The sequence below is a fragment of the Salvelinus namaycush genome, chromosome 6 (assembly GCF_016432855.1).
Source record: "Salvelinus namaycush isolate Seneca chromosome 6, SaNama_1.0, whole genome shotgun sequence".
Taxonomy (NCBI): Eukaryota; Metazoa; Chordata; class Actinopteri; order Salmoniformes; family Salmonidae; genus Salvelinus; species Salvelinus namaycush.
Genome location: NC_052312.1, coordinates 30,056,129 through 30,282,365, shown reverse-complemented (window position 1 = coordinate 30,282,365; position 226,237 = coordinate 30,056,129). Strand labels below are relative to the sequence as shown.

The 226,237-nt window shown below is 43.4% G+C and overlaps 5 protein-coding genes across 5 annotated transcripts; 3 read left to right on the top strand and 2 right to left on the bottom strand.

The window, feature by feature from the left end:
* Positions 1-19,168: 19,168 nt before the first annotated feature.
* LOC120049321 (calcitonin gene-related peptide 1-like) lies at positions 19,169-21,057 on the bottom strand. Its single transcript, XM_038995570.1, has 3 exons — positions 20,978-21,057; positions 20,359-20,493; positions 19,169-19,343 (listed from the first exon to the last, which is right to left on the bottom strand). The coding sequence occupies exons 1-3, from the start codon at positions 21,055-21,057 to the stop codon at positions 19,169-19,171; spliced, it is 390 nt and encodes a 129-aa protein (XP_038851498.1).
* A 12,277-nt stretch (positions 21,058-33,334) lies between these two features.
* On the bottom strand, positions 33,335-39,545 carry LOC120049320 (solute carrier organic anion transporter family member 1C1). Its single transcript, XM_038995569.1, has 13 exons — positions 39,510-39,545; positions 39,128-39,269; positions 38,685-38,817; positions 38,000-38,124; positions 37,598-37,744; positions 37,201-37,299; positions 36,778-37,011; positions 36,353-36,517; positions 35,632-35,827; positions 35,182-35,344; positions 33,724-33,908; positions 33,547-33,611; positions 33,335-33,456 (listed from the first exon to the last, which is right to left on the bottom strand). The coding sequence occupies exons 2-13, from the start codon at positions 39,210-39,212 to the stop codon at positions 33,335-33,337; spliced, it is 1,719 nt and encodes a 572-aa protein (XP_038851497.1). The 5' UTR covers positions 39,213-39,269; positions 39,510-39,545.
* Positions 39,546-77,699: 38,154 nt separating this feature from the next.
* Positions 77,700-144,012, top strand: LOC120049319 (proton myo-inositol cotransporter-like). The gene is made up of 10 exons (XM_038995567.1): positions 77,700-78,246; positions 88,935-89,094; positions 91,483-91,691; positions 116,087-116,195; positions 132,566-132,729; positions 132,994-133,114; positions 142,404-142,529; positions 142,849-142,967; positions 143,250-143,402; positions 143,786-144,012. The coding sequence occupies exons 1-10, from the start codon at positions 77,700-77,702 to the stop codon at positions 144,010-144,012; spliced, it is 1,935 nt and encodes a 644-aa protein (XP_038851495.1).
* Positions 144,013-158,507: 14,495 nt separating this feature from the next.
* LOC120049318 (ATP-binding cassette sub-family D member 2-like) lies at positions 158,508-181,079 on the top strand. The gene is made up of 10 exons (XM_038995566.1): positions 158,508-159,487; positions 159,840-160,020; positions 162,499-162,620; positions 167,019-167,187; positions 173,126-173,220; positions 173,853-173,998; positions 175,197-175,342; positions 176,071-176,155; positions 176,352-176,477; positions 177,403-181,079. Exons 1-10 carry the CDS (start codon positions 158,552-158,554, stop codon positions 177,614-177,616), a joined length of 2,220 nt encoding a protein of 739 aa, XP_038851494.1. The 5' UTR covers positions 158,508-158,551; the 3' UTR covers positions 177,617-181,079.
* A 750-nt stretch (positions 181,080-181,829) lies between these two features.
* LOC120049846 (kinesin-like protein KIF21A) lies at positions 181,830-219,700 on the top strand. Its single transcript, XM_038996302.1, has 35 exons — positions 181,830-182,171; positions 196,854-197,076; positions 198,839-199,021; positions 199,657-199,806; positions 200,435-200,569; positions 201,250-201,423; positions 201,917-202,032; positions 202,839-203,034; positions 203,453-203,642; positions 203,784-203,847; positions 203,983-204,177; positions 204,922-204,966; positions 205,502-205,562; positions 205,680-205,797; positions 206,058-206,246; positions 206,374-206,403; positions 206,763-206,962; positions 207,138-207,245; positions 207,359-207,427; positions 207,565-207,713; positions 209,016-209,157; positions 211,844-212,038; positions 212,170-212,271; positions 212,524-212,689; positions 213,787-213,850; positions 214,252-214,303; positions 214,488-214,693; positions 214,954-215,163; positions 215,277-215,309; positions 215,505-215,641; positions 215,887-216,061; positions 216,323-216,481; positions 216,751-217,039; positions 217,322-217,521; positions 218,233-219,700. Exons 1-35 carry the CDS (start codon positions 182,131-182,133, stop codon positions 218,288-218,290), a joined length of 4,824 nt encoding a protein of 1,607 aa, XP_038852230.1. The 5' UTR covers positions 181,830-182,130; the 3' UTR covers positions 218,291-219,700.
* Positions 219,701-226,237: the final 6,537 nt, after the last annotated feature.

Here is a 226,237-nt window from a genome sequence, read left to right as displayed (position 1 = left end):
AAAGCATGCATCTTTTACAACCCCCTTGGGTTGTGCCGTGGTGGAGATCTTTGTGGGCTATACTCGGCCTTGTCTCAGGATGATAAGTTGGTGGTTGAAGTTATCCCTCTAGTGGTGTGGGGGCTGTGCTTTGGCAAAGTGGATGGGGTTATATCCTGCCTGTTTAGTCCTGTCCGGGGGTATCATAGGATGGGGCCACAGTGTCTCCTGACCCCTCCTGTCTCAGCCTCCAGTATTTATGCTGCAGTAGTTTATGTGTCGGGGGGCTAGGGTCAGTTTGTTATATCTGGAGTACTTCTCCTGTCTTATCCGGTGTCCTGTGTGAATTTAAGTATGCTCTCTCTAATTCTCTCTTTCTTTCTCTCTCTCGGAGGACCTGAGCCCTAGGACCATGCCTCAGGACTACCTGGCATGATGACTCCTTGCTGTCCTCAGTCCACCTGGCCGTGTTGCTGCTCCAGTTTCAACTGTTCTGCCTGCGGCTATGGAACCCTGACCTGTTCACCGGACGTGCTACCTGTCCCAGACCTGCTGTTTTCAACTTTCTAGAGACTGCAGGAGCGGTAGAGATATCCTTAATGATCGGCTATGAAAATCCAACTGACATTTACTCCTGAGGTGCTGACTTGCTGCACCCTCGACAACTACTGTGATTATTATTATTTGACCATGCTGGTAATTTATGAACATTTTAACATCTTGGCCATGTTCTGTTATAATCTCCACCCTGCACAGCCAGAAGAAGACTGGCCACACCTCATAGCCTGGTTCCTCTCTAGGTTTCTTCATAGGTTTTGGCCTTTCTAGGGAGTTTTTCCTAGCCACCGGGCTTCTACACCTGCATTGCTTGCTGTTTGGGGGTTTAGGCTGGGTTTCTGTACAGCACTTTGAGATATCAGCTGATGTAAGAAGGGATATATAAATTGATTTGATTTGATTTGAATATTTTTCATGATATTCAAACTATATGTTTATTATTTTCAAAACACAAAATTGCTGTGGCCTTTTTATTGGGACAGTTTAATCAATGGCTCTCTCTCCTTTAGCCAAACAGTGATGCCACCAGCATGCCTCACCGGTTATATAAATAGAGAGTGGAGGCATCCAGACAGAAATAAAACCTTCAGAATGAGAAAAACGACTTTGGAAAAAGAAAACATTGTAGAAACAGTGATAAGGAATGCCCTAGTTTTCCCCCATCAATATAGGGAGAGTGTCTGGGCAATCTGTCAAGCATACAAACCAACATTACCATCACCCTGACGGTTTCAATTTCAGCCCCTCCGATTGAACGCCCTCTCAACATAGCCTCTTGGGCCACACTGGCCTTTGTAGGGGGCTATGTGAAAACCCAGGTGTTAAATGTCATTGAGAATATTTTACTTTAAAAGGCATAATTGACATACATTTTATTTTGTGAATGCAGCCATACACACATTTTACTCATTTAGCAGACACTCTTATCCAGAGCATCTTACAGTAGTGAGTGCATACATTTTCATACTTTTTTTCCCATACTGGTTCCCCGTCAAACCCACTACCCTGGCATTGCAATCACCATGTTCTACCAACTGATCCACAGGGGACCTGTATTACCAAAATAATGCAAACTAAATGCTAAAAGTAGTAGCCTAGTTATTCATGCATGCAAACAAAAATATTGAATTTTGGCTTAGAATACTGACAAAACTGCAAATGCAAATGAATGAATGCGAACAGATGTGGCAGATGAATCAGAATTAGTTGGGTAACATAGATAAGATGTTTTATTCACATAATATGCTTGTGTGAGATACTTGTCATTAGAATGTATCCCTTTGGGCTATAGTGTTGGCAGCTGCACTTTTCTCTTCTCAGCTAGGGCTCAGTCACTTGGGGCCCAGAGAGGGGAGAGGTCAGGCTTATCTTTCACATGTCCCTGGTGCTATGCAGAATATCAGAAAGGGAAGAGGACAGAATGGAACATTGTCTTCATATGTGAATGTGTCTTTACCTATTCTTAAACCATGTGAAGGGATGGCGTGATTAATGGGGAACCAATTACTTGTCTCCACAATGTCTGTGTGCCAGTCACTCCCTCCTTTTCCCATTGGGGGAGGTGTATGGCAGTGTCTGGAACCATCGTATGTCCCCTCTGATGTTGCACTTATCTTGAGATAGTGTATGACCTAGAGGCTCACTCCCCTCAGTGAGCTTGTCCAGGAGTGGGGTCAAGAGGGGGTTTACTTGAGATGGGCGTATCTAGAGTTGACAATTGATATATGCCATTGGATGAGTTGGTGTTTTTGTACTATGAAGTACCAGGAACGAGATTAGAACCTCGTCTTAGAGACCAAACTGAACGATAATTTATAGCGAATGCTATCTGGCTATGGGATACTCCGCTCTCAAGTAAAAGTCTTTCTTTGTGAACAGTTCCTATTATCTGTGGTTTGTCATGTCGACTAGGGGGGTGGATCTTTGCTATAAAAGATCTCAGTTGCCATTATGTTGGGACTCTCAAAATGCATTATAGATAGTGAATTGTTGAAAGTCAAAGGCTAAAGCTTAAAGCTCATTAAAGATGAAGTTTAAGTATAACTCTGACTGGTGTGTAGTTTGTAACTCTCCTCATTTGGTAATACAGGAAAATTTCATCACACAGAACAAAACAGTTGTACCAAATATGCCTAGTAAACAAAATATCAGATCAATAAAGGCATGGTACAATCTATATTTAGGCTAGTTACATTTACAGTAAATAAACGTAGATAAACGTAGTAACCAAAACATAGCCTACTACAGTGAGATGCAGCTATGCACAACTGTCTTGCCAAAAAATATGCCTATAGGCCCGCTTCAAACATGGAAAATCATGCTGCTCATGAGTACAGCAACACGTTGTGATATGGCACAATATAGTGAGCTCCAAAAGTATTGGGACAGTGACACATTGTTTGTTTGTTTTGGCTCTGCACTTTGGATTTGAAATGATACAATGACTATGAACCATTTAGAAATTACAGTACTTTTTGTAGGCTACTGTACATAGTCCCCCAATTTTAGAGGACAACAAGTATTGGGACAAATTCACTTATACAGTGCATTCGGAAAGTATTCATACCCCTTCACTTTTTCAACATTTTGTTACGTTACAGCCTTATTCTAAAATTGATTCAATTGTTTTTTTCCCCTCGCCAATCTACACACATTACCCCACAATGACAAAGCAAAAACAGGTTTTTGTAAATTTTTGCTAATTATTACAAATAAAAACTGAAATATAACATTTACATAAGTATTCAGACCCTTTACTCAGTACTTTGTTGAAGCACCTTTGGCAGCAACTACAGCCTCGAGTCTTCTTCGGTATGACGCTACACGCTTGGTACACCTGTATTTGGGAAGTTTAGACCAAAAAGCTCTATTTTTGTCTCATCAGACCACATGACCTTCTCCCATTCCTCCAAAATCCCTGCTGCAGTGTGTGCAAACCTGGTCAAGAACTACAGGAAACGTATGATGCAAACAAAGGTTTCTGTACCAAATATTAAGTTCTGCTTTTCTGATGTATCAAATACTTATGTCATGCAATAAATTGCAAATTAATTACTTAAAAATCATACAATGTGATTTTCTAGATTTTTGTTTAGACTCCGTCTCTCACAGTTGAAGTGTACCTATGATAAAAATTACAGACCTCTAGATGCTTTGTAAGTAGGAAAACCTGCAAATCGGCAGTGTATCAAATACTTGTTCTCCCCACTGTATATAACCAGCGGGTTTTACAGTTCATCGAGCGGATAGGAAGCGGACTCTCTCTGGCAAGAACAAAGGCGGTGGTGTCAGCTTCATGACCAATTACAAGTGGTGCGATGGGGGAAGCGTACAGGAACTTCGAGCTTGTGCTCTCTCGACTTGGAATACTTGATCATCAAATGCTGCTCTCTTTACCTTCCAAGAGAGTTCTCAGGCATTATTGCCATGGCTGTTTAAATCCCGCCCGAAGTCGACACCAAAAATCTTCATTGGACCCTAAACAAACTGGAGACTGCGTACCCGGATGCAGAGTTCATTGTCACGGGGGACTTTAACAAAAGTTATTTGATATCCGTGCTCCCAAATTACTATCAACACATTGACTGTCCAACTCGTGGAAATTTCACTCTTGACCACTGCTACACACCTTTTTTGACAAGGATATAAGGCCATCTCTCGTCCTCCTTCCGGCAAATCTGACTACAACTCCATTTTGCTCCTCCCCGCCTATAAACAAAGACTCATTAGGGAAGTTCCGGTGGTCAGATCTGTACAACGCAGGTCTGACCAATCAGAATCTATGCTCAAAGACTGTTTTGATCACGTGGACTATGGTGTGTATGATGTCATTTATAATACTTTGGCTGCTCTAAATTATTTTGACCAGCAGGTGCCACTAGTGTACAATGTGTTGATTAAAGCCTTGAGTAATGAACCTATTTTCGACACAATTGGCTGGAAATGCTCAATGCATAAGGAAGCTTAATTTCCACATCACTACTGAATAGCCACCATTAGGCAGCTGTTCCACTCCTGCTCTGGACTTCCTATTCAGAAAACTCACATGCTATAGTTTGGTACCTTGTAGTTATAATGGGATAATTTTCCACCCAATATTTTGAATATAAGGTACGATCATCGCTGCGCTTTGGTAGGTGGGGGCAATTTACTGGTGGGGCTATTAGCATATTTGGGGCGTGGTCAATTATATGTGTATTTGTGCCAACTGTCAGTGGAAGTGTTGTAGCAGTTTAAGTGTTTGATGGTTATGCCAATATAAGTTGAGCGCCTCCTTTATTGCCGTCTGGTCTGCAAATGTTTTAAGAGGATGTGTCACTGGTGAGCTGTACTTTAAAGATTTTCCAGTAATTTAATGGCAACTTGTTGCCAGAAGTTAGTGTGAATTAGTCCATTTTTAACTGGAAACCATTTACTGACAAAATGTTTCCAGTAATTTACAGGCAACTTACTGCCACTAGCAATACATGCCAGTAACCTATCGCTTTCACTGACTCTTCTGTTGACAACATGCATACTATGGCAGCTATACACTGAGTGCACATACACATACATCCGGCGCCGACAGAGATGGCCGCCTCGCTTCGCTTTCCTACGAAACTATGCAGTATTTCGTTTTTTTATGTGTTATTTCTTACATTGTTACCCCAGGAAATCTTAGGTTTTATTACATACAGTCGGGAGGAACTATTGGATATAAAAGCAACGTCAACTCACCAACATTACGACCAGGAATACGACTTTCCCGAAGCGGATCCTCTGCTTGGCCCACCCCCCAGGACAATGGATCGGATCCCAGCCGGCGACCCAAAACAACGGCGCCGCAGAAGGGGCAGACGGAGCGGTCTTCTGGTCATGCTCCGTAGACGGGCACATCGCGCACCGCTCCCGAGCATACTACTCGCCAATGTCCAGTCTCTTGACAACAAGGTAGACAAAATCCGAGCAAGGGTTGCCTTCCAGAGAGACATCAGAGACTGTAACGTTCTTTGTTTCACGGAAACATGGCTCACTCGAGACACGCTATCGGAGTCGGTACAGCCACCTGGTTTCTTCACGCATCGCGCCGAAAGAAACAAGCATCTCTCTGGTAAGAAGAAGGGCAGGGGTGTATGCCTTATGATTAACGAGACGTGGTGTGATCATAACAACATACAGGAACTCAAGTCCTTTTGTTCACCTGACTTAGAATTGCTCACAATCAAATGCCGACCGCATTATCTACCAAGAGAATTCTCTTCAATCATAATCACAGTCGTGTATATTCCCCCCCAAGCAGACACATCGACGGCCCTGAACAAACTTTATTTGACTCTATGTAAACTGGAAACCACATATCCTGAGGCTACATTTATTGTAGCTGGGGATTTTAACAAGGCTAATCTGAAAACAAGGCTCCCTAAATTGTATTAGCATATCGATTGCGCGACCCGGGCTGGCAAAACCCTGGATCATTGTTATTCTAACTTCCGCGACGCATATAAAGTCCTCCCCCGCCCTCCTTTCAGAAAATCTGACCACGACTCCATTTTGTTGCTCCCAGCCTATAGACAAAAACTAAAACAGGAAGCACCCGTGTTCAGGTCTGTTCAACGCTGGTCCGACCAATCGGATTCCAAACTTCAAGATTGCTTCGATCACATGGACTGGGATATGTTCCGCATAGCGTCGAACAACAACATTGATGAATACGCTGATTCGGTGAGTGAAGTGCATCGGTGATGTTGTACCTACAGCGTCTATTAAAACATTCCCCAACCAGAAACCATGGATTGATGGCAGCGCGAACCACTGCTTTTAATCAGGGCAAGGTGACCGGAAACAAGACCGAATACAAACAGTGTAGCTATTCCCTCAAACAAGCTAAGCATCAGTATAGAGACAAAGTAGAGTCGCAATTCAACGGCTCAGACACGAGAGGTATGTGGCAGGGTCTACAGTCAATCATGGACTACAAAAGAAAAACCAGCCCCGTCGCGGACCACGATGTCTTGCTCCCAGACAAACTAAACAACTTCTTTGCTCGCTTTGAGGACAATACAGTGCCACTGACACAGCCAGCTACCAAAACCTGCAGGCTCTCCTTCACTGCAGCCAACGTGAGTAAAACATTTAAACGTGTTAACCCTCGCAAGGCTGCAGGCCCAGATGGCTTCCCCAGCCGCGTCCTCAGAGTATGCGCAGACCAGCTGGCTGGTGTGTTTATGGACATATTCAATCCATCCTTATCCCAGTCTGCTGTTCCCACATGCTTCAAGAGGGCCACCATTGTTCCCGTTCCCAATATCCCCTCCACCCTACCTGACACCCTAGACCCACTCCAATTTGATTACCGCCCCAATAGGTCCACAGACAACGCAATCGCAATCACACTGCACACTGCCCTAACCCATCTGGACAAGAGGAATACCTATGTAAGAATGCTGTTCATCAAATACAGCTCAGCATTTAACACCATAGTACCCTCCAAACTCGTCATTAAGCTCGAGACCCTGGGTCTCGACCCCGCCCTGTGCAACCGGGTCCTGGACTTCCTGACGGGCCGCCCCCAGGTGGTGAGGGTAGGTAACAACATCTCCACCCCACTGATCCTCAACACTGGGGCCCCACAAGGGTGCGTTCTCAGCCCTCTCCTGTACTCCCTGTTCACCCATGACTGCGTGGCCATTCCCGCCTCCAACTCAATCATCAAGTTTGCAGACGATACTACAGTGGTAGGCTTGATTACCAACAACGACGAGAAGGCCTACAGGGAGGAGGTGAGGGCCCTCAAAGTGTGGTGTCAGGAAAATAACCTCAACACTCAATGTCAACAAAACAAAGAAGATGATCGTGGACTTCAGGAAACAGCAGAGGGAGCAGCCCCCTATCCACATCGATGGGACAGTAGTGGAGAGGGTGGAAAGTTTTAAGTTCCTCGGTGTACACATCACGGACAAACTGAAATGGTCCACCCACACAGACAGCGTGGTGAAGAAGGCGCAGCAGCGCCTCTTCAACCTCAGGAGGCTGAAGAAATTTGGCTTGTCACCAAAAACACTCACAAACTTTTACAGATGCACAATCGAGAGCATCCTGTCGGGCTGTATCACCGCCTGGTACGGCAACTGCTCCGCCCACAACCGTAAGGCTCTCCAGAGGGTAGTGAGGTCTGCACAACACATCACCGTGGGCAAACTACCTGCCCTCCAGGACACCTACACCACCCGATGTCACAGGAAGGCCAAAAAGATCATCAAGGACAACAACCACCCGAGCCACTGCCTGTTCACCCCGTTATCATCCAGAAGGCGAGGTCAGTACAGGTGCATCAAAGCGGGGACCGAGAGACTGAAAGACAGCTTCTATCTCAAGGCCATCAGACTGTTTAACAGCCATCACTATGTGACAAATATAATTGGATTTTATTTTATTTTAGTGATGGGCTTTTACCAAATTGTGGCGGAATAAGGTTTATTACTCTGAGCTTTTACCACAATGCACATTAGTGACATCTGCTGGTCAGCAATGAAAAGCAGTTGACGTTCATAAAGAAGTTTATTACACAATATATCAAATCTCCGAGACGCAGTGGATAATCGTGGGTCTATCTGTTACAGGTTTTTCAACTTCCGTGATGTGTCCCTTTTTTGCTGTGATTCCCAATCCCCAGTTTTTTTGCTAAAACTGAACTGTGAATCTATGTCAATATTTAGGATAGAAGCTTATACCTTACTAAATAAAACAAGTTGTTTGAACAATAATGTGCAGTAAGTGTGGTGTCACAACTATTTTTCTAAATAATATGCCTTCACCAGGATCCGACACCTTTCCCTGTCGTCTGTGAGTGTTCTGGTCCCCAAGACCCTGACTCTACCTGCTGAGCTACAATTCAGATGACTGCATAAAAAAGTCCTAACTATACATTGTAATTACAGTGTCAAGTAGAGGTCGGTGTTTGAAACCAACTTGGAATCGAAGCACCGGAACAAAGGCAAAACAATTTCAACACACGGTTTGAAAAACCACGTTTGAACGTCATTGATCACGTGATAATGATACTTTTGAAATGAGCATCGGTACATTGTGTCGACTCATAAAACTGCATTGGAGCTCCGGTATCAATCGTCCAATCACTAGTACACTGTAAAACCGAAAAAGTTCTGGCTACTCAAACATTTTAAGGAAATCGTTTACCTAAAAAGTTAAGAAACTTAAATAGTTGATGCACTACCTTCATATGAGCAATACAAAGGCTGTTTTTTTGTGAGGCATATTTAAATTTAACACTCCAACTAAGCCACGCCTCCAATAGTCTCCCAGTGTGCCTTTTCGATTTAATTGTAGAGTTACCACCCATGACTGTGTTTGCTAGTGACAAAGACATTGTTGAATTCATTCATTTTCAAGCCTGTGGCCTCATGAAGTGAGTTCGGCCTCATGAAGTGAGTTCCTAGGTGAATATTATCATTATATATATCATAAGGCTACATATGAAGGCCAAAAAGATCATCAAGGACAACAACCACCCGAACCACTGCCTGTTCAACCCACTGCCTGTTCAACCCGCTATCATCCAGAAGGCGAGGTCAGTACAGGTGCATCAAAGCAGGGACCGAGAGACTGAAAAACAGCTTCTATTACAAGGCCATCAGACTGTTAACAGCCATCACTAACACCGAGAGGCTGCTGTCAACATACAGACTCAAATCTCTGGCCACTTTAATAAATGGACTTGATAAAGGTATCACTAGTCACCTTAAATAACGCCACTTTATTAATGTTTACATATCCTACATTACTCAACTCATATGTATATACTGTTCTACACCATCTACTGCATATTGCCTATGCCTGTCATTAGTCACTTTAAATAACGCCACTTTAATAATGTTTACATATCCTACATCACTCATCTCAAATGTATATACTGCTCCATGCCATCTACTGCATCTTGCCTATGCCGCACGGCCATCGCTCATCCATATATTTATATGTACATATTCTTATTCATCCCTTACATTTGTGTGTATAAGGTAGTTGTTGTGAATTTGTTAGATTACTTGTTAGATATTACTGCATTGTCGGAACTAGAAGCACATGCATTTCGCTACACTCGCATTAACATCTGCTAACCATGTGTATGTGACCAATACGATTTTCTTTGATTTGGAACAACCATTTCAGTAACGGGTGCAGGAATTCAATGATTGGATTAGTTTAGAAAACAATTATTTATCTTTGTGTAGCATAACATTTAATCACACAATCACTCAATGTACATGCAAAAACACAGATATGAAAAACTATTCCTAAAAAATCTACCCGCGGTAGAGTTCAAAATACCTTGGGAATTACAGTGTAGCAGCAACAGCCCATCAGAAGATTGCAGGTGTGGCTTATTAAAGTGGCATTCAGCTGTCTCTTTTTGGTCTCCCATGAGAGGGAATTTTGTCCCAGTTAATCTGCTCTGTTGTATTCTGTTCATGAACATTAAGCTTGAACATGGTTAGTTCTCCAGCCCTGTTAAAGGCTGACATAAGTGCATGTGATACCAAAGACCCATACAATATTTCATTTATAGATAGTTACCATGTCATTGTAATAACCACTTCTCGGCTACACCAACAGGTCAGTGTAGCTACAGTAAATTACTGTGAATTCTACAATAACACACTTGTAACTCTTAGAAAATAAGTTATTGAAAACTAAACATTACATTTGTGTGTACCAGCTGTCATTAATCTACAGGAAAATGCATAGTCAGTTCTTAACAGTGCAACTCTGGATTGTCACCAAGTACTTACACCAATTGAAGAACTGTCAAAAGATGTGCTCAACTTTCATCAACATAACGATACACCCGTTAAACTGGTACAACATTTCCACTGATAGATGGCACAAACATGTTTTAGACAAAAATGCTAATGAGTCCCACCAGTACATTGCCCCCACCTACATTTCAAAGTGCAGAAATGATTGTACCTTATATCGAATATATTGGGTAGAAAATGGACCTTTATACTAGATTATCTGCACATGTACCCTTAATGGTACTGACCAAGTGGCACAGTGCTGAGGTGCCACTACAGCCTGGGTCACAGCTGACCGGAAGCTCTGTAGGAAGGCACACAATTGTGCCGTCCGGTTTAGGGGAGGGTTTGGCATATTGTGCTCTTGCTAGTCCTTGTGGCAGGCCATGTGCCTGTAAGCTGACGTCAGTTGAACGCCGTTTCCTCTGACTTTTCCTGCTACTTTTTCATTGGTGTTGTCAGATAATCACACAATTATTGACTTGATTCTAGGCAACCTTTAGCAGTGCAGAAATGTATTCTTGCCAATAAATCTGTGGCCGATCTCTGTCATGGCCACAGACCTGGTGGCGTGGTAGGAAATTCAGGTTGCTAGTATCCCCTTTACGTAAAAAACAAGATTTCACGTGGAAAATCACAAGATTTCACATGTGAAATGTCACATTTGAAGTGCCACATGTGAAGTGTTCAAAAACATGTTTTCACATGAAATGTCACACGTGAAAAGTTTAAAAAAGTTTTAATGGCCACTCACCTGGTGGCGTAGCAAGAATTTCAGGTTGCAAGAAATTCATCCCCCTTATGGAAAAAAACATGTGAAATCATGTGAAAACGTGTTTTTGGAACACTTCACATGTGACATTTCAAATGTGAAAACATGTGTTTTGAAACTCTTCACGTGACATTTTTGAATGTTACATGCGCAAGTACAGTGAAATGCCTTTCTTCCAAGCTCTCCAAACAATGCAGTTATCAATAACAATGTAATACAAAAAATAGGTAGAACAAAAGCATGAGAAAACATGAGATATAAAAATAAGAAATAAGAAGAACATGATAAAGTAACTAAGTATACAATATACAGGGTCAGCACATTGTAAATGTGCAGGGATACTGGATTGATATGTATAAGGGTACGGTGACAAGGCATCAGGATATATGAAAAACAGAGTAGCAGGAGTATATATGATAATTGTATGTGAGTGGGTGTATGTAGAGTCAGTATTATAAATGTATGTGCAAATTATGGAATGAGTGTTTGTATGTGTGAGTATCAGTGAGTTTCAGTGTGCGTAGTGTGTAGGGCCTTGTGAGTGTGCATAGTTCGAGTGCAAAAATAAGACTAAAATACAAAGATCAAAAGTCTGTAGCCATTTTGTAAGCTATTCAGTTGGTTATTTAGCAGACTTATGGCATGGGGATAGAAGCTATTCAGGATCCTGTTAGTGTCAGGCTTGATGCACTGGTACCACTTGCCATGCGGAAGCAGAGAGAACAGTTTATGGCTTGGGTGGTTGGAGTCTTTAACAATTTTACGGGTCTTCCTTTCACACCGCCTGATATAGAGTTCCTGGATGGCAGGGAGCTCGGCCCCAGTGATGTACTTACCTGTCCGCACCCTTTGTAGCGTCATGCGATAGAGGTCGGTGTTATTGCCATACCAAGCAGTGATACAGCTGGAAACCTTTTTGAGGATTTGAGGTCCCATGCCAAACCTATTCATCCTCCCGAGGGGGAATAGGCCCTGTTGCGCCTTCTTCACGACCGTGTGCGCGTGTGTGGACCATCTTAAGTTCTTAGTGATTTGGACATCAAGGAATTTGAAGCTCTCGTCCCGCTCCACTGCAGCCCGGTCAATGTGGATGGGGGAGTGCTCGCCCTCCCGTTTCCTGTAGTCCGCGATCAGCTCCTTGGTCTTACTGACGTTGAGAGAGAGGTTGTTGTTCCGTCCCCACAATGCCAGGTCACTGACTTCCTCCCTGTAGGCTGTCTCATCGTCGCCGGTGATCAGGCCTACCACCGTCGTGCCGTCAGAAAACTTGATGATATTGTTGGAGTCATTGGTGGCCACACTGCTGTGGGTGAACAGGAAGGACAGTAGGGGACTAAGCACACACCTCTGTGGGGCCCCTGTGTTGAGGGTCAACATGGCGGTGGTAATCTTGCCTACCCTCACCACCTGGGGTCGGCCCGTCAGGAAGTCCAGGATCCAGTTGCCGAAGGAGGTGTTCAGGGTGCTATGCTTTGTGTCGAGCTTGGAGGGGACAATGGTGCTGAATACTGAGCTGTAGTCAATGAACAGCATTCTCACATAGGTATTCCTCTTATTGTCTATGGATCTGTTGGGGTGGTATGCAAATTGGAGTGGGTCTAGGGTGTCTGGGATGATGGAGTGGATGTGTGCCATAACCAGCCTCTCAAAGCACTTCATGATTACAGATGTGAGTGCTAAAGGGTGGTAGTCATTGTGGCATGAAGCCTTAGATTTCTTGGGAACAGCAATGATGGTGGTCATCTTAAAACATGTAGGGATTACAGACTGGGAAAAGGAGAGGTTGAAATTTACTGTGAATATAACTGCCAGCTGTTCTGCGCATGTTCTGAGAATACAATCTTGCCCCTGGAATACAATCGTGCCCCGCGGCCTTGCGGGTATTGCCCTGATTAAACACTCATGTCGGCCTCTAAGAGTGAGATCACCCAATCTTCTTGGTCGGTGGCGGCCCTCACAACCGTCATGATGTTGTTATTATCAAAGCGTGCATCGTTGGGCAGATCACAGCTGTGTCGTCCTTTGTAATCCATAATGGACTGCCCTTGCCATATGCGGTGGGCGGCGGAGCCTGTGTAATATGGTTCCACCTTATTCCTATATTGTGCTTTTGCTCGCTGTGGAGGTCATAGCGGGACTTTTGTACTAGTTCCTGTCCTCAGCTGTAGCCTCAGGTTTGTCTGCGATAGCCCTGTGTGCGGTAGCCCTATCCTTTAGTTTAGCACCAACTTCAGTGGTAATCCAGGGCTTTTGATTGGGGAAGCAGCAAACCTTAACTGTGGGGACAACGTCGCCAATGCATTTCCTAATGAAGCCGGTGAGGGAGGTGGTTAGCTTGTTGTCTGTCGATGTTATCAGCAGAGGACCGAAACAGCGCTAGCAAAGCAGTTCTGTAGCATAATCTCTCATTCTGGAGACAATTTCTCAATGGAGCGACTCATGGGTAATTCCTGTTTGAGCTTCTGCTTGTAAATAGGAAGCAGGAGTACAGAGTATGCTTGCTCGTGGGTGGAAAAACAGTGGTCTAGGACTTTATCACCCCTAGTGGTGAGAGAGACGTGTTGACGGCAGTTGGGCATTACGTGTCTTAATGACGTGGAATTAATATCGTAGGCAATCAGAAAAGCAGCCTCTGGATGTCAGTTTTCCTACTTGGCTTTAGCCTCATGCAGTTTGTTAAGTGCCAGCTTGTTATTTTTCTTGTCTTGCGTTGGAATGTATAGAACAGTCACAGCTGAAAACCGTGGCAGGTGAAAGGGTCGTGCATTTGACTATTCCAAGATGGGTGAACAATGGGTCGACACTTCCACTGCACTTGAGTCAGCACACCAGTTGTAGTTGATGAAGAGGAAAACCCCTCTACCCTCGATTTCCCCGATTCCTCTGTCCTGTCTGCGCAGTGAATCAAATTGAACAGCCATGGAGGTATCTTATCCGAAAGACGTGTTTCAGAAAATCAGAGAATGTTGCAGTTTCGAAAGTCCTGTTGATAGCAAATCCGCAATCGGAGATCATCCATCTTATTATCAAGTGACTGGCCAGTAGAATGGAGGGAAGAGGTGGCCGGTTGTCCCTTTGCCTTAATCTCACCAGGATCCCCCCTCTCTTGCCTTTGTAACATCTGCGTTTCCTCTTGGGCTGCCCCAAAATTGGGTCGGAATTATAGAAAGAGCAGATGAGTCGAAGTTGAAGCTGGAATAGCTGGAAACTATGAAATAACACATATGGAATCATGTAATAACCAAAAAAGTGTTAAACAAATCAAAATATATTTGATATTTGATATTCTTCAAAGTAGCCACCCTTTGCCTTGATGACAGTTTTGGCATTCTCTCAAAAGCTTCATGAGGTAGTCACCTGGAATGCATTTCAATTAACAGGTGTGCCTTGTTAAAGGTTAATTTGTGGAATTTCTTTCCTTCTTAATGCGTTTGAGCCAATCAGTTGTGTTGTGACCAGGTAGGGGTGGTATACAGAAGATTATGGCAAGAACAGCTCAAATAAGCAAAGAGAAACGACAGTCCATCATTACTTTAAGACATGAAGGTCAGTTAATCCGGAACATTTCAATAACTTTGAAAGTTTCTTCAAGTACATGAAATGTTTTTCTTGGCCCTGAAAACAATTACAGAGTTCAGACAGAAAAAAACATCTCACCAGATTTCATCACCAATCAGACGTCATACTCTTATATGTGTGCCCATGTGTCAATTAGTGATAATCAGAGTTAAACAGACTTACGTTTCTACATCCAGACAGAGTAGAATCGACTTAATGTGCCGAGCATGTTAATTACCCTGTGACAAGGGACCATAACCTCTGACCCTCCTGATATGGAATTGTGTAGACACTCACGTCAGTGTGAGAGAGATATTAACAGTCTGTGAGATATAATAGCCAGCCAGATATCCATGATATGTTCGATTAAGGGCTAATGTCAGAGTCTGGGGTGTTGTTTAAATGCTGGGATTATTAAAAGAGAAGTGATCTGACATTAGATGGGAAAACACATTTCCATTAGCTGTCTGGTATAATTACGCTGTGGGAGTATATCACAGGTGAAGTGCTACTGATGTGACATTATAATGAACGGGCCTCTCCTCTCTGCTCCATCCAAACTATTTTTGGAACAAAGTTATGCAGCATTAGTAAAGATATGATCAATAAAGATATAGTTCCTGTTCTGTTTGTAAATGCTCTGGTAGGTTATAATAGCTCTATCCATCTAATAGCTCTATCCAGCATCTATAATAGCTCTATCCAGCATATCGGACTGCTTTCCCTCCCCCCCACTACATCACCGGATTCCTGCCGCAAGTTCTGGACCATAAAACTCGATCATCTCAGCTAGCTAGCTGCTATCGTGACTAACGCCCTTGTCCAGAAGCAAGAACCAGTTAGCCTTGAGCTAGGCCCATTCCCCCGGCTAGCAAACGTACACCAACTACAATACCTCTCTTGCCAATTGGCCTGGACCCTTTGTCGACACGGAGCCCCGCCGATCCATCACGGCTGGTCTGCTGACGTATTTTGGCCGATGTGCTCTCAACCGGCCTCTGCGTCGTTGATGTCGGTGAGGACCCAGGGCCCAGCCTGTTTCGTCCATTGCTGCTTATTGGATCCTATGATCGCTCGGCTACACAGCTGATGCCTACTGGACTGTTCATTAACACGGTACTTCATTTTGTTAATCTGTCGGCCCCAGCCTCGAACTCAGGTCCTGTGTGTAGCTAACTGACCCTCTCTGCCCATTCATCGCCATTTACCTGATGTTTTTGTCTTAGCTGTTTACCCGTTGCTGTCTTAGCCCTCCCAATCAACACATGTGATTGCTTTATGCCTCCCTCTAATGTCAATATGCCTTGTATACTGTTGTTTAGGGTAGCTCTAATTGTTTTGTTTTACTGCGTAGCCCCTAATCCCGCTCTACATGGCTCGGTTAGCTCCCTTGCCCCACCCCCCCACAAATGCGGAGCCCGCACCTAGCTTAACTGGCGCTTCCAGAGATGCAGCGTCTCTCATCGTCACTCAATGCCTAGGTTTACCTCCACTGTACTCGCATCCTACCATGCCCTTGTCTGTGCATTATGCCCTGAATCTATCCTACCACGCCCAGAAGTCTGCTCCTTTTACTCTCTGTTCCGAACGCACTAGATGACCAGTTCTTATAGCCTTTAGCCGTACCCTTATCCTACTCCTCCTTCCTCACCATCTTAAATAAGCATGTCCTTTTCAAAGAATGTAAAACTAAGAACAGATATAGCCCTTGGTTCACTCCAGACTTGACTGCCCTTGACCAGCACAAAAACATCCTGTGGCGCACTGCACTTGCTTCGAATAGTCCCTGTGACATGCAACTTCTCAGGGAAGTCAGGAACCAATATACACAGTCAGTTAGAAAAGCAAAGGTTAGCTTTTTCAAACAGAAATGTGCATCCTACAGCACTAATTCCAAAAAGGTTTGGGACACTGCCCACTGCACTGAGGCTAGGAAACACTGTCACCACCGATAATTGAGAATTATCAGCCGTAGAGAAATGCTTACTGAAATTCTCGATTATTCTTGATTATAAAATATATATAAAATATTATGAAAAAAGCTTTGGAGTACTTCAAATGAAGTTATGGGCAGAAAGACTAAATCAACTTAATCTTTCATTGCATCTGAGTGCTCATTCATTACAAAACCTTTTGATATTGCCACTTTTTTTAGGACTATTTCATTGGTAAAGTTGGCAAATTTAGGCATGAAATGTCAACAACACACTGTGACCATCATATTCATGCATAAAAGACCTAATAATGAAAGTCATTCCGCTACCCAAAAATGTGTAAAGCTCCCTTTGTGGCTTTAACAGCCGACCAATCAACTTGCTGCCAGTTCTTAGCAAACTCATTGAAAATATTGTGTTTGACCAGATACAATGCTATCTCTGTGAACAATTTAACAACTGACTTTCAGCATGCTTATAGGGAAGGACACTCAACATGTACTGCACTGACACAAATGACTGATGATTGGCTGAAAGATATCGATAATAAGATACTGTCATTTGTTCTAGTTTTTTTTTTTTTTTTTACATTATCTGCCATAGCTCTCTATCCATGATATCTACCTAATAGAACACAGAGGGTTTTCTTTAATGGAAGCTTCTCTATCGTAAAACATGTAAAATGTGGTATTCCACAAGGGAGCTGTCTTGGCCCTTTACTGTTCTCTATTTTTACCAATAATCTACCATTAACATTAAACAAATCCTGTGTTTATATGTACACAGATGATTCAATACTATACATGTCAGCACCCACAGCTAGTGAAAACCCTAAACAAATAGTTGCAGTCAGTTTTAGAATTGGTGGTTATGAATCAACTTGTCCTGAACATACAGTATTTAAAACCAAAATCGCTTTCTAGGTACTGGACCTCAGCTGAATCTGGTTATGAATAATGTGGCTGTAGAGCAAGTAGAAGAGACTAAACTTCTTTGTGTTACCTTAGATTGTAAACTGTCATGGTCAAGGCATATTGATTATATTGTTGTAAAGATGGGGAGAGGTTTGTCTGTGCTGAAGAGATGCTCTGCTTTTTTAACATCATATACAACCCAACAAGTCCTGTAAGCTCTGATTTTATCGTATCTTGACTATGGCCCAGGTGTATGGGCAGGTATGGCAAAAAAGGACCTAGAAAAGCTTCAGCTGGCCCAGAACAGAGCAGCACATCTCAACTTGAATTGCCTGTATATTAAATGGCCATTGAGGCAAATGACCAAAGATGGCCTGAAAAGCAAATGTTGTACTTGTCATCTCTGTACTTATGGTTATATTTGACAAACATATGCTCAACCTGTGGTGCCTGAAGGTGTTATAGCCACACTGAATTGGTTATTTCACTCATGCATACTATATCCCTCCCTGCTGTGATATTGATGTGTTTTATTCATTTCTGGACCTCATACCTATTTACAACATTTCTATGAGCTGTTCGGAAGGGCCTATTATTTTATGAGAGAGAGAGAGGGAGAGAGAGAGAGAAAATAATAGAGTAGTTCAAAGTGTCATCTGGGATATTGTCACAGATAGACATCTCTCATCGGAAATCAGTATTGCAGTGCGTCAACAACATCTCCGTCGATGTGAATTACCCCTGTCTAATTGACTACTCTTGATGTACATTATCCTAGAGGTAGGCTATATGCTTGTTATTCATATGAATAGCTTGACACACCTCTGACCCATATCCCACAGTGTCAGCCATGTTTGGGGCTTAATGGCTGGTCTGTGTATTGCATCATCAGCTAAATTAACTTCTGTGCTATTTTTTGTATATCCTCTCATGTCTGGGTTAAAAAGCAGTGGAATACAGGTGTAATTTTCTGCTCGCGCTGGGAATGGTATTAATCAAACACAGGTTAATGTAGTGCGTCACACCTTTCCCCTCCAATACCTGAAAGTACATGTATCTGTTGAGTAACTCATGTACTATACTGTATGCCTCATTGAGTCTACATGTTGCCTTTCATTCATGAGCACACCATTTAATTATAATTTATAAAGCATTTATGAGTATTCATAAGCATACTGGTTTGTACATCATAAGTTAATGCTTCATTTAAGTTATAAAAGAGCTCAACATTGTATCTGCATGGCTGAAACTATTAATGACGTGCAGTGAAACCAGCGACTTTTAAAAATCTTTCAACTTTATTACAAAAACAAATAACCTACACAACAGTCAAACAGAAGGACAAAACTTGTATTTTATATGCCTTATGCACCCGTTTACTTTTGACTTGTTTTTAATTCACATGCCATGGTGGGGTTAGTGTTGAGTTGAACCAGTTGGGCTCGCAGAACAGAGACTAGTATCTCATCAGCCTCTAGTTTGATTTGTGTAACACATACTTCTTTATTATTCTATACCAAAAGGCACTGTTTTTTTTCTGAAGTTCATAAAAGAAACAAAAACTCAAGTTAATGATACAAAACCATCCTTGTTGTTTACATGGTGGTGTGGTCATTTCAGCTGAGCATATCCTACATCAGTGGGCTTTGAACCCATGCGTCACTAGAGAGGCATATAGCTGGGAGGCTGCAGTAGATCCCGTTTCCCGTAGGCGCTGGAGCCTACGTTGGTGGGGGCGTACACCGTGCCGATGGTGTTGCTGGAGCGGGTCAGGAAGTCGGCCAGTCGCTGGGTTACACAGGTAGCCGTGTTGCACTTCCTTTTCTCTATGTGGTGGCTGATGGGATATCGGAGGACAGCAAGAAATGAATCCAATATGTCGAACAAATTATGCATTACTTATCTAAACATGTATAGAGTGGTAGAGATCAGGAAAATATAGCAAATGTATTGGCCTACCAGACATACTGTATAGTAAGTGGATAAAAATAGCCACCATATGATACTAATATGATAATATCACTACTGCAGCTACTAGTAACAATAATAGTAATAGCAATAAACTATTATTATTAAGATCACTATTATTTAATTTATAATATAATATTATTATCACTATAAATTGAAATATTAGGTGATTCCCCCGACAAATTTCAGCTTAGTTCAATTCTGATCCACATGAATCTTCACTATGAAAAATAATGATTTAGTAACTGGTTCCACAGCCTTTTGTTTTGTTTACTGAACTTTCAGTCAAAGTGTTACCTAAACTTTAAAAAATGAGTTTGCCCAAACTGAGCTCTAACTTGAGAAAACTTAGACAAAAATGTGGTTAGGGACACCCTCACACACAGCGCTTTTAACGTACAATGTTTTTAACCTACATATTTCACACATGTTGACACACATGATGGCATTGTGCATGTTCATTTATAGATGGCGGCATAGCAGGAAGATAGGAATTCTATGAACCAAGAGGTTGTAAGTTCAAATCCCAGGTGAGGACATGTTGAATAATAATTACTGTATAAAATGAACATGCACAATGTAATTAAGTGTATGTCAATGTGTGTCAAATATGTAGGTTGAAAACATTGCATGTTAAAAGCTATATTTGAATGTGTGGGTGTCCCTAACCTAGATTTTTCTTAAATCAACTTAAATTGGGCCAACTAACAATGTTCAGTTCAGATAATATTTCAGCATATTTTGAGTTAATTAAAAAAAGTCTGTGGATCCATTTACTAAATAATAATTAGTTTAATCAACTCGATTATTTTACATTGTTTTGTCCGCAAAATTATCAACATTTGCACTCAATCAACAAATCAATAAATAAGGTGCAACCTTACCTGTTGACAGATGTGAGCCCTCTCTGGAGCCGCGCGCCAATGAGGCCAAGGTAGTGGTTGGAGACGATCCCGGGCACGAGCCAGCCTTCTCTGTCCGGTAGCGCGCTTTCTTGCTCCCTAGATGAGGTGAAGTACCTGAATCAGGATGAGGAAAGAGCCAAACCGTCACTCCGACCGGTGACTGATGCCCACTTCAAAACATCAGCTCAATTCTCGAGGGCGCAATGGAGTGGCCACTAGTCCCCCTCCAGTGCGAACTTGATCACTTTTACGCGATTCACATATTCCTGTCTCTGCCTCGGCAGGACAAAACCCGACCTCTCGGATGTCACGATTGCAATGGATATTCATCTCAATGACCTCATCAATGTCATTAGCCGGTTGTAGAGTTAGATTACGCACGTCGTTAATTGATTTCTTACGGTTCAAGATGGATGTGCCAAATTACGTACTTAAAACCGGTGCTATATCAGTTGAGTGATTAATTCACATGCCAAATTAAACCCACTTCCTAGTGACAATTGAACTTTGGGCGACACTGCACGACACTTGTAATTGTACATCACAGAAGTGACACTCAGAAATAACGGAAATAACTGAGGCAGCTTTGCGCTCTCACCTGTTGCTAGGGAGGGTGGCGACACATGGCAGCAGCACGAGAGGCACGAGAAGGAACACGGGCAGCTTCAGGTAATACATCGTGCACGCGGGATCCCTGCACGAAAACAAAACATGGTAAGTCAATAATCACACACGCTGTTGAAAGTAGAGGGATGCACATGCCTGTGAATAATGTAACCCACACCCATCAAATATTCAGTCTATGCTACTAGAACACTTTAGAATAGAATGACAGCAGAAACAGTAAAAGTTCTGTAGAACAGCGTACCATGCAAACCAAAGACCACCAAACAGACAAGCCACTCAACAGTCTACCCTCAACCACACAGGGAAAAGAGAGAAAAAGACTTGGGATAGTATAGTGTCCTGGTCTCCATGTCTCTCAGATCAAGTATGCATCCTAATAGTCTGGTTAACTCACCCTCAGTAGTTAAACCCAATCGTCAGTGGTTCCAAAGACAGACACTGCTACTGTCAGTGGTTTCTTAGACTGTCACACACACACTCTCACACAGATATAGGCTTCACCGTCAACCACTTGTGACATCACCCCTCCAAATATAGTCCTGCGTTTCCATTATCAGGGATGAGGTTCACTTAAAGAAACTCGAATCCACAGCAAGAGTCACCTACTCCACACACGCACACACACACACACGACATCATCTTCGTCATTCTCATCATCAGCATCATCGAACTGTGGTTGGACTGGTCTGCTGTAACTCACACTGGGGGAGACAACACATACATTTTACATCAAAATATTGCATTAAGTTCTTAGGGCAGAAAGTTAGACTCTGTGTATTTTTAGGTGGCTCCAATAATGGAGGGAATCGCTTGGGGAAATTATGGGATAACAACTACAATATTGCGGATAAAACATCTGAAGTGTTGGTCCCATGTTTCATGAGCTGAAATTAAAGATCCCAGAAATTGTCCATGGACACAACAGATTATTTCTCTGTTAGCATTTCTCCATTGCCAAGATAATCCATCCACCTGAGAGGTGTGGCATATCAAGAAGCTGATTAAACAGCATTATCATTACACAGGTGCACCTTGTGCTAGGGACAATAAAAGGCCACTCTAAAATGTGCAGTTTAGTCACACAACACAATGCCACAGATGCCTCAAGTCTTGAGGGAGCGCACAATTGGCATAATGACTGTAGGAATGTTCACCAGAGCTGTTGCCAGAGAATTGAATGTTAATTTCTCTACCATAAACGTCCTCCAACGTCTTTTTAAAGAATTTGGCAGTACGTCCAACTGGCCTCACAACCGCAGACCACGTATAACCACGCCTGCCCAGGACCTCCACATCCAGCTTCTTCACCTGCGGGATCGTCCGTGATCACCTTCCCGGACAGCTGATGAAACCGAGGAGTATTTCTGTCTGTAATTAAAGCCCTTTTGTGGGGAAAACTCATTCTGATTGGCTGGGCCTGGCGGGTGCGGTGCGCCTATGCCCTCCCAGGTCCACACATGGCTGCGCCCCTGCCCAGTCATGTGAAGTCCATAGATTAGGGCCTATTGAATTCATTTCAATTGACTGATTTCCTTATATGAACTGTAACTCATTATAAAACCTTAGAAATTGTTGCATGTTGCGTTTATATTTTTGTTCAGTTGCTAGCATGGCTATCTCTGAGGTTGTTTTGCACTCACACACACCCTGATTACCCAGAATCCTCCCCTCAGAGACTCTGCCAACACCACCACATACAGGCCCTGTAGGGTGGTCTGTAGACAAGAGACAGAGACAGACAGAGACATGGTCCTAGTCAAGTGCAGAGTTTTACCCAAAGGCCTGAGTTAGGGGAGACGTGACTGACGCCGACCTGTGGTTTAGCTAGGCCTGTTGGATGCAAGATTCTCCCCCAGTCTCTCCAGTGATCCTCTAATACATACACACTCACCCCATTTATGGAAGCGTTTGACCCCAAACTGTTCTACCATGATGTCCTTATGTTCATCGAATTCTAAAATTCCATGAGATAATATGATTTCTCTCTCAGACAATCTTACATTACACGTGTTTTATTATAAGACAATACGTATGGCTAGACGGTACACTGTCCTTCTCTCAGCACATATCCAAGCTGCAGGCTAAGGTTAATATAAACTTGGTTTCCTCTATCGTAATCGCTCCTCTTTTACCCCAGCTGCCAAACTAACCCTGATTTAGATGGCCATCCTTCCCATGCTAGATTACGGAGACGTAACTCATAAATCGGCAGGTAGGGTGCTCTCGAGCGGCTAGATGTTCTTTACTATTCGGCCATCAGATTTGCCACCAATGCTCCTTATTGTACACATCACTGCACTCCATGATCCTCTGCAAACTGGTCATCTCTGCATACTCAACGCAAGACCCACTGGTTGATGCTTATTTCTAAATCCCTCTTAGGCCTCACTCCCCCCTATGAGATACCTAATACAATCCTCATCCTCCACATACAACAACCGTTCTGCCAGTCACATTCTGTTAAAGGTCCCCAAAGCACACACATCCCTGGGTTGCTCCGCTTTTCAGTTCGCTGCAGCTAGCAACTGGAACAAGCTGCAAAAAACACTCAAACTGGACAGTTTTATCTCCATCTCTTCATATAAAGACTCAATCAATCTTACTGACACTTGTGGCTGCTTTGTGTGATGTATTGTTTTTTCTACCTTCTTGCCCTGTGCTGTTTGTACCAGGTTTTGTGCTGCTACCATGTTGTGTCGCTACCGTGTTATTCTCATGTTGTGTTGCTGCAAGGCTGTGTTGTTGTCTTAGTTCTCTCTTTATGTAGTGTTGTGGTGTCTCTCTTGTCGTAATGTGTGTTTTGTCCTACATTTGTATTTTTAATCCCAGCCCCCGTATACATAATGGTTCATGTGAGACGTTTTCTGATGCCTAAAGGATGAAAGTTTAGACTGTTGAGAGTGTTACTGATGATCTGGAGAATTGAGAGACAGTGAAAGGGTGGGTTAAGATGATTGGATAAGGAGAGAGAGAGGTCATGAAGGAGTCTGGGGTGTGAACGAGTGGGAGGTGGAGAGACAACGATGACAGAGCAAAGAGAGAAAATACTTGTATTGTGTAATTGAATGAGTCTATCAAAAGTTGGGATGAGCTAACAATATGGCGTTCATATTTAGTGCTTGATACAAGAACTGAGGAAAGAGACAGGCATGCAAACATGAAAAAGGACACCAAGCACATTCTGAATGTCTCATGCAACAATTAGTCTTTGGGCCAGAAAAAGATGTGTGAGTCTCTTTTTGATCAAATATTTTGACAGACATGACACATTAGCTCTGTGCTGTCACCAAGTGGTGACTAATGTTCATTACAGTAATAGTTGTAATCATCATCATAATAATAATAGAAATACAGGAAAAAAAGAGAGGAAACAACACCAACTCCTTAAAACAACTGTTGTTGAGACAAATAACCTTTAACCTAGCACATGGTTATTGTTAAAAGTAGTGCTGCACTAGACTTGCTTCCTCTTAATCAGCAGGATGACAAGGCCCAGTAGCATGTAGGCACATGCATCCAGAGGCAGCACCACACCTAAGAGTGAAAGAGAAAGACTCCATTTGGGCTGATCTGTGACCCACTAGCCAGCCGGGTCTCATAGACTAGACTTAGGCATAGTAAATGTAAATCCGGGGACCATGACACTACGATTTCCAATTATATGTTACATTTTGGTATGGTTACACAAGACAGATGGTTACTTAAGGCAAAAACAAAAGTAAGGTGCTTGGTCGGGGTGGATGGGTTGGCATATAACGTCTAGCAACCCAAACGTTGCGAGTTCGAATCTCATCCCGGCATTTTAGCTACCTAGCAACTTTTAAAGGAACTTTTAGCTAATTTTGCAACTACTTAGCATGTTAGCTACCACTTACCCTAACCCTACCCTTTTAGGTAACCCTTCCCCTAACCTTAACCCTTTAACCTAACTCCTAAACTTAACCCTAACCTCAAGCCTAAACCCCTAGCCTAGCTTAGGGTAGCCAGCTAGCTAATGTTAGCCACCGAGCTAGAATTGATCAAGTTTTGCAAATTTGTAACATTGTATGTTTTGCAAATTCGTAACATACAGTATAATATTAATTGTAATTCGTAACATATTATACAAAATGGTTGATGGACATGCACAAATTAATACATACCATACAAAACATAGCATACCATACTAAATGGAGTGTCTCTGATATACATACAGAATCATACGAAATGCTCTGAGACCAGGTTGCGCTAACACCTCCCCTGGTAAGAGGGGAATAAAGTAACCTCAGAGTTACATACAAGGATACTTTATTGACACACACAGATGAAATGGACATGGAAAGGTAGTGGTTCTGTAATGATGTCACGATGTGCGCAACTGGTTGAAGGTAAGTCAGGTGCAGGCTAGCAGAGATGGGTGATAACAGGCGCACTTTATTCATGCCCAAGGAAAACAGCGATAAAAGTAAAGTACACAAACGGTACAATAAACAAAACACACGGGTCAAACACATACCCGGCGCAAACCAGCCTGATGCAAACCACACGTAACAAACAAACATTTCCACACACAGACATGGGGGGAACAGAGGGTAATATACATTTAGTCAGATGAGGGAATGTGAACCAGGTGTGCGGAAAACCAAGACAAAAAAAATGAAAAATGAAAGGTAGAGCGGCGATGGCTAGAAGACCGGTGACGTCGACCGCCGAACGCCGCCCAAACAAGGAGAGGGACCGACTTCAGCGGAAGTCATGACAGTACCCCCCCCCCCCCTTGACGCGCGGCTCCAGCAGCGCGCCGACACCGGCCTCGGGGACGACCCGGAGGGCGAGGTGCAGGGCGATCCAGACGAAGATGGAACTCCCGCAGCAACGAAGGGTCCAAAACGTCCTCCACCGGGACCCAGCATCTCTCCTCCGGACCGTACCCCTCCCAGTCCACGAGGTACTGAAGGCCCCTCGCCCGACGCCTCATATCCAGTATGGAGCGAACGGAGTACGCCGGGGCCCCCTCGATGTCCAAAGGGGGCGGAGGAACCTCCCGCACCTCAGACTCCTGGAGCGGGCCAGCCACCACCGGCCTGAGGAGAGACACATGGAACGAGAGGTTAATACGGTAATCGGGTGGAAGCTGTAACCAGTAACTAACCTCGTTCAGTCTCCTCAGGACTTTAAATGGCCCCACAAACCGCGGCCCCAGCTTCCGGCAGGGCAGGCGGAGGGGCAGGTTCCGGGTCGAGAGCCAGACCCGGTCCCCCAGTGTGAACACCGGAGCCTCACTGCGGTGACGGTCTGCGCTGGCCCTCTGGCGCAGCACGGCCCGCTGGAGGTGAACATAGGCGGCGTCCCAGGTCTCCTCCGCGTGCCTGAACCAGTCGTCCACTGCAGGAGCCTCGGTCTGACTCTGATGCCAAGGCGCCAGAACTGGCTGGTACCCCAGTACACACTGGAAGGGGGAGAGGTTAGTGGAGGAGTGGCGGAGTGAGTTTTGGGCCATCTCTGCCCAGGGGATGAACGCCGCCCACTTCCCCGGCCGGTCCTGGCAAAATGACCGCAGAAACCTACCCACATCCTGGTTTACTCTCTCCACCTGCCCATTACTCTCTGGGTGAAAACCTGAGGTGAGGCTGACCGAGACCCCCAGACGTTCCATGAACGCCCTCCATACCCTGGATGTGAACTGGGGACCCTGATCAGAGACTATGTCCTCAGGCACCCGTAGTGCCGTAAGATGTGAGTGAACAGGGCCTCCGCAGTCTGTAGGGCCGTAGGGAGACTGGGCAAAGGGAGGGGACGGCAGGACTTAGAAAACCGATCCACAATGACCAGGATCGTGGTGTTGCCCTGTGAGGGAGGAAGATCCGTCAGGAAGTCCACCGACAAGTGCGACCACGGCCGTTGTGGAACGGGTAGAGGTTGTAACTTCCCTCTGGGCAGAGGAGGGTGACGTGTGGGCCTTATAGATCAACCGGTTGCGGACAGCAGACGGAACGTACAGACGCCCAGCGTCCTCACCGCCCGGATGTACTCCAGATTGCGGTGGTCAGTCCAGATGAAATAAAGGGTGTCTCACCCCCTCAAGCCAATGTCTCCACGCCTTCAGAGCCTTGACGACAGCTAACAGCTTCCGGTCCCCCACATCATAGTTTTGCTCGGAGCTTCGGTGGCGTACCCGAGCGCTGAGAGAGCACGGCTCCTATCCCAGCCTCGGACGCGCCCACCTCCACTATGAACGCCAAAGAGGGATCCGGATGAGCCAGCACGGGAGCCGAGGTAAACAGAGCCCTCAGATGACCAAAAGCCCTGTCCGCCTCAGCCGACCACTGCAGTCACACCGGTCCCCCCTTCAGCAGTGAGGTAATGGGAGCTGCTACCTCCGGTAGTAGTTGGCAAACCCTAGGAACCGCTGCACTTCCTTTACCGTGGTGGGAGTCGGCCAATTACGCACGGCTGAAATGCGGTCACTCTCCATCTCCACCCCTGACGTGGAAATGCGGTACCCTAGGAAGGAGATGGACTGTTGGAAGAACAGACATTTCTCAGCCTTGACATACAGGTCATGCTTCAACAGTCGACCAAGCACCCTGCGCGCCAGGGACACATGCTCGGCGCGTGTAGAGGAGTATATCAGAATGTCGTCGATATACACCACTACACCCTGCCCGTGCAGGTCTCGGAAAATCTCGTCAACAAAGGCCTGGAAGACTGATGGAGCATTCATCAACCCGTACGGCATGACGAGGTACTCATAGTGCCCTGAGGTGGTACTAAATGCCGTCTTCCACTCATCCCCCTCCCGGATACGCACCAGGTTGTAAGCGCTCCTGAGATCCAATTTTGTGAAGAATCGCGCCCCGTGCATTGACTCGATCGCATTGGCGATGAGAGGCAGCGGGTAGCTGTATCTCACCGTGATCTGATTGATACTCCGATAGTCAATACACCGACGCAGACCTCCATCCTTCTTCTTCACAAAAAGAAACTCGAGGAGGCAGGTGAAGTGGAGGGCCAAATGTATCCCTGCCCCAGGGATTCGGAGACATATGTTTCCATAGCCGCCGTCTCCTCCTGTGACAGAGGATACACGTGACTCCTGGGAAGTGCTGCGTCTACCAGGAGATTTATCGCACAATCCCCCCGTCGATGGGGTGGTAATTGAGTCGCCTTCTTCTTACAGAAGGCGAGAGCCAAATCGGCATATTCTGAGGGGGTGCGCACGGTGGAGACCTGGTCTGGACTTTCCACCGTAGTCGCACCGATGGAAACCCCTACACACCTCCCTGAGCACTTTCGTGACCACCCCTTGAGATCCCTCTGTTGCCACGAAATAGTGGGGTCATGACAGGCCAACCAGGGTAGGCCCAGCACCACAGGAAACGCAGGAGAATCAATAAGGAAGAGACTGATTCTCTCCTTGTGACCCTCCTGCGTAACCATGTCTAGTGGAGCGGTGGCCTCCCTAATCAGCCCTGACCCTAATGGTCAACTATCTAGGGCATGCACAGGGAAGGGCATATCCACAGGAACAAGGGGGATCCCTAAACTATGGGCAAATGAACGGTCAATAAAATTACCAGCTGCTCCTGAAACTACGAGCACCTTATGCTGGGAATGCGGGGAAAACTCAGGAAATGTAATAAACACATACATGTGAGCAACAGGGAGCTCTGGGTGAGCCTGGTGCCGACTCACCTGGGGTGACACGATAGTGCCCTGCCTGCTGCCTCGACTCCCTGAGGAACACCCCCCAAGCACCGACCAGCAGTGTGCCCTCTGCGGCCACAGATGGTGCAGGGAATGGCCCCTCCTCCGGTCACCCTAAGCGCAGCACCTCCCAGCTCCATGGGCGTCGGAGCGGAGGTGCTGGGGGATGGAACTGACAGGCCCCGATCCGGACGTCCGCGGGTAGCCAGCAGGTTGTCCAGCCGGATGGACAGGTCCACCAGCTGGTCCAACGTGAGGGTGGTGTCTCGGCAGGCCAACTCCCGATGGACGTCCTCGCGCAGACTGCACCGGTAGTGATCGATCAGGGCCCTGTCGTTCCATCCCGCGCTGGCAGCCAGGGTCCGGAAGTCCAAAGCGAAATCCTGCGCACTCCTCGTCCCCTGCCTCTGGTGGAATAGACGTTCTCCGGGTGAACTCTGCGTCATGGTCCAACGCCGCGTCTCCTTCACTACATACGACGTTGGCCCACTCCAGGGCTTTGCCTGAGAGGCAGGAGACGAGGGCGGACACGCTCTCACGTCCCGAAGGAGCCGGGTGGATGGTCGCCAGGTAGAGTTCCAGCTGGAGTAGGAACCCCTGGCCTCCGGCAGCCGTCCCATCATACTTCCTCGGGAGCACGAGCCGAATCCCACTGGGACCGGGTGAAGGAGGGGTGGACAGTGGGGCCTGCTGTAGTGGGGCTGGTGGAGGCGCTGGACGACCTCCTCCTCTCTCCCAATGATCCATCGCCTGCAGCCTGCGATCCATGACGGTGCCCAGACGTTGCAACATGGTCGCGTGCTGCTGGACGCGCTCCTCTATCGCCACAGGGAGGGCGTCTGCTCCGGCTGACTCCATTCGGTGGTGAGTGATTCTGTAATATTGCCTGTGTGTAGCTGGTTTGTAGAGGAGTCAGGCGCAGGACAGCAGATGTGAGTAATAAACGTAATTTACTCAAGTATTCACAAATACAACGCAAATATGCGAGCCCACAATAACGGACCGTATTACAAAACAAAACAATCACTCACAAACAAACATGGGGTAACAGAGGGTTAAATAATGAACAAGTAATTGGGGGAATGAAACCAGGTGTGTAAGACAAGGACCAAACAAATGGAAAATGAAAAGTGGATCGGCGATGGCTAGAAGGCCGGTGACGTTGACTGCCGAACGCTGCCCGAACAAGGAGAGGGACCGACTTCGGCGGAAGTCGTGACAATAGTGCTGCATTTCTTCCCCATCTGACCATGAATAGGGGTGGGAGCATTCCGGATGGTCCCATTAAGGTAATCTTAGGAGATATTGATTTTTAGCATACTGTAAATGCCTGTGCATAATGTGCTTAATAAAGCATAATTATTTTCATTCTCTTCAAAGGAATTCTGTAGAAGCAGCCTTTATTTTCAGACTCTGCAGGCCTGCTGGGAGGCAACATATTATAATAAACAGGTAAGATTCATCTCACAAAAACAGGAACAACAGAAAAAAGAGAGATTTCATCCCAAAACAAGTTTTATTTCAAGACAGTTTAGAGAAGGTGGTCATAAGAGTTCTAACTATCACTTGCAAATTGTGAGGCATGAGCAGTTGTGAAATGTTGTGAGAGGCCCTTCTGAAAGCACATTATATGTTATTTCGTGGCACGGTCTCACACCTTACCCATCTTGCAGAAGAAGCTCATGGTTCACTATCTGTTGCTCCTGAGTCAAGGCCAGGTCCCGCCCCATGTCACCACGGAGCACATGAGCGACTGGCTGGTGTCTCAGGGCAAAAAATCCCTTAGGGAGAGGTGAGTACCACATCAGCACTCACCCTCAGTGCCAAAATAAACAACAGAAAAATAGGAAGCCAGGAAAGTTGAATTGCTCTGTGTTTTATTTAAAGGGCATGGAAGGAAACCCTGGAGGAGGTGAATGACCTTGCTCGGCTGGTAAGAGAATGAGAGTTAGAGACATACTACAAGTCAGTGAGCTCTTTTCTAGCCTTTCAACAACTAGTTGTTACAGCAGAATAGATCTGTTGTGAAATTACACTAATGGGACTTCCTGTTTCCTACGGCAGGTCTGGGAAGTAAACACTTGCCTAAAAATTATGGATTTAGAACACGAGGCTTTCTGCAAGCTCCACTGCTCCATGCACCCCACCTCTCCAGCTGACGTGTTCCATGTACTGCCCTGCAAACGGCTTGCTCCATTCATCTACATATCTGGAGCTATGCAGAAAAAGACTAGGGCAGTGTTCTCTGTACACATTGCACGTCGTTTAGCTTTGTTGATTTCAGCGACCCTAAGGTCCACAGCATCGCGGAGAGAGCTGTGAGGAGCATTCCGTGCGAGCTGTCCAATGAGCCCGGTATCAACCTGCTCAGCCCATCACAGGTGGTGGCGGACGAGGTGCAGAGCTGCTTCCAGCCCACTGCAGCCACCCTACCAGTCCCCCTGTCCTCGCGGTGGACGTCTCAGCCACTCTACCAGTCCCCCTGTCCTCGCGGTGGACGTCTCAGCCACCCTACCAGTCCCCCTGTCCTCGCGGTGGACGTCTCCGCCACACTACCAGTCCCCCCTGTCCTCGCGGTGGACGTCTCCGCCACACTACCAGTCCCCCCTGTCCTCGCGGTGGACGTCTCCTCCACACTACCAGCTGACATCCAAGCAGGTGAGTAGCACTGATAGAGAGCACTCTGACAGATGCCTATCAGGATTGTTGTTGTCACCCCTAACACAGAGGCAGACCCGGCTTCTTCCCAATGGAGGTTGTGGACATTCCCCCTAAAACAGAGGCATACCCAGCTTCTTCCCACCTGGAGGTTGTGGACATTGCCCCTAACACAGAGGCAGAACACGTCTCTTCCTACCTGGAGGTTGTTGTAATCCCCCCTAACACAGAGGCAGACACGGCTTGTTCACACCTAAAGGTTGTGGACATTGCCCCTAACACAGAGGCAGACCTGGCTTCTTCCTACCTGGAGGTTGTGGACATTGCCCCTAACACAGAGGCAGCACCCCTAACACAGAGGCAGAGCCCATCTCTTCCCTCTTGTAGGTTGTGGACGTCACACCTGAAGAAAAGACACTCACGATGGCTGTCTTCGCCACTTCGTCACTTCGCTGACATCCAAGCAGGTGAGTAACACTTATATAGAGCACTCTGACAGGTGCCGTTTGTCATGACATCTTGGTAGAACCTTTCAACTGGCCAGAGTTTAGAACCTACAGTTTACATTTGAATACATTCTGTCCCTCTTTTTTCACTTTCTGTTGCTGTGGTCACGCCGGATGTCATCAAGGATGTGACCCTGGATTTTCCATGCAGAGCGAGGAAAGGGGCAGTCCGGCGATTTTTTTTTGCAGGCTTTGGAGGGCAGTGTGCTGCTGCTCCTGCCACAAGGAAGAGGAGGAACAATATTAATTATTCATCAGACTTTCAGAAATGGAATTGATCCATAGACCATTACATTATTTGCATTATAATTGGCTTCAATTCTGCTTTTCTTCTGTTTACTACTTCATTAATTTCAGAAAATGTCTATAAACTTTCACTTTGCAAGTGTGGAGTAGGTTGTGTAAATAAGTGGGAAACTTCCCAATTGCAATTTTAATGCTTTTAATAATTTACTTATTACATTTTTATTTATTACAGTATTATTTGACCAAAAAATGGAGGGCGCTCAACCAACGTTGAGTTGAGGTGGAACCAAAAACTTTAATCAAAATGCATTGTTTTATTCAAGCAAGGTTAACGTTTCGGCCTAGTCTATGACGATATGCAAGTTGTGTTTGCCCAGTAAAAGGGAGTCCCAGACTCACCCTGCTTCTTGAGGGTTGCAGACAGTGAAAAAGTATAATTTTAAGTAAATGGCACATTTCAATTCTTGAGTACAAATCTTTAATGAACATGAATTTAAATACAATTGACTTGAGGATCAGAGCAGGCAGGCTGACTGGCTAGCCCTGAAGGCCCTCTGCCTCTACCTCTGTGTGGTTCATCTCAGCCAAGAGGTTGTGTGGGTTGTCTTTCTCTCTGTGGGTGTGAATCACTATGACCTCTCCCTCCGCCTGCTCGTTGGCCTGATCAGAAGGCTTCTCTTCTTCCTTGCTCACAGGAGCAGGAGGGATGGCATCTGGAGTAACCTCCTCCTCTCTTCTATAGAACACCTCTTCCACCTCTTCTTTCTGGCTGCGAGTTTGACTGATGTCACTCGTTCTCTCCCCCTGGGTGTTGGATAGTTCCTCCTCCTCCTCTGTGTCTTTTTGAGTTTGGGGGGAGTTATCCTGTTCCGGCTCTCCCTCTCTTTCTCCCTCTTTAGGGGTGTGCACCTCAATTTCTTTCGGTGTGTTGAGGGGTTCAGTGGTTTTGGGGGGAGTCTGAAGTTCGATCTCTAGCGATGAATGTGGGGGCTGTCCCGTGGTGGTGTCCCCCTCCCTCCTAAACTGTATCCTCAGCAGGACAATGACTGCGATGATGAAAAAGTAGGAGGAGCCACTGAGACATGTGATGAGGCCAAGGAAGATCACCCTGCAAGGACGGGGATAGGACACATCACAACACTGCTGCTCATTCATATTCAAACACACCTCAGAGTACGCACACACACATGGACGCACGCACACATTGGCGCGAGCCCACACACACAATGAACTTACCTGTACATATCAGAGTCATACATTCGACAGGCACCTCTGCCCCCGCATTTCTTGATCCCCCACCTCAAACATGTTGAGTCAATCAAAGCCCCGAAGTACACTGGTGCTGGAATACCCCCTACAAAGAGATCAGAGTTCAGTATGCTGTATTAAGGACCTCTATGATATCAAGGGGTCTTTACATACAACAGAGAAAATGGAGACTTACCTAGGGCTCTCATCACCAAAGTTTGGATACCTAACGCCAGGGATTTTAGCTCGGGCTTGATGCACCTACAAACACACATCACACATCACATACACAGTCTAACACAGTCTTGTGGCAGCAGGTGTGCCAGGTTCCAACCCTGGTTGGTCACACAAGTATTGGAACATGGCGACTGACCGTATGATGACCATGTATCCAGGCGTGGTCCCAAGGGAGTTGATAAAGGAGCTGAGTACCGATACAGCCATGTAGGAAGTGAAGCTGCGGCTGCACTCTCTGCTGCGAGGACACTGGCCTAATATTACTGACATACTGCCCTCTGGTGCAGAGGAGGACAACACACAGCTACAGTTGTGGAATACCTTGTAGAACAACAACACATACAGTAGTTATAGTTTCTCTGTTATGGTCTATAATCTCTTTCTCTATATATACAATATATAGCTGTTTCTTTCACTATTTTGTAACCTATTTTTTATCTTTACAGTTTGCTGATCATTTCGCAGTTAGATGATGACTGACGTTGTACTCTTATTGCAATTATGAGAGTGCACATATCATATACTTTTCTACTATTTCACAGTGTCAACATTGTTCAGTGGCGATAAGAGCACACACTGTCAATTATTTACACCTTGTGGTTCAAACAATAGACAAAACGTGGCTGTAAACCAAAGGAGGCAGCTGAGGGGAGGACGGCTCATAATAATATCTTGAACGGAGCGAATGGAATGGAATTCCGTTCCAGCCATTACCAGGAGCCCGTCCTCCTCAATTAAGGTGCCACCAACCTCCTGTGCTGTAGACTCACCTAACCCATGTCTAAGGGTTAGGGTTATCCTGAGGGACTTCCACTGCTCTGATCTGGTAAAGTATTTGCTCTTTGACACGACTGTCAAAGCCACAGGAGTCTACAGCCTTGTCTCAGGGCAGTAGGGCCTAGTATGTAATGATGTAATACCATGTTTACCCCATATCCTGTGTTTGTGTTGATGTCATATTGAACAACTACCAGACAGAACCTTCTCTACATGGGAATTGAATACCATCTTTTTTTCCATACATCAAAATAATACTTGATTGCCAATCAGCAATTACTTACTTAGTCCACTTCGTCCCGGGTGGGAGATAAGGACCCAACAAGGCCCCAGGTAATTGTTGAAAATATTTTTTTTCAATGCCAATGAGTTACACTGAGTGTACAAAACATTAAACATGCTCTTTCCTTAACATAGACTGACCAAGTGAATCCAGGTGAAAGCTATAATCCTTTATGGATGTCATTGTTAAATCCACTTCAATCAGTGTAGATGAAGAGGAGACAGGTTGAAAAGATGTATTGTAAGCCTTGAGACAATTGAGACATGGATTGTGTACGTGTGCCATTCAGAGGGTGAATGGGCAAGACAACATATTTAAGTGCCTTTCAACGGGGTATGGTCGTAGGTGCCATGGGCACCAGTTTTTGTCAAGAACTGACACACTGCTGGGTTTTTTACGCTCAACAGTTTCCTGTGTGCATCAAGACAAAGGACATACAGCCAACTTGACCCAACTGTGGGAAGCATTGGAGTCAACATGGGCCAGCATCCCTGTGAAGGTTTTGTACACTCAGTACATGAATAGTATTTGTACCGTGCTCTTGCCGTATCCTGTAGAGCTGGAGCAGCCTGCGAGGCAGGGGGAGGTGTAGGTGATGCCGTTGTCTGAACACACAGGGTCCCATTCCCCAGCCAAGCAGGAGCAGTCTCTGTTACACTCCGACCACAGGTTGCCGTTGTACACCACACCAGGGGTCCTGGGGGACAGAGAAAATGGCTGCCAATCATAATGATGTTTAAATAATTGTTGCTGAACTATCCATATAGGCACAGTGACAAAACAGCCAGGGATCCTGGCTCAGTAACAACCATACTGTATATTCCCCACAAGAGGGAGCCCCGGCACAAGCCCATGTGTGTTTTGGTCTCACTCTCCCTCATTTTCCACTGATCAAAATTTTCTTTGTTTTTATATAAATGAATGAACTCAATGATTGAATGAAGGAATCAACCCACCAACCAACCAATCAGATGTCATATTTACCCATTGTAGGACACGGTCAGCCCAGCCACCTGAACGTTGTCACACTTAGTGCCAAACTGCAGAAGGAGGAGGAGGTAGGCCATGAAGGAGGTGACGAAAGACAGCTGGGCTCCAGACACAACGCCAAGCTTATACCTCTTCATCAGTAGACCGCCCAGGAATATCCCCACGGCAACCACAGGCAGATTCAACACACCTGGAAAAGTAATACTCACACATCTATAGTGTTACCGGAAAAATATATATACTGCATCTAAAGATGCATTAGATCACCAGTGTACTGGAGTTTCATTTCTACTCAGTTTCAACAAACCTACAGGGGACAAGAGAGAACATTTTTTATTTATTTAATGCCATTCAACATCAATGCTGACAGGAGGGAACATTTCAGTTGGAGCATGTCCAGGTTTTTATGGCTTTGTTTCGACAGGCAGCCCAATTCAGATCTTTTTTTGAGTAATTGGTCTTTTGACCAATCAGATCAAATCTGAAAAAGAGCTGATGTGATTGGTCAAAAGACCAATTAGTGGAAAAAATATCATAATTTGGGCTGCCTGTCTAAACGCAGCCCTTGTCTCTCTGTCTCTGACCCGAACCTCAGGTCCAATCAAACCAATAGAGTTTGACTTTACAATGAAAACGAAAAAAACGTGACGGAGGGGCCATAGTTGATTTATAAAGACGGTAGCTGATTGAGAAACATGTAGCTACAGTATCTAACCAATGAGGAAGTTGGCTCTGGCTGCTGATTGGCCAAACTGCTGTTCCATGTACTTGGCTTTGAACGTGAGCAGGCCAATGAAGGAGTTGAACTTCAGGAGGCTGCCACACAGAAGCAGAAAGTACGCTGGTGTGCTCAGCAGCTTCTTCAGTGACGGTATGAAACCTGAAGATATACGAGAAAAACATACAACACAGTTACTTTTTCTGGTTTGGGTTATGTGAATGCTTTGAGTCTTTATTATTTACAGTTAGAGGGCCCTGTATATAATGTATGGTTCCTGTATAGGAATATAAATGTCCATCATAAAAGATAGGCACAGGATTCTACTTCCTGTACATCATAAATAGGGCCAGGCATTTTTCTTGTTCACCTGAGTGACTGAGAAAAACTATCTGAAAATCGCCAATGAAAGTCTTGACTACCTTTTGCAATTTCAGCCAGCGTCATGGCCTGATGTGAGGTGGCGTCGCTGTTCTCTGTCCCATCCTGAGTAGAGGTGCTAGGGGGCAGCTTGCTCTCCTCTCCCTGCTTTGGCAGCGAGCGGGGCAGAAACCAGAAGGGGATGCCTGACAGGAGCATGATGACAGAGGAGACCAGGAAACCCAGCCACCAGGCCCCTACCCAGCGGGCATCCTTGGGAGTGATGGTCACAGTCTCTGGAAGATGTGAGACATCTCTATCATAAGCACTGATACACATACTATACTGAGAATACAAATAGCATAAAGGGAATTATTTGAGTATTTTCGAGTGGTTTTGAATTCATTTGGATCCAAAATTAATATACATTGCTTAGTAGAAAGGACCCTAAACACAATAATGTGTATAGTATGTGATTCTCTTACTCAGATCGACATATCCAATGTCTACATAGAGACTGGCACACAACGACCCCAGCAGGAAACCAAACATGGGACCTAGCAGTGTGATGGTCTGTAGACATGCTGTCAATCATAAAACACACAGTTAGGCCTACAGCCTGATCTACTCAGTTACTGTACATATGTCATGACTCGGGTTGCAAAATTCCTGGAACTTTCAATAAATGCAAAACCTAGTCATGACATATTTACAATACATGACACACACTCATTGTACGGTTAACACACACACACACACACACACACACACACACACACACACACACACACACACACACACACACACACACACACACACACACACACACACACACACACACACACAATGGCTTCCGCTCTGCTGCGAGTGGAATTAACTCACCAATGTAAAAAGCAGAGTTTTCAGCTTTAGCGAAGTCGTCGATGTAGGAGATGCCTAGTGGGGTGACGGGGGTCTCTCCTATCCCCCTCAGAGCGTTCCCCAGAAACACATAGATCCACATGTGGGAGCTGGAGTCCCTCACACAGTCTACATAGGGAATCATACAGAGACACACAGGTGCACAGTATAACTCCTCTATCAGGGACGACGTATGTACAACTTGTACGCTGCACCATGGTTCCCTATGAAGCCAATAGGCATCTGTAGGGCCTGCAGAAATAGTATTGTAAGTAAAGTCTCATGCTAGTTCAGCCTTTGACAAGTCAGGCCAAGCGAGACTACTGCAGGAAGGTACAATTATAGTGGTAGAGACAGGTGAAGATGTTTCTCTCCGATTGGTACCTGTGTTGATGTCCGAGGATGTCTCCCTCTGGATCTCAGGGTCTGTCTGCTTTAGAAGGTCCAGACATGGAGTTATACTGACACTGTCATTCATTGAGCCTCGGATGACTGTGTCAAATGTGTAGCTGTAGAAGAGACAGACCAGTTAGTTGTCATGTCATGTTCTGCAGGCCTTATGATGAGCATGGATTCAAGTTTAAGTGTAACAAAGACATGATTCGTTGAGATGAGACGCTGATCAACAACCAATCTTTCGTGGACAGATCTACGTAAACACAACTGCTTGTGTAGAATCTGTCAGGAAGGAATGGGATGCGTAGGCTAACGAGCGGCAGTAGTTTCTGTGTTTTTTTTTGTTACTGGTTATTTTGTGTGTTAGCAGATTTCGATTTCCGAAAGGGGAGGGGACATTTGGCCCATGGACTTGCTCGTAACTTGTAAAGAGAGAAGGTGGAGCTCCTCATTCCGATTACGCTCCTTCTTATAGCATCTCTTAATCCCATCTGTTTACGTGTGTAGCCCCATAACATAATCAAGCAGCTGACCAATTACGCAAGACTTTAGTTCTAAGTTAACCGAGATGAATCAGCGACTGCATACGTTTCTTTATTTCTAAAGTGAAACTATCATCCGTATTGGAGTATCTCTACAAGTATAAGTTTAACCAGTATTTCAATTGTTTTACCGTCCCATGAAGAAGTGTGGCAGGCCTGTGAGGAATGATCCTACGGCCATGAGGAAACAGCCCACAGCGATGAGCCTGGGCCGGTGCAGCTTTGCCCCAAAATGGCTGACCACAGCCAGGAACAGCAGGTTACCTGCAAGAAACCACAACACTACAGTAGCCTGGAAACACAAATTTAAGCTCTGTTTAAAAAAAAACTAAAAATAGCATAACAGTTTGGGTTCCAGACTACCACAACATAGCAGCACATAAAACAATGTTAGGGGTTTGGTAGAGTTATGGACGAACTGCCAGTTAATCAATTAATAGGAACAACTACAAAACGGAACAGTATTGAGAGCAGACTGATTGAATCACAACAAAAATGGACCACACTGTAGTCTGTAGTGAATATCTAGTTTTTCTACATGAATTCTCAAGCAACGCAATGTTATTGTTGATACCCATCTCAAAGCTGCCGTCTACGAGTCCGATGAGAGAGCTGGACAGGTCAAAGCGTCTCTCTATCTGAGTGATGGCACTCTTCATGTAGGTCCCTGACAGAGCCTTGGAGAAGTAGGCGAATGACAGGGCCACGATGAACAGCTGACAAACACAAGGGAGAGAACATTCGTGTGTGTTTATCCATGTGTATGTGCTTGCCAATGGTTGTTTGTCAACGTGTGTGTGTGTGCATGCTTATGTGCGTGCCAATGTGTACTCGCGGGAACGACGTGAGTGCATATGTTTCGCACATCTGTCTGTGTGTGTGTGCATGCGTGGATGCGTGTGCAGACAGAGTGCATGCACATTCATTTGTGTGCATTTTAAAGCATTATTAAGCACCTTGAGTGTAGAACAGCAGGGGCGTTTGGTGGCCTGCTTGTCAGAAACACACAGTTCCTGTTGGCTGGTCAGCTTCCCTTTGTCCTCCGCTGGATCACCCATTCTATCCAGTCAGATACAGGGCAGCACACTGCCTCTCAGCTTGCTCACCCTTATGCAAAAAAACACATGAATTTCACACGTGAACACGTGAAGTATTCCAAAAACATGTTTTCATGATCACGTGATCTTATGTGAAGTTAATGTGATAATGTGATAATGTAAAGCAACATGTGATTACACAAAACTACACATGTGAAAATGTGATCACTTGAAGTGTTCCAAAACATTTTTGTTTTCACATGATTTCACATAAAATGTCACATTTGAAATCATGTGACTTTCAACAAGTGAAATAATGTGGTTTATCTGTAAGGGCAGGAATATAGCATGCATTTTGATGTTATGTTTGATGTTACATGATCTTGAAAAGGCAATGTTCTTTGAGGTTCTTCCATGTTCCTTTCCATTTATTTTCCATTTTACTTTCCCTCAGTCATTTTCACTTTCCTTGACAAAACAAGCTATGTGTCAGTCAAGACTTATTCAGAGCCAACATGAATTGAAAGCAGCTTTCAATGGATTTTAAACCATTCAACAAATAGTTTTATAAAGGTAGAGTAGACCCAACTAAACACTCTTGATTCTTTACACACACATTGAGAGCCTACACGACCGTAATTAGCCCCAAACTGAGCATGGTAGCCTATTAATATGAGTAAGAAAATACTGACTTAATAACTCTTACCTCTGGAGTATGAGAATCCAAAAGTGGCTATTCACAAACACCTCGGCACAGTTACTGTCAGGTACTGGAAATCAAATCCATGTTCTGAGATGACGAAGATGATTCTGGCTTCATTTGAATGCTAGTAACAATAGGAAACACAGGCCAACACAATGCAAATATGTACATGAGTTAGATGGTGGAAGCAGGGAGCATAGCTGGACAAAGGCACTAGCATTTTTTCTGTTTTCTGATAATCCCCCCCAGATTTAGCCTGGCTAATTCTTTCTCCCCTCCCAAATTCTCAGCACTCCAACCTGAAGTCTCATAATAGCAGAGTCAGAATCAATCAAGTACCCCCAAAACACACACACACACACACACACACACACACACACACACACACACACACACACACACACACACACACACACACACACACACACACACACACAGAACCTGACTGGATAAATGTTAAAGTACCTGACCTGAGTTGGGGCTCCTCTCTCCTCCTGTGTATCCTAGACAAACAGCTGAGTCTCCCGCCTCTTTCCCTCCTTGTCTCTGGTGGCAGACCTTTCCCCTCCTACTCTCTGCCCCCTGAGCCTGAGCCCCTATTCTATGAGCGGGGGGCAGTGGAGGTACTGAGGACCGGCCTAACAAAAGGCCTGGCACATTTCTATTCCACACACAAGCCTAGATAGAAACAAGTGGAGAGAGTGTGTAGAGAGAGAGAGTGTGTAGAGAGAGAGAGTGTGTAGAGAGAGTGTGTAGAGAGAGTGTGTAGAGAGAGAGAGAGAGAGAGAGAGAGAGAGAGAGAGAGAGAGAGAGAGAGAGAGAGAGAGAGAGAGAGAGAGAGAGAGCCACAACCTGAGGGACAGCCAGTGAAAAATGCAAAGTAATGTTGATAATATTTCCCATTTAGCTTAGTTTTGTTTTGTCTTTCATACCAGGTCATATGTCTTCTCAAGTCATATTGACACTGGTCTACTACTGTTGCTTTAATTTATTGTTGTTCTGATTAATATTGTTGTTGTAGTTGTTGTTAATGGTAATCCCATGTCCACTACTACTGTTATTATTGCTGTTGGTCCCACCATTTATTTATATATAAATATATATATATTTTTGATTTTTATTTTTCGAAATGTATACTTTGACAATGTAAGTAATAATGAACTTGCCATGTCAATAAAGTCAATTGAATTGAATTGAATTGAGAGAGAGAGAGAGAGAGAGAGAGAGAGAGAGAGAGAGAGAGAGAGAGAGAGAGAGAGAGAGAGATCAACTTAGTTAACTCTTGAGAGGCTGCACAGCATCTCCCTTTTTCACACAGCCTGCTTTCCTCAAAACCAACCTTTCTGGATGCCAAACATCAAGCACCCCTAAGGGTCTTGTGAGTGCAGGTTGCAGGTTTTGTACACCACAAAAACCTCAGCTGCACTTGTTAAGCATTTAATCTATCGAAGAGGACTACAAGAAGGCAACATTGCCGGTTACAAAACCAGCTCGGCCAAATGTGTCCCAATGGGTGGACCCAGCTGGGTCTGAGTCAGGGGAATGTGTTATTAGCATGTTTAACCAGCATGCATGTGGTGCAGGCAGACAGGTCGCCCTGAAAGCAGCTTTGCCCCAACAGGAGTTTTAGGGATTAACAGTTAAGAACCTGACACATTCCTGGGCACCAACCAAGGGAAAGTGCCCTTTGTGTTGAGACCTTACTATTGCTTCACGCTTTTGTCAAATGGCATGGCAGAGACAAATTTGTATGTCTAACTTCCATACTGTAGGTAATAGAAGCGCCAGCGGGTGATGTTAGGAAGGTACTGCAGCTTAAGATATATATTGAACATACAGGTTTAACACTTTGGTGGATTTGGTGTTGTTTGCACTACAACGCATGTGTAGACTCAAGGTCTAGTTGACCTTCATTCCTTTCCTTTCGCTGTACTGTTCAGCAGAATACCAGTGCAAAGAAGATGTTATAATTTCTGTAGACAGTGTAGCCTTCTGGTGATATTGGTTACTGCTTATTTTTTCACCAGACCTATCAACGGTTGAGATTTGTTATGGGATTTTTATGAATAATGACTAAATGCTGTATACATTTAACGTAGAACTATAACTAAAACGACCCTGTCATTGTATGATTGTATGACATTTATTAGAATCATACATCTATAAATCTGATGTGTGTAGTTTTAGTCAGAATTAGGACAAGGACTTTTTGTTCCTTGTTAGTATGTAAGCAGGGTTTGGAACATGTGTACAAAGTTTAGTTGCGATACAAATATCCGTGTCTGATTTATACGCATTTATGTGCCAGACTACGCCCACATTAATGTTTTTGGTCAGTTGTTTGAAATACTAGTCTGGAAAATATTGCGTTGAAAGACATTTGTCCATAGATGCCATAGATTCACCCAGATTGGCGGGCCCCAAAGGCCTCGGATCAATTTCCTGGATTTTTTTATTTTATTTTTTAAACTTTTATTTAACTGTGCAAGTCAGGTAAGAACAAATTCTTATTTACAATGATGACCTACCCCGGCCAAACCCAGACGATGCTGGGCCAATTGTGCGCTGCCCTATGGGACTCCCAATCATGGCCAGATGTGATACAACCTGGAATCAAACCAGGGACTGTAGTGACACCTCTTGCACTGAGATGCAGTGCCTTAGACCACTGCGCCACTCAGGAGCCCAGATGCAAGGTCTGGCCATCCATTATATAAAAATTCTAGTAACCATGTTTTGAGGCTATAAGGTGTTTGTTTTCAGTTAAACAGGTCTATGTTTGGTTCTGATGGGGATGAACAGTTAAACTAAGCTCAACAAGCATTTATAACTTATTTTCTTCAAGAATCAATGGCTATACAGTGCCTAATGGAAGTCAACACACCCTTGAACAGTTTTTACATTTGAGATTTAATCCTTTACTGTCCAGCCACACCAGCTCAGGCTCAGGGGGTGCATCGCCAGCCTTCAGATTCACATTTTGAGAATTTGGTGCACGGTGGTAGGTGGAGACAGGCCATCAGAGAGACTGCGGGTGGAGAGACAGAGTCTGCTGGTAGGGAGACAAACAAGAAGAAATGTATTGTAGAGCACATCACTTTACATGGGGTTCAAGTGAGGAATGGGTTGAACTGGAAACACTCATCATTCAACCTATAGAATGCTGTTTTACATTGTACTAGTTAATAGTTAATTTAATAGTTATTATTAGTGGAACGTTAAAATGTATTGTAAACCAGAATGGATGGACTGTAATGGTTGTTAAACAAGTAATACGTTATTATGAGTTGTGTCACACATACGTTTCTGGCTGTGAACAGTCTGAGTATTTGGTGCATGGTGGTGAAAGGTGGAGACAGTCGGTCAGACAGGAAGACAAACAAGAAGACATGTATTGTCGAGCACACTGCTTTACATGGGGTTTAAGTGAGGAATGGGAACGGAGAAACTTTGACAACAACCATGACCAGTCCAGAAATGAAGCTAGCTACAATGTCACAAAGTAATTAGCGACTGCGGCGAAATACACTACTACAAATAGAATAGCTACAATTACCTACAGTTGAAGTCGGAAGTTTACATACACCTTAGCCAAATACATTTAAACTCAGTTTTTCACAATTCCTGACATTTAATCCGAGTAAAAAATCCCTGTCTTAGGTCAGTTAGGACCACCACTTTATTTTAAGAATGTGAAATGTCAGAATAATAGTAGAGAGTATGATTCATTTCAGCTTTAATTTTTTTCATCACATTCCCAGTGGGTCAGAAGTTTACATACACTCAATTAGTATTTGGTTGCATTGCCTTTAAATTGTTTAAGTTCTGTCAAATGTTTTGGGTAGCCTTCCACAAGATTCCCACAATAAGTTGGTTGAATGTTGTCCCATTCCTCCTGACAGAGCTGGTGTAACTGAGTCAGGTTTGTAGGCCTCCTTGCTCGCACATGCTTTTTCAGTTCTAACCACACATTTTCTATAGGATTGAGGTCAGGGCTTTGTGATGGCCACTCCAATACCTTGACTTTGTTGTCCTGAAGCCATTTTGCCACAACTTTGGAAGTATGCTTGGGGTCATTGTCCATTTGGAAGACCCATTTGCGACCAAGCTTTAACTTCCTGACTGATATCTTGAGATGTTGCTTCAATATATCCACATCATTTTCCATCCTCATGAAGCGATCTATTTTGTGAAGTCCACCAGTCCCTCCTGCAGCAAAGCACCCCCACAACATGATGATACCACCCCCGTGCTTCACAGTTGGGATGGTGTTCTTTGGCTTGCAAGCCTCCCCCTTTTTCCTCCAAACATAACGATGGTCATTATGGCCAAACAGTTCTATTTTTGTTTCATCAGACCAGAGGACATTTCTCCAACAAGTACAATCTTTGTCCCCATGTGCAGTTGCAAACCGTAGTCTGGCTTTTTTATGGCGGTTTTGGAGCAGTGGCTTCTTCCTTGCTGAGCGGCCTTTCAGGTTATGTCGATATAGGACTTGTTTTACTGTGGATATAGATACTTTTGAACCTGTTTCCTCCAGCATCGTCACAAGGTCCTTTGCTGTTGTTCTGGGATTGATTTGCACTTTTCGCACCAAAGTACGTTTATCTCTAGGAGACAGAATGCATTTCCTTCCTGAGCAGTATGACGGCTGCGTGGTTCCATGGTGTTTATACTTGCGTACTATTGTTTGTACAGATGAACATGGTACCTTCAGAGGTTTGGAAATGACTCCCAAAGATGAACCAGACTTGTGGAGGTCTACAATTGTTTTTCTGAGGTCTTGGCTGATTTCATTTGATTTTCCCATTATGTCAAGCAAAGAGGCACTGAGTTTGAAGGTAGGCCTTGAAGTACATCCACAGTTACACCTCCAATTGACTCAAATTATGTCAATCAGCCTATCAGAAGCTTCTAAGGCCATGACATAATTTTCTGTAATTTTCCAAGCTGTTTAAATCAGTCAATTTAGTGTATGTAAACTTCTGACCCACTGGAATTGTGATACAGTGAATTATAAGTGAAATAATCTGTCTGTAAACAATTGTTGGAAAAATTACTTGTGCCATGCACAAAGTATATGTCCTAACCAACTTGGTTTTCCTTTTGTAGTCTGTGATTGTCTGTAGTCCCTGCCACATACGTCTCGTGTCTGAGCCATTGAATTGCGACTCCCCTTTATCCTCTATACTGGCGTTTAGCTTGTTTGATTGCCTTGCGGAGTGAATAACTACGCTGTTTATATTCTGCCATATTACCAGTCACCTTTTCATGGTTGCGAATGCTACCATCTATCCACGGTTTCTGGTTAGGATAGGTTTTAATAGTCACAGTGGGTACTACATATCCTATACACTTCCTTATAAACTCAGTCACCGTATCCGTGTATGCGTCTAGATTATTTTCGCAAGCTTCCTGGAACATATCCCAGTCCACGTGATCAAAACAATCCTGAAGCGTGGATTTCGATTGGTCAAACCAGAGGTGAATAGTACGAAGCTGGTTTACTTCCTGTTTGAGTTTCTGCCTATAGGACTGGAGGATCAAGATTCATTCGTTTTCTGATTTGCCGAAAGGAGGGGGGGAGGGCCTTGTAAGCATTCCCGGAAGTTTGAATAGCCATGGCCGAGAGTTTTAGCAGCGCAAATAGTACAGTCGATATGTTGATAGAACTTCGATTTGCTTTGTTAAAATCCCCAGCTAGAATAAATGTAGCCTCAGGATATGTGGTTTCCAATTTGCATAAGGTCCAGTGAAGTTCTTTGAGGGCAGTCGAGATATCGGCTTGAGGTGGGATGTAAACGGCCGTGGCGATGACGGAGGAGAATTCTCTTGGGAGATAATATGGTTGGCATTTAATTGTGAGGTTTTCTATGTCGGGTGAGTCACACACTCTATATACACTGCTCAAAAAAATAAAGGGAACACTAAAATAACACATCCTAGATCTGAATGAATGAAATATTCTTATTAAATACCTTTTTCTTTACATAGTTGAATGTGCTGACAACAAAATCACACAAAAATTATCAATGGAAATCAAATTTATCAACCCATGGAGGTCTGGATTTGGAGTCACACTCAAAATTAAAGTGGAAAACCACACTACAGGCTGATCCAACTTTGATGTAATGTCCTTAAAACAAGTCAAAATGAGGCTCAGTAGTGTGTGTGGCCTCCACGTGCCTGTATGACCTCCCTACAACGCCTGGGCATGCTCCTGATGAGGTGGCGGATGGTCTCCTGAGGGATCTCCTCCCAGACCTAGACTAAAGCATCTGCCAACTCCTGGACAGTCTGTGGTGCAACGTGGCGTTGGTGGATGGTGCGAGACATGATGTCCCAGATGTGCTCAATTGGATTCAGGTCTGGGGAACGGGCGGGCCAGTCCATAGCATCAATGCCTTCCTCTTGCAGGAACTGCTGACACACTCCAGCCACATGAGGTCTAGCATTGTCTTGCATTAGGAGGAACCCAGGGCCAACCGCACCAGCATATGGTCTCACAAGGGGTCTGAGGATCTCATCTCGGTACCTAATGGCAGTCAGGCTACCTCTGGTGAGCACATGGAGGGCTGTGCGTCCCCCCAAAGAAATGCCACCCCACACCATGACTGACCCACCGCCAAACCGGTCATGCTGGAGGATGTTGCAGGCAGCAGAACGTTCTCCACGACGTCTCCAGACTCTGTCACGTCTGTCACATGTGCTCAGTGTGAACCTGCTTTCATCTGTGAAGAGCACAGGGCGCCAGTGGCGAATTTGCCAATCTTGGTCTTCTCTGGCAAATGCCAAACGTCCTGCACGGTGTTGGACTGTAAGCACAACCCCCACCTGTGGACGTCGGGCCCTCATACCACCCTCATGGAGTCTGTTTCTGACTGTTTGAGCAGACACATGCACATTTGTGGCCTGCTGGAGGTCATTTTGCAGGGCTCTGGTAGTGCTCCTCCTGCTCCTCATTGCACAAAGGCGGAGGTAGCGGTCCTGCTGCTGGGTTGTTGCCCTCCTACGGCCTCCTCCACGTCTCCTGATGTACTGGCCTGTCTCCTGGTAGCGCCTCCATGCTCTGGACACTATGCTGACAGACACAGCAAACCTTCTTGCCACAGCTCGCATTGATGTGCCATCCTGGATGAGCTGCACTACCTGAGCCACTTGTGTGGGTTGTAGACTCCGTCTCATGCTACCACTAGAGTGAAAGCACCGCCAGCATTCAAAAGTGACCAAAACATCAGCCAGGAAGCATAGGAACTGAGAAGTTGTCTGTGGTCACCACCTGCAGAACCACTCCTTTATTGGGGGTGTCTTGCTAATTGCCTATAATTTCCACCTGTTGTCTATTCCATTTGCACAACAGCATGTGAAATTTATTGTCAATCAGTGTTGCTTCCTAAGTGGACAGTTTGATTTCACAGAAGTGTAATTGACTTGGAGTTACATTGTGTTGTTTAAGTGTTCCCTTTATTTTTTTGAGCAGTGTATATACTCCTAGTAATTTATTGGGTAAATCACCAATGTTTCGGCATCACTGTGCCATCTTCAGGGTAAAGTCATGAATGCTTGAACCAGGTTATGTAGACAAACAGTGCAATTAGTGCAACCAATGACAATAGTGAGGGGTGTGTCATAATTATTAAGTTAATTAGAATTAATTGAGTGAAACTGTTAAAAAACAATAGTTTGTAGCATATTGAATATATTAGGCTATTGTTATCATATGGTAACACAATTAAATATTGTACATAATAATCACATCAACATACATTATTGTTGAATTCAATTTCACATATATATTTAATTGTTTCCGATTTCCTATTATTTTTTGTTACATGTAATCTTTTGGTTCAACCATAATGCATAATAAGCATCATCAACAGGGGGAAAATATCGGGTGTACACTGATAAGCTGTAGAAATAATATTTCCATTTATAAGACTTGTTCATAAAAGAGTGAATTGTTCACAAGAAGGGCCTGGGATCAAAGTCAATATTCAGACCACTAGGGGTAAATGTTTTTAGAAAGGATATCCAGTAAGCCTCCCTTTGTAGTAGTAGGATCTCAAGGTTACCTCCTTTCCTTGGTAGTGCAGCATGCTCAATGCCTGTGTATTTGAGGGAGGAGATAGGATGGTTAGCTTCAACAAAGTGAGCTGCTACTGGATAGTCAATGTTCTTACACCTGATTGAGCTGTGGTGTTCAGCTATGCATTGTTTTAATTGTCTTTTTGTTTGTCCTACACAGGCTTTCCCACATGAGCAGGTTATGAGATAGATTACTCCCTTTGTCTTGCGTGAGATGATACCCCTAACAGGGATTGTTCAACCTGTATGTGGGTGTCTGAAGAAGGATGTTTTTATAGTGCTATTGCAATGTCGGCATGAGCCACATTTGTAGTTCCCATTTGGAATGGGTGTCAAGAGTGTCTGAGTGGGCTAAAGGGGCAGGTTAGATCTCACCAAGCTATCTCCAATATTGCGACCACGCTTATAGAACACCAGTGGGGGTTCCTTGAAGAGGTGTGTGTGTCACGTTCCTGACCTGTTTTCCTTTTTTCTTGTATTTATTTAGTTGGTCAGGGCGTGAGTTGGGTGGGTTGGTCTATGTGTGTTTTTCTATGTTGGGGTTTTTGTGTTCGGCCTGGTATGATTCTCAGTCAGAGGCAGCTGTAGATCGTTTGTCCCTGATTGAGAATCATACTAAGGCAGCCGGGGTTTCACGTGTGTTTTGTGGGTGGTTGTATCGCGTGTCTGCATTCGTGCCACACGGGACTGTTTGTCGATTGTTTCATGGTGTTCTTTTGTTTCGATTCATTAAATAATCATGGACACTAATCACTCCGCATATTGGTCTGATCCTTCTCGCCTCTCCTCCTCGTCCGAGGAGGAGGATTACGACGATCGTTACAGAACCACCCACCAATCTAGGATCAAGCGGAGTGCAAACAGGCAGCGACAGCAGTGGGAAAAAACCCAGGACTCCTGGACTTGGGAGGAGATCCTGGACGGCAAAGGACCCTGGGCTCAGCCAGGGGAATATCGCCGTCCCAAGGCGGAGCTGGAGGCAGCGAAGGCAGAGAGGCGCTGGTATGAGGAGGCAGCGCGGCGACGCGGTTGGGAGCCCGAGAGTCAGACCCAAAAATGTCTTGGGGGGGGTACACGAGGAGTGTGGCAAAGCCGGGTAGGATACCTGAGCCAACTCCCCGTGCTTACCGTGGAGTGAGAGGGCGTCGTACTGGTCAGACACCGTGTTATGCGGTAAAGCGCACGGTGTCCCCAGTACGCGTGCTTAGCCCAGTGCGGGCTATTCCACCTCGCCGCACTGGTAGGGCTAAGTTGGGCATCGAGCCGGATGTCATGAAGCCGGCCCAACGCATCTGGCCACCAGTGCGTCTCCTCGGGCCGGCATACATGGCACCAGCCTTACAGATGGTGTCCCCGGTTCGCCAGCATAGCCCAGTGCGGGCTATTCCACCTCGCCGCACTGGCAGGGCTACGGGCACCATTCAACCTGGTAAGGTTGGGCAGGCTCGGTGCTCAAGAGCACGTGTCCTCCTTCACGGTCCGGTATACCCGGTGCCACCTCTAAGTACCAGTCCACCGGTGGCAGCCCCCCGCACCAGGCTGTCTCTCCGGGTTCTCTCTCCAGCTGCTCCCACCTGTCCAGCGCTGTCAGAGCTTTCCTCCTCTCCAGCGCAGCCAGTGCCTATACCACGCACCAGGTCTACAGTGCGTCTCAGCCGGCCAAAGTCTGCCGTCTGCCCAGCGCTGTTTGAGCTGCCTGCCTGCCCAGCACTGTTTGAGCTGCCTGCCTGCCCAGCGCTGTTTGAGCTGCCTGCCTGCCCAGCGCTGTTTGAACTGCCTGCCTTCCCAGCGCTGTATGAACTGTCTGCCTGCCCAGCGCTGTCCGTCGGTACTGAGCCTTCAGAGCCGTCCAGCCAGGACCAGCCAGAGCCGTCCAGCCAGGAGCTGCCAGAGCCGTCCAGCCAGGACCTGCCAGAGCCAGTCAGCCAGGACCTGCCAGAGCCGTCCAGCCAGGACCTGCCAGAGCCGTCCAGCCAGGATCCGCCAGAGCCGTCCAGCCAGGATCCGCCAGAGCCGTCCAGCCAGGATCCGCCAGAGCCGTCCAGCCAGGATCCGCCAGAGCCAGCCAGCCAGGATCCGCCAGAGCCAGCCAGCCAGGATCCGCCAGAGCCAGCCAGCCAGGATCCGCCAGAGCCAGCCAGCCAGGATCCGCCCCTCAGTCTGGTGCTGTCCCTCAGTCTGGTGCTGCCCCTCAGTCCGGTGCTGCCTTTTGGTAGAGTGGGTTTGACATGGAGGGTGGCCATTGGGAGGAGACCACGGAAGCGGGGTTTGACTATGGTGGGTTGGGGACCACGACCAGCGCCAGAGCCGCCACCGTGGACAGACGCCCACCCAGACCCTCCCCTAGAGTTTATGCGGGTGCGCCCGGAGTTCGCACCTTAAGGGGGGGGTTATGTCACGTTCCTGACCTGTTTTCCTTTTTTCTTGTATTTATTTAGTTGGTCAGGGCGTGAGTTGGGTGGGTTGGTCTATGTGTGTTTTTCTATGTTGGGGTTTTTGTGTTCGGCCTGGTATGATTCTCAGTCAGAGGCAGCTGTATAGATCGTTTGTCCCTGATTGAGAATCATACTAAGGCAGCCGGGGTTTCACGTGTGTTTTGTGGGTGGTTGTATCGCGTGTCTGCATTCGTGCCACACGGGACTGTTTGTCGATTGTTTCATGGTGTTCTTTTGTTTCGATTCATTAAATAATCATGGACACTAATCACTCCGCATATTGGTCTGATCCTTCTCGCCTCTCCTCCTCGTCCGAGGAGGAGGATTACGACGATCGTTACAGTGTGATTGTTTTTTGTCTGATTGCAGAATATGCCAGTGTTTTTTCAGGATTTCTTTCATTTTCTCCGAACACTTGGTTGTTGCATTGTTTTTTTTCTTTGGTTGAGTTTTTAGCAATTCCTCTCCTGGTTTTTGAGATATTTTTTATCATTGCAGCATCAAGAGGTTTGTCCTTGTAGCCTCTCATTTTGAATTTATCTGTCATTTTTTTAGCATTGTTGTCAAAATCTGTCTGGTGGCCACAGTTTTGTTTAACCCTGCATTACTGCCATTCTACAGCATGAGAGATGAGGTCTCATGCTGGGAGGAAGTGTGCATCACCAGAGGACATCGCACCCTGATTCCAGAGGTCCTGAAAGTGCAAGTGCTTCGCATGGCATATGAGGGGCACCTGGGCATCGTTAAGGGGAAGCAAAGGTGCAGGGACATGGTCTGGCAGCAAAATATTGACAGTGATATTGAGTCCCTTGTGAAGGACTGCACAGCATGCCCGATGAGTGGGAAATCAGGCAGAACCACTCATGCACCCCTGACACCAATGGAATGGCCAAAGGCTCCCTGGTGTAACCAGACACTTCTTGGGTTGTCACACTGTAGGAAGTATTGGATGAGCAGGGGGAAGGAGAATAACTAACCCTAACCATAAACTTAACCTTAACATTACTGTATTTACAGTGCTTTCAGAAAGTATTCATACCCCTTGACTTATTACAAATTTTGTTGTGTTACAGCCTGAATTCAAAATGGATTAATTTATATATATATTTTTACCTATCTACACACAATACCCCATTATGACAAAGTGAAAACATGTTTGTAGACATTTTTGCTAATTTATTGAAAATGAAATACAGAAATATCTCAGAGGCCTTTTTGGTAGCGATTACAGCTGTCTTTTTGGGTAAGTCTCTAAGAGCTTTCCACACCTGGATTGTGCAACATTTGCCCATTTATTCTTTATTTTCAAATTGGTTGTTGATCATTGCTAGACAACCATTTCCGGGTCATGCCACTTAGGAACATTCACTGTCTGTCACGCCCTGACCATAGATTGCTTTGTATGTTTCTATGTTTTGTTTGGTCAGGGTGTGATGTGGGTGGGCATTCTATGTTGTATGTCTAGGTTGTCTATTTCTGTGTTTGGCCTGGTGTGGTTCCCAATCAGAGGCAGCTGTCTATCGTTGTCTCTGATTGGGAGCTATACTTAGGTAGCCTGTTTTTTTTATCCTGAAAAACTCCAGTCCTTAATAATTACAAGCATAACCATAACATGATACAGCCACCACTATGCTTGAAAATATGGAGAGTGGTCCTCAGTAATGTGTTTTATTCGATTTGCCCCAAACATAACACTTTGTATTCAGAACAAAAAGTGAATTGCTTTTTCACATTTTTTGCAGTATTACTTTAGTGCCTTGTTGCAAACAGGATGCATGTTTTTGAATATTTTTATTCTGTACAGGCTTCCTTCTTTTCACTCTGTCAATTCGGTTAGTATTGTGGAATAACTACAATGTTGTTGATCCGTCCTCAGTTTCCTCCTATCACAGCCATTCAATTCTGTAATTGGACTCATGGTGAAATCCTTGAGCGGTTTGTTTTTCGGATTATAATTCCACTTTGACATTATGGGGTATTGTGTGAAGGCCAGTGACACAAAATCTCAATCATCAATTTTAAATTCAGGCTATAACACAAGAAAATGTGGAAAAAGTCAAGGGGTGTGAATACTTTCCGATAGCACTGTATATAGCATGAACTACAGAACTGCAGTTCTTTTATTGTGTTACTTTGTAATTTTTTACTTTAATTACTTTAGTAAATATTTTCTTAACTCTTCTTGAACTGCACTGTTGGTTAAGGGCTTGTAAGTAAGCACTTCACGGTAAGGTCTTTTCGGCGCATGTGACAAATAAAATTTGATTTGATTTACCCTTGATATGACATGGTGAGGCCAGCCACCTCTGAGTTGTCACACTGTAGGAAGTACTGGATGAGCAGGAGGAAGAAGGAGAGGAAGAGTCGGGCTGCTCCCAGAACGCTCAGCTTGAACCGCTTCATCACAAAGCCTCCCACAATGATCCCAATTGCCACCGCAGGCAGGTTCATTAAAACTGGACAGACAGACAAGTCAAGTTTGTAGTACTTTATTGTCCTAAAAGCAGTGAAATCATTTGCCATGCATCACATTTTAAAACCACATACAACATTAAAAACATGAAATACAACAGGCTAAATTGATAGATTTGTAATAACGGTCAGGAAAGTAGTTGAATATATTTAGTTAGGAAGCATAGATTGATAAACGTGTTACAGCATGATTTATAATGTCTAGCACGTGTAAAACTAATGCATAGCAGAGTATTGTAAAAACACTTATGTTACTGCTGAGTGTAAGTTGTGGGAAAAGTGTTGCATGACAGTCATGTACAGTATGAGCTAGATACTCATTGACAAGTGGTGGTGAGTAATCAGGTTAGCTACTGTACTATCTAATAACAGTTCAGAGTGCTCTTTCAGTTTAAAGTTGCCGCCCACACACACACACACACACACTGACTTTTAGTCATAATTATCTCTGTTAATCTCAAGCACATGTTCTTTCAATGACAACATTGTTTTCGGCTTTCTTCTGAATGAAGGAGAGAGGAGAGAAAAAGTGTCTGTGTGTCTGTGTGTGTGTATATATGTGCCTCCTGTACTGTAGCCTACCTATAAAGAAGATTGCCTTGGAGGGAGACTGCCCGTAGACTTGCTCCATGAACTTGGGTTTGAAGGTGATCATCCCTATGAAGCCGTTGACTGCCACCAGGGACATCAGAATGATCAACAGATAGACTTTGTTGCTGAACAGCCTTTTCAAGGACGGCCCAAAATCTGGAAATAACAATAAATAACACAATTCAGAAAGAATTGAAAAATACATACTGTAATATTCAGTAGCAAAACAGTCTGCAACCAACCATACACAAACAACTACCCTCACATGACTTAGCAACATCATAGAAGTGAATTATCTTCAGATTCAACCCAAATAGAATGATTAACGAATTAGTAACTAATAAAATGAAGCAAATGCAACATGATTATTAGTAACACATATTCCGCCATAAATACAATATTGATGTGCACATATAAATACAACCCAGCTTACATAAAATAGACAATGTATGATTTGTTAATTCAAGGGTCTGTGACCTAAATCCACAGAGCCAATGTCCACATAGATCTTGGCACAGAAGGATCCAAACAGGAAGTCAAATACGGGCCTCAGGATGCCAACAGTCTGTAAACAAGGGAGGCAGAGAAGACAGAGAGAGTTGTTCAGATACAGTTCAAGCAGCAAGCAACAGAAAAGACAATAGATTTAACTGAAATCAGTCCAGTAGTTTTGCCAGATTCGTTTGTCATGTGGTTTGCTGTAGATGATACATCTAAATCAGTTACCGGTTTTTGTAGGATGGCAGACTTTGATATGGAATGCCTGAAGAGGTTGTTTCTAACCAAGGTTTACATGATTTGCCAGACTAAAATACAGTTTGATACAAATCAAGTAACAACAGCTAAAATTTTAATGTGGTAGGTGTTGGGTGAAGTTGCCCCAAGATGCTGATCTTGGGTCAGTTTTCATTTCCCCCACTAAGCTTAGGATTGAGGAGGGGAAGTTGTTCCTAGACCTGCGTCTAGGTGAAACTTCAACCGGGAGTAATGTGGTATAAAAAGAGGTTTACTATCCAATGTTGATATGGTACACCTGAAAGTGTTTTTTACTAACCAAGGTAGATGGCAGTGTTCTCCTTTCTGGCGTAGTCGTCCAGATAGGACACTCTACAAGGCATGACAGGGGTCTCACCAATCCCACACAGCATGTTACCCATGAATACATAGATCCACATGGACGAGCCTGCCTCCTTCTCACACACTGTGGGAACACCATTTCTGTTTAGAACACGGTTTAATCCTGATCCTGGGGACCCAAAGGGGTGCACATTTTGGTTTTTGCCCTAACAATAAGACACTTGTTTCAACTAATCCACTCATCAGTCAGGTGTGTTAGGGCTAGGACAAAAACAAAAAAGTACACCATTTTGGGTTCCTAGAACCAGGATTCTGAAAAAAAATGGCTTATACAACTAGGATAGGATCAACTTAAGGGTAAAATGGTCTTGAATACAAAGTGCTGCTCTATAAAAAATACCTTGTTGTAACGGGCTTCCTCCTTCTCCTCATCCGAAGAGGAGTAGCAAGGATTAGACCAAAATGCAGCGTTGTGATAAGACATGATTTTTAATCAACAAAACAGAAAACACGACGAACACTTGAATAATTACAAAACAACAAACGACGTAGACAGACCTGGACGACGAACTTACATGAAACACGAAGAACGCAACAGGAAAACTGACTACATAAAACGAACAAACAAACAAAACCGAAACAGTCCCGCGTGGCGTAACATACACTGACACAGGAGACAACCACCCACAACAATCAATGTGAAAACACCTACCTTAATATGGCTCTCAATCAGAGGAAATGAAAACCACCTGCCTCTAATTGAGAGCCATATCAGGTCACCCTTTAACCAACATAGAAACACATAACATAGACTACCCACCCAAACTCACGCCCTGACCGTCAAACACATACAAAAACAACAGGACACAGGTCAGGAACGTGACAGAACCCCCCCCTCAAGGTGCGAACTCCGGGCGCACCCCTAAAACTCAAGGGGAGGGTCTGGGTGGGCATCTGTCCGCGGTGGCGGCTCCGGCGGTGGACGAGGACACCACTCCACCACTGTCTTTGTCCCCCTCCTTAGCGTCCTTTGAGTGGCGACCCTCGCCCCCGACCATGGTCCAGGAACCTTCACTAAGGCCCCTCCTACATAGAGGAGACAACTCAGGAACGAGAGGTAGCTCAGGCCAGAGAGGTAGCTCAGTACAGAGAGGTAGCTAAGGACAGAGAGGTAGCTAAGGACAGAGAGGTAGCTCCGGACAGAGAGGTAGCTCCGGACAGAGAGGTAGCTCCGGACAGAGGGACAACTCTGTACGGGTGGCAGCTCCGGACTGGAGGGCAGCTCATGACTGGAGGGCAGCTCATGACTGTAGGGCAGCTCATGACTGTAGGGCAGCTCATGACTGTAGGGCAGCTCATGACTGTAGGGCAGCTCATGACTGTAGGGCAGTTCTGGCAGCTCCTGACTGGCTGGCGGCTCTGGCAGCTCCTGACTGGCTGGCGGCTCTGGCAGCTCCTGACTGGCTGGCGGCTCTGGCAGCTCCTGACTGGCTGGCGGCTCTGGCAGCTCCTGACTGGCTGGCGGCTCTGGCAGCTCCTGACTGGCTGGCGGCTCTGGCAGCTCCTGACTGACGGACGGCTCTAGTGGCTCCTGACTGACGGACGGCTCTAGCGGCTCCTGACTGACGGACGGCTCTAGCGGCTCCTGACTGACGGACGGCTCTAATGGCTCGTGGCAGACGGACGGCTCAGAAGGCGCTGGGCAGACGGATGGCTCAGAAGGCGCTGGGCAGACGGATGGCTCAGAAGGCGCTGGGCAGACGGATGGCTCAGACGGCGCTGGGCAGACGGATGGCTCAGACGGCGCTGGGCAGACAGATGGCTCAGACGGCGCTGGGCAGACAGATGGCTCAGACGGCGCTGGGCAGACAGATGGCTCAGACGGCGCTGGGCAGACAGATGGCTCAGACGGCGCTGGGCAGACAGATGGCTCAGACGGCGCTGGGCAGACAGATGGCTCAGACGGCGCTGGGCAGACGGATGGCTCAGCGGCGCTGGGCAGACGGATGGCTCAGACGGCGCTGGGCAGACGGATGGCTCAGACGGCGCTGGGCAGACGGATGGCTCAGACGGCGCTGGGCAGACGGATGGCTCAGACGGCGCTGGGCAGACGGATGGCTCAGACGGCGCTGGGGAGACGGATGGCTCAGACGGCGCTGGGGAGACGGATGGCTCAGACGGCGCTGGGGAGACGGATGGCTCAGATGGCACTGGGCAGACGGATGGTTCTGGCCGGATGAGGCGCACTGTAGGCCTGGTGCGTGGTGCCGGGACTGGAGACACGCACTTCAAGGCTAGTGCGGGGAGCAGGGACAGGGCACACTGACCTCTCGAAGCGCACTATAGGCCTGGTGTGTGGTACCGGAACTGGAGGTACCGGGCTGAGGGCACGCACCTCAGGGCGAGTGCGGGGAGAAGGAACAGTGCGTACAGGGCTCTGGAGACGCACAGGTGGCTTAGTGCGTGGTGCCGGAACTGGAGGCACTGGGCTGGAGACACGCACCATAGGGAGAGTGCGTGGAGGAGGAACAGGGCTCTGGAAACGCACTGGAAGCCTGGTGCGTGGTGTAGGCACTGGTGGTACTAGGCTGGGGCGGGAAGGTGGCGCCGGAAATACCGGACCGTGCAGGCGTACTGGCTCCCTTGAGCATTGAGCCTGCCCAACCTTACCTGGTTGAATACTCCCCGTCGCCCGACCAGTGCGGGGAGGTGGAATAACCCGCACCGGGCTATGTAGGCGAACCGGGGACACCATAAGTAAGGCTGGTGCCATGTAAGCTGGCCCGAGGAGACGTACTGGTGGCCAGATATGTAGGGCCGGCTTCATGACATCCGGCTCAATGCTCAATCTAGCCCTACCAGTGCGGGGAGGTGGAATAACCCGCACCGGGCTATGCACACGTACAGGAGACACCGTGCGCTCTACTGCGTAACACGGTGTCTGCCCGTACTCCCGCTCTCCACGGTTAGCCTGAGAAGTGGGCGCAGGTCTCCTACCTGCCCTTGGCCCACTACCTCTTAGCCCCCCCCCCCAAGACATTTTTGGGGTTTCTTCTCGGGCTTCCTTGCTAGCCGCGTACCTTCATATCTGCGGTTTTGGGCTGTGGCTGCCTCCTTCTCCTCCTCAAAGCGGCGATTCACTCCCACCTTAGCCCAGGGTCCTTTTCCCTCTATGATTTCCTCCCAACTCCAGAAATCCTGCAATCCTTTTTTCGTGGACCACTGTTCGTGGTCCCGCTGCTTGATCCGGGTTTGGTGGGTGGTTCTGTAACGGGCTTCCTCCTTCTCCTCATCCGAAGAGGAGTAGCAAGGATTAGACCAAAATGCAGCGTTGTGATAAGACATGATTTTTAATCAACAAAACAGAAAACACGACGAACACTTGAATAATTACAAAACAACAAACGACGTAGACAGACCTGGACGACCTGTAACATACACTGACACAGGAGACAACCACCCACAACAATCAATGTGAAAACACCTACCTTAATATGGCTCTCAATCAGAGGAAATGAAAACCACCTGCCTCTAATTGAGAGCCATATCAGGTCACCCTTTAACCAACATAGAAACACATAACATAGACTACCCACCCAAACTCACGCCCTGACCGTCAAACACATACAAAAACAACAGGACACAGGTCAGGAACGTGACACTTGTGGCAAACAATTTTTTATTTTACCCCCTTTTTTGTGATATCCAATTGAGATCTTGTCTTATCGCTGCAACTCCCAAACGGGCTCAGGAGAGGCGAAGGTCGAGTCATGCATCCTCCGAAACGTGACCTGCCAAACCGCGCTTCTTAACACCCGCCCGTTTAACCTGGACGCAAGCCGCACTAATGGTTCAGAGGAAACACTGTTTAACTGACGACCGAAGATAGCCTGCAGGCGCACGGCCCACCACAAGAGCACGATGAGACAAGTAAAGCCCCTCCAGCCAAACCCTCCCCTAACAATGCTAGGCCAAATTGTGCACCGCCCTATGGGACTCCCAGTTGTGACACAGCCTGGAATCGAACCTGGGTCTGTAGTGATACCTCAAGCACTGTGATGCAGTGCCTAAAACCACTGCACTACTCAGGAGACCCTGTGGCAAGCTTTTAACCTGTGGCACACCATTTATCTGAGATTGGCGCAGTGGAGGCTGGTGGGAGGAATTATACAGTGGTGGGCTCATTGTAGTGGCTGGAATGGAATTAATGGACCGGAGTCAAACGTGGTTTCCATATGTTTGATACCGCTCCATTTAGTCCATTCCATGTATTCCATTGAGCCCGTCCTCCTATAGCCCCTCCCACTAGCCTCATCTGGTTTGGCGGTAATACTGTATCAACACGAAAATTCATAGGAATAATATATTGTTCAAGGTACCCAGATGCAGCGATGCTCTGATTGGGAGCTATACTTAGGTAGCCTGTTTTCCATTGTGTGTTGTGGGTGATTGTTTTCTGTTTGTGCGTATTGCTTGCAGAACTGTTTTGTTTTCGCTCTCGCTCTTTATTATTTTTTGTCAATTCAGTGTTCAGTTTATTTTGTTTATTAAAATGAACACGTACCACGCTGCACCTTGGTCCTCCTCTCCTTCCACCAATAAGAGGTAGACTTACTGTCCCTGGAAGAAGTGTGGCAGAGCGGTGAGGAAGGCCCCAGCAGCCATGATGAGACAGACAATCCCTATCAGTCTGGGCCTGTGGAGCTTCGCCCCAAAGTAACTCACAGATGCTATCACCAGCAGGTTACCTGGCAGGAGAGAGAACAGACAACCATGGTATAGCCAATGAGTAATGTTTATGGAGCTAAAGTTAGAAGCCTTTTATTGTTCAGAATCAAATCAACCCCTATACTTCTTGGATTGTATATCTGAAAGGATTGTGAGCAAAATGTTGAAAATTCCACCTAGCCCATCACAGGGCTTTATTGTTCAACCTTATTTGTCCCAGAGGAATGTTGGTTGTGCAGCAAGACCACACATAAAAATACAAAAAAATAACATGGTATGGTTAGGTGGAGCCCTATAACTGTACTGCTTACACACTTTCAGATGTTCAGGACAAGTATATAGGGCTAGGGGCCAAGGTTTGATGTCCTCCTGAAGAACAATAAACATCATCTGTTGATTTCGGGCCCTGGGCAAACAAGGCCTTAGGACTAAGTACTTAGGAAATTAGGCCTACCCATCTCAAAGCTGCCATCGATGACTCCTATGAGTGAGCTGGGGATGTCGAAGCGTCTCTCTATCTGGGTGATAGAACTCTTCATGTAGCTTCCCCACAAAGGCTTTGGCGAAATACACAAAGGACAGGGAAACCAGGAGCAGCTGTGAAAATGAACACAAAGCAGAGTTCGATGAAGGCAATGTCCCTAGAGTCTAGATGTTGATCTGAGGCCAGATTTGTGTTGCCCAGACTATGGTTCATTTTGGGTTTTGGGAAGGGTAAACTGATATCCTAAATCTACCCAGAGGGGTCAGGAAAACATGAGTATGGTTTGTTTGACACCACTTCCCCTGTCCTACATTCAGTTCAGACAGAACATCTACTGTAGTTCAAGACAACGAGTAATACCCAGACACAGAAAACAAAACTCTGACCCATTTTCATCCAGCCATGTGCTCATGTCGCCTGAGTTATGGAGTCACAACAAAGGTTATCGACCATCATAACAGTCAGTTCTAGGGAATAATTTGTGTACACATCTGTAAGTGAATGTATGTGTGTGTACAGTATGTATGGCTGAATAAATACAAACACTTGTGTTTCAACAAAATGTTTAGGTTGAAAAACTGCTTTGTCATTTTACAGGTCTGGCTGTTGAATGACACACCAAAAAAATGTACTCTTGTATCTGCCCCCTCCTCTCCACCCCTCCTACCTATTCACCTATTTACATATTTGGCCTCCCTCCCCTTCAGTTCCTTCAGTTCAGATATACAGGTAGTTAAGAGTTTGTTTGCTCTTTTATTAGTCAATCTGCCATTGGTGTTTTTTTTGTCAAATACTGAAACTGAGCTGTAAAGAGAATAAACGATTAAAAGCTGTCGGTAAAGGACTGGGTCAGAGGCTATCCATGGACTAGGTTTACACAATCACTGTAATCCCATTTGCCATAGTCAACAGCAGCACATATAAAAGCCAGGCGGCCTTTCAAAACTTAACTTACTTAGTCGTCTTCCTTCCTATGGAACATAAGGCTTCCACAAGATAATGCCACTATTCCCTAGCTTCTGCCTGTCTGGCCAATACTTCAATCAGGCTTATTTCATCTTATTTAACCTTTAATTTTCTCTTTCCAGGATACGTATTTTTCAAGAGACACCAGAAAGTTCTCCTTGCAAGTTCTGTGTGGACCACTATTAAGTTGCAAATGTTTCTTTCCAAGTGCATCTAATTGTACTGTTTCTCATCATCATCTACTAGGAGGCATACATCCTTACTAAACTGAATGCCCTGATGATGAAACGAGTACCAGCTAGTTACCATCACAGAGATTCAGGGTGATGATATTATGAATTATAACACCAACCTTCAGTTTGGAGCAGCAAAGCTCCCAGGGTGCCTTAGTTTCAGCACTCATGATGACCTCCGCAGTTGACACAGGTAAATGTAGAAGGAACCAGCGGACCTATAGACAGACGGCAAGATCTGAGGTTGACCACTGCGATTATCAAAACCTGGAGAACCTAGTTTTCCCAGGTACAACAAATGTCTTTGCAGCTATGCAGATTAAGCATTAAATAATATTTTTATCCTCCTGTTGCTCTAGTCATTATACAAATGATCAAACAAATCAGTCAACATACTGTGGGCAACACTATCTAACACAAGGAATGTTGTGAAATACAATATATTGATTTTTTTTTTTTTATACGTTTTTACCAGTTCAGCAGCAGAGGTCCAACGAGGAGATGGAGAGATGTATTAGAGTGGCAGAGGATTTCACTGACTGGACTTTGGTCAAAGAGCAAACCTTTATCTCAAAGAGGTATCATAACACAGGTAGTTTGGATCCTGGATGTTGATTGGCTGAAACGATAACATCCATTCTACAGTAGTCAGTAACCGCAGGCCACAACTCGCAAACTCTTTGATCATGTCAACATGCAGTTCTTCCCCTAAAAAACATGAGTGTCCATGAGAGGTAGGACCCATCCATAGGTATCCTGGAGAAGAGAGTCCACAAGGTTCACGGAACACTATGGCACAGATGCAAAACACAATTACACACACAAACACGCTCACACATTTACACACACACAACCGCTGTCCTCATGGAGAGAATATCATATGAGAGACTCCGTGATACACTGTAAATCCTCTCCTTGAGTCCTACTACTAAAAACAACGTATTTTACAAGCCTGTCATGTAGAGTTAAAGTATAAATCTTCTACAGACTTGCAGTGATTAAGGTGCTTTTTCCTCCCTCATGAAACTCATGAATGTTTTTCGAAGGCAGGGTGTAGCTATGCCAATTCAAAGTCTTCCAGGTCTTTGATATAGAGTTTCAAACAATGTCGTTCTCCCTCAACTGAGGATGGGACAGGAGGCTGTGGAACAATGGATCTCAACCAGGGGAGCTAGAACACCTAGTGGGCCTACAGAGTTCTGACAGGCCTATGGAAAAGCATGGAAAAACGTAATAAACTAACAACATGCCAACATGAATAGAAAAACATCAGCAACAAGAAGGCAACATTTTATGGAAGAGCACTGTTAGTTGTTTTAAATGTTAATATATTATTCTTGTTTAATATGAAGACTAAAGGGTTAGTGTTAGCGACATTGCGCCATTTAATTTCAGTGGGGTTTCCTCTTTAAAATGTTATCTCAGAAAATATATGTACTATTCTTACAGGGGTCTCCAGATTTGACGGGTGTCTCAGTAGGCCCCGGAGAGGAAAGGTTGAGAACCCATAGAATTGCCATAGAAACTGATCCTGATTGGTAGGTAATAATGTACATATACATCTCTGATAGGATTAGCACTGAATTAGCAACTTTCGTTGAATTCAGCTAATCAATACTGATGTTAATGTATCAGATGAATCTTAATAAATACTTATGCTAGTGCAAATTAATCAATGAAAGTCAACTGATTGTGTGAAGTAAATGGTTATTCAATGTAGACGCTTCAGTACTTTATTTAAAATAAATCCGCAAAATCAATGTGGTTACAGTTCATGAAACGATTGGCAAACATACAGTACTCGTATAACTAAAATAAACATTTCAATAAAATAAGAAAATCATTTTAAAATTGGAGATGCAGTCTTTTAGATTCAAAAGTGCTGTGTTGATCAGTGGAAGATTTCCTATGTGAAATCTATGGAATACATACAATCAACAATATGATACATACAATGGTCAACTTCCTGCACTGGAACAGAGTATATGCAATATAGAAAAAGGCCTTTCGACCGATGTGCACTAGCTGAAAAACCTATTATACTAAGGGAACATTAAGCCATTGTTTTGCACTTTCCGTACAGTATACCCTCAACACACCGACCAAGACAGTATTATAAGGAGCAAGGTAGCAGAATTCATTCACAACAGAAGTCATCCAACTGGCCTTGACACTCCATGTACACCATCCCTGTTGGGCACCCGACAACTGAAGAAATTAACAAAGTTATTTAGTGAATAAATGTTATTTCTCCCTTCTTGTCCTTGGATCTTAATGAATTTCCCCAGCACCAGTACACCATGTTGGATGAATGATTGTTTTTTAAATACACAAATAAAATGTAATCAATGTCTCAGTTGATTTTCCAAGCACCAATACATATTTTAGGAAGCTTAAGAAAAAAAAAAAAAAGTTAAATTACCACAGGTCCCATTGGTGAGTTGTCTCCAGTTCACACAGATGCCTGCTTTTTTACGCTCCTTAGCAGCCTGCTCCATAGGAGAACAAGCCATGTCATTCCACCCACACGAAGCAAACACGAAGCAAAAAAACTCTATAATGACACATAAACGGACTGATCAACATACAGGAAAATACTGTACAGTGTACACCGTCTCAGTAGTTTAACAACACACTGTTTTTGGCACATCAATGAATGAATCATTAAACACATCAATGAATCATTAAAACAATCAATCAATAAATCAAGTTGAAGACCGGCAGAACCTTCACCCTGTACTCATCTGGTATGACGCTGACAGTGGCCGTGTTTTTCTGGTACTGAAGGATGATGCCTTAGGCACAGGAATACAAAATAGTTGTTCCAGCAACAGTCAGATGGTGACAAAGCGTTTTCTCCTTGACCAGGATGTACAGTTGAAGTTGGAAGTTTACATACACTTTGGTTGGAGTCATTAAAACTCGTTTTTCAACCACTCCACACATTTCTTGTTAACAAACTACTTGTTAACAAACTACTGTTTTGGCACATCTACTTTGTGCATGACACAAGTAATTTTTCCAACAATTGTTTACAGATAGATTATTTCACTTATAATTCACTGACACACTGACACATGCATTATAATAGCCCATTATGGGTTATTAGCAAGACAATAGACTCTTGCCAACACCTCTCTGTATTTTGATACTTTGTGCAAGGCAATTGATCAGCATTAAAAAACTTTGTGGATGGGGCCTCCTGAGTGGCGCAGCAGTCTAAGACAATGCACCGCTGTGCAATCTGCGTTGCTACAGACGCTGGTTCCATGCCGGCCGAGACCATGAGGCAATGGTGGGCTTTCGGTTTCTCTCCATCTAAAAACAGAAATAAATCATTCTATATAACAAACTGGCTTTATTTACAAATTAGTAATTATGTCTCACCCCATGTTCAAGAATGGCCTTTTTCTCGCTCACTTTAGGTTATTTGAAAACGAAAGCATCTCCAAAATATAGTTATTTTTTAAACATATTATTATTAAATAATTTAGAATTATATAAAAGCCCCTTAGATATTCTCACAGATGTATTATTTACCCTGTTTTTCACAAGCAGAGCAGGCTGTGAATTCTGCAAACAACGTTTCTAGGGTAGGCTATTAGCAGGACTCCAGGCTCCCGGCTCCCGAGTGGCGCACAGTGGGATTGCCTTGCAGTTCTCCAGCTTTAGTCACTGAGATAGCGGTGGGCGCACGAGGTTCAAGGCACGAGGGCAGGGGGCACGGGACAGAACGCAGCGCACAGAAGACAGACCTACGTAGCCCATGGGGAAGGGAGGAGGATAAAGGGGGAAGGGTTTACACCCACCCCACTGGGGAGCACAGAGCAACACTTTAAGGGGCATTGCACTAATAATGGCGCCGACTAGGGAAACGTTCCCGCTGTTCTTAGTGCCTGTCTGCACGTTCAAACTAAAACAATGTAACTAATAATGGCGTGAAAAATGCTCCTTATATATGAATTCGGAGGGCAGAAATTATTAAATATTAAAACATTAGACCTTTCACGAAAGACATAAGTCAAAAGTTATACTTAAATCCCAAATGGATTTAACAAAAAATGACACATTTGTAAATCCCAAACTCTAAAAGTCATTGGAAAGGTAGATACAAATTATTTGTGACATTGTGGTTACAATAAATAATGTAAACAAGGTGTAAACAAGATGCTGTGTTTTTATTTACAGTACTGATGGACAGTTGGAGGCATTTTGAAAACAGGTTTTCAAACACCTGTTTTGCACAATTGTACTGTAGTACTGTAGCAGGTGTAGCCCTATTAGCAGGACAATACTCTTTATAGCTTGGCTACTGTAGGTGTGAAAATCCCCTAACTTCAATGTATTCTATGATTAAGTACTCTAAAGTGTTACATTTCTAACTCAAAACAGCAGTACAGTATTTCTTCATCAACATCTTTATGCTTTCGTTAATAAAATAACGAGAAAAAAGACATTATACAATGCATTTTAGTTGCACTTCCACCCAGCTCCATGACCACGGGTAAAACCTTGCTGAGATGATCAATGCATTTGATACGCCAAAGCGTATTGATGGCCTTGAACAGTTCATCTTTGCTTGTAGGCTTAGCAGAGTTACGGATTGATGTTTTCTGTCACAGCCTGATCTGTTTCACCTGTCTTTGTGATTGTCTCCACCCCCCTCCAGGTGTCGCCCATCTTCCTCGTTATTCCCTGTGTATTTATGTGTCTGTGCCAGTTCGTCTTGTTTGTTCAAGTCAACCAGTGGTTTGTGTCTCAGTGACTGCGGTTTCCCAATTTTGCTTTTCTCACCCTCCTGGTTTTGACCTTTGTCTGTCCTGACCACTCTGCCTCTCCCTGACCACTCTGCCTGTCCCTGAGCCTACCTGAGCCTACCTGCCGACCGGTACCTCTGCCCCCCTCTGGATTACCGATCTCTGCCTACCTGCCATCCGGTACCGTTGCCCCACCTCTGGTTTTCTGACCCCTGCCTGCCTTGACCTGTCCATTGCCTGTCCCTGTTTGGAACATTAAACTATTGTTTATTCGACGTGGTCTGTATCTGGGTCTTCCCTTCATACCTGAAAGTTTCAGTTGATGCTAAACAAGTTCGATCGGGTTTAAATCAGGAGACCTACATTTTTAGATATACTGTAGGCCTACTGTAGGTGTTGTAGATATTTTATTTCACTACATAAAGGTCTACTTACTCTGCTGGCATCTTGACCCAGTTTATGCCCTCGTTTGCAATGCAAACCCGGGCGGAAGTGTGTTTTGGGTCATTGTCTGCATTTGGAGAAGGAAAAAAATACATTTAGCCAAACAGCCAACATTTAGTACAATTACTAGAAATATACATCTAAATAGGCCTAAACGTAACAAAATATCGCTATAATTGAAAGAAACGATGTGGTCCCAGAAACACCTCTCTGACATAGGGTCCAGCATATCTCTTGACGATTTCTTCCTCAAATCTTGAGCCATGATACCTGAAAAAGGAGGCAACAGTGAATTATTGTGGAACACATAGCAGTCCATGAGATGTAGGCTACAATATTGTATGTACCTTTTGCTTTGTAAATAGCTGAACTTGCCAACAGAAATCAAATTTGGGCCTGGTCCCTGGTGAGAAATTGCTCCACACAAATGGAGTTTGAGCAGATGCTTGGGACCCTGCTTGTTTGATGTTTTTTTTCTATAGCAATTTTGAGCAAATTGCTCAAGGGCCACGGTTGATTCGTCTGAAGATGTCATTGAATGTCTCGCCAGCTTTGACCCATGCCTGGGCTTGCAGGACGCAAAGTTCTTTGTTTATCAGACGAATCATTGGGTTGAAACTACAGAACAGTACAAAAGAAGAGTACACAGATGGTTAATGTTCTGAAAAAAAAATCCATTTTTTTTCATATATACACTACAATTCAAAAGTTTTGGGTCACTTAGAAATGTCCTTGTTTTTCATGAAAACATACATTAAATGAGTTGCAAAATGAATAGGAAATATGGTCAAGACGTTGACAAGGTTTTTAATTGAAATAATTGTGTCCTTCAAAATTTGCTTTCGTCAAAGAATCCTACATTTGCAGCAATTACTGCCTTGCAGACCTCTTGCATTCTAGTTGTAAATTTGTTGAGGTAATTTGAAGAGATTTTACCCCATGCTTCCTGACACACCTCCCACAAGTTGGATTGGCTTGATGGGCACTTCTTACATACCATACGGTCAAACAGCTCAATAGGGTTGAGATCTGGTGACTGCTTCTTCCCTAAATAGTTCTTGCATAGTTTGGAGCTGTGCATTGTCCTGTTGTAGGAGGAAATTGGCTCCAATTAAGCGCCGTCCACAGGGTATGGCATGGTGTTGCAAAATGGAGTGATAGCATTCCCTTTTCAAGATCCCTTTTACCCTGTACAAATCTCCCACTTTACTACCACCAAAGCACCCCCATACCATCATATTGCATCCACCATGCTTGACAGACGGCGTCAAGCACTCCTCCAGCATCGTTTCATTTTTTCTGCGTCTCACAAATGTTCTTCTTTGTGATCCGAACACGTCAAACTAAGATTCGTCTGTCCATAACAACTTTTTCCAATCTTCCTCTGTCCAGTGTCTGTGTTCTTTTGCCCATCTTTATCTTTTATTTTTATTGGCCAGTCTGAGATACGGCTTTTTCTTTGCAACTCTGCCTAGAAGGCCAGCATCCCGGAATCGCCTCGTCATTGTTGACGTTGAGACAGGTTTTGCGGGTACTATTTAATGAAGATGCCAGTTGAGGACTTGTGAGGCATCTGTTTCTCAAACTAGACACTCTAATGTACTTGTCCTCTTGCTCAGTTGTGCACCGGGGCCTCCCACTCCTCTTTCTATTCTGGTTAGAGCCAATTTGCACTGTTCTGTGAAGGGAGTAGTACACAGCGTTGTACGAGATCTTCAGTTTCTTGGCAATTTCTCGCATGGAATAGCCTTCATTTCTCAGAACAAGAATAGACTGACGAGTTTCAGAATAAAGTCCTTTGTTTCTGGTCATTTTGAGCCTGTAATCGAACCCACAAATGCTGATGCTCCAGATACTCAACTAGTCTAAAGAAGGCCAGTTTAATTGCTTCTTTAATCAGCACAACCGTTTTCAGCTGTGCTAACATAATTGCAAAAGGGTTTTCTAATGATCAACTCACCTTTTAAAATGATAAACTTGGATTAGCTAACACAATGTGCCATTGGAACACAGGAGTGATGTTTGCTGATAATGGGCCTCTGTACGCCTATTCCATAAAAATATCAGCCGTTTCCAGCTTACAATAGTCATTTACAACATTAACAATGTCTACACTGTATTTCTGATCAATTTGATGTTATTTTAATGGACAAAAAAACGTGCTTTTCTTTTAAAAAAGTATTATTTTTAAGTGTCCCCAAACTTTTGAACGGTAGTGTATATATTTATATATTCAGTTGAAATATGTTCGATATTGGATTAATTGTCTGTGTATCAAGTTTACAAACTATAATTTCAAGCTTATCAAAGTTTCATACAGTGCCTTCAGAAAGTATTCATACCCCTTGACTTATTTCCCATTTTGTTGTGTTAGAGCCTGAATTCAAAATGTATTCTTATTTTTATTTTTTTACCCCATAGGGTCAAATTGAAAAGATATTTTTAGAAATGTTTGGAAAAAAACAATGAAATACATAAATATCTATTTTGCATAAGTATTCACACCCCTGAGTCAATACTTTGCAGAAGCACCTTTGGCAGCGATTACAGCTGTGAGTCTTTCTGGGTCAGTCTCTAAGAACTTTAGACACCCGGATTGTGCAACATTGCCCATTATTCTTTTCAAAATACTTCAAGTTCTGTCAAATTGGTTGTTGATCATTGCTAAACAAACATTTTCAGGTCTTGCCGTAGATTGTCAAGTAGATTTAAGTCGAAACTGTAACTCGGCCACTCGGGAACATTAACTGTCTTCTTGGTAAGCAGCTCCAGTGTAGATTTGGTGTTTTAGGTTATTGTCTTGCTGAAAGGTGAATTCCTCTCCCAGTGTCTGGTGGAAAGCAGACAACAAGGATTTAATCTAGGATTTTGGCTGTGCTTAGCTCCTTTCCATTTATTTTTTATCCTGAAAAACTCCCCAGTCCTTAACGATTACAACCATACCCATAACATGATGCAGCCACCACTAAATATAAATATGGATAGTGGTTCTCAGTAATGTCTTGTAATGGATTTTCCCCAAACATAACGCTTTGTATTCAGGACAAAAAGTTAATTGATTTGCCTAATTTTTTGCGGTATAACTTTAGTGTCTGGTTGCAAAAAGGACGCATGCTTTGGAATGTTTTTTATTCTATACAGGCTCCATTCTTTTCAAACTGTCATTTAGGTTAGTATTGTGGACTAACTACAATGTGGATTATCCATCCTCAGTTTAATCCTATCACAGCCATTTAACTCTAACTGTTTTAAAGTCACCATTGGCCTCATGGTGAAATCCCTGAGTGGTTTCCTTCTATCTCTGGCAACTGAGTTAGGAGGAAGCCTGTATATTTGTAGTGACTGGGTGTATTGATACACCATCCAAAGTATAATTAGTAACTTCACAATGGCTGGTAAAAAAATATATATTTTTATTCCTAAAATTATTCAGGCTTGCAATAACAAAGGGGTTGAATACATATTGACTCAATTCAACTTTTCATTTTTTATTAATTTGTTTTTAAAAAAGTAACACAATTCCACTTTGACATTATGGACAGTGTCCAAAAAATCTACATTTTATCAATTTTAAATGAATTATGTAATACAACAAACTGTGGGAAAAGTCAAGGGGTTGTGAATACTTTCTGAATGCAACTTTACATATTCAGATTCAGTTTTCTAAATTTAGATTCAAAACCAGACAACATCCTGGTACTTTGCCAGCCAGGAGAGGTAGAGGAGAACAGATAGAATCAAACCCTCTCTGTGGTCAACAGAAGCTTCTGGTGGTTTCTGAAGCTAATGTGGCATGTTGAATTTATTTTCTTCCTATAACTGTGGCTCTAGTATTTTAACTGTTTTGGCTATGATGATCACATGCAACGCAGGACACGTTAGAAGGGAGTTTCACAAAAAACACAACTTGGCCCCTATAAGAAAATAGCCCTGTCATTGCCCTTCTAAGGATATCCTTTCCAACCCCTATTTAATCTTGCTCTTGTGACTGACTGAGTTCGAACCAGGTCTCCTGCATGTCACAAGACTGTGTTAGCCCACTTAGCAAAAGCCCATAGGGGTGAGTTCAGGAAGCTAACACAAGTCTTCAAGTCTCCAACAAGGTTACTCATCAAAAGAGCGTGGTTCGGGCCTCCCGGGTGGCGCAGTGGTCTAGAGCACTGCATCGCAGTGCTAGCTGCGCCACCAGAGTCTCTGGGTTCGCGCTCAGGCTCTGTCGCAGCCGGCCGCGACCGGGAGGTCCGTGGGGCGACGCACAATTGGCTTAGCGTCGTCCGGGTTAGGGAGGGTTTGGCCGGTAGGGATATCCTTGTCTCATCGCGCTCCAGCGACTCCTGTGGCGGGCCGGGCGCAGTGCGCGCTAACCGAGGGGGGCGGGTGCACGGTGTTTCCTCCGACACATTGGTGCGGCTGGCTTCCGGGTTGGAGGCGCGCTGTGTTAAGAAGCAGTGCGGCTTGGTTGGGTTGTGCTTCGGAGGACGCATGGCTTTCTACCTTCGTCTCTCCCGAGCCCGTACGGGAGTTGTAGCGATGAGACAAGATAGTAATTACTAGCGATTGGATACCACGAAAATTGGGGGAGAAAAGGGGATAAAATGTAAAAATATATAAAAGAAAAAAAAGAAAAAAAAAGAGCGTGGTTCATCGAACCACCTCAGTTACATTTCACCCCCTTTGACCTCATACTCAGAGACCACGGTCGAAATCAGGCCTACTGCACACCAACAACAACACTTTCTATGACATAAAGAGAAGCAGAAGGATCTGTGCACCCTATTTAATGAGAGTGCAAAAGAGGTGGCTTAGTGATCCATCCATGTGATGAGCAACCTTGCCTGAGACCTGAAGACGTGTTAGTTTGACTGATGGGGTTCTAACCCAGGTCTTCCGTGCACCAGACAATGTAACTTTTCAGGTCTCTGAAAAGTTACTTAACAAATGAGCGTGGTCAACGAACCACCTGTATTACACTTCACCCCCCTTTGACCTCCTCCTTGAAGAGACCCCTCCAAGTCACAGGACCAATGCCTCGGCTTTAGCTCAGCAGGCTAACAAAGTCTTAACCCAGTCAGTCACATATTACCCTTATAATGAGTACCCTTGCCGGAGACTAGAACATGTCTACAATGTTTGTTTGGGGAACACATTCGATCAACAACCAACACCACACGCCTTTGTTTTTTCCAATTAGGAAAGAAAACTCCCGAAATTGCTGTAAAATGTTGATATTCTCACTTTCAAAGTGGTGTGTTAAATACAAAGTTAACTTTTACACTCTAAAAAGTGATGTAAGTGTTCCCTGAAGTCTACTGTTTTTAAATGATATATAATGTGATATTATATACTGTGTCACTTTTAAGAAATGTAACAACAAACCTGCCACTCTATGTACAGTCCCATAGGAATATATTATATCCAGCAGGGAGAAAGTTAACCCATTTGAATAAAATCCCTTTATGATGAGACCATCAAACAATGATGTCTTAATGGCTGAGATGTTGCGGAAGACCAAATTAAATGAAACAGGTATGCTATTTATAGTCATTTGGGAAAATATGTCCATACATCCCAGATTTTTGTTGATATTCTGACCCCTCAGTCCCATTAAAGGGGCAATATGCATTTCAAACAATAACAAAGCGGACTCCACTCCACTGTAAGCAGCTGAGGGATGGGGCTAGTCTTCCACACTACCTTAACCATTAAGACATAATTAGGCGTTATACCTATTATTTATATAGTTTTGGCCATGTGAAACAGCTCTTAATTTGGCCCCATGACGTTTGGTTGGTGGCCATTTTGGAAAACTATTGCCCTTCAGGTAAAATCTGCATTTGGCACTATACAGTAGCTGGACATCTGTAGGAAGACTGGCTTTTTGTAAGTTTTGTGGTCTCATCATAAAGGGATTTTGTTAAAATGGGTTAACTCTATTCCTGCTGGACATAAAAGTGACAATAATATAATATGATATAATTTATAAACTGGGTGGTTCGAGCCCAGAATGCTGATTGGTTGACAGCTGTGGTATATCAGACCGTATGACAGAACAATTATTTTTATTGCTCTAATTACGTTGGTAACCAGTTTATAATAGCAATAAGGCACCTTGGGGGTTGTGCTATACAGTATGGCCAATATACCACGGCTAAGGGCTGTGTCAAGGCATTCCACGATGCGTCGTGCCTAAGAATAGCCCTTAGCCGTGGTATATTGGCCATATACCACACCCCCTTTTGCCTTATTGCTTTAATATACAGTACCTTCAGAAAGTATTCAGACCCCTTGATTTTTTCCACATTTTGTTACATTACAGCCTGTGCTAGCAAAACAGTCCTGTAGCTTAGCATCGGCTTCACTTGACCACTTTTTTTATTGACCGAGTCACTGGTGCTTCCTGCTTTAGTTTTTCATTGTAAGCAGGAATCAGGAGGATAGAATTATGGTCAGATTTGCTAAATGGAGGGTGAGGGAGAGCTTTGTACGCGTCTCTGTGTGTGGAGTGAAGGTGGTCTAGAGTTTTTTCCCCCTCTAAGTGCACATTTAAAATGCTTGTAGAAATTAGGTAAAACAGATTTTAAATTTCCCTGCATTAAAGTCCCCGGCCACTAGGAGCGCCGCCTCTGGATGAGCGTCTTCCTGTTTGCTTATGGCTGTATACAGCTCATTGAGGACGATCTTACTTCCAGCATCGGTTTCTGGTGGTAAATAAACAACTACGAAGAATATAGATGAAAACTCTCTTGGTAAATAGTGCAGTCTACAGCTTATCATGAGATGCTCTACCTCAGGCGAGCAAAACCTTGAGTCTTCCTTATATTTTGTGCACCAGCTGTTGTTTACAAATATACATAGACCACCACCCCTTGTCTTACCAGAGGCAGCGGTTCTATCCTGCTGAAAAAGTGTAAAACCCACCAGCTGTATGTTATTCATGTCGTTCAGCCATGACTCGGTGAAACATTACAGTTTTTAATGGCTCGTTGGTAGGATATACGTGCTCCTATTTTGTCTATTTTATTATCCAGTGATTGTACGTTGGCTAATATGATCGATGTTAAAGGCAGATTACCCACTCACTGCCGGATCCTTACAAGGCAACCAGACCTACGTCCCCGGTATCTCTGTCTCTTCGTCCTGCGAATGACGGGGATATGGGCCTTGTCGGGTGTCTGGAGTAAATCCTTTGCATCTGACTCAATAAAGAAAGAAACAATTATTCCAGTACGGGGTAAGTAATCGCTGTCCTGATATTTAGAAGCTCTTTTCGGTCATAAGAGACGGTGGCAAAAACGTTATGTACGAAATAAGTAAAAAAATAACATCAAAAAACACACACAATAGCACAATTGATTAGGGGACCGTAAAACGGCCATCTCCTCCAGCACCATTATAGACTTGTCCCAAAGCCTCTCCTGCATTGTCTTGGCTGTGTGCTTAGGGTTTGTCGTGGCGTGCCTATGTGATGACGTTTATTTTATCAAATCAATGAACTATGTTTAATAATTACGTGATTAAATTAATCATGTAACAATTAACTCATTAGCAATCTTGGGGCACCACGGAAAAAGTTTGTTTCATGAGTTACCGTTTCCCGAATTAACTCAAGAATATATCAGAATATATTGTTATCATACCAGTCATCCATTAATAACTGTTTACCTCATATCAGTCTCATTCTGAATGACGTTGACTTCAAATCTGCATGAACCCTAGTCTAAATGATGATTCAGCGATACACAAATTGGCTTAAGTATTTATTTACTAACTAACTAAATAATCACACAGAATTAAATAAACACACACAGGATCGATTATACATTGATTACTAACGTAATGCAATGAAAAGTCCCTAGTGGACTAACCTGATATGACAGCTTGTTACACAATGAAAGGGGTGGGGAAAGAAAGAGCCATCGTACATATAGTTGGAAAACAATGCTCATGGGAACCCATCATACATACAGTTGGAAAACTGTGCTCATGGGAATGACACTCTCGCAAAGTTAACTAAAAAGCACCATTCCCCAAGAGAGGATGGCTTTCACTTCAGCAGTGATAAATTCATGAACTTCTTTGACGAAAAGTTCATGATCATTAGAAAGCAAATTACGGACTCCTCTTTAAATCGGCGTATTCCTCCAAAACTCAGTTGTCACGAGTCTGCACAACACTGCCAGTACCTAGGATCAAGGGAGACACTCAAGTTTTTTAATATTAAATCTCTTGACACATTGATGAAAATAATCATTGCCTCTAAACCTTCAAGCTGCATACTGGACCCTATTCCAACTAAACTACTGAAAGAGTTACTTCCTGTGCTTGGCCCTCCTATGTTGAACATAATAAACGACTCTCTATCCACCGGAAGTGTACCAAACTCACTAAAGGTGGAAGTAATAAAGCCTCTCCTGAAAAAGCCAAACCTTGACCCAGAAAGTATCAAAAAAACTATCAGCCTATATCGGATCTCCCATTCCTCTCAAAAAATTTTGAAAATGCTTTTGCCCCTGAAGACAAACAATGTATACGAAATGCTTCTGTCTGGTTTTAGACCCCATCATAGCACTGAGACTGCACTGAACCGCCCCATTCTACGAAATGTCCCGTAGCCCACAATATAGACAGCTCTGGGTGTGGAGTCGGCGTAAGCGCTCAGCCACAGTCAATCTATCGCTGCCCAGGTGCATGGACTCCGAAGGAGGCGAGTAGGCAGCCCTCGGTGATTCCCGAGAGGACTCTGGTGACGTCTGGTTCACTCGGACATGTAGAGTTCGGGGATCTCCGGGATTCTTCGGAGGCGAGGTGGGAATCGAGGGCGACAGGGCACAGATTTCCTCTCCTTCCTACGTTCTCGAAGCCGCCCATCGATCCGGATGGTCAAGTCTATGAGGGAGTCAAGGTCCATGAGCAGCTCCCGAGCTGCGAGCTCATCTTTGATCACTGCTTCCGGGTTCCAGGCACTCTCAGTCGCCAATGTGTGAAAATCCACCGCATAGTCTGCCACACTACGGGAGTCTTTACGTAGCTGGTGCAGCTAACGAGCAGCCTCTCTCCCGGACAACGGAGAATCAAACACCTTCCGAACGTCCTCCACACTGTCCTCCAGACTGAGGCAGACGGTGGACTGTTGCTCCCACACCGACGCTATCCTCGAGCGGTCCGAGGGGAAAGAAGAAGGCTGCAGCTCGAAAATGAGGGTGCACTGGGAGGGAAAAGCCCGGCAGGTTCCGGAATCTCCAGCGTAGCACTCCAGAGGTGTTAGGTGGGGTTCTCGGACACTGGTGTAGGCTGGGACATTATGGGTGTGACCTTAATTGCACCTCTGTCACTCGGTCGCGTCATGCCATTGTTATGAACGTTCTCAAGTCACCCTCTGTCGGCGACATAGTGTTACCCTAAAGGGCTACTGAGTGTCGCAGCAGTCACTGCATCTCAGTGCAAGAGGTGTCACTACAGTCCCTGGTTCAAATCCAGGCTGTATCACATCTGGCCATGATTGGGAGTCCCATTGGGCGGTGCACAATTGGCCCAGCGTCGTCCGGGTTTGGCCGGGGTAGGCCCTCATTTTAAATAAGATTTTGTTCTTAACTGACTTGCCTAGTAAAATAAAGGTTAAATAAAAAATACAAATAAAAAGTGGTAAACTTAGTCATTCTGGATGGAGGCTAACTACTATTGACTAAATTACACTATAGTGCCTGGAAATACAATGACATTTCTAAAGTAGTCAAATATTTAGTAGGAAACAACTTTTCCAGCATTATCATGTCGTCAAATTTACTTCAGACATATGGCAATGTTGTCATTAGTTAGCAAAGTTAGTCAAAAATAGCTAGCAATGCTAACGTTAGCTAGCTAAAATCTGGTGGCCTAACCCACAATTTGAACTAGCTAACGTTATACTGCATCTAAAGTCAATCTGGAGACATCACAATGATGACAATTATTTGCCTCTTTTGAATATCATAGTAATTTCCCCGCCCCTGTAATGCACTTTTTATGAAATCTTCCTATGTGCTCATTGACGCTGCATTGAGTAGAACCAGTGGAGGCTGCTGAGGGATAATAATGTCTGGAATGGAGTGAATGGAATTGTATCAAACCCATGGAAACTTGTGTTTGTTTGACGTATTTGATACCATTCTACTTATTCTGCTCAAGCCATTACCACGAGCCCGTCATCCCCAATTAAGGTGCCACCAACTTCCTGTGAGTAGAACGCTCAGTCGGGCATCAGTTCAAAACAATATTGTGACGAAACATGCAAAGCATTTTGAGGATAAAAAAAGAAATGCAAACGCAAATAAAGCACTTTCCTTAAAATTCAATGTTGCTAAAAGTAGTTTGCATAGAAGTGGAGAGCACTCAACCAACGTGAATCCATGTGCAACCCAAAAATGTGATCATCATAGAAAACGAAAAGGCACAATGCTTGCTCACCATTATGTTTTATTTAAAAGATTCTTCAAAGTAATAAGTCATTTTGAAAGAAGTATGCTTTGAATTCGTTTCCCTCAGTCATTAGGTGCGTTTTTTGTAACACTCCCTTCTAACAAGTCCTTGTGAGTACCAGAAAGGGAAACCGAAGCCACATATGTGTTAGACTGGTAGCTTTCAGGAATGGGGTCATAATATTTTGTAGCTTAAACCGTTCAAATGTTAGAGCCAAATTCATATAAAAAATATCAATATGCCACAAAGGTGCAAGAAACCACTAAAAACCGCTAGTGCTTGTCCTTTGGGCCGCCAGTTGAATAGCCCTGCACTATAGGTTATTTATGATGCAAGGTGATTGGTAAATCAGTCAGTAGGCAGTCACCTGCAGTTATTTTGATTCTCTGGAACACGGCCAGTGCCTATATGGCAGCTTGCAGGAAAGCAATACCTTCTACGTCAGAGCGAGAGAGCGCGAGAGAGAGAGAGAATGAAAGAGTAACCCTCATCATTACCACTGCGATGACACTAATGTAGTCTGTGACCACGGATGCAAACCAACTTCTGTCAACTCGAATTATTAATAATTAACGGTTTTTGGACCAGTTGCTCGACTGTGAGGACAACAAACATCTCTTAACAATTAACCAACCAATTACAGTCCTGTGAACATTTCGTGGGTGCGTTTGTTTCCCTTATGTCCCGAAAATCGAGCGACAATGACTATAATCTTCGTAGTATGAGCAACCTGATGGGTGAGAGGAGGAAGAAAGTGAACGATGACGGAGAGCGGAGCCTCATCAAAGCTTCGTCCAACGCGAGCATCAACAGCCTGGCTGCGGATGTCCCTGCCAATGCCGCTACCTCCACCCGGGACCTGGAGAGAGAGGCGCGTAAACAGTTCCAGCAAGATGTCACACCTGCGTTTGTTTATGTTCTAGCTGCGTTCTCCGCGCTGGGTGGCTTTCTGTTCGGCTATGACACCGGGGTGATCTCGGGAGCGATGCTCCTGCTCAAGAGGGAGATGAATCTCAGCGCCTTATGGCAGGAGGTTCTGATCTCTAGTACTGTGGCTACTGCCGCGCTGTCCGCGTTGGCTGGCGGGTTGTTGAACGGAGTTTTCGGGCGCAGGGTCTGCATCCTCCTGGCTAGTTTTATTTTCACAGCTGGGGGAATAGTGCTTAGCGCAGCTCCTGATAAGGAGGTTCTACTGGTCGGACGTCTCATTGTCGGGCTTGGACTTGGTAAGGTTTCTGCAACTTTTCACTTGTTTACTTATCTCATTCACAAGACACCATGCGCAATTAACCTGGGACGAGATTACCTGTTTACAGGGAAGGTACATTTAAAAACAAAATTGCTCACACAAAAAAGCAAACTTTGGTAAGAATTAGATATATGGACACAGAAAATAAGTGGACACAGTTGACAACTTTTTAGTTATTAAAATAAAAATGATAGAAAAGGGGTGTCCTGCCCAACTATTGGGGCAAGAGGTCCGCTGAAAATTTGTGATAACCCATTTTATCAGTTTCATTTAGTCATTTTTGAGTAATTGACTCTTGAAAGCAAACTATCATTTTTATTAGACCAATCAAATATAGAAACAAGATGGCATTGCACATCTCACTATTAATAACCTATGCTTAGGTTTTTATGTAGACCTAACACATGCGTTTTTTTACCTGCAAATTATCTTAATTCCCAGCAGATGCTAACTAGCTAGCTAACTCACGTTCCTAGTCAAAATCAACATTTCTAAAGATATTGTATGACTTATAACCTCCAGAGTCACCTGAAATTGGCTTACATTAATACTAGAAACAAATTTCCAACCTAAAAGGGGTAATATGCCGCTGGGGTTTTCAGGGTTTTACATATAGAATATTAGAGGAGGTGTTTAGCTGTAGGGCCTAGGCTATGTATATTAAAATGGCCACCTATTGGTCAGGTTTTTGCAACTGATTGCAACCAATCACATCATGTTTTGTGTCCGATTGTGATTGATCCCCTAGCCTATAGGAGGCCATTTTGAAATATATAAAAGCATCTTCCTTTTTCATATACAACCAACACAGAAGGCCAGAACCAAAGATCTAGTCTGTCAACGAGAGATTAGTAAAACCTTGATGAAGGCCAACGACCAGAATGCGTGGGTTTTAATTTTAACAATAAAGAATCTCCTTTATCAACTTCCACTGTCCTCAGAGTTGCTGAATTTACTTTTCACTTCAGGCTAATCTCGTTCACCTAAACTAGGTTATCTGTGTACCGGTAGGCCATTACAGCACATTTTCACCTTTATTTAACCAGGTAGGCTAGTTGAGAACAAATTCTCATTTACAACTGCGACCTAGCCAAGATAAAGCAAAGCAGTTCGACACATACAACAACACAAAGTTACACATGGAATAAACAAACATACAGTCAATAATACAGTAGAAAACGTTTATATACAGTGTGTGCAAATGAGGTAGGATAAGGGGGGTAAGGCAATAAATAGGTGGTGAAGTAATTACAATATAGCAATTAAACACTGGAATGGTAGATGTGCAGAAGATGAATGTGCAAGTATAGATACTGGGGTGCAAAGGAGCAAGATAAATAAATACAGTATGGGGATGAGGTAGTTGGATGGGCTATTTACAGATGGGCTATGTACAGGTGCAGTGATCTGTGAGCTGCTCTGACAGCTGGTGCTTAAAGCTAGTGAGGGAGATATGAGTCTTCAGCTTCAGTGATTTTTGCAGTTCGTTCCAGTCATTGGCAGCAGAGAACTGGAAGGAAAGGCAGCCAAAGGAAGAATTGGCTTTAGGGGTGACCAGTGAAATATACCTGCTGGAGCGCGTGCTACGGGTGGGTGCTGCTATGGTGACCAGTGAGCTGAGTTAAGGCGGGGCTTTACCTAGCAGATATTTGTAGATGACGTGGAGCCAGTGGGTTTGGCAACGAGTATGAATGAGGGCCAGCCAACGAGAGCGTACAGGTCGCAGTGGTGGGTAGTATATGGGGCTTTGGTGACAACGGATGGCACTGTGATAGACTGCATCCAATTTGTTGAGTAGAGTGTTGGAGGCTATTTTGTAAATGACATCGCCGAAATCGAGGATCGGCAGGATGGTCAGTTTTACGAGGGTATGTTTGGCAGCATGAGTGAAGGATGCTTTGTTGCGAAATAGGAAGGTGATTCTAGATTTAATTTTGGATTGAAGATGCTTAATGTGAGTCTGGAAGGAGAGTTTACAGTCTAACCAGACACCTAGGTATTTGTAGTGTTCCACATTCTAAGTCAGAACCGTGCAGAGTAGTGATGCTGGACGGGCGGGCAGGTGCGGGCAGCGATCGGTTGAAGAGCATGCATTTAGTTTTACTTGCATTTGCCTTGTAGGCTGCAGTATTTTGATTGGCAAACCTAATACAAAACTGAAAAAGTTTACTTCTTAGGCTATCGAGTCATCTAAAATGAAATATAAGTGAGACGTGTGTCAATAGTATCCTCGTGGGCAGGCCTAACTAGTTGTGAATGTGATGGGTTATATTGCCCAAAATCTATGTTGGTTAAATTTAAAGGATAGTCAATACTTTATTTAGCCATATACCAAAACAATAATCAAACCAGAAGTTGCTAACTTCATCACATTACTTTGAGACTGCTTGTTTCCAGGGTTACTGATATTTGACTTCAGTGCCTAGGCCTATGGTATTTTTGGAGGTAGGAGGCTTTTACAAGATTTCACGCTGTTTAACATTCAATGAGAATTTGACGTACCAAAGGAATTTCTAGCAACTTCCGGGTGACTCATAGTCTTGACGTTGTCTTTGATTGGGAATGAAGATTGACTTGTCATGCTTAGTAGATTAATGTTCATAATCTGGAGTTACTTTGGGTAGGAAAATCGTGTAGTGGTAAAGTAGTGTGCCATGCTTGGAAGTCATCACTGTTAAGCCTTGTCTTAATTCTTGCTTTCATTGAGCACAATAAGTGGAGGAATGGATGAAGAGTGCTATGCTTTGTGTTTTTGCTGTTTGAATGTACTAGTCATAGTGATTTAGCTAATCTTTTGTTTTTGTTTTGTATACCACTAGACCCAGTGAGCAAGCCTGTGAGAATATGAATCAGCCTTTTATCTTTCAAGTTCAAAAACACTCAACTCACTCACTCAACTCACTCACTCAACTCACTCACTCAACTCACTCACTCAACTCACTCACTCAACTCACTCACTCAACTCACTCACTCAACTCACTCACTCAACTCTCTCTCTCTCTCTCTCTCCTCTCTCTCTCTCTCTCTCTCTCTCTCTCTCTCTCTCTCTCTCTCTCTCTCTCTCTCTCTCTCTCTCTCTCTCTCTCTCTCTCTCTCTCTCTCTCTCTCTCTCTCTCTCTCTCTCTCTCTCTCTCTCTCTCTCTCTCTCTCTCTCTCTCTCTCTCTCTCTCTTTCTCTCTCTCTTTCTCTCTCTCTCTTTCTCTCTCTCTCTCTCTCTTTCTCTCTCTCTCTTTCTCTCTCTCTCTTTCTCTCTTTCTCTCTCTCAATATTACCCCACCGACACATCAATCTTTCAAAACATTGAATTGTTGCTATTTTCCCAAGATTGAAAGAGGCAGTTTGTCGGGCCATCGAAATAGTTAATTGATCAGGTCACACGGATTTACAATGATATCATTTGCCTCTCCATCTCTAGGCATGGGGTTTATTTCTGTTCATTCGTTACTCATTTCGAGGCCAAACCCACCACTGGTGTGTGTGTGGCTGAAGAGCTCTATTTTCATGTCATCCAACAAATGTAAATGTCTGGAGTTGGCTAAACAGCGTTGTCACTCGGATTGGAACCCGTACTTTGGTCAGATGACATGAAAATAGAGCTCTTTGGCCACACACACCAGTGGTGGGTTTGGCATTGAAATGAGAATGCATGAGCATAAGGCTGCATACCTATTGTAAAACAAAATAGTGGTGGACCTTTGATGTTATGGAGCTGTTTTGCTCCCATATGGATAGCAAGGATCTGGAAGGATTCTGTATGGAGAAATGGTCTAAGATCCCTCCCATTTTAGAAAAAAGCCTTAATGCCATTATCCTTGCATGGTAAGGTATTGAAACAGGGGTATGAGAAAAACAATTATTACTCGTTAAACAAAATCTTTCTCTGAGCAATTGTATTAGTATAACAGAATATAATTTCCCTTTTTTTAGTATACAATATACCTCAGTATTTTATACAGTCATTTTTGCTCATCTTTATCAAGTGTGTCAATAATTTCGGACCCCACTGTATTCCGAACCTACCCTGTTACACATCCAATCACATTTACATGATGGCAGGCCGGGCTCTTCATAAATTTAATTGCTTAGCATTTCTGAGGGAAAGCGGGAAGGTCATTCGTGCCGTTTGTCAGGAGGAGGCAGAAATTAATACCTTTGACTGGTCTTTAACACAAGCCTGGTGTTTGGTCCATCTCACCATCTTGGGCAAATTATTGGTGAGCTGACCTTTAGGTGAGCACATGGGAGAGCTAGGGGTGAACTGTGCGTAGTCCCAAATGGCACCCTATTCCCTTCATAGTGCACTACTTTTGACCAGGGCCTATATGGCTCTGGTCAATAGTGAACTAAATAAGGAATAGGATGCCATTTGGGATGCATCCTTGTTCTGTGGTTTGTCTATAAGGTACAGAATGATTATGATCTGTTTCTAATGAATGATATTGTCAGTTTTATTATTAGTGATGCACCGATATTACATTTTTGGCCGATACCGATATCCGATATTTTCCTTGCCCCCCCAAAAATTATACCGATAACTGATATATATTTTTGGGCCTTTTAAGCATTCTAGTACAGTTAAATAGTTAGCACACACACATGGACGCAGCGGTCTAAGGTACTGCATCACAGTGCAAGAGGCGTCACTGCAGTCGCTGGTTCGAATCCAGGCTGTATCACATCCGGCTGTGATTGGGAGTCCCATAGGGTGGCGCACAATTGGCCCAGCGTCGTCTGGGTTTGGCTGGGGGAGGCCGTCATTGTAAATAAAAATGTGTTCTTAACTGACTTGCCTAGTTAAATAAAGGACACACACACAGACCAACAAGTTATTTTGTTGGCATTTACGTATGTCCCCATTACCAGTATAAACATAATCAAAACCTATTTATTTCACTTACTTGCTGTGCTGTTTCGTTGTTCATTTGTTTAGTCGTTTCGTTCTCAACCAGGATTTCATCATACATGTCAAGCAGTGAAGTTTCAGCTCTGTCTGTCCGTGGCCTCTCTTCCTCGGTTGTCACTGTGTCCGTTTCAATCTTGTCCAGCTGTGTATGTATTTCACGTAAACCCTGTTTCTTGTCTTCATCGAAGTAGCGATTCTTGTACATAGCATGGTGGCGACACAGTAAAGAGAGAATACCACCGAATCGCTTGTTCACAGCCTGTGTCAGCAGTTTTGTTGAAGCATGACAGTCCTCAACTGGCAGCTTCATTAAATGCTAACCTGCGATTGTACGCTGATGATACTGTTGTGTATTCTATTGGCCCCACGGTTGACCAGGCTCTATCTGAAATAGTCTGACTTCATTGTATTACAGAAAAACTTTGTTGACCTGAAATTAGTACTGAATGCAGGTAAAACTAAGTATATGTTGTTCTCTAGAGCGCATAAAAATAAGTTTGATTTAAGCATATGTACTTTGGATATTGCATATTGATGTGTTAGTTTAGAAGCTGAGTATACAAATGGTCTTCTATAGAAATCAGTCCTGCCTCTCGCTAAATAGTTGAAAGCAGATTATTCAGTCGACGTTCCTATCGGTCCTAGACTATTATGGCGACATCATCTATATGAACGCAGCTGCCACTTCATTAAACCTAGGATGCAAAATGACCCGGCCTAATGGTTATTTTGCTGTATTGACCCCACCCCCCCAAAAAATGTCATCTAATATTCCTTAAATAACGTGTCTTTAATATTCTACTATCCTAGGTTTTATTTTTTTAAATTTCTTATTTTTTAAGTAAAAATAGTTTTTGCATCACTACCCCAAGTTTTCATATGTGGGGCAAATATGACCCGTATGTATTTCCTATGGAATTCACTGCATTGCACTCGTCACACTGACCTTTCTTTTTCCTACAACAATAAAATCTAAGTAATTAATAAAATATGTATTAAATATCTTGTTTTTCAATGTTCAACTAATCACCGTTTTCATTTATCCTTTTTAACTCACTGAGTAAAAAGAGTTTCATAAGAATGTTGCCAGATATACAACCAAAATGGTTTTACAGATGCTGGATGAGGAAGCCATTGGTGCCTCTGACTAAGAATCTGAGGTATCCAATTCAGATGACACAGACTATGTGCCCCCCCCCCCCCCCCCCCCTACACACACCCTAGCCTTAACATCTTGAGGAGCTGCCCAGGGCCTGTGCCGGGGTCAACAGTTGTGTCACCAAAAGTTGCCTGGGAGCTGTTCATTAGTGACAACATCATTGAGGAGGTTCTAAAGTGTACAAATTTAGAAAGACGGAGAATAGCGACAGCAAAAGGGACAGAGTGGAGAGAGCTCAACAAAGAGGGATTTAAGGCCTTTATTGGTTTAACCCTCCTCGCTGGCATGGAGAAAAGGTGGGATGTCTCCCCACTGGAGCTATTTTTGGATCCACTGCAGAATCCAATGTATAAGGCCACCATGTCGGTTGGAAGATATGAGGATATCCGTCGCTACCTGAGGCTTGATGACAGGAGGACCAGTGTTCAGAGAGGCAATGGACCCACCTGGCAGTCTTCCGGTATGTGTGGGACCTTTTTCCTAGCAAACTGTAGAGGAAGGTTCATCCCCAGCGACTGCGTCACAGTGGATGAGCAGCTTTCCTCCAGACGTGACGCTTGGCATTCCATCCAAAGAGTTCAGTCTTGGTTTCATCAGACCAGAGAATCTTGTTTCTCATGGTCTGAGAGTCCTTTAGGTGCCTTTTGGCAAACTCCAAGCGGGCTGTCATGTGCTGTTTACTGAGGAGTGGCTTCCGTCTGGCCACTCTTTACCATAAAGGCCTGATTGTTGGAGTGCTGCAGAGATTGTTGTCCTTCTGGAAGGTTCTCCCATCTCCACAGAAGAACTGAGGCAATGGGAAGATGTGGGGTGATGAAAGAGAGCCATGCCACCACCACTCAGAGCAGCCAGGGCCAAAAGAGGAAGAGGTGCCAGCTCTGCCCAAGAGCAAAGGATAGAAAAGTCAGCTGCTGGTGTTCTCAGTGCAACACACCCGTCTGCAAAGAGCCCAGTCACATGCTTGTGGTTTGTATCAAATACATGGACTAAGACAGCATAAGTAAGCATCACACACATGCACACTTGTTCCTTTTGTTCATGTTTTCTAAATTGTCGTTTATATTGGTGATGAACTTTGGATTTTCAAATAAATGTTTTGAAATATTATAAGACATGCTTAAGGTGGTTTTATTTTGTTCTTCACACTAAAAGGTTGAATGTGAAACTTTGATTGTAAGATTGATTGTCAGAAAAATATGTGAATATTTTCAATAGCTGTTATGAATTTTCTAAATATGTTCTCGTTGAAATGTGTATCGAACTGTTGAAGAGCGACTAAAAACATTTCAAACAAAATAATTATTGAAAGGTCCAAATCATCACTCAAAATAATTATGTTCCACAAAATGGATAATATTTTGGACCCATATAAATTCAAAAGGCATTCGCACATCGGATCTATCTTTTTTGCAGGTGCATGGTAACCGTTAAATAAGGAATCCGCTCTGACGAAGGCCGTGAGGCCGATACGTAAAGCTTATTAATGAGCAGTGATACTATCAAGACCCATATAAATAAAACGCATATTACATTATCGGGTCATTTTGACCCGGCATATGCATTCTTGGGGCATCATGTTTATTATACATCCTAGGGTAAAGCCGTCACAGAGCATTGCACTTTATTACGGGTGACAATTTTAGTACTCATCACTGCATTCTCTACCAGAAAGTTGGTTGGCCCTCTTTGATGTCACGTAGGTTACATTGCACGATGCATTGCTATGTTTTCATTTATAAAGCCCTTTTTACAAAAAAGTCATTGCTAAACTTTAGACATACGGGTTAGCCATCCCGGAGACGGGGTGTGGTAACTGAAAATTCCTTTGGTCTCTACTGAGTTAGGTAAATCAGCTTTTAGTTGTGTTTCGCAAATAAGGTAGAAGAATCTTCAAAATGTTCTTACATTTGATGTTGTTGTGCCTTGAGGGCAGTTCAGAAAGCTGATTGAGGACCTTATTACTGATGAATGTGTTTGTTTTTTATGACCGTTGTGAGAGTTCCGTGACCGGCCGGAGGAAGTCGACACGACAGCACCCTCCTCAGGGGATAGGTACTCAGTGTAAAGCCAATTAGTACACACCTGGGCCCATTAATTGCTTTCTGTCTTCCTCTTTATTAGGTGTGCCGGGAGAGGAGCTGGAGGGGGGATTGGGAGTAGAGACGGGGAGCTGTGAGGATGTTGGATATTCCTACCTCAGAGAAAGCGTCTTTTACTGGGGCACCTTGTCTCTCTGTTAACCAAGGCAGGCTATAGGTAGAACGAAGTGTTCCTCCTGTAACTATTATGTGTAGAAGATAGTCTAAAGACAGGACTAGACGTTTTGTTTTCCCTTTTTGGCCACAGCCTTTTGGTCAACGGCTAAGTTTATGTTTATTTGTTTTGTTACGCTGGTGTTTCAGCGTTGGACGTTACCCTGTACTGGAGTTATTTTGTCGGGCGAAAGAAGACCCGTCTAGTAAACATTCACAAGAAAAGGAATCCCAACCACTGCCTCTCGTCTGTTCATTTTGTGCCGCCCGCCTGTGTTAGGGTGTTTCGGACAAGCTGATTCGTTCGCACCGTGTTATTCTTTTTACTTGCATTTTGTATTTATATTTTGATGTGTGTATTTATGTCATTCAGGGCTCATCTGTAAAAGAGACCTTGGTCTCAGTAAAATAAAGGTTTAATAAAATACGAGTCTTGGTGGTGGTGGACTCCACATGTGTCTGAGTAGAGGCCTGAGGAGACCGGAGGGACTGACCAAAGGCTGCCGCTGATAACAAGAGAAGGAGGGAGTGATGGGGAGGAAAGGAGGGCTCCCACTCTCAGAACCCACCCAGCAAACCGGGAACATTTCTAGAACATTAGTGAAGATTTACATTAAGTTTTAGTTATGCTGGGCATGCACTATACAACTTCTTAAATCTTAACAACTTGGACGTGCTCACATTTCCAGATTTCCTTGTCCCAAATCTTTAATTCCGTCCATCCTCAACCCCAGGACGGTGGTGCTCACATTACACAATGATTCCCTAATTGATCTTGCACTGCAATTCTCAGTTGTCTTAGGAAAAAAATGCCAACGCAAACAGCGAGCTCTCTTTCAGTCTCTCTCTCTCTTTCAGTCTCTCTCTGCCTCTCTCCTTTTATTTGATTATATTATACCCTCTACTCTTAATTCCATTCACAAACACGTGTTTGGTTCAGGTATTTGTTCTGCTCTCTGCATGTGTATGATGGAAATAAAATGACAAACATGTAAAATGTGATATGTAGAGGAGCAGCCTTTGACAGAAGAGCAAACAGAGTAGAACCCTTTATCTATGTTGAAGCATGCTCAGCTCTAGTTGTTTACTTGGTAGTGTTACCCACTGGAGTATGTATGGGTATGCATGCTTTTGCTCCAGCCCTGCATAAACACACCTGACTGAAATGGTAAACTAATCAAGGCCGACACTCTGAGTCTGGACCATGATCAGCTGAATCAGGTGTGTTAGGTCACTGCAGGGCTGGAGCAAAAATCTGGCCACTAAGTAGCTCTATAGGTGTAGTTGGCAACTCTATCAACCACACCTCTAGGGTTGGTCACCCCAGGTGTGTACCGTATGAGTGGCAACCCTAGGGCCACTACCTTTAACAGTAGGACCCGTCCCTCCAGCCCTCACTCGTGTGTTTAAAAGAAAATGAACGAAATGCCAATAAAACGTCTCGCGTCTCCCAGATATTGATTAACCCCAGCCGGTGTCTTATAATTGAGTGGCTGCATGGTGAAGCAAGCGGTTCCCACGGCAACAGGTAGCTACGTCGTCTGCCGGATAACTGGAGGAGCGACAGGAAGTAGTGCACTCTGGGTGCTGTTAATAGTCCCTTATCGGTGTGGCGCAGAACGGAGCGGTGATGTCACGGCCCTTGTCAGATGAATCCGGGCAAACGCATGTTGTTTGTTCTAGCAGTCAGTGTAAATATGTAGTCGTTTTGGCATGGTCAGTGGCTGCAGCAGCTGAGAACGACACTGACTTACATGCTGTATAGGCTACAATATCTCTGATGTAGTGGATGCACTTGAGATATATGTTGTAGATCTGCTTACAGAGATGACCGATGTGGTTGATGTTGTTCAGTCTGTCAGACATGATTGATGTTGTGTGAAATGATGAGGGTTCTTCAGTGCCCTAATGGCTAGTGTGTGATTGGTGCAGCAGCTCTGTGGTAGAGTGTTTTGATTGGTCAGGTTCTCTAGATGAGAGCTGTGACTGAGGACACTCAGATTCCGCTTGATTGACAGATGTAGGGGAGTGTGGAGAGGATATGTTGTTTCATGCCTAACTCAGACCCTATACCATTGTTCTTGAATTAGGTAAACCAGTGAAGTGATCATAAAAGCTGAATTTGCACTTATCCATAAACTTTGACCGTATTGTATGCTCCGGGGTGAAGTTTCCCCTAGGTGCAGATCTAGTATCAGCTTCCCCTCCCCTAATCTTAACCTTAACCATTAGTGCGGATAATGCTAAACTGATCCAAGATTAGCATCTAGGGGCATCTTCACCCTACACTGTACAGTTCTACACTCCTCATTGTGTCTTCCCTATTCCTCTGACCCATCCCACGTGAGTAGGTATTGCGTCCATGACGGTGCCAGTGTACATAGCTGAGACGTCTCCCCCCCACCTGAGAGGCCAGCTGGTGACAGTAAACACACTGTTTATCACAGGAGGCCAGTTCACTGCCAGCATCATTGACGGGGCCTTCAGCTACCTACGCCATGATGGATGGAGGTGAGACACACACACACACACACACACACACACACACACACACACACACACACACACACACACACACACACACACACACACACACACACACACACACACACACACACACATACATGTAATTGCTCTACATGCCTCATCTTTGAATATCTCATCAAGGTCCATCATTTACCCAATTTGATTATTATTATATATGATTTTTCTTTTTTGGGGGGGGGGGGGGGGGGGTAGATCAGCTTTAATATTGCAGATAGATTGTCGATTCCATCAATATAATTGTCTACATCATTTCCAATCCCCCATATAATTGTTGGTAAATATATACAGTATACACTGTATATATACAGTACCAGTCAAATGTTTGGACACCTACTCATTCAAGGGTTTTTCTTTGTTTTTACTATTTTCTACATTGTAGAATAATAGTGAAGACATCAAAACAATGGAATCGTGTAGTAACCAAAAAAAGTGTTAAACACATCCAAATATATTTTATATTTGAGATTCTTCAAAGTAGCCATCCTTTGCACTCTTGGCATTCTCTTAACCAGCTTCACCTGGAATGCTTTTCCAACAGTCTTGAAGGAGTTCCCACATACACTTAGCAGTTGTTGGTTGCTTTTCCTTCACTCTACAGTCCAACTCATCCCAAACCATGTCAATTGGGTTAAGGTCGGGTGATTGTGGAAGTCAGGTCATCTGATGCAGCACTCCATCACTCTCCTTCTTGGTCAAATACCCCTTACACAGCCTGGAGGTGTGTTGGGTTATTGTCCTGTTGAAAAACAAATGATAGTCCCTCTAAGCCCAAACCAGATGGGATGGCGTATCACTGCAGAATGCTGTGGTAGCCATACGGGTTAAGTGTGCCTTGAATTCTAAATAAATCACTGACCGTGTCACCAGCAAAGCACCCCCACACCATAACACCTCCTCCTCCATGCTTTACAGTGGGAAATACACATGCGGAGATCATCCGTTCACCCACATCTAGTCTCACAAAGGAATGGCGATTGGAACCAAAAATCTCCAATTTGGACTCCAGACCAAAGGACAAAGTTCCACCAGTCTAATGTCCATTGCTCATGTTTCTTGGCCCAAGCAAGTCTCTTCTTCTTATTGGTGTCCTTTAGTAGTGGTTTCTTTGCAGCAAATCGACCTCCCCTCCTGCCCCCCACCTTATCACAACACAACTGATTTGCTCAAACGCATTAATAAGGAAAGAAATTCCACAAATTAACTTTTAACAAGGCTCACCAGTTAATTGAAATGCATTCCAGGAGACTACCTCATGAAGCTGGTTGAGAGAATGCCAAGAATGTGCAAAGCTTTCATCAAGGCAAAGGGTGGCTACTTTGAAGAATCTCAAATATAAAATATATTTTGATTTGTTTAACACTTTTTTTGGTTACTACATGATTCCATATGTGTTATTTCATAGTTTTGATGTCTTCACTATTATTCTACAATGTAGAAAATAGTAACAATTAAGAAAAACCCTTGAACGAGTAGTTGTTCTCAAACTTTTGACCGGTAGTGTATGTTCTCACTCTAGTAGCCTACCTGGTTATATTTTGAGAAAATACAAAACAAGGCTTGTGAATTTCTGCATTTGCTCCTCACCAATTGCAACTTGAAGTCAGAACCTAAGCATTGTGGGAGAAAGAGCACGGGCTGGTATCTTATTTCCTTAGCATCAGGATAATAATTCCTTGGACGACACAAGGTTTAGAACATTTTAAGGTATGCGGCGTCCATCTCGTAACAGAGCCTTCAACTGCATTGGGGGATTGCCATTCCACTCCGTTGTGGACCTCCCCATTTGAAGGGCATGACATCCAGTGCAACGTAACGGAGTGTTTATGGGTAATGTGAACGAGGCTTAAGTAGGCTACAGACATGTATGTTGGAACATTGCTACATTGTGGGAGGTTAACCTATCAGTGGTCCCTGCTATGCTCCAGCTCATGGGGTTTCTCCTCTCTCACCCTCTCAGATGAAACAGCTAATTTATCTCTGTCTCTCCCCTCTCTCTCCTCCTCCCTTTTTCCATCCCTCACCTCCACTGCATCTCCCCCCTCTCCCTATCCTCTCCTCCTCCCCCTCTCCAGGTATACTTTATGTTGGGTCTATTGGTGGTTCCTGCTATGCTGCAGCTCATGGAGTTTCTCCTCTCAAAGATGAAACAACTAATATATAACATTTTCTCTCTCCCTCGCACCCCCCTCCTGCCAGTGGTTCCTGCTGTATTCAGGTTCATGGGGTTCCTCCTTTTGCCAGAGAGTCACTCTCACAGATGAAACAACTAATATATCGCTCTCTCCCTCTCTCCCTCTCTCTCTCCCTCACCGACCCCTCCCCCCTCTCTCTGCCTTTTCTCCTCTTCTCCAGGTATATGTTGGGTCTGTCGGTGGTCCCTGCGGTGCTCCAGTTCGTGGGGTTTCTGTTCCTGCCAGAGAGCCCCCGCTGGCTGATCCAGAAAGGCCTTACCCAGAAGGCCCGGCGCGTGCTCAGCCAGATTAGAGGCAATCAGAACATAGACGAGGAGTACGACAGCATCAAGAACAGCATCGAGGAGGAGGAGAAAGACTGCGGAGGAGGTGAGAGGGGAGCAGGAGGCACAGGAGAAGCACACACACATATTAATAAATGAATGCATCAATGAACATGCACACACAAACAAACTTGCATGCACACACACAGGGAGAGGAGTGGCCCACGTGTCCCGTCTCTCTCTTTCTCTCTCTCTCTCTCTGCGCTCAGACGAGAAAGCTTTATCAGATGTTATATAATCTCTGTGTTACACCTGGGGAAACAGGTGCTTCCTTTGTCCCCTTGCTCCCTGACTTGTTTTCCATGATAACCTCATCCCTTTCTTCCCTGACGCCATCACCTCTGATGTGATGATAGTGAGTGTCACTCTAACCACCAGTCACTCATCCACCCATACACAGCCAGGATTAAAGAGCAATCATCAACACAATAACACATACTGTACAGAGCAACACAACATCAATAACAACAACACAACTGACAACTATATCTGATGGTTCATGTTTTCTTTTAAAACCACAATTAGAATCCCTCCACAGCCTCATAGAGGATCTAGATACTTTTGCTAACCTCTCTGGATTAGTGTACTATATTATGTATTGGATCACAAAAAAATGCAACTTTTACATTACTGTGGAGTTTACCAATAAAATGGTCTGACGGGGATGTGGACATACTCGGTATACAAATCCCGAAAGAAAGAAATTCTCACTCCAAATACAGTTTTATAGAAAGTTAGCAACAATAGATAATATCTTGCTACCATGGAAATGAAAATACCTGTCTATTTGTGGAGAAATCACCCTGATTAACTCTTTAGTCATATCACAGTTTACCTATTTGCTTATTGTTTTTCCTACACCTAGTGACCTGCTTTTTAAATTATATGAACAAAAAAAGATTCCATTTTATTTGGAATGGCAAGTCAGACAAAATTAAAAGGGCCTATTTATATAACGAATATGAATTCGGAGGGCAGAAATGATTAAATATTAAAGCATTAGACCTCTCATTAAAGGCTTCAGTCATACAAAAGTTCTACTTAATTCCGAAATGGTTCTCTAGTAAATTGATAGGAATGTCTCACCCCATGTTCAAGAATTGCCTTTTCCCCTTTATTCAGATTACAACTGCTCACTTTCGGTTGTTTGAAAACGAAATAATCTCCAAAATATCATATTTTTTTTAACAAGCCTTAGAAAATTGGTTGCAATTTCAGTTTAATCCACCTGAAAAGACAGAACAAATAATACAACAAATATTGTGGTTAAACTCAAATAAACTAATAGATTAAACCAACTAATTGCAGCATTACCACAAAAATGGAACATGCAAGTAGGGGGAAAAGTAAGGAACTTGTCTGTCGACCCTGCATTAAAGAACATCAATTGTTAAAGAAAATTGTGATTGATAAAAACATACCAATTTAATTTAAGAACCAAACAATTGACAGCTCTGCCATATAAATGGCAAAATAGTTGGGAAGAGATTTTCGATGTACCCATTCCATGGCACATGGTTTACGAATTGACATGCAAAACAACGCCAGATTCAAAACTTCAAATTTTCAATTTGAATTATTATACAAAATTCTTGCAACCAATAGAATGTTATATGTATGGGGGATACAATCTTCCCAGGTCTGCAGATTTTGCTGTGAGGAGGCAGAGTCATTAGATCATTTATTTTGTTACTGTCCATTTGTAGCTCGTTTTTGGTCACAGGTCCAGGAATGGCTGAAGAATTGCAACATTTGCCTAGAACTAATGCTGCAGATAGCAATACAGAGTGATTTGAAAAGTCAGTCAATCAATCAATAATACAATCATTATTTTTGCAAAATTGTTTATCTTTAATTTACAATCTGTAGAAGCTATGAGAATAGAAAGGTTCAGTACTTTTGTGAAACATCACATCACAGTTGAAAAATATATGGCAAATAGAAATCCAAAATGGATGGTGTTAAGAGATAGATGGGAGGGGTTGAATGGAGCTAAAGGGTGGAACTAATAACCAATGTTAAACATACAGGGTCTGTAAAATGTATATAGGTTCAGAAATTCTGTGAAATAGCACAGCTACAAATAGAAATCAAACTGGATAGATATAAGAAATAGAGGAAGGATTAAAAACAAACAAAATATGACTATTGTAAAATAGATTGTCTGTAAAAAATGTGTATAATATGTATTAACTGAAGGAAGAAGCTTAAGTATTATTGTTAATTCATTTACTGCAATTGGGGGAAGGGTGGTAGGGTTTGCGGGGAATAATAAAGGTATATTCTAAAAAAAGTATGTATGTATGTATGTATGTATGTATGTATGTATGTATGTATGTATGTATTTACCCCCCAAAAATATGGGGGATTGGAAATGATGCAGACAATTACATTACAATTACAATCTTTCCGCAATATTAAAGCTGATCTACCCCTTAAGAAATATCTGTATCAATCACTGCTCTCTGATCTCTGTTTCTCTTTGTTAGAGTATATCTTATTAAAGCATTGGGCTTCCATCTCTGCTGTAGAATATGTTAGAAATGCCTGTCATGGATGAATTTCCTGTCATCTTAGTACTACTAAGATAATATTTAATCTAAGATAATCTTTCCTAAAATGATTTTAGCTTAATCCTATACGAAGCTTCCAGGAAACTCACCCCATGTTTTTATTCAGGCCTACTGAACTTATTATATCTACATATATTAACCTATTTTACCTGGTGTATATGGCTGGGAACAAGCCTATTACCAGTCAACATGATAATGGTTTCCTCTTTAAAAGAGTGTTTTATCTCAGCATTAGTTAGACACCGTAGTAGCCTAATAGGGTGAAGGAGGCTCACACACAGTAAGTCAGACACACAGGTAATTCAATCAACAGAAGAGGCACCGTGCTTCTCAAAGCTGTTTCCTTTGTGATAATGACCTCTGTGTGACGGTGGAACGACAGCCTCTGAGCTACTCACTGACCCTGGATTGTTGGTATTTTATATTACTGAGTTTCAGACAGGAGAGGATTCAATATATTTTGAAATATTGATGGGTCTGTGGGGTAATATTCTGTGAGAAGAGAGTGAGAGCGTAGTTTACGTGCGTGTATCCATGTGTCTGTCTCTCTCTCTCTCTCTCTCTCTCTCTCTCTCTCTCTCTCTCTCTGTGTACAGTATATCCACGTGTCTCTGTGTGTGCGTCTCCGTTTGTGTGTGCTGTTTTGATGTGCAGCGGCTGTGTGAACAAGACTATTGGTTGATTTGGAGAGAGAGGCAGAGGAGCTGTTAGAGCCCCTGATGATACTAATCACAGGACTGATACTAACAACACAACACACTAGTCAATGGACTCTGATTACTGTGTCCTTAGAGGGGGAGAAAGGGGAGAGGGCGGAGAGGGGGGGATGAAAGACGGAGAGAAATAGAAAAAGGGGGGAGGAAAAAAGAGAGGGAGAGAGATAGACAACAGAGAGAGAGAACAAACACAGATTCTCTTCCAGCGAGGGAGAGAATTAGAGAAGCTAAGAAAAGAGAATGTGAGGTTTAGAGAGAAAGGGATGGCAAGGAAGAGTGGAATTAGAGACTTATTTTTAGCTAAAGCTTTCTTTGACATCCGAAAGGGTTTTTTCGGCTGTCCCCATAGGATAACCCTTTTTTGTTCCAGGTAGAACCTTTTTTGCTTCCAGGTAGAACTCTTTTGAGGTCAATGTAGAACCGTCTTATGTAAAGGGTTCTACTATGTGGACAGCCAAAGCACCATTTTAGGTTCTAGATAGCAACTTTTTTTCTAAGAGTGTCTGTACTGCATATAGTACTTGTAGCTGACACTACAAGGGACAAGGACACCAAGGAGCCCAGCTATCAACAGAAACCTTCCTACGGAGAAAAGTCTTTAGGCCCGTTTTAAAGGAGCCCAGAGTCTGTGGTGCTTTCAGGTGGCCCGGGAGAGCATTCCAGAGGATGGGGGCGGTCGAGCTGAAAGCCCGATTCCCCCAAGGAGCAGTGCTTGGTCCTGGGGGCATGGCGGAGCAGGCTATTGCTTGACCATAGGGTGCGGGTGGGGTTATAGAGGGAGAGTAGTTTGAGATAAGGAGGGGCATTGCCATGACTTTCCATACACTGGAAAGTCAGCAGGGGGGTTTTGAATTCGATCCGGAATGAGATGGGGAGCCAGTGCAGAGGTGCCCGGATGGGGGGGGTCTGATGGTGTTTCCGCTCTCTCATCAGGATCCTGGCAGCGTTGTTCTGGATGTATTGGAGCTTCTGGAGACTCCTGCCAGGGAACCCGATGAAGAGTGCATTGCAGTAGTGCAGCATTGAGAAGATAAGGCATGGACGATATGCTCTGCATCAGACTGAGTGAGGGTAGGACGGAGTTTGGCAATGTTCTTGAGGCGATAGAATTACGCTTTACACAGTTGTTTGATGTGGCTGTCAAAGGTCAGGGAGGAATCAAGTTTTAACACCCAGATTGGAAACTGAGTGGGAGAGAGGGATGTTCTGTCCTGCAATACTGTATAGATGTTACAGCTGTCAAAGGCTTTGTCTTTCAACTATATAATTAACTGATCTTCAACTGGTTTCTTGACAGGTTCTGAGATACCTCACAGCTAACTGCCTCAGAAATGATTGTTACAGCCCTTTTTATTTTATTTTATTTTTTTAAACCATATTTTTCAGCCAGAAATGTTTTATCCTATGCTTACAAACCACGGCAATTTCCCCACAGCACAATCTCCCCATTTGATTCATAATTGCCATTTCGCTCTCAATGGCTTCTGTGCTTCCAGGTAATTGAATTATGCAGTATGTCAATCATAATGAATACAAGGTACTGTATGCTACTATATTTGTTTTCTGCTCGCTGTACAAATTTACAATGTTTTATGCAATATTCCTCCCTCTCTCTCTCTCTCTCTCGCTCTCTCTCTCTCTCTCTCTCTCTCTCTCTCTTTTTCTTTCTTTCTCTCTCATTCTCTCTCTCTTTCTCGCACACTGAGATATGGGCAAAAGAAGCAGATACGAAATTAGATGAGATATTACACAGTTAGACATTAATCCAGGAGACAGAGTGTAGCGCAAGTCATGTCTCTTCTCCTGCTCCTCTTCTGCTTAATTCATCATTTACCATTTTATGGAATCCTGTTGGTTGGTGCCTTAGATCTGATTAAATCCTGTATCTGTTGAACTAGGATCATTTGGACTTATGTAATGTAGATGTTCAAATAGATTCCCTAAGTCATTATTGCCTCAAGATGGGATGCATCCCAACTGGTACCCTATATAGCCCCAAAGGTATTTGGTATTTTATTAGGATCCCCAATAGGTGTTGCAAAAGCAGCAGCTACTCTTCCTGGGGTTCACATAAAACACGAAACATAATACAGAATGACATAATACAGAACATCAATAGACAAGAACAGCTCAAGGACAGAACTACGTATATTTTCAAAAAAGGCACACACAAAAAGTGTCTAGGTCAAATAGGGGAGAGGCGTTGTGCCACAAGGTGTTACTTTATCTGTTTTTTGAAACCAGGTTTGCTGTTTATTTGAGCAATATGAGATGGAAGGAAGTTCCATGCAATAAGGGCTCTGTATAATACTGTACGCTTTCTTGAATTTGTTCTGGATTTGGGGACTGTGAAAAGACCCCTGGTGGCATGTCTGGTGGGATAAGTGTGTGTGTCAGAGCTGTGTGGAAGTTGACTATGCAAACAATTTGGGATTTTCAACACAATGTTTCTTGTAAAAAGAAGAAGTGATGCAGTCAGTCTCTCCTCAAATCTTAGCCAAGAGAGACTGGCATGCATAGTATTTATGTCAGCCCTCTGATTACAATTAAGAACAAAACGTGTCGCTCTGTTCTGGGCCAGCTGCAGCTTAACTAGGTCTTTCCTTGCAGCACTGGACCACACGACTGGAGAATAATCAAGATTAGACAAAACTAGAGCCTGCAGAACTTTTTGGAGTGTGGTGTCAAAAAAGCAGAGCATCTCTTTATTACAACTAGATCTCTCCCCATCTTTACAACCATTGAATCTATATGTTTTGACCATGACCGTTTACAATCTAAGGTAATGCCAAGTATTTTAGTCTCCTCAACTTGTTCAACCGCCACGCAATTCATTACCAGATTCTGCTGAGGTCTAGAACTTAAGGAATGATTTGTACCAAGTACAATGCTCTTAGTTTTATTATAAATTTCTTTAAACCAATCATCAGTCATTTGTGTCAGTGCAGTACATGTTGAGTGCCTTTATCTATAAGCATGCTGAAAATGTGTTGTTAATTTGTTTACAGAGAAATAGCATTAAACCAGTAAAGGCCGCTTTACCACTCTTGGGTAGCGGAATTACTTGGCTTCCCTCCAGGCCTGAGGACTCTGGTCAAAAGTACTGCACTATGTTGTGAATAGAGTGCCATTTGGTACACAGACAAACTCATTCACCCGTTGTATTATTGTCTTATTATTCGGTAATTTGGAATTAGTATGAGGTGTGTCGGGGTATGTTACAGTCGAATGACACCCATGTTAATTTCCTAGCTTCGTTATCTGGAGACACCAGGGGATTTGCATTGTTATTTGAAATAAGGGATAATTCAATATTAACATGCTAGCGGGGTTATCTTCTAATTCAGTTCAGCTAATCGAGTTTTGAATGAATGTTCCTTTTCTTCCACCGTCATTTATTCTGTTTATTTTTAAGCTCAAGGAAACAATTTTGAAACAAACTGAATTAGTTTAACTTGCTGAATATGTTTTCAATGATTTTACCCGTAAATATATTTCACATGTGGATACAAACAACAATTTTCACAGACATCAACTATTAACTACTTTTTGAAATTAGAAGAGCTGAAAAAAACGTAGTCAGATGAAGCAGATGCTAAACTACAGGAATGTTTTGCTAGCACAGACTGGAATATGTTCCGTTATTTTTCCGATGGCATTGAGGAGTACACCACATCAATCACTGGCTTTATCAATAAGTGTATCGAGGACGTCATCCCCACAGTGACTGTACGCACATACCCCAACCAGAAACCATGGATTACAGGCAACATTCACACTGCGCTAAAGGGTAGAGATGCCGCTTTCAAGGAGTGGGACTCTAACCCGGAAGCTTATAAGAAATCCTTCTATGCCCTCTGATGAACCATCAAACAGACAAAGCGTCAATACAGGACTAAGGTCGAATCGTACTACACCAGCTCCGACGCTCGTCGGATGTGGCAGGGCCTGCAAACTATTACAGACTACAAAGGGAAGCACAGCCGAAAGCTGCCCAGTGACACGAGCCTACCAGACGAGCTAAATTACTTCTATGCTCGCTTCGAGGCAAGTAACACTGAAACATGCATGAGAGCATCAGCTGTTCCGGACGACTGTGTGATCATGCTCTCCGCAGCCGATGTGAGTAAGACCTTTAAACAGGTCGACATTCACAAGGCCGCAGGGACAAACGGATTACCAGGTCGTGTACTCCGAGCATGCGCTGACCAACTGGCAAGTGTCTTCATGGACTTTTTCATCCTCTCTCTGACTGAGTCTGTAATACCAACATGTTTCAAGTAGACCACCATAGTCCCTGTGCCCAAGAACACTAAGGTAACCTGCCTAAATGACTACTGACACGTAGCCCTCACGTCTGTAGTCATGAAATGCTTTGAAAGGCTGGTCATGGCTCACATCGGCGATGTCATCAAAATAGCCTCCAACACTCTACTCAGCAAATTGGATGCAGTTTATCACAGTGCCATCTGTTTTGTCACCAAAGCCCCATATACTACCCACCACTGAGCAATGTATGCTCTCATTGGCTGGTCCTCACTACATATTCCTCGCCAAACCCACTGGCTCCAGGTCATCTTAAATCTTTGCTAGGTAAAGTTCCGCCTTAACTCAGCTCACTGGTCACAATAGCAACACCCACCTGTAGCACACGTTCCAGCATCACTGGTCATCCCTAAAGCCAACACCTCATTTGGCCGCCTTTCCTTCCAGTTCTCTGATGCCAATGACTGGAACGAATTGCAAAAATCACTGAAGTTGGAGACTTATATCTCCCTCACTAACTTTAAGCATCAGCTGTCAGAACAGCTTACCGATCGCTGCAGCTGTACACAGCCCATCTGTAAATAGCCCATCCAACCAACTACCTACCTCATCCCCATATTTGTTTCTGTTTTTCTGCTATTTTGCACACAAGCACATCTCCTCATCTGCACATCTACCACTCCAGTGTTAATTGCTAAATTGTAATTACTTCAACTATGGCCTATTTATTGCCTTACCTCCTTACTTCATTTGCACACACTGTATACAGATTTTTCTATTGCGTTATTGACTGTACGTTTGTTTATCCCATGTGTAACTTGTCGCACTGCTTTGCTTTATCTTGGCCAGGTCGCAGTTGTAGATGAGAACTTGTTCTCAACTGCCTACCTGGTTAAATAAAGGTGAAATAAAAGAACATCTACACCATTGTCCCAGAAACCCTAGACCCTCTCCAATTTGCATACCGCACCAACAGATCCACAGATGATGCAATCTCTATTGCACTCCACACTGCCCTTTCACACCTGGACAAAAGGAACACCTATGTGAGAATGCTATTCATTGACTACAGATCAGAGTTCAACACCATAGTGCCCTCAAAGCTCTAAGCTAAGGACCCTGGGACTAAACACCTCCCTCTGCAACTGGATCCTGGACTTCCTGACGTCCGCCCCCAGGTGGTAAGGGTAAGTAACAACACATCCGCCACGCTGATCCTCAACACGGGGGCCCCTCAGGGGTGCATGCTCAGTCCCTTCCTGTACTACCTGTTCATTCATGACTGCACGGCCTGGCACAACTCCAACACCATCATTAAGTTTGCTGATGACACAACAGTGGTAGGCCTGAACACCGAGAACAATGAGACAGCCTATAGGGAGGAGGTCAGAGACCTGACCATGTGGTGCCAGGACAACCTCTCCCTCAACATGATCAAGACAAAGGAGATGATTGTGGACTACAGGAAAAGGAGGACGTCCCCATTTTCATCGAAAGGGCTGTAGTGGAGCAGGTTGAGAGCGTCAAGTTCGTTGGCATCCACATCACCAACAAACTAACATGGTCCAAGCACACTAAAACAGTCATGAATAGGGCATGACAAAACCTATTCAGGAGACTGAAAAAATTTGGCATGGGTCCTCAGATCCTCAAAAGGTTTTACAGCTGCACCATCGAGAGCATCCTGACTGGTTGCATTACTGCCTGGTATGGCAACTGCTCGGCCTCCAACAGCAAGGCACTTCAGAGGGTAATGCGTATGGCCCAGTACATCACCGGGGCCACGCTTCCTACCATCCAGGACCTCTATACCAGGCGGTATCAGAGGAAAGCCCTAAACATTATCAAAGACTTCAGCCACCCTAGTCATAGACTGTTCTCTCTGCTACCGCACGGCAAGCAGTGCCGGAGCACCAAGTCTAGGTCCAAGAGGCTCCTAAATAGCTTCTACTCCCAAGCCATAAAACTCCTGAACAGCTAATCAAATGGCTACTCAGACTGTTATTATCTATGCATAGTCACTTTAATAACTCTACCTACATGTACATATTACCTCAATTTCCTCGACACCGGTTCCCGCGGACATTGACTCTGAACTGGTACCCCCTGTATATAGCCCCGCTATTGTTACTTACTGCTGCTCTTTAATCATTTGTTATTCTTATCTCTTACTTTTTTTAGGTATTTGCTTAATACTGCATTGTTGGTTAAGGGCTTGTAAGTAAGCATTTCACTGTAAGGTCTACACCTGTTGTATTCGGCGCATGTGACAAATAGAATTCGATTGGATATTGTACAGAGAGGGCCATTAAATTCAACAAAGATCCCAATCAAGTCATTATGTAATGATGTAAAGGAAGCATTAGAGGAGAATGGAAGGCAGATTATCTCTGTCAAAGCATAATGAAATGGAGAATGGAAGGCAGATTATCTCTGTCAAAGCATTATGAAAGCATAATGAATGAAGATTTAGGACTGACCTTTTGTGTTGAGATGTGAATGAAGACAGAGCTATACTCTCACTCTCCACCAGTCTGATACTGGCCCACTCATCAGCTCTCTTCCCCTCTGTTATTTGAGGTCTGTGAAGCATAGGAACACAACCCTGTACATTTGTGTTAGTCATACCCCATAGCTCAGGGTTGCTGGTGGATTGGAAATAATTTTTGCCTTGATTCACCTATATCCACTTTTCCAATTAAAGTATTTGTTTAATGAATATTACATCCTTAACAGTACAAAGTCCCCATAATAATAGCCATCCAAGAACAACCTACGCACAAACCTCTCGGTACTCAAATGGCACCTAGTAAACACAGGTTATTAGCTCTTCAATAATCTCAGTGCACTTCCATCACAATATTCATTATTGCTAAGAGAACATTGTGTGAGTAGTAATATCCAGAGTTGTAAATTCTCTTGCTCTCGCTCTCTCCCATTTGTATTGGGGCAGGTGTTAGTCGGGGAACCCTTTTTTTCCAGACGAACCACATAATGGGCCCAGATATTAACCTCTAGACTCCCAGCTCCTAGCCAGAGCAACACCTTAGGGGCTGAGTTGATTGGTTGAAACTGGAGGTGTGTGTGTTGCGCATGTGTTCACAGCTCACATGCGATCACGTGAAATTCATCTGGTTTTTCCGTAAGGGTTCACATGGGGACGGAACCCTATGACGTTGTACAGTTAGTGTTTGTCACTTGTATGCGAGGGCGGTGAGTGACGTATGTACTGTACGTTAGTCGCTTCCTCCTGTACCTAGAGATAGCCCCATACCTGCTTTGATTGAATGGATCAGTTTCACCATTGATTTTTGTCCTATTTTTTTGTGAAGAAAATGCTGTTTTTTGTCTTCTGAAAGCACCACAGAATGCCTTATTTCAAAGGGCCCCAAGTGACTTTGTAGCAGACATCTTTTGGCAAGATTTCAGAATCCTATCCAACAGAGATTCTGTTATTGCGGTGGTATACAAGCCTTTTTGTCAGGTTTCAAGCTTCTACTTAATGTATAAGGGGACTCAATCATGAGGAAAATAGCTCTGATAGAAAGGCTATCTTTTTGTATTCACCAGCAAGGACAGAGGCATCACATTTTAAAGAGAGACGGAGGCAGTAGTTAGAAACAGATAACATAAGTATTCCTGCAACATTATTTTGCTGGAATATAGTTTCATCTCTAAAAAATAAAGCTGCTTGATTGTACCCAAATTGGCCATTTTAATTTTTAGGATTCATATAATATTTTATAAATATAGTACCTGACATCTGACTTGGACCATAGTCCTTCCTAGTAATAATTAAGACCTAAGCAATCCCCAAAACATTTCAAATGTATCCCATGGAAGCCCCAGTCCCCACACCAATCCCAGCCAAAATGGACAGTATACAATATCAGTTCTCTATGTCTGAGAAGAGGTATGAAGCTGTGGCTTGGAGTATTGTTTCTTCATACTGTTGAAATCGGAAGTTTACATATACTTAGGTTGGAGTCATTAAAACTCGTTTTTCAACCACTCCACAAATTTCTTGTTAACAAACTGTAGTTTTGGCAAGTCGGTTAGGACATCTACTTTGTGCATGACAAGTCATTTTTCCAACAATTGTTTACAGACAGATTATTTCACTTATAATTAACTGTATCACAATTCCAGTGGGTCCGAAGTTTACATACACTAAGTTGACTGTGCCTTTAAACAGCTTGGAAAATTCCAAAAAATGATGTCATAGCTTTAGAAGCTTCTGATAGGCTAATTGACATCATTTGAGTCAATTGGAGGTGTACCTGTAGATGTATTTCAAGGCCTACCTTCAAACTCAGTGCCTCTTTGCTTGACATCATGGGAAAATCAAAAGAAATCAGCCAAGACATCAGAAAAAAATTGTAGTCTGGTTCATCCTTTTGAAATGCTTGAACGTACCACGTTCATCTGTACAAACAATAGTATGCAAGTATAAACACCATGGGACCACACAGCCGTCACACCGCTCAGGAAGGAGACGCGTTCTGTCTCCTAGAGATGAACGTACTTTGGTGCGAAAAGTGCAACTCAATCCCAGAACAACAGCAAAAGACCTTGTGAAGATGCTGGAGGACACAGGTACAAAAGTATCTTTATCCACAGTAAAACGAGTTCTATATCGACATAACCTGAAAGGCCGCTCAGCGAGGAAGAAGCCACTGCTCTAAAACCGCCATAAAAAATACAGACTACGGTTTGCAACTGCACATGGGGACAAAGATCGTACTTTTTGGAGAAATGTTCTCTGGTCTGATGAAACAAAAATAGAACTGTTTTGCCATAATGACCATCGTTCTGTTTGGAGGAAAAAGGGGGAGGCTTGCAAGCCGAAGAACACCATCCCAACCGTGAAGAACCGGGGTGGCAGCATCATGTTGTGGAGGGGCTTTGCTGCAGGAGGTAATGGTGCACTTCACAAAATAGATGGCATCATGAGGATGGAAAATGATGTGGATATATTGATGCAACATCTCAAGACATCAGTCAGGAAGTTGAAGCTTGGTCGCAAATGGGTCTTCCAAATGGACAATGACCCCAAGCATACTTCCAAAGTTGTGGCAAAATGGCTTAAGGACAACAAAGTCAAGGTATTGGAGTGGCCATTACAAAGCCCTGACCTCAATCCTATAGAGAATTTGTGAGCAGAACTGAAAAAGCGTGTGCGAGCAAGGAGGCTTAGTTACACCAGCTCTGTCAGGAGGAATGGGCCAAAATTCACCCAACTTATTGTGGGAAGCTTGTGGAAGGCTACCCAAAACGTTTGACCCAAGTTAAACAATTTAAAGGCAATGCTACCAAATACTAATTGAGTGTATGTAAACATCTGACCCACTGGGAATGTGATGAAAGAAATAAAAGCTGAAATGAATCATTCTCTCTACTATTATTCTGACATTTCACATTCTTAAAATAAAGTAGTGATCCTAACTGACCTTTTTACTATGATTAAATGTCAGGAATTGTGAAAAACTGAGTTTAAATGTACTTGGCTATGGTGTATGTAAACTTCAACTGTATATGCTCAATTTGAATGGTCAGTGTCAATGCAATCATAACGGTCCACAGGTGGGCTAGAGGAAAGTATCATCATTTCAGTGAATGAATGATCACGAATCAAGGGAGATGGGAATACAGATTGTAATCTTAAACTATGAAATGCAGTAAACGTACACTGTGTCGTGACTTTACTTTCATTACTCTGATGACTGTTATTTATCAAATCAACTCTGTTTAAATGTTACCCGATTTTAAATGAATCATGTAACAACTAACTCATTAGGAATTTGGAGCACCACGAGAGCGGTTGTTTAAAAAGTTACCATCTCCCGAATTTAACTCTAAAGGTCTTTTACCGATCATATCCATAAAACAGTCAACGTATTAATCATTACATCGTATCATATCATCATTCTGAACAGTCGTAACCTCCTGCATCTGCAAAAACCCCAGCCTTACTTATGATTCAGTGCTACACAAATTGGTTTAAAAATGTATTTACTAGCTACTAAATGATAACACAGGATAAACATACACATTCAATACATTAGAAAAGGTCCCTAGCGGACTGGCACAACCTATGGCGGCTTGTTACCAAGGAGAATGACAGGGAGGGAGAGCTAGAGAGAGAAAAAGACACATATCGTTGATACATTTTAGGAATTACTCTCACAGTAATCATATACTTTGCACACAAACTGCCGCCCGTATGGAGTAAGAAATCATGAATCTATTTATGTGTGAATGCCTTCGTTCGCCATTTATCTTTGTCGGAACCAGGCCTTCTTAGAAAGGGTGTTGGGCCTTTCCTCTGCACGTTTGTAAGGCTCTGATTGTCCAAGAGGTGTTTCTCTGTTGTTCTCTTCTCATTCGCTCCCGAAGCTTCATTGAAGATAGGCTAGCCAGCCGTGTTGATGGTTCCAGTTGGGTGATGAGAGTAGCGTACTACGGTGATTTGACAGAGTAGTAGAATGTTCCCACTTAAATTCACTTTCGAAGAGATTTTACTTAGGACAGCCGTACCAGTGATTGTCCAGGAGGTGACTTTATTGTCTCAACCACGTTTGAGATTCAGAGTTCAAACCACTTTAGAAGTGGGCTGAAACTCTCTGTCTTTCCTGGTCTACATGTCAGGCTGACACACTCTCTGACCTCAGTCGGAGCGTGGCTACTTACTGTGCAAAGTTTATTGAAGACAATTATTTCTTATGGCTCTAAAATCACATTCCTATCTTAACAAAAATACTGTCATAATTGTTCATATTTCATGCACAACGTAAAGGATGGAGACTTCGTACATGTAGTGTATATAGTTTTCAAGTTACAGTATTTCCTTCATTACACTTTTAATGACATCACAAAATAACAACCCATATGACATTATTATTCTTTAGCTCGCCTCTGACCATTCCCCACGTTCTCTGTTAGGAATATTTTTCCAGTATTCACTTTAGAACGTGTTAGAGTTTCGGCGGGAAAAGTCTCTGGAGACATTTTGGAGAGGGGTGTTCTCTGGATCTCCTTTAATTTATGACAGGTTGTGAGCTGTCAACCCCCCCACCAGCTCCCTCTGTGGGTGAGAGAGGGTCTGGTTACTGTCATCCATTGCCAAGCTGATTTGACCCATTCGGATCCTCACAGGACAGTCATGACAACTGAAAAGCTTAGCTAACTGTTAAATAATACAAGTACTAAAACTGAGCTAGAGAGTGGAGATGTAAAAAAAATGCATCCCTCCTGTCTCCTGGCTGTCTATGTGAAATGTGATCTAACTCTCACCAGTCTCCATTTTGTACTCTTAGCTAACCTGGAAAAGATTTCTAACTAGGAAGACAAGATTTCTTAACACGTCAACCTCAAAGGGAACACCTACCTAACTGTAGCTCTCTGCTCTCTCCATGCATGATGAAATTGCACTGAGATAAGCTTTCTCATCTAATTGATCAATTGATCATTGAGATGTTAGTTGCATTGTTTTATTTGCCTGTTTGTACTGGGGAGGTTTTAAAACAGTATCAGTCTTTTTACTGACATCAACAACTCTGTTTGCTTCAAAGTAAAGTCATGTCATCTACTCTTCTGTCATCCTGATTGTGCTCTTGTCTTCTTCTCTTTTCTCTTCTCATTCATATTAAACTGTATATCAGTGTCTCATGAGAAGACAGCAGTGTTATTGACCGTAACTCAGTGTCAGTGTTTGTTTTTCTGTAAAGCTAAATGCAATGGAACATAACAGAACAGGCCTGATCATAAAGGATGGATAACTAGATCTGTGTCTCACAGACCGGACAGCAGAGCTATCACACAGGGATAGGTTTACAGCCAAAAGGACAACGTCAGGGAACAGAGAGTCCAGACAGACTAGGAGAATTGGGCGTACATGTGTGTGTTTGTGTGTGTGTATTCAGACCCCTTGACTTTTTACACATTTTGTTAAGTTACAGCCTTATTATAAAAATGATTAAATATTTTTTTCCCCCTCATCAATCTACACACACAGTACCCTATAATGACAAAGGAAAAACTGGTTTTTAGAAATGTTTATTAATTTATGAAATATCACATTTACATAAGTATTCAGACCCTTTACTCAGTACTTTGTTGAAGCACCTTTGGCAGCGATAACAGCCTTGAGTCTTCTTTGGTATGATGCTAAAAGCTTGGCACACTTGTATTTGGGGAGTTTCTCCCATTCTTCTCTGCAGATCCTCTCAAGCTCTGTCAGGTTGGATGGTGAGCTATTTTCAGGTCTTTCCAGAGATGTTTGATCGGGTTCAAGTCCGGGCTCTGGCTGGGCCACTCAAGGACATTCGGAGACTTGTACTGAAGCCACTCCTGCGTTGTCTTGGCTGTGTGCTTAAGGTAGTTGTCCTGTTGGAAGGTGAACCTTCGCACCAGTGTTAGGTCCTGTGCGCTCTGGAGCAGGTTTTCATCAAGGATCTCTCTGTACTTTGTTCCGTTCATCTTTGCCTCGATCCCGACTAGTCTCCCAATCCCTGCCGCTAAAAACCATCCCCACAGCATGATGCTGCCATCACCATGCTTCACCGTAGGCATGGTGCCAGATTTCCTCCAGACACTTGGCATTCAGGCCAAAGATGTCAAGAGTTCTAAGGCCACTGTGTTCTTGGAATTGGTTGTTAATCTTCCTGTAGATGGGAGTTCCATTGATCTCTTCATTACGTTCCTTGGGTTAACTTGATTGGGTATTATCCAAGGTCCTGTCTGTCACGAACCTAATCAAACTATCTATTGACGACAGAGGATGGCATTCCACAACCTTACAAATGACTTATTGATCAATAATAAGATAGGGACATTAATCTCCATTGCTTATCAGTAGCTGGATTGGAATCCTAATCAGTATACTGAAAAGTTGAATCCTTCTCAAAGGAACGTAATATATAATCAACATGTTGTCAAACGTCTCGGTCTCTTTCACTCACTCACTCCCCCATCCCTTCCTCTCTCTTTCTCTTATTTCCTTTCTCCCTCTCTTCCTCCCCCACATGCCCTCTTTGTCGCTCTCCATCTCTCTCCTTGCTCACTCCGTCTCTCGCTTTCTCTCCCTCTTGGCACTGTGGCTACATTCATCCTGTCACTCTCCTTTGTGTAGCCTAAGACAGGCAGTGGAGAGAGATCAATTAAATGTTTCCACTGTAGTAATCAAACAGTGATGCGTGCCGGTGCAGAAGGTTCCATGAGAGAACAACTAGGAACCCTTTCTGGGTTATTTGATGTGCAAAATAAAACATCCCAGTTCATGAAGCTATCGCTATACCAACATTGGAAAATTCCCTCTAATTGGAGTCGCTTGGGTGTTTCCCTGGCGAAGTTTGCCAAGGGGAAATGAGATAATTGGGGATTCCATTGGTGGATATCAAAGGGGAGAAGATACCCCATAACACTGGCCTCATCTGACTTTACACTAATTAGGTTTTAATTTAGCTGTGTCTATTGTGTTTCCTTTTTACTGTATGGCTACTGCACTCTGTAGATTTGATATGAGTAATATGGAATGCAATTAAAGAGAGGAGCAGTGTCTTTGTGGTAGACTTTTAAAGGATAGGTGGTGCGAGTATAATGGCTAAAACTGCTTTTATGGTTACAGCGGAACACATTACTTGGACAGACAGACCGCCGTGAACCAACCGGGACAGATATAGATAAATTGGAAGCTATACTCACTCAAATTGAACACTACATTAAGATGGAAAGCACATTCTATCCTTGTTCCCTGCTTTCCATCCTAATGTAGTGTTCATTTGAGTGAGTTTAGCTTACAATTTATCTCTATCTGTCCCTCATTCCTCTCTCACTCATCAATCATTCTCTCAATCTCCCCTCTATCTGTCTCTCTCCCTCTCTATCACCCCCCTCTCAGTCTCTCTCTTGCTGGACTCATCTGTTCTCTGATTAGGTTAGAGGGGAGCGCTGTTCATGCCCGTGTGTGTGTGTACACGCGTGTCTCTGCCTGCATATGTTACGTTCCCCAGCAAGAAAACCAAACATGTCACTCAGACTAGCAACAACAACTGGAACCTAAAAGCCACCCACCATGAGCGCCCACTAAACTTGCCCAATAAGAGGCAAACAAAAGAAACCCCCCCACAAAACTTAAAGACAACAAGCAAACCAAAATCAGATAAAGGATTGCTTGTCTAGAACTCAAAATAGGGAGTGCCAACTAAAGGTGTTAACCCACTGCATCTATCAAGACAACTGAAGCATTAGGCCAGCCACTCTTAAATAGCACCTGGGCCAGCACAGGTGAAACACCTTCCCACTAACGAGATGGCAACCAGCACAGGTGTAAAACATACTGACTATGAGGTGACACCAATCGGTGTGCCCTACGTGCTGACGAGCTATATTGTACATGCTAAAGTCCAACCTCAAAACATAAATGGAAAAACCAAAGCCTGTAACACCTTCTCCCTCACCACCAACAGTTTGCTCACCACCAACAGCAAACAACTTCTATTTCACAACATGATCAACTTAAATGCGTCGCCTTCTCCAATGTAAGCATGGCGTCTGCTGGGTGTCAACAATTAAATATAAAACATAACATTTTTTTTTTTAAATATACAGTACCAGTCAAAAGTTTGGACACACCTATTCATTCAAGGGGTTTCCTTGATTTGTACTATTTTCTACATTGTAGAATAACGGCGAAGATATCAAAACTATGAAATAACACATATGGAATCATTTATATTTGAGATTCTTCAAAGTAGCCACCTTTTGCCTTGACAGCTTTGCACACTCTTGGCATTCTCTCAACCAGCTTCATGAGGTAGTCACCTGGAATGCATTTCAATTAACAGGTGTGCCTTGTTAAAAGTTAATTTGTGGAATTTTTTTCCTTAATGCGTTTGAGCCAATCAGTTGTGTTGTGACAAGGTAAGGGTGGTATACAGAAGATTGCCCTATTTGGTAAAAGACCAAGTCCATATTATGGCAAGAACAGCTCAAATAAGCAAAGAGAAACGACAGTCCATCAGTATTTTAAGACATGAAGGTCAGTCAATCCGGAAAATTTCAAGAACTTTGAAAGTTTGTTCAAGTGCAGTCTCAAAAATCATCAAGCGCTATGATGAAAGTGGTTTTCATGAGGACCGGCACAGGAAAAGAAGACCCGGAGTTACCTCTGCTGCAGAGGATAAGTTCATTAGAGTTAACTGCACCTCAGATTGCAGCCCAAATAAATGCTTCACAGAGTTCAAGTAAGAGACACATCTCAACATCAACTGTTCTGAGGAGACCGCGTGAGTCAGGCCTTCGTGTTCGAATTGCTGAAAAGAAACCACTACTAAAGGACACCAATAAGAAGAAGAGACTTGCTTGGGCCAAGAAACATGAGTAATGGACATTAGACCGGTGGAAATCTGTCCTTTGGTCTGATGAGTCCATATTTTTGATTTTTGGTTCCAACCACAGTGTCTTTGTGAGACGCAGAGTAGGTGAACGGATGATCTCTGCATGTGTAGTTTCCACCGTGAAGCATGGAGAAGGAGGTGTGATGGTGCTTTGCTGGTGGCACTGTCAGAGATTTATTTTGAATTCAAGGCACACTTTACCAGCATAGCTACCACAGCATTCTGCAGAGATACGCCATCCCATCTGGTTTGGGCTTAGTGGGACTATCATTTGTTTTTCAACAGGACAATGACCCAAAACACCTCCAGGCTGTGTAAGGACTATTTGACCAAGAAGAGCCTTCCAGATGAAGCTGGTTGAGAGAATGCCAAGAGTGCGCAAAGCTGTCATCAACGCAAAGGGTGGCTACTTGGAAGAATCTCAAATTTAACAGATACTTAGATTTGTTTAACACTTTTTGGGTTACTACATGATTCCATATGTGTTATTTCACAGTTTTGATGTCTTCACTATTATTCTACAATGTAGAAAATAATAAAAAATAAAGAAAAAACATGGAATGGTTTTGACTGGTACTGTATATAAAAATGATCTTATTTCACAAGTTTTTGAAAAACTCACGTATGTTTATATAACTCGTGTCCCCTTGGAACAAGCCCAAACAAAACAAAACTGATCTCCAATACAGAAAAACGTGCAATCAAAATAAATTGTGAGCCAGGACAACACACTAGCTAAACGCAAAACACAAAACTTATTGACTGCCCACCCTTGAGACACAATCAGTAATCAAGTTGTCCTTTCAAAGGGAAACTCCTGCAATATCCTCAGTAACTTTCCTCCCGTGATTTTCCTCTGTGGAATTGTGTCAGGGAAATGAGTGGCAGTGCACATGATGGTTAAGAGAAACTGGTTACCACTCTTGGCTTTGGGCAAAGGACCAACACAGTCCCCCAGAACCCTGCTGAAATGTTTGTCAAAGCAGTAATAGGCTGCAAAGGTGCAACTGGCACAGCTTGGTTCGGTTTACCTATCCGCTGGCAAACAGGATTTACAGTAAGACATAACATCCTGTTTCAGACTAGGCCAGAAGTGTTACGCGGAGTGGAACAGGGGAACCCAAGAGCAGACTCAGACGAGGAGACTGGGATGAAGTAACCAAGGTATTTATTGAAACACAGGGGGGAGATGGAGTGCAGGTCAGGGGATGTTCGGGCGGGTTGCTGGAAACCAGGTGCGGAGGCTGGAGCGAGAGGGGTTGAGACAGGGTAAGCAAGTCCGGAGGGGAATCCAAGGGAGTAATAGAGTGGGGAATCCAGAACAGAGTTGCAGATTGACGAGGCGTGGGCCTGAAAACAGGGAGCAGAGTCAGAGCGGGCAGAATTAGCAGAGATTACGATCTGGCAGCGTGGAAGTGGCAGGGCTGAGTATATGTAGAGGTCTTGATTATGGAACAGGTTGCAGCTGGTGGGGATCTGCTCTGACTCCAGCACACCTGTCTCCGCCCACACAATCACACACACACAGAGAGAGAGGGAGAGGGAGAGAGTACTGGGGGAGTGGCTGCAGGTCAAGGAGACACAGGATGAGCAGTAGAGGGCGTTGCAGGAGCAGATGTGACACGAAGAAGTTATGCACGATACAGTCATGTCTTGATGGCCTGCCATACTACCATCATGACCTAGCCTCAGTATCTCTTGTCGAAGAGTACATGCATTTCGCTACACTTGCATTAACATCTGCTAACCATGTGTATGTGACAAATACAATTTGATTTGATTTGATTTGAAGAGTAACTGGAATGACAATTTGAGATACACTGGGCCAATTGTCCTGCCTAGAACTGGCGCGAGGACGCCATTTCGTCATTAGAACACCATCTCTGTCAAAGTAACCCACACAAACGTCATCAAACTCCTCTGGACATACAGTTGAAGTCGGAAGTTTACATAGACTTTAGCCAAATACATTTAAACTCCGTTTTTCACAATTCCTGACATTTAATCCTTATAAACATTCCCTGTCTTAGGTCAGTTAGGATCCCCGCTTTATTTTAAGAATGTGAAATGTCAGAACAATAGTAGAGAGAATGATTTATTTCAGCTTTTATTTCTTTCATCACATTCCTAGTGGGTCAGAAGTTTACATACACTCAATTAGTATTTGGTAGCATTGCCTTTAAATTGTTTAACTTGGGTCAAACGTTTCGGGTAGCCTTCCACAAGCTTCCCACAATAAGTTGGGTGAATTTTGGCCCATTCCTCCTGACAGAGCTGGTGTAACTGAGTCAGGTTTGTAGGCCTCCTTGCTCGCACACGCATTTTCAGTTCTGCCAACAAATGTTCCATGGAATTGAGGTCAGGGCTTTGTAATTGCCACTCCAATACCTTGACTTTGTTGTCCTGAAGCCATTTTGCCACAACTTTGGAAGTATGCTTGGGGTCATTGGACATTTGGAAGACACATTTGCGACCAAGCTTTAACTTCCTGACTGATGTCTTGAGATGTTGCTTCAATATACTCACAGAATTTCCCTTCCTCATAATGCCATCTATTTTGTGAAGTGCACAAGTCCCTCCTGCATCAAAGCACCCCCACACATGATGCTGCCACCCCGTGCTTCACAGTTGGGATGATGTTCTTCGGCTTGCAAGCATCCCCCTTTTTCCTCCAAACACAACGATGGTCATTATGGCCAAACAGCTATATTTTTGTTTCATCAGACCAGAGGACATTTCTCCAAAAAGTACGATCTTTGTCCCCATGTGCAGTTGCAAACCGTAGTCTGGCTTTTTTATGGCGCTTTTAGAGCAGTGGCTTCTTCCTTGCTGAGCGGCCTTTCAGGTTATGTCGATATAGGACTCGTTTTACTGTGGATATAGCTACTTTTGTACCTGTTTCCTCCAGCATCTTCTCACAAGGTCCTTTGCTGTTGTTCTGGGATTGATTTGCACTTTTCGCACCAAAGTACGTTCATCTCTAGGAGACAGAATGCGTCCCATGGTGTTTATACTTGCGTACTATTGTTTGTACAGATGAACGTGGCACCTTCAGGCGTTTGAAAAGTGCTCCCAAGGATGAACCAGACTTGTGGAGGTCTACAATTGTTCTTCTGAGGTCATGGCTGATTTCTTTTGATTTTCCCATGATGTCAAGCAAAGAAGCACTGATTTTGAAGGTGGGCCTACCTTCAAATACATTCACAGGTACACCTCTATTTGACTCAAATGATGTAAATTAGCCTTTCAGAAGCTTCTCAAGCCATTACATAATTTTCTGGAATTTTCCACAGTCAACTTAGTATATGTAAACTTCTGACCCCCTGGAATTGTGATACAGTGAATTATAAGTAAAATAATCTCTTTGTAAAAACTTGTTGGAAAATGTATTGTGTCATGCACAAAGTAGATGTCCTAACCGACTTGCCAAAACTATAGTTTGTTAACAAGAAATGTGTGGAGTGGTTGAAAAACGAGTTGTAATGACTTCAACCTAATTGTATGTAAACTTCCGATTTCAGCTGTATCTCAGCAAAAAGATGAGAGATGGGAACATCTTTTCTCTGTTCCACAGTCAGCTAGACATCGAAGTATCAACTCTAGGAACCCTTTCTTCCTTCAGTGGTCCTAGAAACGGACTCACCTTTGGGGTTTTCAAAGGAGAGTTCAACTCAGGGGGTTTACCGATATCAGGATCACCCATAAACGTCTCAGACAGATCGACTATGGTGGGATCACTGACATCCTCTTCAACACTAGACTTTCTCCCAGCGACTTTCTTAGACAGCACGTGTAACAGCACAAGCCGGGAACCCTCTAAGGGTCCTTTTCTGATAACCAATCAGGTTACTCTACTCTGGGTTCCTTACAAACGACAGGATTTGGCATGGCATCTCCCATGTAGGGTTTTCCCACAATTTCCTCCAATTGCTTTATTTTAATTTTATTAGCCTGTGTGTTTATGCAACTTCAAAATGATTCCACCAATCTTATAACCCATGAAGGTGGATGTCAGTGACAGGAACTCACTAAAGTGCATTTTGAACACTCAACTATCTGGACACAGCAGAGCTTCAGAGTAGGTGACGAGAGCGACTAACGCACTCGTGGGAAGCAAAATCCCGGGACGAGCCTCCATTTTGTTCCGTTCCCCCTTCTGTTTGAGCGACATTTTTGATTTTCTTGCTGGGGAATGTGAGTGTATGCACAAGCAGTGTTTGTGTTTATCAGTCTGTGTTTGTGCGTCTCTGTGAAGTTTGCGCTTCGTTCATTGACAGACCCATTACCTTGGTTGGATGGATCATGGCGATCTGTCTGTCCATGTCCCAGGATCTGAGCTGCAGCTAATCAGCTCTCTGTCCTCTGGTATTGTCTCCTGGGCCCATTCAATCCTGCCTCTACAATGTTAGTGCTCTACAAATAGTTGCTTCTCATAAACACATCACTTCCTCTCACTTCCTGATGGCTACATTTGTAACCTGGCAGCTCATGTCCACGCTCACTTTACTCACGCGGTCGATAAACACACACACACACACACAGTCCAAGTCAACATTCACTTCCGTCAGCTAGAAATAATAACGTGTACCGGTAACATTTGGAGACTGTCAACTTCCATGAACGTTTATGGCATCTCTGTATTATTTTGTGATACACATGATATGAACAGATCTATATTTTGATTAATAACATAGCTAACTAAGCTTATGAGGCATAAGATGAGACATCCATACATGCATTCAACGATAATGACAGCAGTAATAGTCAGGAAGTGTTGTGCTGGGAAAAACAGCGTGATTTGATTGGTCTCCCCAGTGAGTGTGGCTAAGTGCAGAATGGCTCGGTCAGTGTTGATTGGTTATCGGGAGAGCCTGCTGTGACTGGTCCTGGAGAGAGTGTTTTCTGTTTCAGCGAGGCGCTGTCCGGTAGCTGTGTGTGTGTGTGTGTGTGTGTGTGTGTGTGTGTGTGTGTGTGTGTGTTCAGCCTGTCTGAGAGCTAAAGGAGCTCTTCCCAGCCCAGCGAGCATCCACCCTCTCACAGCTGCTCCAGGCCAACTCTGTGTGTGTTTGTGTATGTTTGTCAGCATGTGTCTGTAACTGTGTGTGTGTGTGTGTTGTCCATATTTGTCCATTCTTGTGTGTGTTTGATATCTCAGTGGAGTTATCAAAGCTCTGCATGCCTATCCAGACGTTCTGTCCTATTATGACTGCTTCTCCCCGGAGTCTCTGTTTGAAGGTCTCGGCTGTAAGCCTGCTGCTTCTGCTCCTGCCTCAGACACAACTTTACGTTCAGACAGAACAGAACAAACTTCAGCCACTTGCTGGTGTCGCTGTTGGCCTGTTTCATGTGTATTGTGTTTGTCCATTGATAGCCTGATGATGATCAATAGGTCTATTCTAACCTCTGCTCCTTCTGTGTGTGTGTGTGTGTGTGTGTGTGTGTGTGTGTGTGTGTGTGTGTGTGTGTGTGTGTGTGTGCGTGCGTGTCCAGATGGCCCTGTGATCTGGAGGATGCTGACTTACCCCCCCACTCGGAGAGCACTCCTGGTGGGATGTGGACTACAGATGTTCCAACAGCTCTCTGGAATCAACACCGTCATGTGAGTACACAGCCTAGCTTTAGTATCTTAGTGGCCTGAGTGGCCCCTGCACATTGAATATGGTACTGGCACTGACCTGTATATACTTGCATTCTCATGTTTCGTGTGTTTTATATTTTACTTTTTATTATCTAGATATGTTTTTTTCTGCATTGTTGGGAAAGAGTAAGCATTTCACTGTACTGTTTTACACCTGTTGTATCCTTTGCACGTGGCAAATAACTTTGAAACTTGAAACTTGTTGGTTAGAGTTTCCACATTTAAGGAGGTTTTTCTTATTTAACTCTGCATTGTTGGGAAAGAGCAAGTAAGAATTTTACTGTAAGGTCTACACTTGTTGTATTTGGCGCATGTGACAAATAAAGTTAGATTTTGATGTAAGGGGTAAGGCCCTGTCATAGACTAGCGTCCTGTCCAGGGGATGTACTTGTACATCAAGCTGCCTCACGCTACAGAAACAGGAGATATGCTCTGTCTCCTATGCGCCGTTTCAGCTCGCACAAACCAAGGCTCTTGTGCAAATTCGCTGGGCTAACATGCCTAAGCTATAGCTAAGTGAGGTAACGTGGTTTGGATTAAGGTACATTCATATTTACATGTGAGTGGTATAGTAACATGCCTATATAGCCTTTAGCTTAGTGGGCTTGCATGGTCCTATGAATCATGTCGAATACCAGTGCAATGGTCCAGTCAACACTTAGACAATGACATGCACTATCATGTGCTGTAAAGGAGATAGTTCACAGAGCCACACCTGTGTGATTGGTAAGCAACCTTGCCTGAAGAAAATTGACAATTGACAGTGGTAACCTACATTATTATACATGTTTTGGGGTGTATCAAATTCTTTCACGTAACACACCCCTTTTTCTGTTGCTGTTAATGCTTCATGCACTTTTATGCACTTTTCAGGGTCAATCGCTCACGGAATTTCCTTCGTGCCTGTAAGGTGGTAGACCAATGAGTCTTTATTTCCATCTCAAGTGAGATTGCATCATCTAGCTCTCTCTCATCCCCCCTGATCTCAAGCATATTCTGGGCATTGTAAACAATTGCGATATGTGCTGTTGCTAAGCAACCGTTCGAGGTGAGAGGAATAGGACAAGTGGGTGTGCGTGGGTGTCGGTTTGGTTTCGTGGGTGTGTGTGCTAGCGTGTGTTTGTGTGTACGCGCGTGTGGGTGATAACCAAGGTTTTACGTGCGTGTGTGAGTCTGTTAAGGTAGCTAGCGTGTGTTTTGGTCCGTTGCTGTGTTTACTTCTCCCTCTGGTAATTTGTAAAGCCACAGGTGGTGGCAGAGACAGCCAAGTGACAACAAATCAGGTTGATGGGTTGTCTGCCTCAGTGGGATCCGACATGGGGCACATGCCTATGTGTCACTCACTCACTCACTCCTCACCAAACCCATCCCCAGCCCAGATAGAACAGCAGCACAGAGAGTCACAATGGTGCAGGGCAGTCACACAGAGACACTCGCTCTTTCCTTGCCCAGCCCAAGATCGTCTCAGCTGGCTAAGGAGTATCTGGAGAGACAGTCCCTCATCCTCTGTTCAACTCAGACCTGTTTGTGTCACTTACTCATCCTCTGCCCAGCCCTCAAGTGAGACAGCATGATTCCTCTTCCTAAGATGCTTTGGAAGAGTTTCATATGGTATGAATCCTGTCACCCACTCTGAGTACCTCTTTCTTTGTTCAAACCCTGTCATGAAGAGATGACTCTAAATGCTGTTCCCGCCAACATCCCAGCTTCGATTCCTCTCAGACTCTCTCAGGCACACTCCTATAGCGGACTCATAGACACAAGCATGCACATACGCACAGTACACACACACACACAGACGTTGTTGTGAACTGAACTCAGAGTGCTGTCGGATTGACGTCTCCACCTGCCAGAGAGCGTCGGGATGAGAGATGTATTGATCCATATCTCTCATGGACTAAAGGTCCCCCGGGACGTGCCGATTTTATGGCAGTTTGAGATATTTGATTGGGATATGTTTGTGGTTCCTTGCGGACTTCTCTCTCCCTCTCTCTGGCTCTGCCCGTCCGTCTATCTGTCTGTCTGTCATTGTGAGCCACAATGAGGAACAAGAATGAACTGGCCTGTCTTGTCAGTGAGGATGTGTCCTCTTCCTATTAGGTCTGGAATCATAATGATTCGATTAGCCACATTATCCAGCACGCAAAGGTCACTGTAGGAGGGAGAGGGAGGTAAAGAAGGAAGGAGAGAGAGGGAGGGAGTGAGGTAGAGAGAGACATGCAGGCAGAAGAGAGAGTGAGGTGATTAAGAAGTGGACAGAGAGAGAGAGAGGGGGAGATAAAGGGAAAGAGAGAAAATTAATGAGAGAATGAAGGGCCGAGAGGGAAGGTCATCTGTCTGTTTCTCCTCTGCCAGAAGTTAAGCATGAGAGCACAGCAGAGGCCACAGGTGTTGTTGATCCATCCATAATAAACCATGTCTATTAGTGACGATGTCGCTGAACATTGGCCATGTCTTGCTCCGGTCTCAACATGATACTCATGCACACAGATTACTTACAGTATATTTCAAAGTTTGTATTTATTAAGAAATGCCATAGTGCATCCTACTGTAAAATTATACACGATTTGGAATTAACCAGCATAGGGTAACCTTTCAGATTATATTGTTTCTATCTTAATCTTTTGGTTTGTCATATTTTAGTGTATCATTTAGTTTTTATGGGTGAATGTTTGTTTACGGGAGGCAGTTGGCAGACACAGATGGTCAGCTATAGAAATGTCATATTGGAGATGTTGAGACATGCCAATTAGCTCGTGACTCAGCTGGACAGCCTGGGAGGAAAGCTGTAAAGGTCCAGTGTGTGTCACCCTTGTATTGCCCTTGATGACTGATGACAGTCTGCTGTGTATTTCTTATAGTTGATAAGCAGCTTGTAGGCTATTGTAGTAGACAGGCCTCGTGTTGCTTATGCAGATCACGTAGCTGTGTGTAATTAGCCTATGGTAATATTCTTCTGTCTAAATCACACACAGTAACACACATCCACAACAACCAATTTTTTTAGATGCGCTAATTGTTCTTTTATCGTCTTCTCTACGTGTGTCGAAGTTTACGTTGCTGTGGCGTGTGTTGCTTTTGCTGTTGTAGTTCATTTCGGAGACTGTTATGACTTTGTTGTGGTACTCGTTTCGTTTTTTTGGACTGTCTGACCCACCTGACCAGGGAAAACTCTGGACACTAACATACAGTAGTTGCTGTTGTTTTCTTTTAGAGGTGTGCAGGCGTCACCATGTTTGTTAGTATAGTTGTACAGGTTTGAGCAGAGTTGAGCAGTATCCTGGTGTTCTCTGTGTTTAGTGAACTCTGTCTCTGTGTGTCTCTGTGTTCAGCAGCATTAGACATGAGTGTGATAATGCATTCGTCTCCTTGAGAGAAATAGGCCAGATCCCAAGGGAGACATTTCTCGCCTCCATCTCTCCATTTCTCTCTCTCTCTCTGTCTCTCTCTCTTTCTCTCTCTCTCTCTGAGTGCTCTTAGGCCCCATATGCTTTCTATCTCTCTTGTTTCTCTCTCTTTCCCTCCCCTCCTCCCTCTCTTGCATTGATATGATTACCTTATTGTTACCTGGTTAGTGTGCTGTCTGTGAGTATCAATGTGTTTTAAATGATTGTGCCATTGAACTCCCAGTCATGAGTGGTTATTGGTTAGGGATATGATAGCTGGTCCTCTCACTCCTCGCATCTCACACACACACGGTCAAAGCTGCTGCTCTAGTATACACTATGTATTCAACTGCGTCACCAAGACACTATCCAATATATTTGTAAATACCGTCATGCTTGACATAGCAGTAGCACATTCATTATCTATACTCTATATCACATTGTGTACATATCAGGCTTTTACTATGCATACTACCTATACTATTATTATTATAATTTGTATTTTTTTTACTCTTATTATTGATATTGATTATTGTACTGCAATGTTGTGGGAGCTAGCACACAAGTATTTTGCTGAACTTTTTATACCTGCTGTAAACAGTGTACGTGACGAATATTTGATTTGAGTTGACTCACACACACACACACACACACATACACAAACACACACTCCTCGTGTCACACTGAGGCTGCCAATGCATCCATCCGCTTTAACGATCAGTCCATCATGACCTTTCCAAACTATATCATCTTGTTTGTCTTTATGTCAGCTAACAGCATCGCCAGCCTTAATAAAGGAGCTCTGATGGGGTAGGTATTGTTTGCTGAGTCCTTAGACCCTCCAAGTATCTTTCTCTGGCTGCGTCCCAAATGGCATCCTATTCCCTATATACACTGCTCAAAAAAATAAAGGGAACACTTAAACAACACAATGTAACTCCAAGTCAATCACACTTCTGTGAAATCAAACTGTCCACTTAGGAAGCAACACTGATTGACAATAAATTTCACATGCTGTTGTGCAAATGGAATAGACAACAGGTGGAAATTATAGGCAATTAGCAAGACACCCACAATAAAGGAGTGGTTCTGCAGGTGGTGACCACAGACCACTTCTCAGTTCCTATGCTTCCTGGCTGATGTTTTGGTCACTTTTGAATGCTGGCGGTGCTTTCACTCTAGTGGTAGCATGAGACGGAGTCTACAACCCACACAAGTGGCTCAGGTAGTGCAGCTCATCCAGGATGGCACATCAATGCGAGCTGTGGCAAGAAGGTTTGCTGTGTCTGTCAGCGTAGTGTCCAGAGCATGGAGGCGCTACCAGGAGACAGGCCAGTACATCAGGAGACGTGGAGGAGGCCGTAGGAGGGCAACAACCCAGCAGCAGGACCGCTACCTCCGCCTTTGTGCAAGGAGGAGCACTGCCAGAGCCCTGCAAAATGACCTCCAGCAGGCCACAAATGTGCATGTGTCTGCTCAAACGGTCAGAAACAGACTCCATGAGGGTGGTATGAGGGCCCGACGTCCACAGGTAGGGGTTGTGCTTACAGCCCAACACCATGCAGGACGTTTGGCATTTGCCAGAGAACACCAAGATTGGCAAATTCGCCACTGGCGCCCTGTGCTCTTCACAGATGAAAGCAGGTTCACACTGAGCACATGAGCACATGTGACAGACGTGACAGAGTCTGGAGACGCCGTGGAGAACGTTCTGCTGCCTGCAACATCCTCCAGCATGACCGGTTTGGCGGTGGGTCAGTCATGGTGTGGGGTGGCATTTCTTTGGGGGGCCGCACAGCCCTCCATGTGCTCACCAGAGGTAGCCTGACTGCCATTAGGTACCGAGATGAGATCCTCAGACCCCTTGTGAGACCATATGCTGGTGCGGTTGGCCCTGGGTTCCTCCTAATGCAAGACAATGCTAGACCTCATGTGGCTGGAGTGTGTCAGCAGTTCCTGCAAGAGGAAGGCATTGATGCTATGGACTGGCCCGCCCGTTCCCCAGCTCTGAATCCAATTGAGCACATCTGGGACATCATGTCTCGCTCCATCCACCAACGCCACGTTGCACCACAGACTGTCCAGGAGTTGGCGGATGCTTTAGTCCAGGTCTGGGAGGAGATCCCTCAAGAGACCATCCGCCACCTCATCAGGAGCATGCCCAGGCGTTGTAGGGAGGTCATACAGGCACGTGGAGGCCACACACACTACTGAGCCTCATTTTGACTTGTTTTAAGGACATTACATCAAGGTTGGATCAGCCTGTAGTGTGGTTTTCCACTTTAATTTTGAGTGTGACTCCAAATCCAGACCTCCATGGGTTGATAAATTTGATTTCCATTGATAATTTTTGTGTGATTTTGTTGTCAGCACATTCAACTATGTAAAGAAAAAAGTATTTAATAAGAATATTTCATTCATTCAGATCTAGGATGTGTTATTTTAGTGTTCCCTTTTATTTTTTTGAGCAGTGTATATATATATATATATATATACAGTGGGGCAAAAAAGTATTTAGTCAGCCACCAATTGTGCAAGTTCTCCCACTTAAAAAGATGAGAGAGGCCTGTAATTTTCATCATAGGTACACTTCAACTATGACAGAAAAAATTAGATTTTTTTTCCCAGAAAATCACATTGTAGGATTTTTAATGAATTTATTTGCAAATTATGGTGGAAAATAAGTATTTGGTCAGTAACAAAAGTTTATCTCAATACTTTGTTATATACCCTTTGTTGGCAATGACAGAGGTCAAACGTTTTCTGTAAGTCTTCACAGGTTTTCACACACTGTTGCTGGTATTTTGGCCCATTCCTGTCACGTTCCTGACCTATTGTTCCTTTTTCTTTTATTTATTTAGTTGGTCAGGGCGTGAGTTGGGGTGGGTTGTCTATGTGTGTTTTTCTATGTTGGGGTTTTGTGTTCGGCCTGGTATGATTCTCAATCAGAGGCAGCTGTAGATCGTTTGTCCCTGATTGAGAATCATACTAAGGCAGCCGGGTTTTCACGTGTGTTTTGTGGGTGGTTGTATCGCGTGTCTGTGTTAGCACCACACGGGACTGTTTGCGGTTTGTCACGTTTGTTGTTTTTGTATGTTAAGTGTTCAGTCTGTTTTCATTAAATAATCATGGACACTAACCACTCTGCATATTGGTCTGATCCTTCTCGCCTCTCCTCCTCGTCCGAAGAGGAGGATTACGACGACCGTTACAATTCCTCCTTCCAGATCTCCTCTAGAGCAGTGACGTTTTGGGGCTGTTGCTGGGCAACACGGACTTTCAACTCCCTCCAAAGATTTTCTATGGGGTTGAGATCTGGAGACTGGCTAGGCCACTCCAGGACCTTGAAATGCTTCTTACGAAGCCACTCCTTCGTTGCCCAGGCGGTGTGTTTGGGATCATTGTCATGCTGAAAGACCCAGCCACGTTTCATCTTCAATGCCCTTGCTGATGGAAGGAGGTTTTCACTCAAAATCTCACGATACATGGCCCCATTCATTCTGTCCTTTACACGGATCAGTCGTCCTGGTCCCTTTGCAGAAAAACAGCCCCAAAGCATGATGTTTCCACCCCCATGCTTCACAGTAGGTATGGTGTTCCTTGGATGCAACTCAGCATTCTTTGTCCTCCAAACACGACGAGTTGAGTTTTTACCAAAAAGTTATATTTTGGTTTCATCTGACCATATGACATTCTCCCAATCTTCTTCTGGATCATCCAAATGCTCTCTAGCAAACTTCAGACGGGCCTGGACATGTACTGGCTTAAGCAGGGGGACACGTCTGGCACTGCAGGATTTGAGTCCCTGGCGGCGTAGTGTTACTGATGGTAGGCTTTGTTACTTTGGTCCCAGCTCTCTGCAGGTCATTCACTAGGTCCCCCCGTGTGGTTCTGGGAGAAATGTCTCCTTTGGGATCTGGCCTATTTCTCTCAAGGAGACGAATGCATTATCACACTCATGTCTAATGCTGCTGAACACAGAGACACACAGAGACAGAGTTCACTAAACACAGAGAACACCAGGATACTGCTCAACTCTGCTCAAACCTGTACAACTATACTAACAAACACGGTGACGCCTGCACACCTCTAAAAGAAAACATCGAGGGAGATTATCAGTGGTCTTGTATGTCTTCCATTTCCTAATAATTGCTCCCACAGTTGATTTCTTCAAACCAAGCTGCTTACCTATTGCAGATTCAGTCTTCCCAGCCTGGTGCAGGTCTACAATTTTGTTTCTGGTGTCCTTTGACAGCTCTTTGGCCATAGTGGAGTTTGGAGTGTGACTGTTTGAGGTTGTGGACAGGTGTCTTTTATACTGATAACAAGTTCAAACAGGTGCCATTAATACAGGTAACGAGTGGAGGACAGAGGAGCCTCTTAAAGAAGAAGTTACAGGTCTGTGAGAGCCAGAAATCTTGCTTGTTTGTAGGTGACCAAATACTTATTTTCCACCATAAATTCATAAAAAATCCTACAATGTGATTTTCTGGATTTTTTTCTCTCATTTTTGTCTGTCATAGTTGAAGTGTACCTATGATGAAAATTACAGGCCTCTCTCATCTTTTTAAGTGGGAGAACTTGCACAATTGGTGGCTGACTAAATACTTTTTTGCCCCACTGTATATATATTGCACTACTTTTGACCAGAGCCCTCGCAGCCCTGGTCAAAAGTAGTGCGCTATGTAGGAAATAGGGTGTCATTTGGGACGCAGGCTCTATCTCTTGGGAGGGAGTGGGCTTTTCAGCTCGCTCTCTCTTTCCCTCTTTAATCCTTTTCAATCGGGAGCATATTCAATGAAGCTCCAGTAATGCATTTGTAAATGTCAGCCGTAAGTGAACAATTTATGTCCCGCTCACCTTTAGAGTGAAATGAACTGGAGCACGACAGGTAGTCAGTGTAGAGGGTGCATACTGGCGGCAGAGAAGTCAGGCGCAGGAGAGCAAAAACTGATTTACAACGGCGCAGTTTAATAAATAAAACCACCGTTAACAGAACAATAAATACTATGGGTAAACAAAACCCTATACACACCAGCATAACGTGCACAAGCACTACAAAATAAACAATTCCGGACAAGGACATGGGGGGAACAGAGGGTTAAAATACACAACATGTAATGATGGAATTGAAACCAGGTGTGTGGGAAGACAAGACAAAACAAATGGAAAATGAAAGGTGGATCGGCGACGGCTAGAAGAACACCGCCCGAACAAGGAGAGGGACCGACTTCGGCGGAAGTCGTGACAGAGTGAGGTGAGAGGGGAGCAGAGGGGTGAGGAGGAAGACGAGAGGGCGAAGGAGGAGAGGTGAGGGGGAAACATTTTCTTTCTCATGAGTAGAATTTATTGTACAGGAGTTCTTCCTGGCCATGTCATTAACTCCAGGTCACACACAGACACATACACTCCTCTCTTTATTTTCTTCATCTCATCCACCTATCTCTCTTTTGACCTTGCACCCAAGCCTCAGAGGTGAGTGCACACAAACATATCTCTTTCAGACACCACTTCCATCCTTCTCCCTTCCACCCTGACATTCCATTCCTCATACTCCACCTCATCCCCCTCTTTCCCCTCCTCCACTCTCTCTTCCTCCCCTCTCTCTGACATCTTTGTTGTCACCTTGTCTTCATGTCGGAGTGGAGAGAGGAGAAAGGTGTGAAGTGGATATACGGCGGAGGATAGCCAGTGGAGTGCAGACAGAGTGCAAGTTCCATTTTTAGAACAGAGGTTCTGAAGGCCATTTCACACCTTCTGCCTGCTCCTCTCACATCACATACAGCCACGGGCACAATCTGAAATGGAATATTCCCTATATAGTGCACTGCTTTTGACCAGAGCCTATAGTGAATAGGGTGCCACTCTGTTATATAACCTCCATTTTGGATCTGTCGGTCATCTCGGAGAAGGTCAAGGGGTCAGTGTTGGTGACACACTGGAATCTTGTTCACGCTGCTGTTGTAGTTGTGGTGTTTTTGTGTATTTACACAATCTACAGTTACCATGTCACCTTCTGTGTTTTGGTTTTCAAGAGCCAGCTTGTGTCCTCCTTCAAACCCAATCAAAGTCAGCCAATGTTTAGCTAGCTAGACTTTTTTCTTAACATCTCAAGTAGGAGATTAGTGTTTCTTGTTTATGTAATGATTTGTTTATCTCTCCACTCCACTGTGACGTGCCTATTGAGCTTGTTATACTTGCATAAGTGCACCCTCTTACACTGAGAGAATGTAATCATGTAATAGTCACAGCGTAACAGCCTGAAAATGCATTACAGCAGTTGTTGCCGCACAATTTGAGCATAAGCACCACAGCTAATGCAGTGGAAGACTTGATTATTACACTTGATGACTCTCACTCAGACTGAAACGGAGGAGGAAGTGACTATCTACCTCTCTCGTCTCTTCTCCATCTTCCTGTCTTTCTCTTGGCTGTATGGCGTCTTGTGGTGTCTTGTACTATTTGCATTCTAGAGTTCACTCTCAGACCAATATATGGAACAGTCCTGTGTATTTGTCCCTATCCTAGACTTGGCCCAAGTGATCCCCACAGACCTCAGATGTACAGGGCTATAGATGGATGTAGAGGGGTGTGCGTTTGTGGGGTGCGGAAGGGTGTGCGTGTGCGGAAGGGTGTGTTAGAGGGTTGTAATTGAACATGTCCATGGCATATCTCTGACCTTATTACTAGATATCATTTATTAAAGATGGTGGTTACCATGGTGAATGGAACTGGCTTCCCTTTTTTTTTCTCCCATACGGAGAACAAGAATTCTCTCCTCTTTTCTTTATTCTCTCTCTCACTCGCTCTCTCTCTCAGCTTTGATCCAGATTATCACACTGTGGTAAGTCTGTTATTGTGTCCATGCGGTTTCACGGTAATTGAGCATTAATTAACATAAACACGTTTGGCATCTCTAGGCCTCCACGCATGCAAGCTGCTGAAGCCGCCTTTGGAACATCTACATTTGAATTGAATATACACCATCACAGTAAATCCATTATTTATTTTAGGCAGGTTTAACTTCTACTTCATCACAATCCCGGATCCGGGAGCACCCCCATCAGTAAAAAAGATGACTAGCATAGCCTAGCATAGCGTCACAAGTAAATACTAGCATCTAAATATCATTAAATCACAAGTCCAAGACACCAGATGAAAGATACACATCTTGTGAATCCAGCCATCATTTCTGATTTTTAAAATGTTTTACAGGGAAGACACTATGTATTTCTATTAGCTAACCACCATAGCAAAATACACAACTTTTTTTTCCACCATTTTTTTCCTGCATAGGTAGATATCACAATTTCGACCAAATAAAGATATAAATAGTCACTAACCAAGAAATAACTTCATCAGATGACAGTCTGATAACATATTTATTGTATAGCATGTTTTGTTAGAAAAATGTGCATATTTCAGGTATAAATCATAGTTTTACATTGCAGCCACCATCACAACTCTCACCAAAGCAACTAGAATAACTACAGAGACCAACGTGAATTACCTAAATACTCATCATAAAACATTTATGGAAAATACACAGCGTACAGCAAATGAAAGACAAAGATCTTGTGAATCCAGCCAATATTTCAGATTTTTTAAGTGTTTTACAGCGAAAACACAATATAGCATTATATTAGCTTACTACAATAGCCAACCACACAACAGCATTGATTCAAGCCAACAATAGCGATAACGAATAAACCAGCAAAATATATTAATTTTTTCACTAACCTTCTCAAACTTCTTCAGATGACAGTCCTATAACATCATATTACACAATACATATAGAGTTTGTTCGAAAATGTGCATATTTAGCGGCACAAATCGTGGTTATACAATATGAATAGTAGCCAAAATGCAAACAAAATGTCGGGAGAAATCTTGGGAGAGGCACCTAATCTAATCAGTAACTAATCATAAACTTGACTAAAAAATACAGGTTGGACAGCAAATGAAAGATACATTAGTTCTTAATGCAACCGCTGTGTTAGATTTTTAAAATTAACGTTACTACGACATACAGCGTGCGTTAAAGCGAGACCGCACCGAAATTAATGGCGGAATATTAGTTTGACATTTTTCAACAGAACAACGAATTAACATCATAAATAGTTCTTACTTTTTGATGAGCTTTCATCAGAATCTTGGGCAAGTTGTCCTTTGTCCAGAAGAATCGTTGCTCGGTTGTAGATTGTCGCCTTCAACTTTGGAATTAGCAGTAAACTTTAGCCATGTGGTGAAGACGTGCCCAACTCACTATAACGCAGCACAAATAAATATCAGAAAATCGCAATATACTGATATAAACTGATATAACTCGGTTTAAAATAACAACATTATGATGTCTTTAACACCTATATCGAATAAAATCAGAGCCGGATATATCTAACTCCTATAACGAGAGCTTTCCAGAACGCAATCCTGAGGTCTGTCTTGCGTCATGGCGAAAGTTGAAAAGAGTGGACCCCACGTTCCAAAACCCTTTATATGGCCTCAGATCTGCCTAGCAACACCATTCAAATTCTCACCGCTTGCTGACATCTAGGGGAAGGCCTATGCAGTGCATGTCGACCAATAGAAGACATGCAAATTAATAAACTGACCTTAGAACAGCCTGCCTGATTTCAGATTTCTCACTTCCCCACAGGAAGTTTGCTCCAACTCGAGTTCTGTTTTACTCACAGATATAATTCAAACGGTTTTAGAAACTAGAGAGTGTTTTCTATCCAATAGTAATAATAATATGCATATTGTACGAGCAAGAATTGAGTACGAGGCAGTTTAATTTGGGAACGAAATTTTTACAAAGTGAAAACAGCACCCCCTATTGAGAAAAGGTTTTAAAGAAACATTATGATACCAAGAAAATGTATTTCAAATGAACAGAATATGAGTTGCCCTACTGATAGTTATCTGGCTATGAGCCATGTCATAGGCTGTAGCCTTGTTCATTTAGCAGACAAGACATGCTCATAAGTCTCTTGCCATTATTTTATGTTAAATGATTTTATAGTAATATAACTGAACTTAGCTGAATAAAATAGAAAGGATATTTTTCCCGTTCCAGAGCGAGAGTGCACATATGAAGTGGCTATTTTGAGCATAGAAGTGATGATTTGAAACAGGTCCTATATGCTAGAGTTATTTGGCAACTTTAGTTGTGAATGATACAAACCATAGAATTCCTTAGAAATCAAAAGATATATAGGCTGCATGAAGCGACTTTAGGCTGTTGATGATTTGCGAAAGTCACAAAAAAAAGATTGTGCGCTGTTCCTTGCATCAGGCTGCAGACACTGTTCTCTCGTCAAGTGATCATATTTTCACTCAACAGACTATTCTCAATTTAATATTGTCTTTAATAATATGTCAAATTTGTTTCGATTTCCAATGACCCATTATCAAAAGGGCAGGAACAGTGGCAAGAGAAAAAATACATTTAATCCGTATGCACTCAAATAGCGAATAGGGGCCGGTTCGTTTCACTCATGTCAGGTAGCTAACTCTGGTTATTTTGCCGAGTGACAGGTGATATTCCGCCCAACCTCTGTATGCCATGGGCTCTCCAACTCTGTTCCTGTAGCTACCCAGTGCCTGATTTGGGAAAGCAAGTGAAATCTGTTCTGGAACATCGATAGTAACATGTTTACATTAAACTGTTGGCAGCCCCTCTCTCTTCATGCTGCAGAAAGGAATGATGGAGAGAGGGGAGCAGATGGAAACGCATGGTAGTGAGATATTCTGTAGCAAAAGGTAATGTGTCAGCCTATTAATTAGGCTATCGCCCTATTACTAGGCTATTCAAAATCCAATACAAATTCACTGTAATTGTAGGCTAACTCTGAATTTGTTTAAGTTAGAATTGACCAATTATGTATCAGAGATAGCTTAAATCAGTATTTATTTTAATTGTTTGTGTAATATGCGGTAGGCTATGTATTGTATAATGGCACAATCATTTTAATTCCGTTTTTTGGGGGCTTGGGCTCACATATAGGCCTATGCAGATGCATAAGCTCTAATATGCATATAGGTGTTTTGAATTAATCATCACCTTAGAAAACACTGTCCATTTTGTTGTGTTAGGCTTTGAAACAACATCCACAACGATCATGTTTTTCACTCAGTTTTAACCTTCTTTCTTCAAATTGATCAATCACAGTGAGGTTAGTTTTAAAGCACGATACTGTTTCGATGAGAAGTGTTTGATGTGATTTTCAATCCCATTTGCATTGATGTCAGAGTGGTTAGAGGGACAATAGAGTTCTGAGTACCCGGCCATTAGCGACCTGATGATCATTATAGAGTTGGGTACTACTAACACATGTCCAGAGTGCATAAGAGGAGATTACCCTGACTCAACGGTCACATAGAATTATACTGTGGTCATGACTCATGACTGCCGGTGTGGTGGTAATACGGTCACTGCAACAGCCCTAAGTCTTACTGCATAAACCCTGGGTATTTTTTAGTTGTTGGATTAATAGCAGTTTTGGCTTCAGACTTCTCGTCCACTCCGGTCGTCATACATAGGCTATATCATTTGAATGTTGTTTTTATGAATGACAGCTTTATTGAGTGTCTGAGATCTTCCAGATTTATCAGAAATGACAAATGACATCTGTACTGCCATCTGTGTCCAGTTCAGAGTAGTTACCCTGGTCTATAATGTATTACATTTAATTACAAATTGAACACAGCCGTTTCAATTAGCACAGGCTGTTATTATCTACAATCTACAGTACCATCGCCATTTGACCATCTCACCACATACGATAGAGGGCCACATGGACGTTGTTAGCAGAATGTTTTAGTGGGCAGTGTAATTTATATAATTGGGCTGTGAGCTCCCCGGGAGTCCAAGAATGAACCTACAGCTTCATCGTTAGAAGAGACCGGGGAAGGTTCAATCTTCCCTCTGCAAGTGGCCTGGGAGGTGGTCTCACCCACAAAAAGAAATCTGTTTTATTCCACATTTCTGGAATGGACCCAGAGCCTAAAGATACACACAACTCTGTTTGAGACTATGATTTTTCACTGGCACCATGTGGTTTCCACCCAATAGTCTGTATTATGGCAGTATTTGGATGCCATGTTGGAAGTGTTTCAATGTACACTTATTTACAGCACTCTTTGTAGCTGGTTATATCATGTTTGTTGATGTGGTGTGGTGGTGATGCTGTGTTCTGTTAGAGCAGAAGGTAGCTGGCTGGGCAGGTTAGCTGTGAGCTGTGCTTCCCTTCCGGCTGGCCTTGCTGCTTCTTAATCAATCTGATTCAGACCTGAGATGGAGCTTAGCGGGCCTTTACTGCAGAGAGCTTTTACACCCGATGCTACTACAAACCCCTTATCAGTCATACTGTGTTTCTGTGTGTGTGTGGGCAGATGCATACTGAGATTGAAAGCCTCTGAGAGGCGAGACAGAAATCAGGCGGCTTTGTTGCCTTCCGCCCAACATGTTAGATCGCTGCATGTGGCTATTGCCCTTGGCTTTGCTTGACTTGTATTGACCCTGTGTGTGGTCCTCGTGACCCCTTACACCTGTACTTTTACTCTGAAGTATTGAACTTAGTCTCAAGTTGAGAAACATGTTGGCTGACTTACATAAAGGAAAGATTTATGCAAATAGGCAATTGGTAGGAGTGTTTTGTTTTGAAAAAGAGCAGACGGGTGCAGATGCTTTTCAAGAGATGGAAAAACAAATGCTAATTCACTGCTCCCTGCAGAGAATGAGTGACAAAGTGAGGGACCAAGAGAGAAAGCGAAGGAATGGCTTTTATTTTTCGCTTTTTTAATGAATGTATTCCTCTCGTCTTTTTTGGTACGAATTGTTGCGTTGCGTTCCAGAGTGTCTGTATTTTCGCATTTAACCTGGAGAGTAGACAGTGTTTTTCTACAGAGGCTGGGATGCTGCCTTGTGAGGGAGGTAGTTTCCCTTAACCACTGATATGCGGTCCAATTTCTTTTTGTCAGTCACTGTAGGGTAATCTGATCCTAGATCTGTGGCAACTTCTACCTTCAGCTGCTCTCTGGGCGTCTACAAGTTCCACAGGGCTAGGATCTTCCTCCCCCGTCTATATCACCTGGCGCCCTAGCAATGAAGCAAGTCAAGGAGAGAATGTTTAGAGGCCCTGTCTGTTGAGCTTGATGAGGTGTAATCTGCCTAATTGAAGAGTTCAGCATCCTCCAGGCAGAGAAGTGGCACTTTAATTAGACAGTGACACCAGAGTGTTTGCTTCCCAAACGGCACCCTATTCCCTACATAGTGCACTACCTTTGTCCAGAGCCCTATGGGTCCAGGTCAAAAGTAGTGCACTATTTTAGGGATTAGGGTGCCATTTGGGACACAGACAGATACAAGAGTGAAGGGGGTGGATGGATGGAGACTCGTCTCATTGTGTCTATTTCGGGTTGATTGCCTTACCAGTGATTGATTGGTGGCCACTCAACTAAAGAACATAATGGAGTGTACCTCTTCTCGATGGAGAGAATCATTAGCACATGATGATCTGTCTCTTTCAATCTGTTCCCTAGTTCTGTTTCGCTCTCTCAAGCTTTATTGGCATGAGAGGGACAATCCAATGCAATACAACACACAATCGAAATGACCTTTGGGTTTCCTGTCCTGTCCTCAATAGTCTGTAGATGGCCATTCCAGAAGGACATTACTACCTGGCTGTTCTTTCCAGCATGGCCAGATAGTGGCCACCAGCCTATTGTCTTTGTGCATCAACATGGCGTCCAGCTAGTGTCAAAGTTAGCCAAACTCTCTCTTTACATGGTAGCCATGTGGTGTCTGATGATGACCGTATCCTGTCCTCTGTGTGCAGGTACTGTGGCACCACCATAGAGATACATTATATCTCTATGGGCCAAATTCTCTCTCTTTCTCTATGGTTCTTTTGACTGATGGAACACCCTCTCCTCTTTGTGCAGGTACTACGGCGCCACCATCCTGCAGATGTCGGGAGTGCGGGATGACAAGGTGGCCATCTGGTTGGCTGGGGTCACAGCCTTCACCAACTTTCTGTTCACCCTACTGGGGGTGTGGCTAGTGGAGAGGGTTGGCCGCAGGAAACTCACCCTGGGGAGCATCATTGGTAAGGGTCAGAGGGTCAGGGTAAAGATGAACGCATGGAGCCTGATGATTTAGGGACACATTTAGTGTATGTGAATAGATGGCATATTGGATCACAGTATACGTTTCACAGATAGCTCCACAGATAGATTTTAATGGAATTACATGGACTATGTGAAATTGTAATACATGTAACTACACAGACACTAGTCGTAACCCATATTATGTCTAAAGCAGTACACTGTTTGGTTAGACTGTATGTGTATGACTGTGTTGTTTCTCCTAGGTACATGTCTGAGTCTGTCTCTGTTGGCCATTGGGTTTCTGCTATCTGCCCAACACACCCCTCCTGTCACCCTCCACCCCACTGACCCCTCAATGGTCAACTCCACCTGCAACAGACACTTGTGAGTACTCCCTACTCTACTACTGTATTATACTGTACTCTATCTGCACTGTAGTCTACTGTCCGACACAATACTGACTATGCCGTACTATTCTGAATATTAATGGTTAAGTGTAATGTTCTGGGGGGCCTACCGAGTGGCGCAGTGGTTTAAGGCACTGCATCGCAGTGCTTGAAGCGTCACCACAGACCCGGGTTTGATCCCAGGTTGTGTTATAACCGGCCGTGACCGGGAGTCCCATAGGGTGGCGCACAATTGGCCCAGCATCGTCCGGGTTAGGGGAGGGGCCGGAGGGGCTTGACTTATGTCATCACGCTCTAGCGACTCCTTGTGGCATGCCGGGTGCCTGCAGAACGGTGTTCCGGGTTAAGCGGGCTCGACCTTCGCCTCTCCCGAGGCAGTTGGGGAGTTGCAGCGATGAGACAAGATCGTAATTGGATATGACGAAATTGAGAGAAAAGGGGGGTAAAAGTAAAATAAACATGTTCTGAAGGTAACATTGACATATGTACATCACTTTATTAAGTGCAGGAGTAAAAAAATGTCTCAGTATGAACCTGATCCACCATGAATTGAAACATGGTCACTAATGAGGGTGTTCTTTAATGGAAGCCTCCAATAACATCCAGGTAGAATAAGGAATTCCCCAGGGCAGCTGTTTAGGCCCCTTACTCTTTTCAATCTTTACTAACGACATGCCACTGGTTTTGAGTAAAGCCAGTGTGTCTATGTATGCGGATGACTCAACACTATACACGACAGCTACCACAGCGACTGAAATTACGACAACAGTTAACAAAGAGCTGCAGTTAGTTTCGGAATGGGTGGCAAGGACTACGTTCATCCTGAATATTTAAAAAACTAAAAGCTTTGTATTTGGAACAAATCATTCACTAAACCCTAAATCTCAACTAAATATTGTAATGAATAATGTGGAAATTGAGCAAGTTGAGGATACTAAAATATATGATTAAGTATGAAAATACTTTTGTGAAGATTGCAATGTGATTTTGGCCTTATAAATGAGATAATTGTTTTTCCTATAAACTTGTGCCCAGTCAGTAGCCACGCCCAAGTGAGCTCAGAGTTCGCGTCAGCGTGACGGAACGCCCCTTTGGCCAGAGTGCTTAAAAGGACTCGCTAAGAATCAACATACAGACCAAAACTTGCCGGGTTGCTGCTGGCATGTAAAGTGGTCGGGAGCTGAACCTTGAATAATCAACCATTGAGACCAAGCAGATGGATGGTGGAAACCGGACGTCACGAATGGTTAAAACTATAAGACCAAAAAGACATGAGGCTGTGGTCCACACGTTGAAATGGTTAGAAACTTTGTACTGAGACCAGACAGCGTGGCGCGGTGGCTACACAACTGAAAAAGGTTTAAACTCTACAGACCAGCCGACGTACAGTGGGAGCTGAACGTTACGAAATGGTTAGAAACTCTGAAACTCTCAACACAAGTGAAGAAGGTAAAGACTAGACCAGAACATTCACAGTCTGCAGTGGTGCATGGAAAAATGGTCCTACATTTTTTACTAAAGACACAAGGGGGGAAGGAAGACAATCCCCTCTGATACAACTGTTGGTACGTCTGAAGTAACTATTCTAACGAACACTTCAAGCAGAGAAGCTCTACAACTAAGAAGGACATTGCGACCTCTGGTGGACAACCAGAGCCTTACATCAAGCCACTACCCATAGACGGGGTAGTGGCTACGCGTAATTATATATTGCATTTCTAATCCGAATGAGTGGTGGTTAGGGTGCTAAGTATTCTGGTTACTGTGAGTGTAGTTTCAAATGCATGTACGATAAGTTGACTCGCTTTGTCTCTCCCTCTCTTTGTCTTTCCCCACCCCCTTTCCATTGTGTAACAAGCCGTCATATCGTATCAGTCCACTAGGGACTTTTACCTCATGTAAGTGTGTATGGTATTCTGTGTTGTTATTTAGTTAGTTAATAAATAAATGATTAAATCAATTTGTGTAGTCCTGAATATTCAAAATCACTAGAGTTCTTGCGGATCCACGGATTATGCAATGTTCAGAATGAGACTGATGAGGTAATAGTGAATACTTGACTTTTATTGATGTAAGAGATATCAGTATATCTTTAGAGTTTAAGTCGGGAGATAGTAACTTGTTAAACATCTCTTCTCTTAAAAAAAACATATCTTCCCTAATGAGTTAATTGTTACATGATTAATTTAATCGGGTAACAATTAAACATAATTCGTTTGATTCAATAAATAACAGTCATCAGTTTAATGAAAGTCTCGTCATGACAACAGAGAGCTAACATTAATAATATGCATGTCAATCTCTCCTGGCTAAGTGTATTTGTGAGAGGTATTGACAGAGGTATTGCACCAAGCTGTCTGTTTGAACTACTGGCACACAGCTCGGACACCCATGCATACCCCACAAGACATGCCACCAGAGGTCTTTTCACAGTCCCCAAGTCCAGAACAGACTATGGGAGGCGCACAGTACTACATAGAGCCATGACTACATGGAACTCTATTCCACATCAAGTAGCTCATGAATGCAGTAAACACATAACATACACACTAATCACACACATTATAGATATGTGGTAGTAGAGTAGGGGCCTGAGGACACACTTAATATGTTGTGAAATCTGTTATGAATGTATTGTAATGTTTTTAAAATGTATAATGCCTTAATTTTGCTGGATCCTAGGAAGAGTAGCTGCTGCAAAGGCAGCAGCTAATGGGGATCCATAATAAATACAAATACAAATTAACATTTTACAGGGTTTGTTTCTTAATACATTTTCCCTGTTCTTCCATCTAGGATTAAATTAATGTTATTTCCAATTTAATTGTACATGCTGTACATGTTTCTGAACACTTACCTAGTAGATAATTCCAATATCTCTGCTCTGATTGTTTTTTTATTCTACCAGGGGTTCATTTTAACTGCAACAACAGACTCTATTAGCGACAGTGCTACAGGCGTTGGGTCTCTGTTAATAGAAATGATGGAGAGAGAGAGATAGGGTGAAAGAGAGAAAGAGACCCTGTCTGCCCTGTGAAAGACTGAGCCACTCTCTGTCCTAATTTACACAACAGCATGTAGACTGAGTGTACAAAACAGGAACACCTGCTCTTTCTATGACATAGACTGACCAGGTGGATCCAGGTGAAAGCTATGATCCCTTACTGATGTTACACTTCAATCAGTGTAGAGGAAGAGGAGGAGACAAGTTAAAGAATGATTTTTAAGCCTTGAGCCAATTGAGACATGGATTGTGTATGTGTGCCATTCAGAGAGTGAATGGGTAAGACAAAATATTTACAGTGACTTCGGAAAGTAATCAGACCCCTTGACTTTTTAAACATTTTGTTACGTTACAGCCTTATTCTCAAATTGATTACATATTTGTTCCTCATCATCAAACTACACACAATACCCCAGAATGACAAAGCAAAAACAGGTTTTTTGAATTTATTGCTAATTTATGAAAAACCAAAAAATGAAATATCACATTTATATAAGTATTCAGACCCTTTACTCAGTACTTTGTTGAAGCACTTTTGGCAGCGATTATAGCATGAAGTCTTCTTGGTTATGACACTACAAGCTTGGCACACCTGATTTGGGGAGTTTTTCCCATTCCTCTCTAGCAGATCCTCTCAAGCTTTGTCAGGTTGGATGGGGAGCGTTGCGGCACAGCTATTTTCAGGTATCTCCAGAGATATTCGATCGGGTTCAAGTCCGGGCTCTGGCTGGGCCAATCAAGGATGTCCTCGATCCTGACTAGTCTCCCTGTCCCTGCCGCTGAAAAACCTCCCCACAGCATTATGCTGCCACCACCATGCTTCACTGTAGAGATGGTGCCCGGTTTCCTCCAGACGTGACACTTGGCATTCAGGCCAAAGAGTTCAATCTTGGTTCCATCAGACCACGGAATCTTGTTTCTCATGGTCTGAGAGTCTTTAGGTGCCTTTTGGAAAACTCCAAACGCACTGCTGTGCCTTTTTATTGAGGTGTGGCTTCCGTCTGGCCACTCTACCATAAAGGCCTGATTGGTGGAGTGCTGCAGAGATGGTTGTCCTTCTGGAGGTTTTCCCATCTCCACAGAGAAACTTTAGAGCTCAGAGTGACCATCGGGTTCTTGGTCACCTCCCTGACCAAGGCCCTTCTCCCCCATTTGCTCAGTTTGGCCGGGTGGCCAGCTCTAGGAAGAGTCTTGGTGGTTCCAAACTTCTTTCATTAATGAATGATGGAGGACACTGTTCTTGGGGACCTTCAATGCTGCAGACATTTTTTGGTACCCTTCTCCAGATCTGTGCCTCAACAGAATCCTGTCTCGGAGCTCTTCTGACAATTTGTTTGACCTCATGGCTTGGTTTTTGCTCTGACATGCACTGTCAACTGTGGGACCTTATATAGACAGGTGTGCGCCTTTCCAAATCATGTCCAATCAATTGAATTTACCACAGGTGGACTCCAATCAAGTTGTAGAAACATCTCAAGGATGATCAATGGAAACAGGATGCATCTGAGCTCAATTTCGAGTCTCATAGCAAAGGGTCGGAATACTTATGTAAATAAGGTATTTATGTTTTTTATGTTTAATACATTTGCAAAAATGTCTAAAAACCTCTTTTCACTTTGTCATTATGGGGTATTGTGTGTAGATTGCTGAGGATTTTTTTCCAAACCGGTGCGCCAGGCACCTCCTACCATACCCCGTTCCATTTTAGAATAGGGCTGTATAACGTAACAAAATGTGGAAAAAGTCAAGGGGTCTGAATACTTTCCAAATGCACTGTAAGTGGAACAGGGTATGGTAGGAGGTGCCAGGCGAACCGGTTTGAGTGTGTCAAGAACTGCAACGTTGCTGGGGTTTTCACAATCAACAGTTTCCTGTGTGTATCAAGAATGGTTCACCACCCAAAGGACATCCAGCCAACTTGACAGAACTGTGGGAGGCATTGGAGTCAACATGGACCAGTATCCCCGTGGAACGCTTTCAATACCTTGTAAAGTCCTTGCCCTGACGAATTGAGGCTGTTCTAAAGGCAAAATGGGGTGAAACTGAATATTAGGAAGATGTTCCTAATGTTTTGAACACCAGTGTATATTTACCAGCACTCTCTCTGGTCACTCACAGCTGCAACAAACAAGACAGACTCATTTAAGACAGACTTGTCTTTAATGCAGGCAGAATGGGTTTGCTGTTCTGTCATTAAATGGCGTAGCAGTCGGATGTGTGTTTGTCTTGTCCCATGTAAATAGTCGGTCTCATCGTTTTTTTTTCATATATATTTTTTTGATTTTGATCTCACTTTCCACCTACGATCTAAATATACTTTCCTGCAATCCGCCCCACCCAATGTGGTACGGATCTGCTGTTTGTATACGTTATACGCGTTCTGTCACTAGAGATTAATGTACTTTGGTGCAAAAAGTACACATCAATCCCAGAAGAAAAGCAAAGGACCTTGTGAAGATGCTGGAGGAAACAGGTACAAAAGTATCTATATCCATAGTAAAATGAGTCCTATATCGACATAACCTGAAAGGCCACTCAGCAAGGAAGAAGCCACTGCTCCAAAACCGCCATAAAAAAGCCAGACTACGGTTTGCAACCGTACATGGGGACAAAGATCGTACTTTTTCGAGAAATGTCCTCTGGTCTGATGAAACAAAAATATAACTGTTTGGCCGTAATGACCATCGTTATGTTTGGAGGAAAAAGGGGGATGCTTGCAAGCCGAAGAACACCATCTCAACCGTGAAGCACTGGGGTATAGCATCATGTAGTGGGGGTACTTTGCTACAGGAGGGACTGGTGCACTTCACAAAATAGATGACATCATGAGGAAGGAAAAGTATTTGGATATATTGAAGCAACATCTCAAGACATCAGTCAAGAAGTTAAAGCTTGGTCGCAAATGGGTCTTCCAAATGGACAATGACCCCAAGCATACTTTCAAAGTTGTGGCAAAAGGGCTTAAGGACAACAAAGTCCTGGTCATCACGTGTGCTGGAGTCAGAGCAGTTCCCCAACAGCTGCAACCCGTTCCATAATCAAGACCTCTACAAAGACTCAGTCCTGCCACTTCCACTCTGTCAGATCGTAATCTCCGTTCAGTCAGTCATGCTTCTAGCTATTTGTTGTTATTTAAGATCCTGTATCCTGCTGTGCCTATTTCCTTGCCTGACGCTGTTTCTCCTATCACTGCAGTTTTTCCTCTCTGACTCTGGTTCCTGTCTCCTGTTCCACATCTCACCACCCTGCTACCTTGTTCTGGATTCAACTCATCATCACTCCCTTGGATTCCCCTCCGGACCTGTTTACCCTGTCCCTACCCAGTTCACTCCAACCTCAGCCTCCACATCTGGTTTCCTACAACTCATCCAAGCTTCCCTGGATCTGCACTTCATCTCTCCCTGTGTTACAATAAATATCTTGCTTCATTCATCCCTGTTTCCTGGTCTGAGTCTACTCTTCGGTTCCCCTGTGCTACATTTGTGGGCAGAACTGAAAAAGCGTGTGCTAGCAAGGAGGCATAAAAAACCTGACTCAGTTACAAATGGGTCTTCCAAATGGACAATGACCCCAAGCATACTTCCAAAGTTGTGGCAAAATGGCTTCAGGACAACAAAGTCAAGGTATTGGAGTGGCAAAGCCCTGACCTCAATCTTATAGAAAATGTGTGGGCAAAACTGAAAAAGCGTGTGCGAGCAAGGAGATCTACAAACCTGACTCAGTTACACCAGCTCTGTCAGGAGGAATGGGACAAAATTCACCCAACTTATTGTGGGAAGCTTGTGGAAGGCTACCCGAAACGTTTGACCCAAGTTAAACAATTTAAAGGCAATGCTACCAAATACTAATTGAGTGTGTGTACACTTCTGACCCACTGGGAATGTGATGAAAGAAATAAAAGCTGAAATGAATCATTCTCTCTACTATTATTCTGACATTTCACATTCTTAAAAATAAAGTGCTGATCCTAACTGACCTAAGACAGGGAATTTTTACTAGGATTAAATGTCAGGAATTTTGAAAAACTGAGTTTAAATGTATTTGGCTGAGGTGTATGTTAACTTCTGACTTCAACTGTAGCTGAAGTTCTGAAAGAGCTGCAAAATCTGGATCCCTACAAATCAGCTGGGCTAGACAATCTGGACCCTCTCTTTCTAAAATTATGCGCTGAAATTGTTGCAACCCCGATTACTAGCCTGTTCAACCTCTTTTCGTATCGTCTGAGATCCCCAAAGATTGGAAAGCTGCCGCGGTCGTTCCCCTCTTCAAAGGGGGAGACACTCTAGACCCAAACTGCTACAGACCTATATCCATCCTGTCCTGCCTTTCTAAAGTCTTCGAAAGTCAAGTTAACAAACAGATCACCGACCATTTCGAATCCCACCGTACCTTCTCCACTATCGAATCTGGTTTCCGAGCTGGTCATGGGAGCACCTCAGCCACGCTCAAGGTCCTAAACGATATCATAACCGCCATAGATAAAAGACAGTACTGTGCAGCCGTTTTCATCAACCTGGCCAAGGCTTTCGACTCTGTCAATCACCGCATTCTTATCAGCAGACTCAATAGCCTTGGTTTCTCTAATGACTGCCTCGCATGGTTCACCAACTACTTCTCAGATAGAATTCAGTATGTCAAATCGGGGGGGCTGTTGTCTGGACCTCTGGCAGTCTGTATGGGAGTGCCACAGGGTTCAATTCTCGGGCCTACTCTTTTCTCTGTATATATCAATGATATTGCTCTTGCTGCTGGTGATTCTCTGATCCACCTCTACGCAGATGACACCATTCTGTATACATCTGGCCCTTCTTTGGACACTGTGCTAACAAACCTCCAGACGAGCTTCAATGCCATACAACACTCCTTCCGTGGCCTTCAACTGCTTTTAAATGCTAGTAAAACTAAATGAATGCTCTTCAACCAATTGCTGCCCGCACCTGCACGCCCGCTTAGCATCACTACTCTGGACAGTTCTGACTTAGAATATGTGGACAACTACAAATACCTAGGTGTCTGGTTAGACTGTAAACTCTCCTTCCAGACTCACATTAAGCATCTCCAATCCAAAATTAAATCTAGAATCGGCTTCCTATTTCGCAACAAAGCCTCCTTCACTCATGCTGCCAAACATGCCCTCATAAAACTGACCATCCTACCGATCCTTGACTTCGGCGATGTCATTTACAAACTAGCCTCCAACACTCTACTCAGCAAATTGGATGTAGTCTATCACAGTGTCATCCATTTTGTCACCAAAGCCCCATATACTACGCACCACTGTGACCTGTATGCTTTTGTTGGCTGGCCCTCGCTACATATTCGTCGCCAAACCCATTGGCTCCAGGTCATCTTTAAGTATTTGCTAGGTAAAGCCCCGCCTTTTCTCAGCTCACTGGTCTCCACAGCAACACCCACCCGTAGCACGTGCTCCAGCAGGTATATTTTACTGGTCATCCCCAAAGCCAACACCTGCTTTGGCCGCCTTTCCTTCCAGTTCTCTGCTGCCAATGACTGGAACGAATTGCAAAAATCACTGAAGCTGGAGACTTATATCTCCCTCACTAACTTTAAGCATCAGCTGTCAGAGCAGCTTACCGATCATTGCACCTGTACATAGCCCATCTGTAAATAGCCTACCCAACTACCTCATCCCCATATTGTTATACATTTTTTTGCTCTTTTGTACCCCAGTATCTCTACTTGCACATCATCATCTGCACATCCATCACTCCAGTGTTAATGCTAAATTGTAATTATTTCGCCACTATGGCCTATTTATTGCCTTACCTCCCTAATCTTACTACATTTGCACACACTGTACATTGATTTTTCTATTGTGTTATTGACTGTACATTTGTTTATCCCATGTGTAACTCTGTGTTGTTGTTTTTGTCGAGCTGCTTTGCTTTATCTTGGCCAGCTCGCAGTTGTAAATGAGAACTTGTTCTCAACTGATCTACCTGGTTAAATAAAGGTGAATTGTTAAAACAATAAAAATAAAATTGAGCTACTCTCTCTGTGAATGAAATTGGTCTGCCATATGCTCGCCGCACTACACACTCACGCATGCCCACACATGGATGCACAAACACACACACAAATACGTACACCCACACAGACATAGATTATTCTCATGTTATCAGAGTAAATAGCTCAAGATAGCATCTTCTCCATTCACAGCGAGTAAATGTGTTCTGTTATACCTCCTCAAGGATCTTGTCTCTGTTTATGACATCTCTGTCCAATCCTCCTGTCATCCCAGGCTGTGTGAGCCGTGTATGCTGGACCCGGGGTGTGGCTTCTGTTACCGTGAGAACAGCACAGCTCTGTTCGCCTCCTCGTGTGTACCTGTCAATACAGCCTCCACTGAGAAGGCAGCCTGGGGCAGGTGAGCTACGTATCTGTCAATACAGCCTCCACTGAGAAGGCAGCCTGGGCAGGTGAGCTACAGGAGGCACTAAGGGGAGAGAGAGAGGGTGTGTTTGCGCATAGGGCAGCAGGGGGCAGGTGAGTCATAGAATGTGCTCTGTGTGTGGGCTTATTTGTTGTGTGTTTGTGAAGGGGATGGAGGTGGTTAGTGGAAGGAGTTGAATAAGAATCCTTGAAGAAGGCTTGAGAAGTGGTTATTCTATAATACTGTACTCATAGTACCCCTCTATCCATAACATAACTACTGTTGCTACAATACAATAACTGTCTTGTACCAGGTGTTCCAACTCGACCCAGCTGAGAGTCAATACGTACTGGGCCTATAACTACTGTCCCACCTCCTACTCCTGGGTGGTCCTACTGGGTCTTGTTCTCTATCTGGCCTTCTTCGCCCCAGGTGAGAGGCAACACTGATCTATGTAGAGATTCAATTTACGCTGTATTTCACTTTCACTGTGAGGCAACTACTAACTAAAGAAATGCATTATTAGAAAATGTGATCTCATTTCAAGTTTGGCGTTAACCATGCATTGATGTCATTTGGTATACTCGCTTAAAGGTTTGATTTGTGTGCTTACTGTATATACGTCTTGATTCAGCATTGTTTGCATGCAGGGGGGGGGGGTAGTTACTGTACTGTAGAGCTATCGTAAGCCCTGTGTCATCCCTCCACTTCCAGGTATGGGTCCAATGCCGTGGACAATCAACTCTGAGATTTACCCCCTGTGGGCCCGGAGCACAGGGAACGCCTGTTCAGCTGGAGTCAACTGGACGTTTAACTTCCTGGTCTCCCTCACCTTCCTCCATGTGGCTCAGAACCTCACCTACTACGGTAACACAGGCACATCTTCATCCACGTGGCCCAGTCCCTCACCTACTACAGTACAAACCGTAGTCACTGATCAATACCCCACTTACAGGACATCCTTGATCAATCAACCTGAACAGCCGGATCTGACCTTTGTTGGACATTTGATTAATCTAGAGAGACTTGAGATATCTTATGATAGGCTCAATGTGTAATGAATGTAGTTTCATCATGTTTAATTACTTGCTGTCATTTAATAATGTGCAGTAGATACTGGATAGTGTTTGACAGAATTATACACTGTTGCAGACTAGAACTGAACTCTGCTGTTAGTACAGGAAAACCTCTTAATGACTGACAGATGATGTGTTGTTGATTTTGTAGTTGTTGTTATTGTTATTTCCCAGGAGCGTTTTTCCTTTACTCCAGCCTGGCTCTGCTTGGGTTCTTCTTCATCTACGGCTGTCTGCCTGAGACAAAGAGCCGGAGGCTGGAGGAGATTGAGTCCCTGTTCGACAACCAGCTGTGCTCCTGCGGGGCCACAGACTCTGACGAGGACCGGCAGGTGGAGTACATCAGGGTGAAGGGGAGCAACTACCACCTCTCTGATAACGATGCCTCCGACGTGGATTAGCCCTAGCCTGAGTGTCAGTCTGTTTGTGCTTTCATGCCAACTCATTGTCATGCCAAATAATGGCTTTATGATGACAGCCATGGAGTTGGGAAGAACACAAACAGATCTGGTCCCAGTCTAGTTTGTAACTTAGGCCTTAGATATGGTCCTTGTTCTCTCATCTCAGAAAGTGTGTATCAAGTGTCTCAGAGTAGGAGTGTTTGATTTAGGATTAGTTTAGCCTTTTAGATCATAATTAATAATATTACATGGACGGGGGGGAGCTACAACCTCCCCGAGTCCTGTTCTCTGGTTTGCCTCAGTCACGTAGGTTACATTGCTGCATCTTTTTCACACACAGGGTAGCTATTTATAACACAAGTTACTTACACATTTGATTTTGCCAATGTAATGTTGTAGTTACTTCTATAGTTTGATAAGAGTCTTCTTTTTGATTTATAAACCATCATGTAAATAGTATTAAGCATACATTACATTCATATTTATCCTCAGCATTTAGACATCCATTTTACTGTTCATATGTCGCATTATTATGAATTTCCATACAATTAACAAAACTATTGCCTTTTCCCTCACATAAAACCCTATGATTAGAGATAAAACCTCTTCACAACAAAACCTTTATTGTATGAGTCCAAACGTCCACTAAATGGCCATGATATTACAAGTTTTAAAATCAGAGAGAGGGATTGTAATATATAGTGTTGATACCAGTATGCCTTTCTATATGAAACACAACTCAAAACAATATTGTCTCAGCTTGTCCATAGCATCACAAATGGGGTGTCAGACACTAGTAGTACACCTGGGCTTTGCATCCCAAATGACATCCTATTGCCTATATAGTGCACTACTTTTAACCAGAGCCTTATGGGCCTTGGTCAAAAGTAGTGCACTATAAAGGGAATAGCATGCCATTTGGGACCTAACATGTTCTCTGTCTATGATGATGAGTCTTGCTTTGCTATTTGTTTTATCATGTTGGTTGATAAACTACAGTAGCACATGACCTGTCTTTGTTTTCTTATTAGTAAACCTATGGATTATTATGTTATTTATTCCAATGTATTTTATTTTTACACCCTTTTTCTCCCCAATTTCGTGGTATCCAATTGTTAGTAGTTACTGTCTTGTCTCATCGCTACAACTCCCGTACGGGCTCGGGAGAGACGAAGGTCGAGAGCCATGCGTCCTCCGAAACACAACCCAACCAAGCCGCACTGCTTCTTAACACAGCGCGCATCCAACCCAGAAGCCAGCCGCACCAATGTGTCGGAGGAAACACCGTACACATTGGGCGATGAGACAAGGATATCCCTACCGGCCAAACCCTCCCTAACCCAGACGACGCTAGGCCAATTGTGCGTCGCCCCATGGACCTCCCGGTCCCGGCCGGCTGCGACAGAACCCAGAGTCGAACCCAGAGTCGAACCTAGAGTCTCTGGTGGCACAGCTAGCACTGCGATACAGTGCCTTATACCACTGCGCCACCCGGGAGGCCTATTCCAATGTATTTTACCCATGATGTCGGTGCCTGTACTGAAGTGAAATGTATGAAGGAGTTGACTATATGGCCAGCCAGCGTGATGATAGCCTTTTTTGATTTCAGAAGTTGCAAATGTTTTTATTGCTAAATGTAGACCAGACTATTCATTGGGTTGTACCTCAGTCTCTCAGAGAAAATAACCATGCATTGAAATGGACAGTTTAGTCAGTTAATGTCACACATATTTGTTCTTTGGGAAAACAATGTCAGAAAGAATGTCTTATTTTGTCTCCATTTTATGTTGTCTTCCTCCACAGCCTTATGTACAAATTGCAAAGCATACTCTTCACGTAAAATAGCTGGGGTTCTCATGTTCTAAAGGGTCAAGGAGTACTGTACTGTACTTGCTAATGTTGTTTTATATATCATAAAACTATGTAAGGTGACACCTTTTTAGTTGAGTACTTGAGTACACATAGATTTGTGTGTAGCAGACTCTTGTTTAAAGTGGTCAACATAATGTCGATGAGAATATGTCTATGTATTATTGTCTGTGACAAAACAAGATAGATAGCTACTATTGGGAATTCAAATAGGATTTTCTTTAGACTGAAATGAAATGACAGCATTTCAAAGGATCACTAGATGTGTTTTGCCAGTTCATTGGAACATCAGTGTCAATACTGGATTATTGAGTATTTATTATCAATATTTGAGTATTTGATTAGAAATGTGATTAGAAAAGAGAGGATACTATAGGTAGTCTAAACTGGAGGTTCACTGGAAGATGTCTTTTTTATTATTATCACAGTTCGTTTTATAGAGAAAAAACACTTTATTGCACACCCCCTTCACAGAGGTGACAACATTGCCGTCATGTAACAAACTTGAGATAGTGTCAAACAAGTTATTTGATGTTTTGTGATTTTAGGAAAGATGCTCAACAACCCCTTGTGTTATTATTATATTGCCTTCTTTGCTTTAATTCCAAAATGGGGACATCCAATGTGTTTATGGTGAGCGGGCGCAATTTTTTCTATGTGAAAACAAATTAAATGCAGTGTTTCTATTCTAGCTTATGAAGAACTAGTGAAGATTAAAACAAATGTATCCAGTGCTGTATAGTATACATTTGATTATTGTTGCTGTAAATGTTTTGCTAGAATTTATATTCTATCAAAGTAAATATATTCATGAGAATCTTGAACACTTAAATATGTATTGGGAAAAAATAAACGAATTATCTTGCAATGTCTGGCTTTCGTTTTAATGTAGAATCCCAAGGACATTGTTATAAATCTTTAAATATGCAGAAACAGATTCTGTGGTAAAGGAAGGTAGTTGCTAGTATTGTTCACAACTCTTAAAGGGATACCCTCCTCTCCTGTCCTTCCCACCTCTAATCTTTTTTCCTCTGCTTCAGCATGAGCAGAATGTCTGCTATTTCCTGAAGTGTCTCAACCTCCTCTGAAAGCCTGTTAACTCCGCTCTCAGCAGTGACCTCCTCCCTCTCCTCTGCACTCCCACTCCGTTTCTCCTCTTTGTCATCTGGAAGGTCTTCTCTAAGAGGAACATTCTCAACAGGGTCCAGGACCTCTCTTTCATCTCCCTGTCCTCTATGCTGCAGCTGCTCATCTCTCAAGTCTGGATGGAAGAAAAAAAAAAATCATTTGGGAGCAACATCCAGTTTCAAAATACTACTGAAAATACAAAAAAATAACACCATCATGAATCTCGGTCCGTAAGAAAATAACTGCAACAAACTGTATGGAAGAATGTCAACATATACAGATCAGAGTAAATATAATTGCAGTATAACGTGTGCTTGTTACACGCATTCACTAGCTTTACTTTCAATCGATTATCTATGACAAATTACACCACATATGAAGTTGTTTGCATTGATTTGGCAATCATCTGCCATAGATATGTCTATATCGGCTACACTGATTTGTTAATTACATCCAACATTTGCTATTTATACCTTTTACATCATTGGTGATGAGGAGAGCATCTAGTATAGAGGAAGTGGGTCTCTGAATACACACTCTACTCTCAGTGTTAGTGTTACGACACTTGTTAGAAGGGATGATTGATGGATGGTGCCCAGGTCCAGCCTTAAGCTCTCTGGCTGTTGATTTTCTCCAGGGCGTTTGCTCTTCTCCCTCCCTCCTGGATCTGTCTGATAATGCTCTGTGTGTCTGTTGTCTCATAGACTCATCTCTGTGACTTGCCTGCCCTCTGGTAGTTGGGGTCGGTATTACATTGTAAGCAGACTTGTGGGATTCAGAGTCCATGAGGTTGTTCTCTTTACACTCCAGTCCAAAATTACACTGAGTTGAAACGTCCGATGTTGGACATTTCGAGGTGATGTTGGCGACAGTCTGTGTTCCCATTTCTCGTGTTTGTGTTTCTCGTGTTCCGGTGGCTTCCATCTTTTGTTGGTGAACCTCAGAGCACTGTGATTCAGACAGAGGACAATATGGGACATACTGATCACTTATAACCCTAACCTGGCTGTTACTGTCATCTGTAACTACACAGCCTGACCGTCTCTCAGTGTAGCCAAAGCTCTCCAAAACTCTCTGGTCTCTATGATCTCTCTGGTCGTTTCCACAGTTCCCTGTGCATTGAGGCCTAGTGGGTGGGGTGTAAGGTCTGGGTTGAGACTGAGGGTGACCCAGTTGTTGTGTGTTCCAATGTGATGAGCCTTGGCTGAGGACAGGGAACTCTTCACTACAGGACCTCACTGTATGTGACTGTGAGGATCCACCCTGGTGAGACTGGTGATAATCCTCCACCTCCTGGTATGACATTTAAAGATTAGTATGAAAATATGCAGCCTAAGTCCCAGATTTGTATGTGCTGTCTTGTCAACTCCATTGCTGTCATTGTCAACCTACATGACAGCAATGGAGTTGACAAGACAGCACAAACAGATCTGGGACTCAGGCTAAGAAATATGTTGATATTACCATGTAAATGCAAAGCAGTTACTATGTAACAACATGTTATAAACAGTAATTACGCAGACTTATAAGAGCAATTAAATGTAAAGTGTTACCAAGTCAGTAATGGTAGGCCTATGGGATCTATGGAAAATCTAAGCATCCCCCTACAGTATATTAACCAAAGCAGATGTAAACAGTATTAATTGTTGTTTACTTACGTCATCATCAGAGTCTGAACTAAAGTAACCTCCTCTTGGAGAGTAACTGGGCGATGATTCAAAGCAGTCCTTAGGACCATTATGAGTGTTTCCAGGACAAGCTGAAGACAGATCTGCAGGTAAGTCTCTACCAGGTTGCGTCCCAAATGACACCCTATTATTCCTCATTAAATTCCTCATTTGGCACTATATAGGGAATAGGGTGCCATTTGGGACTCAGACTATCAGTGTCAGACAGATGGTGAACAGCAGATGATTTTGAATATACTGTGGAAACTTACATGAGCTGACATCAGTGCATTTGGAAACCTGTTGGAATACAGGTGTAACAATGAAACAGGCTAGCCTTCACCGTATGAACACATTTCCCATTACCTTTACCTATTATCATTCTCTCATCAGGTCCTCGGTGGCTCAGTTGGTAGAGCATGGTACTTCCAACGCCAGGATAGTGGGCTCGATTTCCGAGACCACCAGTATGTAAAATGTTTGCACGCATGACTGTAGTAGCTTTGGAAAAACTGTCTGCTAAATGGTACTGTATTTTATCGTCATCATTGTTTAGCTCTGAAATTATTCAAATTCTGCCACTAGGTGGCATTAGACACCTGATGTAATGCTGCTGCCTGCAATTACCTGAGTCAGAAAATCAGGTTCAGGGTCTTGGCTCTGTGATTCATTCACATCTCTGGAAGACGTTGGTACTTCCTCCTTGAGATATATCTTAGACATCCCCTTATTAAAATTAGCTGCTGGGATGAATTGACATACATACAGTACCAATCAAAAGTTTGGACACACCTACTCATTCAAGGGTTTTTCTTTATTTTCACTATTTTCTACATTGTAGAATAATAGTGAAGACATCAAAACTATGAAATAACACACATGGAATCATGTAGTAACCAAAAAAGTGTTAAACAAATCCAAATATATTTTATATTTGAGATTCTTCAAAGTAGCCACCCTTTGCCTTGCTGACAGCTTTGCACACTCTTGGCATTCTCTCAACCAGCTTCCCCTGTATAATGTGGATGCTTGGTGTAATGTGGACACTGGGAGTCGGGAAGCAAGTGCAGGTGCCGACCCCCACGATGTCGGGAGTCCAGTAGGGATCTGACGGCATAGGCGGGACGTCCAGGGGCGGGTGGGTGTTGTGGGGGACAGCATCAGCCAGGGGACCAGGAACCACCAGAAGGGAGACATGAAATGAAGGTGAGATACGATAATCACTGGGAAGCTGTAACCTATGTCACCTCGTTAACCCTCTGGAGAACGGCCCCACAAACCGGGGACTCAGCTTCTTGCAGGGGAGGCTGAGTGGGAGGTTCCTGGTGGAAAGCCAGACGATCACCAGGATGGAACACGGGCGCCACACTGAGGTGGCGATCCGCCTGCTCCTTCTGGCGATGGACGGCACGCTGGATCTTCACATGAGCATCACTCCTAACCTCCTCTGCGCGCCGGAATCACTCGTCCACCGCAGGGGCCTTGGTATGGCTCGGAGGCCATGTAGCCAGGGCCAGCTAACAACCCAGGACACACTGGAAGTGAGTAAGCCCGGTGGAGGAGTGACGTAATGAATTCTGTGCATATTCCGCCCAGGGAAGAAATTGGGCCCACTTCCCCTGCCGGTCCTGGCAGTGACTCCTCAGGAACTTCCCCAGCTTCTGGTTCATCCTCTCCACCTGCCCGTTGGACTGAAGCCGGTACCCGGAAGTGAGGCTGACCGTGACCCCCAAATTCTCCATGAAAGCCCTCCAAAATCTGTCCACAACCACCAGAAGGGTGGTGAAACCGTCAGAGGACGGGAGATCGATAACAAAGTCAATGGACAGATGAGACCAGGGACGCTGAGGCACTGGAAGGGGAAGGAGCTTCCCTGCTGGAGCGTGCCGGGAGACTTAGTTTCGGCACACACAGAACAGGAGTTCACGTAGCGAGTAACGTCCTGCGCCAAGGTGGGCCACCAATACTTTTTTAGTACGGGTGATCAGGATGTCCAGCGACGACAGCTGTGTGTACCCAGGTCAACATTCGCCCCCTTATCCCCATGGGAATGTAGATGCGCTCAGGAGGACAGGTAGTGGGAGCGGGTTCCCTCTCCAGAGCCTGGCGAATGTCCACATCTACGTCCCAGACCACAGGGGCTACGACACGAGAGGCAACAGGAAAACAGGTCCTCCAGCATTCGGGTGACCAGTCCGTGATTCTCATCCTTGACCATGAGATGGTGGGGTTATGGCGTTGGAGACATGGGAGGTCGAGGATGATCTTGTGAGCTGGTGCACTAGTGATGAAGAAAGGGATGTTTTCCTGATGAATGGACTCAACGATGAGGGTGAGTGGTGTGGTGATGTGTGTGATGGTTCCGAATTCTAGTGGCCGATTTATCAAGAGCTTGAACCGGAAACGGAGAGGAGAGCGGGTATGAGGGGATGTTCAGAGAGGAGGCAAGGGTCTGGTCAATAAAGTTCCCTGCGGCACCGGAATCCACTAGCGCTGTAGAAACAGTACATGAGGGACAGTCAGCTAGTGTGATCGACACTAAAAGGGTTTAGCAGATACTGATGAAGATGGGATACTCACACCTGCCCCAGGAGGTGGAAGATCACGTGACCGTCCCTCTGGGCTTGTGGATCCCGAATTGGGACGTACCGGACACTCTGAAGCTGGTGCCCCCCTTGACCACAATAGAGACAGAGCCTCAGCTGTCTCCGTCTGCGTCGCTCCGCTGCGGGGAGGTGTGTGACCGCTACCTCCATAGTTTCAGGCTCTGCTACAGAGTGTTCACTGAGGGAGGGAGAGAAGCGATGTGGGTACCGACGCTCCTGAATTAGATTATCCAACCAGATGGCCATCGCGATGAGTGCGTCCAAGGAGAGGCTGTCGTCACAACATGCCAGTTCCGACTGGACCTCCTCGCGCAGTCCTCTTTGGAATAGCGTACGGAGCGCCAGCTCATTCCATCCACTGGATGCTGCTACTGTCCGGAAGGTGAGCGCGTAACCGGCAGCGGTCTGGTCATCCTGCTGTAGTTGGAGTAGTAGCTCACCCCCCACTCTGCCCTACGAAGCCAGCTCCTCCTCTCCTCTCTCCCAGACGGCCGTAGCCCGCTCCAACGCCCGCCCAGTCAGCAGACAAATAACCGTGGCAACCTTGGACCTCTCTGTGGTGGGGGCTCCCATCTGATACGCAAAATAGAGGGAGCACTGGAGTAGGAAGCCACAGCATTTAGATGGGGTTCCGTCATATTTATCCGGGAGGGACAAACTGACATTTCCTGCTGCTTCCATTTGGTGAGGCAGTATTCTGTAACGTGGACGCTGGGATTCGGGAAGCAAGTGCAGGTGGTGAGTTTAATAATAAATGGAAAATGGAGCAAAACAAGAAACACGAGTAGTGTACAGACATGAAACACATAGTTCCATTCCCAAGGCAGTATTGACTAAGGGAGTAACAGATATAGGGGAGGTAATCAGAGAAGTGATTGAGTTCAGGTGTGCCTCATGATGAAGAGCAGGTGCGCGTAATGATGAATGCCAGGTGCACGTAATGATGAATGCCAGGACCAGTGGCTAGTAAACCGGCGACGTCGAACGACGGAGGGGAGGAGCGGGAGTAGACGTGACAACCTGGAATGCTTTTCCAACAGTCTTGAAGGAGTTCCCACATATGCTGAGCACTTGTTGGTTGCTTTCCCTTCACTCTGTGGTCCAACTCATCCCAAACCATCTCAATTGGGTTGACGTCGGGTGATTGTGGAGTCCAGGTCAAAGCACTCCATCACTCTCCTTCTTGGTCAAATAGCCATTACACAGCCTGCAGGTGTGTTGGGTCATTGTCCTGTTGAAAAAATATATATAGTCCCACTAAGTGCAAACCAGATGGGATGGCGTATCCCTGCAGAATGCTGTGGTAGCCATGCTGGTTAAGTGTGCCTTGAATTCTAAATAAATCACAGACAGTGTCACCAGCAAATCACCCCCACAACATCACACCTCCTTCTCCATGCGTCATGGTGGGAACCACACATGCAGAGATCATCCATTCACCTACTCTGCGACATGGCAGTTGGAACCAAAAATCTCAAATTTGGACTCATCAGACCAAAGGACAGATTTCCACCGGTCTAATGTCCATTGCTCATGTTTCTTGGCCCAAGCAAGTCTCTTCTTCTTATTGGTTTCCTTTAGTAGTGGTTTCTTTGCAGAAATTCGACCATGAAGGCTGGAATCACGCAGTTTCCTCTGAACAGTTGATGTTGAGATTTGTCTGTTACTTGAACTCTGAAGGATTTATTTGGGCTGCAATTTCTGAGGCTGGTAACTAATGAACTTGATCATCAACAGTTCAGAACTCTGTGTCTTCCTTTCCTGTGGCGGTCCTCATGAGAGCCAGTTCCATCATAGCTCTTGATGGTTTTTGCGACTTTACTTGAAGAAACTTTCAAAGTTCTTGAAATTTTATGGATTGACTGACCTTCATGTCTTAAAGTAAGGATGGACTGTTGTTTCTTGCTGCTTATTTCAGCTGTTCTTGCCATAATATGGACTTAGTCTTTTACCAAATAGGGCAATCTTCTGTATACCCCCCCCCACACACACACCTTGTCACAACACAACTGATTGGCTCAAAAGCATTAAGGAAACAAGGCCCATCTGTTTATTGAAATTAATTCCAGCTGACTACGTCATGAAGCTGGTTGAGAGAATGCCAAGAGTTTGCAAAGCTGTCATCAAGGCAAAGGGTGGCTACTTTGAAGAATCTTAAATATAAAATATATATTTTGATTTGTTTAACACTTTTTTGGTTACTACATGATTCCATATGTGTTATTTCATAGTTTGATATCTTCGCCATTATTCTACAATGTAGAAAATAGTACAAATAAAGGAAAACCCTGGAATGAGTAGGTGTGCCCAAACTTTTGACTGGTACTGTATGTCAATAAAGAGAGATTGGCAAACTTTATGCAAAAACATGTATCATAGTTTTAGTGAAGGGACATGATTAATAGCCTACATAATGCACACTACACAGTGTATTCGTAGCAAATGGAACCCTATTACCTACAGTGCTATACTTCTGACCAGAGCCCTATGGGCCCTGCCCAAAAGTAGTGCACTATATAGGGCATAGGGTGCCATCTGGGATTAAACAGTACCTTCACTTCCATATTCCTCATTACTACAGGCCCCGAAGAGTGCTTTCTCGTGTTGCTCTTCACTCTCTATTTGGTTGAGAGAGAACTTCATTGTCTGATCTTTGAGAGAGAACGCCAAGGTGTGGTCTTTGCCCTCCGATTGGTTGATAGAGAACCCCACTGCGTGCATGACATGGTCTCTGGTGTCTGTGCTACTGGGTAGGCAGATGCATACCCCATTAGTCAGTGCACAAGTTATGGAAATATCAACTAATACATCTGTCTTCATGGACAGAATCAATACAGCAATGGAAATCAGGATAAGAAGAATATCAGTTCAGAGGGGGTTGTCAATCTCAATAATGTATGAACAGAAGATGGATAAAGAAAATCAACATTTCCTGCATATCAGGTAAAAACACATCTTTGATATTTCAGTTCAGTACTCACTCAGGCTCTGTGCCTCCAAACCGTACTCTGGACACAGGGGGGGTCATGTTCAGCTGCTGTTTGGGTCCACTTGGTCCTGTGGCCCACAGGGAACACTCTCTCCTCCCTCCTGGCTGAGAGAAAGGTCTAAACTACAAAATCAAATATCCATTAGGTTTCAGTTATACTTTCTCTTTACTTTACAAAACTGTTAGTACAGTGGAATGAATGCACATTCATTTGTCTATGTTTCATGTGTTTGTGGGGTAGAGGTGGGGTTAAATCCATTCCAAATGAAGAAATACTGTTACTATGACTGTATTTGTATGAATACCTGTAGTTGCTCTGAGGTGGAGGTATCCCAAGGGGGTCTAGGGGAGCAGTGTAGCTGTGGCTGGACCTGTGCTCTCTGCTGGAGGGAGAACAGGCCTGCCCCTGAGGGGGAGACTGACGATGATGCCGAGCAGAAGGGGCTCAGGGTGTCCTGGATGCGTTGCTGGTAGTCTGACGTACTGGTGTCTGACATGTTCGACTCCAGCACTGGTGAGAGCTGAGAGCAACAACCAATGAACCAGCCAAATGTCACAAGGTTGAGTCAACATTTCCATAAAGCTTACTGTATCTGTATGTTCAGAAATATGATCAAAAGAGTACTAGTGATGTAAGGTGATGTATTTGTCTTGTCAGAAAAGATGAATCAGTGTGAGTAAATGCCGACTGACCTGTCTACACTTGAATCGATCAGGAATGCAGTGCTTTCTCTTTCTAGCAGCCTGGATACTAAAATACATGAGTAGTACACTACCGTTATTACAAATACTTTAATGTCATTAAAGATGAGCTACTGTTTCACTTTTCCTCCTAAAATTATTCTATAATTGCTTGACGTGATCTTCCTGTCTGGGTTGGTGCCCCCCTTGGGTTGTGCCGTGGCGGAGATCTTTGTGGGCTATACTCGGCCTTGTCTCAGGATGGTCAGTTGGTGGTTGAAGATATCCCTCTAGTGGTGTGGGGGCTGTGCTTTGGCAAAGTGGGTGGGGTTATATCCTGCCTGTTTGGCCCTGTCCGGGGGTATCGTCGGATGGGGCCACAGTGTCTCCCGACCCCTCCTGTCTCAGCCTCCAGTAATGATGCTGCAGTAGTTTATGTGTCGGGGGGCTAGGGTCAGTCTGTTATATCTGGAGTATTTCTCCTGTCTTATCCGGTGTCCTGTGTGAATTTAAGTATGCTCTCTCTAATTCTCTCTTTCTTTCTTTCTTTCTCTCTCTCGGAGGACTTGAGCCCTAGGGACCATGCCTCAGGACTACCTGGCCTGATGACTCCTTGCTGTCCCCAGTCCACCTGGCCATGCTGCTGCTCCAGTTTCAACTGTTCTGCCTGCGGCTATGGAACCCTGACCTCTTCACCGGACGTGCCACCTGTCCCAGACCTGCTGTTTTCAACTCTCTAGAGACAGCAGGAGCGGTAGAGATACTCTGAATGATCGACTATGAAAAGCCAACTGACATTTACTCCTGAGGTGCTGACCTGTTGCACCCTCGACAACCACTGTGATTATTATTATTTGACCCTGCTAGTCATCTATGAACATTTGAACATCTTGGCCATGTTCTGTTATAATCTCCACCCGGCACAGCCAGAAGAGGACTGGCCACCCCTCATAGCCTGGTTCCTCTCTAGGTTTCTTCCTAGGTTCTGGCCTTTCTAGGGAGTTTTTCCTAGCCACCGTGCTTCTACACCTGCATTGCTTGCTGTTTGGGGTTTTAGGCTGGGTTTCTGTACAGCACTTTGAGATATCAGCTGATGTAAGAAGGGCTTTATAAATAAATTTGATTTGATATATATAACCGATACCTGTACAAAGGCTGGCTCTCCACAAGGGAAAGCCGTGATGGGGAGCAAGGGCTCATGGGTAACTCCAGGGGCCCCTCCCTCATCGACTTGGGTCCTCCTTTATCATCAGTGATGTGAGTTATCTTTGGCTGATCTGGAACAAACAAAGTTATCGTTGTGGGTGGGTGGGATTCTTTTTCAATGTTATTAGTATATATTCATAATCTATAGATGCCTGTCTGAACTCACCATTGTTTTCTTTCTTTGCCGCAATCTGGTTTACTATGAATAAAGTCACTAGGTCCATACTTCCAGAACTGGCTCCTTTAGGAGAGGTTGGTATTCCTAATGTTTTCATCTTTCTCTGCATTTTTGTCTTTTCAAAGAATTCCTGATAAAATGTTGGCATATGTATTATCATGTCACATACACTACCATTCAAAAGTTTGGGGTCACTTAGAAATGTCCTTGTTTTTGAAAGAAAAGCACATTTTAGGTCCATTAAAATAACATCAAATTGTTCAGAAATACAGTGTAGACATTGTTAATGTTGTACATGACTATTGTAGCTGAAAACTGCAGATTTTTTAATGTAATATCTACATAGGCATACAGAGGCCCATTATCAGCAACCATTACTCCTGTGTTCCAATGGCACGTTGTGTTAGCTAATCTAAGTTTATCATTTTAAAAGGCCAATTGATCATTAGAAAACCATTTTGCAATTATGTTAGCACAGCTGAAAACTGTTGTGCTCATTAAAGAAGCAATAAAACTGTCCTTCTTTAGACTAGTTGAATATCTGGAGCATCAGCATTTGTGGGTTCGATTACAGGCTCAAAATGGCCAGAAACAAAGAACTTTCTTCTGAAACTCATCAGTCTACTCTTGTTCTGAGAAATGAAGGCTATTCCATGTGAGAAATTGGCAAGAAACTGAAGATCTCGTACAACACTGTATACTACTCCCTTCACAGAACAGCGCAAACTGGCTCTAACCAGAATAGAAAGAGGAGTGGGAGGCCCCGGTGCACAACTGAGCAAGAGGACAAGTGCATTAGTTTGAGAAACAGACACCTCACAAGTCCTCAACTGGCAACTTCATTAAATGGCACCCGTAAAACACCAGTCTCAACGTCAACAGTGAAGAGGCGACTCTAGGATGCTGGCCTTCTAGGCAGAGTTGCAAAGAAAAAGCCATATCTCAGACTGGCCAATAAAAATAAAAGATGGGCAAAAGAACAGACACTGAACTGAGGAACTCTGCCTAGAAGGCCAGCATCCCGGAGTCACCTCTTCACGCTGGTATTTTGCAGGTAAGTTACTATTTAATGAAGCTGCCAGTTGACAACTTGTGAGGCGTCTGTTTCTAAGTGACTCCAAACTTTTGAACGGTAGTGTATACTGTATTATAATGTATACAATATGGGACCTTATTTAAGGCCACTGTGGGTTTAACTTACCCTCTGCTTTTTCATGTCATTTCTCATCATAAACCGGTTCCTGAATATTTATAATGGAAAATCAAGTTAAAATTGCTATTTAAAAGGGGGTCAATATAATATTTTTAAAAGGGGGTCAGTAGAATATTTTTGTTAAATAGTAACAGTTATGTTACAGTTCTAATGTTATTTGTCAAAGAAAGAGAAAGTTCATGTTGAATATTTGCTAACAAGGTTTTCTAAAACTCGTTCCACCCAGACTGTCAAAAAGAACATATGTAAAAGTGCTAACGTTAGTTTAGCAAGTTAACGTTAGCTAGCTAGCTGTCAAACTTACCTTGAACCACCGACCCAATTCATTTTGTCCAGTAAAATCAGACAGAAAAAATGTACTCTATTAGGCCATGTATTTTATCAGCACTTTTGAAATGTATCTAACAGTATAAAAGAGGTGACAGTTGTTGAGTTTTTATGAAACATAGCTAGCTAGCTACTAGTGAAACTTTCTCATGAAGTAGCCGATTATAACGATGCTTCAGTTGAGTTGACAGGTACAGCGCGTGACACAAAGATGCTGGAGCCAAGCCAACAGACATCAAATAAATGACGTAAATGACGTAGCTACTATGTCCCTCTCAGAGATGAGAGAGGCGTTGGTAGTAACCATGTTATTACACTCTATAACAAAATAACATTATTATTGTTTTAATTATGACATTAGTTTATTAAGTGTACTATACACAGATGCTGGGGAAATAGTCACAATACAGTATGTACAGTAAAACGTACAGTCGGACCTCATTTTAATATGTCACTCACAACCGATCATGGCCTTCCGGGGTGTTGCCCAAAGAAAACACTGCCAAACCAAATGACGGAAATACTAGAACGTAGCTAGCGGTTGGGTTTTCTAGCTGAAACCTCGCACCATTGTATGAGGTAGATTGTTTTTCCATCATGATACTAACTCCCGGTGGATGTAGAACGGAATAACATCAAAGAAGACTAGCTCTTTGATCGCTTTGTAGGGGAAAGATGTCCAATATACTTGATGCGGCGTCCAGAGTGAAATGGGACCGGGCGACTGCAGCGAAGCGAGCTATCTTTCTCGCGGCCGCTGCCTATGGGGTGAAAACCTTGTACCCCATCGTCTGCAGACAATTCGTGAAACGGAAAGAATGCAAGAATAGCAGGGGGTCTAAAGGAGAGGAAAATGGCTCGACGGTTAAATCACAAACAGATGCACTGAGTCATACAAAGTCACCTGGTGTAAACGCAGAATTTTTTAAGCAGATACTTGAACTCATTAAAATTCTCTTTCCAAAGCTTGTCTCCAAAGAGCTTGGATTGCTGTCTCTGCATTCGGTCGCGTTGATTTCCCGGACGTTTCTGTCTATCTATGTCGCAGGCTTGGATGGCAAGATTGTGAAAACAATCGTTGAGAAAGAACCACGAAGCTTCATCATCCAACTGATGAAATGGCTCCTTATTGCTATCCCGGCCACATTCGTGAACAGCGTTATCCGCTACCTGGAATGCAAGCTGGCCCTCGCCTTCCGCACACGGCTAGTGGACCATGCCTACACCACCTATTTCACAGACCAGACCTACTACAAAGTTAGCAACATGGACGGGAGACTGACCAACCCGGACCAGTCTCTTACCGAGGACGTAATGATGTTTTCCCAATCCGTGGCGCATCTCTACTCGAACCTCACTAAGCCCATCTTGGATGTGATACTCACCTCCTACACCCTCATTCAGACGGCCCGGTCCAGGGGGGCCAACGCCAGCGGGCCGACCCTGCTGGCTGGGTTGGTGGTGTTTTGCACGGCCAAGGTTCTGAGGGCCTGCTCGCCGAAATTCGGAAAACTAGTAGCTGAAGAGGCCCACAGGAAAGGCCATTTGCGCTATGTGCATTCCAGGATCATTGCCAATGCAGAGGAGATAGCCTTCTACAGGGGCCACAAGGTATACGAGGAAGGATGCATGGAGGATTTTGCATGCAAAGTCACTATGTATTTATTACTATATAAATACCCATGGGTTGGATCCCTTGGAGTCGGATCCAAAGAACACCCATGACATCATATCCAATTCCCAAAAGTGATTTTCAATCATTTGATTGACAGCCTCCTTATATGCACTTGTTTTAGATAAGACTGTCTGTCTGCAAGCGCAAAATAACTCAAGTGCAATGTGAATGTAATGTGAAAACTATTGTAGTACATTTGTTGTAAATGTGCTATACTGTGTAGGCTAGATACTTTTGTGACTGCAATGTAAACTGCCTGTTTGTGTCTGTCTGTCCTGTGTGTGTCAGGTGGAGATGCGTCAGCTGCAGAAGTGCTACCGGGCCCTGGCGGAGCAGATGAACTTGATCCTGTCCAAGCGTCTGTGGTACATCATGATAGAGCAGTTCCTCATGAAGTACGTGTGGAGTAGCTGTGGACTGGTCATGGTGGCTGTGCCCATCATCACAGCTACTGGCTTCGCTGACAGCGGTAATAATCATCACGACATCATCTTGTTTTCTTCTAAACCCTCTTGTTTTCGAGTACAGCATCTCCGGGGAAGAGGGAATAGTTGTAATGGTTTATCTCTGTTTCTGCATACCAGTAGGTAGCCTATTCCGTTTTTCATTTGAACCGACTGACATTTGATTCTATTTAGGTAATTTTGTGCTGATCTCACAAAGCCCCAAAAAACAGTCCCTCTTAATTTGCATATGCCACATACAGTTGAAGTCGGAAGTTTACATACACTTAGGTTGGAGTCATTAAAATTCGTTTTTCAACCACTCCACAAATTTCTTGTTAACGAACTATAGTTTTGGCAAGTCGGTTAGGACATCTACTTTGTGCATGACACAAGTAATTTTTTCCAACAATTGTTTACAGACAGATTATTTCACTTATAATTCACTGTATCACAATTCCAGTGGGTCAGAAGTTTACATACACTAAGTTGACTGTGCCTTTAAACAGCTTGGAAAATTCCAGAAAGGGATGTCATGGATTTAGAAGCTTCTGATAGGCTAATTGACTTAATTTGAGTCAATTGGAGTTGTACCTGTGGATGTATTTCAAGGCCTACCTTCAAACTAAGTGCTTCTTTGCTTGACATCATGGGAAAATCAAAAGAAATCAACCAAGACCTCAGAAAAACAATTGTAGACCTCCAGAAGTCTGGTTCATCCTTGGGAGCAATTTCCAAACGCCTGAAGGTACCACGTTCATCTGTACAAACAATAGTACGCAAGTATAAACACCATGGGACCACGCAGCCGTCATACCGCTCAGGAAGGAGACGCGTTCTGTCTCCTAGAGATGAACGTACTGTGGTGTGAAAAGTGCAAATCAATCCCAGAACAACAGCAAAGGACAGTGAGAAGATGCTGGAGGAAACAGGTACAAAAGTATCTATATCTACAGTAAAACGAGTCATATATCGACATAACCTGAAAGGCCGCTCAGCAAGGAAGAAGCCACTGCTCCAAAACCGCCATAAAAAAAAACAGACTACGGTTTGCAACTGCACATGGGGACAAAGATCGTACTTTTTGGAGAAATGTCCTCTGGTCTGATGAAACGAAAATAGAACTGTTTGGCCATAATGACCATTGTTATGTTTGGAGGAAAAAGGTCGAGGCTTGCAAGCCGAAGAACACCATCCCAACCGTGAAGCACGGCGGTGGCAGAATCATGTTTTGGGGGTGCTTTGCTGCAGGAGGGACTGGTGCGCTTCACAAAACAGATGGCATCATGAGGATGGAAAATTATGTGGATATATTGAAGCAACATCTCAAGACATCAGTCAGGAAGTTAAAGCTTGGTCGCAAATGGGTCTTCCAAATGGAGAATGAGCCCAAGCATACTTCCAAAGTTGTGGCAAAATGGCTTAAGGACAACAAAGTCAAGGTATTGGAGTGGCCATCACAAAGCCCTAACCTCAATCATATAGAAAATTTGTGGGACGAACTGAAAAGCGTATATGAGCAAGGAGTCCTACAAACCTGACTCAGTTACACCAGCTCTGTCAGGAGGAATGGGCCAGAATTCACCCAACTTATTGTGGGAAGCTTGTGGAAGGCTACCTGAAACGTTTGACCCAAGTTAAACAATTTAAAGGCAATGCTACCAACTACTAATTGAGTGTATGTAAACTTCTGACCCACAAAGAAATAAAAGCTGAAATAAATCGTTCTCTCTACTATTATTCTGACGTTTCACATTCTTAAAATAAAGTGGTGATCCTAACAGACCTAATACAGGGAATTTTTACTGCTATTAAATGTCAGGAATTGTGAAAAACTGAGTTTAAATTTTATTTGGCTATGGTGTATGTAAACTTCCGACTTCAACTGTAGTAGTAGCTGATCCGCATGTGTTAACCCACAGGAACCAACTATCTCAATGATACCCTTAAGGTGTTATTCAACTGAATGGTGTCAAGAACTTTGTTGTGCTGATAAGGGTATATTCATCCTATTGTCCCTATTATCCTGTTAGCTGCTAACTAACTGAATGCTACCGTTGTCTCCACCAGTGGAGGCTGCTGAGGGGAGGACGGCTCATAGTAATGGCTGGAATGGAGCGAATGGAATGGCCTCAAACACATGGAAACCATGTGTTTGATATATTTGATACCATTCCGCAAATTCCGCTCCAGCTATTACAACGAGCCCGTCCTCCGCAATTAAGGTGCCACCAACCGCCTGTGTTCTCCACCCCAATCAGTGCCATGCACACTGATAACATGGCAACTGTTTGGTTTTTGGCCACAAAAAACGAGCCGTCATTACAGTCTTACTGGTCTAAGCACAGAATGGCTCTGTTCCATTTCAGTCTTTAGCCCCTTTCCCTAGTTCCTAGGCCCTTCCTTAGGCCATACCCCCTAGGAGTTCACTGATCAGAAAGCCAAGGGGCTAGGGGCCCAGTATGTCATCTCATAGTGTCTCACCTTAATTTCCCCTCTCACAGAAACTGCCGACGGTCAGACTCAGGTGCTGGTGAGCGAGAGGACGGAGGCTTTCACCACCGCACGCAATCTCCTGGCCTCTGGAGCTGACGCCATCGAGAGAATCATGTCCTCCTACAAAGAGGTGACGTCTCACTCTTCTCTGTCCTCTCTTCTCTCCCTCCTTCTCTTCTCTTCTCTCTCTCTCTCTCTCTCTCTCTCTCTCTCTCTCTCTCTCTCTCTCTCTCTCTCTCTCTCTCTCTCTCTCTCACTCTCTCACTCTCTCTCTCACTCTCTCTCTCTCTCCTGTCTCGTCTCCTCTTACATTCAAGTGGCATTATAGAGTGATAGGACAGTGTTTGAGTGAGCCACTAGACCCACTCATGGACTTTCAAACTGTCTGTCAAGGTTGCAGACCAACATGAAGCAACACCAAAGAAGGGCCGCGCTCATTCACTGAATCATAGGGACGTAATCCCTTATTTTAATCCCAAAATGATGATGACTATTCATACATATATATTTTTAGCAGTCATTTATTTATGAGTTACCAGAATTTGGCCCAAAAGGACATTTTATGTCCCCCATCACAGTGCTGATTTGAATGTTGTCTGTGTTGGTTGTCATTATGCCCACTTCAATATTTGTGAATATGACAGTTATATCTACGGTATTACATGGATGTGAGAAAAGGGCTGATGTACAATAAAATGTGCACTGGTTCACTCTGTGGGGGAGGGTTGACCTTTCAATAAGAGGAATTGAGTATTGTTGGTGTCAGACTGGTTTTTGTAATCTTTTGCCTTGCAAATTAGACAGCTGTCTCTGTTTTGGATCTACAGTATCACACTTCCTGCTGAAGGTTAGGCTACATTTAGTCATATACCATACAGTGTGGAGAACACACAGAGGATGAAAATGGACAGAATGTGATTATTAGGTAGTGTTTTGGCTGTCACCCAACAAGCCTGTGCATGCAGGGATTGTTGCTGTGTGTTTGCTGTGGCACCCTAAGAGATACATTCCTGAGGTAATATTCACTCACTGCAGCTCACCCTGCAGCTAGCCTATCACAGTATCTGAACAGAGCCACACACCCCAATAGGTTATGGAATAGTATGGTATGTTATGCTGCAGGGGCACACACATTCAGACAGACACAGGTAGTACACATTACGCTACTGCTGCTGTCACAGCACACTGTCTGAACACAGCCTGAGACTGTCGCGGTCATGACATTGTGTCAGCCGGTGATTGTCAAGCAAATAACTGCCGGTCTCACGGTAATTGACCTTTAATTCACATAAACACATTTAGCATCTTCTGGCTTCCACACATAGCCTACTGTCACGGATCCCCCCGGTACTGATGCTCATTCTGTTCACCAGTTCCGGAGATCTACGTCACCGGCTTTCTAGGCTTCACTGAACGGGATTCATTATCATCAACCCCGGACTGTCTTGTCAGATTACACACCCCTGGTTTCCATTTCCCCTGATTAGTATGTTATATATTGTCGGTTATTGTTCCCATGTTTGTTGGTGGTGTGAGTACCTATGTGTTGGTGCAGCTGTTATGCTGCGTGCTATATATATTGTGTATTACGGGTATCGTCCCGTGTCGGTCAACAAGGTTTACCCTCGCTCTTTTGTTTGGGTACAGCCCAGTGTTTTTGTATACGTGTTTGTTTTGGGTGTATTAAAAACCCCTATTGTGTATTCCTGCGCCTGTCTCCTTTATACCAGCGTGACACCTACAAGCCACTGATGCATATCTTTGGAGCATCTACATTTTAAAAAGTCTAAGAAATCCATGTAATATAGCCTACACCATCACAATAAATATAAAGAAAAAGAGTCATACACTCTATTTATAAACTACTAGTAATTTATTGAGTAAACCACCAGGTGGTTCTATAGGCTATGCAATTGCGTGAGAAAACAAAGTGATGGCCACTATTAAAAAGAGGAGGATCCCATCAGCTTTCTATAGGCTGAGCCTACTATATTTATTTCTCAACTTTCCTAATATTAAGCACATTGTTTATCTTTACAACAGGAGTATAGCCGACCTGGCTGGCATGAAAATGAAGCAAGGGAAACGTGTCCTCCATTCGCTAATTAAGTGCATAGATGACTAGCTAGCTAGCTATGCTGAACTTGAATGACTATATCCACAGTTAGCATATCTCTTAGTTGTCAATCAAATGTATTTGGCATTGATCAAATGGGCGGGCAGGCAGGCAAGTTCCCATTCAGTTATCAAAACGTGGGTTGGGACAAGCATGCAGCTGCAGGAGGACGAGCAAGCTACTATTCTCCATCGTTTATCAGTGCAATTTTGATGGCCACTGAAAAAGTTTGAGAGGGTTTATCTAATGTTCCCTCATTAGATTTTAGCTCATCCCACTCTGGCTAGCATTAGTTGTTGATCTTGTTGATGTGCATAGGCATACGAGGGCTACCATTTCATGGTTGTTTGATCAATAGGATTTTAAAGTTCCCAAATGTAAGACTCCAGTGGTATTTACATACAGTATTTGCAGAAATCCATTCAGGTGTATTTTGTGGCTTTTGTCGAATGATTTCTAATGATCTAAAGTTGCGCTGTTGCTACTGCCTGTATACACACAGTCCAGTTCAAAGTGAATGATCGTCAGGCCCATGTGGCAAATGGCTTATTTGCATATAGGCCTACTGTAGCTCTGATTGGCTATGGCGCACAGGTCTGCGTAGACTCCGGTCCTGGGCAGGACAGATGTTTTTATTCTGTTTTATTTTCTCCAGTGTCCTAATTGTCCAAACGCACGGCCGCTTTCCCACTCTATATTGCTATAGAAATGTCACAAATGCCTTACTACATCATTACCAAACATTCTATGAATTTATGAAAACGTGAAAAATGCTTGCTTGTCAGAAAATGTTTTTAAAAAAGTGTCATATTCTTCCTGGGGGTGTACAGATTTGAATAAGATTGAATATTGTTGAAGTGCTGTCAGTTCCACTTTAGAGGCTTTACCTCTCTGCCACTCTGCTGGCTGGCTGTCTTTGCCTAGCTGTGAATAATCCTCCATCTGGTTTATAATTATAATCCTCCACCAGGGAAGGCTATACCAAGTAGCCCTCTCTCCCAGGAGAGAGTTAACACAGCCAGCCAGCCCCAGAGACTGCCTGCCACAACCCATGTAGCCTGTCTGGCTGGGTTCAGCTCCTCATTACCAATCCAATAACACCCTAACTAACCTGGAAGAGATCTCCTTGAAATGTTTGAGGTTTTGCATGCAACTCATTTGAATCACGTATGTATGACTGATTTGGTTTTTGTAGGCATGCGGCACTATAGACCATGCATCCTCTGTAATGCCTAGGCAATTTGCAATGTCTAGGTAATCTGTTTGTGTCTAGGCAATCTGTATGTGTCTAGGCAATCTGTAATGGCTAGATAATCTCAGTAATGATCATATACTGTAGGCCTATTTCTAGTCTGTTTAGGTTGTTTTCAGGGAGTTCCCTCTAGCAGTACCCTATAGGGAGATGATTCCATGACTGGGATTGTTTCTGTCTCTAGGCTACAGTTTGTCACTATCTCTCTCCATCCCCCTCATTCCCTCCCTTCCATCTCCAAGTGTGTGTGGGCTGTTGCTCCTGTTGACACTACACTCTTAGAGAAAAAGGTGCTATCTAGAACAAAAAACGCTTCTTCGGCTGTTCCCATAGGATAACCCTTTGAAGAACCCCTGTTGGTTCCAGGTAAAACCCTTTTGGTCACAGTCATTCAGGCTGTATCACATCCGGCTGTGATTGGGAGTCCCATAGGGCGGCGCACAATTGGCCCAGCGTCGTCCGGGTTTGGCCGGGGAAGGACGTCATTGTAAATAAGAATTTGTTCTCAACTGACTTGCCTCGTTAAATAAAGGTTAAAAAAATTATTAGAGAAAAAAAATAGAACCCTTTCCACAGAGGGTTGTACATGGAACCCAAAAGAGTTTTACCTAGAACTGAAAAGGGTTCTCCTATGGGGACAGCTGCAGAACCCTTCTAGAACACTTTTTTCTAAGAGTGTACAGCCGCCCCATTATACAGGCTATGTTATCTGTAGGAAGGCCTCGGGCCATCATCAGTACTGTGTGTTCCCTAAACACAGATACAAACAGCTATTAAAAAACAAAAACAGCCATTGTTTAGAGTCATATTAAGCTATGAGTGAAAATTAGTTGCATAAATTATACAGAGGGCTTTTGCATCATCTGATCAAATAATGGCACTTCACCTTGTACTGTTATCCTGACCAGATTTTCAGTGCACGCTGCAATACACTGCTATACACCAGTTCTGCTGCTGGCTGCTCCCGTAGTTCACGTGCATTAATGTAAGTGTTTTCCCAAAGACACACGCACGGCTCTTCTTTGCAAACATCTACTGTCGGGCAATGGTAGTGAACTCTGTTGGGTAAGATGACCTAACTGACCCCTTTCTGTTCAGCCTGACTCCAGTGTTATTTACCTCAACGAATGACCTCTGACCTTTCTGGTTGTCTGTAATAGGTCACAGAGCTGGCGGGCTACACGACGCGTGTCTACAACATGTTCCTGGTGTTTGGCGAGGTGCAGAGGGGCATGTACAAGCGCTCGTCCACATCTACCACGGGAACAGGAGAGAAGAAGAACGTGGCCAGGCCAGAGATGCACATTGATGGGCCTTTGGAAATCAAAGGTAGAGTGTCTGAGATGTTAAGCATTAAGTACACATTTGTCCAGCGGTACGTAGGATACACATACACATTCTGAGACACTTAAATGTCATGCTATTCCCTATTCAGTACACAACTATACCATAGTATACCACTTTACTACATCAGGGGGTGGTGGTAGCATCTGGGTTAGAGAGGCGGGCCGGTAGCCTGGTAACCGAAAGGTTAACCCGGAGGGTTACCAGCTTCGATAATTGTGCATCTGTAACATCGTTATTCGCGATTCATTTAGGATATTCCGTAATCATGATAGCATCCACATGAATGTAGAAGTGTTCAGAAACATAATCTATTCTTATTTACAGTAAAAGTGACTCCAAAATGACACAATATTCACCATTAATTTCTATTGGGCACAAAATTATCTGAAACAACCAAAATATAAAGCAAATGCATCCAATAAGTTTGTAGTCACAAGATTGATTTAGTCATTGTGTGCTAGTAATATTGGACCAAATACTTTAATACACATTTAAGTGATTTTGTCCCAATACATTTGGTTCCCTAAAATGGGGGGGGGGGGGGGCAGGCAATGTACAAAAAGTGCTGTAATTTCTAAAACGGTTTACCCGATATGGATGAAAATACCCTTAAATTAAGGCTGACAGTCACTTTAATCTCATAGTCATTGTATCATTTCATATCCAAAGTGCTGGAATACAGAGCCAAAACAACAACAAAAGAGTCACTGTCCCTATACTTTTGGAGCTCACTGTATATGCACAAATGTTGAGCAAACTCACAATCCTATTGCATCTTGTTGCCTTACAATTACAGTATACGTTGAATCAACGTATTTTTTTAAAGGTTACAGAGAGACATAGGGTCCGCCCCAAATGGCACCCTATTCCCTATATAGTGCACTACTTTCAGTGTTTCTCCATATTAATTTACCAGTGGCAGGCCACCGCTTCTAAATCGTTGCCGCATATATATATAGTTGAAGTTAGAAGTTTACATACACCTTAGCCAAATACATTTAAACTCCGTTTTTCACAATTCCTGACCTTTAATTCTAGTAAGAATTCCCTGTCTTAGGTCAGTTAGGATCACCACTTTATTGTAAGAATGTGAAATGTCAGAATAATAGTAGAGAGAATTATTTATTTCAGCTTTTATTTATTTAATCACATTCCCAGTGGGTCAGAAGTTTACATACACTCAATTAGTATTTGGTAGCATTGCCTATAAATTGTTTAACTTGGGTCAAACGTTTCGGGTAGCCTTCCACAAGCTTCCACAATATGGGTGAATATGGACCCATTCCTCCTGACAGAGCTGGTGTAACTGAGTCAGGTTTGTAGGACTCCTTGCTTGCACACGCTTTTTCAGTTCTGCCCACAAATTTTCTATAGGATTGAGGTCAGCGCTTTGTGATGGCCACTCCAATACCTTGACTTTGTTGTCCTTAAGCCATTTTGCCACAACTTTGGAAGTATGCTTGGGGTCATTGTCCATTTGGAAGACCCATTTGCGACCAAGCTTTAACTTCCTGACTGATGTCTTGAGATGTTGCGTCAATATATCCACATAATTTCCCTGCCTCATGATGCCATCTATTTTGTGAAGTGCACCAGTCCCTCCTGCAGCAAGCACCCCCACAACATGATGTTGCCACCTCCGTGCATCACGGTTGGGATGGTGTTCTTCGGCTTGCAAGCCTCCCCCTTTTTCCTCCAAACATAACGATGGTCATTATGGCCAAACAGTTCTATTTTTGTTTCATCAGACCAGAGGACATTTCTCCAAAAAGTACGATCTTTGTACTTTGCAGTTGCAAACCGTAGTCTGGCTTTTTTATGGCGGTTTTGGAGCAGTGGCTTCTTCCTTGCTGAGCGGCCTTTCAGGTTATGTCGATAAGGACTCATTTTACTGTGGATATAGATACTTTGTACCTGTTTCCTCCAGCATCTTCACAAGGTCCTTTGCTGTTGTTCTGGGATTGATTTGCACTTTTCGCACCAAAGTACGTTCATCTCTAGGAGACAGAACGCGTCTCCTTCCTGAGCGGTATGACGGCTGCGTGGTCCCATGGTGTTTATACTTGCTTAATATTGTTTGTACAGATGAACGTGGTACCTTCAAGCGTTTGGAAATTGCTCCCAAGGATGAACCAGACCTATGGTTAAAAAAGAATTCTGAAGTCTTGGCTGATTTCTTTTGATTTTCCCATGATGTCAAGCAAAGAGGCACTGAGTTTGAAGGTAGGCCTTGAAATACATCCACAGGTACACCTCCAATTGACTCAAATTATGTAAATTAGCCTCTCAGAAGCTTCTAAAGCCATGACATAATTTTCTGGAATTTTCCAAGCCGTTTAAAGGCACAGTCAACTTAGTGTATGTGAACTTCTGACCCACTGGAATTGTGATACAGTGAATTATAAGTGAAATAATCTGTCTGTAAACAATTGTTGGAAAAATTACTTGTGTCCTGCACAAATTAGATGTCCTAACCGACTTGCCAAAACTATAGTTTGTTAACAAGAAATTTGTGGAGTGGTTGAAAAACGAGTTTTAATGACGCAACCTAAGTGTACGTAAACTTCCGACTTCAACTGTATGTATACAGTACCAGTCAAAAGTTATTAATTCAAGGGTTTTTCTTTATTTTTACTATTTTCTACATTGTAGAAAATATTTGTTTATATATTTATATATATTTTTTATATACAGTGTATATAAAAAAGAAATCGCCAAGGTAAAACGTTTTCAGTGTAAAGTTAAATGACTAAAACAGAGAAAGTATGTATAAACGATAATGGATCTATATATTAAAAATTAAATATGATAATCTTTGAGAACTAACAATCAACAAATTAAAGCTAGACAGTCAGGCAGAATCTAAAATTCCCACAATTGCATAATTTTGTTAGAATGTTTGAGTCATTCAGATAGCATAAGAACAATGCATAAGTGTTTAGAATTGCAGGAAATTTGCTCTAATCGGCACATTTTCTCTCCGCCCCATGACAGAATGTGTAGAATTTTAAAACAGCTACATTTTTTCTCTGCGGCCAGGAGGAGGGCCTCTAAAATGTTCAGTCGCCTGGAGTGACAAGTTACAACATATATTTGTATCATTTTATGCATTCAGTCTTTTGGGGGGTTTCAATTAGGTACAGTACGTTCGGAAAGTATTCAGACCCATTGACTTTTTCCAAATTTTGTTACGTTACAGCCTTATTCTAAAATGTATTAAATACATGTTTTTCCTCATTGTCACGAACGTTGTAGTGAGGAGACCAAAGCGCAGCGTGATGTGAATACATATTTTTAATAGAAGACGACTGAACACGAAGAACACTAAACAAACTAACAAAATAACAAAACGAACGTGAACGCTATAAACAATGAGTGCAGACATGCAACTTCACATAGACAATAACCCACAAACCAAACTAGAAAATGGCAACCTAAATAGGATCTTCAATCTGTCACGTCCTGACCATAGTTCTTGTGTGTTTTGCTTGTTTAGTGTTGGTCAGGACGTGAGCTGGGTGGGAACTCTATGTTGTGTGTCTAGTTTGTCTGTTTCTATGTTCAGCCTAATATGGTTCTCAATCAGAGGCAGCTGTCTATCGTTGTCCCTGATTGTGAATCATATATAGGTGGCTTGTTTTGTGTTGGGGATTTGTGGGTAATTGTCTATGTGATGTTGCATGTTTGCACTCAGTATTATAGCGGTCACGTTCGTTTTGTTATTTTCTATTGTTTGTTAAGTGTTCTTCGTTATTAAAAAGAAGAATGTATTTCTCTCACGCTGCGCCTTGGTCTCCTCACTACGACGATCGTGACACAATCAGAGACAATGATAAACAGCTGCCTCTGATTGGGAACCATTTTAGGCCACCATACACCTACATACTGCCTAGACTACACACACACACCTAGACATACCAAAACCCTAGACAAGACAAAAACACACATTCCACCCTCGTCACACCCTGACCTAACCAAAATAATAAAGAAAACAAAGAATACTAAGGTCAGGGCGTGACACTCATCAATACCCCGTAATGACAAAGCTACAACAAGTTTTTAGAAATGTCTGCAAATGTATTAAAAATAAAAACAGAAATACCTTATTTACATAAGTATTCAGACCCTTTGCTAAGAGACTCGAAATTGAGCTCAGGTTTATCCTGTTCACATTGATCATCCGTGAGATGTTCCTACAACTTGATTGGAGTCCACCTGTGGTAAATTCAGTTGATTGGATATGATTTGGAAAGGCACACACCTGTCTATATTAGAGGTCGACCGATTAATCGGAATGGCCGATTAAATAGGGCCGATTTCAAGTTTTCATAACAATCGGAAATCGTCTCTCTGACAGAGCTCCATAGTTCCTCTGTGGAGATGGCAGAACCTTCCAGAAAGGCAACCATCTCTGCAGCACTCCACCAATCATGCCTTTATGGTAGAGTGGCAAGACGGAAGCCACTCTTCAGTAAATGGCACATGACAGCCCGCTTGAAGTTTGCCAAACGGCACCTAATGGACTCTCAGACCATGACAAACAAGATTCTCTGGACTGATGAAACCAAGATTGACCTCTTTGGCCTGAATGCTAAGCGCCACGTCTGGAGGAAACCTGGCACCATCCCTACGGTGAAGCATGGTGGTGGCAGCATCATGCTGTGGGGATGTCTTTCAGCGGCAGGGACTGGGAGACTAATCAGGATCGAGGAAAATATGAATGTAGCAAAGTACAGAGAGATCCTTGATGTAATCCTGCTCCAGAGCAATCAGGACCTCGGACTGGGTTGAAGGTTCACCTTCCAACAGGACAATGACCCTAAGCACACAGCCAAGACAATGCAGGAGTGGCTTCGGAAACAAGTCTCTGAATGTCCTTGATTGGTCCAGCCAGAGCCCGGACTGGAACCCGATTAAACATCTCTGGAGAGACCTGAAAATAGTTGTGCAGCGATGCTCCCCATCCAGCCTGACAGAACTTGAGAGGATTTTCAGAGAAGAATGGGGAAAACTCCCCAAATACAGGTGTGCCAAGCTTTTAGCGTCATACCAAAGAAGACTCGAGGCTGTTATCGCTGCCAAAGGTGCTTCAACAAAGTACTGGCTAAAGGGTCTGAATACTTATGTAAATGTGATATTTCAATTTCAATTTTGGGGGGAAAAAGTCAAGGGGTCTGAATAGTTTCTGAATGCACTGTAAATGCAGATGGGCCATCCCAAGCTTCAGCCTATTTATTTCAGGCTACAGGTTATAATGTTTTTAAAGGGGAAATTATATTTCAGATGGTGTCAACATAATCATATATTCTTTCATTTTGGAGTAGAATGCTCTTTTCAAAGGTCACCAGAAGTGACGTTCGCCCCACGCTAACTTTGCCACCGCTGCTGAAAAGAATCCTCAGGGAAACACTGACTTTTGACCAGAGACCTATGGGCCTTTGTCAAAAGTAGCGCACTATAAAGGGAGTAGGGTGCGATTTGGGACACAGCGTAGGCTAATCCTGTGCAGTGTATCTTTATTGCTGTTTTTTTCGACCATCTTGGTCAAATTACTCAGCTGTAATCATGTTATGTGATGTTTTATTTTCACATACACCTGATATGTACAGCGACAGATTTTTTACCATGTCAGCCCGGTATTTGAACCAGCCACCTTTCGGTTAGTGGCCCAACGCTCTAACCGATAGGCTAATACTAACGGTGAACGTGTGCATCTGGACATACTCTTCACTAACACAGCTAGTTAGTCAGTTGGCTACATCCTCAGTATCTACAGCTGCACTTTTTTACACTTTCTCACACTTTTTAAATGCTTCTACACATTTTTCTGGCAGCCACATGTGCTCTCATTGGCTGAACTGATCATATGAATTAGTGATCGACACACAATGACTGATTTCTCCGGCTCGGTCTTCTGCAGGAAGAGTCATCGATGTGGACAATGGCATCGTGTGCGAGAGTGTCCCTATCATCACTCCCAATGGAGACATAGTGGTCTCCAGTCTCAACTTCAAGGTGAGAAATATTACAGCAAAATCCTGGGCAATGTTCAGTAGTAATAAAACGTTTTCAAATTAAGTGAAAAACTTCAAATTAAGTACTACCTGAACTTATCCAATACGAAAACAGATTTTTGTTTTCCATTTCCATCGTGTTGTGAAAGTGTGTCCTACTGAAGATCCTACTCAGCATCCTACTAAAACATTCTATACAGTATGTCACAATATCTGTGATGTGTTTGCTGTCACTATATTTGCCTAACCCTCTAGCCATCTTCCCCCAGGGTAGGGTTGGACATGCTTTGTTCTTTGTTGTGTTACCGGAAAGTTAGCTTACTTTGAGATTTGAATTTATTTTTGAAGTGAACCCTGGCTAAGAGAAGGAAGCACACATGTAATAATCACACACGTACACACACACACACACACACACACTAAATTGCATTGTATAAAATAAGGACAGTATGGCTTCCTAATACCCAATATAAACCATGTCAAAAAATATGTAGGGACTACATAGAATCAAGTGATTCAGACTAGTCTCGCTTTGCCAAACTCATGTCATGGGTTGTTAGACACATCAGCTGTGATGAGACTATTCAGTACTCCAAGGCTATAACGTGTGTGTGTGAATGCTGTTTCTTGCAGGTGGAGGAAGGTATGCACCTGTTGATCACAGGCCCTAACGGCTGTGGGAAGAGTTCTCTGTTCAGGATCCTCAGTGGGCTGTGGCCTGTCTATGGGGGGCTGCTGCACAAACCCTCCCCACAACACATGTTCTACATACCACAAAGGTCAGTGGTTGTCACTGTCACACACATCCTTATGCCCACACATGTACTGACTCTGACACACATGTACCCATGTATAGATGTAGGATCTTCATTTGATCACTCTTTTGTTGCTGAGAATTTTCCTGCATGGCAGGAAATGCAAACTTGTAGGGAATTCAAGGTTTTAAAAAAGCTTCTGAAGTTTGTAATTACCACTTTAATATATCAGACTTGATTTTCCCTAACGAAAAATGTATCAACTCCTACAACTCCTACAAAACATTTCCATTAATTATAATCCACATAATAATTCACATTGCTGTAGCAAACTGGCTCAAATTAAGATCCTACATTTGTACATGCACACACACAGGCATGCACGGATGAATATTCTGTATGAATGCACACACACACACTCCATACACACAGTGAAAGGTATTGAAAATCAGCAGTAGGGATCCTTACCCTCTAGACTCAGTAACTGAATCTCCATGGAGAGTGAGAGAGAGAGAAACCAGACCTTAGAGTAGTGAAATATTTACCAGATCTCCCAGGTGTTTGACGGCTTTTCAATAATGCTGAAACGTGACACACACACACTCACAGATTTGTATTGCTATCCTTGTGGCCAAAGAATTGATTCCCATCGAAAATCCTATTTTCCCTAACCCATAAACCTAAATCAAAACCTAACCCTAACCTTAACCTAACCATAACCTTAAACTTACCCTAAGCCTAACCTTAACCCCTAACCCTAAAACTATACCAAACCCTAACTCCTAACCGTAACCCCTAACCCTATCCCAAACCTTAATTCTAACCCTAGTTGTAACCCTAAACCTAACCCCTAAGCCTAAAAGAGCATTTCTCCTTGTGGGGACTGGCAAATGTCCCCACTTGTCAGAATTTTCCTTGTTTTACTATCCTTGTGAGGACTTCTGGTACCCACAAGGATAGTAAAATAAAAACACAGACACACACACACACACACACACACACAGTTAAATGTATTAAAAATCTGCAGTAGCTAACCTTACCCTCTAGACTCTCCATGGAGAGTGAGAGAGAGAAACCAGACCTTAGAGTCGTGAAAGATCTACCGGATCTTCCAGGTGTTTTGACGGCTTTACTGGAATGGTGAAACGTGACACACACACACAAACGTTTTTACCTAAATGTTGTGTCTGACTATCTCCCCCTTCCCTCTCTCTCTCCTCAGGCCGTACATGTCCATTGGAACCCTGAGAGACCAGGTGATCTACCCAGACTCTCTAAAGGACATGCATGACAGAGGCTACAGAGACAAGGACCTAGAGGTCATACTGGACATCGTTAACCTCAACCAGATAGTGACCCGCGAGGGGGGTAAGAACCCGGGGAGGGGCAGTGAAGGAAATACGATCCGAGTCAGCCTAGAACAACAAGGTTGCGTGGGTCTGAAGGCGTAGTAACAGGTGCACTTTGAAAAGAGGTAGCTGAAGCCTGACAACTCCCAATAACCTATTTTTAAACCATTTACCCTTGAGATGAATGATATGGTTTCCAAGGGGATTCCCAAACAACAACAGACATATACTGAATGGGGCCCTCTTAGTTCAGCTAACACATCCTTCCTCAAAAAGTTTTTGTATCTCTCTCTCTCTTTTTGTATCTCATACTATGCGCTGTCTGTAGTGCATTTGACCGCTCAATAAGTTATTTCTGTATTTTTCTAGTGGCATCAGTCTATCCCTCTCCATATCATTGGTTTTATTAAGGACGTGTAGAGTGTAGTTAATTGGAGACCAGTGGTCCTGTTATTCTCCAACAATCAGCTCTATCTTTAATTATTTGTTACTTTTATTTCTTATTCTTATTTTTTGTTGTTGGTGTTTTTGTAATATAAAAAAATAATTACTGCATTGAATATTCTTGAACTTTGAACTCTCACCACAGTTACACAACCAGTGTTACACAGGTACACAATTTAAACCCTTTCCATTGTTCTTTGTGTAGTGTTTAACCTACTTATTCCAATGGAGAATAAACTGTAGTCAATGACAGTACTTCCAATATTAACTGACTGTGATGTGTGTCTGTTTGTCTGTGTGTAGGTTGGGATGCAGAGATGGACTGGAAGGATGTGTTGTCTGGGGGAGAGAAACAGAGGATGGGCATGGCTCGCATGTTCTACAACAGGTAAGACTTGGCCTGCCATCTTAGGCCTTCTTATACCCTGTTGGAAAAACATAATAGTAGATATTTAGAGGTTCTGTTGATTGAATAGCCCATATTCCTCTCTTGTTTGACAGCTGATTGATTGGTGGCTAGTTGATTTAATTAATTTTTCATTAGAGAGTTATAAATTACTAATTTCCATTTTCCTGTGTGTCAGGCCAAAATATGCCCTGTTGGATGAGTGTACCAGTGCTGTCAGCATTGACGTGGAGGGAAAAATATTCCAGGCTGCAAAGGATGCTGGGATATCATTACTGTCAATCACCCACAGGCCCTCCCTCTGGTAAGAGATATATATCATATCTGGACCAGTCTGTCCAGCCCAATTCTGATATTTTCTCCACTAATTGGTATTTTGACCAATCACATCAGATCTTTTCACGTCAGATATTTTTCAGAGCTGATCTGATTGGTCAAAAGACCAATTCGTGAAAAAATGTCAGAATTGGGCTGCCTGTGTAAATGCCGTCATAGTCTCTTCCGACAGCCGCTGTGTCTCCGACACTTAGGCAGAGCACCATGAGTATGGCAAGCAAGACTAGTCAGATAATTTCTTCAACGTACAATATGTAATATTTTATGCCGCTTTTTGTCTTGAAGCACACAGATTCTGTACTGAACCCTGTAGAACAGTTTTAAAGGGAAACTGTATAGAAACCTGTAGAAATAAATAAAAAGGAAATGTAAAAAAACTAACACAAAACAACTAATAGGCTACAAGCAAATGCACCACTAGTTGTCACGTCAGCAGTGCTCTGTTCTGTATTTTCTCTGAGTTAGCCTCAGGCATTAAACATGATTGCAGCGCAAACACAAAGAGTACTAGCACAATATTATGCAAGTCTGTTCCTCTCAGGAGATTGCTGCTGCTATTTAGTTGCTTGTTTAACCTTAGCAGTCACTTAATAACCCTATGACATTTTACACAACATGACATGACACTACACCACGCAACAAGGCTGGGCACAGCACAAAATAATCACAACATAACTGCAACCACAATAGAACAGAAGACATGCACCATCATTGACACTGCAATAATGTTTCATAACATAACACAACCATAAGATCAAAGACAATTGTATACTATTTGGAAATAATGTTGTGCTTGGACTGGATAATGAATGAATAAAAAAGAGAAAAATAGCGCAACCATGAAATAATCCCATCCTTAACCCATATTCTTGCTCCACTTTTCATACCTACAGGAAGTACCACACCCACCTGTTACAGTTTGATGGGGAGGGAGGATGGAGGTTCGAGCAGCTGGACACCGCTACTCGTCTCTCCCTGACCGAGGAGAAACAGCGCCTCGAATCATCACTTGCAGGAATACCCAAGATGCAACACAGACTCAACGAACTCTGTAAGATCCTGGGAGAGGACTCAGTCCTCAAAACAGCCGACGCAGCAAAGGACTGAAAAGAAGACGAATGAAAGAAAGAGCGAGATGGATGTTCAGGAAAGTCAAAGTATTCTTTTTTTTGTTTCAACGCACACCGACCGCATATTCCCATACATTTCCAGTGTTGGGGTTGAATTTTAAGAATTCATTCAACAATGTTGTTTTATAGATGTTTTCATCGCTGGAATGGTTGAGACTTAAAATCTCTGACAAGCTGAGACTTACATTTTATTTGGTTGAACAATGAAGTAAAAATATTTTTTCATTTTTAGCACTTTATTTAATTAGAGGAAATTTGAATTGTTATTGCTGTAGTAGTTATCAAGTGAAGTAGTAGGCTTATGTTTTTTTTGTGAGACAGTGTTTTCCTTATTTTATTGTGTAGATTTGTTTGTGTTAATAAAAAACTACTATGGACAGGATGAGGCGCAAAGCTTTCCATTAAAAAATGCGTAGTTTTATGAGACAAGTTTAAAAGATTGACGTTTCGGCCTTTAATAGCCTTCTACGTCAGTCTTTAAACTTGTCTAATAAAACTTTGTTTTAATTAAGGCGAGCGAGTGAGCGTTGCGCCTTTACCTGTCCAATGATGTCTACCAATGTTTTTATTTAACCTTGACTCACTTTGGTTGAGCACCCTCTACATCCATATATAAAAAAAAAATACTAGAAAGGTAATTGGATGATATCAAACAATGATCATCCAAGTTTTTACAATCATATGAAGTTATTCATTAAGGTTAGGCTAATAAGCATACAGTTTTAAAGGTAGCCCAGCTGCTCAAATTTAAAGTACAATAAATGTGTGTCCCTTTCTGTTATCTCAGCCACTAGTGCTGGGTTATGTCATAAGGACATCTTCCTTATAACATTACTGAATGTGTTTTTCATGGGTTTTCTCATCAGAACTGCAGTATAGTAATATATTCAAAATACCTCAGTAGTTTCAAGTTATCTGGCTCTGCATTTTAAATAACACCCTTCCCTAGACCTATAAAGTGCACTACTTTGACCGCAGCCCAGATTTACCTTTGTTAGTGGCTAAGAGATGGTTATCTTAGGAGCTTTTATTGGACATTAGTGCATTAGTGACAGAGCTGTTGGTCTGTTGCAATAGGCTTCTGGTTTACTGAACAAATGGATGCCTTGGATTTCAAGGCATCCTGTCTTGTCTCCGGCAGAGCACAGCAGGAATTGGACTGGGTTCCGCACAAGACCGCTAACGCACACACACACATCACCTGGCAAAGCCCTACTCACTGTCACTAGGGTAATATCTGTGGAACAGGAAGTTTAGTGTTGTCTCGGTCTACAATCTTCACCCCTATAAGAAATATGTCACATCTTCAGCAAGAGGTTTACATTGTGTTTTACAATAACCGCTGTTGTTTTCCGTTGTGGTTTAGTACAGTTTACTTGGTTGCTGAGTTTAATTAACTGTTACCTTGTTATATCCACCCACACTAAAATCAATCTATTTCAGCAATTCATATTTGTTATCAGCGACCTATCTCAGACTGTATACTGTGAACTTTGTTGTTTCTTTTTTTGATAATGTCATAAAATGTATGCATTTTAGAGTTTGATAATGCTGCCTCTGTTCAAACCTGTATATGTACAGTAAATCTTCTGCTGAACAAAGCTGTCAGCTCTGCTGAGGTTACTATATATGTCAAATCCAAGACCAGTCCTTCTAGTACTGTAGCCTTATAGCCTGGCTGTGTTAGTGTATCACCTATACCAGGGTTCTCCAACTGGCGGTCCGTGGACCGAATTTGGCCCGCAGGTGATTTTATTTGCCCCTCCCCAAGAGCAAAAAAAAATATTTGATTTTTTATTGTTTGACTTTTAAGACTGTAAAAACACCAGCAAATCAGCTCCAAGTGATTTACATTTTGGAAATGTCAAAGTATTCCCAAGCATAATAGAGAGGTGTATGTTATCGAATACAGATGTAAGCAAGGTTTGAAATGATTACGTTAAAGTCAAATATTATATATGTTTGCGCTTCTTGCCGTCAATTTGCAGTCTACAAATTATTTGTAATTACGTTCCGCCTCCCTGACCATCCGTTCAAGAAAAAAATCAGCTCGTGGCTGAATCTAGTTGATGATTCCTGCCCTATACGGTATTTTCAATCAGTAATACCTACAAACATTGAGTATACTGATTTGGTGGCACATAGTAGTGCTGGGTTATTTGATTGGCTTATACCCCGACTGTAACACACCAGTGTCACAGAATGAAGTCGGTAACTGCATATGGCAGAATATTTACACTTGTTTAACACATTCAAGTGTAGAACAAGTGCAACTGCTATATTTTTTACCACTACATCTCAGACTAAACTGTCTTAAAGAGAAGTGACATGGAAAAGAATGTATGTAAGTTGTAAATATGTAAACTATATATTGTAATGTATACTTTGTTAATATGGTACTTATATTTGCATGGAATGGGTGAGTGTGAGTGATGCCTCAATCACATTATATTTGAACTGTCTCTTTCAATCATTGCTAAACAGAGAGCATTGTGGGAGGATAAATACAATCACTTTCACCATGAATAGTTAGTTGTTCATGGAAGTAAAGTATTTCACTTTTGTAATATACTTGGGTTTAACTACTGTTATAAATAGGTTATAAGCCTGAAAATTACCTACATATTCAGGCTTCTCCTCATTCTTTGGGATTCTAACTAATACTTTGTGTCTTGAAATGGACACCTGACATAGTGAAACCTGATTTCCCTGTACTGTAAAAAAAATTCTGTGTTGCTCAGCCCTGTTGATAGGGAGTATCTACAGTATACTACTGGATGAAACAGTGTCTTAAAGTGACTGAGAATAGTATGAAATGAGTAGAATCAAGAGGTGATGCTTGAAACTGTATACATGACCGTGAGTTAGCTATCTAACCAATACTATGGATCAAAGTCAAACAAAATAAAATATACTTTGATATTCTATAAAATTGCAACTGTTAAGTTATGCCTACTCTAGTATGTTCCCACAACACTTTGACTTACTAACAATTAATGGATACAATTCTTTTGTCATTTTTTAAATAAGTGGAGCATCCGAATGTACTGTATTTGACATGTATCATAGGATTTTACTTTGTCATGGGCAATTCATTCAATTTTGGCAACTGTGACAATTTAAGTTTGATTTGCAAAATGGTTGTTAATTTAATGGTACCTCTTGTAACTAATGCATGTGTTGTGTCATTATTTTATGAAACTCATTTATGTTATGTGAATGGGGTCTGTGTCGTGCTATAGGCCTAGTGATGCTCTTTCAGTCAAGAAAGACATGGGACTGACAGACAATACGAGGCATTGTCTCCCCTCTTTTCTAGTCTCCTTTTGATTTTTTTTACAGTGAGAAAACAGACTAAACGTTTTAATTAATCCCACCTGTTCTGGTACTGTTGTTCATTCTGCATGTGAGGATGTGCACTGAGTGTTCATTTACATCGATGTGAAAATGTATTTTCCTGTAAATAAAATAAGACAACCACTAAGACTGTAAAACTCAAGTAATTGACTGATTCATTGTTGTGTTGCGTTGTCATTAGTCAGCATTTTGTGGTTGGTTGTTTATTCCAGCCTCAGAGTACAGAGGCATTCAATGTAACGTGTATCTGATTCCATCTAGTGTATAAAGACGGAAATTATTTGGATCAAACTGCACTTTTATAATCTTAACCAATGACCACACGATGGTGCCATGCGCCATCCATGCACCCGCACATCAGTAATGTCATTGCAACACTAACTATTAGGCCTACACCATTTGGTATTTCACAAACATATTCACGTTAGATTGGAATGTCAAACTATATGGCTACATACAATATGCTAATGCTCTTCATTTTGAATTAGATCGGCGGTTTTTAACTGCATTGCCGATAACAAGCTGGTGTGATTGTTTGAGACTCAGCTAGTGGTCATCAATAATCCAACATTGTCCATCAATTGGCCTCTATAATTGGCCTTGAGAAGGTTATCATTTACCCGAACCGTTTTACATTCGTAAGAAAACGATATACATTCACTTTAATGATTACAACGAATGGTGTTAAAATAGAATGGCTACGATGTTTATTCACTCATTCAATGGGGTTGATATTTTCCCACTGTCAGGTTGGTAGGGTACATCTCAGAAGGCGTGGCTTGATTACGTTTCACTCCTCCGGTCACACACAGGAGCGGGCAAGTGTATTTGTCTGTCCCTATCACCTAGCAAGGCTGGCCTCCACACGGGAATAATGCAATGTCATTGAAAATGTTAGCTCGTATATCGTAGCCCACGTTTATTCAGAATGCGCCTCACCTGAAATATAGCACAGAGAATAGCACACTAATGCTGACTTCGTATTGAAATTATTTGTATAAGGTGGATGTGAGCTGTGGTGGCTCAAGCGCATCGGCAACGAAGCTGCCTGCTGTAAACCGTTAAATAAAAAGAAAACCAAGCTGTTTATATCGTGGTTGTTCCAGCGGTGACGACCCTCCGGACGTCGTAACCATGAGTGGACAGGACGAAAGTTCTGTGCGGGTCGCATTGAGGTAAGCCTGTGACCATGGATGGTGTTCTGTTCTGTCGGAAAATAATGGTCATCTTGGTCACGCCTCTCCAGGATAATGTACCTAGATTATTATTGTGACAATGCCGGTGTTGATAAACCACAGCATGGGCTGTTATAGTGGCCTGTTTACTGTGTAATAGCATTAATGTGTGGATAGCCTAAACATTTGCGCATTGGTTCCAAAATAACGCACAGTAGACTACAATGTGGCAAAGCAATCGACGTTTACGTGGGGATTAGTGATAGCAATAACACTATGTTTCTCCTTGCATTTATTCTAGGACGCATGTTAAATGTCAAACAGCTAAAGCAGCACTGCCGTGGATTTGTTTTAAGTGTCACCATCAGCCCCCCATATAGACCAACACAATTTCGTAGGAAATGTTTCATGGGTTTCCTTTGTTGGTGCTTAAGCTACAGTACACCTTTTCTCAATGCCCTGGCTGCAGACATAATGACTACATGGATTTATGAATGAAGGGAGAAGGGGCGGATATGATAAGAGAAAGCAATACCGCTTGCGTCTGGGTGTGTCATAGATCTGTAATGTCATGTGAGAAGGATCGGTGGAAGACAGACTAAGACCTGGTTACACCTCTCTCTCGTTACTGCAGGCAGACTTTGACCCAGTACTCTGTTTACTAAGTCTCTGTCTGGACTGGGATGCAGCCATACATGCAGCCATATTCATGAGACAATATACTAGCAGCAAGCACATCTACATAACATGATACTGTAGAGACTGTTTTAATTGCAGACATTTCAGGCAGACAGCATTTAGAGTTTTCAAAAACGATATAATGTCATTTCACGTTAAAAGTATTTAACTGCAAGGACTAAGTACTAATTGCAATGACTGCATAATAGCCACTGAACTGTTGGTAGCATAAGCAGTACAGAGACTGTCCTCAGTGTTAAAATAGCTAGCTCCCCACAACACAATCACAGACAGACACAAGTGTGTGTAAACCCTGCCCATGTATCCATCTGCATAGAAAGCACATGCCTCATGAATTATTTGCTAGCTTTGTACAAATCAAATTGTATTGGTCACATTCACATGGTTAGCAGATATTAATGTGAGTGTAGCGAAATGCTTGTGCTTCCAGTTCCAACATTCATATCTAACAAGTAATCGAACAATTCCCCAACAACTACTTATACACGCAAATCTAACAAGTAAATTGACGTTGCTCTTATATCCAATAGTTCTTCCCGGCTGTATGTAATCAGACTTAAGATTTCCTGGGGTAACAATGTAACAAATAATACATTAAAAAAAAGCAAATACTGCATAGTTTCCTAAGAACGCGAAGCGAGGCGACCATCTCTGTCGGCGCCATTACTGTGCGCATTTGCCAGTTATTTTTTAGTCTCTCTCACTTTTGCAACTTTAATTTGGTCATTTGTTTCCTCGACAATCAGGCTCCCACTCATTATTCTCATGGAGTAGCCAGTGGAGAGAGTTTATAAAGGACAAGACCAACTACTGTATCTAACTGTGATCACGAAAACGAAGACACGCATAGACTCAGATGATCAGATAGCATGTAATAACATGTTCATAATATGTAATATAGGACCCTGAGTTCGAATAACTCTGGGTCTTTGTTCTAAATCCCCCACACACCATTGCCTCTTCACCTGCCCCTGGGCCCTGATATAAACTTTGGTACCTGTCACTAATCCAAGTGTCCAGTGTATGGGTCAGTAAGCAGATCCCTTAAGCCCACAGTAAATGGATACCTTCCCTGACCCTGCACCTTACTGCTCTCTCTGCTATTCTGAGAACTCCGGCCCAGCAGACCAAAGCTCACTTTATCACATTATGTACACATCCACTCACTGCACCCACATGCTGGCACATTCTTGCCAAGTCCCTCTCTAAGCCTGTAGCTCGCTTTTCCTTTCTCTCTACCTATCCCTGTCTCTCTCACACACACACACACACACACTGGCACGACAGCCGTTACACTGGCTCATAAATAGATAGGCACTGTTTTTTCTTCGCAAAACCCTCAGACAGACGCAGACCTCCAGTACAAAATGTTACACACACTCCTGAGATCTAGAGAGTCATTTCAGAGATAGCCCCGTGTCTGTCTAAGCCTGTTTTCTGCTGTTGCCTTGGGTCCATTAGGCTGATTGTCTATCTGTCTCTGTATCAGAGGAGTTCTTGCATGGTAACATAAAGCTTTGTCTGCTGTCTGCCAACCTGTCTCAAGGATAATGCTATTATATAGGACATTTCATATTCTGATATAATGTAATACTTGCAGCCTGGTGGCCGCCAGATCTGTATGTGCTCGCCTTGATCCAACCCTACTGACTTGAAAGCACATAATGAGTACATATCTGGCATCCAAGCTAACTTACTTCAAATACAAAAACATGACACAAAAGGTTAAAGCATCCACTTAATCATTCTTGTCATGACTTTACAACATAATCAAAGCTGCTATCGTTACAACTACATTGTACATTAGCCTTGACATTAGCCTATAATAATATCCATAAGAGAACCCCCTCCCACTATTCAATTTTGAGTTTGCACCCCCCCACTGTAATTACTTCTGTGTGGTGGTGGAGACTGTAGAGCAGTAACTAAGTACATGTTTAAGACAGGTTGACTGACAGGTTTTCACTGACTTGTAGCATTTGAAACAGACACCACACACACATGCACACACACACACACACACACACACACACACACACACACACACACACACACACACACACACACACACACACACAGCGATCACCAATGTAGCTTGTTGTTGTTAGATACACAGCCTGCCTGTGCCAGTTGGCCAACTGCTGTCAGTTAGCGAGGCTTAATGCTTCAGCCCCAGTTTCACGCACAAGGCTCATATGGTCCATCATCATCCTAATGCTCTTCTGGTGGAGTTAATGAATGTGACAAGTAAAAGTTCAATGTTTTGCCACCAGAAGTGCACAGTCCTGTTTTCACCAATTCATTGGTGCATTACTGAGACAGAGTCAGTCAGTGACTCTCATGAACATGTGTTTTCCAATGAACATGTGTTTTCCAATGCTGTTCTTGAACATAAATTACTGGCGCATAGATTTTGGTTCGACTTTTTCCTGTGCTTTACACATTTTCATTTTGTGCTCATTACTTCTGTTTCATGTTTTTAGGCCAGTGCTGTTAAAACACACAGACAATGCTATAGCTGTCCTAGACACAACTATATTGAAGTATTTATTCACTGGGCAGTAAAAAAATTAAAATAATCATATGAATTCAGTCTAAATGGAATAAACAACTAGATTTGAGCACTTTGGCCCATGTAAGTGTTAGTATGTTTGATAAAGTAAAGTGGGCCCAGAGGAGCCAGTCAAGTGGTTGTTTCATCAATATCCTTGAAGTGAATGAATTATGCATACCCTCAAGCCTGGAGCTAGGCTACAGTGGTAACAAACAGTGTTGTTTGTTTCAGGTTTCAAGTTGTTCATGTTAGAAGCTAGACGGGCCTTTTACACTATTTCAGGTAAAGTCAAAAAAAGACCATTGTTTCAGAAAGCAATAGAATTGACACTATAACGGATATGCCTTGTTATGTTAGTGTAATATATTGAGTGCAGCTTCTGTTTCAGATGTTCACATGTGGGGCGGCATAAGTCACCAAAACAGCTGCTATTGTGCAATGGGACCAAACCCTCACAGAGTAACATTAACACTAGTTAAACTGTCACCATGATAAAAAAAAAAAAACGTATACCCCTTGCAGTTAAGACACTTTGCAATTAAGAAACTTTGTAGCACCACAGCTACTTCTAACTTCAGTCCAAGCCTGGTAGCCTGGTTATGACTCCCAACGCACGTGATGCCCCTCTTTGGACACCTTGTTTATGCTGACCATCCACACCTCCCATTGGTTTTTCAGTGTCTATCAAAGCCCAGCTCCTCCTCTTGCTCTTAGCCCAGGGTGGATTATGTTTTAGGAGAAGAGTGCACTTCCTGCCACGGCACTGGAAAACGTTATTGTTTTACAGTACATTCATGATACATATGCACGAACCGCCATACAAATACATGCAAACCAGCTGCAGGCACACGTCATGTGATATTGCAACGTGTCCTTACTTACTACGGGAGACAATAACAATAGTTACAGTATCTATTCAATTTCATCCACTTCTCTCAGTATACAAGTAAGGCTACGTGTTGTAGCTTAATCTTTCTGGCTGAGACGTCTCTATATGTATTTTACTCTTAGGCCATAACTGATAACTGAGTACTTCTTTGTGTCTCTGTCAGTGTTGCACCTTGTATCGTTCCCTCGCCTACAGCTTCTTTGTTTATATATAGAGAGATGGGTCTCTTGACTCTCTTCTGTCGACAGGCACTTTACAGCTGAGCTGCTGCACTCAACCGCCAGCCCAGTGATGTAGTCAAGTCACTAAACCTTGAGTCCGTGTCGAGTTCCCAAGTTCCTAGTGTTCGATTCCGAGTCCAAGTCCAAGTCCTTTATACTCGAGTTCTACAACATTGCCCCAGCCTGTTAGCCAGAGGGACAGAGTGTTTACTTTCTAAAATTAGTTTTATTTTAGTTTCACACATAGATATGAGATATTTATCTTTCACACAACACACAACAAGACCATCACAACATGCCCTTAAACCCGAACATGACCACAATACAAGCCCTTAAAACGGCACAACAGAATATCACAAGATAAGCTTGTGTTGGCTTGAGGTCAGATACATTAACTTAGCCCAGATTGATAAACTAATGTGTTTTAGGAATCTTACTGGTATCCCATTGCCAGAAGAAAATAATGCGTCTCTCAATTTATTTTCTGCAAAAATCACTCATTGCCCTTGGCTGTGTCATTGCAAAACATTCTTGGGTTGTTTTCTCCCATCCGAAATAACTCCAACTCACAAGGTTGTATGTCTGTTAGTGTCATCCTCTTATCTGGTGTTTTGACAGAGTTCCCTTTGTGGCATAATGGTATTTAACTGCCCTTGTCACAACAGAATGTTTCCACATATGATCGCTGTTATTTTGTGTTATTCATCATAGTGCTTGGCTTGAGGAAGAGAAGATGGGTGTATGTGTGTGTGTCCTTTGTCTCTTGTCCTGGTTTCCCCCCCTAACTGACAGTGTGAAACCGACAGCCACTGCGTGGACCCCTGCTCCTCGTTTCCTGCTCTTCCCTGTAGCTGCAATGTGACCTCTGACCCAGGAAGCATTAGAGCTGTGGCCACTGGTCAGTGAACCCCACCCCGCCCAGTGTGGTGACCCTGTGAATGGACATCACTCACCCGTGTAGAAGAGCCCTGACAGATTTAAGCCAGGTGAAGAGAAGTGGGGGTTCTTGAGTTGCAGAATTCTCTGGCTGAATATTCCCCTTCTTTCACTAGTGGCCTTGGTAACTGAAGTGACATAATTTTCCTGTGTGGAGACTGGACACTAAGAGAGACATGTATTCATTCAAAGACCATTTGTTGAAGACATTTTAGGAAAAAGTTTTAGGAAAAAGTTGTTTGGTTTATTTGGTTGGAGGCGCTTACATGTATCGTTTGCATCAGTTGATCGTTGTTGAAATCCGCAGAGTTTGTCTTTCTGTGCTCTAAGGGGGAAAAGCCTGTTACTACCTGTTAATCACAGAGCATTGACGTTGAGAATTATCCAATGACTTGCTTCATGATCTCCACTCCGGTACAGTACTTAACAATGGACAGACTGTTCCTAAAAGCAAGTACAATGGACCATAACTTAGTGAAAGACTGAGCGTTAAACACTGACACTGCTGTTGTCAGCTGTTCTTTTTTTGCTGTAGCTATTACTCACAGTGATGCTCTGTAAACGTAGCTTAATGCACGTACTCCCCATTACAACCCTGATATTATGACAGACTCTAAACAATGTGTCAGTCAGTGAGTCAGGGGCCTCTAAGGTAGAGGGAAAAAGAGAAATCACACCTGATGTCCTGGAAAAGGCAACTGATGTCCTGAACAGTGAATGATGACAGATGACGTTGTCATCCACACGCACAACACACAGTGTTGCCTTTTGCGTTTTGCTTCACAATGTCATAATTGAAGCAAACACACAACATTGGAGCATGAGGACAGGAGTATGACATCCACTCCATATGACGACAGTGCATGATGTCAGTCATATGACAGTGGAAGTAATATTCCCATTTAAGTGCCTTTTTCTCCCCCAGTCCATTTCTTCATCCTCCCCCAGCCCAGCCCATCTCCATCAGAGGCATATCATATGACATCAGTGGATGTTGTCAGATAATGATGATGATGATGACAATAAGAATATTCCCATTAACCTTTTACTGCAGTGGGCTAAATCAGGGTCTACTTTGAAAGAAAAGTATGCACCTCACACATATGGTTATGGGCTTTAAAAAAAGACACCCGTAACATGTTAGATATAGAGTTGAAATTTTGAGTTTGCATCCCGACATTACACTTTATATACAGTACCAGTCAAAAGTTTGGACACCCCTACTCATTCCAGTGTTTTTCTTTATTTTTACTATTTTCTACATTGTAAAATAATAGTGAAGACATCAAAACGATGAAATAACACATATGGAATCATGTAGTAACCATAAAAGTGTTAAACAAATCCAAATATATTTTATATTTGAGATTCTTTAAAGTAGCCACCTTTTGCCTTGATGACAGCTTTGCACACTCTTGGCATTCTGTCAACCAGCTTCTTGAGGTAGTCACATGGAATGCATTTCAATTAACAGGTTTGCCTTGTTAAAAGTACATTTGTGGAATTTCTTTCCTTCTTAATGCGTTTCAGAAAATCAGTTGTGCTTTGACAAGGTAGGGGTGGTATATAGAAGATAGACCTATATGGTAAAAGACCAAGTCCATATGATGGCAAGAACAGCTCAAATAAGCAAAGAGAAACGGCAGTCCATCATTACTTTAAGACGTGAAGGTCAGTCAATCCGGAAAACTGCAGTCGCAAAAACCATCAAGCGCTATGATGAAACTGGCTCTCATGAGGACCGCCTGTCACGCCCTGACCTTAGTTATCTATGTTTATTTTATTATTTTGGTTAGGTCAGGGTGTGACGAGGGTAGGTGTGCTTGTTTTGTATTGTCTAGGGGTTTTTGTATGTCTAGGGGTTTTGGTAAATCTAGGTATATGTAAGTCTATGGTGACCTGAATTGGTTCCCAATCAGAGACAGCTGTTTATCGTTGTCTCTGATTGGGGATCATATTTAGGTTGCCATTTTCCCTTTTGGTTTTGTGGGTTCTTGATCTATGTTTAGTTGCCTGTCTGCACTATCCATATTAGCTTCACGGTTCGTTTTGTTATTTTGTTCGTTTTTGTTCAGTGTTCGTTCTTTAATAAAGAAGAATGTACGCTTACCACGCTGCGCCTTGGTCTCCTCCCTACGACGGCCGTGACACCGCCACAGGAAAGGAAGACCCAGAGTTACCTCTGCTGCAGAGAATAAGTTCATTAGAGTTACCAGCCTCAGAAATTGCAGCCCAAATAAAAGCTTCACAGAGTTCAAGTAACAGACACCTCTAAACATCAACTGTTCAGAGGAGACTGCGTGACTCAGGCCTTCATGGTCGAATTGCTGCAAAGAAACAAGCAATTGACATTAGACTGGTGGAAATCTGTCCTTTGGTCTGATGAGTCCTAATTTGCGATTTTTGGTTCTAACCACCGTGTGTTTGTGAGACGCAGAGTAGGATGACCTCTGCATGTGTAGTTCCCACCGTGGAGCATGGAGGAGGAGGTGTGATGGTGTGGGGGTACTTTGCTGGTGACACTGTCAGGGATTTATTTAGAATTCAACCGCAGCATTCTACAGCGATACACCATCCCATCTGGTTTGAGCTTAGTGGGACTATCATTTGTTTTTCAACAGGACAATGACCCAACACACCTCCAGGCTGTGTAAGGGCTATTTGATCTAGAAGGAGAGTGATGGAGTGCTGCATCAGATGACCTGGCCTCCACAATCACCCGACCTCAACCCAATTGAGATGGTTTGGGATGAGTTGAACCGCAGACTGAAGGAAAAGCAGCCAACAGTATATGTGCTCAGTATATGTGGGAACTCCTTCAAGACTGTTGGAAAAGCATTCCATGTGAAGCTGGTTGAGAGAATGCCATGAATGTGGAATGCTGTCACCAAGGCAAAGGGTGGCTACTTTGAAGAATCACAAATATAAAATATATTTTTATTTGTTTAACACATTTTTGGTTGCTACATGATTCCATATGTGTTATTTCATAGTTTTGATGTCTTCACTATTATTCTACAATGTAGAAAATACTATAAATAAAGCAAAAACCTTGAATGAGTAGATCTGTCCAAACTTTTGACTGGTACTGTACAGTACATTACAGAAAACTAAAATATAACAAAACCTTTAGACATAGAAACACCAGATTTTAAATTATGTTTATTAATTATGAAATCATGAAAAATATGAATACAATTCCACCCATTAGGCCACTAGGTCATTTGACTGCAGGAAAGGGCTAAAGTGCCATTTCCTTCCCCATCCCCTCTCTTCTTCCTCTATCTCTGGGCATCCATTAACCCAGGCCTGTTCTGCTCCAGAGGAGACAAGTTATACAACCTGCTTGCCATAGGCCATTGTACATCAGCTGCCTGCTCCCTTGACTGCTGTAGTTAGTTACATAATGACCATGTACAACTTAACCTCCAAACTAAAGGTACTTTACGAGAGAGAGGAGAGGCTGCTGTAGTGTTTCCTGTAGTTACTGATTCCTGAAGAATAGAGGGCGTAGCTGAAGCTTTTCATTCTTCTTTCAAGGGGACCTTTCAAAACTGATTGAGACACTTGTTGTAAGCAGCACAACAACAGAACCATTTATCAGTGTGTGTGTTCGTGTGTATCAGAAGTTCACTGTAAATCTGGTGTCTAAAGTTCCCTGGTCTCCGTTTCAGGTGCAGTGAAGGGCCAGAGAAGGGTGTGTGTGCATGCCTGTGTATGTAGGCATGTTTTTGTATGTGTGTGCGCGCACGTGTGTGTGTATGTATGAATGTGTGTGTGTAGAACGGTCCCTCATTAACCTCTGCTCTACAGCATCAGTGTCTCAGGGTAAAGACAACCTGGGGAGTAAAGGGTCTGCTCCAACGCTCATTAAAGGCCCAATGCAGTCAAAATATTTTTTTACTATGGTTTACAGTATATCATATTGTACAATAGCTGATGGAACTAACACTGTAAAAGTGTGAACAAATTTGATCACTGTTATTTACTGATAGTTGCTGGTTGAAAATACAATCTACACAGGGCCGTCTAATCAGAAGGTTTGCATGGAGTTTTGGCTTTCCATGGAGACATCACCATGCAGTAAATTGATTAATAGACCAATAACAACGAGAGTTCCAAACCTCTCTGCCAATTTTCTTTAAATTTAACTAGGCAAGTCAGGCAAATTCTTTTTTACGATGACGGCCTACCAGGGAACTGCCTTGTTCAGGGGCAGAACGACAGATTTTTATCTTGTCAGCTCGGTGATTCGATCCAGCAACCTTTCGGTTACTGGCCCAACGCGCTAACCACTAGGTTACCTGCCGCCAATAACAGCCAGTTTTTAGTTTCCCCCTCCCCACACAGACCTCTCCCAGACAAATTAAAATTATTATTTTATTTAACCAGGCAAGTCAGTTAAGAACAAATTCTTATTTATCCCTATGGGACTCCCAATTACAGCCGGATGTGATGCAGCCTGGATTCGAACCAGGTACTGCAGTGACCCCTCTTCCACTAAGTTGCAGTGTCTTAGACTACTGCGCCGCCGAGAGCCCTAATTAAATACAGTAAGGTACTTAATTGTTACGCAGAAATGATTTGATCTTGATGGGAAAAAAACGTCTGCATTGGGCCTTTAAAAACCCTGTTCCTAGTGCCTGAATTCCCCAGGTACTTGGCCACAATTTAACCTCTGATATGAGTGGAGTTAAAAAGCCACCGGCCTATCTCCATTCTCCTCTCTTTGCAATGTGTGGACACAGGGCAGCAATCCTCCCTCTTCTTTCTGTTTTCTTCTCAAATGAATCCGAAGAAGTCTATATGAGTGAATGATTGATTGTTTCCTGTAATCTAGTTGTGTATCGTGCCTGTTGTTTCCCTTCAGTGTGGGTCCAGATGCTTCTCTGGACTCGTTGTAGCTCTAGAATTAGATTAGGGCTGTGACTGTTGTGGTTTGCAGATAGGAAATGATGCGTGATGGTCTCTCAGGGGACCATTGTGGTTGGCTGAGGCGGAGGCAGGGGCTGAGGTCAGGTCCTGATCTGCAGTGAGTCAGCAAGATTAAGCTGTTGCTTAATCACCTTTCTTACCAGCATAGTATTATTATTCAAGGATATCTACACACATACTGTATAGACTCAACCATATCCATAGCAGAGAACACTGGTTATGATGGTCACCAGCCTTCTCCGGTGCAGCCAGTGCACCCTGGCCTCTGGCCTGCAGTACATTTCAATTTTTACAAGAGCCATTCTGTTTGAAGTGTGTTTGTTTAGTAGGAGATTATGCTGGCTAGAAATGTGACTGTGCTACCGCCTGGCCCTGCGTCTTTCTGCCCTTTGAACCAGGTCAATGTGTGGTGGTGGTGGTAGCTGTGTGGAGGAAGGGGACAGAGAGAGAGAGAGGGAAGGAGGGAGAGAATGAGAGAGACAGAACATGAGAGGGAGAGGAGAGGGAGAGAAGGACAGAGAGAGAATGTGACAAAGAGAGACAAAGAGAGACAGACAGGCAAGGCTGCCCCAGATAATTCGGACTGGGTCCATAGGAGAGAAAGGAGAGTCTCAGCTCAGGCCCAGGACAGCTGCTTCTGAATGGGGTAGAGCTACAGTGAGCTAGCCTGGCGCTGTTCCATTTTATTCTGAGAGGGGTTAGTGAGTTAGCATGTGCCGCCACCATGGTGCATGGCTCCTCTGGCTGTCACTGTAATCGCTGTAATGAGGTCTCCAGCGTGAGGCTCACTGGACATGTCACATGGGGAGAGTCTGTCAGGAGCTCTGCGGTGTGTGTCCGTACGCGTGTGTGTTTGCTTGCGTGTATGTGTGTGCGTCAGTCCATGTGCGTGTCAGCCTTTCATCTCGCAGAAGCGACCTAACCCACCTCAGTTAACTACAGCCCACCTCTTCTGACCCGGATTATTAAATACTTTCAACATATACTTTATATTCCCCCGAAGCAGGCTTAACCTGACCGGGGGGTTGACTGAGTTGTCATGGAGGATAAATGTCAGTCAGTCAGTCCCCTTGTACTGTGTTAGGCAAAAGCTTTGGGTCCCCTATAAAGGTACAGGAACTGGAGAGTTAGATTACTCGAAAACAACACATTCACTGATTACCTTGATTCGTTTTGTCAGAGCTGGGCGAGAACAAACATTTACACCACTCTGGATCCCCAGGACTAGTGTTGAAAAACACTGATGTAGACGAGAGGGTGGATTAGTGCTTCAAGTCTAAAGTCTACATGAAGGTATGGAGCAGCTACTGTATATGTCAACCATTCTTCACCCTGAAGGAGCCAGTGTTTTCATTTCACTCATAGCCTAAAACCTGTCAGTCAACTATCCCAGCTAGAGGACAAATGTAATGTACACAAGTGCACTACTCACTCACACTGCACTGTGAAGTGTGCTCAACACTCATAAACTTCTCATTATATATAATGTCAACAGTGAAGAGGCGACTCCCAGATTTTGGCCTTCTAGGCAGAGTTAGAAAGAAAAACCCATATCTCAGACTGGCCAATAAAAATGATGGGCAAAAGAACACAGACACTGGACAGAGGAACTCTGTCTAGAAGGCCAGCATCCCGGAGTCGCCTCGTCTCTGTTGACGTTGAGACTGGTGTTTTGCGGGTACTATTTAATGAAGCTGCCAGTTGAGGACTTGTGAGGCGTCTGTTTCTCAAACTAGACACTCTAATGTACTTGTCCTCTTGCTCAGTTGTGCACCGGGGCCTCCCACTCCTCTTTCTATTCTGGTTAGAGCCCGTTTGCTCTGTTTTGTGAAGGGAGTAGTACACAGCGTTGTACGAGATCTTCAGTTTCTTGGCAATTTCTCGCATGGAATAGCCTTCATTTCTCAGAACAAGAATAGACTGACGAATTTCAGAAGAAAGTTATTTGTTTCTGGCCATTTTGAGCCTGTAATCGAACACACAAATCCTGATGCTCCAAATACTCAACTAGTCTAAAGAAGGCCAGGTTTATTGCTTCTTTAATCAGAACAACGGTTTTCAGCTGTGCTAACATAATTTCAAAAGGGTTTTCTACTGATCAATTAGCCTTTTAAAATGATAAACTTGGATTAGCTAACACAACGTGCCATTGGAACACAGGAGTGATGGTTGCTGAAAATGGGCCTCTGTATGCCTATGTAGATATTCCATAAAAAATCAGCCATTTCCAGCTACAATAGTCATTTACATTAACAATGTCTACACTGTATTTCTGATCAATTTGATGTTATTTTAAATGGACAAAAAATGTGCTTTTCTTTCAAAAACAAGGACATTTCTAAGTGACCCCAAACTTTTGAACGGTGGTATACATTGATCTATATGGCTCTGGTCTAGAGGCCTATACTGTTTAAACAAACTTCTGGTCTGAAATGTCTTTCTGGTGTTGAGAAAGCAGCTTTGAAGTGGCAGTGATCAGTTAAGTTTATTGGTCTTATTCAGGAGAAATCTGTCAACAATCCTGAGCTGGTCAAATATCCTGGAAGAATTTCACTTTAATTTCCTTGATTCCTCATGTTCTCTCTCCTCGCCTCAAGGAGAGAGGAAGCAAGGAAACAAGGAAATGCAATTGAGATTCCCCCAGGATATTGTGTATGGAAGACACTGGGGGATGTCACAGAGCAAGGCTGGAGTCCTAGACATACACACACACACAAGGAGGAGTGTTTGACTGTTTGTCTTGCGTCACCGCCTTGGCTGGGATGCTTTCATCACAATCAATCAGACCAATGATGTGATTTACACTGCACCGAACTCACTCTCTTTCCTCATGTAGGGACATTTGACACCAAATGAAATGCTATTGAATGTAATCTCATGACCAGTGCTGTGTATTATCTAGTATCTTTGATCTCATCTTTGGCTGGAAGCCAGCCCAGCATTCTCACTTTTAGTATTTCCGCATTATTGTTACTTAACGTGTTGTAAGCGGTGATGAGCATTATCTTTGTTGTGGTGGATAAGAGTGATGGTTCTGTCCTGTTTTAGGAAGGGGGCCAAAGGGATTACTGTGGATTCCCCCTAACCCCCCAAACCCCTTAAACTTGTGTCAAACAGAGGTCTGTCAGAGGGGTGTTCTGCAGGAACATGAACAAAGAGATCAGTAATGGACTAGTATACTATACAGTCAACAACTAGCCTACCTGTTGAGGCAGCATCAATACGGAAATACTGAAATACTCTGTAGCAAATACAGAAGGAAGTTATGACCCAGATTATGTACTAGAGGTGTAACATTACAGGTAATGCAGCCTCCCCTTCCCCTCTTCTCTTCCTCCTCTCCTCTCATCTATCCCTCCCTCGCTTTGTCCCCTCTTCTCATTCACTGTGTAATCCCAGAGAGAGGATGCTAAATAGCTGGGATCTGATGTCACTGGGGCACAATAACACCACTGTAGCCTGACTGGTGTGTGTGTGTGTGTGTGTGTGTGTGTGTGTGTGTGTGTGTGTGTGTGTGTGTGTGTGTGTGTGTGTGTGTGTGTGTGTGTGTGTGTGTGTGTGTGTGTGTGTGTGTGTGTGTGTGTGTGTGTGTTTTGTAGCATGACTCTCTGTTGTGACTCTCCAATCACAATACTGTCCTTATAAACACAATTACAGGCCTAACACAAGTGATGCGTTTACTTACAGTACTCGTCCATCAAGTCTTCTGAATGTTTCCCATTTGAATTTAGTTGAAATCCTGTGATATTTGTCCAGTGAGTTTTGTGATGAGCTAGACAGGCGCAGGGGCAGCGTGTATGGGGGAATTGCAAGGCAGGGTGTGACTGTTTACCTAGTGTAGCTCCACAGCTTCCACTCTTCTTTGAGCCCATGCTCGAACACTGTGGGCTCTGTATGGGGCAGAGTGGTGGAGTGTGCTGGCAGCGTGAGGGGAATCGCACACACAGACACACATACGCCGGCACGCAAACACACACACGCAGGTATGCACGCACGCAGGCACACATACAAACACGCAGGTATGCACACACACACACACATACTCCAGGCCCCTAGAAAAGCAGATTAGTGAATAATACACGTATTACTAATAGCTGGACCAACAGATCTACTGTATGTAGCACAGATGAAGCGAACTGTTTTATAGAAGCAATTTAGCTTCTATAATGTAACTTTGCCTTCAGCAATTAAGAAGGCATAGATGGAAACCAAGCACACAAAACATCTCCATGATAAACTCTCGCTTCCTCTCTCTCTCTCTCTCTCTCTCTCTCTCTCTCTCTCTCTCGCTCTCTCTCTCTCGCTCTCTATCTATCTATCTCTCTCTCTCTCTCTCTCTCTCTCTCTCTCTCTCTCTCCGTCCCTCTCCTTTTCTGTATATCTATTCATGTTAAAGGTTTTATACAGTTACAAACCCTAACCCGGCATCTCTCTCGACCCTCTCTCAGGATTCGTCCTCAGCTGGCGAGGGAGAAGATCGAAGGATGTCACATCTGTACGTTCTGCATGCCCGCCGAGCCCCAGGTGATGCTGGGTAAAGACAAGGCGTTCACTTACGACTACGTGTTTGACATGGACTCCCAGCAGGACAGCATCTACACACACTGCACTGAGAAACTCATTGAGGGATGCTTCGAGGGGTACAATGCTACCATCTTCGCCTATGGACAGGTCAGATATTTGCATGACACACACACACACACACACACACACACACACACACACACACACACACACACACACACACACACACACACACACACACACACACACACACACACAGAGGCGTACATGCACAAATGCATACACATACACACGTGCACACACACATTTACAAACATGCGCACAAACGCATAAAAGACACAAACACATACACGCACCATATTTGCCTACAGACGCAATGCAGTGCAATGCTGGACACACCCAAGGAAAGGGCGTGGCTCTGCCACACACAGGAATCCACCACGTGTCCTGTGGTCTCTGGTCCCTTGCCGGATGAATTCAAAAACAGTGGTGTTACTGTAAGCAAGCAGAACATGTTATCACACCTTGTTTCCAATACCAAACTCACACTGGCTATTGCAACGTCATTCATCAAACCCCTATCTGTGACTCAGTGAGGGATATACTGTAACTCTGCTAAACTCACATTGGCCATAACAACGTCATTTATCCAATCTCAGTGAGTGATATAGCACTGCTTTGAAACTGTTCTCAGTTAGGCTCCACGTCTTCATAGAGCTCATTTCAGATGAAGAGAGAAGCCAACAGTCCACGAAAACTCAGTCAACTCAGCAACAGCAGGCATGTTCTAACGTGACCAACCTCAGGGTTTTTATTGGCTTGATAGATTAGCACATGTGACTGACTTTCTACAGTACATGTTCATATCTATCTATCAGGCTCTCTTTCGCTATCTCTCTCTCTCTCTCTCTCTCTCTCTCTCTCTCTCTCTCTCTCTCTCTCTCTCTCTCTCTCTCTCTCTCTCTCTCTCTTTCTCCCTACTCTCTCTCTCTGCCTGTCTGTCTTTCAGTGGAAGGCGTTCAGTTGTACAACTGACTAGGTATCCCCCTTACCCTTTCTTGCTCTTACTCTCTCAAACTCATTCACTTTATCTCCTCTCTCTCTCTCTCTCTCTCTCTTTCTCTCTCTCTCTCGTATTTTTTGCGTTTGCCTCTGTCACCACCTCTTCCTCTGATCTGAAGCTCTATAGTGGAGCTCTGCCAAACTCTCCTTTCACTTCTCTCCTCCTCTTAATCTCTCTGTCCATTCTCCTCTGCCGGCTCCATTCTTCTCAGCCCCGTTGTCTCCCTGTCAGACTCTCATTCAGCGGGTACAGCGGGTCACGCACACACGAACACACATACACATGCACACTCACACACAACAATGTATATGTACGCATGCATGCACACACACTCACATGACATCTACACAAATACACACAAAAAGGCACGGGCACACACACACACACACACACACACACACACACACACACACACACACACACACACACACACACACACACACACACACACACACACACACACACACACACACACTACTGTCAGACTATCTTTCAGGTGACGTGTGAATTGGCGTCTCATTCCTATGGTAGTCACCATGACAACCAAGCCCCCAGCCCCAATTTGTGTGCACTGTGCAGTAGTAGCTACATATATCAGGAGTGGCTTTAGTCCAGGAGAGTCATTTGACAGGGCTTGTTTTTCTTCTATTCTGGCGTTTTGTACTGTTTTTTTTATTTGAGTAAGAAAAGCTCCCCGTTTATAACTTCCTGTATTCATGAAATAGCAGCATAGGCCCACTGACTGTCTGAATAAGTTTGAAGTAAGATAAATTAGTAAATAAATGAAACAATATCATTGGTTAGGGATCCTATCATATCATCCCCCTTCTTCTCCCTCTCCCCCAGACTGGTTCGGGGAAGACCTACACCATGGGTACAGGGTTTGACGTGAACATCAGTGAGGAGGAGTTGGGCATCATTCCCCGGGCAGTCAAGCACCTCTTCAGGGGCATTGAGGAACGACGGCAGGCCGCTACAGAGCAGGGCAAGCCTGTACCCGAGTTCAAGATCAACGCACAGTTCCTGGAGGTATGTGTGATGGAAAGGACAAAACGTACTATGTGCTTTTTGTGGCTGAGGCGATTTGGTTAAGACGTTGGGTTGGGGAGCGGGAGACCCGTATTCAATCCCCACTGGTTACACTTTTGAACCAGAAATACAATCTCTCTCGGTAGTCTCCCATTAGCTCTGCAACATGAGGAAGCTTGGAGATGCAGGATTCTAAATCTCTGAAAAGAAGCCCATTGGCCATGGAAGGCAAGGTGTGGAGCCTTCATTATTGCTTACTTAAACCTATCCGGTTCCCTTCCCTTAGAGCTGCTAACACAAGAGAGGTATTAGGGGAAAGGGTTCTGGCTAGGGGTTGCAGCAGCTGTGTGTAGCAACCTGGAGCAGATGGAAGTATACTGTACCTCTGTCTGCTCATGTGATGTGTTCAGCTAATGTAACTCTACAGGCAGATGATTTATCACCATAGAGTAATTACTAGGGAATTACGTGTCTCACTCCAATCTGATATCGCTTGCTGATACATGTCTCTAAAAACTAATAAAGCAGTATACTTTCCATAACCAAAATCACTTAACTGTTGATGTTTTCCATGCACAGTTATTTGGCTTTGGGGTATTGGTTCATTGGCTTGTTTTTTCCCCCCCTTATCCCAGCTGTACAATGAGGAGGTGTTGGATCTGTTTGAATCAACGCGGGACATGGATGGGAAGAGACAGAAGTCCACCATCAAGATTCATGAGGACGCTAACGGAGGCATCTACACTGTTGGAGTCACCACGCGCACGGTCACCTCCGAGGCAGAGGTTAGTCTCAATCACAATCTAAAGCAGAAGAACACCAATCTGTACCTATGGTCATTGGTTAGACATATATTATTGCTGTGAGCCTAAATCTGTCCGTGTATGTGTTTGGGTCAAGGCTCAGGAGAAGACCCAGATACAGACAGTTTCGAAGTAACAAAGGTTTATTGCAAAAACAGTGGGGCAGGCAAACAACAGGTCAAGGGCAGGCAGAGGTCAGTAGTCCAGAGTGGTGTGACAAGGTACAGAATGACAGGCAGGCTCAAGGTCAAGGCAGGCAGAATGGTCAAAAACCGGGAAAGCTAGAAAACAGGAACTAGACACAGACAGGAGCACGGGAAAAACCGCTGGCCGGCTTGACGAAACAAAACGAACTGGCAACAGACAAACAGAGAACACAGGTATAAATACACTGGGGATAATGAGGAAGATGGGCGACACCTGTAGGGGGGTGGAGACAAGCACAAAGACAGGTAAAACAGATCAGGGTGTGACAGTTTGTCTGAAATTGTCAAACAGAATTTCTCTCTTGAATACACTGTACTCTCCCATTCTTTTCCTGTCCCTGGTCCCTGGTCCCTCCCTCCCTCCCTCCCTCCCTCCCTCCCTCCCTCCCTCCCTCCCTGTACAGATGATGCAGTGTCTGAAGCTGGGTGCTCTGTCCCGTACTACAGCCAGCACCCAGATGAACATCCAGAGCTCGCGCTCCCATGCCATCTTCACCATCCACCTGTGCCAAGTCAGAGTCTGCACTCCAGACGACAGCGTACGTGGCATAGCACCAGTGGCCTGGAGCTCTCCAGAGCCAAGCCTAGGATAGGATAAGCTTTTCACAGTCTATTTCACTGGCTGTACTAGTTTCACTTATCTGTTTACCCTGTCATTCTTTCGAAATTACATGACGGAAAGGTTATTAGGCTGCATAATTATTACCATTTTATTTGGGGGTTGTTGTAAGATACAACCACTCGTTTGTTGCCTATTGTGAACATACACATTAATAACATTTAATTTCCTAGTATTTATGAGATAAACAATAAACACCCCAGCTGATAAACAAGAGGACTGCGAAATGCAGCGTTACCCAAGCCTCCCACACAGCTCCCCAGCCAGTGACACAGCTCACCACACAGCATATCTCCCCACATAAATCCCAATGGACACACACACCAGCTGGGCATGATGTCACTCTCTCTGCTCCGCTGATTACATGGACAACATACAGGCTGTTACAGATACAGATATGTCTATCCACTGGTGTTGTTATTGAGAGTTATAAGGGAAGACGAAAACCACCAGTTATATTTCTCTCAAAAGCCTAATCAATGCTACAGCCGAAATGTCGATACACATGTCCAAGACATGAAATTACACACACAATCACCATGTTTATTTTCCCCACAGTCTCTTATTTGTTTGATTCACAATGCCCATCTCCTCCTTCAGGAGTCCAATGAGACAGACAACCGTCTGGCCAACGGTTCCTCTGAGATCAACTCTGAGTTCGAGACACTGACGGCTAAGTTTCACTTTGTGGACCTGGCCGGGTCGGAGAGACTAAAGAGGACAGGAGCTACTGGGGATCGAGCCAAGGAAGGCATCTCCATCAACTGTGGACTGGTGAGACTCTCACTGTAAAATAATGCATGCTATAGTTAGAAAAAAGGGTGAACACACAGTGCCTGGTTTGGGTCAATTTATTACAAGTTGACGGACTTTAAATGGAATTGACCCGAACCATTCCCAATGCTAGAATAGTGCATGTAAAGGTCATAGGTTACTCAGCACTAGGAGGTTTTAGAGAGTCAGGACAGTGGTGATGCCATGTCCTCTTCTTGGATGACTGACCTGAACTGTTTCAATGATACACTTGTTGTGTAGAGCTGAGAAGCTATCGGGGAAAGCGCCACCTGGTGGTTGAGAAAGATATTGCAGATGTCCTACCAACACTGTCTGCCACCACCTTTTTGATTGACAACTGAATTTAAACGTCACATTAAAGGAAGGATTTTATGCCTTTATTTTTGATAGAATGCAGATGTTTAAGCCTCATTATTAAGTATCTCATCTCATCTTCATGTCTCTTTGGTCTGTTTTTCCTCTCTCGCTGCAGCTTGCGCTGGGTAACGTGATCAGTGCTCTGGGGGACAGGAGTAAGAGGTCCACCCACGTGCCTTACAGGGACTCGAAACTCACCCGGCTACTGCAGGACTCTCTGGGAGGAAACAGGTCTGTATGTCCTCATAAACCGCATAAAGACACTGTATGTAATGGTATTTGAAGATATAGATATAATAGCAGTTGTATTCTATGTCACGCCCTGACCATAGTTTGCTTTGTATGTTTCTATGTTTTGTTTGGTCAGGGTGTGATCGGAGTGGGCATTCTATGTTGTATGTCTAGTTTGTCTATTTCTATGTGTTTGGCCGGATATGGTTCTCAATTCGAGGCAGGTGTTTGTCGTTGTCTCTGATTGGGAGCCATATTTAGGTAGCCCGTTTTGTCAATGTGGGTTGTGGGTGATTGTCTATGTGTAGTGTTTTGTGTCAGCACTATTATTCGATAGCTTCACGTTTGTTATTTTTGTTTAGTTCGTTCAGTGTTCTCTTTTCTAAATAAATTCAAGATGAACACTTACCATGCTGTATATTGGTCCTCCGATCCTTCCAACTACTCCTCCTCAGAAGAGGAGGAAGACGAACGTGACATTCTATTTCTAGAATATCACTAGAACCTCTCCTTGAAGCTTTATTATGTAGATTAATTAATTATCTGTGTAATGAAGGATCTATTAAAACCAGAATTTCTTTACGCTAGTGGGTGAATTAATTACCATATATTTGAACATTTATCTATTTTTAAATAAATTCAAGTAATTCATTTGATTTATTTTCCAAGTAGTTTACAAAGTGATTCACATTGACATTGCCTATATAGTTATTCCGTTTCTAATGTAGTCCTATTTTTTTGTGTCTGTCTACGGTCCGTGTCTGTATTCCGTCCATCTTCCATCCATCTTCTATCTCTATCCCTAGTCAAACGGTGATGATAGCGTGTATCAGCCCATCTGACCGGGACTTCATGGAGACACTGAGCTGTCTGAACTACGCTAACCGAGCCAGGAACATTAAGAACAAGGTGATGGTGAACCAGGATAAAGCCTCCCAGCAGATATCAGCTCTCAGGACTGATATTGCCAGGCTACAGATGGAACTGATGGAGTACAAGACGGTAAGAGAAGGAAAGAGGGATGGAGGGTGCAAGAGAGAGAGGGAGATCAGATTTTTTTTGCTATTTTAGATGTCATTATATAGGCCCTGTTTTCCAGGTCTAGTCATATGGTTAACTGTACCATAATATGGATCTATATAATTTTTAAAACGTACTAACGGCTGCACATGTGTCCATTGAGGCTGTATTTCTGGTAGCCTGGAATCCAACTAAACAATAGTGAAACGGAGGGATATTCAGTGTGGATTTGAGTCTATATTTCTCTATGACCTACACTCATCTCTCTGGTCCCTCTGGTCTGAGCAGGGCAACCATCTGGTAGGGGAGGTATAACAATGTATAGTTGTATTGGCCTAACTGATCTACTATAATGATCTACTATAATAACCATAGTCCTCTGGTCTCTCTCTGGTCTCAGGGCAAGCGTATGGTGGGGGAAGACGGCATGGAGAGCATCAACGACATGGTCCATGAGAACAGCATGCTACAGACAGAGAACAGTAACCTGAGGATCAGGGTGAAAGCTATGCAGGAGACCATTGATGCCCAGAGGGCCAGACTCACACAGTACCTCAGTGACCAGGCCAACCAGGTTCTGGCCAAAGTGGGTACGTACTGGGACAGGAATAATGGACCTTATTCACACTGCACCGTGATGATTCAAAATCTCGGCTAGTGGGATAGGAAGTGCTCCATTAAAGTCTATGGAAAAAGTGCTGAAAATGCCCTCATGTTCGATTATCTTCCAGGTGAGGGGAATGAGGAAATTGGAAATATGATCCAGAACTATATCAAAGAAATCGAGGAGCTCAGGTATGATTGCATGACATGTCTCTTACATGTACAGTATGATGTGTCTGTAGAAAGGAAGACAGGAGTATTGTGACCTTTGGTTTTGGTGTTGGGAGACCCACAACAGTATTCTGACCGTTGGTTTTGTGTCTGCAGAGCCAAGCTCCTGGAGAGTGAGTCTGTGAATGAGAACCTCCGTAAAACCCTGTCCCGTGCCAACACACGCTCCTCCCTGTACGCTGGTGGGGGCTCCTTCTCCCTCGCCCCCGAGATAGTGGCTTCCGACATCATCGAGATGGCCAAGAAAGATCTGGAGAAACTCAAGAAGAAAGAGAGGAAGAAAAAGAAGAGGTAGGAGTTGTTTTTTTCCCTTCATACCTTTGATATTGCACTCACTCCACATTGCTGTTTTGATGTACATTTCACATACAGTACATGTCATGAAACCGATTGCATTAGGTTTGTTACAATTTGTAACTAAGTGTATATGTCCAGACTTGTGGATGAAACAATACGAATAAAACTAAGCAATGGGTAGACTTTGATGGTAGGCCTTGAGTCTGACAGTGATATGCTCAGAGGTGGTTAGAGATGGGCTGGTGGGGTGAGGGGGAGAGGTGGTACTGGGGAGGGAAGGGGGGGAGGATTAGAGAAGGGTGTGGGGGGATTACAGAGGCGAGGGGAATTGGTTTCCGTTGTTGTCCCAGGGTGTTTTGGGTAATTAGTTCTGGCACCCAGCCTTTCCACTTCAGCAGATACCTATTCCCTCTTTAATGTCTATCTACTGTAATACCCCATACATGATGATGGGTTTATATAACAGGCCCAGTCATGTTCAGATGTACCTGTACTGTACAACTGGTATCTCTCTTTCTCTGTGGTTTAATACACATTTGATAAACATTTGATAAACAACATAGCACATAAACGACTTGGTACACATCAACAAGCTAATAGAAGACAACTAGTGCCAAATCCTCGAAGGTTAACCTGTTCTTCCTTGCTACACTCTTTTCTGCTCTCTGGTTCACTCCCTTCCCCTGCCAACCTCACTCTCTCCAACTGTCTCCCCTATTCTCCTCCCCCACTCTGAAGACTGCAGTGGCTCCAGGAGAGTCACCATGAGGTTAAGCTTCCCAGGTTTGCTATACCCCTCTCTCCCCCATCTCTCTAACCCCCCATCCTCCCACTCTCCCCCATTTAACTAACTCCACTCTTCCCACCTCTCTAACACAGCTTTTACACCTGCAGGTAGTTGCCACACCTGGAGGAAAACCCACTTGTAATCTCTCGTTCGTCTCCTTACCCCTCTCCCCCTTTCTGCATTGTTGAGACCCTTAAACTAAATAAATTAACTAAAGGATTCAGCTCTTTTTGCCATGATGCAACCGCATAATGTCAATCAATCATTCATTAACGTCTACTTCAAGGATGATTCTAACAACCAAGTGATTTGGGTTCTGATTGAATCGTGATTCTAACCTTAAATGCATTTTTATAGTGAGCAGAAAAATCAAGATAGTATGGTAATGCTGTATGGTAATGCTGTATGGTAATGCTGTATGGTAATGCGGTATGGTAATGCTGTATGGTAGTGCTCCCTGATAATCTAGTGACCTGATGTCTTGCGTTTTCCGGTCAATGGCTACCTAAACCTCTGGTTCTGTTCTCACAGTGTGGTCAAGGAGGGGGTACCAGACAACGAACAGGAACGAGGCAACGACGAGGCTGAGGTGGTACGTCTTAGAATGTCCTTAATTGGCATATTTATGTCAGTGTGTGTGTGTCTGCCGTGTGTGTGCCGTGTGTGTGTGTGTTCTTTGTACTCACGTCGTGTAAATGTGTGTGAACAGGATGACCACGTCAGTGACCACGAGGAAGGAGAGGAGCTGGAGGGAGAAGAGGAGGAGTATGAGATGGAGGGAGAGGAGAGCTCGGACGAGTCAGACTCTGAAGAACTGGATGAGAAAGGTAAAACTCTCTCACACACACACACCTACACACACACATCCAAAGGTGCTTTTACACTGTCATACAGAATGCCTTCGCAGCTTTGGTCCTGGAGGGCTGTGGGGAGTGTATGAAGAGTTTTTTCAAACCCAGGTCTAGCACTCCTTATTCATTCACCATGATTAGATTATTCTGTTATTTTAATAAAAGTAGTGAAGAATAGTGAATATGTCAATGAAGCCTGTCTCATATAGCTAGTTCTGTGTGTGTTCTCTGAACAGAGAACTTCCAGGCGGATCTGGCCAACATCACGTGTGAGATCGCCATCAAGCAGAAGCTGATAGACGAGCTGGAGAACAGCCAGCGCCGCCTGCACACGCTCAAACAGCAGTATGAACAGAAACTCATGATGCTGCAGAGCAAGATCAGAGACACACAGCTGGAGAGGGACAAGGTGCTGCACAACATGGGTACGTATATGAGACAAAGAGACGTGCACAGGATATGATGTCATGTATCATGGTCACAACATCGGTACAGCAGAGACGCACAGGAATATGGTGACAGATTAATGAAGGGTTGCATTTATTTGTTTAGGTGGTATGTGCTATGTCGCTAGATCTCAGAGTGAGTATATTATGGAGTTATATAACTAACTCTATCTAACTAATCCTATCCACCACCAATGACACCATACCTGTACATAACAATTGAATGTATTTTGTGTAAGTCTCTCTATCATTATTTGTTATTTTAGACACCATAAAGTACATGCGCTTGTGTTTAAACCCCTTATTTCTAGAGGGCTGTCATATTCTGTAAATCACTTTGTGACTGGGACAACGGTTGCTTTAAAAAGACTAACATCTGAATGACTGATTTGATTGATATTCAATTGTGGCTGTGCTGAGCTGTGTCGGTTGAACTGAACTGTGTTGTGTTGTTTCCACCGTGCCTGTGCTTAGCCGAGTTAGTTGTGTCTGCAGGCTCGGTGGAGACGTGCACGGAGGAGAAGGCTAAGAAGATTAAGTTAGAGTATGAGAAGAAGTTGAGCTCCATGAACAAGGAGATGCAGAAGCTGCAGTCAGCCCAGAAGGAACACGCACGCCTCCTCAAGAACCAATCACAGTACGAGAAACAGCTCAAGAAACTCAACCAGGATGTGGCTGAGATGAAGAAAACAAAGGTACAGAAAAAATTGTGGATGGAAGGATGGGTGGGGCGATGGTAAAGTGGGTGAGTGAGTGGGTGGTTTGTTGGAGAGATGGGTGGGTCAATTGGGGGTAGGTGATTGGTTGGGGGATGGATGGTTTTATTGACTGATTGATTGAGTGACATGTAAATGGTGGGTGTTGTGCTAGGTGGGTCTGATGCGCCAGATGAAGGAGGTGCAGGAGAAAAACAGAGCGTCAGAGTGCCGACGCAACCGAGAGATCGCTACTCTGAAGAAGGACCAGCGCAAACATGAGGTAATGTTACAGACAGGAAATAATGTGTGTTGTGAAGTTGTGTGTAAACCTGTGACAAAGTTCAATTAAATGAAATAGTATTGATATTGATATTATGTGCCTGTCACTTACAGCTCCAACTGAGACAGCTGGAGGCTCAGAAGAGGCAGCAGGACCTGATACTACGCAGGAAGAATGAGGAGGTAAGATAAACTGGGTCATGTTCAGTATGGCAAACTGTAGCAACACGTTTTGCAATGGAAAACAAAACATCTTTGTCCTTTTTGGACTCGTTCAAATGATCCATATTGAACGTGGCCCTGCTTTCGCCCTTCGCTAGGTGACAGCTCTGAGGAGACAGGTGAGGCCCACCTCAGGGAAGGTGAACAGAAAGGTGAGCCTACCGGAGCCCCTCCAGGACCCTTCACACCGCGGCATCCCAGGCAGACCTCACTCTGCTGGGGCAGCAGCCCCCAATGGCACCCCAAGGTACTGATGGTGTGGGTGAGAGTGTTTGTGTGCGTGTGTGCGCGTGCGTTTGCCATGTGCATAGGCATGATGTGTTCGTTAACCAAATAGCTATCTGCGATGATCCTCTTTGCACTAACTCCTTTGACTCATCAAATACGCTGCTCTTATTGTTTATTATCTATCCTGTTGCCTAGTCACTTTACCCCTACTTATATTTACAGTACATATCTACCTCAATTACCTCGTGCCCCTGCACGTTGACTATGTACTGGTACCCCATGTACAGGGATGGCCTAAAATCACAAAATACAGTTACAAAATACAGATACAAAATACCATAAAAGATCAATGTGTCAAAATAAACTACAACATACATATTTGTATGTATTTCATAAAAATACATGTATTTTAAAATACAAGTAGCCGGCCTAAACAGCAACAGTATTCTCAGTAACGGTTGCAAAAACGTTTTGCTTGCTATGACTGTGATATATTGTTGTTTATATATCTTAGTTGAGCAAGTCATTCTCGATAAGCATGTCTGCTAAATTACCAAAATGTAAATATATATATGAAAATGCACATACCAAATTGCATTGTTTCAGGGCAGGGCTCATTAGAATAATACTCAGCATGCTTTGAAGTGTTATATATACATCATTTAGCAGACTTTCTAATCCAGAGCAAGGGCACGTCAACAGATTTGTCACCTAGTCGGCTCAGGGATTCAAACTAGCAACCTGTTGTTTACTGGTCCAACACTCCTAACCGCTAGGCTACCTGCCATTCATTTAGCAGATGATTTTATCACACCATAGTGCTATCAGACTGATACCAATGCAGGGTGACAGGGGGGACACAAAATGTGTACCACTATAAAAAATATTTAGAAAAGTATTTAGTATTTTGAAAATACAAATTAGAGTATTTTGAAAATACAAAATACATTGGAGTGTAGTTCAGCCTAGTGTTATTCAAATGTCAAAATACTCAGAAGTAATTAAACCAATCTATTTCAATTCTATGTAACATAAATACTGCCCATCTCTGCCTGTGTATATAGCCAAGTTATCATTACTCATTGTGTATGTATTCCTTGTGGTATAATTTTTTCGATATTTTCTCTCTGTATTGTTGAGAAGGGCCGTAAGTATATATTTCACTGTTTGTCTACACCTGTTGTTTACAAAGCATGTGGCAAATAACCTTTTATTATATTTTTTACTTGATTTGATTTGTGTACATGAAAGGACTCCTACTCTAGCTGAAACAGGACAACAATAAGTCAACAACTGATCTCTGTTGAATTCCACTTATCAGGAAGTACCCGTTGAGGACGAGTGTCTACACCACCAGGACAGCCCGGGCTAAATGGCAGTCTCTGGAGAGACGCATCACTGACATCATCATGCAGAGGCTGACCATCTCAAACATGGAGGCTGATATGAACCGCTTCCTCAAGGTAAAATAGATCCACTGTAGTTTTACTGTATTGCTACTGTATTCCTATCAGACTGATGTCAACATGGTTTTCTGTCAGTGGAAAAAGGCAAAACCCGACAGGGGAGTATAAAAAGAGACTTATCATTTTTGCCGTTTTGGCTACACTCTAGAATTAAGGGTGACTAAAGGAACCCTGGAGTTCATCAATGAACCATTGCAGTCAATGGGTTCATATTTGTACCATTGGTTAGCTGAGGGGTTCTTGAAGGAACCTTTAAAGTTTAAATTTAGCAAAGGTTACTCGGAGAACCTTTTTGTCGACACATGCAGAGCACTTTGAATTTATTTCGCCATTGGATTTGTTGTCCTGCCAGATTCAGAAGAATATAAAAATGTTGTTTTCACCGATGGCTTTATGGGATAGCTAGCAACTTGTAAACAATTACGCATTCCTATACGGGTACTATTTTAATACCAATGTTGAATAATACATGATTGGCTGTCAAGCCAATTATATTATATGACTGTAGCTCCTGTTTTAATTCCGAAAAGTTTGTGATGGTAATGACATGTGTTTATGATAATTAATTATTAGGTTTTGGCTTAGGTTGCTAGCTAGCTACAGTATCTTCAACCTAGCCAACACTTAAAAATGCTTGGTTGTTTGGATGACCCAACTGCTGGGTAGCAGGAATTGGGTCACTAAATTGGGTTGTTTTCTTTAAAAAGGGACAGGTTGGGTTATTGATGCTGGGTTATTAAGATATGACCCAGCGGGTCAGATGAGAAGACTGCAGAGCGTGGTTTAGTAAGGGTGTTGTTCTATTTTTCCAGCCGTGGGCAGAAACGTAATTCCCATTAATCTTTTCTGTTGTATTGTCATCACATGTTAAGGTTGAACACTGATAGATTTGTAGCTTTAATGAGGCTTGCAGACTTGTATGAGTTCCTCAAGAGCCTTTAGACGGGTTGGTTGTTTAGCAACTAATGTGGCAAAAAAGACGGGGTTGGCTTAGATTGTAAACAACATGCAAACTATATTTAGTCTCCAATGCTTATTGAAAACAAATACATTTGCACAATAAATACATAGTTACAGTTGTTGGTTAGCTAGCGAATTCTTTTCATATTAGCATAGATGTGACATCAGTCAAAACACTTCAAAACAAGACATGGTATCAAGAACAAGATAAAACTAGCTGAAACGAGCTAACTACGATTTCCCATATGGCAGCTTCTTGTCATTGTTGCTGGCTATCTTGCCATCCAGAATCACAACAACACACCACCTTCTGACCCATTGAAGCGCATGCATCGTTTTCGTGATATTGTAGCATATTGTGTCCAAAGCCCAATGTTGGAAAGTTACTACTTTATTACTATATGAAGATGGCATTGCGTTCAGATGACTGTCATGGCTCTACAGTGCCTTCAGAAAGTATTCACACCCCTGGACTTTTCCCACATTTTTTAAATGGATTAAATTGAGATTTTGTATCACTAATCTATACACAATACCCCAAAATGTCAGTGGAATTACGTTTTTAGAAATGTTTGCAAATTCATTAAAAATGAAAAGCTGAAATGTCTTGAGTCAATAAGTATTCAAATGTGCTTAGCAAGTCACATAATAAGTTGCATGGACTCACTCTGTGTGCAGTAATAGTGTTTAACATGACTACCCCATCTCTGTACCCCACACATACAATTATCTGTAAGGTCCCTCAGTCGAGCAGTGAATTTCAACCACAGATTCAACCACAAAGACCAGGGAGGTTTTTCCAATGGTTCGCCAAGAAGGGCACCTATTGATAGATGGGTAAAAAAAAGAAGACATCGAACATCCCTTTGAGCATGGTGCAGTTATTAATTACACTTTGGATGGTGTATCAATACACCCAGTCACTACAAAGATACAGGCGCCCTTCCTAACTCAGTTGCTGGAGAGGAGGGGAACTCCTCAGAGATTTCACCATGGAGCCAATAGATATTTTAAAACAGTTACAGAGTTTAATTGCTGTGAGAGGAAATACTGTAACTGAGGATGGATCAACAACATTGTAGTTACTCCACAATACTAACATAAATTACAGAGTGAAAGAAGGAAGCCTGTACCGAATAAAAGTATTCAATTTTAATCACACTTTGTAACATAACAAAATGAGAATAAAGTCATGGCGTGTGAATACTTTCTGAGGGCACTGTATATGTAATCAGCAAAGTTAATATTATATTCAGAGGGATCACATCAGATCCAAGGCGAAATTCAACGTTTATGCAGGTCCCCAGGACGTCAGGAGACTGTATCAAAACTAGCCACTAAAAGAAAAAAAGGGGGGGATAAACACTGGGATTGAACACACGGTCTATGGAGCCAGAGGCTTAGACTCCTCCACCATCTCCAGCAAGTCCAGTCAGAATTAATGCCTAAAGTTTTAACCCTTTCCTGTGGCACTTATGTGAAAAACATATTGTTCATGTCACAGGGGTTCCTCAAATGACCTTTTCAGAGGTGTTCCTCGAGGAACCTTTGTGACCTGGAAAGGTTCCCCCTGTGTGGCAATTTTTAGAACCCCAAAAGGTTCCTCTAGACTCCTTTACTTCTAATATCGTAAAGCAATAGCTAGAAAGGAACGCAATTCGGAAACACTTTTATTATAACTTTTTCTTTCCTCCTCTCTCTCCCCTCCTCCTGCCTCTTACAGCAACGCGAGGACCTGACCAAGCGAAGGGAGAAGGTGTCTCGTAAGAGGGAGAAGATCGCCACAGAGGGGACCGACACGGACCGAAGCATCCAGTCTTTGAACGAAGAAATGGATGCCCTGGCGGCCAACATCGACTACGTCAACGACAGCATCGCTGACTGCCAGGCTAACATCATGCAGATGGAGGAAGCGAAGGTTAGCTGACGCAAACATGCACATTTTCTTCAGGAAGTTGACCCTTTCTAGTTATTAGTACAGCTGACGCCAGCACACACATTTTCTTCAGAGTTGTTATTATGACTGACTGTGATGTTGTTGGGATGCAGGAGGAGGGAGACACAGTGGACATTACCGCGGTGATCAGCTCCTGTAACCTATCAGAAGCCCGCTTCCTGCTTGATCACTTCCTGCACATGGCCATCAACAAGGTAACCACAGTACACCTGTCCCTACTGAGTTCTCTCTACCTTTCGATTAAGCGCCATTCAGGGTATTGTAAATCTACGAACTTTATACTTATACTACCAAATGTAAACACTATTTTTATTTTAGAGTTAAACATGCGTATCTGCTGTTCTGTGGGCTAAATGTCACACCACTCTGTTGATGTCAGTGTGAGATTTATGTGTGTGTTTGTCGTCTATGTAATGTATGATTTTACTGGTACGTGCATCTCCCAGGGTCTGCAGGCGGCCCAGAAGGATTCCCAGGTGAAGATGATGGAGGGCAGGCTGAAGCAGACAGAGATCAACAGCGCCACTCAGAACCAGCTGCTGTTCCACATGCTGAAGGAGAAAGCTGAACTCAACCCTGAGCTGGACGCTCTGCTGGGCAACGCACTGCAAGGTATAGATGGCTCAGTGGTATAAACACGCTGCTTTTCTGTTCATCTTTTGGTTACACTTTATTTTATAGTCCACTGTTTTATCTGACATTCACAATGGTAGTGATTGACCTAACAATAACAATTTATAGAAACATATTTCCCATATTGTTTTTCTTTTGGATTCAGTAAAACATGTACCATTACATATTCTCTTAGTAAATAGCCTACCAGTAAAATACCCACTGAAACAGGACTGTAAAATAAAGTGTCTCCATTCTTTTAACTTTTGTTTGACTTTGATTTCTTTGTTTTGTTTTCCTGTTTGTTCACCCTGAATTCAAACAGAGATAGGTTACCTACTGGTGGGTAAGTAACAGACACCAGACTGACTGGTCCCAGAGACCGTGGGTCTCCCTTAAAGCCCCTCCTCCCTCTAAAATTCCCCTTTAAGACTAACGTGAGAACGTAACTTTGCCATGAGGTGCATGAGGTGGTATGTTGCCCCCTGTCGTCTGACCCCAACTTCCCTGTCTGACCCTCCCCTGTCCTCTTTGTGGATGTATAGTTTTCTCCTGTTCAGCAGACTCATTCAGGATGACCTGAATAATAAGAATCAGCACTAGCTTAAACCCTGACCCCCACGCAAACCTGAAGTTCAGGCCTTAAGTAGAGTACTACTCCAACTCCAACCTTTACTAAGTTACCCTCCTTAAAATGGAAACGTCAGATGCATCATACTAATATATAGTATACTATCCTATCCTTTTGACCTTGTCTGACCCCTGATGTATTTGAACTGACCTCTGAACTTTGAACCCTGTACCTTAGAGCTCTTTTGAATTCAAACTATTGTTTTGCTGCCGCTGCAGCATTAGTTTGAAAACACTGTATGCATTTGCTTTCTTTGTGATATCCAGACTGTAAATTGACTTTGAAAATGGTCTACCTCTAACAGTTTAAAATAGTAAAGTAACACAAGTTTAGTGCTTGTAATGGGATATTTGAAAACATGCCGTGAAGCCATAACTACCCCATGTCAGCACATGCAGTAACTGAGGGATGCTCTGTATCTGAGGGCCCAGTGTAACAAGGTGTACTGTATGGTTCTGTCCTCAAGCAGAGAATGGAGATGACAGCAGTAGTGATGAGTCCTCTACCCCCAGCCCAGCCACAGAGGGAAGGTAAAAACCATTTGACTCAGACAAGACAATGAGGATATTGAATATTGAATTTCATCACTTAAAGCTGGAATCCTTATTGGTGAGACTGCCACATCCGTTTGCAATATTACAAAAACAAAGAAGTTACTGCAAATGAACACTGTTTTTTTCCCCTTGAACATCATTGTACGTGAGATAGAACAGCAGAATATTTATGCAATTTTTTTACCACGTTGGCCGCTCTTCATCACTGTTTGTTTGTCACTAAACAATAAAAATGGCCGTGGGTTATTCAGTGGCGCTGTTTCTCCTACTGCGGATTCCATCTTTAATTTCTGATTATACTTTATTTGGGTAGTCCATCAACAAACTATCAATAGACTATGTGTAACATGTAAATTGCCCCTCTATCTTTGCATCAGTTTATTGGCCTCTGACCTCCTGAAACTGTGTGGAGAGGCCAAACCTAGGAAGGTACAGTCATCTACAGTACTTCACACGCAAAGCAATTTTCTAAATGCCATTTGTATTACATTTTCATAATGTCTAAAGTAAAGAAGTTACTGATAAGCACTTTGAGATAAATGCTATTTGTGAAACACTCTTTATGAATGGATATGTGATTGATTGATTGATTTGATCAATCCCTCTATCACAGGCACGCAGAAGGACAACCACCCAGATGGAGCTTCTGTATGCTGGTAGTGGTGAATTTGACTCCCCTACGGGGGACTTCTCTGCCTCCCTGCTACCCCTGGCAGAGGCCCAGGAAGGGACAAGGGACACGGGGACAGTAGCAGGACATCTCAGGGACAGGGAACTCACTGTGTCCCCCTCAGCACTGTCCACCAGGATAGCTGGACTGTAAGTCCTTATTTTGGTCAAATGTATTTGTGTTTAGTTTTTAGAGCTATTGTACAGGAAATACAGTGAGATACTTGCATTTGATGGGTCAGGCTTCACGTTTTAGCGGTGTTATTGTTGAAAAGAACGAGTGCATCAGCACGAGAAGGAATAGAACGTTTAACTTGACCCAGACTGCATTGTAACCTTCAATGATGTATATGACTTCAGCTGATCATCCAGTGGGTATCAATTCAACTGTCCGTCTCTGTGTTGTGTAGTTCTGGAGTGTGGTCTTCTATGGGAGCTGAGAGGAGATCACTGGAACGCTCGCCTCTAACACCCAGGAGGATGCTAGAGAAGGGAGGACAACCCCCCTTAGACATCAAGGAACACACACCTATGGACCCCAAGGGTCACCCAGCACGAGAGACAAAGTCACACATACCCACAGCCACAGAGAAGACCAAAATCACAGACACCAAACCAACGTAAGAGCCGTTGCATGAAGCCGTTAACACACCACCACACAATGTTTGCCACAAATGTCATGTTTCGTACGACATCCCGATGGTCATAGTAGTACCTACGTCTTGTGTTTCAGGTTGGAAGAGTCACTTATATATCAAGGACAAAGGTATGTAACACTACTGTATGTCTACCTATATACTATACTACTGCATATGTCTAATTTCCTAACACAGGGGTTCCCAAACTTTTTAACTCTGGGCCCCCGTTCCAGAATTGAGGAACATCCTTCTAGCCCGTGCCCCCCCTGCCCCCCACAGTCTGGGAACCACTGTCCTAACAGTGTATTTTGTCCTTGTTACAGAGGGGTGATCAACCCCGTGTCATCCCCTAAGAGCAGCCATGCTGCCAGACTACAGTGTGTCTATGTGGCTGAGGGACACACCAAACCTGTCATGTGTGTCGACTGCACTGATGACCTGCTCTTCACTGGCTCTAAAGGTACAGCTCTCTAGTTCTATAATGTTCGGAAATAAAATCAACCCTTGACCTCTAAACCATGACCCCTAGAGACTTCTCACACCTGAAAGGCTCAGATAAGTGTAAGTCGTATTATTTGGTATTAGCTTCATCTAGCTTTCTGGTATGGTTGATGGCGTTTCTGCCATATTGAACACTCATCGTAACCCCTAACCATCGACCTCTAACCCCTGCGTCTGCGTGTGTTTGTGTACGTGTGTTGTCAGATCGTACGTGTAAGGTGTGGAACCTGGTGACTGGTCAAGAGATCATGTCTCTGGGAGATCATCCCAGCAGTGTGGTGTCTGTTAGATACTGTTCCAGCCTGGTCTTCACTGTCTCCACCGCTTACATCAAGGTCTGGGACATCCGAGACTCCGCCAAGTGCATACGCACACTCACGTGAGTAAATATATATACCAACACCAAGAGTATTTATATACACCTCTAGTAATAAACCGAAGACCTTTGTTATGTCAACAGTTGGAGTTGAGCGTGCCAGTTCCTTTTTCAACACATTCTAGGAGATTATAACACATTCCAACACAGCCCAGGGAACTTCAGATTCTTATTGGCTACATGAAAAAAGTACTTTTACACAATGTCATTCCCATTGACATGGTATTAAATGTGTGCGTGTGTGTGTGTGTGTGTGTGTCGCAGGTCGTCGGGCCAGGTGAGTACAGGGGACAGCTGTGTGTCTCTCAGGTCCCTGTCCATCCCTCCAGGAGAGAACCAGATCAACCAGATTTCTCTGAATCCTACGGGATCCTACCTCTACTCCGCCTCTGGCAACTTAGTCCGCATGTGGGACCTCAGGAAGTAAGAATGAAGGCCAAAATAATCCATTTTTTCCCCACCAAGAGTAGTTGAATATCTTGTTTAGTTTAAGTAAGGACTGCAGGTGGCACAAAATGAAGATAAAAGGAGAGGAATTGCATTCGCCAAAACAGGCACAGGTGCTGAATGTAGAGTGTAGAAAAGATAGCTAGTGAATGCTCATCATTACTTCCAAGTATGATCTTTAGTTGTACCAAAGAATCCTAGATCGGAACTCTCCCTGACCCTTGAATCCTGACCTTATGCTCTAGGTTTGTGTCTACTGGGAAGCTGACTGGTCACCTGGGTCCAGTCTTGTGTCTGACCGTCGATCAGATGGGCAACGGTCAAGACGTGGTCCTAACGGGGTCCAAGGACCACACCCTCAAGATGTTTGAGGTGACGGAGGGTGTCCAGGGCAGCATTGTGTCCTGTCACAACTTTGAGCCACCACACCAGGAGTGTATAGTCTCTCTGGCTGTTCAGGGGAACAGCCTCTACAGCAGCTCCAGAGACTACTGCATCAAGAAGTGGGACCTGTCCCGGAAACGACTAGTACAGGTGAGACATACTGGACACTAGCTGTATATACAGTACTGCTAGTACCTGAAAGAGAGACAAGGCTCTCAAAAACATACAATGAGCTGAAAGCTGTGATTTTCACATTGCATGTTGCTTTGTAAGCATCAAATCTTGTTCTGTTGAATTGTTTTTTGCTAGCTGCAACATTATCATCATTATAAGGCCAGTTGTGGTAGTAAACAAAATGTATTGTCCCAAGGAGTTATTTTTCAACAGTTTGTAGCCCTGTTTTGACCTAGTGCTTACTTGCTTCCTCCACAGCAGGCGGCGAGCGCCCACTCTGACTGGGTAAGTGCGCTGGGTGTTGTGCCAGGGTGCCCGGTAGTGCTGAGTGCAGACAGGGGAGGTCTGCTGAAGCTGTGGCACGCTGATACCCTGGCACCGCTAGGAGACCTGAGGGGACACGACAGCCCTGTTAACGGACTGGCTACCAACAGCAGCCAACTATTCACTGCCTCAGAGTGAGTTTAATGCCTAACCCTAACATGACCCTCGAATGCCATAGGAGTCTACAGCTGTGTCTCACGGCAAACCTGTAACGTTCGTCTTGAAGTGAATGAACGGACCAAGGCGCAGCGGGTGATGAATACATACTGAATTTATTTAACAGACGAAACACTGACAAAACACTAGGAAAATACAAAACAACAAAATGACGTAGACAGACCTGAACTTACGTACTTACAATAGACACGAAGAACGCACGAACAGGAACAGACTACCTAAAACGAACGAACAAACGAAACAGTCCCGTGTGGTATACACAGACACAGGAACAATCACCCACAAACAAACAGTGAGAACAACCTACCTTAATATGGTTCTCAATCAGAGGAAACGTCAAACACCTGCCTCTAATTGAGAACCATACCAGGCAAACCATTAACCCAACATAGAAAACACATAACATAGACTACCCACCCCAACTCACGCCCTGACCAACTAAACACATACAAAACAACAGAAAACAGGTCAGGAACGTGACAACCTGACCACAACCCCTACTTTCAGAGAATATATCTCCTAACTTTGACCATGATCCCGTTCATACCCTGACCCTAACCATCTGAGTAAATCAACCCACTGTTACTATAATAACAAATTCATAGTTTAACCTAAACCTCTGATACACATGTTGATCCAGCTGTGTCATGTTCTTTCTTGTGTGACAGTGACCGGACAGTGAAGATTTGGCAAGCAAATGGTTCTTTGGAGGAAGGGATCCATTGACACTGAGAAGGAGACCTCTGGACTGTGACCGGATGCAACTCTGGGGACCTACTAGATTACTCTGGATCTACTACAGCCTATGGATCTATTGCTGCCTGCTGGATCTACTACTCGATCTATTTGCTGCTGCTCTGCACAATGATCCATGGATGAAGGACGTCCGAAGATGGTCACAGGGCAGATGACCAGCCCTGGCACACATATGACCCCTTGAGTTCATCAAGATATGACATTCACTCAACAAGGTTGGAGGAGAGTAACACAACAGTCACGGTATTCACCTGAAGAAAAGTGAAACTCCAGTGTGATGCCCCTGGTTCTGCTTCATGCTGTATCCTCTCTATACATATCGTAGAGGAATCATCCACTACAGTGCGTGGAATCATCTCTCTGTGTTAGGAGGGGGGGGGGGGTCTTCTAAATAAAGGCCCTATGGAGGTTAGTCTTACTTCAGCTGTTACTGCCAAACCCTTTGGGAGACTCATATAGCCTTAGTGGGGAATAGGGATGTCTCAGTAGGAATAGCACAGTGACCTAGCTACAGAAACAAAGCTCAATGAGGGTGTGTCGTCATCACACCACGAATGTGATTGTGGATTTTCATCTCAACCAAATTCAAGTGTTGCTTTTAATGTTGTTACCTGCAGATTGTGGGTGACCTAAGTACAAACCTTCTCTGTGTTGTGGTAAGTGGTCTTACTCTTTTTGTATCATGCAAGTACATTCAAACCTCAAACTACAAAAAGTGGTTTGATCTTTAATTTTCTGTCAAAATGTTTGTATTTATGTGTGTTTTCATGGCGACTTTGAAACCTCCAAAGTTCTGAGCTTCCATTTGATGTTGTATCCAATGGCCTGCGTCAGGTAAAGTCCAGGTAAAGTGAGGTTACCTGTGCACAGGCGTATGCCCTATCTTAAATCAACTCATTTTACACAGATTTGCAGATGTTATCACAGGTGCAGTGAAATGTTTGTGTTTCTAGCTCCAACAGTGCAGTAATACTTAGTAATAAAACATTTCTGAGTGAGTTTTCCTGTGCCCACATATTCCATTCCACCAATCTGATTTAGGAACGGGCTGGACAGAATAGAACAAAACAGAGGTGTGTGTTATTATCAGTGCCTGTCAATCTTATACTGTAGATACAGTATCACAACCTAATCTGTGTGGACTAGCCCAGGATCCCTAGATTGGGATGACATAGGTTATATGACCACATCTTTATGTAAATAAGAATCAGTTTTTCTTCCTCCTGGACAACTTGCGCACAAATTCCAACTTTTTAGTGATTCTAATTTCAGATGCAGTGTGGAAATAAATGTCCTCTGTCAAAAATAACATGAACTGGTATATCTTTCAACGTGGAGATGTGTGTTGCCATAATGCCACCAATTGGTGGCAGTATAATAAAGTATCACATTAGGAAACATGACACGGTTTCAAAACAGAGAAAGCTTTGGAGCGGGAGATTTGTTTTACTGCTGTTCTTCTGTTCTTCGGTAGATATTCAGTCCGTGGCAGTTTTAATTTGTTGCAGGAAAACGATTCTATCCAATGTCCACGAACCAATCTCCTTGACAGGTGTCCTTACTTTTGTAGTAAATTCCTGATAGCACAGGTGGATTTGCATATGTTCATAAACGCATGCAAATCAACCTGCTTTCTAAACGTAGATCTTTGGTTGGGTCTGTTTTCTCATTTGTTTGCAGCGAAGATAAAAGCATTGCAAGAATTCCATAAAGGCAGACTGAAGGCACATATCATAGATCCAAGGTATAAACCATGGTAAGAACTATACAGTAGGCTCTCTATATACCTGTGAATTCCCACTTCCTGCATTGTCACCTGTGTGCCTACCTATGCATATGACCAGTGACCCATGACCCAACATATGTGGGGTCATCATGGGTCGCTGGTTACATAGGCACACAGGTGACCAACAGTGTATACATTTATAGAGGAGGAACTACGATGAAGTCCGTGTTTTTTTCCATTAGCTTCTTTCTCCTTTTGATAGCACTGCAGGTGGAATCATCATGTTCCTTTACTTTGTTCCGTACATCCCCTGAAGAAGAGAAGTGATGGGAATGAATCAGTATTTAATGTACAACAATTGGTGCATCAGAGTTTCATGTGTACAATAACAACAGAACAATCTCTTGTACCATAAGCACTGCGTTACTTCTGTACCACGGACTATTTCCATGTCTAAACACTGTTCCAAAAACCACAAGCTACTGTATATTTACAGTTTTTTTCAATTGCTAACAAGCATCGGTCATTAGTGAGGCCACTTTTTCAAAACTCTTCACACGGTCTGCATTACCAACATGCGTCTTGGCCAAACAGTTACTCTCACCTCCAAAACTCACTCAAACCACCAAAACACTTCATACATGTCTCAAAATAAGCTCGTTCGACCATAACACTGGCAACAATTCTCACTCAGAAAGCATACATTGTCACTGATAACACACTGACCTACAAAACACTGACAACAGGGAGCATTACATAAATGATTAACTTCTCTTTGAAGTTTGAATGATTTTTCACATAAATCAGTATTTCATTATAGAATAAGAATAACACCTTTTTACTTTATTGACTGTACTAAAGTATATGTAACAAGAATGAATCAGAGATGCAGCAATTTGCTTCAACAGCCTTTATTTTTTCTATATCTTTGCATCTAGTAATTTACTTGTGAAAAATAAAAAGTTGAAACAAATTCCTGAAATTCCAGGGCTGCAATAATAATGACAAAAAAACCCATCAACAACATGTATAGTATAATCACTCATACTGTACAGTACTGTGAGGGTTCTAGTTCTCCCTCTCCTGCATTTGGCCACAAGTTCTTATCAACATCACACCTTACGTCTTCTCTGGCGATGCATCTTGGAAAGTATCTTCTGGAATGTCTAATCCAACCCTGGCAGTCTTCAGGAGAAGTGTCTCCACACCCCGCATTCATGGCATCCAGTAAGGACATCTGGTCATGTAGAGGGGGGTCATAAACTTTCCACCTCCACGCAGAGAAAAACTATGGGGTTTAGAAAGGGGGAGTATGGAGGCAGGAATAGTTCTGACATCCTGGGATGTGCAGCAAACCAGTCTGACTGCAGCAGAGTGGTGGAATGCCACATTATCCCACACAACAACGAAGGTAGGGGAGTTTCTTGCCCCTCGCTGGCACAAGTCGATTATGCAGGTCATCCAGAAAAGAAACGAGTCTCTCTGTAATGTAGGGGCCAATGAGTGGTTTGTGTAACAGCAAACCATCATTGGACAGTGCTGCACACATTGTGATGTTAGCTCCTCTCTGGCCTGGGACATCCACGGTTGCTCTCTGTCCAATCACATTTCTTCCCCTGTTTTTGCCAGGTTGAATCCAGCTTCATCCACAAAGATGAATGCGTGTGCAGTTTGCCTGGCTTCCATCTCCATTACTCTCTAAAATACAGTAAATCCACAGTTTTACAGTACTTTACATTATGCATAGCTGTGTATGTACCCTGTTTGGTTATTGAACAGACATTTTACCTGGACATATTGATACCGGAGTTCTTTCACACGTTCACCGTTTCTCTCAAAGGGTACAACTGCTTCATCCTTATTTAATGTTTCTCTAGGACTCTGGCCATTGTCGTTGTGCTGACCGTATTCACATTCCCAAAAGTGATAGTCTGCCAGCACTCTGTCCCGAATTTCCCGCAGTTTTTTGGCATTTTTGCCTATTACCATGTCAACAATGGCAATTTCCTGCGCATCTGATAATATTCTGCCTCTCCTTCCTGTGGGAGGCAACCTTTGGATCCTACTGAAAAACACAAAACAATCAATATATTTCAAAATGTCAGTAAATGTAAAAATGTGAACATACTGTACCGTACTGTAATATGGTGTTCAATTATTATTGGAGGATGCACATCTCACCTGTTGATTTGCCGGAAAATTTGTACTATTGATGCAACTGTTGAACGCTGCAGATTTGGTTGCACCCTTAAACAGGCCTCTCTCAAAGAGAGACCATGGTTTACAACATGGTCAATAATTGTGGCCCTTATCTCATCAGAGACCACCGCTCCTGGTCTTCCTCTCCTTTGTCCTCCACGCATTCTCCCTCTCCCTGCCACTCTTCTTTCCCCACCAACCTGTCTTCCTTGATCCATGTTTCAAACTAAATCATTCTGAAGCCATCCTCTTTTGCCTGTTTGGTAACGAGACTAAAAACAGGACACATGGGTTGGCTTTCAGCTGAAATTGCAATTAGCTGTGTTTGGATTAATTAAATATTCTTCTGAGGTTTTCTGTTTCAATCTGGTTACTGCAGAAATGCTCGACATTTGCCATCATTCTGTTTTGAATGTGTTTTTAACAGTTTTGGAAACAGTGTTAGCAATTGAAAACATGTGCTGCAAATATATAGTTCTGCAGGTGGTGGAGAATGACTGAGAAAAGAGTTCTTGGATTTCGGAGAATGTGGTCATTGAATGCATTTTGTGTGAAAGCAATGAAAAATGATTCACAGTTTGGTCCCCATACACTTCTGTTTCGCTGACTGTGTGAAGAGTTTTGACAGTGTGACTTCAGTTTTGACCAATGCATGTTAGCAATTAAAAAACTGTAATACAATGTGGTCCAGCCATATAGAGTTAATTCAGTGTTCCTAAAATAACCATGATTCTTACTGAACTGTCAACACAATCTGACATAGTTTATTGGTCTAATCACTGCATTGTTTCTCCATCAATTATTATTTCCATTTTAAAACGCTGAACATCAGAGTTTTAAAATAACCATGATTCTTACTGCACTGTCAGCATATTCTTATAGGGTTTCTTGGTCTGTTCTCTGTTTCTCGGATTTATAACATACTTTATCCCAAGTTATCACCAGGACCCAGACGGTACTCTTACAGTTTCATAATAAATGAATGTACAGACCGACCTCACTAACGGCTACATGGGATAAGAGTTCCTGTCCGGGTTTATTTTAAGCTCAAGTTTGACAGGGGGCTTCTGTGCTTTTCTGAACCTGGTTTAGTATCCTTTATACCTGAGGGAAAAGAGCTGAGGTGTATGGTAAATAGGTTGTGTCCCACATGGAACCCTATTCCCTGTATAGTGCACTACTTTTGACCAGGGTCCATACTCTAGCCAAAAGCAGTGTATTACACAGCATAGGGAATGGGGTGCCATTTGGGATGCAGCCATTGTAGCCAGAGACTGATAGTATTTTTAGGCTTTGGAATTTGTAATGGGGATTATGTGACTGGCTACATTCATCCAATCTCTCTTGTGTGTGTGTGTGTGTGTGTGTGTGTGTGTGTGTGTGTGTGTGTGTGTGTGTGTGTGCGTGCGTGCGTGCGTGCGTGCGTGCGTGCGTGCGTGCGTGCGTGCGTGCGTGCGTGCGTGCGTGCGTGCGTGCGTGCGTGCGTGCGTGCGTGCGTGCGTGCGTGCGTGCGTGCGTGCGTGCGTGCGTGCGTGCGTGCGTGCGTGCGTGATCATATTAACCCTGTGAATCATTGCTTGAATCATCACTCCCTTCAGTGCCTGTAGATATACAGGTAGATGTTTCTGCAATACCCTTTATTTCCCTGTTAAGTCACAGGTTGTGTAATTTGGCTTTTGGAATAAAGGGTTGACCAAGAGAGGGAGTAAGATAGATTGATTAGACTGAGAAACAGTGAGAGGGTCAATACCAAACACAACAGTGCTTACCTCACATATAGGGAATAATGTGCCATTTTGGACACAGCCAGAGTGAGTTTCCTAGCATCTGCCTGGGGAGCATAGAGAGGGTGGTGAGAGGATGGAGAGAGGGACGAGAGGAATAGGGGAAGAAATTCTGGACCTCAGTACACAGATCATGGGTTATGATGAGGTGTATTCTATTAATTACATAAGGGAATTTCCATCTAAAAGACCCATGAGCACCAACATGTGAAGTCCATGGGAGCATATCAAATTGGGTGTCAAATGAAAGAGTCTATGTTTTTGGGAAGTTAAGGCATAGATACATTTTTCAACCATTTTCTATCTTAAAAATGTGGCATAATTAAAGGCTTTGATTTCTGGATAAACAGATGGAAAGGAGGTCTTACAAAACATTCACCAGAAGTTAAAAGATATCAGAAATTATGTCAAAACACAATAATGTTGACATAGGGACTCCTGCCAACTAATATTAACGTTTTGGAGAAATTGTTTACCTTCTGTAAGTTCAAGAAATATTGCCTCGTGCCTTAAGGGTATAAGGGTACCAAAAACCCTTATACGCATCTTTGATAATCTTTCATTATCCTCATGAGGGAGGATAATTAAAGTTATTCCATTTACATTTACTAGCATCCTCACCTGCTGAGCACCGACCAACACCGGACGTCCATGGACGTTAAAAAGTAGTTGAAATTTGATTAGTCCACCATAGCCTTGATGTTAATGTCCACAGACGGACATGACTGGACCAAATCTGAACCTATCATAGACGTGTGTTTCACAAGTTTGGTGTTTCACAAGTTTGGATAGCACAGTACAGTACAGTATACGTTACAATAAGTAGAGTACAGTACAATACAGTTCAGTACAGTACAGTCAGTCGAGCAAGTAGAGTACAGTCCAATACAATACGAGACAGTACCGTAAAGAAAAGTAGAGTATAGTACAGTACAGTAAAGTACAGTAGTACTGCACTGAACAATACTGTACTGTACTCTACTTTACTCTACTGCACTGTACTGAACTCTACCCTACTCTGCTCTGCTGTGCTGTATTGTACTACAATTGACCTCTACTGTGCTCTGCTGTGCTGTGCTGTGATGTCCAAACTTGTGAAACATGGGGAGAATGACAATCAAATCCATAATTATGCATTTCTGTGTTGTACAGCTCAGGGACCCATGATGTAATTATGTTACCATAATTCTGCTAACGGGTGTAAATACACTTCACTTACTGTAGTTCAATAACCAAAATAGATTTTTTTCAAACTCAAGGAGCCATGTTATAACTTTTGGAAAACGTGGTCACATAAAAACTTGAGGGAGATTTTACCATAATTCCGTTACCAAAGTTTGCATCTGCACAGTTCTTCCACTTAATTTATTTTTGTACATTTTTCAGTGGAAATTGTTAAAAGTAGTCCTTGTTCATAAAGTTGTATGGTTTGTTAAACTGTGAAATCAATATTTTTTGTTTGGCATACATTTTAAAGTAGAATTGCCCATATACCTTGCAGTAGACTCACTATCTTTAACACATTGACCTCTTACAGCTGAGTGGGCAGCTGACATTATAGGCTGTTTTATTATATTCAAGCAGCTCTGTAGGGATGTGTAGGAGGGCACGCAATACAAGTGGGGTCAATTACTCCTGGTCTGAGAGCACAAGACTGTTGCCATACATACACGCCACTAAATAAAGTGAAATAGGCCTACTGTATATAACATTAGAGGATACAGGCATGGACTTCCACATGGAATCACCTTCCTGACCTGTGTGGTCATGCGTTAAATAGGCTACAGTGTTACTTTCACCCGGATCCCTCACACCTATGAGTGGAAATGGATGCTGTTTCATGTTTTATGTATATGTTTATACAGTAGTGTTTCCCGTGTGTGTCTCTGTCTCTCTCATTCTCTCTCTCTGTGTGTGTGTGTGTGTGTGTGTGTGTGTGTGTGGTTTCATGTGTGTGCGTCCATGCATGTGCGTATTCGCGTCATGACTGTGTTTTGTGTGTGCGTGCATGTGAGTGTACATATTTCAAAGGATCTATTTGGGCATCACTTACAGTAACTCTTTGATGAGTGCTGGCTGGTTGCCTAAAGGTGTGGTAATGGTTTCTCTCACCACCTAACATGGGGGCTGTTTTTGAGCTATATTTAGAGGGGGAGGTCAGGCCTGAAAAATACTGGGTGATGATGATGTGATGAAATGATGAGCCAC

What these genes read in the sequence shown, in the direction of transcription:
- LOC120049318 (XM_038995566.1), top strand. Translation starts at nt 158,552, where the DNA reads ATGTCCAATATACTTGATGCGGCGTCCAGAGTGAAATGGGACCGGGCG. An exon ending in CCTTCTACAGGGGCCACAAG is followed by an intron (nt 159,488 to 159,839) that starts GTATACGAGGAA and finishes TGTGTGTGTCAG; the next exon opens with GTGGAGATGCGTCAGCTGCA. An exon ending in ACCCACAGGCCCTCCCTCTG is followed by an intron (nt 176,478 to 177,402) that starts GTAAGAGATATA and finishes TCATACCTACAG; the next exon opens with GAAGTACCACACCCACCTGT.
- LOC120049319 (XM_038995567.1), top strand. Translation starts at nt 77,700, where the DNA reads ATGTCCCGAAAATCGAGCGACAATGACTATAATCTTCGTAGTATGAGC. An exon ending in GGAGAAAGACTGCGGAGGAG is followed by an intron (nt 91,692 to 116,086) that starts GTGAGAGGGGAG and finishes GTGCGTGTCCAG; the next exon opens with ATGGCCCTGTGATCTGGAGG. An exon ending in CACCCTGGGGAGCATCATTG is followed by an intron (nt 132,730 to 132,993) that starts GTAAGGGTCAGA and finishes TGTTTCTCCTAG; the next exon opens with GTACATGTCTGAGTCTGTCT.
- LOC120049321 (XM_038995570.1), bottom strand. Translation starts at nt 21,057, where the DNA reads ATGTATTACCTGAAGCTGCCCGTGTTCCTTCTCGTGCCTCTCGTGCTG. An exon ending in GCCACCCTCCCTAGCAACAG is followed by an intron (nt 20,494 to 20,977) that starts GTGAGAGCGCAA and finishes ATCCTGATTCAG; the next exon opens with GTACTTCACCTCATCTAGGG. An exon ending in GGGCTCACATCTGTCAACAG is followed by an intron (nt 19,344 to 20,358) that starts GTAAGGTTGCAC and finishes ATATCCCATCAG; the next exon opens with CCACCACATAGAGAAAAGGA.
- LOC120049320 (XM_038995569.1), bottom strand. Translation starts at nt 39,212, where the DNA reads ATGAAGAGTGCCATCACTCAGATAGAGAGACGCTTTGACCTGTCCAGC. An exon ending in AAACTCTGCTTTTTACATTG is followed by an intron (nt 37,300 to 37,597) that starts GTGAGTTAATTC and finishes TATGATTGACAG; the next exon opens with CATGTCTACAGACCATCACA. An exon ending in CAGGATACGGCAAGAGCACG is followed by an intron (nt 33,909 to 35,181) that starts GTACAAATACTA and finishes TTGTTCTACAAG; the next exon opens with GTATTCCACAACTGTAGCTG.
- LOC120049846 (XM_038996302.1), top strand. Translation starts at nt 182,131, where the DNA reads ATGAGTGGACAGGACGAAAGTTCTGTGCGGGTCGCATTGAG. An exon ending in TACGCAGGAAGAATGAGGAG is followed by an intron (nt 207,428 to 207,564) that starts GTAAGATAAACT and finishes GCCCTTCGCTAG; the next exon opens with GTGACAGCTCTGAGGAGACA. An exon ending in GCCCCCAATGGCACCCCAAG is followed by an intron (nt 207,714 to 209,015) that starts GTACTGATGGTG and finishes TCCACTTATCAG; the next exon opens with GAAGTACCCGTTGAGGACGA.